Source organism: Bos indicus x Bos taurus, chromosome 24 (assembly GCF_003369695.1).
Source record: "Bos indicus x Bos taurus breed Angus x Brahman F1 hybrid chromosome 24, Bos_hybrid_MaternalHap_v2.0, whole genome shotgun sequence".
Classification (NCBI taxonomy): domain Eukaryota; kingdom Metazoa; phylum Chordata; class Mammalia; order Artiodactyla; family Bovidae; genus Bos; species Bos indicus x Bos taurus.
This window is the reverse complement of record NC_040099.1, coordinates 1,070,730-1,359,087: the sequence shown is the minus strand read 5'-3', so window position 1 is coordinate 1,359,087 and position 288,358 is coordinate 1,070,730. Positions and strand designations below refer to the sequence as shown.

At 47.0% G+C, this 288,358-nt stretch overlaps 2 protein-coding genes and 1 non-coding gene across 4 annotated transcripts; 2 read left to right on the top strand and 1 right to left on the bottom strand.

The window, feature by feature from the left end:
- The first annotated feature begins 79,096 nt into the window (after window positions 1-79,096).
- On the top strand, window positions 79,097-98,613 carry SALL3 (spalt like transcription factor 3). Of its 2 annotated transcripts, XM_027525972.1 has the most exons (4): window positions 79,097-79,250; window positions 91,156-94,059; window positions 94,276-94,616; window positions 95,679-98,613. In XM_027525972.1, the coding sequence occupies exons 1-4, from the start codon at window positions 79,169-79,171 to the stop codon at window positions 96,108-96,110; spliced, it is 3,759 nt and encodes a 1,252-aa protein (XP_027381773.1). In that variant the 5' UTR covers window positions 79,097-79,168; the 3' UTR covers window positions 96,111-98,613. The 2 variants fall into 2 exon arrangements, with proteins under 2 accessions (XP_027381773.1, XP_027381772.1); XM_027525971.1 differs by having other exon boundaries at window positions 91,156-94,616.
- Window positions 98,614-128,647: 30,034 nt separating this feature from the next.
- On the top strand, window positions 128,648-280,051 carry ATP9B (ATPase phospholipid transporting 9B (putative)). The gene is made up of 29 exons (XM_027526313.1): window positions 128,648-128,905; window positions 142,665-142,838; window positions 153,062-153,212; window positions 156,960-157,073; window positions 157,918-158,026; window positions 168,431-168,489; window positions 173,483-173,534; window positions 184,345-184,439; window positions 194,629-194,709; window positions 200,189-200,264; window positions 206,466-206,542; window positions 234,335-234,495; window positions 245,332-245,474; window positions 253,665-253,777; window positions 257,479-257,724; window positions 265,588-265,749; window positions 266,322-266,414; window positions 267,945-268,028; window positions 268,127-268,297; window positions 270,665-270,763; window positions 272,633-272,722; window positions 274,071-274,215; window positions 274,363-274,427; window positions 275,007-275,162; window positions 275,436-275,500; window positions 276,879-276,987; window positions 277,249-277,306; window positions 277,918-278,121; window positions 279,523-280,051. Exons 1-29 carry the CDS (start codon window positions 128,784-128,786, stop codon window positions 279,657-279,659), a joined length of 3,411 nt encoding a protein of 1,136 aa, XP_027382114.1. The 5' UTR covers window positions 128,648-128,783; the 3' UTR covers window positions 279,660-280,051.
- On the bottom strand, window positions 151,864-151,970 carry LOC113883066. The gene has a single exon (XR_003508552.1). It is a non-coding gene; the product is annotated as a U6 spliceosomal RNA (small nuclear RNA).
- Window positions 280,052-288,358: the final 8,307 nt, after the last annotated feature.

Below are 288,358 nucleotides of genomic sequence, written 5' to 3'. Positions count from 1 at the left end.
CTCGGGGTGCAGGGCTGTGCTCTCAGGATCTCGGGGTGCAGAGCTGTGCTCTCAGGATCTCAGGGTGAGGTCTTCCTGTCAGGATCTCGGGGTGCAGGGCTGGTCGGTCTGGGGCCGTCTGGGGCTCCTGTGTTTGTCAGCAGTCAAGCCCCATGTTTTCTAGGTGTATGGGCTGATGGGTCTTCCTAGTCCTCACGGTAGGCAGCCTCTCGGAGACAGCTCCGGTCTGAACCACCTGTTCAGTCAGGAGCCTCTCCCAGCAGGTACCTCCTGGCTGCCCGCAAGGCTGACAACAAACCCATCATAAGTTCAGGACACACAGAGAAGCCAGTGGCATGAACAGCAGAGCTCTGAGTGCCAGCCTGAACCCGCACAGCCCTGGTGACCAGGGTGCCTGTGTCTGAGCCGTGTGCTGGGCTCTGCTGCCTCTTCGTCCACAGAGGGACCACCGTCCTCAAGCGGGAAACGGCACTTCAGTCCAGTCACTCGGCGAAAATCGGGAGCTGGCTGATCCCACAGAGCAGAGAACACAGGTCTCCTTGAGTCAAAATGGGTCCTGTTCTGTTTCCCGAAGGCTGCTTCTCATTAATGAAACCGTTGTAATTAAGAATAAAAAAATGCAAGAAATGTAAAATTCAAAAGTCCAATTGCGGCTGCAAGATAATTATTAGCTTTCTGATTATAACTGTTTCTTACCTATAATCCCCGCTGCCTTGTCATTAGTGAAGCCTATTTCCATCATCACCAGAGTCTGATATTAAGGAATAACGAATTTCCCGCAAGTGAAAGAGCGATTAGCTGAGCTGTGTCCACTCAACCACAAGTGAGCCCTGGAGTGACCCCTGCTCTGCTGAATTCCAGTCACTGATAAAGGGGCTGGCTGGGGGAGGGTCGCAGCCTGTCCCCACTCACCTGGAAGGCAGAGCACCTGGCATAAGTGCAGAGGCGGGGCACTCAGACGCTGCACCTGTGGGGAAAGTCAGTCTTCTTCCCGACTTCACTGCCACCCACTTCCTCTAAAGACAAACGTGGTTCCCACGTCGTGCCAAATGTTGGGTGGACAAGGGTCTGTGACCTGGCAGCCTCCCACCTGCAGGAGCACCGCCAGGCATCAGGGCCCCTCTGTCCTGCTCCACGGGCCGTGGGGAGGTCATCGGGGGGCACTTGGAGCCCCTGCCCCACCCCACCCAGCCGCTGTGCCCACCCCTGCAGCTGCCAGCAATTAAATCTACGGGAGGAGGGAACTCACCTCGTACACTCCGCGGTAATTATAACTTGCTGCCGACGTCCAGCTCTGACAGGCTCCGTCTCGTCTGCCCCTTGGCGCTGTGGCATTTATTTACAACCTCAAGAGCATCTCAAACCCAGCAGCTCACACGGACACTCGGGTCGGTGATGGATAGGCTGTGGGAAGTGACTGGGCAAACAGCGGATCAGCAGTCAGTCGTGTACATCTCTCAGAGACTTCAGAGGCGGCTTCTGTGGCCGGAGCCACCGCGATGAGGTGCCGGTTCACCACCTCGTCCCACATCGACGTGTCTCTGGACTGTCCGCCTGTGACCTGGAAGTGCAGAGCAGACACCCATCAAGGACGCGCTGCCCGGCTCTGCATCACCGGCTCTTCCTCACGGCTCTGTCCTTTTCCTCTGGGCTCCTCTGCTCATGATCTGCAGGACCGACCTGTGATGTTTCATAGCCCCTCCACCCGCCAAGGTGATGCACCACAGACCAGCCACGTGCAAACACGCTGAAAGACACCACAACCTCACGCAGAAAAGAGCCTGGCACGTGGCGGAACTCAGACCCCATCCATGAGCATCAAAGTAGGTGATTCCTGCCACATCCACCATGAAGACGGACACAGAAGACTGTGTCTGGTCCCATTCTCCTTAAACAAAGCCTGAGCCACGTGACGTTCCTGAAAAATTTACGAGGCAGGAGTGAGGCTGGATGTGAGATATCTGAAAGATACCAAATTACAGGAAAATTTGCATTTTACATATTTTGAAATACCCTATTTTCAATAATACATTATCTAAGCTTTGCAAATGACACATTATCATAAAATTTAATGCATAAATTGCTACTGCTCTCAGTGTGGTTACACATACATATTTGGAGGGTGCAAGAGGGAGACCTTTGGGGGAAATGGTCTGTGTCCTGCCAATTTGCATATCAGTGTGGTCGTCTGAGAAATGGGTTCAGGCCCCAGTCCTGGTAGCACAGGCCAAGGCCTGCTGCTCTGAGAAGGGCGTCCGTCCTTTCTGAGCCCCCGCGTGATGGTGCTCACTTGCTCACAGTCTGGGCTCTAAGGGGCACTCAGCCGCTTCTGTGTGCACTGAGTCCCTGCACAAGCCAGGCTGCAGGAGGGCACGTGACGGGGGGAGGTTGGAGTGGAGCCACGGTCCCGACGTTACCCAAGCTTGGAAGGTGCAGACGCAGGCACGTGAGAAGCTGGACGGGGACCAGGAGCGTCCTAGGTCGGCGCCTCTGCCCAGTCTGCCCGCTGGCCCTCTCCTGCAGTCGTGGCCCTCCAGCCACGTGCTGCACGTTCAACCGGAGAGAAACAGTGACTGTTGGGTTTGTTCCTCAAAGGGCGCGTCTCCCTTCAAAGATCAGGCCTCCTCTTCGGCTCGTCCTCTGGCTTGAGTAAACTCCTATGGATTTCTGGCTCACTCAGAAAAACTTATTAGGACTGAATATGAGTCTTCTCTCTACTGTCAGAGACAGCGGAGTCCACTCCTAGCAGAGCCAGAGGTCCGGGCACTTTGTCCGCAGGGGGTGGGTGCCAGTCCACAGGGAGGAGGGGTCAGAGGTGGAGAAACAGGCCAGGGAGGCGGTTTGAGGTGAGACCAGTGGAGAATGTCAGGCCGAAACATTCCCACGCCTCCCGGGGACTGGCCTGCAGCCCCTGCCACACCCGATCGTTGTCACTGTCAAAGCCGGCGCAGGCATAAGAGGAACCAGCGCTGGGGATCACCAGGCATAAGAAAGCTGCCCAGTCTTCTCAGCCTTGGTTCCAGCTCCAGCACGAAGTGGCCCCACACGGACAGCCCAGCACCTGTCCAGCCGGTATCCCTGACGGCCCTCCCCGTGCGCCGGATGGAGAGGAAGTCGGGCAGGTGGACAGATGGCCCTGGGCATGGGGGGGCTCTTGTCCAGTGACCACAGTTTGGGCCCATCCTTGAGAAACCGATTCAGGACGAAACAGACCTCAAGCGGTTCCCTGGAAAGTGGCCGTGCCTGTGACTACCACAGTCTTGGGGGAGATGGGCGCTAATTGCTGTCTAGACGTTTTATTACACAGCGAGGCCTTGGTCACTGAGCGCCTCCCTCTCTGCAGGGGAAACTAGGGTCAGCTGGACTGTTTGTCCTGAGGAGGGCTCAGCACAGGCCAGGGTGTGGGGGCCAAGGATCCTGAGCCCCACTCACCGGATCCCAGGGCGGCTTCTGGGGAAAGCGGGCACTGGGATGCCTTAGGGCCAAGTCCCTTCATGGGCGGGGGCCCCGATTGTGAAACCAGACAAATCCGTTACTTCCTACAGATTCTCCTGTGCGACTTCCGTTTGGCTTACTTGTGTCTTTTTTTCTCATCGTTCTTGCAATGGTGGATTTTCTTTTTTTTTTTTTAATTACTTTTCAACCACCATACAGCCGGGTCTGCAATTTGAGGTGTAACAGCATCCTGAGGTGAAAACGCTGCAAGAGTCCAGTCTTTCTGCGCAGACCGGGCGGGGCGGGCCTGGCGCCAGTGCCTGAGCCCCGCCTGCGGGGACCAAAGTCGCAGGAGGGGCCCCTGTGATCTGCGGCCACGTCCCAGGCCCTGAGCCACCCGGGGCAGCGCCTCGGCCATGCGGCATAGAGCACAGCCTCCGACCCAGCCGGAGCTCCGAGGAGCGTCTGTGCCGCCGAGCCCCCTGCACCCAAGCCCCCTGCACCTGAGCCCCACCCGAAGCAGCCCCAGGCCCGGCATGCGGAGGGTCCCCTGGGGCCCCAGCGGTCTCTGTCACTGCTTGTGCAGACCACATGACCGGTCACGTTGCTTTGCACCCGCAGACTTGGGGACCCTTTGGCTCATAGGAAACCAGCCTCACAGCAATTAGCTAACTCCAGCTGGCAGGCAGTGTTGGCAACGATGTTGTGGAGTTATTCTGGGGGGTTCTCTGAGCACCAAGGCCAAGTCACTGAGGTCTGCGTATGCGTCATCCTGCAAAACCATCTCGAGACTGAGCGTTTGTAAACCCAGGGTGCTCCCAAAAGGAAAGGGACCCGGGGCCTCGGCTGTACTATCTGACACCAAGGATTTCTCCCCGACTTTGTGGCTGGTACCCCCTTGCCCCCACCCCCGGTCCACAGGCTCCTGTGACCTCAGCCAAATCCACCCTAACTCACTCCCCCAAAAAACAGTTCAGATTCTCTGGCCCAAGCATCAGAGTTATGAGTCTAGAGCTGCATCTTGCTAATTAGGGGATGGTGCCTCTCGGACCTGCCTCGATGGGTATCCAGCTGCCCAGGCCTCACTGTGACCTTGCAAAGCCCATTTGAGGGTCCTGCCCATTGCAGAGACTCTCCTGCAGCACCCCTGCCACCAGGTCCTACCCAGAGCCCCACGTTCGGGAAACCCACCTTAGCAGTGTGTTTACTGCCTGAAAAGAACATGAAGGAAGCAGAGAATTTTTTTACTCAAAGAAAAGTTTTCTTGATTTATTTTGATTTCTTTTCTTGTTCTTAACAAATTTATAACTTACTTTAATAGCAAGTTTATAACGATACAGTTTACAGTGGGCCCTCTGTATCCACGGGTTCAACCAACCGTGGATGGAAGCTATTCAGAAAAAATATTCCAGAAAGTTCCAGAAACCAAACTGGAATTTTCCATGTGGCAACAATTATTTACACAGCATCCACATCATGTTAGGTGTTGTGAGTAACCTGTGAGTGTTCAGCCACCTCAGTCATATCCGACTCTTTGCAACCCCATGGACTGTAGCCCGCCAGGCTCCTCCATCCATGGAATTCTCCAGGCAAGAATACTGGAGTGGGTTACCATTCGCTTCTCCAGGGGATCTTCCTGATGCAGGTGTTGAATCTGCATCTCCTGCATTCCAGGCAGAGTCTTCACCGCTGAGCCACAGGGGAAGCCCTCGTAAGTAACCTAGAAATGAGCTAAGGTACACATAAGCATGCGTGCGTATGCCTTGCGCATCCTCCGATTCAGCTGCCCAAGGCGATCCTGGAATCGATGCCCTACAGACACCAGGGGTGACAGCACATCCCATAAAGTTTAGCTTCATGTACACATTCCTCAGATACGCAGATGACACCACCATTATGGCAGAAAGTGAAGAGGAACTAAAGAGCCTCTTGATGAGAGTGAAAGAGGAGAGTGAAAAGTCAGCTTAAAGCTCAACATTCAGAAAACTAAGATCATGGCATCCAGTCCCATCACTTCATGGCAAATAAATGGGGAAACAGTGGAAACAGTGGCAGACTTTATTTTGGGGGGCTCCAAAATCACTGCAGATGGTAACTGCAGCCATGAAATTAAAAGACGCTTGCTCCTTGGAAGAAAAGTTATGACTAACATAGACAGCACATTAAAAAGCAGAGACATTACTTTGGCAACAAAGGTCCATCTAGTCAAAGCTATGGTTTTTCCAGTGGTCACGTATGCGTGTGAGAGTTGGACTATAAAGAAAGCTGAGACCTGAAGAATTGATGCTTTTGAACTGTGGTGTTGGAGAAGGCTCTTGAGAGTCCCTTGGACTGCAAGGGGATCCAACCAGTCCATCCTAAAGGAAATCAGTCCTGCATATTCATTGGAAGGACTGATCCTGAAGCTGAAACTCCAGCAGTTTGGCCACCTGATGCAAAGAACTGACTCACTGGAAAAGACCTTGATGCTGGGAAAGATTGAAGGCGGAAGGAGAAGGAGATGACAGAGGATGAGATGGTTGGATGGCATCACCAATGCGATGGACATGAGTGTGAGTAAGCTCTGGGAGTTGGTGATGGACAGAGAGGCCTGGTGTGCTGCAGTCCATGGGGTCACAAAGAGTCAGACACAACTGAGCGACTGAACTGAACTGACACATTCCATGCTTTCAGTATTTTCTCAGAATGATACAACTGCCGTCACATGCTAATTTTAGAATATTCTCAGCACCCCAGAAAGAAAGCTCATACCCAGTGGGAGTCACGCTGATCCCCCACTCCCGGGAAACCACTAACCTACTTTCTGTCTCCATGTTTGCTCTTCTGGATGTTTTATGCAAATGCTATCATACAATAGATAGTCTTTTCTTGCTGGCCTCTTTCGGGAGCACAACATTTTCGAGGTTCATCTTTTCTGTGGACAAACAACACCTGCCTGTGTGGACGGAGCCCGACACTAACTCTTCCCCAGCTGACTTTCGCCACGTCCGCGGCCTCACTCTGGGTTCTGGGGAGGAACGCCACTGTGAGCTCTCTCTGGCGAGATTCATGTGGACGTGTGCTCACTTCTCTCGACTTTCTCTCCCTGGGAGACTATGCGCTAACATTCTGGGAACTTCTGCTGTTACAGCTGTTGAACTCCAGGACCACTGACGACGCCTTTCCCTTGGTGAGCTCTCTGCACCTCCCGGTCCCTCTCTCTGTCTCTCTATCTCCCTTTCTCTCTTTCTGTCTTTCTCTCTCTCTCTCTTCCTCTCTCTCTGTCTCCCTGTCTCTCACCCTCTGGACACTCAGCCCCTGCAGCTTGAGTCCTTGTCTGCACATCAGAAAGCTGGAGCAAGACCCTCCGCTTCGGCTGCACAGAGTCTGCAGGCGCACAGGATCACAAGTGTCAATTAACCCGAGTTAGCCCAAGTGTGTCCACAATGACCGAGGACAATGCGTGTTGTTTTATTTCCTAATCCTCCAAGGGTCCCAAGAACGGGCCCCAGTTTCAACGACCTGAGAGGCACTTGCCCCAGACCCAACTCGAAGCCTCTCGGTGACGCACGGGCTTTCATCCCCGACCTCTGTACATTCCTTCTGTGCGTAATCTGCTCCTAACAAGGTACCTGCTCTTGCTAATTCTTTTCTTCTGAAAAAAGCAGTGTAAAAGGAGTTGATGTTATACAATTCATGTTTGCAGGAAGAAAAATTACTTTCCAACAAGCAAAAGAAGAGAAATGTGGCAATTTGTAAAAAAAAAAAAAAAAAAGGTAGCTCCGTCTGAGACACAGTGATTTTGTAAAATCCGTCTTTTCACTCACAGCTTTGCAAAAGTAGCTCCTCCCCATGGGAGAAAGTTTTTACTGAGTCTTGCAGGTGAGTAAGATATTTAAAAAACCCGAATGAAGCTTTTGGCCAATACAACATGATAAATATAATAATACTTCTGAATGTTACAGATGAAAGCTGTTATGAGAGTAAATCCTAAGAGTTCGCATCACAAGGGAACTTTTTTCCTATTTCCTTAATGTCGTATCTATACGAGGTGATGGGTGTTCACTACACTTATTGTCATCTTCTCCCGATGTGTGTGAGTTAAATTATGTTGCTGCGTCTCACCCTTGTATAGCGCTCTGTATAGCGCTCTGTATATACATCTCAATAAAACTAGAAGAAAAAAGTGAGTTCTTTGGAAGGTGTTTCCTCTCCCCAAACGTGAATTGAGAAACTCCAGTTGAGTGTCAATAACAGAAACATAAATGCTAAACAGCTTGACTACTCCAAATCTTAGAGTTTATATCTATTTATATATTATCCTTTCCCTTCAAAAGGACTGAGCCCAGTGGGGCCAGAGCTGAAGACAACAGAGGAAAACATACAGGCGGCGGGGGAGACTGGGATGAGCAGGAATCCTCATTCTCAGCAAACCCTTTCGATAGGTTCAGAAATTAGCTGAGCTGCCTGACAGCTGGTTGATGACACGCAGATAAGGACAAATATGCCTGCGAGACCCAGATCCCATGTCTTCCAAACCTGTCTGGCCTGTCTCTAATGATATCTGCCTTGAAAGTTCTTTTTGCTACAGTGGCCAACACCTGGGCTCCAAACAACCGTCACCTGAGACAGCGCCTCTCCTGGGTCTCGGCCCCGTCCCCCGGGAGCCCTCTCAAGGCACCACATGGCTGGCCCAGGGTTTTGCAAAACAGCACCTTCCATCCCCAAGCGCGTCGAGTTTCTGTCCTTGAAGACGGTCCTCTCTGGTCAATTAGCATGAGCTCTGATATTGGCTGGTGTCAGAAATCTCGTAATAATGTCAGAAATCTCACAGAGTGTTAGCATCCTGCTGCTGCTGCTGCTAAGTCACTTCAGTCGTATCTGACTCTGTGCAACCCCATAGACAGCAGCCCACCAGGCTCCCCTGTCCCTGGGATTCTCCAGGCAAGAACGCTGGAGTGGGTTGCCATTTCCTTCTCCAATGCATGAAAGGAAAAGGGAAAGTAAAGTCCCTCAGTCGTGCCCAACTCTTAGCGACCCCATGGACTGCAGCCTACCAGGATCCTCCATCCATGGGATTTTCCAGGCAAGAGTACTGGAGTGGGTTGCCATTGCCTTCTTTCTGTTAGCATCCTACAGGAAATCTTTTCATCACAAAGACCCAAAAGATTCCCCATACAATGTCCCACATTTGCTTTAAAAAAGCTGTAAGTAAAGTCATCTCAGAGATGCAGCACGAGATCATTGATGGAAGCAGGTGCTTTAGAATCAGGAATTCTGGCCCTGACCCTCAACTGCCCATGAAGTCTTGGACAAGGCCCAGAATTTCTGTGAGCCTCAGTTTCTTCAGCTGAGAAATGGACAAATTCCCTAACTGGAACTTTACAGCCTGTTGTCCACAGCATCAGAAATTATATATACAGTATGTATATAGACAAGGCCTCCTCGGTGGCACAGTGGTAAGGAATCCACCTGCCGGTGCAGGAGATGCAAGAGACTCAGGTTCAATCCCTGGGTCAGGAAGAACCCCTGGAGAAGGCAATAAAAACCCACTCCAGTATTCTTGCTTAGAAATTTCCATGGACAGAGGAATCTGGTGGGCTACAGCCCATGTGGTCACAAAGAGTCAGACAAGATGAGTGGCTGAGCACACTAAACTATACAGACAAGGATGTCTGTATTTTGCTTTATGTTATTTTTATAATGCACATCAAAACTGGTAAGAACCAAGCTGCACAAGTCTGAGGTATTCTTTTCGCGAGAATCAGGGACAATTTCATAATCGACCACTTTTACATATTTTTCACTCACATGAAGTGAAAAGGAACACGCCACTGCCTCACTGAACATTAAGGATCAGGGGTTGGAAACTTCAAGTATTCATAAATACTTCCCAAGTCTTATAGTCGATTGCATGCAAAAACAGATGCAACACATATTTGGAAGTTCTCTGTCAAAGGAAATTTCCTTTAACTGTACTGAAAATGTTCCAATATGTGATTAAAATGTTTTTGCCATGTGCGTAGTCAAGCTCATCACTTTACAGCCTGTGGGCATGTTTAGGATGTCACAGAATGGAACCCCTGTCGTTATAACTTATGATGGATTATAGATAAACAATATGAGGTAGGTCTGCTCGGAGAGTTCTCTGCAAACGCCAGACTGTAAATCCTGATTTTTCACCCAGCTTTGCGGGTGGAAAATCCTGGTCACAGCTACTCAACTCGGCTCAGCGCTTGTACCAATCACAGCTGTAAACGATACGTCAGTGAACGTGTGGCTGTGTGCCAATAAAACTTTATTTGTGGACACTGACGTGTCACATAATTTCCACAAGAAATTTGATTCTTTCTTCTTTTGATTTTTTTTAATCCATTAAAAGAATTCTCAATAACTCCTTCTCAGCTTGTAGGGTATACAGACCCCAGCAGCCGACTGGATTGGCCGACCGCTGACCCAGAATAGTCTGATATGAAATCAGAGTCTCTGTAATGGTCTTATTTGCATGAATACAAAAATGTCCATCTGTAAACGGATTTCTTCAAGGGAAAAATGTTAAATTATTATGGTAAATCCAAGTTACCCTTTCACAACCCAACAAGCAAAGCCCCCGTGCTGGTGGAGCGAGGTCTGGCTTGGACCTGCAGGGTCAGGGAGTGGAGACGCTGGAGTGGGTCCTGACTGGGGAGAAAGGGACCTGGGATGACGGAACGGGGGCTGAGAAGGGGTGCAGAGGAGGGGAGGGGGCTGAGGAGAGGCCGGCCCTCCCGCCTGCAGGGCCCCTTCCCCGCCCTGAAGCACTCGCCCAGCAGGCAGCTGTCCTCCCTGCAGAGCAGCACACCTGCTGTGCACGTGGACAACGGGCCTGGCGCCCCCGTGCGCACCTTCCGCAGGACAACGGAGGCCCGGCCTCATCCCGCGCAGGGCGCCTGTGTCCCTGCCGACAGGCCCTCGTCTCCCCTCAGGGGACACGGCTTCACCAGCTTCAGTGAGAGCACAGCGGAGGAGCCAAAGCGGCTTAGCGCCCCGCCCCCGAACCCTGGGGGGGCGGTCTGGAAAAGTCTCTGGAAGATGCCGGCAGGTGTGACCTGCATCCGTGCACCGTGTCTGTTCCCAAGACCAGCAAGAGGAAAGCTGCCTTTTTAATGGTGGGGGCTTGTGTCCGTCTAGTCAAGGCTATGGTTTTTCCTGTGATCATGTATGGATGTGAGAGTTGGACTGTGAAGAAAGCTGAGCGCCGAAGAATTGATGCTTTTGAACTGTGGTGTTGGAGAAGACTCTTGAGAGTCCCTTGGACTGCAAGGAGATCCAACCAGTCCATTCTAAAGGAGATCAGTCCTGGGTGTTCATTGGAAGGAACGATGCTAAAGCTGAAACTCCAGTACTTGGGCCACCTCATGTGAAGAGTTGACTCATTGGAAAAGACTCTGATGCTGGGAGGGATTGGGGGCAGGAGGAGAAGGGGATGACAGAGGATGAGATGGCTGGATGGCATCACCAACTCGATGGACATGAGTTTGAGTGAACTCCAGGAGTTGGTGATGGACAGGGAGGCCTGGCATGCTGCAATTCATGGGGTCGCAAAGAGTCGGACACGACTGAGCGACTGAACTGAACTGAACTGTGTGCAGCCATAATTTTCTGTTTACATTGCAAACAGTCAAGCTCGAGTGTCTTCATTACTGAAAGAGAGGCGAGTTGCTCCGCTGTTGGTAGTTCCGCTTATTCATTGGTGTAGATGGTGTTTGTGAGCCATTGAGTCACCTTCTGCCCCCGCAAGTCACTCAGCCTCACCAACGGTGAGAACAGCTGTCCACATCCAACTTCATAGGAATATTCCTGATTATGGTCAATGAGGTTCACGCACTGGTCTGTGAGGTTCACACACTGGTCTATGAGGTTCCCTCACTGGTTTGTGAAGTTCACACACCACAACTGTGAGGTTCAAAATATAAAGAAGGAATACTATTCTCAACTAGGACCTGCCAATTGATTCCCACAGACAGAAATTAAAGTGTCAGAAGGGGTGCGGGTGGAATTCTGGGCTGATGAGTTCAATCTTAAAAGGATTCAGAACGGCTTACTCAAATTTAGCAGACTTGTAGCAGCCAAACTGCACCATCCCTGACAACCACCCCGGAGTGGGAGAATTTCTTTGAAGAGATCCGAAAAACAAAAGCCGCCCCAACGTGGACACCCATCTCTAAGTTTCAGTCTTATTGCCAATATAAGTTGAGACACTGGCTTTGGCGTGTGGCAGAGTTAAATTTTTTTATCTGTAATCCTGGTGTGGTCCTTGGAAACTAAGTTATTAAGCTACCCTCCTGAGGAAAAACTCAGAACACGCCTGTTCAGCAACAGGAAGGAGACTTCTCTCCACTCCATTTCAAAGGTGCCATGTTCTTCTCCGTGAAACTCTGCTTTGTCACATGGCTTTGTCCAGGGATTGTCGGCCAACTGCAATGAGAGTCGACACTCCCATGGACAGGGGCTGCCACGATGGACGCACTTCACCCAAATACTGGACAATAAGAGAAACTTCATGTTTGTCTTTTGCAAAATGACTTGTCACAGAGCGTCACCTTTCAGAGAGCATCTGCTGAGAGCCTAGCTACACTGTGCGTTCTTGCTGCAGGCAGGGACGCATGCAACAGGTTGTGTTCAGAGAATGTGTGTAGTCGCTCAGTCCTGTCCAACTCCTTGTGACCCCATGACCGTAGCCCACCACACTCTTCTGTCTGTGGGGATTCTCCAGACAAGAATACTGAAGTGGGTTGCCATGCCCTCCTCCAGGGGATCTTCCCAACCCAGGGATGGAACCCAGGTCTCCTGCATTGCAGGCAGATTCTTTACCAGCTGAGCCACCAGGGAAGCCATCAGGGAATGTGGTCCCAGATAAACAAGAGGGGAGATGGCAAAGCAACACAGGAAGATGAGGCGTCAAGGACTTCTTTTCTGAGCTGAGGTGTAACTGACACACAGTACCACAGATGTGCAACATGTTGATTCCATATTTGTATATGTTGCAAGCTCAAGACTTTGTCTAAGTAATATTCATCACCAAACGCGTCACAGACTTTTTTCTAGTAACAAGTTTTAAGACTTACTCTCTCAGCAGCATTCAAATATGCAACACAAATATACAACTGTTAACTATAGTAATAATTAAAGTGTCCTTAAATGTACACTTTTGAGATGTGTCTTCCCCGGGTCCAGAGACTGTACTTCCTGGATGGGCACCATGAACTCCTCTCTTGAGAACTGAAAGCACATGTTCCCCACAGTCCCCGTATGTGCCCCGTCCTGGGCACACGGCACAGCCTCTCCTGGGGGCTGATGCACCTCGTGCTGATGACAGCTTCCCCGAAACCTCACCAAGAGACACTGCCTCTTCCCAGATCTGCTGTGAGCACAGTGCATGCCCACCTGCATCCACAAGACCGTGACGGACCTTCTGTCTACCACATCCGGGGCGCCTACCCCCTGCAGCTCTGATGGGCCACGCGCCTGCCTGGAGCCCGGGCCTAACTCGGCTCACCTGCCCACCATCTCCCCAACGGAGGACACCGGCCAGGCCCAGGTGCCCAGAGGTCGGGCAACCTGGGTGGCGTCCCAAGCCCGCAGAAGGTGGGCTGCACGTCCAGTCTGTGGAGACTTCGAGAAACGGACTGTTTCTAGTCAGACTGTTTCTAGTCACTGTCTCTAGTAGGATTGCAAAGAACAGACGACAGCGCAGAAAAACCTGGATTAGAGTGAGAAGACACAGTCCCCTCTCTATTTGGCCAGTGGATTTTTGCATGGCCCTAAAATCTCTTCTCTCTCTCCATATAAATAGCTCCATTATTTCATCAGAAAAAAAGAGAAAATCTTTATGTCTCTCTCCTTTAGGTGACCCTTAAGGACCAGTAAGCCCATGAGGAAGGAAAGCCGGTTCCAGCCCAGGCCCAGACCTTGGGAAACCCTGAGCATCACACGTCTGCTTCCTCACCTGCCAGCCAGGCTCCCCAGCCAGCCCCGCAGGATCCTCACATCACATGATTGCAGAGGCGATGCAGTGCTGCCCGGAGTGTGTCTGCTGTGATTAAAGGTGATGAGAATCAGCAGTGTCACAAAGGGCTCTGGAACCTACTGGTAAGGTTGTGCACACATGTGGGTGTGCACAGCTGTGTGTACACAAGCACGTTTGTATGCGTGTGTGTCTCTGTGTTTGCACATGTGTGCTGTGGTTCTTTAATGTTTATGTGTGCATGTGTGTACATGTGTGCATGTGTGTACACTCGTGTGCATGTGTGTACACTTGTGTGCTTGTGTGTGCCTGTGTACATGTGTACACGTGTGCCTTTGTGCATGTGTGTGTGCGTGTGCACGTGTGCATGTGTGTGCACAGGTATCTGTGTGTGCACGTGTGCACACATGTATTTGTCCCGCAGAAGCGTGTAGGGGCTCCCATTTTGAAGACCAGTTCAGATGCCCTTCTCCGGCTGGTCAACCTCAGTGTCTGACCCAGCTGTGGAATCACCTCAGTTTCCACACATCCACCGTCTGGGGATGCTTCCACCAGCAGTCCAAACCCCAGACACTCCCTTTGAGAAACCAGTAAGTTATGGTAAATCATACGATGACATTCAAATCCCTGTGAAGTCCAATCTTCAAGGAAGATTGCCTGTTACAACATGAAGTGAAAAGGCACAAAACCAAACTAACAAACGGTCTCTGCTGCACGTGAAATAGAAAAATAACAGAGAAAACAGAGGAAAGTGGTTTGTTGGGAGATGAACGGTTTCTCTTATTTTCTTATGTCTCTCAATTTTTTTGTTTCTATGCAATGATCACACAATAACGTGTTATAAACGGAGAAAGAAGGGCACCTTTGATGTGAGGGTGGAGAACGTGTGCAGGGCTGGGACTCGGGGTGGAAAGAAAGGCCGTGCCTCGGGGCAGTCCTCCGGGACTGTGCCCGGCCAAGCTCACTCTGATACCCGTTCTGACACGCATGTCAAGTGTGAGTCTGGACTCCGGGCCCTCCACTTGCAGTCCCTTGGGGAGCAAGGCCTGGGTGCCCTCAGGGGCCACACTGGCCCCGCCAACAACTAGACGGGCAGCCAGTGCCAGGCCCGAGCGCCAAGGATAGGCAGTAGCTTTGAGGCCTCGGGGACCTCAGCCAGTGGAGCCCATGGTGGATCCTAACTCCTGGCAGCCCTCTTGCCCCCATGGGGTCCCCATGCCCCTGCCCCAAGAGCCCTCCTAGGCCTCCCATCCCCAGGGTTCCCCCAAACCACCCTTTGTCCCCTATAAACCGTGGCACCCACCTCCCCCCAAAATGGCCCCAAGGGTCTTCATACCAACTCTGAAGGGTTCTTTATTCACCTCCACTCATGTTGATGACACTCCAAGTTTGGAACAAATGTGATCAACACACAGAAGTTTCCCCAGAGAGAAGAGTGCTTTTCTGCTGCAGGAAGGGCACACAGAGGGCAATGGGCAGAAAGCTGTGTTTGTGCTTAGTGAGCGCCTACTGTGTACCATCACTGTGCTGGGCTTGAAAAGATGAAAAAGACACAAGAGCCCATGCAGAGGCCAACACACACACACAGACACACACGAATCACATCAGCTCATAAGTGCCTCAAAGGAGGGAGTGTAGAGACCGAGCTCGGGCCTGGTGTGCACACAGGAGCCAGGCTCCTAACGGCATCACCCAGCTCCTTTTAAGTCAAACCTAAGTACAGAAAATGCAGATTGCTTCAAAGAGGATTTAACTTTTCAGGACAGACCATTTCCAAGCCCAGCCTTTCCCACCTCGTGGAATTGCCAGCTGGGTGCCCGGGGTTGGGCCTGCCCCAGTCTCCAAAGAACAGGGCTGTGACTGAAGATTCGGGCATGTGAGCCTTGATCAGACACATAGGAGCACCTCTGTAGCCCCCTCGGAGCCCCAGGATCTCACAGCAAATCTGATTACTGAATGGCAGCATGTTCTGTGAGCGTGTAATATCAGAGCCTGTGCTGGGGGCGGGCAGGCACGTTTAATAACTCGTGCTCTCTTGGTTCCCCACCTGAAGGATTTCAAGAGACGATCAGGGAAAATAAAAACAGAATGGATGGTTGAGAAAGGCAAACTGGAGGGTCTGAACAAATTGAGTTATTCTAATAAGATGTCTCTTCCAGAGTTCTTTTCTTCATCAGGCGCAAACCTGACTGCTAATTAAGTTATTCCACTGGAAAGGAGAAAAGAATCACCTACAACTTTTTTTTTAAGAACCACTTTATAACCTTTGGTCCCTTGTTCCCGCTTTGGGCCACAGGGGTATAAACCTGTAATTAACAACTTCTTTATTGCCTCCTCGATAGTAATTGCCATGTATCGCCTTAGGTAGTGAGAATAAAATCCTTCCTACACTCTCCTCCCCACGCTCCGCCAGCCCCCTGGTTGTTATTCAGGTCTTGCCAAGATTTCACCTTCCACAAACCTGTGCTCACTGGGCAGCTCCTACACTCTGACCTCTCTGTGAGCGTCAGTACGTCTGCTATAAGAAATCCCTCCCTGCAGAGCAGCCTGGAAAGAAACAGGGGAAACGAGGGAAAAACATACAGGCCGGGCTGAGATTAGCTTATCAATTATCGTGAAACCGTCTGCAGCTTCAAAGGGCCGGGAGCCGTGCAAGCAGAGTTGATCGCGCCTGGAAGGGTCTGCAGTTGTCTCCTCATTGCCCAGACGTGGGGCCGCCCACTTGGAGCCGGGGGAGCCCGGACGTGAAGGCGGGGACCGGCGTCTCCCCAGGACTGAGTCGGCGGTCCTGGGTCAGATGGCGACAACACATGTGTGCCCACTCGGACCAGCGCTCCGCGGAGGACACAAGCATTCGTCTCCTCCCTGCGACCTCAGCTTTCCTGCTGGTCGGCCGGCAGCAAAGCGCTCATCACGGGCGGTGTCTCCGCAGTCCACGGGGCTTCAGGACGTCGGCTGGGCCGTCCCACGGGACTCGAGCCTCTGACCACACGTGGGAACACAGGCGACAGAAACGACCCACTTAGAGGCCGAGCGCCAGTGACTGACATCACTTCCTGATTAGAATTCGGGGGACTTTTCTGAGTTTTGCTTATTTTGGGCTTTTTCCAGTGGGATGATTGAGACTTTGATTTGATCCACAGTATCTTAGAACCCACCAGAACAATGGAAAATGAATGTAATGTTTATCGATACAGAGAAAAGTCCTCTGGCTAGAGAGATACCAAATAAAATCCAATTAAGTTCTCCTGTGGTCACAGGTCTGGTTAATGAACAACCCTCGCTGTGCTGAGCAGCGAGTGAGCGGCCCCAGCCTCTGCGCCTCCGGCCCCCTGCTCTGCGGGCCAGCAGTCCACGCTGAGCACAGCCTGGCCCGCACCCAGTCAGGACCGGTCTGAACGCCATGGACACGGGACTCCAGGGCAGCAGGCCCCGCGCCCCCGCATCCTGAAGGGTGGGGGATGGTTTCAGTGGGGGAACCTCCATCCTCCCGGCAGAGAGCAGCCGGCACTGCCCCTCTTCATCTTCAGGCTCACAGACGTGAATTCCCAAATTACTGTTTTTCAGAGCACAGACTCTCAGCGAGACCTACATATTTTTATTCCATCATTTGTTTCCAACCTCTAAACTTACTGTATGTGTTAGTGTAGCCTGCATAAATTAAATATATATTAGTAGAACCTTCCTTTCTCATTTTATTGATATTTTTGAGTTAGAGGGAAGGATCTCTGCCTATGGTAAAGAAATGGAACACAATTATGTCCCAAAACTGAGAAAGGATAAAGCAATATTCTTTTTAAGATCACCCATAATCCCAACAAGATTCCCAGGTTGTTCACTGGTAAGAAATCCACCTGCCAATGCAGAAGCCTCCGGTTTGATCCTTGCTTTGGGAAGATCCCCTGAAGAAGGAAATGGCTACCCACTCCAGTATTCTTGCCTGGAGAATCCTGTGGATAGAGGAGCCTGGTGGGCTACAGTTCACGGGGTTGCAAAAGAGTCAGAGTCAACTTAGCAACTAAACAACAAATAATCCCAACATCCAGGGGCAAGTCAAGTAATACTTTGTGATATTTCAATTGTCCTTCCATTTATTTTTACATTATAAAGTCATAAGGTTCTTATCATTTTAATTCTACTTAAGAAAAAAAAAACTTTCTCGAAGTTACAGTTTCCCATGTCCTTGAAAACTCTACAGACTACTTTAAAGACTATACAGCAGTCTGTCTTCTAGAAAGTGGTGGGTGCAGCCACTAAGCACTGCCTCTCACAAGGCGCAGCAGGGTGGCTGCCTTCCGAGCCTTTCTGTGACCTGAAGGGCGGTCTTCGCAAGGACCCAGTGGTCCCCGTGTTACACACAGAGAATCACAGAGCAAAGATATCTGGTTCAGGGTCTCACAGAGAAACCAAGATGCCTGCCAGAGCTCACGGTTCCCATGCCAGCCTATACCCTCCAGCCTGAATGCAAAGTCGGCTTCACCCTTGCAGTCTATTTAAACATCGGAATAATTGTTTCCAGTTTTTCACTGTACAGACCTCACTTTAATGTATCCAACTTCTTGTGCTCAGCTGCTTTTGCAGAACCCTAATTCAATGGTGACTGTGTGTGTGTGCTCAGTCGTTCAGTCTTATCCGACTCTGTGCAATTCTAGGACTATAGCCCGCCAGCCTCCTCTGTCCATGGGATTCTCCAGGCAAGGATACTGGAGTGGGTAGCCATTCCCTTCTCCAGGGGATCTTCTTGACCCAGGGATCGAACCCATGTCTCCTGCACTGGCAAGCATATTCTTTACCATCTGAGCCACCACCAGGGGATCCAACTTCTTCCCACCACCCAAAATGTATCCAGAGCCACGGAGATGGAGCCAAGCTGCTTTGTTTTATTTCCTCTCTTATTTCCCATTGCAACAGTGAACCGCAGTGCAGGGGATGGGACCAAGGTGGGAGAGAGAGAAACAGGAGGAAAGAACCTAGATGGTCTGTAAAACAAAGACCCACAAGAACAAATAAACAAACAACGGGGTCCTTGAACTGACCGAGGCTGTGACCTGGGCATCGGGGGAAAGCAGACTGGCCTTGTGCGAGCTGTGAATTAACTGCCTTGCTGTCGCTGGACGCCAGGCCCATGAGGGAGCAGAGCCATCTGGACTTCGGGGAGGCTGGGCCATCGCAGGGACCTCCTGCCCACGCCGGCCTGGGGGCCACCCTCAGAGCCACAGCTGGCAGAGACCCACTCGGACGAAGCAGCCTCACCCTCAAATATCTCTCACCCAGGATCTCGGAAGGGCCGACTAACCGGAGCGACATCAAGAGCGGACGCTGCTCCGGGAAACCACATGGAGCCGCGTGTCGCGAGGCCACCGTCACCAGGCGGCCCCTCACGGCCAGTGTCCACCTCCTCAGAGCCACAGCTTGATGGCTACCTGCGTACCTCCGTGTTGGCCTCTCAGGAAACGGTGTCCAAACGAGCGGATCCCCTCATACTTTAAAGACAAAGACAGGGCAGCACGGAGCCGTGCCTGCATTCTCTGAACGGACGTGCTGAGCGTCCTCCTCTGACCTGGTGGCCAGCTGCCGTCTCCCTAACCCAAAGCACGAAAAATGCTTACAAACCAAAGCACAGGCCCCTCTTTAGCAATGACATTTTCTGCCACCCGTTAATGAGCCAAACTGCTAGTCCGGACATGCTAGAGAAGGAGCAAGTGCCAAGTGGAGAGACGCTGGGCTTTTATGTTGCCTCTCTGAGATAAAGCAAAATGATACGTAATCTTGAATTATGTCATGATGCAGAATGCTGTGGTTTCCTGGAAATACGGGGCTAATCATTTATTCACTTAGGAATCAACTAGAGCATCAGTTGTCAGATTAAACTCCTTTAACGTTCCCAGTCTCCCTCGCAGGGTGTTAACACTCTAAGTATACTGAGGCCTTTGTGTATATTTAAGCAGGAAAGAGGAGAAGGCTTTCTCGTGTGCCAAACGGAAAGGGAAAACAAAAGTATCCTTTGCTGCCGTTGGGAGGCCGACACTTGGTGAGTTGCCACAGCGGCTCAGAAGCACGCTCAGCCACATGTGTGTCCAACGGCGGGGCCGTCAGCTGCCCGGACAGCCAAATGGAGGCGGATGTCGGCGGGGCACCGTGGCCTCCTCGGCCCGTTCTCCCCGAGTCCACCCCCAAGGCCCGTAAATTGTCGCATCCACCTCTCCAAACCCCCCTCCTTCTTCTCACTCAGTAAACTGTAAACGCGCGCCCTCGGTGAGCTTTGTTGCTTCAAAAACAACTAATCTTTGCCCAGTTTTGTCTTGAAATATTTCATCTAAAAACTATAAAAGATCACACTACTTATTTTTGGCAGAAATGTCATACAATTTTGTATCACTCCACATCCAGTAGCTATGTGCACACAGCTGTTTTTCGTGGCTTCACAGGAATTTGCATCACGTGAGAACCAAGCATTTTTCCTTTTCTGTCTCCAGTGACTTGGTGTGTCCATGTCCTGAGGATCTTCTAGAAGCCATGCGAGCAGGAGAGATGAGCACACCAATTTGCACGTCGCCAGCTGCCCAAGTGGAGCTGGGGGGATGAGGCGTATATCAATTTTGATTCCGTGATTTAGTATAAGCTCAAGAATTGTGGATAAAAAAAGAATTGTGGATAAAGATTTCAACTTAAATATATATATATATATATATATCTGAAGCAGCTAGAAATATTCAGAAATTCTGTACACTTCTTTCCTTGCATATTTAGCTTGGTATTCTTAAAACTTTCTGGTATCCATCATGTTTTCCCTAGATAACTGTAAAGAAAGAATTTTGTTCGAGGTTTGTGAACCTTTTGAGGGAAGCCTGGCTATGTTTCTCCCATCTGTGTGGGTAGTGCCATAAAAGTTCCTTTTTTATTCAGATTTCCCTAGGATAAACCAAAGTTCTGAAGCCACTGGCAAAGAAACAGGAACAGATGTCACCTGCCATAAGGAGTCAGCATTAGAAACAAGTTGTCTCTAAGACTTTTTAATATAACTAATAATTCACACTTGCTGAGAGCAATTGGGTTAAAACAGTCATTATACATAACACACAGAGGAAAGGCCCGGGTATTAAGGCTTAGTTGGTAGACCATCCTAGAAAGTTAATAGACAATGAATTTTAGCAAATTCTGGGAGATAGTGAAGGACAGGGAAGCCTGGTGTGCTATAGTCCATGGGGTCACAAAGTGTCCAACATGACTTAGCAACTGAACATCAACAAAAAAGTTCTAGCATATAGAACAGGACATGTATCCATCAAAGTAACGGTGAATATTCAGATGTATTTACCAACGTATCACCAATGACCAAATACTGGAATTTCTGTTTTTAATCAGGGGTCACTGACATCACGGGGACAGTCACATGGAAAGGAGGTCTGAGTCTGGAAAAGCGATAAATGTTCTCTTTGTGGATATTACGTTCCTGCCTGGAGCTAAAAGTTAATATCATTTGATGTGCTAAGCATTCCCAATAGTGAAATTTAAATCAAAACCCACTGAGTAGGGAACCAGAGTGTCAGAGAGAGAAACCAATTTTCTCAGTATTAGAAGATCCCTGTTCCTTAATGTTTGTTATCTGAGCATGTCTCACTTCCACAAAAATACCACACTGAATATTATATATAAGATATGACTGTATTCACAATAGCCAAGACATGGAAACAGCCCAAGTGTCCATTGACAGAGGAATGGATAAAGAAGAGGTGGTACATACATACAATGGAATACTACTCAGCCATAGAAAGAGCAAAATAGGGACATCTACGGCCACACTGAGAGACCTAGAGGTTATCATACTAAGTGAAATCAGTCAGAGACAGGTACCATACAACGCCACTCACACGTGGAATCTGAAATATAGCACAGATGAGCTCGTCTGTAAAACAGAAGCAGACTCACAGAGAGAGCAGCCCGTGGTCGCCGGAGTCGGGGGTGGGGAGGGTGGATTGGGCGTCTAGGGTTAGCAGATGCAAGCTGGCACATGGAGAATGGTTAGCAGATGCAAGCTGGCACATGGAGAATGGACAAACGACAAGGGGGGCCCCACTGTATAGTACCGGGAATTGCATTCAATATTCTGTGATAAACCATCCTGGAAAAAACATGAAAAAATATACATTTGTATAATTGAGTCAGGCTTCCTCATGGCTCAGATGGTAAAGAATCCGCCTGCAGTGCAGGAGACCAGGGTTCGATCCCTGGGTCAGGAAGATCTGCTGGAGAAGGGAATGGCAACCCACTCCAGTACTCTTGCTTGGAGAATCCCATGGACAGAGGAGCCTGGTGAGCTACAGTCCAGGGGATCACAAAGAGTTGGACACGACTGAGCAACTAACACTTTCGCTTATAACCACGGAAGCTCCCACTTGTAACTCATGGCAGAAGGGCTTGAAACCGTCATTCAGGAGACTGGGTTCTGGGTCTTCCACCTGAAGCCAGCCCAAGACCTTGGCATGCCCACCGAGCGGGCGGCAGTTCCCTTGTCTGTGAAATGAGAACGACTGCGTGAAGGGTGAAGCCCTCACAGGCCCAGCCCCACGCAGTCACTGTGCCGGGGGGTCCAGGGCTGCCCAGTCCCTGATGGGGTCCTCCGGGGCCTCCAGTCTGAGGACGCTCCCATGGCCTTGCTTTCGGTCAGAGTCAGTTCTCACCCAGCTACTGCTGGGGGCGCCCCTGAAGCGTCTCTTCCCCGAGTTCACACACTATTATCAGAGGCTCTTGTTTTCGCTTTTAAGGTTAAAAAGCCCTTAGGTTTCAAATAAAATAATACCTAAAGAAATAATTTCAGTAATAAGCAGGGCATAAAGTAGCATTTTCAGTTCAATTTCACAAACGTCATGGAGCACTGTCTCTACAGTGATATGAATGCTTCAGGAGCTGATAAGGGAGGCTCACGCTTTCTCCCCACAGGGAGTTTGCGGTTTAGCGAACAGCAGTGGGGGTGGGGAGGCCAAGATAACACAGGCGCAGAAGGCGGAGGAACAGAACAGCCAGAGAACTCAGAGGCTGCTGGTCAGTTGGAAAACGCAGGAAGTGTGGACGGGGCTCCGCACTTGAGAGGGGGCCTGAGAGCTGGACAGGCTTCCTGGGTAGGGGCACACGGCCCGAGTCCAGGAGGGGCCCAGGCCCCCGGCCCCGCACCCCCGGCCACAGGAGTTATGCCCGGAACACTCTGAGCCGCAGCAGCCCCATAGGAAGATGCAACTGATGGGAGGAACAGCAAAAAGCCTCCGAAATCAAAAATGAATGAAAAGTGCAGAAAATAAAATTTTGTTCAGACATTCACCTCATCAAAAGTACCCCCCTCAGGCCCCCGCCCAAAGCACTGACTCAGAAACTGACGTGCTTCCACGTGAGCAGTTTCCTCAAAGAATTGCCAAAGAAGCCCAGGTGTGTTCTGCTTTCTTGGTTATTCCATGCGGAAGGGTGGCGGCTCCAGGGCACCATCCCAGGAGCTCACTCCCTGCAGTGAAACCCTCAGTTCTGTATGTTACGCACAGGAAACCTATCTCTAGCCTCCAGTGGAACACAAGTTATCCACACTGCATCCATCAGTGCTAAATGGTACACAACTTGTAAATTTTGGGGAACTGTGCAAATCTTGGGCCTCTTTGTGAGCATTCTTAAAAGGTCCTCCATTAATCTCCCAGGTCCTAATCAGGAGGATTCCAGGGGCAACACCACTGTTTGTAGCAGGAATCCTGGAGCTTCGTCATAAAAGGTGGCTGGTTTAGAATTCAGCTCAAATTCCGAAAACATGCGTCTACACTGAGTAACAAAGACAAGCAAGGAAAACTAACGGCCCGCATGCAAAGTGATAAAGGAGCTTGTACCTCTCGAGTGGAAAAGGTTCCAAAGTATTTTCCCTGTAATTTGCATTGTAGTTTGTAAGATTTATCGGTTCTCATTCAAGTCACCAAAAATACAACGGAGAATTTTATATTAATTGGAACATTAATAATGCATTTCTAAGCTAAATGATGTCCTTGGGATTTCAAAGGAAATCTCAGAAATGCGTGGCTGAAGTGCTCCGTGCCACCAGACAGGCTGAGCCCCTCATCAGGTATTCATTTGAATGGATTTTTCCTTCAGCGCGTCCACAGGCACTCGGTAAATTGGCGGATAAAGCAAATGTATTCGTGTAAACTCGTTTGATTAGCACCTCCTGCCCTTCCAAATGAGGGAATAACATTCTGGGATTCTCTCACAGAGGCTATTTCAGTTGGCTGTATTCAATATGCACTGCATCCCTTAAAGGCTACAGTTTTATGAAAAGCCTAACAATTACATAACCAAGAACATTCCACAAATGAGAAGGAATCATTAGAGTTTCCTTCTTCTCAGAGGTTGTAAATCCCTGGAACTTTATCCAAAAAGGGATGGAATAACAATGGTGCCAGCTCTTCAAGGGCTAGAAAATAGCCCCTGATCACAGATCCCTCGAAGCACCTCTAACTCTCTGCTGGAACCTGACACTCATGTTACTAAGAGGGGAAACCCGGGAGCGAGGCAGTGTCCTTCAGCAGGGACGGGCGCCAGCTCCCGTGTCCACGTGGGCAACCACAGGAGCCTCGAGGGAATGACCACAGCAAACCACCGGGATGGGGCAACCTCCTCATCACAACGTAGAACGAAGACCCTGGACAGAAGGAAGGCAAACTCCAAGAGTCACCACGTTTAGTCCAAAACCACAAAACCAGACAGACCGTTAGAAGTCGGGACAGCGCTTACCCTTCAGGAGGAAGAAGGTCACAACCAAGCTGTGTGAGACCCTGAGGTCCCCTTCTCTGTCTCGGCAGTAATTAAGTGGATCTCAGTTTCTGGACAATTTGCTAAACTGTGTTTTACATTTTGCTCACTTCTCTGTATGCATGTTATTCTTCACTTGAGAAAAAATACTGCAAATAGAAACAAAAACCCTGCAAGGTGGTGAACCCCAAAAGGACAGCAATTCTGTCTGCCCACTGGTCCCTGCGCACCCAGCCCCTCCAGACCCAGCTAGGGGTGGGGGGGCGGCGGGCCACCCGGGGAGCAGAAATTCCCTCGTGGGATGGGACTGTGTGATCAGGATTATCTGCCCTGCGGTCGACCCTGTCATCTTCTTTCTCTGCTTTCTTCAGTGTCTGATACTCTGCTGCTGCTAAGCTGCTAAGTCACTTCAGTCATGTCCAACTCTGCGGACCCCATAGACGGCAGCCCACAAGGCTCCCCCATCCCTGGGATTCTCCAGGCAAGAACAGTGGAGTGGGTTGCCATTTCCTTCTCCAATGCATGAAAGTGAAAAGTGAAAGTGGAGTTGCTCAGTTGTGTCCGACTCTTCCCAACCCCATGGACTGCAGCCCACCAGGCTCCTCTGTCCATGGGGTTTTCCAGGCAAGAGTATGAGTTGGTAAAAACAAGTATTCATCTTACCCTGTTATTTACAAAATCTAAGCAACAGCCTCGGTTGCATTAAATATACAAAGAGTGAGAGAATAAACACCAGTATTGCTCATATTCAGGAACTTCCTGGCTCACTCAACTTCAGTCTACCTGAATGACCGATTCTCAGAGCGTTAGAAAACTGCAGGACAGACTTTACGCCGTGCACCTGGGGGGCCATGTGTGAACACTGCTGTGTGACAAAGCCCTGCTGGTGGACGGCACCCAGCCAGCCTGCTCTGGGGGACAGACCGATAGTAGCCTGCAGGCTAGGACTCGTCTCTGCAGAGAACTGCTTTCTTCCTATTCTATTGCTTAGTCACACTAATATATCTAACCAGAGACATCATATAAACACCTCCAAAAATGCTAAAAAGCCCTCTGACAAATTCACCCTCATTCTTAATGCACTCAATGAAATATGCATGGGTGGTTATTTTCACGACATAATTAAATGCATCTTAATCCAAATGCCGACATCATGCTTTTTAAATAAAATTTTATGTATTTGAGGTATGACACTTAATGTTTCAATATACATATACATTGTGAAATGATCACTACAGTTGAGCTAATTTACATGCATCACCTCACATAATTAGCACTGTGTGTGTGTATGTGTGTGTGTGTGTGTGGTGAAAGCACTTAAGATCTACACTCTTAGAAAATGTCAAAGACGGTATTATGAACTACACTGATATGCTATACATTACCCTCCAGAATTTACCCATCCCATGTAACACAAACTCTACTTTTGACCAGCATCTCCTCAATCCCCTTCCTCGTACCCCGGGTAGCCAATGTTCTGTTTCTATGAGTTTGACTTTCTTAGATCCCATGCATAAGGAGATCACACAGTATTTTCCTTCTGTATCTGGCTTATTTCACTGAGCATATTCACAAGAGCCACGATATGGAAACAACCTACACATCCATCGGTGGAGGAATGGATAAAGAAACCATGAAAGATGGATGATAGGGAGGTAGGCAGATAGATTGGAAGAAGAGAATACTATTTATCTGAAACACAGAAGGCAATCCTGCTGGTTTTGCCCACAGGGATGAACCAGGAGAACCTTATACTAGGTAAGCATTTAGAGCCTTGTTTTGTCACAAGGGTAGACAGTGGTGACTTTAGGAAGCTCGAGTGAGGACTGAGTAGGAGAGTGACGGCAAAATCACCTTGCACAGTGGTTTCCAAACGCAAGCTGCTGTGGTCAGTCCCCACCATAACGCACTGCTCCCAGAGGGAAGAAGACGGGCTCCGCCCAGCCCATCCAGCCTGTGACCCCGTGTGCTTCTGATCAAACTGCCTGTTTACACCTCACTTCTCAAGTACAGCTTTGACCTGGGCTCTGGCTCTTCTCAAAAGGCACTACTACTTTAAGAAATCACATGAAAGTCACAAGAAAGAAAACGGTGGCGATGGGAGGGAGTCGCAGGGACGGGGACTGTGCTGTGTCTTACTGGAAGCAAGACAGTTATGCCGGCTCCAAGGTTTCATGCTGTCTTCTTGATCCACATCCACGCTTTTAATATTTAAGAAAAACTAGAATAAGAAAACAAGCAACCCAAATGCCCACCTGCTCATGAGTGGATGCTGGTACATCCACAGGACAGAGTATTCTTCAGCAAAAACTAAAAAGGAGTGAAGTGCCAAATAGATGAACTCTGAAAGCACTGTGCTGAGTAAAAGTCAGCCACAAGAATCACACAGGACACGGTTCCATTTCTGTGAACTGCCCACAGCCGGCCGATCTACAGACTGGGAGGTTGGGGGTGATGGGACGTGACCCCGAAAGGGCACAGGGTCTCTCTTGGAGGGACAAGAATATTCTAAACGCAAGTGCTGACAGTTGCACACACCTGAGAATGAGCTAAAACCACGGCAATGAACACCCTCAGGTTGAACGGTGTGCCGTGTGAACTACATCTCAATAAAGCTATTATTGAAATAAATAACAGCTTTTTTTCCTTTCCAGCCTCATTGGGGTGACCGTTATCACCTGATCTATGTGTCTGGACTGTGTGACAAACGTGTTTTTCTCATGCATTATACATGTAACTTAAAACAGTGCCCACGGGCACCTGGGCGGAGGGCACGTCCCTCCATCACCGGGGGCAAGAGCTCTGCAAATTAACAGTTCAGTGAAGCGGGTAATGGGTCTTCTGCAGGCACCGAACCCCTGTGGGGCGTGGGGTTCCCGTGTGAGCGGGTTACTTGCAGCCCAGGCAGTGTGGTCAGGGCCCTAAGATCCTCAGGGGTGGGGGCTCTGCGGGGACACCCAGAGCCTGCGGCCTGCACGCGTCTCCACAGCACGCTCTGCAAACGCGTGTGACAACAGCTTCTGCATGTGCCCCGCGTGCTCAGCACACGTGTCACAGTACATGTGAGCACACATGTACTACACACGTGTCTCTTGCCAGGAGGTGGGACCTCTCAGTTTTTGCCCACAGCCTCTCTTCCCGGAGACCACACGCATTTGAGGTCTACAGGTCTGGGCAGTTTGTGAGATCGTGTCCACGGCCCCATCCTTGGGCAGAAGTTGGCTTTGGTCTCTCAGGACCTTCCATGCTGGAGTGTTTTCTGGGAAGAGCCCTTCGTGAAAGTAGGGGGTGGTCCTGGGAGCAGCCCCTCCCTACAGACAGCAGCTGGGGCCTCTCAGGTCTGGGGGTTCCCGGCACACATAGAGGAAACACACCAGCATCTGGGAGACAGGACACAGGACCTGCCAAGAGCTCCTGGAAATCTGGGACTCAGGATCCTGGCCACTGTCTTCTCAGGCAGGCAGCGGGGTGCCCAGCCCCCCAGGACAGGAGCCCTGAGTCACCCCAAAGCCAGACTTTCTCTTCCTCCTCCCACAGGATTCCCAGGGTCTGACCTGAACCTAGGTAAGCCCAGAGCTCTGAAAATCAAATCCACACTTGAAAAGCAACAGGGACCTGTGGCAAATTCAAGCTAAGCATGTTGGCCAGTACCCCAGGCCCCAGACTTCAGTAAGACGAACAAGCACCCTCTGGAGCTGTGTGTCCATCAGATCTCTGGCCACTTCACAATAGCTGTCTAGGTCAGCGGGCTGTACAGGGTCTAAACTCAGCAGGCAAGCCCCTCCCATGCCCACCCACTCTCCTTTGTCATATGTGGTGCAAACCATCCACAATCAGCCACCATCAGGGCTGGCTGACCGTCCGGGATGCGGACCATCCATAGGGATAGCACCCGCGTGGGGACGCTGCGGGTATGGAGACATCTCAGCTCTCCCCCAAGTCAGGACTCTCTCCCTGGAGCCCAAACGCCCCTCTGCCCACATCTGAGGACCCAGCCCTACAGAGCTGTGTGTCTGTCTACACACATTGGTTAGACCGGTTATCAAGCGGTCACATCGCTGGTTCTGAAAACCTTATCCTAGAGAAGCTGGTTTATTTCAGGATTTCAAACATTTCAGTACAGTCTTTCCTCTACTTTTTTGTACCCTAATATATCAGCCAGCATAGAAATAAAGTTACTACAAACAGCTGGCCTAAATTCCTCTCCCAGCCCCTCTGTGAACACTTTCTGTGGGTTGCAGAATATGCATATTTTCTACGCCCCACATTTGGCTGATAGATGTTGTTGCAGGCGCTGGGTAGTATGGTTAAAAATGTTTCTCTTTCATTTCTGAGTCTTTAATTTTATGTTTGAGCTCTGCATAAAAATAGCTTATAATTGCTTTTTGACAGTAATAAGCCTAAGATTGTGACTCAAAATTTTGAGATATTATGTTCTTTTGTAATTGTATTCAATGAATACATAGTTCAATATGGAACTTAAAAAGAATTCCAGCTTGTGCAGTTCCTATATTCCACTGACACATTAAAGTCACAGTGAAAGTGGGCCAATCAGGGGGCCTGACTGGGGTCCACACCTACTTTCTAAGGACGCTCACCTCCACTGGCAGAAGGGTTTTCTTGCAGAAGCTGTGAGTGGAGAAAGAGAACCTTTAGAACCTTCCACCCGCTTTCCCGACACCTGCCTGCACTGCGTCCGAGCACCACAGATAGAGCCGCAACGTGAAGAACTTTAAGTCTCTGATTTTCCCTAAAAGACAATGTGCGGAAATTTCTCACATTGCATAGAGAATTGTTTAATATGAATAAAATATGGTCAGAGAATATGGTCACTGAACACAGTGACAGATTCTCTTTTCTTGGGCTCCAAAGTCACTGCAGACAGTGACTACAGTCATGAAATTAAAAGACGCTTGCTCCTTGGAAGGAAAGCTATGACAAACCTAGACAGCATATTAAAATGCAGAGACATCACTTTGCCAACAAAGATCCATGTAGTCAAATCTATGGCTTTTTCAGTAGTCGTGTATGGATGCGATTGTAGGACCATAAAGAAGGCTGAGTGCTAAAGAACTGATGCCTTTGAACTGTGGTGCTGGGGAAGACTTTTGAGAGTTCCTTGGACAAGAAGATCAAACCAGTCAATCCAAAAAGAAATCAACCCTGAATATTCACTGAAGGGACTAATGCTGAAGCTGAAGCTCCAATACACTGGCCACCTGATGCGAAGAGCCAAATCACTGGAAAAGACCCTGATGTGGGAAAGATTGAGGGCAGAATGAGAAGGAGGCAACAAAAGACACGATGGTTGGACGGCACCACTGACTCAACAGACATGAGTCTGAGCATACTCTGGGAGATGGTAAAGTACGGGGAAGCCTGGCGTGCTGCAGTCCATGGGGTCACAGAGAGTCAGACACAACTTAGCAACTAAATAACAACAACAGAAATTAAAAGCTAGAAACACACAATGCTTTCATCGCACGAATTGAGACTGATACTCCTTTAAGCAATGAAGACATTACCCAAGGATGGGGTGAGCTGCTGAAAACTGACGAGAGAACTCAAACAATGATCTAGAAACATGAGAATAAAGTCTATAAAGAGTGTCCCACAGCCACCGATTCTGTGTAGAGTGTTCATTTATTTTTTGGTTTTCAAGCTTCTTCAATAAAACACAGGTGCACAAATGTCCCCCGTTTACATTTCAATGAACGGCTTCTGCCAGGCTGGGGGGGCGGTGGGGCGCAGAGGGGTGCGGGTGGGAGGGTATGGGATTCAGAAAGCCCCCAGAATTTAGAACCTGTCACTCTCACATGTATTAAAGTCACATCACTACCATTTTCCTCAGTAGCGAGAAAAACCCAGAATAGTTTTCAGACACAGAGACTATCATCCAAAAGTAAGGAGAGAGAGGCGGCAATAATACGGAAGTAAAACGCAACTAAATGATGTTTCTCAAGGTCAGTGTCTCCATGGTGACGGCGGGTCCTCCGCAGACAGATGTCTCAGAGCCTCAGGCTCTGTGTCCGCATTCCAGACCAGGCCAGAGAAGCAGGGCCCTGCCACCATCATCATGTTCATCACGAACTGAGGCGAGCAGCCAAAATTTTCCTTCCTAAGCTTCAAAAGTGACAGAGTGAATATTTTCATGTTCAAAATAGAAAACAGTTAATGAGAAACACAATTCACTTCCAATAAATTACATATTTTTAAACACTATGAATGCATGAAACGAGATAATATGGGCAGAGAGCAGAGCCCTGGGGTGGCAACTGTGGTGAGGATGGTGGGGTGACAGCCACACCCACCTTGGGGCCTGCGGAGACCCCGGATGTGGCCACGCTGGGGTCCCAGTCTGGGGCCTCCGTTTAGAGGCAGATGCCCCGGTGAGCAGCTCTGCGCCTCTCACATCACTGACATCAGCAGCAACGGGACTGAGGTTCTCTTCCGGGAGAGGAGACGTACTCTCCTGGCTTCTTCTCAAGGAGTATTTTTTCACTCTTACATTAGGTGATGCTAGCTGCCATTCCAAAACTGGCCCATCTTCATAAACGTGGCTTTCTCTAAGCTGCCAAACACCGTCACCTCCTTAGGCATTCAGAGTTTGCCCCCAGTTTTTCATTAACCAGAAAGCACTTGATTTTACTAAAATGAGCAACACTGGGTCGTAATGACGTCACTCTGAGCGCTTCTGTCTGTCTCAGCCGCACGCCCCTCAACCCCCTTGGAGCCCAAGCTCTGTCTGGGATGTGGTCCCTTTGGACTCACACACACGGCAGAGAGCTGAGGCTAATGATGTAATGAGAATGTCACTCAAAATTTTATAAACTTTAATATGGACATTCAACTCCCATTTCTTTGCAAGTTGAGCAAGAAATGACAATTCTGCTAGCACCAGTACCAAACACTCTTTTTATATGGGGTTTTAAAATGTAGGGGATTGCAAATCTAATGCCTTATTCATGCTGCAAATTACTCTCCTTGGCATTGAAATATAACCGCAATTAAACCTGCAGTAAAGTGTTACACGAAAGCCCTGATTGCTTCCAGCGGAATCCTGAGCTTTCTTGGGACGCCAGGCATTGATGGCTGAGCCATCACTTCTGTCATCCACTTTTATTACCTGCCCAACAGTCCCCAAAAAGAGTTGGTTCTTGGCTTTCTGCAGTGTGGGTTTCCATTCCCCAGGACCAGTCCATAAAAGAACCCAGGATAGCCCCCTGCCCCTCATGTCCATGATCCATTAGGTGTGCCCACTTCTTGCAGCATCCTCACTCCTGGCCAGGTACATCTCATCACTTTCCAGCTCTAGGAAGCACGTGATTTCAGGCCTTAGAGCTATGTTTCCAGTTCCTGCACCATGAAAGCAACCAAGTCAGTCACCCAACACCTCCTGAGTGCGTTGTGCTGGGAACGAAGAAATAGGAAAGACAGGCAGTCTCGGGCCTCAGGAAAGGTGCCTTCTGGTGAGGACAAGTGATATCAAAACAAAGAGCCAGTGTGCCGAGTCCCCTGAGGGCGCCTAGTGGAGGGAGCATCGAGGAACAGAAGGATCAGAACACACGCACGTGGGCAGAGTCGGGACAGGCCGTGATGTCCACTCTTGGGAAACTCACCTATTTAAGACCAACAAGGACCTACTGTACAGCATCAGGAACTCTGCTCAGTGTCATGTGTCAGCCTAGATGGGAGGGGAGTTTGGGGGTGAATGGATACATATGTATACATGTATAGCTGAGTCCCTTGGCTGTCCACCTGAAACCATCACAGCATTGTTAATTTGCTACGTGTGTGCTAAGTCACTTCAGTCATGTACAACTCTTTGCAACCTTATAGACCATAACCCGCCATGGTCTATGGTCTGTCAGACCATATCTGTCAGACCAATCTGTCCATGGGATTCTGCAGACAAGAATCCTGGAGTGGTTTTTCCGCTCCCAGGGGATCTTCTGGACCCAGCAATCAAATCTGTGTCTCCTGCATCACCAGGCTACTAGCACCACCTGGGAAGCCCTAAAGGACTATACTTCAATATAAAATAAAAAGGTGTTTTTTTTAAATTATTGAGACTCTACAACTTAAACCCTGGGACATGAGAAGAGTTCCTAAGGGTAAGGAAGATGCAGTCAACTCAAAGCTGACCCCTCGACCCACCCACAGCCCAGCTGGAGGCAGGTCACCCTCATCACCGTGAGCCTAGTTTTCCGAAAAGGGCAGGAGTGGGGATGAACAGCTGTAGTTGTGAAATTCAGGACAGTGTTCAGGAGTGAGACATAGAATAGATGCAGAAGGTTTAGCCAGAAATCAGGAAAGCACAGTGTGAACCAATGTGCCAGGTAGAAACTATTTAAAATACAAAAACTCCATGTGTTAGAGAAAACAGTGGACACAGCACCAGGCACACAGGCGCTGGGAGGCCATCCAGCTCAGACGCGGCTCAGCATCAGCCTCCACGGCGAGAGGGAGGCATCTTGTCTGTTCTGACCTGTCTCACCAACATCTGGTCGTCGTCATTCCGGTTGAGAACAAATCAAAGGCAGAAAAACGAAACTTTAGCACATTTGACATAATGATGTCAATTTGGTTTTTAAAAACTAAAGAAACAGGAATGGCTTAGTAAATAATAACTAGAAAAGCTATATTTCCACAATATCAATGGATCTCTAAAGCAAAAACCCCAACCAAATAAAAAGGCCTGGGTGCTGCCACCAGGAGGCTAATAGCGTGGCGGGGGGGGGCGGCGACCCAGGGGTCGAACCCACGTCTCCTGCATTGGCAGGTGGATTCTTTACCCCTGGGCGTTTATGATATTACACTGAGTTTACTAAAAGGCACAAGAAGCATATTTTGGTAACATGCACAAAGGCTGAGTATCCGGACAGGAGGGGCACCTCCCACGGGCTGCCAGCCGCCCCGCAATCCTCCTGGACACCTGACAGGGGACCAGAGGGGATGAAAGTCCTCAGGTGGCACAAATCTGTGAGGATACCGGGGGACAGAACGTCTCGACAAAGCAGGACAGGGTCACGACCCTGGAGTGGTCCAGAGGTACCTCTGTTGTCCCTTCCCCAACACAGCCCAGACCATCAGTGGCCATCGGTGGCCGTCGGTGGCCGTCAATGGCCATCGGTGACCGTCAGTGGCCATCGGTGACCGCTGGTGGCCACCAGTGACATCAGTGGCCGTCACTGACCTCAGTGACCGTTGGTGGCCATCTGTGGCCGTTGGTGGGTGTCGGTGACCATCGGTGGCCACCAGTGACATCAGTGGCCGCCAGTGACATCAGTGACCGTCGGTGGCCATCAGTGGCCTTCAGTGGCCGTCAGTGGCCTTCGGTGGCTGTCGGTGGCCGTTGGTGGCCACCAGTGACATCAGTGGCCATCAATGACCTCAGTGACCGTCGGTGGCCATCAGTGACATCGGTGGGCCGTCAGTGACTGTCAGTGACTGTCAGTGGCCGTCAGTGGCCGTCATTGACCGTCAGTGGCCGTCAGTGGCCGTCAGCGGCCATCAGTGACCTCATTGACCATCAGTGATTGTCAGTGACCGTCAGTGACTGTCAGTGATCATCAGTGACCATCAGTGGCCATCAGTGATCTGGATGCCAGGCTGCATGAGCATGGTTGGTGGGGGGTGGGGGGCAGGAGAACCCCCCTCAGGACCCCCTCCTGCCACATGCACTGAGCAGTCACATCAGAGAGTGGCCGCCCCTGGGTAAGAGCCTGTGGACAGAGGGTCCAGGGACACCTGGGGTCCCTCCACCCCAAGGTGCCAGGAGGAGGCATGCCTGCTTCCCTTCCCCAGGCCACTCCCAGGAGATCAGAAGGTGAGTTTACAGGACGTCCGAGCCGCTCCAGGACTCAGCACGGCAGACAATAAATAACAACAAAGAGAGACCTTTGAGACGTCGAAGGAATGAAACAGGCAAGAAGAACTCAGAAGAACCACTGCTTACTTCAAAGAACCAAGGGAGATGTTAGGAGGACGAGAAAGAGCAAAGATGAAGACCGTGAGGTCAGAGAGAGGGGACAGCGCCACATACAGTGGAAGCCGAGGGCTCTGGGAGGGGTGGGCCGGCAGTGAGGCCAACAGGGCCCCAGGAGACCAGCCTCCAGGGGCAGGGGCGGAGGCCAGCCCAGGACATCCCCACATGGAGGACACAGGTCCTCACACCAAAGCGTGTGAGAGCACCAACAGGGAAGACTCGGAAAACTGTCCTCGACACCCGTCCTGACCAGCACCGGGCACAGGGAGACCCCCGGACGGCCAGCAGGGAGGCCGAGCCCGGCCCGGCCCGGCCCAGCACGTGGCCAGCCAGCAGGACTGACCCCGGGACCAGGGGACCCTGGGAGTTTATGAGTGATAAGTCTACACAGCACCAAAGATGCGCTGAGTCAGGGCCATTCTGGACCGACGTCCACACTGGTGTATCAGCCTGTGCTCCGTCATCCGCCCGGGGAGCGCGTACCCAGGCAAAGAGAATCTGCTTTAGTACTACCTTTGAAATTAAAGTTTCCAGAGCCTTACAATGAAATTTATGTCAAATTAATTTCTGGGGCTCAATGAAGCTTAAAATGAATTCATAATGAGGTACATTTAAGAGGTGTATATAGGGGTTTGGAGGGGCTGATCAAAGAGGTCCCCTTCCTGCCATTAACTCTAATTTCATGATTATGACACATTTTATCCCACACGACACATAATCTAAGAGATGATATGCTTTTACAATTACTGTACATGCAGAATGTGTGACCAAATGGAAGTTGAATATTGCTACATTATTATTATCATTATTAGTTAATTGAGTATCAACAATGTGCACACTTATATGAGAGACAACGAAGACAGAGTTCCTCTGTTGGAGATTTATATTTTAATTTAGACATACTTATAATTCCAATATAACACATACAACCTGAGAAAATCATTGTCTCAAAACTGCAAGAATTTCCTGAAATATGTGCTTACAAATCCTGATGACTGGGTGTCAACAAAGCGTAATATTTAAGAGATTCTGCTTTCATAGAAAATAAGGTATTTTGCATTTTTCACATGCAAATATTAAAAACTTTAAGAGCATATCTTAATAAATTCAGCTTCCTCAGAAAATGAAATGTGGAGCATTATAAAGACAGGAAAATGTGCAGAACTTCTGAATCTACTTCTCATGTATTGCTACCTTGATGCCATGAATATTACGTTTGAGCTGAGAAGGTAAAAATGGATATATCGTTTAATCTAATTTAGACACAGATTCCTAATGATATACACAAGATTTTTATTTCTGTGTTCTCCTTCCTAAACAACACACATTCAACGAGAAACAGACAAATCATAGCATTTGTGGCCTGAGCATGGTTATGCAGACCGTTTCATTCCATCCCCATTTGGAGAAAATGTCCAGTGCAAACAGTGGTGAACTACTCCAGGGCAGAGACGGCAGGACTCACCCATTCCTGAGCCCCTCCGGGAAATAGGCCATGCCCAGCCGGAACCATCAGGGCAGCCCCGAGGGTGTCAGATGGTGCACTCCCGGCCCCCAGACACAGGCCGCAGGAGACAAGGAGCCCCGCAGCACGGTGCCACAGACCTGTGGGTAAGAGCCGCAGAGTCCACGGGAACACGACGACCCTCCGCCGGGAATGACACACCTCTCCCTCCAACATCCGGACTGTGCTCTCATGGAACGACCAGCATTCTGTCAATGGTATAACTGTGGGAAGTTATTCACATTCATATGTTTATACACAGAAACCCAGTGTTGCTCATATAAATAATAAAGAAAATTCGATAATTGTTTAATCATACAGAAGATTCACAAGATAGGGTGAGTCTTGAAAGTGACCACAGAGCATTTGCACTGACCACCAGGAAGTCACAGCCAAGCCGCCCCCGACCCTGGACATGGGGGAGCTCCCTGGCCTCCCGTGAGGATGCCCCTCATCCCCACATCGTCCAGCTCTGTCTCCACTTCCCCACGGACTGGCATTTTCTCTTTTTTTCAATGTTTTATTCTTTTACCTAAAACCTCAAATCCTTTTCTGGAATAAGTCATGACATAAATACATATAAAATTAGTTAAAACTTTAAATGACCATTTCATCCCTACCAGATTATAAAGCCAGCTGAATTTTTAATTAGATGAGCAATATCTTCAAAATATGCAAAGTCTAATTAATAAATAATGAATTTCTAAGTTGCTTCAGTCATGTCTGACTCTGTGCGACCCATAGACAGCAGCCCACCAGGCTCTCCCGTCCCTGGGATTCTCCAGGCAAGAACACTGGAGTGGGTTGCCATTTCCTTCTCTAATGCATGAAAGTGAAAAGTGAAAGTGAAGTCACCCAGTAGTGTCCAACTCTTAGCGACTCCATGGACTACAGCCCACCAGGCTCCTCTGTCCATGGGATTTTCCAGGCAAGAGTACTGGAGTGGGGTGCCATTGCCTTCTCCAATAAATAATGAATTAGGTGTCTATAAAACATTATATCAGCTCACCTCATTAACTGTTCAACTGGGTATTCATAAAACTTTCACTGCTTCTGAGGACAATTTATACATTGGTAAGATGTTTTCAGCTCCCCGAATGCCTGAGTAAGTAAGAGCACTGCCAAGGAACCGGGTCAACTATCATTTAACCAGGTACCACATTGTGAAAAATGACTGGTCCTTCAGTTCAGTTGCTCAGTTGTGTCCAACTCTTTGCGACCCCATGGACTGCAGCAAACCAGGCCTTCCTGTCCATCACCAACTCCTGGAGTTTACTCAAACTCATGTCCATCATGCCACCCAACCATCTCATCCTCTGTCACCCCCTTCTCCCACCTTCAACCTTTCCCAGAATCAGGGTCTTTTCCAATGAGTCGGTTCTTTGCATCAGGTGGCCAAAGTACCTTACATATTTGCAAATTAAAATACCATTATTTCTGGGCACCAGAATATGACACTGGAAAATAAAGCCATGACTTACTGAGACATAACCCCCACAAAATCAGCAAATCAGAGCATAAAATATTTACACGCCTGCCTGTTGCCAGTTCCTCCTGACGCCCTGCTGCCCTGGGCTGTCCTGGTGCCCACCCAGGCTTCCTGGAGCTGCCCACACCCACCCCGTCCTGCCCCAGGCCCTCCTATCCTGCCCCAGGCCTCCCTGATGCCGAACTGAGGCTTGAAATTGGTGGCAAAGACAAGCCTCATTCTTAACAATTATTTTCTACTGCAACAAGACACATATCTGCTCCAAACTTTCTTAAAACAGATGCCAGTAAAAATATGCTTCCAAAACAACCTAGCAACCATAACAGACACCAACAAAAATTGGCCAGAAAAATGTTTTGTGATACATCCAAATCTTCAGAGTTTGGGTTTTTTTTTTCATTCAGTGATGGAAACTGCTAAAACGCTCTCCGTCTAAAGGGGCATTAGTCCTTTACACCAGCCCCACATGAAAAGCACAGAAGTAAAGCACTGTAAAGGGGACGTTTCCGGGCACAAACCAGGATTTCAGGTAACAGCGTGAGCCAGGCTGGGACCTGGGACCCAGGACCCTTCAGTGCAATGTGTGCGCCTGAACAATGACTCCTCGAGCAACAAAATACAAAGAAACTGTCAGGGACTAACAATGACTGCGTGAAGAATATGATGTAAAAAGGCCAAAACCCAGCTGCCACGTGGAGGTGTCGAGGGCAAAAGCAAAGTCCCACGCATGAACCAAGGGGGGCGGACCCCCAAGTCACCTCCCCGCCCGACCCCTGACCTGGCCCCACCCTTACCCCATGTAAGGGGAAGAGCAGGGCTCCTGTTACTTGTTCTCACCCACCGCACCCATCCCACCCACCCCACCCATTGCAGCAGAAGCCCCAGTAAAGCCTTACCTGAAGTCTTCATCTGGCAAGCATGCTCCTTCCCTCCAGGGGCCTGGCGGCTCCAGGCCTGGGGTCACGGTTGTCAGGTGCCTAAGAGACCGACTTGGCCTTGCTAGGAGCCAGGAGCTCCGAGCTCAGCCCAGCCAGCCCCCCACTCCCCAACCCCACATCATCAGTCTCCCCATGGCTCCCAGCCGGCAGCGGGGCTGGGGTCTGGGACCTCCCGACCGAATGCAGGCGCCTCACGCGGCCCTTCCGTTTACACGCAGAACTCACCTGTCTCCTCTACTGTCACGGGTGCACACCCACGGAGCTCTTGGTGCCTTTTTCCCACAAGACCCAGAGGACACAGATGGGGGGAAGCCATCTTCACAGCCACTAACCTCCATGGAGACTCCAAAGGACCTCGGCGTGGGGAGCAGACGGTGAGCAGAGCCCGGCGGGCTGCTGGGGCAGAGCTGTGTCTGGTCCCTTCCCGCCGCCGGCTCACACCTGCCGGGTCACCTGCAACCGAAATAGGAACACTCGAGGTCAGGGCGGCGCCAGGCGGGCTGCGGGGCTTGTGTGACTATTGAGGAGAAGCACATACAGCGTTTTCACCCCACGTGCTGGATATGTCGTCCTGATTCCAGCGTCCTGATAACTGTATTTTAGTAAAATTTGTTCCTTGGAACTCGTATTTTATTTTGTGCATTTTAATGCATTCTGACCATCGTTCCAGCAAAGGCACAGGGGTGGGGGACAGCAGAGGGGAAGGTGAGGGGGTTAGGACTCTGCCCTAAAGCCACCTCGTTCACGTCCCACCCGCCCAAGAAGGAAGGCGCCTTCTGGCCTAAGGATGCTCCAGACGACTGCCCAGAAGGATATCTGCAGGAAAGCAAGTGAGGTTATTATTTCCTTTCTTCTTTTAGAGTTGGAGCCCAAGAGCAAAGGCAGAAGAGCGTCTCCGCCAAGGCCCGTTCTCTGAGCCGGAGCGAGAGGCGAGCGGAGTGGGCTGGAGGCCCTCCAGCTGCTGTGCCGCCTCCCTGCCATCGCCTGGCCCCGGCCTCCAGCAGGTGCAGCCCAGCCTTCCAGGGCCCCTTACGCGCCAGCCACTCCCTCTCCAGCCTCCCTGCGGCCACCAGCCTGCCTGGTCCCCAGGGCCCTGCCATCAGCCCCGACCCCGACAGCCCCCAACACGTCCCTACCTGGCTCTCCCGTCCTGGGGGTGGGCGCCCCCCGCATCACCTGCTGCCTCTGACCAGCGGCTCTCAATGCGTCCTGGGCTCCTGCCAGCGCCACCGATTCTGGCACATGCCCCCACAGAGGGCCCTTGAAAGCCATTCCCAGCAAAACCCTGCATTTTCCAGGTCCAGGCACACGTGCCAAGCGCCCCAACACGCCTACCGGCCCCTCAGATCCCACCATTGTCTCCTCCGCTGGGGCCGCTCAGCCGCCTCTCACCCAGCATCTGCTTCACCAAAGCGCCCACAGGGCCTTGGGGCTGCCGCTGCGCTTTGGGACCGCGGCTCCAGGCGACCCCTGCTTCCGTGTGGGGCTCGTGCGTCCCCGAGAGCTGATCCGCACATCGTTCCCGAGTGTGGACACCACACAGCAGAGAGGAGGCCCCCACGGGTCCAGTCCTGCAGCTGAAAAACCAGCGTTTGTCCTCATTCATGGAAATCTCCAAATACATTTCCAAACGTGATCATATCCACAAACGGCTGCCAAAACCCAAGGCCTCCAGTCTAGAACAAAGGCGCAGAACCACAGAAGGTAAAACCAGCCACTCCCCAGCCTCCACACCCACAGCTGAGAACGTGCTATGAAGACCCGATGCCTGCCCTGACGGTGTGTATACCAGAAGGGCGGTCAGGATAGTCGCTATCAGACACGACAGCAGCCTCGTCACATCCGCAGCATCACTATTTCCACGCGTGTCAGAGGCGGCAGCAGCTGAGGACGAACCATACAGCCCAGATGTGGATCCACACTGCCCTCCTGGGTCTCTGCTGCAGGCCCAGGGCTGGCCCTGCAGGACTGCAGGGGCCTGGACGTCAGGCTGCAGCTCAGGCAGGGCGCCCCCCTCCACCCCTCATCTTTGCGGCGTCCATACAGCAGCAGGAACCAGCCGTGACCACCCGGAGCTCGTCACAGGGCTCCCGGCCTCCTGCTCGGGGTGCCCTCGGGCCCGCACTTCGTCCTGGGAGCTCAAGCTCCAGCTCCGGTACTATTCGGGTGAATTCTAAGCCAGACGCGGTCCCATCCTTGACCTCCGTGGCCTGGTTTCATCCCCAGCCTTGCAGGTGAGTCCGGAGGACACCCTGCGGGATCCACTGCCCCCGGGCGCCACCAGGACACAGCTCTGTCCAGCGGCAGCCCAGGAATCAGGGGCCCGAGCCCTTTCTCTCCAAACTGACGCGTGTTTTTACTTTCCTCCATCTTCCCTGAATCTGAGAGCTACACACACGGGCTCCTCCTTCTTACACGAATGAAGAGTGAGGAAGTGGGCGCACAGGAAGGAACCCAGGAGTCCAGGCAAACCCACCCAGCGGCTCAGCGTTCATGCTGCCCCGACCCTCCATGTCCAGGCACCTCCATCCTCAGCACGGTACTGGAAGAAGGGCCTGGGGCAGCTCCTGGGGGTGGCCAGCCTGTGGGACCGAGCCCTTGACCTGCAGATCTGACGCTGACTCCAGGGAACAGAGTCAGAACTGAGTTAGCGTATGAAAGGTAAAGAGGGTGTTTCATCAGATCCCTGACAAGCTGCTGACATTTTCTCTAACAAAATAATGTTTGAGGCTTGCATTGCAGGTGATGAGGGAGAGCTGAACTGTAACTGAACTGCTTATATTTCTTTTATCTCAGAACAATTACACCTCAAGTCCACTGAAGCCAACCGCCTAATCAAATCCCACGGCACCTCGACGTCCCTGCAGTCCGACACTGTCCCTCCCCAGAAAGTTGCGGAGACGAAAGGAGAATAAGCCAGGAACTCTATTTCTCCACCCGTCCCCCACCCCCTCCCACAGTTAGATCCCCATCAGGGGACGGAACTATTAATATAAAAGTGTTCCCGGGTCAGAGCTCCGTGATGTACCTTCTAAACTGAGACACAATTATTTCTATCAGAACCAGTCCTCAATCCAGACGCAAGAGATCCGTGCTCCCCAAAACCACCCAGTGAAGCCACATGGTCCAAACTGCCCTTGTTGGGAAAAACCAGGCACCATTTTGAGGCGTGATTGTGATGCCCATTACGAAAATTAGTTTTCAATATAATACATTATTAAGTCGCTGTTCCTGCCTGCCTTACAGGAGTCAGAGGCCCACAGGAGCCAGATCAAATTTAGGCAAAGGAATTCTCAAGTTAATTTAGTTTAATTATGAGAGCTGAAAACTACTACTGAGTCTGCCCTGTTAATGAACGATCCTGGTTAATGAATGGTTCTGGTTAAATTGTAGCTCTTTCACCAGGTCCCCTTCTTTATTGCAAACTTCCCTAAAAGCCAGCTAAGTGGAGTCAGAACCCCTCGCTAAACCTGAATCATAAATGATTTTTTGCACTGTAAAATTTAAATCTCAGGCCCTATCGTCATGAAGTTGGACCGCTCTCCCCACGTCCAACACCGTGGAAGGTGGAGAACACCCAGACTGCCACTCGCCCCCGGCCCTGTTCTTTGCCCTCAGCAGCAGCTCCGGGCCAGCAGCCTCTCAGTTACAATCTTCCTGTTGCTTCTGCATCACCGGCCACGGCCCCAGGTTTCAGGTCCGCCCTCAGGGCTCACCTCCTCCACTCTGCCTTTGCACAGTCGACAATCCAGCTGCATCCAGGCCAGCCCCACCCCATGGGGCCACACTTACTGGAGATTGTGCCCAGCTTGTCTGCGTGACCACGTACACATGCTCCAGGCGTGCTCATCGTCAAATAACAAAACCCACGCGTGTTGGAAGCCTGCCTTGGGGCCCACGGTCCTCACACAGCTTCCCCGCGGCGTGGGCAGCATGCACGCGGGCAGAAAGTCAGTCTCCATCTCACTCCAAGTCCCCCCCCACCAGGCTCTCTGGTTCTTCCCCGAGAAGTCCCACTCGGCTCGCACGCCCCTGGCTCCCCGAGAGCCTGTTCTGGGGCCTTGCCGCCTCCCTATTGTCCTCGGGCCCCGTGGCCCCGCCAGCCCCCTTCCAGTGCTCCTGCCCCTCAAAGACCTGCTACTCCTCTCCTCTCATCCACACCCCGGGACCCCTGCCTTAAGCCTCCTCTGACTTCCTCTTCCTGTGACTCATTCACTCCAGGGCTTCAGCCGCTGCCCACTGGTTGACAGTTTTCTAAGCTGCTTCTGCTGCCTCAGACACCTCCACTTTGATGTCCGGCAGACACGAATTTTAACACGTCCCTAACAGACACGTCCCTCCTTTCCTGTAAATCTCCTTGGAAAGCATCACCCTGGAGTCACTCTTGTGAATTCCCGGTCTCTGACGCCCTCCCCAAATCATCCGATGATGACGTCATATCAACTCCCACCCCCAGTTCGCTTCCATTTCTGCCTGTCTCTCCATCACTGCCCTTCTGTCCATTGCACGAGGCCTCTATCATCTCTCAGGGACTTTATCGGGCAGCCTCCTAGCTAAGTTCTATGCACTAGTCTTGTCCCAATCTAATCTCTGCATCCCCACAAAGGTCAAACACCAAGCCAATCTCATCTCTCAGTCTTAAAGCCCTTGGGGCCGTTCTGGGCAAACTCCAAAGCACAGGTCCTCAGGATGCCCCCCAGCCTTGAATCACACGTCCCATCAAGGGAACCCTGCAGCCTTTGGGCATGGCTCCTGTGCTTCTGAGCTTGGAGTCCCCTTTCTGGTGTCTGCCCTCCCCACTCTGTCCACACGCCCCTCACTGGTCCGTAAACCTCAGCTAGGGTTGCACACGTTCTGGGAAATGGCCTCTGTCTCCCCCTCTCGTCTGAGCTGGGGACCCTGCCTGGGAGTCAGGGGTCCCGAGTGCATACCAGCATTGCACTTGGTACACAGAACCTGCTCCTGGTCTTACCTTCCACCTTAACTAGGCCTTGAATTTTGAGCATGGATTCTTTGTGTTTCTAGCTCACGGCTGCAGGCCTGACACCCAGCAGTTGTTGGGTGAAGCCTCTTGAATGGGTGTTGCTGGTGTGCAGGGTGTGGAGGTCTCTGGGGGCAGAGACAGGACCCCCCCCCTCCCCGTTCTGTGCGTTTCTCCCTCAGAGCTGACCCATTAGCAGAATTACCTTTCCCCAGGAAGTGCCTGGCCACCAGAGATCATGGGCCACATTCGGCACTGAGTTGACAGCATTGTCTTGATTGAAGTAGCAGTCAGCTAGAGACCCTCAAAGGGGGCGTCCTCACAAAGGGCTGCCCTGAGCACAAATCTGAGATTAAGCGGCACTCTGATGCTGGAACAATGAGGGTAAATCTTGGAGGGCTGCACGCCATCTCAAGAGACCTCGGGATCCTCAGCCTCCGCACCTGCTCCTTCCTGAAGTCCCTCCCCCAGAGGCTGAGCCTGGGGCCTGAGTCGCAGCCCCGCCTTCTCCCACAGCGAAGGCTCACCAGTCACTCCTCACAGCGCACCTCAGCAGGCCCAGGGGTGAAAGCGTCCTCGGGCGAGAAGGAACCAGCGCAGTGCCGCTGTCAACTTTGAGAACGTGAGCAAACAACACGATGGCCGCATGGCAAACCCTTCAGCAAGTCGATGGTCCCAAAGCTCTGCCTTCAGCAAAGTTGCAGGAGGCCCTACCTGAGTCTTGATGGTATAGGTCACTGAAAATAGTTTCAATGATTGATCACCGTGTGATTACTGGCATGCACCCCAGAAGGAAGTAACTTGGCAAATATATCCATAAAAACAGAATCGATTTGAGAGGAATGCTATCCCATTCCAGCAATGAGTAATATTCATCTACAAATACGTAACTAGATAGAAACCATACTGTCTCCATCGCATCTATAAACTTCTGACCACTGTGTTGAATAAGTATTCATATTTCTTTTAAGTAATTGTGTGCTGTGTGCTTAGTTGCTCAGTTGTGTCCGACTCTTGCAACCCCATAGACTGTAGTCTGCCAGGCTTTTGTGTCCATGGGATTCTCCAGGCAAGAATACTGGAGTGGGTTGCCATTTCCTTCTCCAGGGGATCTTCCCAACCCAGGAATTGAACCCAGGTCTCCTATATTGCAGGCAGACTCTTTACCAACTGAGCTACATTGCTTATTTAAGTGATTAATATTTATTAAATTTTATAATTTGTTATGATAGACTATGTCCTTACAATAATTATACCAATAAATCCAAAAGAAATCAGAGCTTTACGAATACAAAATTTTCCCAATTATTTTAAGCATAGGGAATTCTTTTTCTTCAAAGAAGCATGATAAGATAATGGACCAAAAAAATAAAACATGTTATATAACATTAGGCTAAACTCCTATTGGGAAGAGAAACAGAAATTTAAGGGGAAAAATAATATTTAACTTCTGGCTGTTAAGGAAAGAATAGTTATCATGTATTTTTAGATGGATAGTGCCATGTACCAAATTGCTATAGTATTAGGCTCATATGATCCATTTTAATTTTTAAAGACCAGTATATATCAGTATGGTGGAAATTACTTCTTTGCAACTATCCGAACTAATGAAAAAAGGCAGAAGTCTTCTTGAAAGGTGCAAAAGGCAGCGTTGTTCTGTGATGCTCTGTAGGCGTACCCAGGAGAAGAAACTTGACAGCTAGGTATTCTGTGACTACCTGGGGTCCCTCTGGGCACTGAGGGCAGTGCCAGCAGACACACCCAGCCTACAGGAGGGAAGGCCAGAGCCTGGAGAAGGGAACGACTAGCTCGGGAACAATGGCATTCGAGGGCCTGCATGGAGGCCTTAGAGTCTGGGGGAAGGCTCCATGCAGAAGAACCCTCGAGCTGTGGGTGGTAGAGTGAGTCCTGGACAGTCTCCAGGCAGGGCAGATGCTGAACAGAACACCAGAGATGGGAAGCCTGGGTTGTACCGAGCCCAGGATTGCAGGAGGCGCAGGCGCAGCTGGCATCCAGGGCCGGGCTGGAGAGGCCAGGTGGTGGGCGCCCCCGGGGGTCTTAACGGAGCAGAGCATCAGGACCTGGTTTGTATTCGGAGGCCACTCTGACCGCTGCAGGGAGACCGGAGGCAGGAGCTCAACTGGGAAATGTCACATGGTCCAGGGGAAGAGACAACACGGATAACAAGGCCTGGAGGAACTGACAGCCCACTGTCAGGGGAGGTGCTGGGGTGCGGACAGAACAGTTAAGCAGCCCCCAGCCAGCAGTGAAACAGCCCTGATTTGCTGAGGACGTCCTAGGGCCCAGCACACCTGGAGTGACTCCTCTACCCCTCACCAAGGTCCCACAGGCAAGGAGGGCTATTTGTTAATTGCCTACAACTGATGAGGGGCTTTGGCATAGTCAATAAAGCCTTTGACTGTGTGGATCACAAGAAACTGTGGAAAATTCTGAAAGAGATGGGAATACCAGAACACCTGACCTGTTTCTTGAGAAACCTGTATGCAGGTCAGGAAGCAACAGTTAGAACTGGACATGGAACAACAGACTGGTTCCAAATAGGAAAAGGAGTACGTTGAGGCTGTATATTGTCACCCTCCTTATTCAACTTCTATGAAGAGTACATCATGAGAAATGCTGGGCTGGAAGAAGCACAAGCTGGAATCAAGATTGCCAGGAAAAATATCAATCACCTCAGATATACAGATGACACCACCCTTATGGCAGAAAGTGAAGAGGAACTAAAAAGCCTCTTGATGAAGGTGAAAGAGGAGAGTGAAAAAGTTGGCTTAAAACTCAACATTCAGAAAATGAAGATCATGGCATCTGGTCCCATCACTTCATGGGAAATAGATGGGGAAACAGTGGAAACAGTGGCAGACTTTATTTTGGGGGGCTCCAAAATCACTGCAGATGGTGACTGCAGCCATGAAATTAAAAGAGGCTTACTCCTTGGAAGAAAAGTGATGACCAACCTAGATAGCATATTAAAAAGCAGAGACATTACTTTGCCAACAAAGGTCCATCTAGTCAAGGCTATGGTTTTTCCAGTGGTCACGTATGGATGTAAGAGTTGGACTGTGAAGAAAGCTGAGTGCCGAAGAATTGATGCTTTTGAACTGTGGTGTTGGAGAAGACTCTTGAGAGTCCCTTGGACTGCAAGGAGGTCCAACCAGTCCATCCTAAAAGAGATCAGTCCTGGGTGTTCATTGAAAGGAATGATGCTAAAGCTGAAACTCCAGTATTTTGGCCACCTCATGCAAAGAATTGACTCATTAGAAAAGACCCTGATGCTGGGAGGGATTGGGGGCAGGAGGAGAAGGGGATGACGGAGGATGAGATGGCTGGATGGCATCACCAACTCGATAGACATGAGTTTGAGTGAACTCCAGGAGTTGGTGATGGGCAGGGAGGCCTGACGTGCTGTGATTCATGGGGTCGCAAAGAGTTGGACACAACTGAGCGACTGAACTGAACTGATGAGGGGCTTCCCTGGCGACGAAAACAGTAAAGAATGTGCCTGTAGTACAGGAGACCCCGGTTCAGTCCCTGGGTGGGGAAGATCCCCTGGAGAAGGGAATGGCAACCCACTCCAGTGTTCTTGCCTGAGAAATCCCATGGACAGAGGAGCCTGGCAGGTTACAGTCCCTGGGGTGGCAAAGAGTCAGACCTAACTCAGCAACTAAACCACAATCGATGAGACTCCAGGCACAGAAACTGGGAGGAACCATCTGGGATGTGGGACAGCTGGGCAGAAAGGGTGAGTGTGGCCACCTGTCCTGAGGCCGCGTGCAGAGGGCCCGGTCTGCGGTGGAAATACAACTCGCCTTGTAAACCGTTGCCGGGACAGAACCCAAGGGCCAAATGGAAGGTATCTGCAGGCTGGCCTTTCATGGACCTCAGTCCTTGACTTAGTTCTCTCCCTCAAAGAGGAAGTTCTTATGAAAAGTGTTGAGATGGGAGAGACACCGGAGGATCTAAGACAAATCCCCTATTTTTCACCTCGGGAACTGCAAACTCAGGGAGGTGGTCCACCCAGGCTTACATTGAAGATAAAGGCTCAGCTTGGGCCACGGAGGCCGAAGCGTGGCTTCCAGAAGCAGACAGTGGATCCCTGAGAACAATCCTGATGGAACCACTTTTTTGGAGTTATTTAGGCAGAGATAGATATGGCTACAGAGAGGCACATGTGTCTGATGGTCCTTTCAAGCCCCATTTTTGCTAAATGTTCATAGGCTACAAAACATCCCCTTCCCTTTTCCATCATGAGTCTGTGAATTCCATGTGAACAGCCCACACTCACCGGAAGTCCCCAGGATGATGCAACGCGATGAAGAGGAGCAAGAGGAGGGCGTCGGAGCCCGCACCTGCGCCCTGGTGACTGACGGGCCCCTGCCTGTCTGTGCCCGCCCGCAATGCAGGCTCCTATTCACCCGTGAGGCACGTGGCAGCTGCTAAATGGCTGTCTATGGCAGTTTGGTGAAAACAATAATAATACGTTATAAATCAATGAAAATGAAGTTTTTGCTGTGTTAATCTGATATAGATTTGCTAACATTTGTATGAAATTCAATTCTGTTTGATTGCATCAGCATATGCTTCATTTCTTCCAGCACTATTGATTTTGAAGGTTCTTATCCATATGTCTAAATTATTTCTATTACATCCTTGCATTACTGTTCAGAAATAACCTGGGTAAACGGAAGCCATTTTTTCCCATTTTCTGTTGTTTTTCCCTTTTCTCATCCTCATTCATTACTTGGGTCTGTATTTTGAATGGAAAGAAGTACCTTTAGAAGAGCCTTCCTTCCTTCAGGAACAGTTAATGCTGAATTATCACTGCAATGTGCAGATTTCCATTGTTAACATTTATGATTGTCATTATTGTTATTATTTTCATTGCTATTGTTTTCTGAGAGCATCTGTCTGTTTTGATGGGTCAAATTTTCAAGGAGGGTTTAAATGATCCTGGAATCTACAGCTACATATTAATCTTCCTTGGGGGGAAAAAAGCGTGTGATTGTGCATCTTACTGAGGCCAATTAATAACCAAAAATGCTGAATTTTCAACACAGAATCAAAAAGGAAAGGAAATCAAAGGGAAAAACGAATGTTGAAGGCCAAGAAAGCAGTGTTGAAAAGCATCCACAGACACAAAAAAAGTGAGATCCCGATGTCACCCACCTTCCGGCAACCCAAATATCCTCGGAAGAGCGCTCCCCACCCTGGAGAAACAGGGTCGACCACTAGGCCACCATCAAGTCCCCATCAAGCGCCCCCTCACCAGTGAGTCACCGTGAAGAAAATAGAAGACAACAACTCACTGGTACTCACTGTGGACGTCAAAGCCCATGAGCACCAAGTGAAACAGGCCCTGAAGCCTCTGACACTGACGTGGCCAAGGCCAGCACCCTGGTCAGACCTGCTGCAGAGGAGAAGGCATGTGTTCAGCTGGTTCCCGACTGGGACGCTTTGCATGTCATCAACAAAACCGGGATAAGGCAATGGTACCCACTCCAGTACTCTTGCCTGGAAAATCCCATGGACAGAGGAGCCTGGTGGGCTGCAGTCCATGGGGTCGCTAAGAGTCAGACACGACTGAGCGACTTCACTTTCACTTTTCACTTTCATGCATTGGAGAAGGAAATGGCAACCCACTCCAGTGTCTTGCCTGGAGAATCCCAGGGATGGGGGAGCCTGGTGGGCTGCCGTCTATGGGGTCGCACAGAGTCAGACACAACTGAAGCGACTTAGCAGCAGCAGCAGCAACAAAACTGGGATAATCAAAACTGAGTCCCAGGTGGCGCTAGAGGTGAAGAACCCACCTGCCAACGCAGGAGACATAAGAGACATCTGTTCGATCCCAGGGTCGGGAAGATCCCCTGGAGGACAGCACAGCAACCCACTCCAGTATTCTTGTCTGGAGACTCCCATGGACAGAGGAGCCCGGTGGGCGCCAGTCCATGGGGTCGCAGGGAGTTGGACACAACTGAGCAACAAACAGCATGTGCTGCGTTCAGCTCCTCTGAACTGAGTGCCCCTTGTCACCCTCCATCTGTGGCCCTGGGGGTAGGGAGGGGGGTGCTTTCTGCCTCCCATTCCTGCAGGATGTCCCATCTCCTCTCAAAGACCCGCTTCTGTTCGTGCAGTCTGTGCTTGGTATCACCTGCTGCGGGGGGAACAGGGGAAGCTAACACTCACTGACGGAAGCTCTTCTACTTGGAAGTGAAACTGATTCTAAGTCAGCGCCCAAGCAGAGGGCCGGGCTCAGAATACCTCCGAGTCTCTGGTGCCGTGAAGGCTGCGCCAGGATTACTTGCCAAGCGCTGGCACTTCTCACTCAAACCTGACCTGCCATCTTTTATACAGCAACCTATATGTTACAAATGAAGCAATTTATTTTAACTGTTAGCAATAGCTTTTAAAATAATGAGGACAAATCACAGTGTTACAAAGAATACAGCAAGCTCACCAGAACTCCAAAGAAACATTCTCGACCTTGGCAGCTTGTTCCAGCAATTCCTGCATATACTTTAAATTTGTATTTACATGTGAAATAAAATCTGTATTGTGCATCACATCACCTTAAAGCAACAATTTTTTTTTATCTCTTCTGAGACAAATTCCACCAGAACATGAGACGAGGTAGCACAAAGCCATTTTTACAAGCAACATAGAAAGTTAGTTTGCCTTTATTTTCTGTTGCATCATCAGGCTTTTTTCCATCCACGGCCCTTAATTTTTAAATCAGTGCTCTTAGGGAAGAAGCAAAAGTAAACACAACTGCTAGAAGTCAACCCATGTTCTCTGCTCTTTGCAGGACAGGAACCAGGCTCTGAGCCCCACTTCCCGATCAAATTGGACAAATGGAAAGAGGGTGGAGCACTGAAGCCGGGGCTAGAGGGCCCTGGAGAGGCTGGTGGGTCTCAGCCCCACGAGCTTCAGCCCAAACCATCAGGGACCAGTGGTCGGCTCCAGGGGCAGAGTCCACGCGCACCCTCAGGGTGTGTTTTGAGGTTAAAGAAGTCATTCCACCTGGGCTGCCTGGAGCCCTGAAACTAAGTGGAAAGCATTTGGAAAACATGTAAATACCTAAGCTGACAAAACACTCATGGAGGTCACCCCACCTCCTCTGCCAGCCGTGACGAGGGCTTTCAAGGGAACTGGGGTGGGGCAACTTGCCTTGATTTCATTTAATGATAAGGCATCAATCTCTGCAAATTAGACAATTTTAGCAAACCACATTCTTAAAAGCATGCACTAACTTAACTTTACTGAAACTTTACTCCAATCAAAATTAGTTTTATACATACGTACTTACATATGTGTAGACATATATATATAAAGAAGAGAGACAGAACCAGGGCTTACCAGGAAAATAAAAGATCCCTTTAAGTGACTTTAACAGAGGAAATAGAGCTTTAAAAGTAAAGATCTTTTTTTTTTTTTAATCTAAGAGCATCAAGCTACATTATTAGATTTAGTTTCAGGCGTTTATTTATGCAATGCCTGTAATTAACAAATATTTTCAGCTGGGCTCCCTGTGCTATAGAGCAGCTTCCCACCAGCCATCTATTCTACACGTGATACTGCTGCTGCTAAGTCGCTTCAGTCGTGTCCGACTCTGTGCGACCCCATAGACGGCAGCCCACCAGGCTCCCCCATCCCTGGGATTCTCCAGGCGAGACCACTGGAGTGGGTTGCCATTTCCTTCTCCAATGCATGAAAGTGAAAAGTGAAAGGGAAGTCGCTCAGTCGTGTCCGACTCTTAGCGACCCCATGGACTGCAGCCTACCAGGCTCCTCCGCCGTGGGATTTTCCAGGCAAGAGTACTGGAGTGGGTGCCACTGCCTTCTCCCTACACGTGATAGTGCATATACAACACTGATAGTGTATATATGTGATAGTGTATATATGATAGTGAGAGTGTATGTGATAATGTATATATGATAGTGAGAGTGTATACATGATAGTGCGAGTGTATACATGATAGTGCGAGTGTATAAATGTCGACGCTACCTTCTCCATTTGTCCCACTCTCTCCTTCCCCCACTGTGTCTGTTCTCTACATTTGCATCTCCATTCCTACCCTGCAAATAGATTCATCAATACTACTCTTCCAGATTTCATATATATGTGTAAAGCAATTTTCCTCCAATTAAAAAATATATTTAAAAATTAAAAAGCACTTAATTATACTTTTGAAAAAAACAAACAACTATCTTTGATAGTCAAAGGTTGACCCTGAAGACTTTAACTTAAGTCCTAAAGTTTAAATTAGCCCAAGGGGTCACAAAGACTCAGACACGATGGAGCAACCGAGCACGCCATCCAAACACTGCTCCCTCCCGACCTCCTGTGCATTTCACATCCTAGAATTAAAGCAAGCACAGGTGGCCTGCAGACACGAGCAGTGTCTTCTGGAACAGCGTCCAGTGAGGGCAGGATCAGGGTTTCCAGAAGGAAGACCTAACGTCACACACACGACTCAGCTTTGTGACTGGGATTTGAGACACTCAGCGGTAAACTGAGGCTGTGTGACGGTGAGAGGCGGGCCGCGCGTGTGACTGGGATTTGAGACACTCAGCGGTAAACTGAGGCTGTGTGACGGTGAGAGGCGGGCCGCGCGTGCAGGTTGTTGTAGCGCACCCCCGCTGGCCGTTTCCACAGCTCCCTTGTTGCCCCTGGCCTCCGCCTTCAGTTCTGAGCCCTCGTCACTCCCTGTGGGTCAGCCAGACCCAGACAGAGTCGAGTCCTTCCCGCATTACTGTTTTCTTTCCAAAAAGGCTTCCAAAGACCCAGTGCCCTGCTGTCCTCTGCCGTTACCCTGAGTGGGGTCTTGGCAGCATCTCATGGGCTGGGTGGTGTGTTCTTGGGGCAAACCCAAGCCTGGCCATGACCCAGCCCCAAACTCTGTGCCCAGCTTTCAGTGACCAGGTCCTCTGGCCCCACAGCTCTGCCTGGAGCCCAGGTTCTGCTTGCTCCTCCATAACTGACGCTTTTTGCTTGGGTTCTTCCTATCGCACCTTGCATTGCACATCTCATGGTCATCAGGAACCCACATCCTTCACTCCTAGGGACACCAGGTAGGCACCTGTGCTGCTCGTGACCCCTGGTCCCAACTGCCAAGCAGCCAGGTGAGGGCACATAGCCCATGGGCAAACGAGAGACCCGGAGCCACAAAACACACAGGAACCCAGACCCATGACTGGAGTCCCAGGGGCCTGTCTCTCATCCCTCTTGCTCCACGTCCACCACCACACGGGAGCCATCAAGCCAGTAAAATACCCTCCTTCGGCCTCTGGATTTTGTCAAATTGCGTTGGCCTTGTCGAGAAGCCCGGCTGTGGGAAGGGGCTTCCACACAACAGGGAGGGGCCCTGCACCTACTGCAGGGGGTTCAGTCCCTTGTGCCCTGGAACTGCCTGCCAGGGTCTGCCCAGGGCGTGGGGGGGCCGAGGGAAAGTGCCTGCCACCCACACACCCGCCAGGGCTCGCCTGCAAGACTAGAGATGGGCTGAATGCCCTTGGTTGTTGTGTGAGGGGCTGTGTGTGTTGTTCTTGTTGTTGCGGTGGGGGGGGTGTCTTTTTTTCATTTCAGAAAGAAAATAATAACACAAAGGCTTCTTCGATGCCCCTGTTTCAAGGGTGCTACAGCCCGGCTGCTGGCTGGCACCTGTCCATTCTATCCCAGCAGCTTTAAAGAAACATGCTGACGGGTCTGCCCACACTGAGGACACTTTTTCCTCCACCTCTGCTTTTTCCTAGGGCTCACAGGCACTTTCCGACTTTCTCCTCTGCCTCCTTCTCCTTTTTCAATCTTTCGGGCTCTTCCATTGTTATTCGCCCTGCTTGTTGCTCCCAGCAGCCCTGACATACCGCACATCATCTGAAACCACAGACGACAGGATGCAATAAGCTGGAGAAAGCAGCAATCGGAGAAAGTTCTTCATTCACTCTCGCTCCTAACTCTCTGTCTTCTTATCCTACATAGAAAATAAAAAAATCAATACCACCGCCCAGGGCTTGATAAAAGTGCCGGCCGAGTACAGCAGGCACACTGGATATAGTAAATTAAAGTGATCAAAATTTTCCAGTCGACTCTGCCCACACCCTCCGTAAACTAACAGCCCTGTCGGCCGGGTGTCCGTCATGGGAAGCTTTATTTTATCAGGGCCTCTGATTATCTGGAGAATGAACACACACTTGCCCGGGTCGGAAGCCTCAGCATTGGGGTGTGAGGACGCACGCCCGGAGGAAGGTGATGCAGGAGCGGGCGCCCAGTTTCCACCAAGACATGCGTGTTGCCCACAGGGCACGGGCTGTGGGCTCCACAGGAAACACGCCAACAGGCGCTTTGTGTTTAGTCACCTGAGTGCGGGAAGGCAGGGTGTCAGCCGGCGCTGTCCAGATGCAGACCCAAGTGCAGGCTGGAGGCCCAGCTGTGCCCTCATGTGCCTGCACGTGAGGAACATGACCTACGGAAGCCCATGTCCTCCTGCAAAATAACAGCAAAGACGGCAGTAACAGGAACATCACAAGCACAGTCTTGCAGACCTCAGAGTCCTGGGAACAAAGAATAATGTATACAAAACACCTCCATATCGCAGGTGCTCACACAAGGTTGCTGTGCACACAAACACACACCCATGCACTTACACATACTTGCACATGCACAAGTGTACACAAGCATGCATGGACACACAGACATATATACATACACACAAACACACACATACACATACACAAAAACATGCTTCTATACACACACCCACACACTTACACACATGCATGCACACGCACAAGCACACACAAGCATGCATGGACACACATCCGTATACACTACACACACACACATACACGCATACATGCATCTATACACACACATGCACACAGGTGCACACGCACATGTATGTACCATAAAAACTGAAATAGAGTATGCTTTTCATCTCACTAAAAGACAACTGTCCCTCCAGATGGATAAACAGTATGCATATTCCTAGTAGATCAAATCTATTAGCACCCTTCACACACAATTTACCGACACAGGAGTAAAGATTTGACTCTGGAGCACAGTTCCCAGTAACGGGACCCAAGCCTTGGGGCGCCTCCAGGAGGGCGGAGGGCTGTCCCCCAGCACGGTTGTATCAGCCGGCTCTGCCGTCAGAGCCGCGACCCTTGTTAAGTCACTGACACTCGTCCGACGTTGGAAACGAACTAATAGCTTCCATCGACCGTCGGAGAAATGAGCAGAATCAGAGAGCAGCCAGCTGGCCGGGCAGCCGCGAAGACATCCCGGGACAGTGCAGGAGGCAGGTGCCCGCTAACAGGGAAGTCGCGCCTGCGGAGGAACTCGCCCGCCCCATGAGGGGTGCGCGCCGAGCCCAGGAGACCAGGGCTGAGCGCCAAGGTCTCCACAGGCGCCTCCACTGCCCAGACGCTCCATCTATTAGGGTTGGCGCCGCGCGGACGGCAGGGAGGCGCGGGCTGACCACTGCCCAGACGCTCCATCTATTAGGGTTGGCGCCGCGCGGACGGCAGGGAGGTGCGGGCTGACCCCATCATGGGCGTGACCCTCCGTCCCAGGGCCTCGCGCACACCAGGCTCTAACCCACTGCCCGGCTGGCACCAACCCTGCTCAGCCCCAGCCTTCTCCTGTGTAAAGTCTGGGTAAGGGCCCCACGCTCCGCATTGCCTGAAGAGCAAAGTGAACACATGCACGGCTGGCGGGAGTCTGGGTGCCGTGAGTGGCAGACACCCTTCTTGAAAGATCTGAACCAATCCATGTCCACCCGCCTCGTGTGCTCGCCCCGAGCGGCCACTAGAGGCGGACAGGCACGCAGTCCGCCTCTTCCCAAGGAGCTCGGGCACGCCCAAGCTCGTGACCACACCACACAGCCCGGCTTGCCCTTGGTCCTGTCTCCGTGCTGACAGCCGCCCTTCACAAAGCAAACGTGATGGGCATGTTTGGACGCGCACAGAGGCAGAGCCCTGACGGCCTGCGTCCAGGTCGCTTCATCACTGGTTCTCCCAGTCCCACCCCGCCCACCTGCTGTTCCACCGGGAGCCCCAGCCCTGTCCGTTCACCTGTCAGCACCCTTTCCAATGGAGCCTTGTCATCATCATCACACTGTAAGTAGTTAGTGACAGTCTCCTCGAGTGATCTAACAACCAGTCAGTTCTCAAGCCTTCCTGATTATTTCGGAAATGCCTTTCTGTTGCTGGTTTGTCTGAATCTTCACAATGCTTTCCACAACCTGGGCTGGGAGAAAGCATTTAGCCTGATTTCCGGGCATTGCTACATGCTGGTTTATTTTACCACAAGCTCCTGTCCTTCACCATCACCTCCTCCCCAGCCTTCAAGGGTCCCGACTTCTCTCCATCCCAGTTTCTGTCCTGAGTTGCAACTCAATGCCTCCATCATTGCAGGGAGGCCCCAGTCACTCCATCACTGTTTCATTCAAGGCTGAGTCCTGAAGCCTCGTCTGCAACTCAAGGAGTTTCCTGTCCTTGGAAGATTCCCACCTCACATCTCAGAGTCCCCTCCAGGCAGCACACAGCCCTCAAGAGGAACAGCCCCTCAGGTGTGGAGACGAGGACAGGTCAGACAAGACACCCGCTCTCACGTTGGCACCCATCTGTAGAGCGTGACTGGCACAGATCTGTCTTATTAAATGTCTCTCCTCGCTGTAATTGCCTTTCTCGCCTCTTTTTAAAAAATGAAAAGCCTCTCCCTGGACATGCGAAGTCTGGGGTCCAGCTCCCCTAATTTCTTCACCACTTTTCATCCCCACCTTCATGCGCACCCCCCTCCACAAGCGCCCCTCCCCTGACCTGCCCGTTTGGCTCACGCGCACACGGTGAGCTTGTCTACGTAAGGGTAAGTCAGCTCCCCACAGACACGTCAGGGCCATCGAGTGCAGCTTCTAGATCTGGACCCTGTGTCAGCTGGAGCCTGCCCTGTGTTCATGCCAAGGCTGAGATGCGTCTCATAACAGAGTCTAGCAGAATGGGCCAACGTGTCCACACTTGAAGGTCATGGCCTCCACACCCGGCCACAGCCCCCAGCTCATGGTCTCCCCAGGCCTCCATGACCCCCACTCCCGGCCTCCCCAGCTTTGGAACCAGATCCAAGGCTTTCCTCAGGAAGTTTCTTACAGCCAATTATAGGACTTAATCAATAGTTAACACCTGTGACAGCGCTAATCTTTGTGTCTAACATCTAATTTCTGGGAGGCTTTCATACTTTCACAGGGATACAAAGTGCACCTAAATAATAAGAGTAATAAAGTGTGCCTGCCTGGAGCAGAGATGAGCGTGCCGACGTCACCGTGAGGTTAGTGGGTCCAGCTGTGTCAGGACACCTACGAAGGCTCCTCTGCTGAGCAGACCTCCAGGACTGCGTCCCACGGCGTCTGCTTGGAAGGAGGCGAGGAAAAGAAGCAAATGTGGGAAAGCACTGCATGTGCTGGTGTGAAGGTTCTGGCTGTGTCCTGATCTACTAGGAATGTGAGAAAGCACACTCCCCAAATCCACACGGAGCACCCTCAGTTTTCCCCCAGACTCTCTAACGGGACTACTAGCCTCCTCTCCCCGAGGGACACAGCCCCAGCTGGGGGTGGGGGGCGGGGAGGACTCAGCATCACAGGCCTAGCGGGGGCTGGGCCACCCGAGCCCCAGACCGCCAGCCTGGGGCAGGAGACCTCCCACCACCCAGCCCACAAGGTTGAAGGGAACAGAAATCACCTGCTTACATGGTGGTCAGAGACTTTCCCGCCCACGGCGACTTTAGGCGCGAGCTCCGCCACACAGAGGGACAGGAATTTAAACAGTTCAGTTCATCAGATGTTTTAGTCAGTGCGTGTAATGGAGACCCCAGGCTGAGTGTCAGCAATCAGGTCCTGGACCTAAGATCCCATGCATGATTCCAGGGCACCGTCTTAAAGGCTGATTCTTCTCTCCCAGGAAAGGAAGGTCTTTGGGACGAAGCCTGACTGCCTCCCCTCTGCTCCCTCGGCAAAGCTGGAGCCCGGGTCTGGGGTGGTACTGATGGGCCTCCATCAGCGTTAACTAGTTAACCTGACGGTGACTTCATAAACCCCTCAAGACACAGACATTGGGAACCTTGAGCTCAGATGGCTGTCTTTATAAATCTTGTAGATGGAATTGCTGTGTTTATCTCACAGATAAATATCTTTCCATCTGCACCTGTATCAATGTACATTTTAAGAACTGAGTATTGTTTTAATCTGATCATTGCAGGAAAACAAGAGGTCACTTCTAATGCAAATAAAAGCTCCTTCCATCCCGTACATGACATTCTGGTATCTAACGGCCTTTACTTCCAACCACTCCCTGGTTTAGCAACGTCCAGGGCACCTGGAGGCAAGGACCAGCCGCTCTGGTGTGAGGACATTGAGTCTGTAACCACATAAAGACGGGGCACAGGACGTTCTTCTTAAATTTAGTATCCAGCTCCAACCTGTCGATGCCACTTGGTTCATGTAACACGTGTGGGGACAGGACTTTACAAAAAAATTGTCTGATGGTGTGTAGGACTGAAGGAGAGCAGACCCTGAAGACATTATGGAGGGGGAGGGGGCATCAGGTGGGGACCATTTGACATGAATGAGAGAACTCCTTTGGGGGCTTCCTGGGAAAGGGGGATGGGCTCAGAGGCAGCAGACAGCTGTTCCCCTTCTGTCTCCCACCAAACGTCAGGGCGCATCCACCAAAAGGTGTTTGGGTGAATTGAGATCACCTTTCGCAATGTCACTAACTATTCCCCTAAACACATGGCCTCCAGGACGCCTTTCACACACCGACTTACAAGCTCCTTCTTGCCTCCAAGTGTCTGTTAGTTGTTGTCCGGGGTGGGGATGGGGGGGTGGTCTGTTGCTGCTTCACTGCAGGAAGACCCTGATACGGAGACATCTAGGCTTATCTGAATACTTTTTAGGGTAAAGTCCTAGAGGTGGAACTGTGCTGTCAAAATGCAGGAATGTTTTAGCCTTTGATACCATCATGGTTCTGATAAGTAAGAATCAGTCAGTCGGCTAATTCCTCAATGACCCAGCGTTTTTCTGTGAGTTCAAAGCCTGACCTCCCAAGCTGCTTCCTCAGGGACCCTGTGCCCCTGTCCATCGCCCCCACAGGCAGACAGATTCCACATGGAAATCAAGCAGGACAAAGTTCCCCAGAGACCCCCCCATGCAACCAGGATCCCGTCAGCTTCTAGTCTCAGGAATGTAATATGCATGGCCTCTGGTGGCTACTGACCACGTTGACACAGGAGAAGAGTCATTTCCTTGAGGGTGTGGTTCAAAGAACAGCTGCAGGAAGTAGGAAGTCAGGTGAGGGCAGAGGTGGTTGGGGTGGGGACCCAGGGGGTGGCTTGTAAACAGTCTAGAGTCTATTAGCCTAGTCTGTAGCCCACACCCCCCACCCGCTCCCCTGCAAGGACTCTGAGTTTTAGCAGTCCGTCGTCCACAGGGGCTGTTAGTTGTTGTTAGTTGGGGTTGTGATTAAAAACCCTTGGAACACGTGTGGGGACAGGACTTTACAAAAAAATTGTCTGATGGTGTGTAGGACTGAAGGAGAGCAGACCCTAAAGACATTATGGAGGGGGAGGGGGCACCAGATGGGGACCATTTGACATGAATGAGAGAAAAACAGAGGAATTTAAAAGTGTGACTGCAACTGATGAGAAAAGTTCAATAAACGTCAAAATCATTCTGAAAACACTTGATCACCAAGAGAAAAATTTCACCCCAAACTAAAGGTTGTAAGTTCAGGGGGAGCACTGGCAGGAGCCCTGCAGGTTAACCTGGGACTCTGGAGTCTGTAGGTTCCCAGGACCCTGGATTCCGTCTCCCCAAGCCTGCCGCTCAGGCGGTTCTGCCCTGGCTCCACGGCCTCCTGAGCTGCGTCTCCCAGCAGAGATGCCGACAACATTCTCTCTGGTTCAATCTGTTTTGCCCTCTTGTCTGATATTTCCAAGGGTTTTTAATCACAACCCCAGCAGATTGATCAATGACAGATATGAGCAACAACTTTTGCATGCTAACGGTGCTGGATTTTTTATCTGAGTTAATATTTCTCCCTTAAAAAGTCTCTGCACGGCTATGTATTAATTAAAATCTAAATACTAAATATTGATTGATGTGTTATCAGGCCATAGCAGTTGGGCTCTGCCACATTGATTTTTTGCTGTGATTTATTATCATATTTAAGAAAAATCATTTTGTGTGATTATACGAGGAAATAGACTTTAGTGAGGGTGTAATTCTTTTGTATCACTTTGGTTGTGTGGAGGTCGGGCCAATTCCTCAATTGCCACCAAGATCGCCGATACCCTTCACGGCTCTTCTCCAGGGCTGCACCAGCCGGGGCTTTAAGCCTCCTTGGTCTTGTCATTAGGAATAATGGGTAATAGGATTTCCTCCTTAATCACAACAAAGATTAACAGATGGATGAACCCATGTTCTCAAAATTATCTAGTTATTAACCAGTATTCCTTTTTATCACATTAATAACACTGTCGCAGAGGATTTTTTTTTTGCCTTTAACAGCAAGAATTAAAGCAAAGCCCCAGAACAATGTCCAGGCCAGCCCGATGTGTTGCCATGAGCCAATTAATCTTTTCTCTTAGTGCAGAAGCTACGGCTGCTGCAGCAGAATGCGGCCATGAGGAGGAACAGAAACGCATGGCTACACGAAGCAGCCTAGTGGAGGCCTGGGCCTGCCTTTGTAAACGCGATTTATACGCAAACAACAAGGGCTTAGATCCCAGTTGTTTACCGTTCCCCAAACACAAAGGTGGGGGAGACAAATTCAGTCACGTGGAAATTTCTGCACATCAGACTCCAGATCAAACTTTCACAGAAACATAATCACTGTCATTTGAATTACTGCATCGAAATATTCCTTGCATTTTATTTTCTTCTCTCTTATTTTGCGTGTTCATCTGAAGAGACTAAAATTTCCTCAGTATTAACTGAATCATTCATTGATTCAATAAACCAAAGTCACTCATTGTTCTTCCCACTTATCACATCTTTCTGACTCCAGGAGAAAAAAAAACAGAAGAAAATAAATGTATTAACTGTAACTTCATATTTGTGGTTTTTCTCTTACAGTCAAAGATCCTTAAATTACGTAGAATTTCAGCCACGAAACCTCCCTTGATTCTCAGCTGAGCACCTAACTTGCTGCCCCAAGTCCACCAGATCCAAACATAGGGCTTGTCCGCGGTTCGCAAAGGGATCGTAACAACAGACAGAGGGTGGGTGAGGAGTCATAGGGAGATTTAGGAAGAAAAAAAAAACAGTTTCTAAGGAAAAGAAATCAGACCATCTCATCGTCATTAAATCGAAATCAATTTTAAATATGAGGCCTTTCCCCCTAATTTCACAAAAATTTAAAACATAGACTCAAAGGCAACATCGGGAAGAGACCATGCTGGGGAGAAACATAAATGCGCTAACACTGTGCACACAGTCTGTGTCCTTCTCTTGTGAACGGTCTGTTCTCAGAGGGGTTTTCTGAGGAGGGGGGAGATGGGAGAGCCTTGCTCACAATAAGGCTTATTTGGGGTACACGAGTGTGCTCAAGACTCGCTCAGCAAGGCCGGGTCTTAGGAACGCCCTGAGCCCGGGTCGGAGACAGAGATGGACCGCCCTGAGCCCCACAGTCGAGCAAGGGCCGCCCTGAAGGTAACCCGAGGAGCACACACCTGCCACAGGACACGCACACGTGGCCCCTCACGGCCGTGCAGCTGGCACGTCCGTCATGAAGGGGCATCCGAACCACAGCGGGAAGGGCAGGAGCGAGGGTCGTCCAGGCCAGCGGAGGCCCAGGAGGCACGCAGACCCAGACACAGAGCTGGGACCTCGCAGCCAGGAGCTCTTGTGGTTGTGAGGTGCGTGCGTTTTATGGACATTCAAAAAAAATGAACTCTGAATCCAGTCTCCTATATCAGGCAGGGTAAAGAGCCTGGAGCTAAATTTGTGGAAATTATTTTATAGGAAAAACACTAAACTCAGTCCTACCTATAAAGACACTATTTCTAAACCTTGGTGCCTGAGATTGAGTTATGAAACAGAAAATAATAATAAATGCTTCCCCCATCATTCTTGCAAGACCCATGCCCACTGGATGACGAGAGAGCTGCACAGCGTGGAAGGCGTGAGGAGGGGACCTTCACCCTTCTCTTAACTGGGTTTTGCATTTGCTAAACAACAACGCAAATAGCCTCTGACCCTCATGCGGCCCCGGCCAAGCACAGCATCTTCCCAGAGAAACACATTAGCCCATCCTCACAGGGAGAACACAGCGTGTTTGCCTTGGTCCTCATATTTGGGAGAAGCCCGTTATCAAAGTCCCCGAAGCTGCGCATTGGAAAATCCGCCCTGATTTGGCCCATGATTTCCCACCTGGTCTCGGAGAAGGACTGCTGAGGGTCCTGGGCACAGGCTCTGCCCTGCTCCCCCCTGCACCAGCCCCAGAGCTCACGGCAGCCAAAGGTGGTCCCACAGAAAGCACGGGACCCGGAATGTGGAGGTGACCCCCAGCCTAGCAGGTGTCCCTCTTGTGATAAATGCCACAGACACACCAATGACCTCAGGTGACCTGATCATACTCAGGCGCCCGTGTTGATGACTTTCTCTAGTACCTGGCTCCCACTTTTTTCTCATGAGAACTGAGCTTCTAAAAGCAGCCCAGCTCCACCCATCACATCTGGCTCCTGTACATCGAATAGATGAGGTCATGAGGATAGGCCCCTAACCCACTCTGGGTTCCTCACAAGAAGAGGAAAAGGCTGCGTGAAGACAGAGGTGAGCACTGGAGCGACACGTCCACAAGCCAGGACTGTCGGCCCCTCAGAGGCAGGAAGGGACCTGAAGCAGGTACCACGAGAGCTTTCAGCAGAGCCTGGACCTGCTGACACCTGGACGGTGAGCTTCTGGCCTCCAGACCATGAACAAGTGGACTTCTGTGAAGCTACCGGGTGTGTGGATGCTGTGGCAGCTGCAGAAGCTGATCAGGGTGAGACTTACATCTGAGGCTGGTGAAGTGCTCACACTCCCAGAAAGAGGCCTTCCTCATCCCCACAAGGACCATCACCCACTGCTGAAGAAGGGGAGGAACAGCAAAGATTTTCAAGGATTATTACCATCACTGACATCACCAGCTTCATCACCTCCACCACAGTCATCATCATCTTCATCTTCCCCATCACCATCACCACCACCCTCAGAACCCATCACCATCACCCTCAGACCCCATCACCATCACCCTCACCCTTAGACCCCATCACCATCACCCTCAGACCCCATCACCATCAGCCCCACCAGTCACCATCATCACCATCACTATCAGCCTTAGACCCCATCGCCATCACCCCCACCACAGTCATCATCACCATCACCCTCAGACCCCATCACCATCAGCCCCACCATAGTCACCATCATCATCTTCCCCATCACCATCACCCTCAGACCCCATCACCATCATCCTCAGACCCCATCACCATCACCCTCAGACCCCATCACCATCACCCTCAGAACCCATCACCATCACCCCCACCAGTCACCATCATCACCATCACTATCAGCCTTAGACCCCATCGCCATCACCCCCACCACAGTCATCATCACCATCTTCCCCATCACCATCACCCTCAGAACCCATCACCATCACCCCCACCAGTCACCATCATCACCATCACTATCAGCCTTAGACCCCATCACCATCACCCCCACCACAGTCATCATCACCATCTTCCCCATCACCATCACCCTCAGAACCTCATCACCATCAGCCCCACCATAGTCACCATCATCATCTTCCCCATCACCATCACCCTTAGACCCCATCACCATCACCCTCAGAACCCATCACCATCACCCCCACCAGCCACCATCATCACCATCACTATCAGCCTTAGACCCCATCGCCATCACCCCCACCATAGTCATCATCACCATCACCCTCAAACCCCATCACCATCACCAACACCACAGTCATCATCACCATCTTCCCCATCACCATCACCCTCAGAACCTCATCACCATCAGCCCCACCATAGTCACCATCATCATCTTCCCCATCACCATCACCCTCAGACCCCATCACCATCATCCTCAGACCCCATCACCATCACCATCACCATCACCCTCAGACACCATCACCATCACCCTCAGACCCCATCACCATCACCATCACCATCACCCTCAGACCCCATCACCATCACCATCACCATCACCCTCAGACACCATCACCATCACCCTCAGACCCCATCACCATCACCATCACCCTCAGACCCCATCACCATCACCATCACCCTCAGATCCCATCACCATCACCCTCAGACTCCATCACCATCACCATCACCCTCAGATCCCATCACCATCACCCCCACCACAGCCATCATCACCATCATCTTCCCCATCACCAGCACCATCACCCTCAGACCCCATCACCGTCACCCCCACCACAGTCATCACCATCTTAGCCAGAGCATCAGTGACCACATGTGCCTCAGCTACTTAATCTCTCCAAAGTGCCATCCTCATCTACAACATAAGGAGGCTTTTTTATATGGTGTCCAGGATAGTCTTTTCATACTGTCCATGGGATTCTTATTTTCTTGGGCTCCCAAATCAGTGCTGACCATGACTGCAGCCACGAAATTAAAAGACGTTTGCTCCTTGGAAGAAAAGCTATGACAAACCCAGACAGTCTATTAAAAAGCAAAGACATGTTTTGCCAACAAAGATCTGTCTAGTCAAAGCTGTGGTTTTTCCAGTAGCCGTGTACAGAGGTGAGAGTTGGACCATAAAGACTGAGCACAAAAGAATTGATACTTTCGAACTGTGGTGCTGGAGAAGACTCTTCAGAGTCCCTTGGATAGCAAGGAGATCAAACCAGTCAGTCCTAAAGTCATTCAGTCAACCCTGAATATTCAGTGGAAGCACGAATGCTGAAGCTGAAGCTCCAATACTTTGGCCACGTAATTCAGAGAGGCAACTCATTGAAAAGACCCTGATGATGGGAAAGATTGAGGGCAGGAGGAGAAGGGGGTGACAGAGGATGAGATGGTTGGATGGCATCACCAACTCAATGGCCGTGAGTTTGAGCAAATTCCAGGAGATGGTGGAGGACAAAGGAGCCTGGTGTGCTGCAGTCCATGGGGTCACAAAGAATCAGACATGACTTAACAAATGAACAACGGGATGGTCTTCATTATCGGTAGACCTTAAAAGCTGCTCCATAAATGGTCAGTTCTGAATTTGGTTTGAGTCCAAATGAAGTGAGTCAGAACCTAGTGAAACGCTGGTGGAGTAGAAGCCAACCATTGGTCCAGGTGGAAAAGCCTCAGAGGAGAAAGACACCTTCCCGCCATGCCCAGTGGACGAGACCCCCTCCTACAGCGTCCCAGCTGCAACAGAACCAGTGATGAGGATCTCACATAGATTAGTGTCATGCTCTGCCAAGTTTCCCAAGTGTGCATTATTTAAAATAAGCTGCCAAATAAGGCAAAATGTCACAACTACTCTTTCTGCAGAAACTGGGCAAGTTTTTAACTCAGACACAAAGATCCTGGAGTGCAGACAGCATCTCATGTCTCAGCATTTCTTTCTTGCCCCTCACCAAGTTATGCCCACGTCCCCAGTTCTGAGGCTTTCTTGGCTTCGGGGGTGCCCAAGGTCAGTTGGACATGGAATTCTAACGAGAATAGGCCCATCATATGGCGTTCACCCCTTCCCTGGGCTTCTCCGAGGTGGAGCATTTGACTGATCTGGCCAGTCCCCTCCGTTTATGTCAGTATCTATAGCACATCACTCCACACCACAGCGTACCGGGTGGCTGCAGGCCCACACCACCAAGCCTTTGTCCTAAGAAATCTCCTAGCTCTCCTGTTAATTATGCTCAGAAAAATGCAGAATTCAGGTACCAGCTGAAATAAAAATAAAGATCATACATTTTTCAGATGGTTATGGATTTTCCCTCCTATCTTTGCTGTGTGGCACTAGTAATAAAGATCCCAACTGCAGTGCAAAAGATGCAGGAGATGTGGGTTTGATCCCGGGGTCAGGAAGATCCCCTAGAGAAGGAAACAGTACCCACTGCAGTATCCTTGCCTGGAAAATTCCATGGAAAGAGGGCTCGGTAGGCTACAGTCCATGGGGTCGCAAAAAGTCGGACATGACTTAAAAGCTAGCACATGGATTTTCCATTCTATCTGAGTCACGTGACACCCACATGTCCTGTAGATGTGACGACTAAGGGTAAACGTCCTCCATACAACACCATAGAGCTGCTGTGGGCGGACACGTGACAGCCCTGACTCAGCGCCTTCCAGCTGGGTTGGTGCACCGTCTCTGTGTTTGTGGCATGTGTCTGATAGAGGACGTGCTCCCAGGCTCTGTGGCACCTGCTTCTGTGCATACGTACAGGAAGTCCCCTAACACAGCAGGCCCTGCCCCTGCAGACTGTCACTGCCTAGGTCTATGTCTCTGAACGCAGTGTTCTCTGGATCTCTAACAATCAGAAGTCACGGCAATGCCCCTTGACCTTCCTCAGAACCTGATGCTGCAGCTGCTCCCGCCAAAGGACTAGCCGAGTCTAGACCCAAAAGAAGGAAACTCTGCTCTGGCGAGATGGCTGCAGTGCTGCCCGATGGGTGCCCACATAAACCTCCACCTGCCAGCTTCAGCCCCTTCCTGGCACTGCCGCCCAGGGCCCCTCGTGAGTGGGCGTGGGAGACGGCGCCAACAGGCCAGCGGGCAGAAGGGAGCCGCCAGGGCATCGCTGGCATCAGCTCCCAGCTCTGGTGCCCCCGAGGGACTCGCACCTGTAGAGAGAAACCTCCTGGGGAAGGAAGACCATCAGCAGGGGCCTGGCCACCAAGATCACTTTCTCCTGGAAGAAGAGGGCTTCCTTGGGACTAACGAACACAATGACCAACAGAGAAACCTTTAAAAACTGCTAATGTGAGGCACGCTGCCCCATAAGCCCCAAACAGGTTCCTGCGGGGAGGACGAGGTGACGGGGCAATCTCAGGGCTTTCGCTACCTGTCCCAGCAGCGGCCTCATCTCTGCCTTTTCCCGTGTCTTCCTGCCCAGCCGTGGGAGCCCTGCCAGACGTTCTTTCTCTCTGTATTACACTGTGGTTTCCAGTAAATCATCACACACTCGGGGTGGGGCTCGCAGCAGAGGAGTGTGGCAGGGGTGAGCCATGCCGGGCTTGCCCACCTATCTAAGTCATCACCAGACACCCTGTTGGGGCTGCGCCCCTGTCGTAAGCTCATCACCCCTAACTTCCACCACAGAACTCTCCACACTTCTTCACCTTGTCCCAGATGGCAGGACACATAGCTATGGAATCCTGGACTCAAAACAGAGCAATTCAGCTACTGAGGAAGGCACATTCGAGTGCTTGTAACCAGGTAGTAATTGCTAACATGCACACTGTGGGTTTTCTACTTTAAAAAACTCTTTACCATTCTAAGGTAAGATAGGACCAAAAACATGATGTCCAAACTGCAGAACCAATTAACAGTCATAACCACTTTCTTTGCAGCCCAAAAGTATTCCCAGGGAGATAACAGGACATATACAGTCTTTTTAAGCTTATAGAGAAAAGGAAAAGTTTGAAATGAAAATATGTTTTGGGGGGATTTCCTCCTAAAATGAGTACCAACTGTGCAGACAGTAGACCGCTAGCTGTTTGCCTCCATAGATTCTCTGGGGTTAGACTGTACAAAGGACGGAGACTCTTCTTGAAGCATAGAAGACACTTCATTATAGACGCCTAGGAAGAGGTGCCCTGTTTGCACCAACATTATGACGTCATCCGTCACCGTAATTACAAGCAGAACCAGGAGGTGTCTCTTCCACACGATGGAGGCGCCCTGAGCCTCGCTTCAGGCCACAGGCAGTTGGGGTGCTGAGGACCAACAGGCCCTGCCGGTCCCAGCACTGCCCACTTGCCCGAGCCAGCGACAACAGACCTTGAGGGAGAACTGTTTAATTAAAAGCCAAGAAGAAGTTTCTGGTATGTTCAGTGGGCTGACTCTGAGATGACCTGAGATCGTCGTCATGCTGATTGATCTGATTGTTGATCATCATACAACATGCTCTGATTGCATGCTGTAATTATTTCATTCATCACAGAATGACAGCAGAAGAAATCCTGCACCGGCTCTCTGGACAGTGGGGACACCTCACCAACAGGGAAAGCGGCCACGAGCGGGCCTGTGGCCAAGACACAGAGGGCATGTGGGGCGCAGCCCACATCTCGGGCAGCAACTCAGTTGTCACACTTAGATCCCTCCCCGTACACCCGAGTCCTGGCCTGGCACCGCAGGTCAGAGGCCACTTGTTCTGTTCAAGAGCATGAAGGGCCAGCCGCTCAGACGGTCAGCATGAAACGGGAGCGGCCCGACCCCTGTGGGCACAGGCGGCAGCCTCCGGGCCACACACTTCTGTGGCTGAGTTTCATCCTCACTGCAGAGACAGTGACGTCGGACGTCTGACCCCTGCAGCGCCTGTGTTTTGGGAGGTGCCCCAGTTCTCACCTGGTGTCCACACCACAGAGTGACAGGGGTAAACGCAGGTGTGTGCTGAGCCCTGTGTCAGCGAGGCCCGGGGGGCACCCGCGGCATGGAGGGGGCAGTCTAGCCCTCGGAAGCCACAGTCACAGGGACAACGTCCCTTCCTTCCACCCGAGAGCAGATGGCAGAGAGCCACAGAAGAAGGTGTGGCATCCAGTAACTCCAGGGAGGGCGTGAAACCCAGGAGGCCAGTGTCCCCCCAACTCCCCCCAACAGGGTCTCCAGCCAGGATACAGGGAGCCAGAGGCATAGAGCCTGCATGCGTCCTGGTCAGAAAGAGCCCCATGCAGCCCTGCAGTCACTTCTCAAGTGTCCGGTGTTCACTCAGCAAATCTGGGGCCAGGAAACCCATTTAAAGGTTGACCGAAATTCTTCTCATCAAGTAACATCTTGTGTCAAATGGCCACGCATCTGTTAATCCCGTTTGGATAATATGGAAAGTAACACATTTACTCTTCCAATAACCTCACAACAGCCAAGAACAAACATGCTTTTGTTCTCTAAAGAAAGGCATGGGATAAAACAGTTTTGTCCAGCTATCACATATCAAGCAATAATTTGTGGTCAAAACCACGTAGCTGCCATTTTTCACACATGGGGGACCTTCTGTTCCTTCATTCAGTGTCTCCCCAGTGGAAGGGGGTCTGTGCTCCCCTCCCAGGGGGAACGGGAGACCACGGCCACTTGTAAGGCAGAAGGATGGTGCCCCGTGGCATTCCCTGAGACACCTCATTGTGTTTAAACATTACTCAGGGCAACCAAACTTCTCGGCGTGTACCCAACAGAAAGCAAAGTCCTCCACGCACACACAGTCCCCTTTTTTCGGGGTTTTGTGAAGGCTTCTCGCCCAGAGAAAGTTAGCTAGTGGGCAGCGGAAGAACTCCAGCCTGAGCTCCTGAGGCTGCGGACGGGGTCCATGGTGTGAGACGGATCACATACACTTCCCAGCCAGGCCCTAGCTCTGCCACCCACAGACAGGAGAGACACAGAGGCCGCCGCCGGGACCATGTCCCAGGCCGTTCAGCGAGAAGACCCCTCAGGATGTCATCCCACCTGCAGCCCAGCTCCACCAGAGGCCATCCAACCAGGCATCTTGAAGACCATTCATCGCTCTTGTTGAAATAATACACGAAGACAGCTGATGAACACCAACCTCCTGAAAGTAATGTGTGGAGACTGGAGATGAGAGAAAAAGCCGAGAAAGGCTGTCAGTGACCCGAGGGCAGAAGCAATGGCAGAGATTTCAAAAACGCACCGGCCGATTCTCAGCACAAACACATGTAAGGTCTGGCAGAATTTTTCAGAAATCACAATATGATATTATTTTAATTCTCTTTGAAATCGGTACATTGTAACAAAATACTGCTGCTGCTGCTGCTAAGTTGCTTCAGTCATGTCTGACTCTGTGCGACCCCAGAGACAGCAGCCCACCAGGCTCCCCCGTCCCTGGGATTCTCCAGGCAAGAACACTGGAATGGGTTGCCATTTCCTTCTCCAATGCATGAAAGTGAAAAGTGAAAGTGAAGTCGCTCAGTCGTGCCCGACTCCTAGCGACCTCATGGACTGCAGCCTACCAGGCTCCTCCATCCATGGGATTTTCCAGGCAAAAGTACTGGAGTGGGGTGCCATTGTGACATAATAGTAGCAGCTAAATTCTCTCTGAATTGATATGACTAAAATGTGTACTTAACATGGAATATGAGTAGTTAATGTTTGTGTTTATAAAGTCATTGTATATATGGAATTTAGAAAGATGGTAACAATAACCTGGTGTATGAGACAGCAAAAGAGACACTGATGTATAGAACAGTCTTATGGACTCTGTGGGAGAGGGAGAGGGTGGGAAGATTTGGGAGAATGGCATTGAAACATGTAAAATATCATGTAAGAAACGAGTTGCCAGTCCAGGTTCGATGCACAATACTGGATGCTTGGGGCTAGTGCACTGGGACGACCCAGAGGGATGGTATGGGGAGGGAGGAGGGAGGAGGGTTCAGGATGGGGAACACATGTATACCTGTGGCGGATTCATTTTGATATTTGCCAAAACTAATACAATTATGTAAAGTTTAAAAATAAAATAAAATTAGAAAAAAAAAAAACAAAAAAAATAAAGTCATTGTAAAATTCAAGGACCACGTGACTACAGGGAAAACAATCCAACCAATCCCCACATGGATTATAAGGACCATTCTCAGCAAGAAACTAGTTTCAAATGTGTCTGTAGGCTACGGGGCTATCTCACACACAAACAGTTCACACAATGAACAGGTAACAACATAGAGTGAGATCTGCCCTCGCGAGCAGTTGGTGTTGTTCAGTCGCTCAGTCGGGTCCCACACTTGGCGATCCCATGGGCTGCAGCACTCCAGCCTTCCCTATCCTTCACTATCTCCCAGAGTTTGCTCAAACTCATGTCCATTGAGTCGGTGATGCCATCCACCATCTCAACCTCTGTTGTCCCCTTCTCCTCCTGCCTTCAATCTTTCCCAGCATCAGGGCCTTTTCCAAAGTCGACTCTTCTCATCATGTGGCCAAAGTATTGGGGTTTCAGCTTCAGCATCAAAAAAAAAAAATGCAAGCAGTGAAAGTGAAGTCGTTCGGTCATGTCCAACTCTTTGCGACCCCATGGACGGCAGCCCACCGGGCTCCGAGATCCATGGGATTTTCCAGGCAAGGATACTGGAGTGTTTAAAAAAAAAAAAAAAAAGCCAGCAGTACATGTTCTAATTATTTTTAGAGCAATTATCCAATAAGCCACTTTTTTCTGTCAGCTCAGTTCTTAAACACAAAAAAGGCAAAAAGCATCCAAACAGCATGTTTATCTATTATGTGATTTACATTAAATGTATTTCATACATTCAATGCTGACATTCGTTTTTGGCCAAAATTTGATTGATTAAAAACAAGAGAAGCAAAAAGGAGTCAGCATAAGCAAAATGAAAGAAAAATTAAGTCATTAAAGGGGAAAATGTCCTTTATAAATAAATTCTGGTTTTTACTTTCAAGTGAGCGTCGGATGTGTGCCACAATCATAAACACAGTTGTCTTATGTTTCAACTTGAATGTTACACACAAGGCCATAGTCTGATTTCTTGAAATAGCATTACTTTCGGAAGGAAGGGCTGGGATTGAGGTGTGCTGGGGTATAAATCAATTAACAGTTCATTTATCTGCCTTGTCCAGAATCTTACCTTGTGTGAAGGACTAATCTCTTGCCTTTCAAAAGTTCAAAATAAAGAAATCAACCAACAAGTGAAATAGCAGGGGGTGTACTCTGCAGGAAACGTAGGTGCCACCATCATGCTCCGGAGCACAGGCCACCGACGGTCCTGCGTTGCCTCCTCCCGCTCGCTCCTCCTCACCCTCGCTGGTCTCGGGCCTCCTCACACCCCACCTTCCTCTGGTGGGGCCTCGGTCTCAGGGGCTTCTCTCCCTCTCCACTTCCGGTGGCAGCGGCCCCCTCCTGTAAGCAAACGTCCCCTCTTCGGCACAACTGCCACCTACGTCTTCACTGCTGTTGGCTTTCCTCACGAGCCTGGACCTCCTCTTCCAGCCTCTGGTGACACCTTCACCTCAACTGCTCCGAGGAGACTCAAGGCCATCTGTCCGAAACAGCCCGCCTGCTGCGCAGATGGGGGTGGGCCTGGTGGGATGGCCGTGGTGCACGGGCCACAGGCTGCAGACCTCTGTGGACCGCTCCAGGGAGACCGTCCGTGCTCCAGAAGACCTGCTTGGTCTCCGGCAAGCAGGCGTGTGGCTGAGCCTGGTCCTGGGGCCCTGGGGCATGGCTGCACAAGCCCACTGCTCTACCCTGAACGGCAGCGCTGGCCACTCCAGAGACACCTGCAGTTACGCTCCCAGGAAAGGGAAGAGTCCTTTGCCGACCGAGTCATGGCACCTTCAACTTCCTATCTTATGAATTCTGATTCACCATGTCTCCGTAAAGCAGAGCACACACACAGAGTGCAAACATCTCCAGACTTTAGGGAAATCCACTGTCTGCTCACTGATTAAAATTTTTATAAAGGATTCTTTTTTTCTTAACTTTCTGATTTCAAGAAAATCAGTGTCTTTGGGGTCCAGTGTCTTCGCCATAGAAGGGCAGGCAATGCCTCTGCATCACTCCCTCATGTCTGATTTCAAACAGAAAAGTCCGGATGAATCAGACATACAAGGCTCAAAATGCAGAATACATTATTAAGTGAAATTTCTCAGCAGTAGCCAGCGATTCAGAAGGGAGAAGCAGAGATGTCCTGGCTACCCCCACCCCCACCCCCGCACGTGCAAGAACAGAAGCTTGGTCCTTGCCCAACACCGACCAGGAAGGCCCAGAGCAACAGCCTGCTCCTTGGCTCCGGGCCACGCAGGCCAAGCACAGCCCTTAGCATGGAAGGGCCTGCGCGTCTGGATAGACCTGCTCATTTATTTAGCTCATCAGCCTGATTGCACGGCTTGAGCAGGAGGCTGTAAGTCCTGCTACCGGGTTGGTTTTCTTTTGTTGATGGTTTTTCAGGAGGATGTACCGACTCTAATCTGTACGATTTTTGTTGCTCCTTGATTCCTGACCTTCCAGGACAGCTTGAAAGCGTCCGTTCCGGGCAAGGCCCAGTGCATCCGGGCACAGTGCAGACGTCCACCCGGGCCAGCGGGCGGGCGGGGCACCGCGGGGGCCATCCGCAAGGCCAGCGGGGCAGAGTGTCAGCTCTGAGCTTTGCAGCGCCTGGAGCTGAAGCAAGTGACGCCTGTGACCACGAGCAGCCAGTACCTACGGGTCCGCCCCATCGAAGTTGCTCCTGCCTTTCTACAACTTCTACAAACACGTCGTGGCAGAGCCGGCGTGCTCCCCAGCCCGCGCCCCTCCCTCCGATCCGCAGGCGCCCCGGGCCCCGCGTGGGGACGGGGTGGGTGGAGCCTGCCCCCCAGCCCCCCACCCCGCCCCGGGGTGCCCGGCGACTGCACTGAGCTCCGTACGTCCCACGGGGTGGGCCCAACGAGAGAAGGGGACAGCGGGCCGCGTTCTCCAAAGTGAGTGGCGTCTGGACAACAGAGGACCCTCCGGCTCCCGCCCTGCCGCCCAGCGGATTAGAAAGCAGAGGAGGACGCGGTCCCGCGCTGAGGCCTCGCTTGCTTTTCACACCCCCGCTCCCACTGGAACCGCGACCTCGGAGGGCTGCAGAGACGCGAGTGGGAAGGGACTGGGGCGGGCTCAAAGGCAGGGCTCCCTCGGCGCCCACTGCACCAGAGGCCCGGAAGACGGCCTCCCCGGGGACTCGGTGCCTGTAGGCGCGGCAAGGGGGCCGAGGAGGTTCCTCCTGCGTCCTCCCTGTGTCCCCCGCCGCACCCGAAGCCTCTCTCCTCCCAGCAGGCGTCCGAAACGCGGCCTCGAGGAGGCCCAGGCGTGCGGGGGCGCCCCTAGGTCCGAGGACCCGGGCGAGCGGACACGCGCGCACTCGCTCCGCCGGGCACGCTTGTCCCTGCGCGGGGCAGCCGGGCTGGCGCGGGGGGCGGGGCGGACAGGCGGAGCGGGGGGCAGGAAATGCCATTAATTGGGGAAATGCACACGGATTGCCCGCGCGGCCTTTGATGTGCGCCTGGGGCGGCGCGGCCCCTCCAGGCTGGCGAGCCCACCCCGCGTGTGCCCCGGGCCGCCCGCGCTCCAGGGAGTGCAGCCCGCCCGAGCGCCGAGGACGCGCGACATTGATCTGGAGGGAGCAGGAGGCCGGGGTCTCCCCCTGTGTCTCCCGTCAGGCAGCTCGGGTGGAGCCCTTTTTGTCTCTCCCTAGACCCCCAGTACCCTGGGCCTCCCGGCTCCCCGAGTCCCCCGGGGCAGGGTTGGGGGGGCGGAGGTCGGCGGGCGGCCGAGCTTTGCGGAGGGAGGTCGCTCTGCCCACGCACCCTCCGGAGGAGAGGCCGGGTCTCTCTCGGCCTCGTGTATGTACACATATAAATATAGTGTTCGTCCAAATGACATTCCGCTCGCTCTCCCTCTGGCCCACCCCTCCCCCCTCTTCTTTTCATCATCAGCAAATAAAGATTAGCTGGGAAGATTATGGAAGCGTTTTCAGGCTGCTGCTGATCTTTATTCCGGAGGCTTTGTGATGATATTGATGATGATGATGGTCAAGTGGACAGTTTGATTTTTGTGTTTGGAGCTAGTTATAAAGAATCAATATTATATCAAGGGGTAACTTTCGTGATAAAGGACTTTAACCAGTCCGGCTATTCATCATAAGTCTGTAGCAAGCAGATAGGTCAAAAGAAATTATATTGCACTAAAGACTGAGTCTTCTTATCTCTCCCATACCAGGGGAATAGGGACAAGCCGATCGATACAGTAGCTGCTGTATACTTCTTGCAATTATCAATAGCTGATTTCGCCTTTTGAGGCCTGCATCTAAAAATGCAAGCTAATAATAATCGTTTGAGCCTCCCTATAGGCAAGGGAGTCAAGGTTTTAGCTGGCCACTGTTTAAGGAATCATCCGTGTTGAAGTGCCCCAGCCGGTCCACCACAGCCCAGATATGTGGCTCAGTGGTCAAAAGAGAAGTGCTTTCACATGGCTTGTGTAGCTAAATGTGAAGACGAATGAGTCTGTGCTGTTGTTTCTCTGCCTATGACATAAAAAGCCATGGAATGTTCGCCTGTGATGCCTACATGTGAAGCTGTAAGCTGACCTGTAATGAACATACAAGATGACTGTGAAGCACAAAGACCTAGATGGATTTCTATAACTACACACGTGGCTCCTATCTATAAAAATATTTAGACATATTTATCTCGATAGTGTTGAAAGCAAAGGGGGGTAACAGCAGTTGTTGTGTGCAGTGTGGGCAGGGCAGTTAGCTATATGTTGGTTTATTTAAGGAGAGCATTTTATTTTTATGGGGAAAGTGATTTCAAATGGGTGAGCGAGAAGCTCAGAAAAAGCGTTTTCAAAAAACCATAAATATAGTTTTTGGCTGCACGTTTCCTAGCACCACCCCCCCCCCCCACCGCCCAAATGTAATAGAAAAGAAACATCTTTATAATTGGCACTTGACATGCTGTTTGCGTTGGGCTGTGGTACACCCAGCACAGATTTCCTGTTGATGGAAACATTTATCATCCTGATTGCCCCAGAGTGGCAGGTGGTGTTATCAATTACCTCTTCTTACCAATAATAATATTAGTATGGTAATATCTTTGCTCAAGTGAGAACCAATTAGCGGTCACTTGTCACACCATTAAAGACACAAAATCATGCCGGTTTTAAGGACCTAAAAACAAAAGTTTGGGTGGGGGAGGAACCAGAGACAGGGGAGAGAGAAGAAAAGAACTTTGATTTGGGAGGGGAAAAAAAATGAAAAGAGACAAAAAAATAAAGCTCTAACCTTTGAATACTTTTTATACAAAGTAGCTGGGAAAATAAGCACATTGTAAATAAAGTGCCCAATGCACCGTATGCAAAGCTGTCTTTCGTTTTTGAAGAGCCAGGTAGACTCAATAAACCGGGACATTAAGACAGAACCAAGCCTTCCACCTTCCCTTGTCAAGCCAGTATCCCAGATACGCTTTCTGTAGTATCTGAATAAATGATACAAATTAATCAAACACCTAATTATATGTTCCACTAATGTAAAATATACAGTATTAATTTGTAAATAATATTATTAAGCAGACAAAATAATAACGTGTCGCCTCCAAAGATGAAAACAACATTGCAAGAGTAAAGACAATTAACAAATTAGATTTAATTATAGGGAAGAAAACCCAACTTTTGTTTTTGCTAGTGTTTAGGTATTACAATATTGTAATAGACAGTGGTCATGTGATGGCAAAGACCTGTGTGTTGCCTGCACAAGTCGGTATCCACACGTCTGATGCACAGCTCCGGGGGTCCTTTCGCTTGGGCGAGACTGGAGGACACATTCTGGTACCTCATCTGTGAAAACACCCTTCTTGACACGTTGTCGACTCGCATTGTAGCTATTGTTGGGACTCGAACTTAAGATAGGTATGCTTTCATTAAAACTTCCTGCACTAAATAAAAACACTTAAAGAAAAGTTTCAGACCTCAGTGGAGGGAGGCGAAGGAGAACAGGAGACTCAGGAGGTAACTCGCCTTTTGTTTTCCGCCTCTACTTTGTATTTTATTGTTTTTCTTTTTTTTAATTTTATTGATCTTGAATACCCCAGTCAATCTTTTAAAAGGTTTACAGATCCACACCCACCTAGACTTGGCGGGGAATTTCTGTAGGTTCCCCTTCCGCTGCGTCCCTGGCTCTTTCCGTCCAAGTCTTTGCTCGATCTTCTCAACGAAATCCGAGCGCAGAGAGCGCGGGTGTCGAGGTGGAGCCGCACCTACGCCCCGCCGGCCCCACCCCGCGCGCGCCCTGGGCAGGGACTGCACCCCGCGCCCGGGCAGGTCGGACCGCGGGCTCGGCGTGCGGTTTCGCGGCCGCTCGCTTTGTGGCAGCCCCGGCGTCCGCCGCAGCCGAGCCCAGCCTGCCGTGTCTCCCCACTCACAAAGCGCCTCGCGGCTGGCGGACACGTCTGCGATCTGACGGCTCGCTTCTTACAGCTAAAGGGCCGCGGCCTGACATTCGCCTTCGCTGGAGGGACTTAAGATCCTCCCCACGACCGCACACCGTAGAAAATGCAAAACGAGTCGACGGAATTAGACTGTGGCGTTTATAAGTCCGGGAAAGACTTAAGGAAATCGTGCCAGTGGGTCGGAGAGAGTGGGGGACGGGGATGGGGGGCTGGGGGAGGCGGGCGAATGGCTTTAGGAACAAAAAGGCGGGGGCCGGTGCGCGCAAAGTGGCCCGAAGCGGAGGAGTCGCTGCCACGGGGCCCGAAGGCTGCGGGGGAGCCGGGCGCGGGCTTCCTCTGAGAGGGTTCGGACGCCTCGAGAACTTCCATTTGCTTCTTTTCCCCCAAAGTGTCGTTTTGTAAAAAGAAGGGAAAAAGAATTAACCAGGTCACAACAGGCAGTGCACCTTTAACCAGGACTCCGACCCACTGACGGCCGCTTTGGGTTCTTTCTCTGCTGGGGAGCAGACGTCTACCTTTCCGCTGCGGCGCTGCAACTTCCCCAAACTCCTGCCGTCCTGTAAATTCTGCAAGAAACTTCCACTCGCTACCACCGCCTGCCCCTGCGTCGCCCCTCCTCTTAGCCACTCTTTTCCCAGCAAAGTTCCTGGCCAGCTAGCCCCAAAGCCCTGGCTGGAAACTTTTCACTTCCGAGCGCCTCTGCGCCGGATGCGAGAGCGTCCCCAAAATGCAGCAGCATTTGCCAAAGTTGACGGCGCACTGGCGAAACAGACCTTCCCTGCATCTCCCAGCTTAGCTATAAAAGCGTTACCATGGGGGGGGGGGGGATGTTAACTCTAGATTTTGAACATGTTTCATTTTCCATTTTTTATTTTAAAAATAAAATTACCTAAGTGAATACTCCTGCCACCAAGTAGCAAAACAGAACCAATTTTCAGGAATCTGGCTGGGAGGGGGTGGCAAAAGCGATGGCGGGGTCTCTTTGGAGACGATTCCAACCTGTGCGCTTCCTTCCTCTGTATGATTTTTCTGCGCTTTACCTGGAGCCCAAAGCTGTTGCTTCGTGAAACTTACACAATTAGAGGCGCGCGAGAGAACACCGGCTGGGAAGAGGGAAGGTTCTAGAACGGAAAAGCAATTCCCAGAGAGCCGGGCGAGTGGCGCAGGGCTGGGGTCCACCCGGGGCGGGGGAGGGGGTCCCCACTAGTCAGAGCCCCGCTCCCAGCCACGCGGGGAGATCGCAGCCCTGCGGACGCCCAGGGCTGTCTGCTAGCCGGCAGTTCCCTTCCAGCACAAGACCCTGGGGGAAGCGCCGGGAGGCCATCTGTGCCAAAGCTTCGTACCAGACAGGGCCACTTGTGAAGACAAAAATAATAAATTTAGGAAATGAAAGAAGACATGCTGGGGCGCAGGGCACAAGCGCGAGCTCGGCAGCGACGGGCCTGGAGCACATCCCGGCGGCCGCTCGCAATGGAGGACACGAGCGGGAGTGAGCGCGCGGGAGTGGGCGAGGGCGCGTGTGCGCCGCTGCGGGTGGGGTGCGCGCGAGGGGGCGGAGGCGCGCGCCTGATAACGCGCGGAGAGTGGGTGCGTGTGCCGGGAGCGCGCGGCGCCCGCCGCCCGGTGATGCGGGGCAGGTTCGGACGTGCGCGACCCCTCACCTGCTCCCCCTACATCACCCCCAAAAGTCCAGAACGCGGTGGGCCACGCGTGGGACTTTTGTGGACTTGGAACTTTCAGTCGCGAGACCTCCGGGCACCCTGCGCTCCCTGCCCACGCCACAGGCGCCCGGCACTGCACCCATCAGGCTACGGAACTGGGGGTGGGACGCGAAGCCCCGCGGTCCCCTCCCTGTCCCTGGATTTAAGGAGCCACAGGCGGCCCGGAGGCCTGGCGGGCGGGCGAAGGGCCGGGGCAGCCCCGGTGGCGGCGGCGGGCGGGGCGGGCGCTCAGGAGTCGAGGGGCCCGGGGTTGGGGGGGGGGGCGGCGGCGGCGGGGAGACAGGGGTGGGAGCGGAGGGGAGGGGGTCCGAGGGGAGGGGAGGGGAGGAGCCGCGCGGCCCGCGCCGCTTCCGAACCGGAAAGTTGGTCTTGCCGAAGTCCCGCCACCCCGGCGTGCGCACTCCGCTCCGCTCCGGCCGCGAGCCTCCGGGCCGGGCCGGCCGCCGGGGGAGCCCGAAGAGCGGACACGAGCCCGGAGAGAAGGTCCGGAGACTGGGACACCACCTGAGCCCGAGCGGGGCCGGCGTGCGGAGAAACGCCGAGGACCAGTGGAGGCAGGCGGCCGGCCGGCCCTCCGCGCCCGGAGAGCAGGAGGCTCGGCGCCCGAGCGCCCCGGAGAGACAAAGGCGCCGGCCGGAGCCCTGCCCGCGGCCGCCCGCTCCGGGAGGGGCGCCGGGCGGCGGCGGGGGGGCGCGGCGCGGGGCGCGGGCGGCGGCGCAGACACTCTATAAAGGGGCGAGCCCGGCGCGCCGGCGGAGAGGCGCCGCGCGGACGCCGCCAAAGTTTGCTGCCTGCGCTTGGGTCCGGGCGGCCGCCGCGGCCAGAGCCGCTCCCGGCCCGCCGGGCCGCAACCGGGCGCCGAAGAGCGCGGAGCCCGCGATGTGAGGCGGCGCCGGTCGCGCGCCCGGGTCCCGCAGGCGACGGCCCCTCCTCGCCGCGCGGCCGCTAATTGCGAGCGCGGCCTCATTTGCATAGGCCGCCCGAGTCCGCTGGAGGCCGGCCAATCGGCGCGGCCCTCTGCTAATAGCCATGCATTATTCACCAGCCTAATTGCTCAGCCCCATGCGCGGCCCGCGCAGCCGCCGCCGCCGCCCGCGCCCCGCGCCCCGCGCCCGCCCGGCCGCCCCGCGCCGTCCCCGCCGGCCGCCCCGCTGATGCCGCTGCCCTGCGAGGGGCCCGCGCGCCGCTAGCAGCATGTCTCGGCGCAAGCAGGCCAAGCCCCAGCATCTCAAGTCGGACGAGGAGCTGCCGCCGCCGGACGGGGCTCCCGAGCACGGTGAGGGGCCGCGGATCGCGGGGCGGCCGGGCGTCTGGAGGGAGCGTGGGCCCCGCGGACCCAGAAAGTGCCCGGGCTCCCGCGAGCCGGTGCCTGCCGTGTGGCGCTCGACCCGGGCAGGCCAGCCTGGGGATCCGTTCCTCCGCCGGAGCGCGCGGCGCGGGAGTTTCGGGCGAAGTAAACTTGGCTCGGCCGCCGGGAGTTGAGCTGCGCGCGGAGGCGCCAGGGCTCGGGGACCGCTGGGAGCCCGCGCTGCCCCGCGGAGGCCAGCGCGCCTAGCCGGGCGCGGGCGGGAGGGGCCGAGCTGCCGCCTCCGCGCCGCCCCCCAGGCTCACCACGCCTGGACACTGGGGCTGGCCTCTGCGATCGCGGCGCCCACTCGGGAAAGCGCGGCGGCGGGGACGCGTCCCGGGGTCTCCCACCGCCGGATGCGGGCCGGGGCAGCTTTGTTCGGCGCCCGGCGCCCCAGGCGGTGAGCTCTCGGAGCGGATCCGCCGCCCTGACCGCGGCCTCCCCCTCCCCGGCAGGCCAGCGGCGCCCGGTGTGCCCCGAGGGCCGCGGAGCCCGCGAGGTCCGGGCGCGCCGACAAACCAGCGATCCCGTTCCGAGGCGAGTAGGAAGTCGGTGTGGCCTGGCCTTTCCTAATGGCCGCCTTGGGAATTAACCCCGGGTGAGCTGCCCCGCGGCGCGGGGGGTGGTCGTGCACGCGGTAAGACCCCGGCACGCTTCTGTCGCTTCTCGGTTTTCTGGGCCTTTTCCTGCTCTTGGAGGCGCCGCGGCAACTTCTGCAGTCGGCTGGAGGGTAGGGACTTCCTGCCCATCCAGGAGGGAAGGTAGGAGCCGCGAAAGTAAGCTCCGGGCCAAGAGCGGGCTGGCCTGGCGCGCCCCAGCCCGGGAAAGTGAAGGCTCGGGCCTCGCGCCGCCCGCGGGTCCCCAGGGTGCGGGAGGGGCGGCCGCGGGGCTATCGCGGGACGCGGGGCGACCCTGCACTTGCCCGGAGCCCGGGCACAGAGTAGTGTGATCCTTACGAAACAGGCCGGCCAACTTTTTGGATTAACCTATTATAAGTGGTTTAGAGCAGATACGCATCTTTGCTTTGGGAACTAGGCTGCAGAAAATAAAAGGAGTTGAAGAGTTTAGCGAGCGGTGCCGTAAAGTTTGCAAAAGCAGGTATTCGTCCACATCGGAATGGAGAAGGGAGCAAAGGCTTCTTACGCGGCTGGGAATTCAGGAATTAAATAAAATTCGTGAACTCGTGAGGGTCTTTTTTGTCGCAGCGGAGGTAAGAGGTTCTTATCTGTGTCGCCTGGTCACCCAAGATTAGAACGGGAGATATGCTAAAAAGAAACGCTTGCATATGGTGGGTAGATTAAGGACAAAGAATCTTTTTGTCATGGAAATGGATTTTTTTTTGTTTTGTTTACTTCATCACATAGAATTTCTCACACTTGGTTTGTTTTCTATTGCCCTCAATGACTACATGATCAAATGAATGGATTTATTTCTGCCGAATGAGAAAGACAGTCTTTCCTTCAAAAGAACTACATTGCATCCCAGTGAGGAATTTTAAAGCTTTATTATTGTGGCTCCTGAATAGCTTAAAATCGGCTTTCACAGCCGCCCCAAAATGCAACAATGTAAATACTTCTCAGCTTTGTAGGGTCGTTATCAAAATGTGCAATGTCTCTTTTTATTAAAGCATATTTTAATTAATAGAGTAAAACCCCTTGTATTTAACAATTAACAAGCTGAGACACTGCTATTCATTTTTAATTTCACTTCAGAAATGCGAGCATGGTGAACCTCCTAGTGTAGCATGTGGAGGGGTCCAGAGCCCTTATTTGAAAACCTAAGATGGAGTAAATTATTCACAAGTTCTCTTTTGAATTCCCCTTGTTGTTACTGAATTTATTTAGGGGTGAAACATATTCAGGATTTTTTTTTCTTTTTAACCCACCATGGGATTAAAGTTTTTGTCTAGGCTATGTTTTTCACAATCATTCAGAGTTGTAATCAAGATATTGCCACAGTTCCTGATCATACTTTGCAACAGGCCAAAAATAGCCTGTCTGGGGCTGAGTCTCAGTCAAGGAGTGTGTTCCCGCGATTGTTCCGGAAAACTGTTTAAAAAATAGTTCTTTCTGATTTAATTATTCTGAAGCTGATTGTTCATGGAGCATAAAAGATACTCTGTTCTCTGTTCACTTAAGGAATGTTCATGTATGTATTACTCTGTTGTGCTGATAGCCATTAGGAGGAGAATTAAGTAAAATATTTTTTTTAAGATAAATGGTTGTGAAAACTAAATCACTCCACCATGAATTCAGATATTCTCAGAATTATATTTTGTTAAAAGCAGTGGAAATAAACTATGCATCAAGTTATAAGTGAACTAAGTTTACATTGTTTTAGAAAGGAAGTAAATAATTCCTTTGTGTTACTTTGGGTGTTACATGTTAATTAAAGCAGTAAATGCCTGCAATAAAATTGAAAGTTCTTGATAATGACATGAAACACAAATATTCTATGCAAAATTTTTAGTATGGTATGGGCGGGGCAGAGTGCACAGTCACATCAATTTACAGTAAAAGGCTTTATTTCTTTTAAAAGAGAAATGTGACTGTTATTTTTCAGGCTTTAGTTTTTAGGCAAGCAGTGAAAAGACAGCTATCCAAAAATGCCTTAGCACTTTCCAGACCTTATTGCAAAAGTGAACTATGATGACGTATGTAGAACGGGAAAAAGTGATAAAGATTTACATAAAGTTCTAAAGTTATTCGGTTGTTAAAGATGTGTTTTAAGGATGGCTGGGACTTGACTTACATTCCCAGTAGGTACTATCTTTTAAAATTGTAAAGTATTTCCTTCCTGTTTCTGAAAATTTAGAAATAAATGGGATGCAGTTTTGGGATTCAGTTAATTAAATGTATGCCACCAATATGGAAATCCTTTGAGCCAGCTGAATGTTTTTGTTCTAAGAAAAATTAATTAAAACTTCTAATGATGGAACAGCACTTACACTCCTACTAAGAGCTTTAAAAGGTGTATTATTGCTATCCTTCATTGGATAAAATACAAATTAGGAGGGATATATTTTATTGTCGTTAGGAGGAAAATATGTATATGAGGAAGAACAAAAGAATGTTATAATTTAAATCAGTTTGCCATCCTGTATCTTGTTTGTTTTTTATTTTCTGCCAACTCACAGTTACATGGCTATCTTAAAAATCCTTTAAAATGTGGTGATCCTGTGATTTAAGACTTTACCAGTGGTATTCAAAGACTGTGTTTAAATTAAGGGGAAGAAGGCCCCCAGCCCTGGGTGCTGAGATCTTTTCTCTTTTATCTGTCTGTGCACGGTTTGCCTTCAGCGCTCAGGGCACTCACTCACACACTTACAATTCAGCATTGCAAAGGAAACAATACAGAAGCCACTTTCTAACATCCGTAGGCAGACTGTTTTCTCTGAAACATGAAAGGTAAGGAGTAAGTTAAGCAGGAGGGGAAAGGAAAAGGAGAATTTGCAAACATTTATTTTTAAAATGGCAGTTAAAATCCTAATCTATTTAAAAATGCATAATTTGGCGACCAATAAAAAGTCTGCCAATTAATTCCCACCGTACAGAGAAAGAGCTGATTATGTAAGAGGGATTTTTTTAAGGCACATTTAAACTTCCACAATCTATACATAATCCAATATTTTTAGATCTGTTTAGATCCAGAAAAGGAAGAAGGTATGGACCAACAGCAGGAATTACTTAGCAAGCTGATTATTTTTTGTATACAAGATGATGGCAAAAGCAGGCAAAAGTGGGTCAGATTTCATTTTCAACTACAGTCTCTAAGAGGCTTTGCCATTCACCCCAAGATAGCTCTGAGAACGTTTTCTTTTGGGGAGAATTCAGCAAAGGTGCAACCAAGGTTTCCGTTCTGTACTGAACACCAGTTAGAATTTAACATCCTTAAATGTAAGTATTTTATTTGCATGAAATAAAAACCTGCTTAACTGCCAATGAGGTCATGCCCCATCCTTTAAGGCTGGAAATAGTTTCAAGAAGGAGAATTGTTAAATACTACTTAGAAGAGGAAGAGGTTTTGTTGTTTTGTTAGTTTTCATTTCCTTCATGGTTTCTTGACCAGTTGCCAGGATAACAACAGCCTCGTGAGAACGAGAGCTGATTCCACTGCCGGTGGGCCAGGTTTGCTATCACAGCATGTGTGATGCTGCCCACACTTCGTATAAGACCAGGCGTAAATAAAATCTATGTAGACATTGAACGTTTACTATTACTCTACATAAACTTTTATATTTTACAAAAGAGCCCTGTCCTTAGATTTTTTTGTTTTTCACTATTACTTGACATAAACTTAAGCCCTATCCTTAGGTTTTTCTCTCTAATTTGAACACTTCTGTGATCTCGAAAGCAGTTAACTGTGTGATTTCCAAGCTGACGAGTAAGGCAAGTCGTATCACAGCAAGTGTGAAATATTAATTGAAATAATAAAATAATGTAATGGGCTCTGTTTATGTGAGAGATCAGGGTTGGCCTGTTTGTTAATTAAAGGCAAGAGCTCGGGTCCAGGGAGACCTGAGGCTCTGGGGTGGCATCCCGGCGCCCCTCCGTGGGCCTGTCTTTTCCAGGCATCCTGGATTAGTCCTGCTGACCATCCCGGACCCCTCCCCCTCTGTGTTCCGGGAAGCCTTGGGGCCGCACAGGGTCCTGCCTGGTGGCCTGGAATCTGTGAGAAGGTGGGCTTGCAGGGGACTGGCAGCTTCCTACTGCTCTACCAAAGGTGGGTGGCTCAGAGCACTGCTGCAACAGACCTGCTGGTTTAACCTTTGCCTGCTTTGCCCTGCCAGGGGTGGCCACTAGATGTCAAGCTCATAATACAATTAGTGCATCTGCGCTGTTGACCTTGGCAACAGGACTCACCAGTGTTCTGTTAAGTGTTAACACTGGCTCTGAGAGTGGACTGGAGACCCACAGGTTTGCCCTGTGCTGCTGGGCTTATCAGATGCCCGGCTAGTTCAGCACAAGTGTTTATAGTTCTCCAAGAGGGAGAGAGACCCGTTTTCTTTTGTGCGGCTGTTACATCTTGAACTGTTTAATTAACCCTGCAGGTGCCGTGGCTCTTGGTCTTAATTCTTCGGCATTCCTGGTCCTCTTTGCTGAGTGCCCTCTCCAGACCGCCGTTTGATTGTTGACTGTAGGCTCAGCGCAGGCAGACGCTGGCTTCAGACCCCGGGCAGAGCTTTTCCTGGAGGATTTTTTTTTTTTTTTTTTTTTTTTGCTCATGTGTAAACTTCCCCTGTAGAAATGGAACAGTGTGCAGAGGTGATGGCAAATCCTGGAAATGATTTAATAACCTGAGACCGAGTGCAGGAGTCGACGGTTACAGTCGACGGATGGGCGCCTTCTTCCTGGACACGGGGCAGTGTGCGCAGCTGTGGGGTTCTTCAGGCCAGGTGTTTGTACATCCGAGAGGCTTGGCTTATTTCTTTATCGTCGTGCCGGTGGATATGGAAAGTGAGGAGTTGGGGGAGGACCTAGGCAGTTGTCTGCATAGATGCATGGTGGAGTAGCTCGTTTAGCTTCATGTGTGAGTTTATCTGGACCAAAAAAGTGACCCAGCACAAACCGTGCTTTCCCCTCCCCTAGTTTTGATCGAAATGGTCTGCATTGACCGCCGAATTTCAGGTTTGTGCGTTGCTCGTGAGGCACAGATAGTGATATCCGTGCATTCATCGGAAGGGTGATTACAGCATAACATCTGAATGAAAGAACGATTGTGCAACCTTGAAGTGCAACAAACATCTTATTATTTGATACAGCGTCGGGCAGATAGTTAAGACAAGTGAACGTTGTGGCTGCTTTCCAGCTGCGTGCGTCCATAAAGGAAACAGTGTTCTCCCTCCCCGGTGCTTCACCCCGCAGAGGAGAACCCGCAAACCTTTTAAACAGAAGGCGTTTGGTGCCTGTGCCACAGGTGGTCTGTCCTTAACACATTTGAGGCGTGGGCCACTGAGTCGGCGGAAGCCGGCCTGCGGGTCAGCGCGGCTTGGGCGAGGCGCGAGCGCCCTCCGCTGTCCGGCTCCGAGCGCACACGCTTGGAGGTCTAGGGAAAGGACAAAATTTTTCTATCGCGTCTGGAATTTCTTCTACATTGTTAAACACAGTAGGGGTCTCTATTTGTCTCCTCCTGTTTCACAGCTTGGGCTCAGTATGTGATAATTCATCTTTCTTTATGGGATTCAAAGCTATCATAAGGAGTTAAAAAGAATTAATTTGCAAGAAAATAGTGTCTCCTAACAATTTGGGAAAACTTGAAAAATGCTTCTTAGATTTTTAAGGGATGGAAAAGGCACAGGAGAAAAGTACAGTTTCCTTTCCTCGAGACCCACGTGCGTTTCCCAGTTACTAATTAAAGTGAAGAGGTTAACATCCGTTTTCCCATAAAGGACAACTTTTGCTTCTCCTCTTGTTAAAAGGAATTAAAAAGTGTAGCAGAATCAAGGTGAAAGTTTGAGCTTGATCAACAAAATTATCAAACACCTGTTTACTGCTCTGTGTAAGTGGTTACTTATTTACAAGGTACTGCCCTCAGGATGCAGAGAATAAAAACGCCTTACTGAGAACTCCACTTAGAATTTTTTTAGGAAAGCGTCATGTGGCAAATATTCTCATCAATATTACAGTGATGCTTTTTACTTGTAGCTTAAAAAGATCATCGGGCATGTAAGCACTCTGCCAGGTCATCTCTACTTGGAAGACCACCTTAGCTTTTGCAGGCAGTGAAGACCTGATCCCTGTATAACATGATCCTTGTATATTGTATAGCAGACCGGGAATTGGAGCTGAGAGAGAGATGGCGCAAGGGGAGGTCCTTTCACACCCAGAGAGTTATAAAGGAGACATTTTTGTTAAACATCCTCTGTGTTTTTATTAGTGAGAAGGGGGAAAATATGTACTTTTAATACTGCCGTTGAGGCCCTCCCTAGGTTGGAGGCCTCTCTCTGAAAGGCGAGGGAAGCCTTTTGCCCCTCCTGTGGCGCACGTGCTCAGGAGTGCTTGAATGGTGAGCGTTAGAAGCCCTGAAAATCTCATGTGTAAATAGTAAGTGTGGGGCTAGCTGTAAACTAATTGCACATTTCCTCTCCAGTTGAAATAGCTTCAGCTCCTGCGTGTCCCTCCTCCTGACTGCGTCCAGGAGAACAGACCCCATCGCCAGGCTGGCAGCCATGGCCAATGCATCCTTCATGTTAGCAAAATAAGGTTATTTTCACAACAGCTCCTTCTTCTCGTTGACAGTCAGTCCAGGAAAGCTGTGTGGCACTTTCAGAAAGTAACCTTGACCAAATACTCCTGTTAACCAAGAAGGGAAGATTCCTGCCTAAGTTCTGTTCCTGGGTGCACTGGTTGGCATTTTTCTCCACTAGTTCTAACCCTTGCACAGTCTAAGCCCCTGACTATGTGCAGTTAAGTCTCTTAAGTCGTTGATCTGCCAATATGCAAAAAATAAATTATTTTGACATTAATGATAATGTTAACAATGCTTGTTTTTCAATTGTCCCTTTTAGGAAGAAAGAATTTCCTATTGCATTGGAAATAAATTTCTCAAACTTGTACTGTTGTTACAGTGGCTCATGGACATGGCTTTACCGTGAAACAAAAATTTTAAAGCCATATCAACAAATGGATATAATAACTTCTACTTTTAGAATGCAAAAGCCAGTTTCCAATGTAAGTTTAATTAAAAGATAGTTGAATCCGACACAATAGTGGCTTAAAACAATGGCAGGATTAAAGGACTTTAGACGTTATATGATAAAATTTGGAGCTGCTGTCAGATCTTTCCTATAAGGGTTTTCTTGTTATAGAAAGCACTTTTTTAAAGATAAGTACTTCCAGATTAGCATGTCTACGCTGTAACACGATGCGTGTAGCCACTGTAACGAGAAGCAAGTTATAACAACTTATTTTGCGTCTCACCCCGAACGCTACATAAGGTCGCTGCTTTCACTCTGGGCTCAAGTGCGGTCTTGCTGCTTCTAAAGAGCTCTGTCCCCAGTGAAACAGGCTCGCTTTGGTTCTTCTCTCCCAACCAATTCAGTTGAAGTGCTTGTTGTTCTTTAAAAATGTTCTTAAAATATGCACCCCAAATTTCTATTCCACACGTGACATATTAGAGTCTTTTCATTTGTATTCATTGCATTCAAGACTGTCTTGTGAAATTTGTGCTTCTCTATAACTTTCATGGAATGCTAATCCCACTCAGATTTGATAGTGAAACAAGTAGAAATTAACAATTGAAGTGATCATGTTACCGTATTTCATGCAGACCCCAGTAAGAAAAACTATAGGTGGTGATGCTAAATTATTTGCCCTCAATACTAAATATGAATTGTATTGAGGAATTTTTTTTCTTCACTGATTGTAGTTTTTTAAATATGTTTTAGTTAAAAGGCAAATTTATTATGAAACTTTGTAAAATCCAACAACTATTTAGTTAGGTTCATTAACATAATGAACTAACAGGCCCTAATGTTCAGAATGCCATTTTCACCCTATCTCCTCTCTTCAATTTTGCTTTCCTTCTTGGATTTTAGAGGCGTACAATGCAAGTTTATTTTACTTTGGCAAGAATATCTTCATTGTGTTTAGGTAATTATCAATTTCCTTTAAACAAAATGGCTTATTATTTGGTAGATAGTGCTTAAATATTATTATTCTGTGCATGGTTTCTACAGTTGAGACACAGTTATAATTTTGCCCACCTGCAGTGGGGGCAGGAGGAAATTACCTTCCCAGCTTTCTTGACTTTGCAGGTGAACCCCACATACTTAGTACATGAAAAAAGCCAATGGAAATGTTAAAATGTATCTTTAAAGTAAATAGAGATTTATTTGGGTTTCTTAAAACCTTAGAGAAAAGTACAGTGTAAAATAAAATCCTGTTTCCTTATTTCACATGCCATAATGTGTTACAAAGAAAATCTGGGAAATGCTCATTTGTAAAGATGAAAGTTAACGTAAATTCTTCTGGCAGTCGTCGCACTTAAAGCGATCCAGCAATCAGCCAATTTCCAAGCATTTTCTCAGTGAATTGTCCCCAATACATACTCCATATTAAAAAATATATTCTTGTATAGCACAGGGAACTATATTCAACTTTTATATATTCAACTGTTATTCTTTAGTAATCTATAATGGAAAAGAATCTGAAAAAGAATACAGAAATAAAACATAAATATGTGTATATACAAAATAATCACCTTGCTGTACACCTGAAACTGGTGCAACATTGTAAATCAACTGTACTTCAATCATAATTTTTTGGAAAAGAAAATGAAAAATATTCTTTGGACAAAACATACACTGTGTTTAATTGTATAAAACTGTAAACGTATATACCATGTGAATGCTTTTGTATACCATGTAAGTTATACATTTTTTTCTTTGGGGAATAAAGATGTAAAAATAATTTTTCAAAAAATTAGCAGTATTTAATTTCTCTGTATTTTTCTCTTTTTTTGTAGTTTTCTTTTTAAAAAGTATTAAAATTAAAACTCTATGAAGACTATGGCTGGCATTTTATATCATAGCTTTAAAGTGTTAAAATTAACTTTTAGAATATTTTGTGTTCTGATAATTACACTATTTATGATACAGTATAACACTGATTCCAACTTGATTGCTTAATGCAGATGAACTTTTTAAAATGTCCACTAGTGCATTTTTTATTATGTGGGTCTGCAGGAGAACAACCCACTGTTATAAACAAATTGTAGAGATTCTTTGCCTTTTTAAAATAGGTGAACTAAAATGTGAGATAGCCCGTGTTTTCTTATCATTAAGAAATTATTTACCTGAAGAGTTGAGGCTTTTTCCCTGCCCTGTTCCATAACCCTTGCAAGTTTCAGATCAGATTTTGCATACATAGAGCAAAGTTAAGTACTCCAAGTATTTATTTTGTTAACGCTGCTATCTGCAGTATAAATCAGCCATGTCTTTGCTTCCAGCTACACTCGACCTCATTACAGACACCGATTCCGCTCCTGCCTCTGTGCAGTAAGGAGACTCCTTGCAGTCTGAGCTTCAGCACTGAATTTAGTTTAAAAGTCTAGCAGGTCTTTATGGGCTGCAGCTCTAACTTTTTCCCCCATCAAATGGTTGAGCCAGTTAAGAAAATGCTAATTGAACACCACTAATAATTTTTTAAAGGCACGTATAAATTACCTGGAAACAGCAGCCTCGCGGGGAGCAGCCGACCAGCTTCGAATTATAGTTTTATTCTCTCCTCTAGCGGAGGGACTAAATGTTTTCACTGGATATTTTTTACAAGTCAGATTTCTCTACTGAGATCAGTGCCGAATCCTTCCTTCCCTAAAACCCTAAACGAGAAAACATGGAGGCTTCTCAGCAAATCCATTTGTTGATGTTTCAACAGTCAATGGTTTTCGGGGATATGGACCTGAGGGTGCGTGGCGCTCACACTCCACTGCGCACGACAACAAAGGGCCGGCTTGAGGCTGTCACTTGTCTCTGTCCAGGTGATTTGTTGCTGTCACTCCATCCGCAAGTTGACAAAAAGCAGTTGCAAGGCAGTTTTACCCAGGCCGGCACAGGGAGCCTGAGCACCCCATTGAGGGCTGCCTGTCACCCCAGCCACCCCCCCCGAAAATAGGAGCTGGGCATGTCCTCGGATGTTGGTTTCTCCTTCCTGTATAGCTATTTATTTGATCAGGTGTGAATGAGAATCATTCATTATACAGGGTTGTTATTCGGCACAAGAGGGTAACGGGAGTCGGCAAGTCGCTGCCTACAACAGTAATTAAACATGTGTAACCAATTAGAGGGTTTCCACCATGGCACAAGCATATAATTTGCTAAGTCTTTCTATGTGAATAGATGAAAATAGGTACAAAAAGTGTGTCTGACTACAACATTCTCATGTTAAACATGTCAACATAAATGAACTTTAAATATATAATTTCTAGTTTGTTAACAATCTGTGGGACACGATTGGCTAGTAACAGTAACATATAATTTTGGTTCATTTTGCCAAGAAATATTGCATCTGACAGAGGCAATTAATTGTATTAAACATGATTAATTTTAGGCACAGACTATATTGATGGTATTCGTTTGGTGAATCCTGAAATGTAGAAACGTACTGTATCTGGAGGCAAGTGCACCCGCTAAAAAGATACAGGATTGATGTGTGGATCGAACTGCAAGTCGGGGAGATTGTTTTTCTGAGCAGAGATGTAAGAAGTGCTTATATATTCTTTGTTATATTTACAAATGAAAGTATTTAGCTGAAATTTCCTCCATGAAATAAATGCCCATTGATTTGAAAGGTTCTGTAGAATTACATTAAATCTGTAATGTCTCCGCGCGGCATAAAGATAATAAATCTCCGTGGTCCGAGCCCAGGAGAGAGGCTGCAGCCGGCTCCCCTGTCAGGTGCTGACGTGAGTTTGAAAGGTTACAGATTAGTTTAGCAATGTTAAGCGAACTGGCAAAGGCATCTCTGATTTTGCTGGAAATGAGGAAGCCGGATGGTAGGGGAGTCCTAATGAGCCCATCGAAGGCTGGCTTTGTACCCAACAGACAGGGTGGCTGCAGATTGTATGAAAATATTGGAAATCAATGGCTTCTATGGAATTTCATTAAGAAGCAGTATCCACAATTGATAGAGCCTCATAATTTGATGGATTGTGCTAAGAAAATGATTAGCTAGCTAGAAAGAGTCATAGAATACACACGCCAGGACGTCAGAAATGTTGAAGTGGGGTAATTTGTACAGAATAAAAAATATTGATTTTACTTATGTGCAAAATTTTGAGATGGAGGGCGGGCTGTCTCTCGAGACCCGGCTGATGTAATGTCTTGCTTTTTCAGCGGCCCCCGGGGAGGGCGCCGAGGACGCGGACAGCGGCAACGAGAGCCGGAGCGGAGGCGAGGACACGCACGTGTGCGAGAAGTGCTGCGCCGAGTTCTTCAAGTGGGCCGACCTGCTGGCGCACAAGGAGGCCTGCACCAAGAACCCCCTGGTGCTGATCGTGGGCGAGGATGAACCCGCCCCGCCCTCCGAGGACTTCCCCGAGGCGTCCCCAGCCAGCTCGGCCAGTGAGCGCGCGGACAGCGAGGCTGCCGAAGAGGCGGCGGCAGCGGCGGCGGCGGCCCCGGAGGGCGGGGAGGCCGTGGAGGCGAGGGCACCGGAGCGGGAGGACGAGCCCATGGAGGTGGGCGCGCCCGCGGACAAGGGCTTCCAGGGCCCGGGCGCGGCGCATGCGGGGCAGCCGCCTCCACCGCCAGGCCCCGAGCCGGCCCCCGGGGCGGCCTACGGCATGCCCAGCACCAACGTGACCCTGGAGACCCTCCTGAGCACCAAGGTGGCCGTGGCGCAGTTCTCGCAGACCTCGCGGGCCGCGGGCGCAGCGGGCCCGGGCGGTGGCGTGGCGGCCGCGGCCCTCCCGCTGATCCTGGAGCAGCTCGTGGCCCTGCAGCAGCAGCAGGTGCAGCAGCTGCAGCTCATCGAGCAGATCCGCAGCCAGGTGGCCCTCATGAGCCGCCCGCTGCCGCCATCCCGGCCGCCGCTGCACCCCGGGCCGGCCGCGCACCCCACCCTGCCACTCTCGGCCGGCACCGGCCCCGCGGCCACGGCGCAGGGACCCGCCGCCCCACCGGCGGCCTACGAGGGCCCCCAGCACCTGGCTGCGCCGGCGTCCACAGCCAGCACCCCGCACGTCGCGGGCGGAGGCCCCTCGGTGCCGGAGCCCGGTGCCCCCGCGTGCTCCGGTGCCCCCGCGACCTCCACGGCCTCAACCCCAGCGGCCGGCGCCTCGGGGGGCGCCTCCCGGCCACAGAACGCCCCCACGCCCCCCGCCCTGGGGCCCGGGCCGCTGCTCACCTCTACACCCAGCCTGCCAAGCCCACTGCTACCTCAGACCTCCGCCAGCACCGTCATCTTCCCCAACCCGCTGGTCAGCATCGCGGCCACGGCCAACGCGCTGGACCCCCTGTCAGCCCTCATGAAGCACCGCAAGGGCAAGCCCCCCAACGTGTCGGTGTTTGAGCCCAAGGCCAGCACTGAGGACCCCTTCTTCAAGCACAAGTGCAGGTTCTGCGCCAAAGTGTTCGGGAGCGACAGTGCCCTGCAGATCCACCTGCGCTCGCACACGGGCGAGCGGCCCTTCAAGTGCAACATCTGTGGGAACCGCTTCTCCACCAAGGGCAACCTGAAGGTGCACTTCCAGAGGCACAAGGAGAAGTACCCCCACATCCAGATGAACCCCTACCCGGTGCCCGAGTACCTGGACAACGTGCCCACCTGCTCTGGGATTCCCTACGGGATGTCGCTGCCGCCAGAGAAACCGGTCACCACCTGGCTGGACAGCAAGCCAGCGCTGCCCACTGTGCCCACCTCAGTGGGGCTGCAGCTCCCACCCACCCTCCCAGGCGTGGGCGTCGGCAGCTACGTGGACTCCCCCAGCCTCACCCCCGCCAGCCGCTCCCCGCAGCGGCCCTCACCCGCGTCCAGCGAGTGCCCTTCTTTGTCCCCAGGCCTGACCAGCTCCGAGGCAGGCGTCCCGGTGGCTGCGGGATCCCCGCAGCCAGCACCCGGTGGATCTTCCCTGCCCAAGACCGAGCCCGTGAGCCTGCCCTGCACAAACGCCAGGGTAGGGGACCTCCCGGCCACGGCGGGGCAGGTCTCCACCACGTCTGCCCTGGCGGACAGCAGCGCATCCCCAGGCCTCTGCAGCCCGGTCCTCCCGGCTGGGGCCGAGCCGTTTAAGGCCAAGTTCCCCTTCGGAGGGCTGCTCGACTCTATGCAAACGTCCGAAACCTCCAAGCTGCAGCAGCTGGTGGAGAACATAGACAAGAAGATGACAGACCCCAACCAGTGCGTCATCTGCCACCGCGTGCTGAGCTGCCAGAGCGCCCTGAAGATGCACTACCGGACGCACACGGGCGAGCGGCCCTTCAAGTGCAAGATCTGCGGGCGTGCCTTCACCACCAAGGGCAACCTGAAGACGCACTTCGGCGTGCACCGCGCCAAGCCGCCCCTGCGTGTGCAGCACTCCTGCCCCATTTGCCAAAAGAAGTTCACCAACGCCGTGGTGCTTCAGCAGCACATCCGCATGCACATGGGGGGCCAGATCCCCAACACGCCGCTGCCCGAGGGCTTCCAGGACGCCATGGACGCTGTGCTGCCCTACGACGACAAGGCCGCCGATGCTCTGAGCGCCTGTGACGACGACATGGACGACAACTCCCTGGAGGATGACGCAGAGCTGAAGGACGCGGCCGGCGACCCAAACAAGCCACTGCTGGCCTTCTCGGGCTCCTGCCCACCCTCCCCGCCCTCTGTCATCTCCAGCATCGCCGCCCTGGAGAACCAGATGAAGATGATGGACTCGGTCATGAGCTGTCCGCAGCTGAGTGCCCTCAAGTCTCTGGAGAACGGGTCTGGGGAGAGCGACCGTCTGAGCAACGACTCGTCCTCGGCGGTGGGCGACCTGGAGAGCCGGAGTGCGGGCAGCCCGGCCCTGTCTGAGTCGTCCTCCTCCTTGCAGGCCCTGTCACCCGGAAACAGTAACAGCGAGAGCCTGCCCTCCAAGTCCCCGGGCCTTGGCGCCCAGGAGGAGCCCCAGGAAACCCCGCTGAAGACGGAGAAGCCGGACAGCCCACCCCCCGGCCCCGAGAACGGAGGGGCGCTGGACCTGACGGCCACCCACCCGTGCCGGCCGTCCGTCAAGGAGGAGGCCCCCTTTAGCCTGCTGTTCCTGAGCCGCGATCGGGGTAAGTGTGCAAGCACTGTGTGTCGTGTGTGTGCCAAGCCCTTTGCTTGCAGGAGCGCCCTGGAGATCCACCTCCGCAGCCACACCAAGGAGCGGCCGTTCGTGTGTGCGGTCTGCGGGCGCGGCTGCTCCACACTGGGTAACTTAAAGCAGCACTTACTGACCCACAGGTTGCGAGAGCTGCCTCCCCAGTTGCTTGACCCCAACTTTACTCTAGGTCCCAGCCAGGGCACCCCGAGCCTGGGCCCTGGCTCCACGCCCACCACCATCAAAACGGAAGTGAACGGGCACAGCAAGGCCGGCCTGCTGGCCGAGGGTCCGCCGCTGCCGGCTGCCGTCCAGGTGCCCCCCGGGCCTCCGACGGTGATGAGCCCTGGCCTCGCACCCATGCTGGCCCCCCCACCGCGCCGGACCCCCAAGCAGCACAACTGCCAGTCGTGTGGGAAGACCTTCTCCTCGGCCAGCGCCCTGCAGATCCATGAGCGCACCCACACTGGGGAGAAGCCATTTGGCTGCACCATCTGCGGGAGAGCCTTCACCACCAAGGGCAACCTCAAGGTGAGGGTCGCCCGGGACCCCCCTCACCTCCTGTGGTCCTGGCTGAGGGGCACCCCCAAGAGAGCGTGCATGTGCCGTGTCTATGAGTGTTATGGACGAGTCTGCCTTGTATGTGTGCCCAGGTATGCGTGTTCCATGTGGCGCTCCCACGCACGTCCAGGGCCCAGTGAGGAGCTTGCCTTCCGTGCCGGTCTGTCCTCCCCTTGAGAGGCTGGTGCCGCCTAAGTGGCTGCAGGGTGTTGGGGAGATGCACACTTGCGGCCCTGAGTCCAGTGGGTCACTGATACCAAAATAGCTAGGCTTTTAAATGCTTCCACGTGACACGAGCACTGCTGATCCTGTCCAGAGGCCAGGGCTTTGATCTGTGGGTTTGTCCACGTGATTGCCAAGAGGGCCCGGTGGGCATTTGGCAGAAGCTTCCCAGCCTGAGGGCCAGGGGCAAACGGTACAATGATATAATGTTGGTATCGAAGATGCAGCGAGGCAGCCCATCTTCCCTGGAGGCAGGCTGTATGGCCAGCACCTCGGAGCCATTCAGGCCAGCGTGCTGCTTTCTAGCCCAGGTTAGCTGCATGTGGGGTTTCAGCAACCCCCTTCAGTAGGCACTGTGGACGTGGTTTCCACTTCCTGAAGGCCACCTGAGGTCCTTGCTGACCACAGGTGCCCAGACGTTCCCTCTCTGTTGGGGAGAAAACCAGAGAAAGGCACAGAAAAGGCAGGAGTTACAAGCAGAAGATGATCTGGGTATGGGGGGAGCTTTGGGACCCTCCAGGTGGCCTGTGGGTCTGACACCTTAGTGGGGAAATCATGCTGTCAAGCTGTGAACTGATAGGAGTGTCCATCAGCTCATCGGTCAGCTTGCCTTGTACTTGACGAAAGGAGTGTTGCAGGTTCATGTCTCAGATGTTCAGAAAACCTCACCTAACAAGTTTGTTGTCCCAGATGAATGCTCAGGCTGGGGAGGAGGGGACGGAAAGGAGCTGGAAGGCGTCCCCTGGCCCTGGATGCCCTGTAACCAGAGGCTGGGCGCGCTCACGCCTGAGTGTGGCTCTGTCCCCGCAGGTGCACATGGGCACCCACATGTGGAACAACGCTCCCGCCAGGCGTGGCCGCCGCCTGTCGGTGGAGAACCCCATGGCCCTGCTGGGTGGCGATGCCCTGAAGTTCTCAGAGATGTTCCAGAAGGATCTGGCCGCACGGGCCATGAACGTGGACCCCAGCTTTTGGAACCAGTACGCCGCTGCCATCACCAACGGGCTGGCCATGAAGAACAACGAGATCTCCGTCATCCAGAACGGAGGCCTCCCCCAGCTCCCCGTAAGTCTCAGCGGGAGCGCCCTCCCCCCACTGGGCTCCCTGGCCGCCGGGCTGGACAAGGCACGTCCAGGCAGCAGCCCGCCCATCGCAGGGCTGGACAAAGCCAACTCGGACACGGGAGGCAGCCGGCCGTTCACACGGTTCATTGAGGATAACAAGGAGATTGGGATTAACTAGCCACGTCCCTGCCCTGTGGGTCTCCTTCTCGGTTCACCCGGAGCGGGAAAGACGTCACCGGGTGGCCGCCCGAGGTGGCCTCCTGCGCTGCCCGGTTGCGCCTTTCGAGGTGAACTTGGGAACTCAGCAACCTTGGAGATAGATCTGAGTCAGAAAGAGACGTCTTCCGAGAGCCGCCTCGGAAGCCGAAGGGGCTCAGACCACATCCGTTCCATCCCTCCAGAGCCCGCCCCGTGCCAGGGAAACTCGTCCAGTGGTCTTGTTGGAATTAGTTAGAAACTTGAACTCTGTCTTTAGAACTCTTATCTCAATGACGTGGTCCAGTGCGCCTGACGCCGGTCCCGCACAGCACCTTCCCCTGTAGAATTTATGATGTTCAGATGATGCGGGTCACAGACAATGCAGCCTGACTATAACGGCAGCTTTTGTACTGCAGAATACATCTGGCTATGTGAATTTTTTTTTTTAAAGCAAGATTTGTTTTACTATAAATAAGTGGGTGATTTCCATGCAGGCAAATCGTGAAGTTCTGTTAGGAAACAGCATGCTTTTCGTGTGCAAGCACCTGTCAATAACAAGCCTTTTTTTTTTTTTTTTTTTTTTTTAATTTAAATGTCTGTAGCTGCTATGTGGACAGTGGTCTCTAGTGTGGTCTGTAGCCCAGCAATTGGGAACAAGTCACAGACAGACGTCACCGTGAATTATTCACAACATTATAGCAGTTGTGAGTAAATATTTCACATTATCAAAGCTGTACAATAAAAAGGTAATGTTTGTATAATGTGGTTGCAAACTCTTAATTTATACTATTGCACTTTTAGTATTTTGTATTAGGGAGGTTTGTCTATAATTTGAAAATTTTAAAAGATGTAAAGCATTTTATAAATAGTACTTTGATTGAAGGAAAATGAAAAAAAAAAAAAAAGCTGTTACGGTCTTAGGTCAAATGATACGAGAAATCTGTGCTCCTTAACCAGGAAAACCACCAGGACTTGTCCGTTCCTCAGTAAACTAGGGCTTGCCATTTCTTACATTGAGTGATTTAACTTTTCTAGAAAGCCCATTTAAAAGCTTGACCACCCCCAACAGAACTCTGGTGAACTCGTCTTAGGGCTGTGGCACCAACATAAGCCGGGAGGGGGGAGCCGAGCAGCTGCCGTGCAGGTGTGATCTTGCTGTCCCCGCTGCTGCTTCCTCGCACGCCCGCGGACCAGATCCCAACTGCCTGCCGGCCTGGCGTTGTGTCCAATAAACCGAGAGGTGCCGGGTGTCGGGCAGTATAATCCATCACAAGCGGGACATGTTCTGGTTTCTGATTTATTTATTACCTTCTCAGAAGCAAACGAAGCGCACTGTGGTCCAGTCGCTCAAAGTGCAGGCTTGTGCTGGTGACGGTCAGCTGCTCCGAGTCAGGGAAGGGCCCCGGGCAGGTGCAAGCGGCTCGGCTGAGCCAGGCCGTGTGGACAGGTGGTGTGTTCTACCTCATTCTGTGTGCTGCACGCGTGCCGGAGTCTGAAAGTGGGGCCTCCTCCGACTGCACGGTCCCCCGGGTCATCGTGCCCGGGGGCAGCGCCGGGAGGCGAGCCTTGAGGAAGGAGGCAGGCAGTCGGCCGCCTCAGCAGAGACCGAGCTCTAGAACGATCTTCCTAACAGAGCCCCAGCAAGCGCAGACCACATCGTGTCACTGAGCAGAGTTTCAGAGCCTCACAGATGAGCAGACCTAGCGGTGGTTTCTGTCGGAAAAGAGCACGGAACCCTCCCACTGTTTCCCACAGAGGTGGGATGGAGTGAGCCCCGGGAACTCTCTCTTCTCCCAGGACGGGTGAGGGTGCGCCTGTGTCGGGAACAGAAAACAGGTGCTCGGTGTCGCTGTGTTTCAGCAGTGAATGTTGTTATTATTTATCTGTGTCCCTTTTGGTGTGATTTTTTTTTTGGGGGGTGGGGGTCGTATTTGGTACCATGTAGTGTTCTGTCCTCCCAGAAAGATGTGTATATACCGTGAGAAAAGAGAAATGTAAAGTGCTGTACATAAGGCAGCTCGCGGCGGGCAGTGAGACTGCCCGGCCTGTGTCCGGGTGAGGCTGTCCGTCTGCACGGTGGAGAGACACTTATTTTTCTATTGCAGCACCGTGCAGGGCCGGGCCCTCCCTGAACCAGTGCAGAGTTGTTACCCAGATCCAATATTTTTTATGACGAAATCTGTGGCTTGACACATCTACTGATTGAAATGGATGTCTTAGTCTAGGCTCCTATTTTTGTCATATGGAATTGAATAAAATGCAGGATGTAATATTATTTCTGAATGGCGCTCCTTGATTATTCTAATGGAAAAAGTGGCATTTGAGGTTATGGTCATTGATGGTGGATGTATATTTGTGGTGTTTCTCCAAGGACAGTCAGTCAGGTCTGACAGCTTAGATTTAAGCCATATCTAAGCGTGTCTTGATCGGTCTTGAAATTTTCATGTTTCACCTTTTTCTAAAATAAAAATACAGCCTTTTGATTGTGGTTTTTTTTTAATTTACATCTTTGATGGAAGAAGATGTGGTAGAAAATGTTTAATGACTAGAGACGGTTGACAGTGTCCATAAATGACTGCACTCTGAATGACCCTCCCGTGGTGGGCCGTGAGGAAAACCTCAGTTCTTTGGGTCCCTGGAAAACTAAATAGCTGTGCCTCTAGCCGTGATTCAAAGAAGCAGGCCAGGGAAGAAGGTGCGGGGCCCTCCCTGAGCCTGTCAGTCCCAGATGAAGGGAGCCCCTCGCTTGAAAAGAAGCTTTACCTTGCCAAAAACATGTGATAAGGCATAAAACCTTACATAATTTAGTAGCTCCTGGAGTTCAACATATATAATCCATTTCTTCTTTTAAAAAAGTAACTACTGATACCTAGAAGCCACAGTGAAGTTCACCTGGGAGACGCTGGGTGTTTCTGAAGTGTTGAGAAAGGTACTAACCACTAAACAGCTGCCCAGTCCCCCGGCAGGTGTCATATGTCATGAGCCTTAGGAATTAAAACCCTGTTGATTTCAGAGCTAGAGCAGAAATTATGAGAGAAACCGACTAAATCAGATAGTCATTTTTTTAACATATGGCAATAGTCATTTAAAGTAATTAATATAAATTAAAATGTAAAAAAAAAAAAGAGATTTACTTCTTAATTCAAAAATGTTTCCAGTGTAAAACCAGAGGTGTTTGGGCTTAACAAGCCTGGATATTTACTTCTTCCTGACATGAACTCTAGCTGCTCAGACAGTATATCAACAAATCATAAATGCCAACAATCCCTAAAAATTATTTATTTAAATATATTTATATTCTAAGTTGGTTGCAGGAACAATTAACATTTCAAACTAATTAAAAAGCATTGCTTAAGGGCCAAAAAGCAATTGCTGTGAAGCCCTCGCTCTTTAACTCTGTGTGTGTGGAAGCTTCCAGGCAGCCCAGGTCCCCTGCCCGCTCCCCCTCTATGCCCGGCAGGCAGCGCCCAGCGCCCGCTGCAGCGCTCAGAAGCCGAGGCAAACGTTAAGGCTGTTTGTTACCAGCGGCTGCACGGCATTTCCAGCCCACCCACCTTCAACGCGCTTTATTTATTCTGGCTGGCTGTCCAAGCCACGGAAGTCCAGACCCCTGTCTCTTCCCCTGGTGCATGCTTTCGGTGGATAATAAGGTCACATGTGTATAATTCTGCAGCCAGCCTGTCACCTTGCGAGCGTGCCAGCCGACCTGAGGACCTCGGGTTCAGCCTTTGTGTTTCGAGTCCTGTGCTCATTTGCTCGTTTCTGGGCTGAGGCACTCCTTTGCTCCTTCAAGAAGTTTTTCTAGGGGTCCAACGCGTCTTTGAAAAGCAGAGGCTGTGAAATGTTTCTGTGAGCGGGTCTGTTGGCTGATTTGAGCTACGGGAAAATCTGATCTACAAAATATTCCATGCAACACTAGGAAGATCATGAAATCCTTTTCTTTTTCACTTAAGTGGAAAACACTGTGTATTGTTTCAGCACTTTTTTATGAACGGAAAACCTTAAAATGAAATCACCATAGAAACATTCTTCTGTCCACATCTTTGTCCCAGGGTGGCGGCCGTGGGTGCATCAGTGTCGCCGAGTGGCCCTGGTCTTCCCCGAAGTGGCTCAGGCTGGGGACAGGCCAGGCTGTGCCCTGTGAGAGCCCCAGCAATTCCTCCCTTTGCTTCCCCATCAGCAACAGCGGGGGAGAATTTGATGACAATAAAATTTCCACTTCCAAAAACCAGTGTTTTGTTTTTTTTTTCTTTAAACAACTACCACTAATGTACATCTTTCTTCCCTGCCCCCTTCAGAATTCAGTAGACAGACTAATTGATGGCCTCTGTACAGAGAGAAGATACAAATGATTAGCTAAGAATATAAATATGAAAAATCTATTACAAATGACTTTGCTAAAGAAAATATGTGGAATCATATTTGGACCATGAAAAATGTGTTGGTATCTTTGATTTTTTAAAAAATCATTAAGTTTATTGAAGCTTTTAAAAATGCAACTATATTTAAGGTAAAATAAAGTCGATCTCTGTGAACATTATGCTGACTGCATTTTCTGTCAGAAAGGAGACCTTTTCAGGTGGATTGGATTTTGTCACGTGTGCACGTCACATACAGAGCCTCATTAAGGCGACATACAGATATCTGTGTCAGTGTAGACACTCAGCAGAGGATACACCGGAGCAGGGGTTGGCTCATAGTTCTTTCTGGGGAGCAGTTAGAGAACCTCGCTATTAGCACTGGGTTTCCTGTCCTAATTTATAACTGCATGTGCAGTTCTGGTGTGATGTTTTCAGAAGGAAGGCTCGCCAATTACTCTTAAGCGACTCTGCCTCAAGCTCTTCCTCATGGCTGAGTTCAGTATTCACTGCGCACTGGACCAACCCAGAGGGAGATAATCAGAATGTTGGTGAGACAGGAGAGGGGAAGAGAGGGAGTCCTGAATGTGAGAGTCCATGCATGTTAAGGGTTCCCTACGTCACTGAATGGAAAACATGATTTATAAGCCCCCACAGTGAAGGGATATGTGTGTATCCCTGTGAGTCACTGTGTCTGACTCAAACCTGGAAATAAATGTCTGGCTGTCATCCCACATGTGGTCACTTGTGAACATGGGGATTTTGCACATTCCACGAAATGCTTTCCATGTTGGTCTGCTGTGCGTGTTTTTACACCACAGAATTACCTGTGAACTAGGACTGTCTCAGGAGTGTGGGCTCCTTCCCTCTCCAGCTGCTGCTTTCTTTCCATTTATCAGTTCTCTTTCTGGTTGAACCTCAAGGACACCTGAACTTTCATAACTTTTTACAAGTCAGGATATAAATATTTAAATGACCAAAGTCACCACATTTCTTGTCTAACTGGCATTATATAAGATGGATTATATGTGTGATATAAAACATTTCTGTTTTATTTACCTTTTCTATTTACAGTATCAAGGGCAGCTTGGGAACAGGTCTTGTTATGACCTAAATTTACCCAGAAAGAGGAATATGTCACACCGGCCCTCAAACACCACCTCCAAGGAAAAACAGGCAGCCTCAGAAAAAAACATTTTCCACTCTGACGATAGTGGAAGTTTTAGGGATACACAGAGGGAGGAGCACATAGAAACTTCCCCACACGTTCAGATAATTGAACAATAAGTTAGATTTTGAATTCATTTTCCTTCACAAGTAAGCCTGGAGTTGTTTGGTTTCTCCCTAGGAAATAGACGGGTCTAGGAACAGTTCTTGGGGTAAAGACTGTGCCTGAGAGCAAGAAGCATGAGCATTTCCTTTCTATCTTGTCTTTTCGGTAATTCCATTCTTTCCTTGGCTTCTCATTCGGGGCTTTTTGTTCTGCTCTGTTTGTGATGTTTGGTAACAGAGGAGCTGCCCCTCGCTGCAGAGGCTGTGCGGGCAGGGGTTTGGGGTCACAGAGAAGAGTTCTGGAACCCAGGTGTCTCCTAGTTGAGGATTAAACAAACTAGATAATTGAAAAGAGGAAGGAGCTGTGAAAGCATTCTCTTCTAAAGTGAGCGATTCACTTCTGTGACATCGTGGATAAGTCTCCCAACCCGCTGATAATTTTAACCCCAAGATGAGTAGCTACATATGGATAAAGCACCAACTTATTAAAGAAGCCAATCCGGAAATTGTACCAGCAGTGAAAATAAACACTAACAGAGACATAAAGAGTAGAAAACTCACCAGCATCTCAGAGAGTTTATAGCTGCATTAACCTCATGGATTTTCAATTAGGAGCTATAGGCAGTTTGGGAAATGAACTTTATCAATAAATATTTGTAAATGATTAGCTTTTCCTGAGGGCAACTACACATTTTTCATAACCTCAGGACACTTTCTAGGACTTGAACAAATCCCTGAATGTTGTTTAAGGTGATGAACCTCCAGCTCATTTGTTCACGATGAACCCCTGGTCCACTTAGAAACCTTTCCATTATGTTTGTTTTTTTGCATTGTCATCTCTTATCCAGAATTTATATTCTGGCTTGTGTTTCTCTTTTTTTCATTTTATGTTTTAACCTTGATTTTGTCACTTTTTTTTTCTGTTTTGCTGGAAAATAGTAGAGATCAAATTTTAAATTAGAAATTGTGATGTGAGGGAGCTCCCTTGCAGTCCAGTGGTGAGGATGCGGTGCCTTCACTGCTGTGACCTGGGCTCAGTCCCTGATCGGGGAACTGAGATCCTCAAAGCTGAAAGATGAGGCAAAACAGTACATAAAACTAGAGATCTTAACTTGGTTATTTTCAAGACTGGTTCCTGAGGCTGAGCTCTGAGCCCAGGCATCTTTCTCTTCCAGTGGGTTGAATTACTCAGTTTTAGAAATACAGACCCAGTGGTCTTTGTGCCTGGACTTGGTATTTAACTGAAGACAAATTCAGAGGTTTCTCACAATCCCTGAAAAGGGAGACTCAGATGATTTCAACACCCGCTTTTGCCTGCAGGCTTCACTTTGGCACAAACAAAGCATCCTCCGTGGTGTGGAGACAATCGTGCACAAGCTGCCTTACCTGGTGCTTGTGTGTCTGCCGGGAGGCGGCGAGGGACAGACGCACACCGTCTCCTGCTGGGCAGGCGTGTCTGAGCCAGCCTGCAGGCCCTGCCTCCTGCTGTCCAGGACTGATTCCATCTTGACGACAGTGAACAACAGTGACCCAGTAGTTCATTTTGCATAATGTCCCGTGTGGTTGATGGTATCTGACTTGGTTTACTTTGGGAGCATTAAGGGAATAAGTGTAGGTATTTAAAATTATAAGTGCATTAAAATAGTACTTGTAATCACAGGAAAAAAGTACCACCAGGTTGAGCTTTGGTGAGTACTACAAAGGGAACACAAGTGTGGGATCTTGCAGGAAAAATGACGTTGCCTGGCTCTTCATAAAACTCACTTTTTAAGACATTCTTAAACCCCAATGTGTATCTTAAAGTCAGTGATAAGAACTAGTTTAAATTGTTTTGATCTTCACTAGTAGGAGTTTCTACTTTACTGGTAAGTTATGTGTACCTGAAAGAGCAACTCTTGAAGAATCACCTCCTTCAACTCTGCAAATACGTGTTTGTCCAGAATAACAAGTTCAGCTTTTTGAGCAGAAAATAAAACGTAATTGTTTTGATGCTGCGTACTCCCTGAGGTGAGAAGATACTAGGGTTAGGATTTAGGGTTAGGCAGAGAAAGCAGTTGGCACAGGTTTGCATGGGCAGCTTAGTTGTGTGTTGGAAAATGCTGTGTTTTCTGTGCTTCTAAAAATTGCACGTTTGATACAATTTGTGTTTTCCCTGCTCTTGTAATTAAAGAGGCTGGGACTTCTCTTGGGATGCGTCCGAATTCCTAGAACAGAGCGCTGGATACGGATGCAGACTTCTGCCGTTTCCAGAACCTTCTCCCTGGCTGCGACACCAGACCCCACCCACCGCTTCTCTGAGAACCACTGCTGGCGTCTCTCCATCCCCACCTCACCTCGGTCTCAGATCTTTACGGGAGAGCCCGTTTCCTTTCCGATCTCAAAGCAGTCCAGCCTTTCTGAAAATATGAAGTACTTTCCAAAAGCAAAAACAGAATGTGGTGCGACGCAGGTTCTCTGGCCCTTGATGGCAGGGACGCCCCCAGGTCCCTGACGCTGCAGGTGAGGAGGGCGGGGGTGTGGGGGGTGCCTCCTGGCTTCCCCCTCCCACGTCACCTCCAGGGGCCTGGTTCCCCCCCTGGATGGAGACCAGCTTCACTCCCCCGCTCCTCGAATTCCTGGGCCCCTGCTGCTCTCTCTCCAAAGCAACCTGCCTGCACGCGCGGCCGGGACAGGTCCAAGGAAGAGCTGGGGGGGCACGTGTCCCCAGTCCCAGCGCCCAGGCTGTGGGGCGGAAAGACTCCACTCGTGGGCATGGAGATGCCCGCCCCCGGGACGTACCAAGAGCTGGAATTCGGACAGGAGAGGCTTCTGGGGAAGGCGGCTCTGAACGCACGGGAAGCCGAGACCCACCAGCTGCCAGGAAGCGACATGGGGACCAAGGGCAGGGGCCTGCAGGCCTCACCCCAGCCCCACCACCCTGCGTGGTCCTCCTGCAGAGTGAGGGGCAGCGCCCTCTAGGGTGCTGCTGAGTGAAGCCCCCCAGGTGGGCCGGAAAGCCCACTGGCTCCCTGGGAGCACCTCCAGGGCCCTGCCGCCTCTGCAGGTGGGGGCTCAGGGCAGGGGCGACCTAAGCCCGCCTCTTCGGCACTTTCCTACCTCCTGGCCTCCAGAGTTCCTGCCGGGAAGACCACCACCTCTGAGTCCTGCGGGGGCGGTGGGGGCTCGGAGAGGACTGGGGTCCTAGGGGACTTGCTGAGTCCAGACCGACATTTTAGAAGGAGACCTGGACAGAGTAGGTCTCAGCGGAGCGGCTGTGCTGCCCCGGCCCCGGGGCCGTGAACTCGGTCAGGGAAGAGGTGAGGCGCACATATCATGCTCACACACACACACAGTCACACAGACCTCACACTGCCACCTGCTCACTCAAATGCCTGCAGTCTGCTCTGCCCACACCACCCCCAGGGCAGGGGCCTTCCCGGATATCCTTCATGAAGTGAGAATCAACATGGCTACCTCCTTCCTCTCTCTGGTCCAGAGGCCACACTAATGAGCCACACCACTTATCTCTGGTCACCAAACAGAATTAATCTACAAAGGTCAGGCAAATTATAATACACATACCCACAGCACACAGGGCGGGATTCCAGCAGAAAGGTCTGCCGGGGACACTGTGAGATGATAAATGCAAGTCAGTCTTGTAACAATCCTTACTGTATTTAGTAGATGAGAAGTAGATAATGGGTGGGTAGGTGGGTAGGTAGATAGATAGATGATGGATGGATGGCACCTGTTTCCTGTACTTTCACTCATGACCACAGGATGGCTGCTGCCACGCCAGGTGCATTCACTCTCACACGCTCATCCGTGTCAGTGCATGTGACGTTCGTGTCAGAGCCCGTCTCAGGGACCCTCCCCAGTGACCCACCTGGCATCTGCTGTGTGTCAGAGCCTCGTTGTGAGCAAAGATGAAGGCACGGGTGCTGCGTGTGGTGGGTGATTGTCTGGGTGATACTGATCCCAGAATTTATCCTCGAAAAGCACGTTCCAGATTCTGACCAAGCGTTTCACCTTCATCACTGAGCCAAAGTTTTGCACATAGTCCATGCCCAATAAATACGTGTTGGTGTACTGCAATTGGAGTTATAAATGCAGAAAAAAATCCCTAGAACTTTGATGAAGTTTAAGTGAACCCGGAGGAAAGTGAATCTGCCAAAGAACGTTAATATTTTCTGCTTCTCCCCTTCCCCGAATCTCAGTAGTGATTATTGACAAATGCTGAATGGCTTTTCTGCAGTCACATCTCTGTGTTCAGCTTAATGATATGGGAACTGCAGATGGAGGTGAGGGTAACTTGAAAAGAAAAGGGTATTATTGGTAAATGCACTGGACGCCTTGCAAATGTGAGAGGATAAATTGAAATTTTACAGGACTAATGAGTTTTTGAAAACTGTTAGCCAGGCTTGTCCAAACTGTTCTCTCCCTATTTAAGATTTTCTAAATTAGAAACTCAGAAATTTCGTAGCTGTTTTGGTCCTGGAATAAATAAACAGCCAAAGTAGATGGTGTTTTCCCATTTATTAAACTTACATTGTCTCTTGCATCCACTGTAACCTGTGTATTATTTTTATTAAGGTTGATGGTCTGTTCAAAGCACTTGCTTTATTGAGCCCAAATGTAGGTACTTTGTAACCATAACGGGGCTCAGCTGTCAAAAAGAGGTGAATTCTAGGCGCCTTCACATTTAATTTTTTTTGCATACTGCAGGGTTCTGGCGGAGAAGGCAATGGCACCCCACTCCAGTACTCTTGCCTGGAAAATCCCATGGATGGAGGAGCCTGGTGGGCTGCAGTCCATGGGGTCTCGAAGAGTCAGACACAAACTAAGTGACTTCACTTTCCCTTTTCACTTTCATGCGTTGGAGAAGGAAATGGCAACCCACTCCAGTGTTCTTGCCTGGAGAATCCCAGGGACGGGGGAGCCTGGTGGGCTGCCGTCCATGGGGTCGCACAGAGTCGGACACGACTGAAGTGACTTAGCAGCAGCAGCAGCAGCAGGGTTCTGGAGCATGTCCATATAAGCCTAAAATTAAATTTCGAGGTAAATGCACCATATTTTTGAAATTGTTGTTTATTGCCTAGTGGTTAAAGTCTTGAATTTGATTCTTGGGCTTAAGTCTTAGTGTCAAATTTGAATTTACATTCATCACTGAAAACTGTTATGGACCTAAACAGTCACGTTTATATATTTGAATCCAAAAATCTTGCTGTAAGGGGATGAACCTTTCACACACTTTGAACTGCAGAAGTAACCTTTATTTTTATTTCAGTTATCAGCCATTTCCTCTGATTGTTGTTGTCGTTCAATCCCTAAGTCGTGTCCGACTCTTTGCGACCCCGTGGACTGCAGCACACCAGGCTTCCCTGTCCTTCAGCATCTCCCAGAGGTTGCTCAAACTCATGTCCAAGTCAGTGATGCTATCCAACCTTTCATCCTCTGTCGCCCTCTTCTCTTCCTGCCTTCAATCTTTCCCAGCATCAGGGTGTTTTCAAATGAGTCAGTTCTTCACATCAGGTGGCCAAAGTATTGGAGCTTCAGCTTCAGCATCAGTCCTTCCAATGAATATTCAGGGTTGATTTCCTTTAAGATCAACTGGTGTGACCTCCTTGCAGTCCAAGGGACTCTGAAGAGTCTTCTCCAATATCACAATTCGAAAGAATCAGTTCTTTGGTGCTCAGCCTTCTTTTCATCTGATATCACTGTCAATTGGTTTAAATACAATTTGCCTCAATGTTCTTAATTTGTCGCCCTGGGAAACTGGCACACCCATTCATCAGTTGAGAGACTGCATTTTACTTTGCATTTTTGTACTTCCATTATATAACATTATGTAGTTGCATGTGAAGAAAATGCTAAATATCCTTCAATATCATTTCCTTCCTAAGCAAATCATCTGAGATTATTTTGTGTTTTGGAAAAAAGGAAGTTATCTGTGAAATATTTTATCTCTGTTGCCTAGACGTGTTCTCAAATGTAATATAGATAAATAAAAAACTAAGTTGCTCACAGCTTTTCTGGTGAACATAATTTGAGAAATAATTACAAATTCTAAGTTGTGGGGGTTTATTTGTTGCCCATGTCAAAATTGTAGCAGAGGTATTTCATCCACACAAGTCTTTCAGAATTCAAGTCTAATCCATCCCATTGTTCCCTATCGACTCAAATGCTAGAACAGTGGATTCTGACGTTTTCACTGATCATCTTCAGAAGAAGCAGTTAGTACAGATAGGTATCTCTCCTTTTCAGACTAAAACTACGTTTAGTGGCTCTAAACCAGCATTTTTTAATGAAAGAAAGCGGAATAGAAAATGTTAGACCTCATGGCACGGCAAGTTGAAATTACGAGTCTCACTTTATATCTGTGTGTGTGTGGACAGGCTCTCCGTGTGAAGTAGTCACGATCAAAACAAAGGTCACTGATCTATGGGTGCATCTTTTCCTTTCTTTCTGTTCCTCTGCCTTTTTTCCTTCCTTCTTTCTTTTTTCTTTCATTCTTTCTTTCTCTGAGTCATTAGTTTACTTAAACGGTTAGAAGGGTATAAAATCTGAAATCTGTCACGATTCACACTCAGGTTTCATCACCTACTGGCTGTGTAGTCATCGGCGAGTTTCGTGACCTTTATGTCCATTTTCTCAACTGTCAAGTGGGCTGCTTGATAGGCTCGTTTGTAAGGAGGTCAGACCAGTGATGGTAAACGGTGAGGACCACATAAGCGTTAGCTAAAACTATTGCCAACTCTTGAGAGCAGTCTCTTTCACTGTTACTATTTTTCCATATGCTACATTCATTAACTGTATATTATTCTTTCAGCATTTCTAGATGATAATATGTATCCCTTTATATTAGAATTTTTATATTAATTTTTTTTGCATTTCCTGAGATAGAAACGTTATTATGTATTGAAATGAGTAATTCCTATTTGAATATAAATATGGGGAAAAGGCACTGGCAACCCACTCCAGTACCCTTGCCTGGAAAATCCCATGGATGGAGGAGCCTGGTGGGCTGCAGTCCATGGGGTCGCTAAGAGTCGGACACGACTGAAGCAACTTAGCAGCAGCAGCAGCAGCATATAAGAATGAACATAATGAGGTTTTCATTGATGGAAATCATTCACTGAATGCATGCATTGCTTATATAATAGTGAAGGATTTTAATAACGATTTTGGATTATGAATATGCATAGGGAAAGGTCAGTAACTACTTGGTAAGAAAATGATGAAATGCAGATTTTTTAAAGGTGAGAAGCACTTAGTAAAAACTACGATCTTGAATTTTTGGGGAGATTATTTATGATTCATACAGGAAATCGAGAAGAACAAGTCTAACTGTACCAAAGAAATAGAAAGGCAGGATATAACCATCCAACTAGAGCTGATAAAAGATTCAGAAATAAACTACAGACCTAGAGAAAGCTAAAACAAAAGAGAACATTTTTACTTATAGTGGTTCTGTCCTGCAAAAATGTTTAAAATTTCAGTAGATGAAAAATGCCGGGATAGAATTTTAATTTTGTAGCTTTACCCAAATCAGATCCCAGGAAGACTGTATTTAGTTTGTGACAGGCAAAGATTCATTCCGTCCTGATAACTGATTCCTCTGACTTCTGGAATTGCATCTTTCTAGACATGGAAAAGGAAGGTAGAATAATTTGGTGACCAAAGAATTATAAACAGAAAACTCAAAAAGAGATATAGATGTGATTAATGGCTTTAACTACACAAAGCACAGCCCCAAACCAAACAGTTGTCTTGACAAATACACGTGTTTTATTTTTCTGACAATCCAAGAGAAATACTAACATTTTGTGAATTATGACCGAATGTGTGTACTCACTGCTGTGCAAATGGAATTTTCCACCCAAAGCTGTCTTTGCTTTGATGGCATGAATCTAGCCCAACCGTGACAAACTAGCCTAAAAGGCAATCCTAAAACCTTTCTCTTCAGCAGAATGGGTGCAATCAGTTGTTGAGAAAAGATATTGCGAGTTTTGTTGAGGAAACCATATTGTGCTTGCATCACTGAAGCATTTAGACATGTTCTAGATTACAGAAATAATAGCAGAGCCAAAACCTTCTGCATACAGGTCTAGTTTGTTTTAAACTCTGAAGAAAAACCAACAGTAAAGATGAAACTTCCAGCCTGGGGACCCACTGTAGGAATATGAAACGGCTCCAGGGAAAAGAGTTTAGACAAAAAGGAGCACACTTCCAGGGTGGCCACACAGAAGGTCTTTATTCTGGAAGTGACGATGCAAAGGTGCTCCAGGACACCTGAAACTAACACTATACTGTAAATCAGCTCCACTTCAGTCAAAAAGCAAAGACGCACCCGGGCAGCCTGTGCCGGGTGCTGTGTTACCCGGGAGGTCCCTTCTGGGGAGGACATGAGTGACAGGCACCATCTCAGGTATTTTGCTAAAAGATGGCTTTAGAAAGGCAATGTCATTAGTGAGACTTGGAACCCCTTTTGGCTCAGACAGTAGAGAATCTGCCTGCACTGCAGGGGACCTGGGTTATATCCCTGGGTGGGGAAGATCCCCTGGAGAAGGGAACGGCTACCCACTCCAGTATTCTTGCCTGGAGAACCCCATGGACAGAGGAGCCTGGTGGGCTACTGGCCATGGGGTCACAAAGAGTGGGACATGACTGAGCAAGTAATACTTTGGCTTGCTTTCCAAACCAAGCATGTTATGTCCCAGGTTATATTGTAATTCCCCAGCTTCTACTTTTTGAATTATTCCAAGTCATCAGATCTTCGGTGTTTGAAGAAACAACTACATCTTATCATCTGTTGGTTTCAAGGTTAAAATTGTGTGCTTTCCCAACCACTTTCGGAACCAAGGATGCTTTGAGAAGAGCCCTGTCTTGGTAGTGAATCCTCTTCCTTTCACCAGATTTCAGCCTGAACTGCAGCTGAATTGCTGCGCTCCTCTTGGCCTTCAGGCCTTTGTATTAGACATTCCTTAAATTCAAGGGCAAAATCAGCAGAATGGCGTTTCCCAAAGCAATCTTTAACTCACTTTGAATTTCAGTGTTGGACCACTTAACTTTTAGTTTGTTTGGACCAATAGTCAATCTCCAGGTAGAAACCCTCCAGTTTTAGTTCTTGCTCTCAAATAATTCATGTCTAGAAAGAATGTGCTGATTGAGTAGGAACGGCGGCCCCAGGCATGGATGAGGGCCTGGGAATCGGATTCTTCAGGGACACACTCGGGGCAGCTGAGGCGGGTTTCTGTGCTGCAGGACTTCTCAGAGCCTTAAATGAGCTCACGAGCCCCGTGCATTTCCTGGCGAGGAGTGTGGTCTGCCTGGTTGGCAGGCGTGGAACATAGAACGAGGGTGGGAGACCCTGAGCCCCACACCACGGCTCTGGTGACAGCCACCTTGTCCTAAGGTGCAGACGCGTCCCCCGAGCTCACCGTCTGCAGCCCCCCGGACTCTTCAGGGTCCACGCCCCACACCATGGCTCTGGAGACAGCCACCTTGTCCTAAGGTGCAGACGCGTCCCCCAAGCTCACCATCTGCAGCCTCCCGGGACTCTTCAGGGTCCACCCGAGCTGCCAGCCCCTCCTCTCCTTTCCTGACCTCATGTGTGCTTCGTTCACAGGCCTGGTCTGTAGGCCAAGCTGCAGTCCCCCCACCCGGGGGGGCTCCCATGGCCTCGGGAACAAAGGAAACTCATTATCTCACCCCACCGTCCAGGCGCTGCGGGCCAGGCAGCTGGGGCAGAGATCGGGGAGGGGGAGGTGGCCCTTTTCTCTCCCAGGTTCTGGCGGCAGGCCCACTGTGTAGACACGTGTGTCTGCGCCCTGCTGCAGGGCACCGTGGCCAGTGCTTGGTGCCTCCCCTTCCTAATTCCTACTGCATGAGTCCAAGTGGTAGGAGCCTCACAGCTAAAGGAGCCCTGTGGCCCAGTGTCCGGTTCTCTGGGCCAGAGTCTGGGACCTTCCCAGGCCTCATGGAGTGCCCTGCAGTCTGAGGCCGCCTCTGAGGGGTCACCTGCATGTTGGGGTCTGGCCCCCCATGAACCAACATCTCACCAGGCAGCAGCCACATTAATGTTCACCTTGGCCTTGGTTCTCTGCTTTGATTTCCATGCTTACTCTGTGGTCACCAGCAGCAAAGAAGTCTGCCCGACCCAAGTGGACTTGGAAGGGCAGGGCTTCTGGGCTGGAAGGCGGGTGGCCCTCAGTGCTGGGGCGTCCCCCGAGCACACCCAGAAACCAGAGGCCCCTCAGGGAAGCCACCTGTCCTGGTCAGAGGGTCAGAGTGAAGAGTGTCCTGCGGGTTCCCAGGTGGAGACTGGCCTGGAACCTGATCAGAGACACGCCTGGCCCGCATATGACCCCGCTTCGCCCCTGCTGGCCGGTGTTCACTGGGCGATGTCCCCTCAGCCTGACCCAGATGCCCTCAGTCCTCGTCCACCCCGAGCTGGGTCCCTCATGCCCTCGTTTATTTTACACACACTTTCCCTCCATGTCTCCTGGGAGCTCGTCACAGTGGGAGGAAGGCCATCCTGCTGTGCCCTTGGCTGCAGCAGCTCTGCCTCTGCCTTTGGATGGCCGCTGGCCTTCCCGAGTCGGGTTTCCCACCTAGATGAAGAGGGGAGACCCCTGTGGTTGCAGGTGTTGGAAATAACATCAGGGTATTTTGCAGATTAAGTGCTTAATGCTCCAGAACCTAGTAGGTCCTGTCAGCAGCTCTGACCATCTGAGCGTCCATCCACCTGCTCACAAGCTCACACACTGCCCAGGACAAGTGCCGGGTCCAGGGCACCGGGAGGAGACACAGGCTTTTGGGTCACTTGCACCAGCAGCCAGGCTTTGGTCCCAGGTCTCTAAGCCCCATCCCCATGTGACAGCTGCTCACATGGGAGAGGGACCCTGAGCCAGGACGCCTGAGTCTCAGAACAGGGAGGCGGCCGGCTGCCCCCTGCCCTGGCCAGGGACGGCCCTCGTGTCCCGACTGCTCACCGTGCAGACAGTGAAGAGCCAGCTGAGAGCGTAGGGCACCCAGCGCCCCCCACCCTCACGGGATCGGAGGTGACAGGACAAATGCTCTGAGAACTGCCCCCAGCACTCAAAGCCTGGCCCAGCGACTCCTGCGTCTCGTGGGGAGACGCTGCCTGACGTGGCTGTTTACAGAAGCATGTGCAGTGCTGTCATACGGTTTACATGTGTGTGGGCTCCGACTCTCATTAGATAGAAAGCTGTTGGCGTTATAGCTGAAAATCTGAATAAATGCCCAGTTTATGACGCTTCTTCCCAGTGCATACGCCAAACATGGTCTTCAGATCCATATTCTATTTGTGATTTTCTGTCGTGAAACATAATGTAGAAAACTGAAAACAATGCAGTCACCTTAATCTTGTGGCTAGATTGGCTGCAACAGGCGTTAAGAGTGTTTCTCACAATTGTCATTGCCTCATTCACCTGCTGGGAGTGACACTGATGGAGCGTCCCTCTCTAACGGGTGGCTGTTTATGCTGGATCAGTTGGGTTTGTAGGAGGACGAAATGGAATCCGACAGCGGGATGAGGCCGGGGTGCTGCCAACGGTGGCGCCGTGTAGAGAGCCTTTGTCCCTCTCGCTCTCATTCCCGTTATTAAGAAAAACTTCTGCCCGAAGATGCATTTCTGTGTGAGTTATGGTGACTGTGTAAATCATAGGAAAAACCAACTCGGCGAGTCGCCGCGCCCACAGGACCCACAGGCCACGCTGCCCCTCAGGGCCGCTCCACTAGGGCCAGGGAGGTGCCCCTCTGGCCACTCAGCCGACCGCCTGCCTCCCCTGAGCCCTCGCCCGGCCTCAGAAGGTGCCACACAGGCGCAGGCGAAGGTGCCATATTTGCTTCTCGTTCCATTCAAGCCCTGGTTATTCCTTGTCCTAATCACCCACCTAGCATGGCCCACCAGATTAAGTAGCTAAGTGATTAGTAATCATTAAATGACTAATAATTATAATAGTAATTGGGCTTCCCAGGTGGCACCGGTGATAAAGAACCCGCCTGCCAGTGCAGGAGACGTAAGAGACGAGGGTTCGATCCCTGGGTTGGGAAGATCCCCTATAGGAGAGAGTGGCCACCCACTCCAGTATTCTTGCCTGGAGAGACCCACGGACAGAGGAGCCTGGTGGGCTACAGTCCGTGAGGTCACAAAGTGTCAGACGTGACTGAAGCAACTTAGCACGCACACGCGGGCTGCTGCCTGGCTGTACGTTGCTGACTTTCTGTGGGATCTCCATGGCGTGGCGTCCCCGAGGTTCTGTGATCTCCATGAAGGTCATTGTTCCGTATGACCCCATGACAAGGTGACTCTTCCAGAGAGGCTGGCAATACACTTGTGTGGCTTCCACAGGGCTGGCCAGAGAATGAACAAAATAAGAGGCAGGGCTCCCAGAGGTTTCTTTGAATGTCCTACTGCTCCTACTCTCCAAGGAGGACATGCTGAAGCTCAAATATTGAAAAGGAAGTTGCATCTATGTCCACAGTGTTTTTTCTAACCTTTATAAACATATTTAATAATAGGTGTTCTGTCCACAGGTATTTGAGTCAATACTCGCAAACATACTTCATAATGTACACGTCTTACATTTTAATTATACGGGAAGTGTTTTTGAAACAGTATGGCCTCTTGCAACACAAGCTATTAATCCGACTTTCCCAGTGCCTGTAGTTTTGTTTTGCTTACTTTGATCCTTTCACACTGTCGTTTCTTTTCTCTCGGGAAGGAAAGGCTGATAACCTACGATATTCATTTGGGTGCCCATCCATATCCCACAGTTATCCAAGTTGACTGAGAGCAGGTGAGCACTCACCAAGGCTAGGGGCCAAAGAGGCAGAGGTTCCCTGGATGGAAGTCAGAGCCTCTCTTCCAGTCCATGCCACCTCTGTTTAATGGCTCTGTTGTTTACACGTCTCAGTGGGCAGAATCAAAGGGTGATCTGAATTTATTCCAGGCAATTTCTTCTTTTGTTTTTCTTAGTTCATGAGTATTAATATTCTTTAATAAGGATTTTTAATTCTGAGCCTTTTTTTTAAGGGAGGGAGCTCTGCTTCCCTCCTTTCTGGAGGGAGAAGCATTAATGAATTCTAAGTGATGGGATGTTCCAGCAACTTTCTATAAAGGGGGGACAGAAGAAGGTTCTCCAATGCAGTGGGTGTCCCTGTGATTCCTGGGTCTTGGGGAAGCCTCAACGGTCCAGCGATGACGGTGCCATTCTGATGCCCTGTCCTGCAGTCCCTCCTGTGGGGCAGACCTGTCGGGGGACACCCCACCCTGCAGTCTCTCCGTCGGGGCAGACCTGTCGGGGGACACACCGCCCTGCAGAACCTTCTGCGGGGCAAGCCTGTCTGGGACACCCCGCCCTGCAGTCCCTCCTGCGGGACAGGCCTGCTGGGTCACTGCTTATCCTACCAGTATCTGAGACAAGGAACTCAAGGCAGACGGAGCCCGAAAGGACTCAACAGGGTCACCACATATGTGCTTCTGGGTCCAGTGCACTCCAAGTGCTCAGTATGCATTCTTGTACTTCGTTCTCGCACAGATCTTTTGAAGTCGGTGCTATTATTATTCCCATCCCTCAGGTAAGAGAGCTGTTACTCAGAGTTTAAAATTTGCTGTAATTCATAGGCTTCCCTAGTGCCTCAAACAGTAAAGAATCTGCCTGCAATGTGGGAGACCTGGAGAGTTTCGATCCCTGGGTCGGGAATATCCCCTGGAGGAGGAAATGGCAACCCACACCAGAATTCTTGCCTGGAGAATTTCATGGACAGAGGAGCCTAGCAGGCTACAGCCCATGGAGTTTCAGAGTTGGACAAGAACTAACACTTCACTTCTTCATAGTCAGGTAAGAAGGAGAGGAGAGATGAAAGCCCAACAGCTTCCTCTTGAGCATCAACTCTTAGATGATGAGCTCTGTTGGCTCCTAGATTTTAATAAAGCCATCATCATACCTTAAAATACATCTGAAAATAAATTTGTCATGGTCTCTGATGCGTGTCAAGTTTCTATAGCAAATTTTTTTGCCAAGCAACTGTACTCCAACAAAAATTAATTTTTAAAATGTTGCCAAAAATTTTCAGTAGGAAGAGTGGAGAGTTATTAATAAAAAATGACATGTGAAAATAATAAACATCTGTAGAGTGTGCTTTCATAAAACAAACTTAAACTTGTTGGAAAAGTTAGAGTTCCCGGGGCTTCTTCTTTAAACAGGAGAGGATGGCAGGGGGATGCAGGGGGAGTGTGGGTAGATCACGGAGGGGTGTCCACCGTCCAGCCATCCTCATTCTAATGGACGCCCACGCAAGACTGTGGCTGGAAGGAAAGTGCTGTGCAGCCTCTGTACGAAAGTAAGTCCCTGGCAATGAGGGTGGCTGAACACTGGAGAGCCTCAATGAAAAAATCTGAAAATTTTTCCCAGAGAGGCTGTGTTCCTGTCAGTTGTCAGGCTAGCTGTCCCTGGGCCAGCCACTCACGGGGCCTGGGCCCTGCATGTTAATTCTGATTTTACAAGTGTATCAAGCACATCTGGAATCTCTCACTTATAACAACTTGGTAAGCTTAGATCGTCTGAAAACTCCAAAGGAAAAAGGGTTTCAGCATTTGGTTTATTTTTATTTGACTATTAAAATTAAAGCAGATATATTCCACATCTAATATAGGAAAAACATATTAAAAACTAAGTGGTAAAGAATCCACCTGCCAATGCAAGAGACTCATGTGATGCAGGTTCAATCCCTGGGTCAGGAAAAGTCCCTGGAGAAGGAAATGACTATCTACTTCAGTATTCTTGCCTGGAAAATCCCGTGAATGGAGGCGCCTAGTGGGCTAAGTCCATGGGGTCACCAAGAGTCAGACATGACTAAGCGACTGAGCACAATAGGAGAAAAGTTAGCATTCAGGTAAACAATAATAGTGTCAGGGGAGTGTGTAATTTCCTTGGTTCTGTCTTGCCGCAGCAAAGATTTGAAATGGTGGACCAGCGTTACAGCTTGATTACAGCCCAGAGTTTTATTCGGCAAGCAGAGGCAAGTACAACTTTTCTTTTGCATGAGGGTGGGCCAACCCCAAAGGAGAGGGCTCAATCGGCTTGGCTTCCTCCTTTTATATGTTTGTCTCCTCCCCGCCTTGAGCCTGCCCTATGCAAATTGGCCTGGCCAGAAGGGGGTGTGTTTGTTTCACATGAAGTTCTCACTTCAGCATGTGGATTTTCTTTTGTTCCATTTTCACGGGCTTTTTCCTTTCTTTGGCTTTTAGCCACCACCATTTTGGACTCCTTTTTCCTATTCGAACTAAGATCAAATTGCCAACATTCGCTGGATCATCGAAAAAGCAAGAGAGTTCCAGAAAAGCATCTATTTCTGCTTTATTGACTATGCCAAAGCCTTTGACTCTGTGGATCAACACAAACTGTGGAAAATTCTGAAAGAGATGGGAATACCAAACCACCCGACCAGCCTCTTGAGAAACCTGTATGCGGGTCAGGAAGCAACAGTTAGAACTGGACATAGAATAACAGACTGGTTCCAAATAGGAAAAGGAGTATGTCAAGGCTGTATGTTGTCACCCTGCTTATTTAACTTCTTTGCAGAGTACATCATGAGAAACACTGGGCTGGATGAAGCACAAGCTGGAATCAAGACTGCCAGGAGAAATATCAGTAACCTCAGATATGCAGATGACACCACCCTTATGGCAGAAGGTGAAGAAGAACTAAAGAGCCTCTTGATGAAAGTTAAAGAGGAGAGTGAAAATGTTGGCTTAAAGTTCAACAGTCAGAAAACTAAGATCATGGCATCCAATCTCATCACTTCATGGCAAATAGAAGGGGAAACAGTGGAAACAGTGGCTAACTTTATTTTTTTAGGCTCCAAAATCACTGCAGATGGTGATTGCAGCCATGAAATTAAAAGATGCTTATTCCTTGAGAGAAAACTTGTGACCAACCTGGTGCTGCTGCTACTGCTAAGTCGCTTCAGTCGTGTCTGACTCTGTGTGACCCCACAGATGGCAGCCCACCAGTCTCCGCCATCCCTGGGATTCTCCAGGCAAGAACAGTGGAGTGGGTTGCCATTTCCTTCTCCAATGCAAGAAAGTGAAAAGTGAAAGTGAAGTCGCTCAGTAAGTGTCTGACTCTTCGAGACCCCATGAACTGCAGCCTACCAGGGTCCTCCGTCCATGGGATTTTCCAGGCGAGAGTACTGGAGTGGGTTGCCATTGCCTTCTCCGATGACCAACCTAGACAGCATATTAAAAGCAGAGACAATACTTTGTCAACAAAGGTCTGTCTAGTCAAGGATATGGTTTTTCAACCATAGTCATGTATGGATGTAGTCATGTATGGATGTGAGAATTGGACTATAAAGAAAGCCGAGTGTTGAAGAATTGATGATTTTGAACTGTGGTGTTGGAGAAGACTCTTGAGAGTCCCTTGGACTGCAAGGAGATCCAACCAGTCCATCCAAAAGGAAATCAGTCCTGGGTGTTCATTGGAAGGACTGATGTTGAAGCTGAAACTCCAGTACTTTGGCCACCTGATGCGAAGAGCTGACTCATCTGAAAAGATTCTGATGTTGGGGAAGATTGAAGGTAGGAGGAGAAGGGGATGACAGAGGATGAGATGGTTGGATGGCATCACCGATGTGATGGATATGAGTTTGAGCAAACTCTGGGAGTTGGTGATGGACAGGGAAGCCTGGCACGCTGCAGTCCATGGGGTCGCAAAGAGTCGGACACAACTGAGTGACTGAACTGAACATTAGTGTATAACAGAACACATGGAATGTGTGTTTCTGCTATATGCTGATGATCAATGCTATCAATAAATACAAAGAAGAGAGAAAAAAACTTCACAATTTATACAACAAATGTCTGTTAGCCTCTTGGTGTGGGTGAAACCATGGTGGTCATCTGAGGAAACAGACAAGATGCAGGTCCTTTCTGGACAGAATGAAGAAGACCACTGGACCCACAGCAAAAGGCAGCTTCCACTGTGTCCTGAACGAGAGTAGCCCCACAGTGCTGCGGGAGGCCAGAGGGCAAGGGCTGTCTCACCCAGGGGGTCAAACCTCCAGGTCATCTGGGTAAAGGCAGCCTCAGCCTTGACCTCCCTCACTCCCCTGCACTCCTGATCACATTCTAAATACTGCTCATCGGGCCATTGCTGCCTCTTCCAAAGATGGTTTTGGGGTGAGGAGGGCATTTTTGCTTTTTAACAACTGCAAAAAGAGAGTAAGAGCCCTTCCTTAAAATCACTTACTTTGTACTAAAACTAGGCCAAATGCTTAAAACACATGATCCCATGGACGTCTCACAAAGCCCTGGGGCGGGGCGGGGCCGGTGCTGTCTCCCTGTCAAACAGACGAGGAGCCCAGGCTCAGGAGGGCCCGTGAGCTCAGGGCACGGGGCCGCGGTGGGGTGAGGACCCTTTATCGAGTCCATGCCCACAACCACTTCATCATTCTGCCTCCACAAGGAACGGGCACTATTCTAGGGAAGGAAGGAGAATTTCCTTCTTTTTAGATGCTTTTTAAAGGAAGACACTGAGTGCTTTTTTTGAGTCGTTCCTCAAATTTTGTGGTTTCTCTTGAGTATCTGGCTTTCAGAGGTGATTTGTGATATGGGTAGCATGTTTCATAAAGTTTCTTATGATTAACTTCTGAACACTGCTGAAAATATTAAGATGGTAAAAAAGTAATTTTGGTTTTGCATTGCTGAACTTTGCTGTTTGATAACAGAATACATTCTTTTTTTTTTTGGAATACATTCTTATACAAATGTGGTTATGTTATACATCATTTTAATGCACACTTACTGCTGTATGTATTTTTCTAATGATTTATGACTGTTTATTTTATATTTATTTTAGACTAGGGAAATGATGTTAGACAAAAAGTGAATTCGGGCGATTTTCTTATTCGAGTTCAAAATGAGTCTTAAAGCAGCAGAAACAACTCACAACATCAACAACACATTTGACCCAGGAACTGCTAACCAACGTACGGTGCAGCTGTGGTCCAAGAAGTTTTGCAAAGGAAACGTGAGCCTTGAAAATGAGGAGCCCAGTGGCTGGCCATTGGAAGTTGACAACAACCGACTGAGAGAATCATCGAAGCTGATCCTCCTACAACTACGCGAGAAATTGCTGAAGAACTCAATGTCAACCATTCTATGGTCATTTGGCATTTGAAGCAAATTGGAAAGGTGAAAATAGGTGGGTGCCTCATGAGAAAGTGAAAGTGAAGTCACTCAGTTGTGTCCAACTCTTCATGACCCCAAGGACCATCCATGGGATTTCCCATGCAAGAATACTGGAGTGGGTTGCCATTTCCTTCTACAGGGGATGAGAGAAAAAATTTTTAAATCATCATTTTGAAGTGTCATCTTCTTTTATTCTATGCAACAACGAACCATTTCCCGATTGTGACGTGTGACAAGAAGTGGATTTTATGTAACAACCAGTGATGAGTATCTCTGTGGTTGGACTGAGAAGAAGCTTCAAAGCACTTCCCAAGGCCAAATTGAGTTCAGTTCACTCGCTCAGTCATGTCCAACTCTTTGTTACCCCATGGACTGCAGCACACCAGGCTTCCCTGACCTTCACCAACTCCCAGAGCTTCCTCAAACTCATGTAAATTGAGTCAGTGATGCCATCCAACCATCTCATCCTCTGTCACCCTCTTCTCCTCCTGCCTTCAATCTTTCCAACCATCGGGATCTTTTCCAGTGAGTCAGTTCTTCACATCAGGTGGCCAAATTATTGGAGATTCAGCTTCAGCATCAGTCCTTCCAATGAATATTCAGGACTGATTTCCTTTGACTGGTTTGATCTCCTTGCAGTCCAAGGGACTCTCAAGAGTCTTCTCCAACACCATAGTTCAAAAGCATCAATTCTTCAGCACTCAGCTTTCTTTATAGTCCAACTCCCACATCCATACATGACTACTGGAAAAACAATAGCTTTGATTAGACTGACCTTTGTTGCCAAAGTAATGTCTCTGCTTTTTAATATGCTGTCTAGGTTGATCACAGCTTTTCTTCCAAGGAGCAAGTGTCTTTTAATTTCATGGCTTCAGTCACCATCTGCAGTGATTTTGGAGCCGAAGAAAATAAAGTCTGTCACTGTTTCCATTGTTTCCCCATCTATCTGCCATAAAGTGATGGGACCGGATGCCATGATCTTCATTTTTTGAATGTTGAGTTTAAAGCCAGCTTTTTCACTCTCCTCTTTCATTTTCAGTAAGTTCTTGCTCTTTAGTTCTTGCTTGCTTTCTGCCATAAGGGTGGTGCCATCTGCATATTTGAGGTTATTGATATTTCTCTTGGCAATCTTGATTCCAGCCTGTGCTTTATCTAGCCCAGAATTTTGCATGATGTATGTTAAATTGAATGTAAGTTAAATAAGCAAGGTGACAATATACAGCCTTGATGTACTCCTTTCCCAATTTGAAACCAGTTCATTGTTCCATGTCCAGTTATAACTATTGCTTCTTGACCTGAATACAGATTTCTCAACAGGCAGGTCAGGTGGTCTGGTGTTCCCATCTCTTTCAGAATTTTCCAGTTTGTTGTGATCCACACAGTCAAAGGTTTTGACGTAGTCAATAAGGCAGAAGTAGATGTTTTTCTGGAATTCTCTTGCTTTTTTGATGATCCAATGGATGTTGGCAATTTGATCTCGGTTCCTCTGCCTTTTCTAAATCCAGCTTGAACATCTGAAAGTTCATGGTTCACATACTGTTGAAATGTGGCTTGGAGAATTTTGAGCATTACTTTGCTAGCGTGTGAGATGAGTGCAATTGTGCAGTAGTTTGAACACTGTTTGGCGTGGCCTTTCTTTGGGATAGGAATGAAAACTGACCTTTTCCAGTCCTGTGGCACTGCTGAGTTTTCCAAATTTGCTGGCATATTGAGTGCAGCAATTTCACAACATCATCTTTTAGGATTTGAAATAGTTCAGCTGGAATTTCATCTCTTCCATTAGCTTTGTTTGTAGTGATGCTTCCTAAGACCCACTTGACTTCGAACTGCAGGATGTCTGGTTCTAGGTGAGTGATCACATCCATGGTTATCTGGGTCATTAAGCCAAACTTGCAACAAAAAAAGGTCATGGTCACTGTTTGGTGGTCTGCTGCTGGAATGATCCACTACACCTTTCTGAATCCCAGTAAAACCATTACATCTGTGAAGTGTGCTCAGCAAATCAATAAGATGCACCGAAAACTGCAATGCCTGCACCTGTCATTGGTCAATAGAAAGTGCCCAATTCTTCTCCAAGACAATGTCCAACCACACATCACACAACAATGCTTCAAAAATTGGATGATTGGACTACGAAGTTTTGGCTCATCTGCCATATTCACCTGATCTCTCCCCAACTGATAGCCACTTCCTCAAGCATCTCAACAACTTTTTGCAGGGAAAACACTTCCACAACCAGCAGGATGCAGAAAATGCTTTCCAAGCATTCATTCATTTTATGCTATGGGAATAAATGAACTTATTTCTCATTGGCAAAAATGTGTTGATTGTAATGATTCCTATTAATAAAATGTGCTTGAACCTAGTTCTAATGATTTAAAACTCACTGTCTAATGCTACCAACTAAACACTAAGTTGGTCCAACTAACACTAAATTGGTGTTTTCAGCAACTTAAAAATACCCAGAAGTGGCCCCTGCCCCATGAGGTCTGTGCTCTGTCCTGCAGGGGTGCAGAGTCAGGGTGACTGTGTTTGGGTCCACAAGGGCCTGTGCGCCCCAAGGGATGACGGTCAAGTGGGCTTGGGGCACCCTGAACAGGGACAAAGGTGGCCAGACACCAAAGCCTTGACTTTTATTCTACAAACAATCATGGACATGCGTCTTCAGGACTCACGTTTCTGTCCATCAACAAGACTTCCAACTCTTTCCATCTCAACTTAAACGAAGATGCTCACGGTATGAAAGTTCCATGGAAACTGTCTTCAGCATAATAAAAACAAGTAATTTATCTGATTAAAGAATGTCAACAGCAAGTGCAGTGTCATTTGTGTGGTGACAAATTGTAACCATCCTTCCCAGGAAGAAGGGTTCAGAATTGGGGGGAGGGTGTCTCAGGAAAGCACCTGTCTTTAATGTGTTTAATGTGCAGCTCCGGGACCATCACTCTTGTCCTTTCAGATGTAGATGCAAATTAGACCTAACACAGTGGTTATCAACAATAACTGCTGCTTCCCCTCTCTTGTATGTTCAGTGAGTATGGTGGGAGAACAGGCCATCATGAAGGAGGGGTGCTGTGAGCCTCAGGATTGCAAACATCCAAGGCAGCACCACTAATCATCACTGGAGTTGGACGTGTGATGGAAGCTATATTACAGGTGAATTGATTCAGAGATCAGCTGAGTGGGGTGAGAAACACAGCCCTCTGGACACCTTCAAGACCCTCACTGTGTGTCTTGCATGCTGGAGTCCCATAGGGGAGGCAAGGAGACACTCACTTTCCCACGAGGCTGGAAAATACAGGTGACCTTGGGTTGTGAAGTGCCTACAGGGTTTGGGTTTGAAAATTTGTGGGATCCTCCAGTGGTCTCTGACAGACCCTGAGCCATGTGTATGTGAAACAGGCTTAAGTTAGCTCAGCTAAGGAAATAAGATATAGACCGAGACTGGTATTCATACCGAAAAGCTGAATTTTCCCGTAAAACTCTCCTGTGAGCATATGAAACACACTCATTGAAGAACAATAACAGAATCCAGAATCTCTGCAACCTAACATTCACAATGTCCAGGATCAGTCCAAAATGACCTATCATCTGAAGTATCAAGAAAATGGAATTTGTTATCCGGAGGAAAGAGAAGCAATGAAGCCATATCTCAGTATGAACCCAAGATGGAACCCACAGGCAAGACTTTGAAGTGAATATTGTAACTATTATCTGTGAAGTGAAAGAAGTATGTTTTAAATAAGTGGAAAACAAGACATCTCATCAGAGATACTGACAAAATTTTTTAAAAAACCAAATGGCAATTTTAGAACCAAAACCCCCCAAAATTTCTGAAATAAAAATTTCATAGGAATAGACTTAGCTGGAATAGACGACTGTTTGCAACCCCAAGGACTACACAGTCCATGGAACTCTCCAGGCCAGAATACTGGAGTGGGTAACCTTTCCCTTATCCAGGGGCTCTTCCCGACCCAGGGATCGAACCCAGGTCTCCTGCATTGCAGGTGGATCTTTACCAGCTAAGTCACCAGGGAAGCCCAGTGAAGTGGGAGGGCCGTTCCTTCCAGTTTGTTCAGACCCCTGCAGTGTGGCTGTGACAAGCAGGAAATGACAGGCTTAGGACATGTGTGCAGTGCCCAGGGGGCTGTGGGGGGAAGGACCACCAACAGCCCAGGGCCAGGCAAGGAGGCCCCCTCCTAGGAAAAGGGACACTGGACACCAGGATCTGCTGGGGATGTGGACAGGGTGTGTCAGATGTGGCATCTCATTATTGAGACGATGGTATTGTGACTAGAAAGATCCTCAGACTTTAAAATTATGGGTAGAAAGACCTTGTCAGCCACACAGCTATTGATATAGAACAGCCTTCAGTTCAGTTCAGTTCAGACGCTCAGTCGTGTCCGACTCTTTGAGACCCCATGAATCGCAGCACACCAGGCCTCCCTGTCCATCACCAATTCCTGGAGTTCACTCAGACTCACGTCCATCAAGTCAGTGATGCCATCCAACCATCTCATCCTCTGTCGTCCCCTTCTCCTCCTGCCCCCAATCCCTCCCAGCATCAGAATCTTTTCCAATGAGTCAACTCTTTGCATGAGGTGGCCAAAGTACTGAAGTTTCAGCTTTAGCATCATTCCTTCCAAAGAAATTCCAGGGCTGATCTCCTTCAGAATGGACTGGTTGGATGTCCTTGCAGTCCAAGGGACTCTCAAGAGTCTTCTCCAACACCACAGTTCAAAAGCATCAATTCTTCTGCGCTCAGCTTTCTTCACAGTCCAACTCTCACATCCATACATGACCACTGGAAAAACCATAGCCTTGACTAGACGAACCTTTGTTGGCAAAGTAATGTCTCTGCTTTTGAATATGCTATCTAGGTTGGTCATAACTTTTCTTCCAAGGAGTAAGCGTCTTTTAATTTCACGGCTGCAGTCACCATCTGCAGTGATTTTGGAGCCCCAAAAAATAAAGTCTGACACTGTTTCCACTGTTTCCCCATCCATTTCCCATGAAGTGATGGGCCAGATGCCATGATCTTCGTTTTCTGAATGTTGAGTTTTAAGCCAACTTTTTCACTCTCCTCTTTCACCTTCATCAAGAGGCTTTTTAGTTCCTCTTCACTTTCTGCCATAAGGGTGGTGTTATCTGCATATCTGAGGTTATTGATATTTCTCCCGGCAATCTTGATTCCAGCTTGTGCTTCTTCCAGCCCAGCATTTCTCATGATGTACTCTGCAAAGAAGTTAAATAAGCAGGGTGACAATATACAGCCTTGATGTACTCTTTTTCCTATTTGGAACCAGTCTGTTGTTCCATGTCCAGTTCTAACTGTTGCTTCCTGACCTGCATACAAATTTCTCAAGAGGCAGGTCAGGTGGTTTGGTATTCCCATCTCTTTCAGAATTTCCCACAGTTTATTGTGATCCACACAGTCAAAGGCTTTGGCATAGTCAATAAAGCAGAAATAGATGTTTTTCTGGAACTCTCTTGCTTTTTCCATGATCCAGCCGATGTTGGCAATTTGGTCTCTGGTTCCTCTGCCTTTTCTAAAACCAGCTTGAACTGGAAATTCACAGTTCACATATTGCTGAAGCCTGGCTTGGAGAATTTTTGAGCATTACTTTACTAGCGTGTGAGATGAGTGCAATTGTGCAGTAGTTTGAGCATTCTTTGGCATTGCCTTTCTTTGAGATTGGAATGAAAACTGACCTTTTCCAGTCCTGTGGCCACTGCTGACTTTTCCAAATTTGCTGGCACTTTCATGGCATCATCTTTCAGGATTTGAAAGAGCTCAACTGGAATTCCATCAGCTCCACTAGCTTTTTGTTCGTAGTGATGCTTTCTAAGGCCCACTTGACTTCACATTCCAGGATGTCCGGCTCTAGGTCACTGATCACACCATCGTGATTATCTGGGTCGTGAAGATCTTTTTTGTACAGTTCTTCTGTGTATTCTTGCCACCTCTTCCTAATATCTTCTGCTTCTGTTAGGTCCATACCATTTCTGTCCTTTATTGAGCCCATCTTTGCATGAAATGTTCCCTTGGTATCTCTAATTTTCTTGAAGAGATCTCTAGTCTTTCCCATTCTGTTGTTTTCCTCTATTTCTTTGCATAAGAACAGCCTTATTGATTCCAAATTCCGACCAGCTATAACAAGACTCCAAAGAGTAGTTTGATTCCATTTTATTCTTTAGCTAACCCTTTGAAACTCTCCACAAGAAATTATTAACTACATTTTTTCCCATTTTGATAGAATAGTTGAAACATCTATGGCTCATTACAAAGCAGTAATTGAATGAGTGGTTTAAAGGAAACTATGAATGCTCTAAAACTATGAACACTCTACATTGATCTAAACAGCCGGATTCCAAACAACCTGAAATTCTTTTTCAAGTTATCAGGATTTCCTGAGTACGGTTGAAGTTGCATGTAGCAAAAAAATAAATGCCATGTATATGTGTACCCACTCATATTCATGCATACACACATTTTTTGTGGTTGACTTAAATTCTTTCAGGATTTAAGAATTCAGAATTCTATGAGAAGCTAGAATAAATTACCCCTCACAAATATATTAGTTTTAAATTATGAACTTGCTATAATGTGAGAGCCTTAAGTGGTGAATTGGAAAAAAAAAAAAACTTATTCTAGTTTTTCCTGCCACCCCCCCTCTATCTTTACCATCTGGGGGTGACTCAGATGGTAAAGAATCTACCTGCAATGCAGGAAACCCAGGTTTGATCCCTGGGCCAGGAAGATGCCCCTGTAGAAGGGAATAGCAACCCACTCCAGTATTCTTGCCTGGAGAATCCCATGGACAGAGGAGCCTGGTGGGCTACAGCCCATGGGGTCACAAAGAGTTGGACAGGACTGAGTGACCAACATTTTCACTTTAAGTGGTGAATTGAAAAAAAAAAAACCTTATTGTTGTAATTACATTTTTCTCTTTTATAATAAAGGTACTTAATCATTCTTCTTTAAAATGTATTTCTACTCAAGGAATGAAATATGATGTGTTTTAGTGAAACTGGGATCTTCTGAATCCAGATGTATGTTAGAGGGTGTGGCAGTACAGAGACTTTTTGTTTAACTTCACTAACCATCGAGTCCTGGAGAAGGAAATGACAACCTACTCCAGTACTCTTGCCTGGAATATTCCATGGACAGAGGAGCCTGGTAGGCTACAGTCCATGGGGCCACAAGGAGTTGGTCACGACTGAGCGACTTCACTTAAGACTTTCACCTGTTGAGATAAAGAATGCATTTCTCTCAAGGGAGAGTTCCATGAAAGCAAAGCAAAGAAAGCATCAGTAAGAAATCATAAATGTTAAAATTGTCCTATAAAAGATATATTTAAAGACGGATTTTTACAAGATTCATTTTTTGGTGGTAGTTTTTTTAACTGATCACTACAATTTGTTGTTCTTTAGTTGCTAAGTTGTATCCAACTCTTTTGCAGCCCCATGGACTGTAGCCTGCCAGGCACAATCTTCAAAGTTCTTTTTTGCTCATTGACTCCCTAAAGTAATTTTGGAAATGTATTCATTCACACAGTTTGTGTTGATAGCAGTTTTTATTGTAAGTGTAGATAATTACAAATGATGCATCTTTGGCATTTAAGTAAGTGTTTACATTTAAAAACAGAACTGTGACATCACTCTTTCATATGCATGGAATGGCATTTAAATTCCACCATTTGATAACCTGTCATCCATTTTTAAAAATACATAAGGAAGCTCTTCAATATTTAAAAATTTGCCTTTTTGCTAAATTATAATTTTTGAGAGGTAAAACAACGTTCGTGAAGATATATAACAAAGATGTGACAAAATTTTTTTCAAGTAATTAAGATGGAAGATATGGTGTGAAAGATATTAAGAGCTGCTCAGAGTATTTCAGGACCTATGTGTTTAGAGGCGATTTAACACAGGAATGTTAGGGTGGGATATCTGGGTTATATATAAAAGTGGTTAAAGCCTGTAGGACAATAAACTACACCCTTTAGGGTTGTTGGGAGTGGTTATGTAGCTGGAGTACAACGTCAGCTGTTGAGAGTGGTTCCAGCTTGTTGGTGTTAACGATGTCAGTTGAAAATCATTATCTAGCCGGTTGGTGTAAACAATGTCTGCTGTTGACAGTGGTTATCTAGTTGGTTGGTGTAACAGTGTCAGCTGTTGAGGGTGGTTATCTAGCTGGACACTCAAGAGTGTCACGCTATTGTGGCAAAAGGCGCTGGCCACCAGCTTCATTCGTCACCCGGTGCGCACGGGCGGGGCGCGCAGGTTGCGCACTGCGCTAAGGTGGGCCAGGTTCTCATGCCGCAAGGCCCTCAGTGCCCTCCATCTGGCTCTCAAGAAGGCCTCCTCAGGGGGGCACAGGGGCCGGGCAGCATCCGCCGCACTCCAGACCAACAGGTCAGCGCCTCGGCCCAGGAGCGCTCAGGAAAGGCCTGCTTCCCGCCTAGCTTGGACCAAACGGCTTCCGCTCGGGCCTTCCCCGCCCAGGGACGTCATTGGTCGCCGACGGAGTTGGGCCACTAAACGCCGCCACCTCCCTCTCACGCCCTCGCCGCAGAATGACGTCACCGGGCCCTGTCGCGCCAGGGGCGGGGCCTTGGAAGCCTCCGCCCCCCGCGCCTCACCTTCGCGGTGGCATCATCATCGGGCCCCGACAAGTGGTGACGCCATCAGGCCTCGACGCACGGTGGAGGGGCAGGGCGCGCGGGCGGTGCCTCAGCCGGGTTGGCGCTGAGGGGAGAGGGCGGGGAAAGGCGGTGAACCGATAGGGATCGGGGAGGGGCGGGAAGGTGGCGGCCAGAGGATGGCGGACCAGATCCCTCTGTACCCGGTGCGCAGCGCGGCGGCCGTGGCCGCGGCCAACCGTAAACGCGCGGCCTACTTCAGCTCAGCGGGGCCCGGGCCGGGGGCCGACAGGCCCAGCAGGTAACGACTGGGCCGCCCCAGCCTCCCGCCCCGGCGCCCTTCCTCGCCGGCCCGACAGGGGCCGCCCAGGCGCGCCCGGACCTGGGCAGGGCGTCTGCGCTGCGAGAGGACCCCCGCCTCGGAGCGCCCCGGCCCTGCTCGGCGGAGAGAGGGGGCTGTCTCGGGTTCAGGGACTGCTGCCTCTATCAGCGCAGGCAGCATGGGTCCCACGGCGCCCGTCTAGCAGTTGTTAGTCTCCGAAACTTGAGCGTCTCCGGAAGATCGTGAAGATGGCAGACACAACTAGTCAGGCTTAGAAATGCAGACCTTGTTGGGAGTCACGTCACAAGTGGAAGACCACGTGAAGACATTTCAGTTTGTTTCCTGAGAACACTTTTTACTTAAACGTATCTACAAAGTACCTTTTGTTGACAAGAATTTTTGCTCTTTAACAATGGGAAAACGGAGATTCAGAAAGGTTGAATTGTTTCATGTGAGCACAGTTATTAAAGTGGTAGAATATAAAAGTGGAGACCTTTGATTTAAAATGGAAATCTCATACCCTAGTTGGATTTAGTTCGTATTTAACTTCTTACCCAAACGGAAGACTACCCCTATGATACATATGGTACATATGATATGATATGGTTAAGGAAAGAAACCTATAAAAAGGGGAAATAGTTGTTAAATTTTTATTTCTGAAGGATTGTAGAAGCAATTTGCCTTTAGCACACAGAAGAGGTATGGATTTTAGTACCCGGTTGCTTCAGGATTCAAGTTTTAGAATAATTTTTGGTTTGTGCTGTTTGAGAGGCCATATAGTCGGTGGCTCAGATGGTAAAGTGTCTGTCTACAATGCGGGAGACCCGGGTTCAGTCCTTGGGTTGGGAAGATCCCCTGGAGAAGGAAATGGCAACCCACTCCAGTACTATTGCCTGAAAAATCCCATGGACAGAGGAGCCTGGCAGGCTACAGTCCATGGGGTCGCAAAGAGTCGGACATGACTGAGCGACTTCACTTTCTCACTTTATAGTCAAAAGAGTACTTATTATAATGTTTCAGAGCTGAATTGAATCTTGGTTCATTTACATACTAGCTGTTTGATCTTCGTTAACTTAAACTGTAAGCCCTAATTTTGTCTGCTGTAAAATGGGGGCAATATTTTTTCTTGTAGAATTGTTGAGGGTACTGGAGGAGTTAGTAAGGAGCCCATTTTTAGTGTTCGGCCCTGAAATGGAGAGGTATGGTTTCTCCTTTCTTCCCTGTCATTACCTATAAGAGTAACTGTGTTAGTAGTCTTCTAAGTAGTTGATTTTAGGAGATATCTTTGAAAATGTGCCACCTCTTTCACAATAGATTTCCCTCAAAGTTCTCATCTGCCGGTTTTTGCCTTATACATTTTAAAGCTTCCCTGGTGGCTCACACGGTAAAAGCGTCTGCCTACAATGCGGGAGACCCAGGTTCAATCCCTGGGTCGGGTAGATGCCCTGGAGAAAGAAATGGTAACCCACTCCTGTACTATTGCCTGGAAAATCCCATGGATGGAGGAGCCTAGTAGGCTACAGTACATGGGGTCACAGAGTCGGACATGATTGAGCGACTTCACTGAATGTGGTATATATACGTTTAGGATCCCTATGTCTTCAGGCAGATATTTCTTTTATTGTTGTCTCTGGTAACTTTTTTTGCTCTGGAGTCTCCTTTAGTAGACTAGTGTAGCCACTTCTGCTTTTTGTGGATAAATGTTTGCATCGTATTAGCATTCAACCTATCTGTGTTGAATTTGAAGTGGGTTGCAGCTGGATCATGTTTTTCCATTATTCAGTCTGCCAATCTCTGTCTTTTGGTTGGTATATTTAGGCCATTCATGGTGATTATTGATACATTAGTGTTTAAGTGTGCCACTTTATTAATCTGTTTTTCTGTTTCTTATCTTTCTCTTCTTGCCTTCCTTTTGCTTGAATGTTTTTGTGATATCGCTATAGTGTTTTTTAGGGTAGGCCTTTGTATAGTTTTTGTAGTGTTTGCTCTGGGTATCACCGTAGTGTATTGATACCAGTATTTACTATATGGAGTGATTTGTGGAAACTTGTTTTCCACAAATTTTGGTTCCTTTACTTCGCTTTCCCCCCATGCAATTTAAGTGTCATGTCCTTATATATGTATGTGTGTTTGTTGGATTGTGTTGTAAAATGTATTTTTTAGATAAAAAAAAGTTTGCAGGTCACTATAGTTAAATTAGACTGGCAAATAAAAGCACAAATTAACTTCACAAAAAATCATGTCCTGAGTATCTGATGGTGTTAAACTTTTTGTTTAAATTATCAAGTATGGTTTATAAGACTTGTGATGAAAGGATAGCTTATTGAACGTACCCATATTTTTACTCGTTTTTTTCTTCCTTCCTGCTGTTCCAGGTTTCTCTTTTTTTTAATTTCCTTTTTGTTTTAGGACCTTCCTATAGGCAGTCTTAAGATTTCATATTATGATGTCTTTATTTCTCCTTTATTTCTGAAAGATAGTTTTTATTGGATAGAGAATTCTTGTTGATATATCTTAGTACCTGAAAACTCTTGTTCCACTTCCTTTCAGCTTTCATAGTTTCTGATTAGAAGTCCGCTGTCATTCAAATTGATGTTCTCCATAGGTAATGCATCATTTTTCTTTGGCTGCTTTCAAGTTTTTTCTTTGTCTTTAGTTTTCAAAGGTTTAATTATGAAGTATCTTGGTATGATTTCTTTGAGTTTAACTTGTTTGGTAGCCGCTAAGCTTCTTGAATCTGTTGGGTTTTGTGTCACCAAATTTAGGGAGTTTTTAGTAATAATTTCTTCAAGCACTCTTTCATGCACACCTCTCTCTTATCCACTTTCAGGACTCCAGTGATACAGATGCTGGATCTTTTATTAGTTTTACCTAATTCTTTTAGGCTTTTTCCCCCCCGTGTCTATTCTCTGTGTTCAGACTGTGTAAATACTATTTATTTGTTCTTAATTTCCCTAATTCTGTCATCTGTCATTTTCACTCTACTAAGTGACTTTCACTTTCACATAGATCCCATCCAGTGAGGTTTTGTTTCTAATGTTGTATTTTTAAGTTTTATAATTTCCATTTGTTTGAAGAGAATTTGAAATTGATTGTTGAAGCATTTTTATGTTTGGTGCTTGAAATAATTGTTACACCATTCTATATCTGAGTTAATCTTAGGATTGATGTCAGTTGGTTGTCTTTTCTAATTCACATTGTCAGTGTTTTGATTCTTTGGATGATGGATAGTTTTTGATTGTTTCCTTGATACTTTTTTTTTAATATTAGGAGAATGCGGGCCATATTGGTATCTTTAATTCTAGCAGATGATAATCCTGTTTAGATTTAGCACATAGGTCCTGGCCTGCCTTTGTTGGCCTCAGTTCCAACGACAGTTTAATTCACAGGGCCTCTGTGCTGATTTTTGGTCTGTTGGTTTATGTCGTGCTACCAGAACTCTTACTTGTCTCTCTCTATGCTGCCGAGGAGAAGGGATTTCCCCAGGCTCAGGGTCTCTTGGTGAGAGGTGATGGTGTCATCCCATGTGGATGATGAGACTCTGTTGGATGGACAGTGGCTGTAGCTGTCTCCTCTCCATCTGTGCCCCCTGACTTCCCTGGTGTGTCTTGGTGGGAGAGGAGACTCAGCACCACTGTGGCCAAGAGGCTCTGTGTGGCTGAATCGTTATTGCTTGTGCCCATGGCTGCTGTGGCGACTTGAGGAAGATGAGAAGAATTTCAGGCCATGGATAGAAGCCATTTCCTGAGTGGCTGTTTCTGTGTTTGTTGATGCTGCCTGCCCTGGCCTCACCCCACCCTCCCACCCCCACTCCAGTGAGAGAGGGGAGTCTCAGGCTCACGGGACATGGAGACATCAAGGAAGGCCTTGATGTCTGAGGCCTCTAACCTCTTTTTGTGGCAGGGACCCTAACCAGTGCCACTTGGATGCCCCCGTGTCCCTGGGTGGGATGTGGGAGTCTCAGGCTGGTGGGGTGGGACAGTACCTCCTAAGGCCACTTGTCAGTCTTGTCTTGCTGGTGGTGGACTCTCAGGGGAGCAAGGGCCTTCCTGGGCTGCCTTTTCTTGCTAGGATGGAGTAGGCTGTGCTGGGCCTGTGTCCTTCTGTTGGGTAGGGTCTCATAAGGTGTCCTCCCATTGTGTTCCTCTGGTTCTGGGTCCCCAGTCCGCCCAGCTCTCTTCCTCTCATTGCTGTATTCTCACCACCCTCCAGAGCTCTCCTGGTTGGCTCTTGCTTTATTTCCAGGTTCGTATTGATTGATAGTTGTTTTTAGGGAAGAGAAACAGAGAGAAATGGATTGTGACTTAAAAGTTGTATTCCTGTATTATTTTGTGAAGTTGGTTTTGGTTGTATTTTATCATGGTGACATTTATGTATAGTTTAAAAAGTTAACTGGTGGTGAAAGGCTTATGATAGTCACTGTTGCTCTCTACCAGTCACCTTCTCCCCAGCCTCTCATTCCACTGGCAGTTACTTTGTACTCCTTTAACTATTTCTTGTATTTACAAATCTCCATTATTACAGTGACTGTATTCCTGACTTGTGTCAACATCTGAAATGACTTGACTTCTAATTCAGTTCAGTTCAGTCACTCAGTTGTGTCTGACTCTTTGTGACCCCATGGACTGCAGCGTGCCAGGCTTCCCTGTCCATCACCAACTCCCAGAGTTTGCTCAAACTCATGTCCATCACATTGGTGATGCCATCCAACCATCTCATCCTCTGTCGCCCCCTTCTCCTCCCACCTTCAATCTTTCCCAGCATCAGGGTCTTTTCCAATGAGTTAGTTCTTCACATCAGGTGTCCTTCTAATACCTTCCTTGATTTCATCCCTAGCCAGAACAGAACAAGATGCTCCTGCCAGGCTCATACAGCACTCTGCTTCCCCTCACAGCATAGAGTGCACTTGACTAATTGCTCATCTTCTCATTAGACCTTAAATTCCATGAGTAGAGTGGCAGTGATGGCCAGACTTTACCCTGATTCCTGGCCCCAGGAGATGAGTGGGGAAGTGTTTTCTTCTCTTTCCCTTTCTGGAAGACATTTTGTAAAGTTGGTGTTACTTCTTTAAATGTTTGGTAGAATTTTCCAGTGAAACCATCTGGACCTGGAGATTTCTTTTTAGGGTGTTTCAATTTAAAATTCAGTTTTTTGAATAGTTATTGAGCTATTCAAAGGATCTGTTTTATATTTGGTGAATGGTGATAGTTTGTGCTCATGACCAGTTGGTTCATTTTAGCTAAGTTGCTGTATTTATGTGTATAGACTTGTTTGTAGTATTCCCCTATTTTCTTTTTGCTGTTATTTCATTCAGATGTTGGTGGTTTGTGCCTTTACTTTTTTTGTTGTTGTTCGTTCTTGCTAGAGATTTGATCTTTTCAAAGATCCATCTTTTACTTTACTTATGTTTTACTAGTTTTCTTTTTCCAACTTCATTAATTTCTTTGTTTACATTATATTCGTTTTTCTCTTCTCATTTCTTAAGGTGAGATCTTGGATTATTAATTAGAGACTTTTCTTCTTTTTTAATGTAAATACTTATTGCTGTAAATTTCCCTCTTGGCACTGACTTACCTGTGTCCAACAAATTTTTGTGTTTTGATTTTCTCTGAGACATCCTCTCTGACCAGTGGATTGTTTAGAAGTGACTTTGGAAAATTTACTGTTACCTGCTAGCATGATTTTTTTTGTGATCAAAGAACACAATTTGTATGATTTCAGTTATTCTAAATTTGGTGCAGTTTGTTTTGTGACTGAGGATATGATCTATATCAGTAGAAATCCTGGGGCTCCTGAAAAGAAAGTGCTTTGTGCTGTTGTTGGGTGAAATGTTCTGAAATGCAGTTAGAGCCTGTTACTTAATGGTGCTGAGTTCTTCTCTCCTTGCTGGTTTACTGTCTGGTTGCTGAGGGTGGATAGTTGAAGTCTCTTAACTGTAATTATGGATTTGTCTGTTTCTCCTTATAGTTTTATCAGTTTTTGCTTCACATATTTTGCAGGTCTATTTTTAGTGCATTCATGTTGGAATTGCTTATATTCTTGATGGACTGACATTTTTATTATTATGAAATTTCCCTGTCTGTCGCTAGTAACTTTTTTGCTCTGATGTTTGCTTTACTGACATTATTATAGCCACTCCTGCTTTTTTTGGATTGATATTTGCCTGGCACATAATTTTCCATCCTTTTACTTTCAACCTGCTTTTAGTAAAGTGAGTTTCTCTTCGTTGATATGTGGTTGGTTATACTTTTTATCCACTCTGCCGTCGTGTGTCCTTAGGCTGATGCATTTAGAACATTTACATTCAGTGTAGTGATTGATCAGTTACGGCTTACACCTGCCATTTTACTTTCTGTTTTCTGTCTTTTGTTTCTCTCTTTTCTTTTTCCTGCCTTTTTTAACAGTCACTTGAGCATTTTTTAGAATTCCGTTTTGATTTACTTGTGGTGTTTTACATGGGTCTCTTTGTATGAACACTGTAGCAGTAGTTCTACATGTTATGTTACACATGCATAACTCATCACTGTGTGCTCCTGTTGATATTTCGTCAATTTGAGTAAAGTGTATAATAAAATAAAAAGTAAAGTGTATACCTTACATCCTTTTATTCCCACCACTGGTAATGTAACTATGGGCATACCTTGTTTTATTGTGCTTTGCAGGATTGTGGTTTTTTTTTTTTTTTTACAAATTGAAGGTTTGTGGCAACCCTGCATTGTCAGTTGATGGTTAGCATTTTTAAGCAATAAAGTTTTTTTCAGTTAAGGCATGTACTTTTTTTAATACATAATGCTATTGCACACTTGGTAGACTTCAATACATTGTGAACATAACTTTTGTATGTACCAGAAAACCAAAAAATTTATTTGACTCACTTTATTACCATATTTGCTTTATTCCAGTGGTCTGGAACTGAACCTACAGTATCTCTGAGGTATGCTTGTGTCGTGTAAAATTATATGTAAGTTTTACATATACGAAAGTAGTTATGTATTTCCCTTACATACAATTAGAACTGCTCATCAATGTTAGAAGTTTTGCTTTATCTCTCAAACATAATTTAGAAAACATAAGAGGAGAGGGACACCTTATTATAATATTTTTGCTACTTCTGTTGTTCTCTTATTTCCTGGTATACCAAAACTATTTTCTTGTTTCTGTTCTAAGAATTCCTTGGCTATACTTTGAGGATGGGTCTGCCGAAAACAAATCTCTTAGTTTTTCTTCATCTGAGGATGTCTTATTTCCCCTTCATTCTGTAAGGATATTTTCATCATATATGCAGTTTCAGGTTGACAGTTCTCTCAGCACTTGAAAAATGTTATGTCACTTCTTTTTGGGTTCCATGATTTCTGATGAGAAATCTGATGTCATTGGAATGATTTCCATTGTTGGTGCAGTATTTCTCACTAATTTCAAGCTTTGTCTTTGGTTTTCAGTAGTTTGATTTTTTATGGGCCTTAGCACAGATTTGAGTTTATACTGTTTCACTTAGTTTCTTGAATCTTTTGTCAGTTAGAAGTTTTCAGCATTTATTTATTTGAATGCTTATATTTGGACAATCTTTCATCTCTTCTGCTGATACTCTAGTGACATCTTGTGAGAGCTTTTCTTTTAGTCCCACTTGGTCAGGAGTTCTGTTCATTTTCTGTTGAGATTGGGTGATTGGGTGATTTCTGTTGTTCCATCTTCAAGCTCATTGATTTTTTTCTCTGTCTCCTTCATTCTGCTGCTGAGCCTGTCCATTCAGTTTTTAAGTCTTATTTTTTTTCTAGTTTCAAATTTTCTAGTTGATTCTAATTCATATTAGCTCTTTCTTTGCTTAGTTTTTCTAATATTTTCTTATGTTTCAAGCATGTTTGTATTGCCCATTGAAACACTTTGATGATGACTGTTTTAAAACTCCTGTTAGATAATTTCAGCATCTGAATCTTTTTCATGTTAGTATCTTTTGAGTCTCTTCTCATTCAGGTTGAGGTTTATTGGGTTTTGGTATGAGTGATTTTGGTTGTATCCTGGACAACACCAACTGGACAATAGTTGGTGTTGTGCTCTAAAGCTGTGGACCTTATTTAATTGAGAAGGAAATGGCAACCCACTCCGGTACTTTTACCTGGAAAATTCCATGGATGGAGGGGCCTGATAAGCTGCAGTCCATGGGGTTGCAAAGAGTCGGACACGACTGAGCGACTTCACTTTCTTTCTTTCTGTAGTTCCTTTTGGAGAAGGAAATGGCAACCCACTTCAGTGTTCTTGCCTGGAGAATCACATAGACGGAGGGTCCTGGTGGGCTACAGTCTATGGGTTGCAAACAGTCAGACACGACTAAGCAACTAACACACACACACACACACACACACACACACACACACACACACCTTATTTAAGTCTTCTGTTTTATCAGTCTCTTTTAAAAAGAGACTCATGCTGAGAACAGATGGCTATTGTCTGATTATCTCTAAAATATTAGTGTGTTTCTTGGTAGAGGAAATACAATTTTTTTTTCAGTGTTTTCTCATTGAGTGTCTACACACATTTTTCTATGAATCTAAAAAGTTTTACAATTATTATGATAATAGATATTTTACTGTTTTCCTTTTCTGTGATGGTCTGTAATTAAAAGCTTTTTTTAAAGTACAGAATGATTCTTAAGATAGCATTTATCAAAGTACCAAGGTCCAGGATTCCTTGGAATCAGAGACATATTCTTATAATACATAGCAGTTCCTTTAAAAGAACTATTTCATGCAAGTTTATAAAATTCTTTATACTTAACCAAAATAGAAATATTTTTCTTAACTTTCTAAACTGACAGTATTAGCACGAAGATAGAGTTGGTGATTGGAATAGCACCTTTTGGGCAGCTGGAGTATGTGTCCTTAGCTTAACTGTCCTGCTTGTCTGTAAATTTCTGGATTGGCATTTACATACATTAAATATTGTACCATTAATTCTGGAGGCTAGTGGTAAAGAATTCGCCTGCCAGTGTAGGAGACAGAAACATGGGTTCAATCCCTGGGTCAGGAATATCCCCTGGAGGAGGAAATGGCAACTCAACCCAGTATTCTTGTCTAGAAATTCCCATAGACCTAGGAGCCTGATGGGCTCTAGGGGGTTGCAAAGAGTTACATGACTGAAGTGACTTAGCATGTATGCACCATTAACTAATTCAGAAGTTTGTCTCAATATATGTATAGTGTTGGTGTAATTTCTTATTCAAGAAATTGGTGTTCAGTTTTTATAGAACATTCTATAAGAGGAATCATAGGTCAGTAAAGCCTGACTGTTGTCCTTGTTGCTTATTTTTGCTCCTGATGTCAAGGCGTGCTGCTCCAGCACTGGTCCTTTAATTTTTTTTTGTTTTTTAAAACTATTCCCCTGTTCATCTCCTCTGCTGTTGTAGGAGGAAAGGAGTTCTAATTTCTCACTAGTTCATACAGTTTTGCTGCTTATTAATGACTCATCGCAACACAGTTGAACTTGGAAGCTGTACCTGATGAAGAAAATATACATTTTTTATAGCATTTCATTGCCTTGTTTTTCTGCTTTATTAACATGTAGGCAGAGAGGGAGTGTTTATTTTTCTTAAAGAAGGTTTAAGCAGTAGGCGTATTTTAAGTGTTTTTCTCCCTTTAATATCAGTTGACTTCTCAGAAATGTTTCTCATCAAAATGGAAACAATAAGGCTGTTGGACTTAAGATAAAAATGTGAGTTTAAGATAGTTATTGTGCTGACCTACTTTTACTTGGATACATGTAAATTATGTGCCTTCCAGTACTTGAATGTTTTGTTGAAAGTTCCTGGTTTTTTAAACCTTTGGCCGCCGTGGAGAGAGCTGTCGTCAGTTCTTAGCATGGTGGACTCTTGGGTTGGGGATCATCCATTCTGTCCTTTGTTCACATTGTTTTTACTCATTTAAAAAAAAATATGTTTCCAGAATTATACTTAATTGCTGGAAACGTTGATTTTTCTTGAGTGACAAACCAATTAAGTGTGTATGACACCAGGCAACAAAGACACTTAAGATTCTCTGCTTATCTTGTCTCTGAAAAAATCCATTATTCATCATCTTATTGTTTTTAAATACTGAGGTAAAATTTTCAATACAATAGGAAAATTGCTTTGGAAATGGAATAAATTGCTTGCCAGTTCAAAGGCTCACTTTCTGAAGTTGAGGTTACTAAACATGATGCTGCTTATATTCATTATCTTTCAGACTCTCATTGTACTGCTTTTCTAGCATTAAACATGATAAGATTGTGACTTTTGCTAAAATGCAGCATAATCACTAAAAGAATTTAATGAAAAAGACTAAAAATCTCATTTTGTATACTATGTTATAATATCTGTAAGTGGTGGTTTGAATTTTAATTGCAATTTGTATAAATATCCATTTTCTGGTTGACTTTTAAAAGAGGTGCTTTTACACAAAAGTAAGAAAAAGGAATTTTTGAGAGGAAAAATATTAATTCTGTTTCAGATTGTGTACTTTTTGCCTAAATCATCTAAAGTGATAGGTGGCTTGCTTTAAGGATATTCCATGGTGGAATTGAGAGTAATTGGAGTTGTTTGTGGATTCGATGAGAGATGAAGACAAGTATCCCTTTGATTAGGGGAGTGAAGTGTTCAAGACGGGTGTCAGTATTGACTGCTGCTTCTCCAGACATTTGCTTTAAGCAGAGGTCTTCTGCCTTCTTGGTTTTAGTGATGATATGGTATTCCATCATGAGTTAAGCAGCTTTAATTGTTGATATGAAGGTTTTTCCATGCGTTTTAGGTGACTAGCATAGCATGGTGATCATCTTTGTAGATATATCTTACATATATTTTTAATTTTCATGAGATAATTAGAACCTGTGGTTAAAGTTAAATTACATTATAAAAAAAGAAAAAGGCTTTTGATGCATCTTCACAAATTATTCTCCCAAAAGTTGTTCACTTTCTTATAGCAATTAAGAGTGCCTGGTTATCCAAGACTGTTGGCTATGCCAGATGTTAAGAATTAATTTTTTTCAGTTATTTTAATTTGCATGTTTTAAGAGTCCTTTTTGAAAACGAAAATCATTCCCAGGCTTGAAAACTTTCATTGCCTTCCTCTGCTCACTGAGCACTTCATTTTCGTTCCCCAGACCATGAGGCTCACTCACTCCAGCCACACTGGCTCTCTCCCCTCCTGCGGTCCTCCAAGCTCCACAGCCCCTTCTCTGCCTTCCTAGACCTTCGTGTGGTTGGCTGCTTTTCATCCAGGTGTCGCTTGTTGAGACTCAGCTTCCTTGATGATCCAGGAAAACCCTTCCTGTCACTTCCAGTCTTATCACTTCCTTAATTGTCTTCCTAGCACTTTTCCCATTCAGTGTCTGTGAGTCCCTGAGCTGTGTATCGCAGGGGCTTTGTTGCCTCTCTGCTTCTGTACCCGCGGGGACACTGCTAGCACGTAGTGGGCACTCGAGTGTGTGTTGAAAGCGTTGGAGTTCCTAATGTGGTGGAACGTGATTTTTTTAGTTGTTTTTTTTTCCTTTGTGAATTGTCTTTGCTCATCTGTCGTTTGAGGCATTTGCTTTTTTATCGATTTGGGAGAACTGCCTATATAGCATTGTTTTTCTGTTATACGCTGCATTTATTCCCCCTAGTTGCTTGTTTCTTTTAAGATGTTCTTCTTTGATAATGCAGATTACAGATCTACATTGTACCTGGCCATAGTAAGGACTCAATAAACATCAGCCATCCGTTTCCCTGAGCTTCTAGTCTAAGAGGCCTTCAGGGGTTCTTTCCCCAATATTCTGGCTGTCCAATTGAGCAGCCCACTCCCCATATTCACTCTCTTGAGTGAATTTGCCCTGTGTGTCAGGGTGCAGACTCTCTCTGTGGCAGCCAGCAGGACGACAAGAGGAAAGGGCCTCATGGTAAGTTCAGGCAAGACCGCATTGTAGGAATTAGCTTGGCAGGCTGGGGGTGTGCATAGTGATGAGGGAATATCCATCTGCCAGTGGTTTCTTGGCTGCCAGGGAGCAGGGTGTTATCAACAATAACTATAGAAAAAAATTTTTTTTAATTATACTATTGTTTTATTGACTGTGCTGAAGCCTTTGACTGTGTGGACACAACAAACTGGAAGAATTCTTAAAGAGGAGGCAATACCAGACCACCTTACTTGACTTCTGAGAAACATGTATGCAGGACAAGAAACAACAGTTAGAACCAAACATGCAACAACAGACTGGTTCAAAATTGGAAAAGGAGTACATCAAGGCTATTCATTGTCATCCTGCTTATTTAACTTATATGCGGAGTACATCATGAGAAACGCTGGGCTGCATGATCACAAGCTGGAATCAAGATTGCTGGGAGAAGTATCAACAACCTCACATAGGCTGATAATACCACTCTAATGGCAGAAAGCAAAGATGAACTAAAGAGCCTCTTGATGAGGGTGAAAGAGGAGAGTGAAAAAGCTGGCTTAAAAGTCAGCATTCAAAAACTAAGATCATGGCATCCAGTCCCATCACTTTATGGCAAATAGTTGGGGAAACAGTAACAGATTTTATTTTCTTGGGCTCCAAAATCACTGTGGATGGTGACTGCAGCCATGAAATTAAAAGACACTCCTTGGAAGAAAAGCTATGACAAACCTAGACAGCATATTAAAAAGCAGAGACATCACTTTGCCAACAAAGGTCCATCTACTGAAAACAATGGTTTTTCCAGTGGTCATGTATGGATCAGAGTGTTGGACTGTAAAGAAGGCTGAGTGCTGAAGAATTGATGCTTTCAAACTGTGGTGTTGGAGATGACTCCTTGAGAGTCCTTGGACAGCAAGGCAATCCAACCAGTCAATCCTGAAGGAAATCAACCCTGAATATTCATTGGAAGGCCTGATGCTGAAATTGAAGCTCCAGTACTTTGGCCACCTGATGCAAATAGCTGACTCTTTGGAAAAGACCCTGATGCTGGAAAAGATTGAGGACAGGAGGAGAAGGGAACAACAGAGGGTGAGATGGTTGGATGGCATCATCAACTCAGTGGACATGAGTTTGAGCAAGCTCCAGGAGATGGTGAAGGGCAGGGAAGCCTGGTGTGCTGCAGTCCATGGGGTCACAAATAATTAGACATAACTTAGTGACTAAACAACAAAAGGCATAGGTAATATGAGTTACAACCTAAGCATTTTTGTTGTTGTTCAGTCACTAAGTCATGTTGATGTTTCTCTCGGAAATCTTGATTCCAGCTTGTGAGTCATCCAGCCTGGCATTTTGCATGATGTCCTCAGCATATAAGTTAAATAAGCAGGGTGACAGTATACAGCCTTGACAGACTCCTTTCCCAGTTTTGAACCAGTCCATTGTTTCATGTCTGGTTCTCACTGTTGCTTCTTATCCTGCATACAGGTTTCTCAGGAGACAGGTAAGGTGGTCTGGTAGTCCCATCTCTCTTCAGAATTTTTCCACAGTTTGTTGTGTTCACACAGTCAAATGCTTCAGTGTAGTCAATGAAGCAAAAGTAGTTCCCTTGCTTTTCTGTGATCCAGCAGATGTTGGCAATTTGACCTCTGGTTCCTCTGCCTTTTCTATCTAAATCCAGCTTGTACATCTGGATGTTCTTGGTTCATGTGGCTTAATATGAGGAGAAAAGAAAAGTGTAATTAGTAGAACTGGGCCAGCTCTTACCCTGAGTGAAACCCTTACTGTAGACAGGAGACAGCTTGCCCCACCTCAGTGCTCTGATCTTTCCTCTCTCCAGGTACCAGCTGGAGGATGAGTCTGCCCACTTGGATGAAATGCCACTGATGATGTCTGAAGAGGGCTTTGAGAACGACGAAAGTGATTACCACACTTTACCACGAGCTAGGATCACCCGAAGAAAGAGAGGCCTGGAGTGGTTTGTCTGCGGGGGATGGAAGTTCCTCTGTACCAGGTTTGTCTCCCTTCGCTGCCTAACCTCCTGCTCAGCGAGGTTACATTGTTATTTATAAGCTTAGCTTCTCAGCACATTTGTTTCCATGTCAAACTAAAGAAGCCACTCTAAATGACATCCTGGACAGTGTAAATAACCTTAGTCAAAACCAAACAGTGCTAATCCAAAAGGGACAGAAAGCCAAATTCACTTTTCTTGTCAGATGATTTAATGTTTAAACCCTGCAGAAGGAAATGGCAACCCACTCCAGTATTCTTGCCTGGAGGATTCCATGGATAGAGGAGCCTGGCGAGCCCCAGTGCATGGGATCGTGAAATGTTGGACACGACTGAGTGACTAACACTTTAAAAGATGGAGACAGTGACTCTGTAATTAATACATGGTAGAATTGATTTTTGTCACTGTATTGATATTTGTAAATTGATACTTATAAATTGTGTTCCTTTCTTTTCCATCTATAATTTTATACGTACCCCATGGCCTCTGTGGAGGATTGGTTCTAGGACCCCTGAAAAGTGAGAGTGATAATCACTCACAGGTGTCCAACTCTTTTCGACCCTGGTCTGTAGCCCACCAGGCTCCTCTGTTCATGGATTCCTCCAGGGAAGAATACTGGAGTGGATAGCCATTCCCTTCTGCAGGGGATCTTCCTGACCCTGGGATCAAACCCAGGTCTCCTGTGTTGTGTTTACCGTCTGAGCCTCCAGGGAAGCCCTCTAGGAGCCCTGCAGTTACCAATCAATGGATGCGCAAGTCTGTTACATAAAATAGCCTAGTATTTGCACACAGCTACACACATCTTCCTATATACTTCCTTGTTAGTATTTTTGTTTTTTCAGTTAAACATATGTATTTTTTCAGATTTTTTCTATTATAGGTTACTATAAGGTATTGAATATAGTCCCTGTGTTGTATTCTTGTTGTTTATCTGTTTTATATATAGTAGTATGTATACGTTTATCCCAAACTCCGAATTTACCCCCTTCCTTGCCAACCCCTGCTATCCTCTTTGGTAACCTTAAGTTTGTCTTCTGTATCTGTGATTCTGTTTTGTAAATAAGTTCATTTGCATCATTGTTCAGCTTTTGCATATATGCACTATCACATGATATTTGTCTTTCTCTGACTGACTTCACTTAATATGATAATCTCTAGGTCCATTCATGTTGCTACAGATGGTATTATTTCATCCTTTTTTATGGCTGAGTAATATTTCATTGTATATATGTCTCACATCTTTATCCATTCCTCTGTCAGTGGACACTTTGGTTGCTTCCATGTCTTTGCTATTGTAAACAGTGCTGCAGTGAACATTGGTGTGCATGTATCTTTCTGAATTAGAGTTTGCTCCGGATACATGCCCAGGAGTGAGACTGCTGGATCATATGGTGATGGTAGTTTTTAAGGAACTTCCATACTGTTCTCTCTGAGTGTCTCTGGTGGCTCAGATGGTAAAGAATCTGCCTGCAGTTCCATACTGTTCTCCCTGAGCATCTCCAGCGGCTCAAACAGTGAAGAATCTGTCCACAGTGCAGGATACCTGGGCATGATCCCTGGGTTGGAAAGATCCCCTGGAGAAGGGAATGGCAGTCCACTCCAGTACTCTTGCCTGGAGAATTCCTTGGACAGAGGAACCTGGTGGGCCACAGTCCATGGGGTCGTAGAGTCAGACACGACTGAGCGACTTTCAGTATACTCTTCTCCCTAGTGGATGTACCGATTTACATTCCTACCAGCAGTGTCGGTTCCTTTTTCTCCACATGCCCTCCAGCATTTATTATTTATAGACTTTTTAATGATGGCCCTTCTCACTAGTGTGAGGTACCTGTGGTACCTTTTATAAATCTGTTTTGAACTGGATTGGTCTAAGACAGTTGTGTCAGACCCAGAAGCAGGGTCTAGAGATAGAGGTTGAGCGTTGTTGTAATTATTATGATAGTGGAAGCCCCTCAACGATGACTCTCCTAAAAGCATCAGTAGGCGTGTGGCATAGGCCTATGACAGGGAAAGGAGGGGTGGGTACCTTGGGGAAAAGGACAGTTTTGGAAAGGAAGGCTTATACTCCTTTTTTTTAGGCGGCAGAAAAAATAAGGGAGGAACAGTGAAATCATGTTGGAGAAGATGACTTTTATCCTTGATTGGGACCATTCGTTCATTTAAGTTAGAAGGTGTCTGGGATACAGATGAGGGCTAAAAACAAGAGAAAGTTGGTCATGCTTTGGTAGAGATCATCAGTAATCAACAAAGGAAGATCAATAATCATGCATTTGTATCAAACCTAGCATAATTCTATTACTGTTTGTCCATCAGGGAGAGGCTTGGCCATTACAACACCAGCTGTGGAAGCGAGGCGGTGGTTACGGTGGGAACGGGGGCCAGTGTTGTCGGTTGAGGAGACAGCTGCAGTGGATGGGTTTGGGTGGAACTGTCTGATGGTGTGACATGTGTTCTTCATTAGTGTGGGGTGGAGAAAGGAGTCGGACTTGACCCCGTGGTGCCGTCTGAGGTGCACGTTCTCACCATGGTTGAAGCCAAGAACTGAGAGTCCCTGTCATGAGAGTTAAGGGGAAAGCTAGGAGTTGAAGAAGAGTCTGACTTGACGAGCCAAAGCCCTTCCTCCCTCTTTGCCCCATGGACTGGGAGAAGTGCTAGGACTGGGCCTTGTGGTCTCCATGCAGTAGGTCCGGATTTGCCATCTGCCAGTAGAGAACACCCCCCAAAGGAATCCTGCAGTGGAAATGAGCGTCTGTTATGCGTGGACGATCCCTGGGTGACAGTGTTTCTGAAGACTGAGGGCATGGGGGCAGGCACGGACAGACAGGCAGCTGTGAGGATACAGTGTGGCCTCGTGTCTGCAGTGTGGGCTCCACGAAGGAGGCCTGTGCTGTAGAAGTGGCGACTTATCCGTCCCGGTCAGACATTTGCCAGGAATTGTGAGCATTAACAACACTGAGTATACTGTTGAGTTATTTTTGGTCTCTTACAGGGTTTTGTTTTTACCAAATGGAACATAGGCACATTCGGGATTTCATTTGCAGTATTCCTTTTCTTACTGAAGATATATTTGAAAATATAGATGTTAGCAGCAAAAACACCCATGTTTTGGGGAAATTAAAACAGCTGAGTAACATACACTCGACATGTATGTAAAGTCTTTATCTTAAGAAATGGTGATCCAGTGGGCACAGCTGACTGAGCCATCGTGGCGGCTTTACTCATGAGTGTCTCTTTCCATGTGGACCAGAGTGACCTGAGACGTGACCACATTTCGTGTTCAGGAGACACCTGCTGCACCAGGAAATCGTTACAGAAATTAAAACTACCTTACAGGACAGAGTTTACGGTTAGCAACTTACATTGGTTTTATTTTCTTTATTTCTTATAGATTTCCAGTTTTGAATATTCGTTAACCTTTTTATTTACTAAATACCAGGGATTATAACTTCCCTGGTAGCTCAGATGGTAAAGAATCTACCTGCAATGCAGGAGACCTGGGTTTGATCCCTGGCTTGGGAAGATCCCCTGGAGAAGGAAATGGCTCCCCACTCCAGTATTCTTGCCTGGGGAATTCCATGGATAGAGGAGCCTGGCAGGCTACAGTCCATGGGTTGCAAAGAGTTGGACACAACTGAGTGACTAACACAATGACACGACATTATAAAATTGTGTTACTATAATTATTAGGTGGTGGATCAAAAAGTAGAAGTTGTGTAAAATTAGTTTAATTGCAGAAGAAAATGTTAGTGAATATTGTAGTAAAGGTAGCAAATATTAGTGAGCTCTAGATATTTCTGTGTATTTTTACTTGTAGATTCTGTGAATAGTAAGGCTTACTTTAAAATTGTTCTTCTTCAGGGATTAAGTTGGCTTTAATTTCTTCATGGCTTAAGATCTGCCTTCTCATTTTTATTATTTGGCAAAAATTCCAACTCTGACAAATTTGATTCTGAAAATTTTTTCTGTGATCTGTCTTCTAAACGTTTGAGTGTCCTCCACATGAGTTACTGTGATGCACTCAGATATGTAGTTCTGGGGGTGGAAGTGGAGCAGTAATGTCTTTCTCAGGAGATTTACATTTCACTCCCTATCAAAAATCACTTTGTCCCGTGAAAGTGGAGCCCTGAGTAGCATTTCCATATGAAGGGGCCTGTATCAAATGCTGGGATTATTCCTGGATCTCAATGGCCTCTACCCTCTCAGTTAACCTGCAGCACGTTTGGAGTGCAAAAGCATGGGAAAATGCAGGTCTTAGAGGAGGACGTGAGTGCCCAATTGCTTCTGGCTTGGTGACTGAAGATACTTGATGGATGGAATATTTATTTGTTTATTTAGGAAGCTCTAAATATTGGAAGTTACCTAATTATGGTCACTTAAAATTTTAGAAGATGGGATCTTGGTATGTAGATACTTTATTTAATATTGGAGCACTACTTTGATTGTAGAGGCATCTGTGAAAAGTTACTAATCCTAAAGTGTTTTTAAGTAAAAAGGATACTTTGTGCATTACTGAATTTAGTTTCAATTTGCATATAAATGGGAAAGTGTCTTCAGAGTGATGAGTCATTGAGGTAGCCTTCTGGGCCCCTGCCCTTGTTCTGGGTGCAGGCTCCTGACTTGTTCCAGGGGCAGCTCTCTGCTGCTCCTTCTCACTCACCAGTATTTACCAGTGTATTTTACTCTTGTTTCTTTGCCTTCAAAAATCGCTCATGTGTACCTTCTGCCTTAGCTCTACAACTCCCTAAGACTTACATGTACTTTTTGATTACAAGTATGTTCTTTACTTGGTAGCACCTGTCTCTCTCGCTGTCTTCTGTCTGCATAATCCAGTGGCAGTTCTGGTAGCACCCCAGGCTTTTGTCCACTTATTTAATCTTGGCGACACCACTGGACTTCATCAGTTCAGTTCAGTCACTCAGTCGTGTCCGACTCTTTGTGACCCTATGGACTGCAGCACGCCAGGCCTCCCTGTCCATCACCAGCTCCCGGAGTTTACTCAAACTCATGTCCATTGAGTCAGTGATGCCATCCAACCGTCTCAACCTCTGTCATCCCCTTCTCCTCCCACTTTCAATCTTTCCCAGTATCGGAGTCTTTTTAAAAGAATCAGGTCTTCGCATCAGGTGGCCAAAATATTGGAGTTTCAGCATCAGTCCTTCCAATGAATATTCAGGACTGATTTCCTCTAGGATGGACTGGTTGGATCTCCTTGCAGTCCAAGGGACTCTCAAGAGTCTTCTCCAAAACCACAGTTCAAAAGCATCAATTCTTTGGCGCTCAGCTTTCTTTATAGCCCAACTATCACATCCATACATGACTATTTGAAAAACCATAGCCTTGACTAGATGGATCTTTGTTGGCAAAGTAATGTCTCTGCTTTTTAATATGCTGTCTAGGTTGGTCATAACTTTTCTTCCAAGGAGTAGGCCTCTTTTCATTTCATGGCTGCAGTCACCATTTGCAGTGATTTTGGACCCCAAATATAAAGTCTCTCACTGTTTCCACTGTTACATATATTTGTCATGAAGTGATGGGACCAGATGCCATGATCTTCGTTTTCTGAATGTTGGGCTTTAAGCCAACTTTTTCCCTCTCCTCTTTCACTTTCAAGAGGCTCTTTAGTTCTTCGCTCTCTGCCATAAGAGTGGTGTCATCTGCATATCTGAGGTTATTAATATTTCTCCTGGCAGTCTTGATTCCAGCTTGTGCTTCTTCCAGCCCAGCGTTTCTCATGATGTACTCTGCATATAAATTAAATAAGCAGGATGACAGTATATAGCCTTGACGTACTCCTTTCCCTATTTGGAACCAGTCTGTTGTTCCATGTCCAGTTCTAACTGTTGCTTCCTGACCTGCATACAGGTTTCTCAACAGGCAGGTCAGGTGGTCTAGTATTCCGATCTCTTTAAGAATTTTCCACAGTTTGTGGTGATCCACACAGTCAAAGGCTTTGGCATAGTCAATAAAGCAGAAATAGATGTTTTTCTGGAACTCTCTTGCTTTTTCCATGATCCAACAGATGTTGGCAATTTGATCTCTGGTTCCTCTGCCTTTTCTAAAACCAGCTTGAACATCTGGAAGTTCATGGTTCTTGTATTGCTGAAGCCTGGCTTGGAGACTTCTGAGCATCACTTTACTAGCGTGTGAGATGAGTGCAATTGTGTAGTAGTTTGAACATTCTTTGGGACTGCCATTCTCTGGGATTGGAATGAAAACTGACCTTTTCCAGTCCTGTGGCTACTACTGAGTTTTCCAAATTTGCTGGCATATTGAGTGCAGCACTTTCACAGCATCATCTTTCAGGATTTGAAATAGCTCAACTGGAATTTATCACCTCCACTAGCTTTGTTCTTAGTGATGCTTTCTAAGGCCAACTTGATTTCATATTCCTAGATGTCTGGCTCTAGGTGAGTGATCATACCATCGTGATTATCTGGGTCATGAGGATCTTTTTTGTATAGTTCTTCTGTGTATTCTTGCCACCTCTTCTTAATATCTTCTGCTTGTGTTAGGTCCATACCATTTCTGTCCTTTATTGAGCCCATATTTGCATGAAATGTTCCCTTGGTATCTCTGATTTTCTTGAAGAGATCTCTAGTCTTTCCCATTCTGTTGTTTTCCTCAATTTCTTTTCATTGATCACTAAAGAAGGCTTTCTTATCTCTCCTCGCTTTTCTTTGGAACTCTGCATTCAAATGGGTATATTGGTCCTTTTCTCCTTTGCTTTTCGCTTCTCTTCTTTTCACGGTATTTGTAAGGCCTCCTCAGACAGCCATTTTGCTTTTTTTGCATTTCTTTTTCTTGGGAATGGTCTTGATCCCTATCTCCGGTACAGTGTCACGAACCTCCGTCCATAGTTCATCATGCACTCGGTCTGTCAGATCTAATCCCTTGAATTTATTTCTCACTTCCACTGTATAATCGTAAGGGATTTGATTTAGGTCATACCTGAATGATCTAGTAGTTTTCCCTACTTTCTTCAATTTGAGTCTGAATTTGGCAATAAGGAGTTCATGATCTGAGCCACAGTCAGCTCCCAGTCTTGTTTTTACTGACTGTATAGAGCTTTTCCATCTTTGGCTGCAAAGAATATAATTAGTCTGATTTCGGTATTGACCATCTGGTGATGTCCATGTGTAGAGTCTTCTCTTGTGTTGTTGGAAGAGAGTGTTTCCTATGAACAGTGTGTTCTCTTGTAAAACTTTATTAGTCTTTACCCTGCTTCATTTTGTACTCCAAGGCCAAATTTGCCTGTTACTCCAGGTGTTTCTTGACTTCCTACTTTTGCATTTCAGTCTCCTATAATGAAAAGGACATCTTTTTGGGGTGTTAGTTCTAGAAGGTCTTGTAGGTCTTCATAGAACTGTTCAGCTTCAGCTTCTTGAGCATTACTGCTCAGGGCATAGACTTGGGATTACTGTGATATTGAATGGTTTGCCTTGGAAATGAACAGAGATCACTCTGTTGCTTTTGAGATTGCACCCAAGTACTGCATTTCAGGCTCTTTTGTTGACTATGATGGCCACTCCATTTCTTCTAAGGGATTCTTGCCCACAGTAGTAGATATAATGTTAAATTCACCCATTCCCGTCCATGTTAGTTTGCTGATTCCTAATATGTTGATGTTCACTCTTGCCGTCTCCTTTTTGACATCTCTTGGACTTTATAACAACTCCCTAACCACCACTTTTTCACTATTAGTAGCAGAGTGTTATGAATAATTTAGTTATATTTTGGAAGTCTAGGATCCTTAGTTTTTTCTATACAGGATTATTGAGAAAAAATAAACTGTTGAATATGTGTTTTTAGCCTTTGGTATTTAATTTAGAGTTTATAGGGCACGACAGTTTGGGAGTTACTGGGATGTTAATTTCATGCGCTGCTGATAGTGGTGTCGATACTGAGGATTTTATTCTAGTAGATGTTTACAGTGTCATGTGACGAAGACAGTGGTTTTACACTTAAGAGCCTTTTACCGGTAGACCATGTTGATACCAACATAAACTCTGGAAAATCCACATTTTTTCAGTTTTATATTTATTTTTTCAAACATTGAGCTTGGCTATCCTTTGTTCATCTTAAGACTTGTCTGACTTTTTGCACATTAAGCCATTAGATTAGATAGTTATGTGTTTCAGAATAAAAAATTCATATCTGAATGCATTCCTGGAGGGTTTCTCCTGTATCTGAAGTGTACACCGCCGAGGACCATTGTCCCAGCTGCCATGCTGCCCGCAGCATGTTCTGTGTCCACCAGCCCTGCTCCACGGCTTCCCTGGGATGCTGGGAATATGCTTGATCTTTGGTGATCAATATGCTAGTCACTGGACAGGTGGCTGTTGAATCCTTGAAATGTGGATAGTGTGACTGAGGAACTGGACCTTTTATTTTACTAAGTAGTAAGTAATTCACACTAAAATAGCCACATGTGGAGAATGGATGCTTTATTAGACAGTAAGTTTTTGTGACAGTGTTGTAAGGTTGGATAAGATGGTTGCATGGCATTACTGACTTGATGGACATGAATTTGAGCTAGCTGCAGGAGTTGGTGATGGACAGGGAAGCCTGACATGCTGTAGTCCACAGGGTCTCGAAGAGTCGGACACGACTGAGCGAATGAACTATAAGGTAGGAGAGCTAAAAACAGAAGGCTAAAAACACATATTCAGTAGTTTATTTTTTTCTCTATAACTCTGTATAAAAAAAAACTAAGGTTCCTAGACTTCCAACATGTAAGTAAGTTATTCATGACACTCTGCTACTAATAGTGAAAAAGTAGGGGTTGGGGAAGCTCTATGAAGTCACCTGTGACATCACAAGGTCCACATGAGCTCCTGGCACAAGGCCCATATCTCTCAGGGAAGCACTGAGCTCTCTGCCTCCTTCCAGACCTAAGGTTTTCTGAGCACAGCCAGGAACCTGGTGGATATTCAGGAGGAATAAACTCATCGCAATTTAAACACCTAGCGTATTCCCTCATACAGCACATCTAAGTGTTCTGTGTTTGATAGTGATTTTTTTTTCTCTTTTAAATGTGGTATGCTTCATGAATCTGCATGTTGTCCTTGCTCAGGGGCCATGCTGACCTTTTCTGTATGTTTCCAGTTTTAGCATGTGTGCTGCTGAAGTGAGCACTGTAAAGTGATTAAAGAATCACCTCAGAAGGATTGGAGTAGAGGGAGGACCTGCAGTGCATTGGACCTGAGTCCAGTTGTGTCACCCTCATTTCACTGTCACGCCTTCTAAGACTGGCATTGTCATGTTAACTTGGTCAGAGTGAAGTTGGGCGTGTCTGCCTCCTCCTGGTTGGTGGGTCTGTTGTTCTATCCTTGGCTTCAACTTCCCTTCCTAAATAAACCATTGAGAGTCTTTCTCTACATTTTGGAAATTTTAAACTGAATTGTTAATACTGCAGTTTAAATTCATGATTATTTTATGCTTAATAAAGATGAATTTGATACCTTTTCATCATTTTCTGAAGTATTTTAAGAAAAGTTCTCCCACTAGAAGGCTTATATGCTCTACTCAAGTATAATGGTTGAGTAGACGAGGGGGTCGTCCCAGGAAGGGGACGAGTTTGTATCCCTGGAGCCCTGGCACTATTGGAGCAACAAGGGTAGATTTACATTAAAATCTGTACCTCATAGGTGAAGGTAACTATATGAAAATATAGTCAAGCTTTTATTACCATTTGAATAGTCCATTAAATGTTGGTATCCTTTCAGGATATTGCATTGAGTCATAAGTCTTAATTTTATATTAATGCTACTAGAAAAGTCATCTTTTAAAGAAGGAAAAAAGTGACTACCTAAGACAAAACGAGGATGGTCACGTTTTAATCAATTGACGTCTAAGAGCCTTTGTCAGAATCACTCAGTGGTGTATTGAGAATTACGAGTAACATATGGTGACTCTTCTCAGTATATGCAGCATTGACTGCTTCAGAATGTTAGTGGTTTTATTTTGCCAGTGAGAGGGTCTAAACAGGGAAGGCAATCTCCCTGAGGTTCCAGGAGTCATCACACACTTGTATAAGCTCTTTCAGTACTTTTATGTCAAATTTAAATTAATATAGCTGACCCGTTTTAAGAAAGTCCTTACTATTTAACAGTAAATAAGCCATTGGTGTCTGGTAAATACAGAAACAATATTGGCTCTAGATATTTAGAATTAATTGTAAAACATTTAGAAAAGCATACACAACACGTATCTTTTGTTTCATGCAGTTGCTGTGACTGGCTGATAAATATTTGTCAAAGAAAGAGAGAATTGAAAGCTCGTACGGTGTGGCTTGGATGTCCGGAAAAGTGTGAAGAAAAACATCCCAGAAATTCTATAAAAAATCAGAAATATAATATATTTACCTTTATACCTGGGGTAAGATTGTTAAATTCTTGAAAATGCACTGGATGTTGGAGATTACTTTGTTCTCATTTTTTTTCTCTCGTTAATTCTGTCATATCCAAATCAGAGACCTTTGAACCATGGATATTTCAAATAATTGTGAAATAATTCATATACTTTTTTCTTCTTTTTTTGTTTTCATACATGTCATTAATAGCCACATAGTCCCAGGGACAGAGGAGCCTGGTGGGCTTCCGTCTATGGGGTCGCACAGAGTCGGACACAACTGATACGACTTAGCAGCAGCATCAGCATCAGAGTTCAACTCAAGAAAATTTATAGTCTGATTATTGCCTTCAGTTCCAGATAAACATCACATTTATATCATTGTAGAAATAATCAAATAAAGCTAAATAAAATTACCAGAAAATAAGTCATAAATTTTGACTGGGTATTTGTTTGGAGGGAAATGTTGACTGTATATATAACGTTTAAAGCCTGCTAAGGCTGTCACTCAAGCGCATTTCTGGCTCAAGTCTCTGGGGTGTCTCTGGGTCCTGTTGCACACTAGGTTTGTTTGAGCCCTCTGAGCATCTCTGGTGGGTAAGGGGTTTAATTCTAAATGTGATTTCACCCCTACTGCCGTCTTGCTGGGGCTTCTCCTTTGCCCTTGGACGTGGGGTATCTTTTTAGTGGGATCCAACATTCTCTAGTCGACAGTTGTTCAGCAGGGAGTTGTGGTTTTGGAGTTCTCGCAGGAGAAGAAGATGAGCCTCTTGATGAAAGTGAAAGAGAAGAGTGAAAAAGTTGACTTAAAACTCAACATTCAGAAAACTAAGATCATGGCATCCAGTCCCATCACTTCATGGCAAATAGATGGAGAAACAGTGGAAACAGTGGCAGACTTTATTTTTTTAGGTTCCAAAATCCATGCAGATGGTGACTGCAGCCGTGAAATTAAAAGATGCTTGCTCCTTGGAAGAAAAGTTATGACCAACCTAGACAGCATATTAAAAAGCAGAGACATTACTTTGCCAACAAAGATCCGTCTAGTCAAGGCTATGGTTTTTCCATTATTCATGTATGGATGTGAGAGTTGGACTATAAAGAAAGCTGAGCACTGAGGAATCGATGCTTTTGAACTGTGGTGTTGGGAAAGACTCTTGAAAGTTCGTTGGACTGCAAGGAGATCCAACCAGTCCCTCCTAAAGGAGATCAGTCTTGAATATTCATTGGAAGGACTGATGCTGAAGCTGAAATCCAATTCTTTGGCCACCTGATGCGAAGAACTGACTCTTTTGAAAAGACCCTGATGCTGGGAAAGATTGAAGGTGGGAGGAGAAGGGGATGACAGAGGCTGAGATGGTTGGATGGCATCACTGACTCAGTGGACATGAGTTTGAGTGAACTCTGAGAGTTGGTGATGGACAGGGAGGCCTGGCATGCTGCAGTCCATGGGGTCGCAAAGAATTAGACACAACTTAGTGACTGAACTGAACTGAAGGCTGTCACAGTCAAAGAAAAATAACTTTACTCAAACATGATTGAGCAACAAAATATCTACAAGCACTTTTAGATTTATTTTCTACTTCACAGTATACATTTCAGGCCTTGTTTTATTATTATATCAGTAGTTATCTTTAATTAGGTATTATGCTAAATTTAAATTCTGAAATTTAAATATTTATTACTTTTTGTTATTGCCAGTGATGTTTTTGTCTTAAATTATAAAGCTGAGATTATATGTATTTAGAATAGTTGATTTATTTTTGCCTCATTCCCTATTTTAATAGATTTATTTATCTTTCTAAAGGCAAAAGAAAGCTGGTGCTGATTATCTTTCCATTATCAAAGTTTTTAACACATTTTCAGTATTAGGTCTTATGCTATTTTGCAAAAAATACTCAATTATGTGAAATGAGGGCTGCTTTAGCTTTCATGTTTTTATTTAAATAACCATGCTGACTTTATATTGGGCATTGATTAGCATCACTCTCCGCCCCCATCCATCCAGTTGTTGTCAGATGCTTGATGTCTAATATGCTTCTTTATTAAAACATGCAAAACTAATGCCTCCATAATTAAAAGACTGCTCTTTTGTCAGGACAATAAAATGTAAACTGTCTTCCAGGCAGATAAATATTCTCATCTTTATTGAATGAAGCTGCTGTTTTCTCCCTAGGTTTAAATTATTAAATACTCCCAGATTGGCTAAATACTGTACATTTTTCCGACGCCGTCTGAGTTCACTCAGCAGACAATAGAAATAGAGTTTTGATTGCAGTGTCCAGGGGGGGCAGTGCAGCTTAGGTTTTGATCTGAATGAGTTCACACAGCCTTTAGGATGGCTGTCCTGAAGAGACCTGTTGATGTGTCTGTACCACTGTTACCGTGGGAATGACTTTTTCCTTAGATTATCTCTTAAATTAGTCTTTTCATCTAAAATGTAGTATTTTAGAAACATTTGGTAATTGCACAGTAGGAATTCTATGCCATTTTTAGCACGAATGGCAATTTCTGAATTGCTAATAGATATAATTTATGCTAACTGAGATTTTAAAGAAATCACTGAGGAAAAAGAGAGCTTTCTTTCCTGCTGAGATTAATTTATGAAATGATTCAAAACATTTTAGACAGCAATTGAATGTGATTATAAATATAAACGTGTTATCAATGTAACTGATTTTTCAGTCACACACATAATTGTGTGATGATGTATACAGCTTCATTATATAAAAACTGTGATTCCAGCCTCTTTAAGTCAACAATAAGAACTTAACCCATTGCTCTGCCCTTGTTAAAATTTCCATGCATTCCAAGTTGTATTTAAAAATGGCATCCAAGGAGATTTTGATTTACAATGTGCAAGTTTGTAAGTTTCATTATAATTATAGTGTGCTATTTAAGGTATTCCCATCTATAAACACGAGTTTTTTTCCATTTTGATTTTCAATTTAAATCTAATGAGTGAGGCATTTGTGAATAGAAGTCTGTTAATATACTAGATCTTGGATTTCCTTAAGGATTATTCTGTTTGAATTAAGAAACAAAAATGAAAATACAGGATTTGCATTCCTAGAAGATGCTATTGAATGATGATTTTAATTTAGTTTATATTTGAAAATATTGTTTAAGATCAACTACCAAGAGACTATAAAGAATATACAGGTAGTTTTCTTCATAAAAATTGGTCTATAATTTACATATTTTTATATATTTTCATTTCTTACACTTTGAGGGAAGTAAATGCAAGAGATTAGTGTTTTTTTTATGTGTGTGAATGCATACCTATAAATGATTTGCTTATTCACTGGATCTTTGTGAAGCTACGTAATGTTCACATTCAGAAAATGTGGCTGTCATGTTTGAGTGTTTACCACTTCGTAAATATAAGGTTGCACCACTTTCACAAAAGATTTTTTGAATTTATGGCTTACTAACATTGGGAAGGTTTTCCCGTGTGTCTTGGGTGATATGCATGTAGAGATTTATGAAAGATGAATGTGGAAGACTGCATACAAGGAAACAGAAAACCAAAAGGTTTAACATAGTTGAAAGTTCTGCCTTTTTTTCAGTTTATTTTAAATATAATTTGAGGTAATCTTAGCTCTTTTTTGTGGTTTAGTTATTAGAAAGCCATTGTCAAAATTAAGTTTATTGTGACTCAGCATATTCTCACTGTTGGTGGAAATTCAGTTAGATATTATGCTGATTTTAATTAAGGTATGAAAGATTTTTCTTGAAGAGATTATATTGATTTTTTTTTCTTTTTCTTTTTAGGTTTTATATGAACAATTCAAATTTTTCCTGAATCTCTATTTCCTGATAGTATCCTGCTCACAGTTTGTACCAGCACTGAAAATAGGGTATCTCTACACCTACTGGGCTCCTCTGGTAAAAAGAAAAGATTTTGAAATTACGTTAAATTATTAAGTATTTAAAATACAGTTTTAAGAGTTCAGGTGGTTAAAAGAGAAATTGATCGGATTTTTGAAATGTGACATTGTTGCTGTGTGTCACTGCACTTTGTTAAACAGTTTCTAGAGTCCTCTGCAGTCCTCCAGCTAGGTCAGCTGGAGACATTACAAAGCACTTTTGCTGGCGGGGCTGGGGGTTCTCTCGGGCCCCAGGGGGTCAGCTCCATGTCCCAGCCCAGCTCCCTCCTATGCTGGGAGAGAGCAGGCGTCGTGTGCAGAGTAGGTGTCAGGCAGAGGGCACAGCAGTTGCACGAAGCCCTGGCATGCTGCAGGAGCGTGTGGATGTGCGGCTGTGGTGGGAGGCGCCCACGGGGTGGTGGGCTGTCGGGTTTCCTCCTGAGTGGGATGGGGCCCGTGTCTGTGTGTGCACACGTCACTCGATAGGGAGCCCTCAGGCTGACCCCACAGTCCTAGCCAGCCACACAGCTGTGCAGAGGAAACACAGGTGACTTCTGCTGCTTTGTTTTCTCTCTCTTTTCTCCTCACTGGAGGTGGTTTTTTGATGTTTAACTTGAAGTACATATTAAGATGTGAGTTTTAAAACTTTTTTTGGGTACAGTGAGAATTGTAAATCTTACACAGTGCATTACTGTGTTCCTTAGGTAGTGTTTATTACTTTTTGTCATTTTTTGTTTTTGTTTATTGTATGCTTCAAAACTAGTATAAATTGAAGGAAAAAAGTAAAACTAAATAGTAAAAGAATTTTCCCTTTTTTGCTAAAGTCCAATTTTCTCAAATACTTTGTTTTATTTTGTTTAAAGGGGTTTGTCTTGGCTGTTACTATCATGAGAGAAGCAGTTGATGAATTTCGGCGTTTCCAGCGAGACAAGGAAGTGAACTCACAACTGTACAGCAAGCTTACAGTAAGAGGTAAGTAAGACACTTTTAATCCAGTTTACCATTGGTTCATGTGATCATCATTCTAGACTGAGCATAAATGCAAGAAAACGTTTTAGTTTTGTTACTGAAAATAGTATTATGCAATTACATGTTATCTAACTAATTTTCCTATAATAGTATGATGCATATGATTTCAGGATAGATTTTTATTCTCTCGATGTTTGAATGTATGTATGTATATATGAATATAAATGTATACACACGCCCATAAACACATGCATGCACATGTACATACACAGGTGTGTATGTGTGTGTATATATATATATATGTTTATATATAGTTACATATATGCTCTGTTACAGTTTGTATAGAATGCTTGTGTACTAGACACACATGAAACCCCACTTACGTGTACACGTTGTAAAGCATAGCATCGTCTCATTTAAAGTCTGTCTTTGCAATCTGTTTTAAACACAGTCAGCAAGACCAGACATCTGGCACCATGGCCTGAAATTATACTTGGGGAATAGGACTTCTAGCACCTGAAACAGACGTCGCGATCCAAAATGGAAGCCGATGTGTGCTCGCTCCCCCACACCCTTCACTTCAGGCTTGCACGCTTGTCTGGTTTATGTGTTAAGAGTTGTTTATTTGGTTTTCAGTCCACTGTAGAAAAGAGGCAGTGTGATAGGGAGAGAATGTGTGAGGCTATTATGATAAGCATGAGGACAGGAGAAGGTGCCAGAGAGAAACTCCGTGAAGATTCATAAAACCTTGGAGCCTGTCTGGAAGCGGAGTTCAGAGTGGAGTGGGTTTTAGTCCCTTGTTGGATATATATGATTTGGAACTATGTTGTCTCCTTCTATGGGTTGTATTTTTTCTTTCTTCACCGTGTTCCTGATGCACAAAAGTTTTTATTTTCATTAAGTCCCAAGTTCATCTGTTTTTTTTTCTTTTGTTGCTTATATTTCGGGTTGTATCTAAGAAATAGTTTGCCAACCCAAAGTTGCAAAGATTTACTTCCATATTTTCTTTTAGGAGTTTTATTGTGTGAGCTTCAGGTATATGACCCATTTTCCTTTTGTATGTGGTATCGCTTCACATTCTTTTGCATGTGAATACCAAGTTGTCCCAGTATCATTTGTTGAAAATATTATGCTTTCTCAATTGAATTGAAAATTAATTATTAAAAAGCTTTGATGCTTGAAATATTGGCATGGTAGAGGAAAGTTGTGTTGTATAAAAAAGAAGGTAAGCTTTAGTTCTGGGGAAAAGACTCCCCAGAATGGCCAGGTAAATTAGGTATAACTTTGGTTCATCTGTTTTAGAATACAGTATAGATCTTGGCTTGTGTTTTCTGTTGTTTTATATTGTGAAATGTGGGCTGAGCAGAGATTTGTTTCTGTGCACTGATTGTATCATTCACAAATGAACAGTGCAGTGATGTCAGCAAAATGAAGAGTAAGCAGCTCCACAGATCAATCAAGACCTGGCAGAGCTAACTTGTCAGGACTCTGAAAAACGTCAGAGCCTTGCAGCATCTAGGGGATTATTGAATCCAGGAAAAGGCCACTTGAAAATAGTAGGAAAGCTCCTTGGTGTTTTCACCTGCCCTTGCTCCACCCTGTCCCCGTCATGGCACCCTTCTTGAAGATGGCAGCAGCCAGATCCTAATTTGGGACTCTGGACACTGACTCTGAAGAGTGCGGAGCAGAACTTATTTGTGGTGAATCTTTTTTGTCTAACCTGTGTGGGGGCTACCTTAAGGACTGACCCAGTTGACTTGTCTGTCTTTCACCTCACCTGCAACTCTGGGTGGGAAAGCTGGAAAGCTGCAGGTGTCTCTTATTGTCTAGGCTGGGGTCCAGCCGCAGCAGCCGGGCAGAGATATCACAGCCGGGCTCACACACTAGCTGTCACAGCCAGGCAGGAAGAATCGGGAGGGAATCTGAAGTACCCCTGTTGGCCCAAGGCGGGGGGGGAAGCGGTTTGAAAGCCATGCTCAAGGCTGGATGCAGGCTCAGGGCAGGCAGAAGTGAAGGCTGAGGCGGAGCTGCGACCAGGGTTCCCGCACGGAACCGTGGTCTGCGAAGGCTGTGAGCAGCTGTGCCTGCTCCTGTCTTCATCCTTGCTCCCTTCGCTTCCTCCCTCCACAGCCTCCTTTTTCCTCACATGCAAGGAGATCTCTTTCAAACACTGGTTGAATATAAGCTAAAATAAGAAAGACTTGAGAGACCGCATGTGACATAGAATACATGCTTTACAAAAATAGTTTAGAAAAGTCACCAGATATACATGGCTACAGCATATACTAAGCAGAGCAGAACAAACCCAAAAGGTGGAAATATTTCATTTCCTGAGTTATCAGATGATAATACTCAAAATGTCTGGGTTTCCACAAAAAATTACAGAGAATGCATTTCACAGAAGACATTAACAAAAACTGTCTCTGAGGAAGCCCAGACATTGAACTTCCTAGACAAACATGAACGTCACCCACCTCAGTTATGTTCTGAAGCTAAGGGAGATGGTGGAAAGATGCTGAAAGATACCAGAACAGTATATTGGCAGATAGAGCATATCTGTAAAGATATGTCAGTATTTAAAAAAAGCAAGAAATTCTGGTACTGAAAAATACAGTAAATGAAAGAGAAACTCACTAGAGGCTTTCAGTAGCAGACTTGAGCTGGCAGAAGAAAGATCAGTGAGCCTGAGCCTCCGGTCACTGAAAATGGTCCAGCCTGAGGAGCAGGGAGGAGAAGGAAGAGCAGTGAGCAGGTCCTGAGAGGCTTGTGGGGCAGCGTCAGGGGTACTGAGGTACCCAGAGGAGTGTGTGCTGGAGGAGAGGGGAGATGTGAAGGGATATGGCCATTGACCCCCAGTTTTGACAAAAGATACAAATCTACACATTGAGGAAGTTCCCTGAAGCCCAGGAGGTCAGAATGGAGACCCACACCGAGACATAGCATCATCACGTGGTCTGAACCCCGGGGCCACGAGCACAGCCTGCGAGCAGCTCGAGAGGTGGCTCCAGGCAGGGTCCTCGATGGTGATGAGCATGCTGCAGGCTTCTCATCAGAGACCGGAGGGCAGAAGGAGTTGGAGAAGGGAGAACTGTCAACAGAAATTCTGTATCTAGTGAAGCTGTCACTCAGAAGTAAAGGCGAAATGAAGACCTGCCCAGATAAGTTTAGAATTAAGGATAGGAGCTCAAGCAGATGCACACACACCCCTGCTTGTCACAGCACTACATAGGGTTGGCAGAAGGCGGTGACGTCAGTTGTCTATCAGTGGATGAAGGGCGAGGGATTGATGGTCTCTTCATAGCCTGGGAAATTATTCAGCAATAAAAGTTAATGAAATACTGATAGATAACAGAATATGAATGAACCCTGAAAATGCTATGCTGTGTGAGAGAAGCCAGGTACCAGAGGTCGTGTATTGTGCGATGCCGCTCTTGAAACTCACAGAACAGGTAAGTTAATAGAATGCAGGTGCGGCTGCCGTGGCCAGGGAAGCAGGGATGGGGCACAGTCCTCAGTGGGCGAGGGCTTCTCTGGCGGTGGCGAACGCGTTGTGGAACTTGGTAGAGTCGGTTGTAGAATACTTTGAATGTACTAAATGCCACTGAATTATTTACCTTAAAGTGGCTGCTTTCATGTCATTTTCACTGAGTATAAACTGTTGAGGAAGACAGACTGGTATGTATCTTTTGTGTGGTTTAGTCACTTAGTCGTGTCCAACTGTTTGCGACCCCATGGACTGTAGCCTGTCAGGCTCCTCTGTCCGTGGGATTTTCCAGGCAAGAACACTGGAGTGGATTGCTGTTCCCTTCTCCAGGCAATCTTCCCGACCCAGGGACTGAATCTAGGTCTTCCTCATTGCAGGCAGATTCTTTATCAACTGAGCCACCAGGGAAGTATATATCTTTTACAATTCTGTATTATTTGAACTCAGAATACTCTAAAACAATTTCACTAGTTTCATTTCAAATACAAATGAAAATTTACCTTTTTAAAAAAATTGGTCATCGTTGCCTGTGACCTGAGCAGTGGACATTTCACACGTGGGTGACAGTCATGACAGCTGGTGCTGCTTGACGCCCGAGTGTGTCAGAGAAAATGCCCTGTACTCACTCACACGGCACACCCAGGCGGCTGGCGTTGTCTCAGGAACAGTGAGCAGCCTGAGGCTTGTGCAGAATGGTCTGCCCTGAGTGGCCATCCTTCTGGGTGGAGTTTGTGTTTGATCCTGGACCTGTTGACCTCAAGTCCAGTGTTCTTCCATCTGTGGCATGTTGCTTTGTGATTGGTTATTCTGCTAAAGATGATTGGTAAGTAAAGTTTAGAATGTAAAAAAATGGAGTTTATGCTTATTGCTGAGTATAGTTTAAAATATTTTCTTATCAAGAATATATGCTGCCTACTTAACTTCTAGTGTTTCACAGTTACCTATTCTTTGAATGGCATTGATGGCTCTTTCCTCTGTGATTCACTCTAGTCTGTTGTAGCATTTTACAGCATTTGAACTTTTCTTATTTGGGGTTCTCAAGCACATTCTTGTAGAAATACACTGAGAAAACTTTGTTTGTTGTATTTTTTCTTTTGAAAAGGAAAACCACTTCCACTTGCTAACATCTTGAAGGTGCTGTGTTTGGAAGCAGAGAGTCTTTTGGCTGTAGCACGTGATCTCAGTGAATACTGAATGGTTTTTAGTTTGCTCTTTATTTCATTGCCTCATAAACTGCTTTTCTTGGGTGGGAATTTTCCATACCTATTGCTTCCACCTTCCTTCCTGTCTCCTTGTTTGTGACTGCTTGTGTTAAGCTTTATCTCCTAGTGAGTAGCAACAGAGGAGAGTCACAGAAGAGAGTAATGTAGACTTTCCTGCTTCTTGGCAGCTTTTGCAAAAATTCCTGATGAAGAAGTTTGAAGTGGCCATTCTCCTTTTGGATTCTTGGAATCAATGCTGTTTTTTCCCCTGTTGCTAAGGAGTGGTTTGTAGATTGTATACCTTGCTTGTCTTCATCCAGTTAGCTAGTTCACAGTTTCCACATTTGTTTGCTAAGTACCCACTGTGTGTCAGTTACCACAATAAGCTCATGAAATTCAAACATGGATCGGTCATGAACTAATAAGCTTTTCCCAGAACTCATGCAGTCTGTTTTCTAGCAGATGAGATCAACCCAGAAGTCTTCATTTATTTGTGTGTGTTCTCAGCAGCCATGAGATCTCAGCAGGGCTAAGTCATGTCAGCCATTTCCCAGATTTAAACCTAAAGCTAGCGTGGAACTTGATGTTTAGAAACAAACTTGAATTAATTCTGTGCTGCTGCTGGGTCCTTCGTACAGCTTGTGGTGATTGTTTTTCCCAGGATATCTTAGTTATTTCTTTCACTCATTCTGGCATTTTGTTGTTTAACATGTTTCAAACCTAGGAGAGAGAGAAATTGTGACTGGAGGCTTGTGTAAATTACTTGTGTTTGTGTGTGTGAATATGAGAGAGACAACTTGCATATTTACTTATTTCTTGTGATCCAGGTCCCTTGCCAAACAGGAACCTAACTCATGCAGAGTTCAGAAAGAGAAGATGTTCTTTATGCCTACATTTTTGGGCATCTTTGACTCAGTACCAATACTGTGTTGTCCCATACTTCTTAACATTCTTAGGTTTTTTATGCTAAAAAGATTTTTATGAAATGTCTCAATGAAATTTTCTCATCTTCTAGTGAAATTGACCCCATTTATCAGTAATAATTTTTCCTTGAAAATCAAGAGATTTTAAAATCCCTCTTTTGTGCCTTTTACATATTGTCTATGCATTGTCACTTTCACTAAGTCATCTTTCTTGTCTGTGTTCTGCATTTGAAAATAATTATTCCAATATTCATTCAGGAATATTCAGCATGCATTGTTTCATCTTGACTCTGCACTGACACTTGTCACTCAGTTACTGTGTGTCAGGCACAGCAAGCACTTCAGGTTTATCACCTCCTTTGTTTGGTTCTCTGTGGCCATGTCACAGTAGACATGTACTGTCAGGACTGGGTGCACGGGCAGGAGTGGATGTGTGTGCTCGTTTCCTGCATAACTGGTATTTTTCCTTAGGTCCCCCTGAGAGGACCTGTATGAATTCATTTCTTCATGATGTTAAACATTTAGCAGTTTTTATTACATTGTTTGGAGATCAGGGCCTGGAAACTATGGGACATAACTTTAAAGAATACCGGCGCCCACAGAGTGCCTTCTCACCCAGATCAGCGTGTGTGTGTGGATGCGGGGAGCATCCTCTGCTCCCTCTGGAGTCTGGCTTGCTCTGCAGCTTTCTTTAGTGACTGGACTCCCAGGTCCCCGGTTTTTTAAATTTCCAGTTTGGTGAGAGATCCTCTCGCTGTTTTTGCTTGCTATTTCTCTTTTAACACTTTACTGTTTCTTCTCTTTTATAAAAGTGTATTCCTCCTTGGTTCCCATGTTCATCTTTACCGTATTAAAATTTCTGTGTGTACACGCTCAGTTATGTCTGACTCTTTGTGACCCTATGGCCCACAGCCTGCCAGGCTCCTCTTTCCATGGGATTCACCAGGGAAGAAAACTGGGGTGGGTTGCCATTTCCTTCTCCAGGGGATCTTCCCGACCCAGGGATTGAACCTGTGTCTCTTGTATCTCCTGCATTGGCAGGAGGATTCTTTACCACTGTATCACATGTGGCAAATATTTTTATTTTGTTTAATTTTTTCATTTTTTAAACATGTAGATACCTTTTTTGTAGGCAGCTCTTCTGATCTTTGTGGTTTTTACTTTAATCTTAGAAAATCTGTTCAATCCCAGTGTGTTGTAAGCAGCTATCTTAATTTCCTTACAATGTTTCTGTGTTTTTGTTTTTTTGTACTTAGAATTTTACTCCACTTGCAGTTTTACGTGTAAGGTATTATGTGGAGAAGGGATCTACCTTTTTTTCCCCCTCAAATGGTCAGTAAGTTACTTTAAAACAAGTTCTTAATTTTCCTCAGATCTTTGAGAAATGCATTCAATTCGTTTTGGCCCTTTTCTCTAGTTTATGTGCTGTTCCACTGACTCATCCAAATCTCTAGGCCACGTCCACACAGTTCTGAAGAGTGTTTCATTACAGTGCATTCTAGCATCAGGAGACCTCTCCCTCCCTCTCTCCTTCCTACCCTCCACCAGGTATTGTCATTTTTCATTTTTTTCTTGTGTTCTCTGAGAAACATGAAACACTATGAGATTCCTGAGAAACTTTCACAAAGAAATGTTAGTTTCTCCAATGTTTCTTCTTTTATAAGTTTTTTGGCTTTAGAATTTGCTGTGTATATCACATATCTATTTCGAGTAAATTTTTGTATTAGTACCAGGTGTGGGTGGTGGTGTTGCTGGCACCATTTTTCAAGAAGGTGACCTCTTTCCCACCGCATTGCCTTAAACTTCAGTCAATAATCAGTTGTCTTCCATGTATGTGTTTATTTCTGGACTCTCTCTTCACTCTGTTGATCTGTTTGTTTCTCTTTATGCTAAAACAATGCTCTTGATTACTGTTGTTTCATAGTATTAATAATTCTGGAGCACAGCAGTGTTTGCCCTCCAGCTTTGTGTTTTCATTTTCAGAGTTGCTTTGGCTAAACTGCATCCTTTGTATTTCCATGTGACTTTTAGAATTGCTTTTTCAATTTCTATTAAAAAGTAGCCTGCTAGGATTTTAATTGCACTGAATCTGTAGGTAAATTTTGGGGAGAATTGGCACTTTAATAGTATTAAAGTGTTCTGATCCATGAAAGAAATATACCTCTTCTTTTACTTAGGAGTTTTAAAATTTCTTCCCAGCAATATTTTGGGTTTTCTTCTGAATTAGAAGTCTCTCTTAATATATTGGGTTGGCCAAAAAGTTCATTTGATTTTTTCCATAAGGTCTTATGAAGAATGGAATGAACTTTTGGGCCAACCTTATAATATAACATAACATAATTAATATACTGTTTCCCAGCTACCCACTTCATAATCTGTGTTAAATTAGGCTCCTACTTAAGATGTGAAGACAATTGGGGGAGAGTACCATTCCCCCAATAATGAGGACCAGCCAGACAGCCTGCTGAGATGCGGGTGGTCATCTGCTCAGCAGCAGTGCTCTTTATCTCAGCTCTGTGGCCTTCCAGGAGCTCCTTATCTGTGAGCAAGTGCTTTTTAAAAAGTTACATCATTATCTCTCACTCTTATCATGTTACGTGTGTTTTGTTGGGAAATAAGCAATGAATACATTTTCATTCTTATTTGTTGATGTCTGTATCTGGTTATAGGTGGCTTTTATGGTTCTGTTCTCTTTAACCCATTCTGACATTTGACCCATTTCAACTGATGAATGGTTATACAGTCCTTCTCTTCTTTTAAAATGGGTTAAGTTTGGATATGCATCTGTGAAGAACAAACTAAATGTCCTTGAAGTGCACAGGATCTGAAATTTGGTAGACTGTCAGGTGTTTGAATATTTATAGCAATGTAGCATTTTAAGCACATGTGTAGCAGTCTATAAAATCTGCCTCTGCTTATACCTGCTCTAGAGGCTTCATGGGGTAGTGTTACTGTGTGAGTAAGGAGATCTGCGGAGGGATGGGTTTCAACCTAAAGGAACAGCGAATGCAGAGAGCCTGTGAGAACCAGCATGGACATTACATCGTCGTAGGATTAAGTGCCAGACTAGAGCAGGAGCAGAGGGAGACGAGGCAGGGGATGAAGCAGAAAGCTACTGTGAGATCAGCTGTGGAGAAGAAGCACACGTGCTGCAGATTTGGTTATCTTCTAAGTGATTGTCAAATAACAGAGGGCTTGGGGTGAGGATGAGCGTAATCCTTAATTTTTCATCTAGTTCTATTAACATGTAAAAAAGCAGAAGGAAGGGAAAGTGGATTGGATAGTAGCACAGCATAAAATTAAATGATAAGATGGGAATTGTGTTGAGTTAAAGGACAGGGAAGCCTGGCATGCTGCAGTCCATGGGGCCACAAAGAGGCGGACAGGACTTGGCAGTTGAACAAAAATATACAGGAGGCGTGCGCTCAGGGTGTGTCTTCACTGCCTGACGCTTAGCTGTAAAAACATGGCAGTGCGAGTACAAGCATGAGGCTTGAAGTAACCAACTGAAAAAAACAAAAAGTTTTCTGGCTATTAATAAACAGATACTTACCTCTTATGAAGATATCTTAAGATTGCTTCACATGTAATTCTAAAGTACACTGTTATTTTATAATATCAATAAAAAGTAGCTTCATCTCCCTCCGGGAAAGTAACTCAGCCCTTATGTATTTATTGTATAATTGAGGAGTGTGAAAAAATGTAACAGCAGAAATATATTTACCAAACTTTTTGATATCCTCAAAACAAATAATTAGGAACTGATGTGGTTCTATTGAAACTCAGCTGCATTCAGAGATATTTAGGAAATAAGGCTTTATAATGAGCTGAATTTGGTCTATAAGTCAAGTAATGACTGGTAACATTAGTTTTTGTAATATGAACAAATGTAATAAGAACTTACCTCTTGTTCTTTTAGCTTTCAGAATAAACTGACTGTAAAAGAAGTGGATCTTTTCTCTTATCAAAACAGTAGTTTTGACAAAAATATAAAAATAGATCTACATGGCTGTTGCTGGTCCTAAAAGGGAGATGGACAGAGGGAGGGAGACCAGGAGAGGGAGCGAGACGGAGGGGAGAAGGAATCACAGGGAGCAGGACCTGGACCAGGGCTCGTTACTGCTGTCCCGCGACGTCTCACCTTGTCCACATCAGCTTTTCGTCTCCTCTCTGCGGTGCTGACATGACATAGACTCTGTGTGTTAGATTTTGTAAATGGTCATGCTGCACTGGATACTGTAGAGATAAGAGTTTACAAGCGTCTACAGCACTTTTTGTGTAAAGCTCTAACCCTTAGTTTTCAGCCCTGACCTGTGTCTTTGGAGCTACTAGTGGAGGGTGATCTTGCGTTTATTTTTCTTTGTTTGTTTTTCTGTCAGTTGTGTGCCAGTCAATGCCATTCACAGTATTAATGTAAGGATTTTACATCTCCATGTTTTTCAGCTTTGTCATCAAATTATTTTGTTTAGTGATACTTTCGATCATCCGTAACTTGACTCAGACCTGAAATAATGGCAGATACGGGAAGAACTTTCCAAATGGAGTCCTTGTCCATGTTCCGACACATCTCTTATTGGGGGATAGTTAACTGTATTTGGGAGTTGACTGAGAGAAATTAATTTTTAGTGACTGTGTCCATCTGAAATAAATTTATTTTGAAAGTATAAGTATAGATAAATATCTAGAATGTAATTTTTTCCTCCCAAAGTTATTTCTGAAGTATTATTTATCAACTGAAAGTTTAACTCTGATGTGCTATTATTTCATTGAGTTGATTATACTTCTTCTTTTTTTTAAGGTAAAGTGCAAGTTAAGAGTTCAGACATACAAGTTGGAGACCTCATCATAGTGGAAAAGGTTGATGCATTTTTAATATATTTTAGACATGTGTATACCAGTTATTAACATTTAGACTGATTGCATCTGAAGGAAATTATTTGAGACAGTTATTTTAAATCTTAACATTATTGTGTAAGATTGATATTCTGAAGGAAAAAATCTAGACTTTTGTATAGTGGTTTTTTTTTTTTTTTTTTTTTGCTAAAGTACATTTTAGTGTGTAGTCATATTTTGTCTAAAATAATATGTGTTAACTGTTTATTGTTTCATTGTCAGAATTATATCTTTGACCAAAGAATTATATTAGTTAGAACCTATTTATCATGAAATATGTTTCAGTTTCTGGGGCTTCCCAGGCGGCACTAGTGGTAAAGAACTTGTCTGCCAATGCAGGAGACATAAGAGGTGCGTCTTTGATCCCTGGGTCAGGAAGATCCCCAGGAGAAGGGCATGGCAACCCACTCCAGTTTCTTGCCTGGAAAATCCCACGGACAGAGGAGCCTGGTGGGCTCTGGTCCACAGGGCCGCAAAGAGTCGGACACAACTGAAGCAACTTAGCACACGCAGTTTCAGTTTCTAGAGCTTCCTTTTACAGACAGATGTATTATACATAATTATTGGATATTCTGTGGCTTAAAAAAACGGGAAATGGAAATAAAGAGGATTAGAAAGAAAAAGTTTAGGTCAGTGTTGTAGGAAGCCACAGTGGTCAGAGGTGGCTATGGACAAGCTGCCACTCCACTGGAGTTACCTGCCTGGGCTGTCTGCCTGTGTGGAGAAGCGTCTCTGCCTGCACAGTCTTGCTGAGTAACCGTTACTGAGGGCTCAGTCTTTATTTTTAAGGCTCTTGAACAACTTTTAAAAAAATATGGCAGGTTTTCCTAAGGCCTATTACAGAGGAGTGTGAGCCCTTGGTACCAGCTGACGTCCACCTGGGAACCCACCAGGGCACCCCTAGCCTGCGTCACCCGCAGGGGTGTTTAGTGAGAGGGCTCTTCCTCAAGACTGAAGTGGTCTTCATCTGGTTGCAGTAATGTGTACACAGATAATGTTGTGGGCTGTGTTTGTCTAATATTACAGAATGGGAGAAAATTAAACACATTGATTTGCAACATATTTATGTAGTATTCAGTTATATGAATACTATAAATTACTAACTTTTGATCCATTGTTAGATTTTGGATGGTTTTCTTTTCTGCTATTGAAGAGTGCTGTAGTGAACATCCTGGTACATATATTCTTGCAGAATTCTGTGGGCTAAACGCTGACAAGAGAGATGGCTGAGCCATATGTTGGTCATATACATTTTGATGTAATTTTTTTTAAAACTCAACATTTATTCCCTCACAGTTTGTATGGTCAGGAATCTGGGTACAGCCTAGCTGCACCTCCTGGCTCCGAGTCTGTCCCAGGGCTGCAGTCAAGGGGTGTCAGGGTGTCAGCCTCCTAGCCGTCACCTCCAAGCTCCACTGGGGCGGACCTGATGCTGGTCTCACTCCGGGGCTGGTTGGCAGGACTTGTTGCCTTTTTGGATTCAAGGCCTCAGTTCTACCAGCTTTTGGCCTGAAGCCACTCTCGTTCCTGGCCATATGGGCCTCTCCACCGGGCAGCTCACCACTGACGTGCCAGTTGGAGGGGAAAGAGAGAGTGTAAGTGTCAGCGAAAGGGACCGTGGTATATTAAGAAGACACAGGTCCCTACTCCTGTGTTGCTCAGAGTCCTGAAGAGGGAAAAATAAAAAGTATCCAGTAATTATTTTGGAGTTTCTAATTTATTTATTGATGCCCATAGAACATAAAACAGGATAGAGGAATATAGGGTAATGGTCTAAAATTGACATTAAGAACAGAAGTTCATTTGCAGTAGCATCAAAGAAATAAAATACTTACAAATAAAATCATTGTTAAGAATAAATGAGTGAGGTCCAAGAATAAATAAAAGAGGTCCAAAACTTTGAAGGCTACAAAACATTGTCAAAACACAGTAAAGAAGACCTAGATAAATGGAAGGACTTCCCATGTTCATAGATTAGAAGTATTCATACTGTTAAAACGAGAATACTCCCAAACTGATCTACAGATTCAGTGCTGCCCTCTCAACGTCCTAGCTGACTTCTTTGTAGAAATTTATGAGCTGATTCTGAAATTCATATGGAAATACCAAAGCTTCAGAGTAGCCAAAGCAGTTTTTAAATGTATGAACAAAATTGTTCGAGTATTCACACTTCTCCATTTCAGAACTTTTTAAAAGTTAACAGTAATCAATCAGGACAGTATGGAACTGGCATAAATTAAACATTGAGAGTCCAGAAATAAAGCCTTAAGTTTGTGGTTAATTGACTTTCAACAAGGGTGCCTGGAAAATTCAGTAGGATGGAGCTGTGTTTGGGTGGGTGCTTATTTTTGATCCAGTGCTGATTGTGACATTCTTCATTTTGTTGTCTGCAGTTATAGTTCATTCATTTTGTTGTTGCATACTATGACTTTTATCCTTTCTACCACTGGTGGATAGTTGGGTTGCTTCCAGGTTTTCTTGTTAGGAATGATAGCTGCGAGACATCCGTGACCATGTGTTGTGGCTCACGCATGCGCAATTTGCTGCTGCATATGTACTCAGGAGTGGGCTTGTTGGCTTTAGGGGTGTGTGGATGTTTCACCTGAGTGCTTACTCCAAATGGTTTTGCAGAGTGATGGATCAAATTAGTACTGAGGTCAGCAGGAACAGTTCCCATCCCTCATGTTTGCCATCACTTAGCACTGCCAACCTTTTAAAATTACCATTTCCAGATTGTATACGTAGCAAGTTGTAGTTTTAATGTGCATTTCTGTAAACTGTCAAAGGTGAACACTTTTTATATGATTTTGGATATTTCTTTTTTGGAAGCTTCCCTGTGGTTCAGTGGTAAAGAGCCAGTGAAAATCTCTTACTATTTTTCTTCTGAGTTATCCTTTCTTATCAGTTTGCAGGCCTTCAGATATTCTAGATAGGAGTCCTTTATTAGTTTTATCTTGCAAATATCTTTTCTTTCCTAGTAGGCTTTGTGGAATAGAAATTCCTAGTTTAATGAAATCTACCTTATTAATCTTTTCATTTATAATAAGTTTTTTTTAATTTGTGGTGGGGGAGGGGAAGGAGTCTTGTTTAAGAAATCGATCTTTCTACCAAAAAGTTATGAAAGTATTCTTCTGTATTATCTTTTAGGTTTTATTGTTTTGATTTTGACATTTATAATTCATTTGGAATAGGTTTTTGTGTTTCTATTGACGTAGAGGCCTGGTATTACCTCTTCTCATCGCCCATAGGTATCTAGTTTTCTCTAGAAAGCTATTTATTTATAAGATGTCCACAGTGCCAACTTCCTCATAAATCTGGTGTCCATATTTGTGTGGACTGACTTCTGCATTCTCTACTTTACATTATAAAATGATCTATCTTTGTGGAATGTCATCTTGTCTTAATTATTCTATTTTAATATTTAGTTTTGCTATGTTATACATTCAGCCCTCCATGTTGTTAGTCATTCTTGGCATTTGCATTGCCCTCTATATATTAGGAATGTCTTGTCAGTTCCCATCAAAAAAGCATGTTAAGATTTCGATTGAGTTTGTATTGAATGTATAGGTCAGTCTGTGGACACTTGTAATACTGCATATTATAATGTGAGAGCACAGTGTGTTCTATTTAATTTCTTTCAGTAATGTTTTATAGTTTATAAATTTTTTTATAGTTTTTTATTGAGAGAACTTGCCCATCTTTCATCTGTTTTATTCTAATGCTAGTTTTTTCTTATTACCAAAATGGGCATTTTTTTTTAATGTACTTTCTTGCTGTTTGTTACTGGAATATATGTTTTCATTTTCTGTGTCATTAATTTTGCTCTTATATTTGCTTACATCTTTGATGTTTGTGTTCTTTGTATTCTTTGGGATTTATTGGCTTTTTGTTTTTCTGCTTTCAAACAGATATTCAGTTCCCTGTGTGTTGTTAGTCTCCCTTTTCTTCTGTTTGCAGTTTAATCATGTATACTTTCCTCTTACCATTTTTCTAACTTTGGCTGTGTTCCACACATTTTGATATGTTGAGGTTTTATTACCAACATTTTCTAATTTCCATTCCCCCTTCACCTAGGGGTTCCTTAGCTCTCAATAATGGCCTAAAGAAATGTTAGAAATTATTTCATGTTAGAAATAAGAAGCACTGTTCTGCAGCATATCTTTTTTCACCATTAACAGCTCAATTTATATTTGTTGTTGTTGCTTGCTGACTGACAATAATTCATTTCTTTATTGTTTGTATATAAATATTTACTTAGGTCTCAAAAAATATAAATAATTCATGAAATTATGTGAAGTATTCTTATTATATTTTTCTTTAGTTTGTACAGCTTTCCCAGCTAATTAATGCTAATGCTAAGTATTATTAGTAGTACTAATTAATACCAATTATCATCAGTAATAGTGATTAAGTAAATGTATAAATAGTGAACTTTGAGTTTTTCTCCTTTTCTGCCTTGTAAAAGAGTATCTTCTCAAATTTGTAGGGTTTAGTCTGCTCAGCTGTACATTTATTCATTCATTCAACATTTACTAAGTGTTCATTTTTGATATGCTTTGTTTTGTGTTAGATGTTAGAAGAACACTATCCTCCCCTTCCTGGTCATTTAGTCAGATAGTGCATAATTTTTTTTATAAGGCAGTAAACATATACTATATGTATGAGTCGAAGTACAGCAAAGGCCACAGAAATGGTAATGTTTAACATTTTTTAGAAATAGAGTAGTTTCAGATCATCACTAAATGGCATTTACATGATTCATTGATGGGGAAAGAAATCTTAGAGATCTAACTAAAATATGAATTAAATTTTCATTTTTGTTATACAAATTATAAATGTTTCAGCATAGAGATAATATTATTTTAGTTGTTTTTAGCAGCTGTTTCGCCTTTGAAATGGAATTGTGTTAATTTATAAACTTACATACAGATAATTAATATTTTATGTTACTCTGCAGAATCAAAGAATTCCATCGGACATGGTATTTCTTAGGACGTCAGAAAAAGCAGGTATTTTTATTTTTATTTGCATTGCTGATGATTAGTTTTTGGCAGTTTAATTTTCATATTGAAAGATAAAGTTATTCTCATAAGAATTTTTCTTCAAATGATAATTGAATCCTTTAATTTCTAAATCACATTTAAGTATGTTTAAAACAATGATTTTACTGTATAATATGTTGGTTTAAAAAATATAATCCTATCAGAATCTGTTTGTCAAGTGAATATTTTCATGCAATCCATTTTGATATCTAAATAATTAATGATGTTGCTCAAATTTTGATTGCTGTTCTGCATTTACAGTTTTATTCCTCATTTAGCAAACATTCATTTAGCACTTACCATGTGCCGGGCACTACTTGTTGCTTAGGACACAAAAGGGAGTGAAACCAAGTTGCTCTTTTCAAAGAGTTGATGATATATTCATTTATGGAAGTATACATGTTGACAGCTAGCAATACTCTGATTGTATATAAATATTAAAAGACATGTGGGGGTGATGGGAGGGAGCAGACAATTTGCCTGGGTAAGTTGAAGTGAGCTTCACAGTAAAAATGATATTTATATGACCTGAACTTTAAACAAGAAGAAGTTGCTAAAGTGGTAATGAAAAGGAAGCTTCTTGTGGTCAGAGAGAAGAACTGTTAATTGGAAATCAGGAAGCTTAAACTCTAGTCTGCTTTGACTAGTTTCTAATTATATGACCTATCCGTGTGGTCATACACTTTCATCATCTCTAAAATGATGGGAGGTTTATCAGGTAATATCCAAAGTTCCTTCTGCCTTATGTTTCTGACTTTGTTGAATAAATGAACATTATTTTTATAGGAAGCTCAACATGTTATTTTTGTTCTGGAAACTCAGCATATTGTTTGTAGCATGAAAATTCTATAAAGGACTCAGTTAAAAATTTAGAGTTGTTGGTTTAGTTTTTTCTCCATTTATAAATAGTGTTTTCCTTTTTTAAGGACATTTTAAGTCATCATAAAGAAGGAAGATGTTTTCTTTTTTCACCAATTGTGTTACGATTATTTACATCCTAAGAGGCATGCTAAGTTGCTTCAGTTGTGTTCGACTCTGTGCAACCCCATGGACTATAACCTGCCAGGCTTGTCTGTCCATGGGATTCTCCAGGCAAGAATACTGGCAAGAATACTGGAGTGGGTTGCCATGTCCTCCTCCAGGGGAATCTTCCCGATCCAGAGATCCAGCCTATATCTAAGTCTGCTGCATTGGCAGGCAGGTTTCTAACCACTAGCGCCACCTAGGGCTAGATATAAATTTACTTTCAGTTCAGTTCTTCCCTTGTAGCTCAGCTGGTAAAGAATCTGCCTGCAATGCAGGAGACCTGGGTTCGATCCTGGGTTGGGAAGATCTCCTGGAGAACGGAAAGGCTACGCAGTCCAGTATTCTGGGCTAGAGAATTCCATGGACTGTATAGTCCATTGGGTCACAAAGAGTCAGACATGACTGAGCGCCTTTCACTTCACAGTTCAGTTCATTGATCAGTCGTGTCTGACTCTCTACGACCCTACAGACTGCAGCACGCCAGGTTTCCCTGTCCATCACCAACTCCTGGAGCTTACTCAAATTCATGTCCATCAAGTCAGTGATGCCATCCAACCATCTCATCCTCTGTCGTCCCCTTCTCCTCCTGCCTTCAGTCTTTCCCAGCATCAGGATCTTTTCCAGTGAGTCAGTTCTTGGCATCAGGTGGCCAAAGTATTGGAGTTTCAACTTCAGCATCAATCCTTCCAATGAATATTTAGGACTGATTTCCTCTAGGATTGACTGGTTGGATCTCCTTGCAGTCCAAGGGACTCTTAAGAGTCTTCTCCAACACCACAGTTCAAAAGCATCAGTTCTTCTGCACTCAGCTTTTTTATAGTCCAACTCTCACATCCATACATGACTACTGGAAAAACCATAGCTTTGATTAGATGGACCTTTGTTGGCAAAGTAACGTCTCTGCTTTTTAATATGCTGTCTAGGTTGTTCATAACTTTCCTTCCAAGGAGCAAGTGTCTTTTAATTTCGTGGCTGCAATCACCATCTTCAGTGATTTTGGAGCCCCAAGTCTCTCACTGTTTCCACTGTTTCTCCATCTATTTGCCATGAAGTGAGGGGACTGAATGCCATGATTTTAGTTTTCTAAATGTTGAGTTTTAAGCCAACTTTTTCACTCTCCTCTTTCACTTTCATCAAGAGGCTCTTTAGTTCTTCTTCACTTTCTGTCATAAGGGTGGTGTCATCTACATACCTGAGGTTATTGATATTTCTCCTGGCAATCTTGATTCCAGCTTGTGCTTCATCCTGCCCTGCATTTCGCATGATGTACTCTGCATATAAGTTAATAAGCAGGATGACAGTATGCAGCCTTGGCATACTCCTTTGCCGATTTGGAACCAGTCTGTTCCATTTCTAGTTGTAACCATTGCTTCTTGACCCACATACAGATTTCTCAGGAGGCAGGTCAGGTGGTCTGGTATTCTCATCTCTTTAAGAATTTTCCATAGTTTGTTTGATCCACATAGTCAAAGGCTTTGGTGCAGTCAATAAAGCAGAAGTAGATGTTTTTCTGGAATTCTCTTGCTTTTTCGATGATCTAGCGGATGTTGGCAATTTGATCTCTGGTTCCTCTGCCTTTTCTAAAACCAGCTTGAACATCTGGAAGTCCACAGTTCACGTACTGCTGAAGCCTGGCTTGGAGAATTTTGAGCATTACTTTGCTGGCATGTGAGATGAGTCCAATTGTGCGGTAGTTTGAACATTCTTTGGCTTTGCCTTTCTTTGGGATTGGAATGAAAACTGGCCTTTTTCAGTCCTGTGGCCACTGCTGAGTTTTCCGAATTTGCTGGTATATTGAGTGCAGCACTTTTATAGCATCAACTTTTAGGATTTGGAATAGTTCAACTGGTTTCCATCACCTCCCCTAGCTTTGTTCGTAGCAATGCTTCCTAAGGCCCACTTGATCTCACACTTTAGGATGTCTGGCTCAAGGTGAGTGATCACACCATCATGGTTATATGGGTCATGATGATCTTTTTTGTATAGTTCTTCTGTGTATTCTTGCCACCTCTTCTTAATATCTTCTGCTTCTGTAAGGTTCATACCATTTCTGTCCTTTATTGAGCCCGTCTTTGCATGAAATGTTCCCTTTACCTAAATTTACTTTACTGTGTGCTATTTAATGGGCAGTTTTCTTTTTCCTGTGGGACAGAGACTGGCGAACTACTTTACCAGTCCCTTTCCCTTTCCTGTCCAGTTAGACGAAGCCATGCCCTGAGGTGTGGCAGAGGAAGGGTGGCTGAAAGCTGCGTGCACCGGTTTTAGCCCCGGCTCTCCCTGCGCTGGCTGCGTCTCCATGACTGCTCTGACCTTGGGAGCTGCCTGTTGAAGATGGCAGAGCTTCCCTCAGCTTAGGTTCCTAAATGACTGTGTGTAACAGTCCTGTCCCCTTCCATCACCTAGTGAGCTCTGTATGATGGAGACTTACTATTAACTAGTAGAGTTGGAAGGTTTATCTTTTATGGATAGAATAGTGTTCCCTTAGCACCTGCAGAGCTGTGACAGGCAGTTAAACTCTGCCTTTGCCTTCATGTCTTGTTTGTACAGACCCTCAAGTTCTGCTAGGCTTGAGAGATTTGGGCCTTTGCAGTTTTCAAGGGGATGTGTGTATCCCTGCACTGGCAGGTGTGGCCTTCTAGACTCTTGGGAATATAGAGCTCTTACCCCTTGTCATCTGATTTTCCAGCTTTTCTTTTAAATTTTGTGATCAGCTTGTTGTTTACCCCAGCTTTGCTACCACCCAAGGAATCTGCGATAATGAACAGTTGCCACTGATTGCTTCTGACAAAGATTCCAGGAGAAACACCATTCTCTGTGACTCAACTGTGGGTTGGGTCAAAGCCAGACAAACCCTACCTAGTCAGGTGATTACAGCTCTCTGGGCGTGGAGTTTGGGGAGTCCCAGCCCTCATTTGTTCTCCTCAGTGTCTGCCAGACCTCTGGTTTCCTCAGCTCTGTGAAGTTTGACTTGGGGACAGGTTACTGGAAAAGGGACAAGTCAGACCACACAAGTCTGTCATAGTTAGATTTAGCCCCATTTCTTAAATAAATGCACCTGGGATTGTTGCAAGTCTGATTATTTTCCAGAGTTTTGAAAAAAATTGCTTTTGACACCTTTTGCTAATGTTCTCATTACAGTTATGGAGGAATGGGTTTACAGAGATTTTTACACTGCCATCTCTCCTTATTTATGGTTTGTTTATCTTTGTTTGTAAATGTATTCAGTATAATGAATAACAATGTGTGTATTTGGGAGGTGCTTTTATATTTAATTGCCTTTGTAGTGATTATGGTAGATATATATGTAAGAATATTATACTAAATGTGAAAATGGCTATAGGTAATTAACTTAAAAGAAATATATTATGCACATCATGTTAGGAGATTAAATGTGAACAATATCCATCACTTTAAAGCTAGAAGATTATTAGAAAAGTCCATTTTTCAGAGCAAGAATCTGAAGGCTAGAATACAAATTCTTTGCTAAAGTTTTGGAAATTGTAATTCAGCCACTGTATAATTGTTATGGCATGACATAGTAAGATAGCAATTCAAATAGAATATTAGAACATTAGTTATAGTGTTATAGTGACAAATGATATAGTCTGTTGTGCTGACTTCAGATAAATAGAATTGTATCCAAATGGATTATGTTCTAAAAATGTCTCCTTTTTCTCAGATTTTGCTTTGCATTGTATGTTGTAGGGACAGTTTCTCTCTGTAGGATAATGATATTTAATTTTTGGAGGACATAGATCTTTTTGAGACTCCTAAGAATTATCACTTTGTTCCTGAAAAGAATGTACACAATATATATGTCTGCTAATTTTTTTATTTTTTACATATTCCTAAAAGATTATTAATGATCCAAGTTTAAGATCATGCTGTCATCTGTTTTAACCTGTGGTTATATTTCTCAGGTTTAGGATTTTTTATGTCAAGTTTTAATTGTTAAAACAGTTACTAATACTTATATGGAGATATTAACATGTCAGATTCCTGTTTTGTGATATTTTTCTTCTCTTTATAAAATGACTGCATAGCTTCTAGCTATGTAAAATTTGTGTCATAATATTACTTTCAATCAAAGATTTATTTTTAGAAATTCTGTTTCTGTGACTTTATATAATTATTTAAGTTTTTAAATTAAAGCGTAATTTTTAAAAGTACACATTCAGAATTTTTTGTGTATCTGCTAACACTATAAATATTACTTTATTATTTTTTAGTTTCAGCTCAGAAAGCCCTGATAATGCATTGTCTATTATAATAAGAATCTTTAACACTAGGCAGTATAAAAGTCTTAAATCTGTGCAGCATGTTCAAGTTTGGACAATAGCCACTGGGCGTTTGTCAATACAGCTCAGCGAGTCTCTTGGTGGCATCATATTGACTGTGTATTAATACAGGGTATTCTATCGGGCCGTCAGTTGATTGTTTAGAATGTAAATGAAGCTGTTGATGGATCTGGTGACTGATGGCTTAAATTCCAATTAATCAATTGCTTCATCAGTTTCTTAATTCAGATCAAATATCTCCTGAATGCACACAATTCTTCTAGTGGTATTAAGAGAAATTAATGCTTTAGAACTAATTTTCATCAATCTCTTATAAATGCCAATATCTTTTTCACTTGTCTCCTAAGTGATGACATTATCGTTTAAGTGTTTGGGACATACCACAAGAGATCAGCTGTCACTTGTTAGTGGGCGAGGGGTAGGTAAATGACACTGTACTCCTCTGCATTTTCTGTGTGGTACTATTCATCTTGCCACAGCTTAAAAATTTCATGCAGAGTCATTAAGTCATATAAATGATTTAGAAATTAAGTTTAATGGCAAATGATCTGGTATTACATATGCAAAGTCAATGTCTATTTTTCTTTTGTTGGGCACATACTGTAGCCTGTCTCTTTCAGAGCCGTTGCATGTGTGAGCTGTTGCAGGCAGGCTGCTAATATTACAGGGTAACTTATTAAAACTTATGACAGACTCGTGTGCCCTGTCTCTGAGGGTCCCATCAATTACTTTATCACCAGCTCTCCTAGGCGACCCATACATGAGTTAATCTTCATTTGATGATCATTAAACCTGTCCTTTGCTGTCAACTCTTGTCAATTATACCAAATAAAATCAAGTATTCATAAGAAGTCAGTAATAGGATATAAGCAGACCAATTTAATAATTCATTTTTACTGAGCCTTAAGTGGCATCGGTTATAGCTAGTGCTTGCTGTTAAAAAATTACTAGACATAGTTCGTGTAAGACAAGGTGGCCATATTTACAGTTTTTCTACAGTTCATTTTCTCTCTTTAAATCGTATCGTGTGAGTCTAGTAATGTTAACTGTTGTTGTTCAGCTGCCCAGTTGTGTCCAACTCTTTGTGACTCCATGGAATGTAGCATGCCTCCCTATCCCTATTAACTGTACTGGAAGATAAATGATATGTCAATTTCCTCTATAATTTTAAGAATAGTGTAATTATTTAACATGAGGTATATCCTTTTACTTTGAAGAAGAGCATGTATATTGTTTCTAGTGTTTGGTAAGTTTACAGATATCTAGGTAAGGTATATAAACACAAAATACGTGAAATTTAAGAGGCTTTAGAGAGTCTTTCTTGTCTCATTTTATATGTTAGAAAGCAAACCTTTAGAGCAGAGCCATGGGCATCGATGTCTCAAAGTATGTGTCAGACAGAATCTAGAATCCACTCCCTTTCAAGTTGTTTTTGTACTTTATGAAGTACACACACAGATGTATAAACATGCATATATTTAAGAGGAAAAAAGCAATCTTGAGAAAAACGTTTAAGCGTAAAATAATATGTACTGCAAATTTCCTTGAACTCCTTTTTAGTTAAAACCAGTTATTCTCCTTATCATAAATCTGTTGACAAATAATGCATAACAAAATTTGTTTCCCTGTGAACTTTATTGGGAACAGACCTTGCTTAAGTCCATGCATGAGGGCAGTGCTGAAAACAATGGGGAGCTTGGTGGGCAGTAGTTCAGAGGACGAATCTGTGATGCACTCCAGCAAGGGAAACAGCAGCCCTGCCAGAAACTTCCCTGCTAGACTCCGGGGGAAAGTCACCCAGTAGGGGGCCCACAGCCCCCGACCCGTCTGTGTGTGCAGACACTGGGCTACTCCATGCAGGAATAGTGGGAGTGGGACAGATTGGAAAGACTTCTGGGAAACAGACAGGCTCACCCATGTTGGCCCGGGGCCTGAGCACAGTCTCTAGATTCCCCGCTCTGTTCCCAGGGCAGTTCCTGTGAAGCTGACCTTCAAAACAGAATCACATGCACCCCCATCACCCCTGCCTAGACGTCAGTGCGTCTGTCCAGGCTGTGGTCCCAGGCTCAGGCAGAGAACCTTCCAGCTGCTGGTCCCTGACCGACTGTGGGGCCAAAGTAGGACTGTCCAGAATTGCGAGAGTTCCCCATGAGCCATACACATTCACTGATAAAGAATGAAAAATCTGACCAACCAAGCACATTCGAATGGCACTATTTTTTTTTAAACCAGTAAGAGGTTTACGCAGAGCCTAGAAAGCAAGGAAATACTCTGAGCAAGGATATCAGAGGGAGGGTACTGTGGAGGAGCAAGATTTCACAAAGTTGTTAGCCAGGTCTTTAAAAATAAACCATTGACTAAACAACCAGCATCCAAACTAAATTCCTGGTTTGTGTAATGTGGTTCAAGCTGTTAGATAAATCAGCTGTGACGAGGTCTGTGTTGGTGTACGGCACTGGGGTCTGGAATCTCATGGACCCGATGGTGGCATGGAGCTGTGCTTCCTGGTGAGACCCTGGGGCAGTTCTCCTCTGAGCCTGCACAGGGCATCACCTGCCTCCTGTCTCTGGGACATCAGATGTTCTGTGTGGGCCAGGACTGTCACTTAGTTGTGTTCGGACTCAAAAATCATGTCTGACTCTTGGCGACCCCGTGGACTGCAGCATGCCAGGCTCCCCTGTCCTTCACTGACTAGTAGGTGCTCAGTAAGTAGTAATAGCCTTCATTTTTGATGAGAAAGAAATGACACCCTATTATGGATACATATATAACTCTACATTTTTTGAGGGGCCAAGTCCAAAATAGTTTCTAACTGAAAATGTAGACTCCATAACTACTGCTTCCTTAATTTGGAGTTTTCTGTTCTCATCATAATCTTTGAAAGACCTACCCAGAGAGAGCCAGGCCAAAGTGTGCTTGTGTTGAATCCCTCCGGTGTCCCTTACTGTTCTTCCTGCTACTTTGTCCCAGGCCTCATCCTTCCTGCCCTGGCCCACCGTTGGTATCTTTTATTCTGGCCCTTTGGCCCTTGAGGTTCAAAATTTTCTAAGAAGACTTTTGTGGGGGGTGGGGGGTGGGGGGGGAGTCGCACTGCATATCTTGTAGGATCTTAATTCCCCGGCCAGGGATTGAACCGGGGGCCTGTGGCAGTGAGAGCCCAGCATCCTAATCACTAGGCGACCAGAGAACCCCCGTGCCCAGAAGACGTGAACACTTGATATGTGTTACTGTGGGTCTTCTTTTCCTTAAGTGTATATCATAGTCATTTTCCAGCTGAATCCTCCTCCCTTAGGGCCTCTCACAGAAGTCCTCCACCCCATTTCTGGTATAGGGCTCTAAAAAGCCTGCTCCAAAAGACTAAGTTTCATTTTAGAACTTTATGGCTGGGCTACTTGTATGGCCAGTGGCATGCATACTCTGATTCTCCCAGCACATTTTTTTTTCTTTAATTTTATTTGGTTGTTTATCTAATTATTAATAAGGTCAGTAGGAACTGTAGTCCCTGGAATAATGCTTTCAGTATGGTGGTGTTCAGTGGATGTTGGGTACACACCTAAGACCAGTGTGGTGTATCAACCTGTAATAATGTGAAGCAAGGCCAAGCCACATGAGTTAATTCAGAAGTTGACAGTGCTGCCTTTCTTTCCTAAGTTCTTAGTGAACATTTCTAGACATTTCCTATAAAATCTTCATTAGGTCTTCATTTATTTTTTAAAAGATGTTAGGAGGTATTTATTTCTAGATAGCATGCAAACCTTTAATTTAATGCTTCTGTTTTGCTGTAGTGATCACTATTGAAAGCTGACCTGGCATACGGCAGTCTCTTCCTCTGGATAAAAGGGAAAAGGCCATGAGATAACTTATTGATGAAATTAGCTACTGAAGTGGAGAGGACATGTAGTCAGCCAATAGTTGTCATAGCTTGAGCTCTGTTAAAGGAGCATGTATGCAGTGAGCCGTTCAACAGAGCTGCACTGTGCTGAACTGTGCTGGTCAATAGTATAATTCTACATAAAATTGATGGATAGGAGCAAACACTGCTAGACAGGGGAAGGGGAGCTCAGAAATATAAATATGAAAAAAGTACAATGAAAAGTAATCTCCATTTTTGCAGGTGTTACAATATAAATTTAGATGTAGGTTACTATAGTGCAGTTTCAGTTATTTGCAGTTTTCCTATCCTGCAGAGAACAAATGTATGTGTAACATTTTTGGTTTACATTTTCTATAATAATCTGAATATGTTTCTTAAAGGTTTTTAAAAATGTTGTACTTTGTTCTTAGGTTCACAGAACAGTGAGAAGGGGGTGCAGAGGTTTGCAGTATATTCCCTGCCCTCACACACGGGTAGCTTCCCTCATTATCAGCGTCCCCACCAGACGGGCCATTTGTTACAATTGACAGACTCACACTGGCACATCACTGTCACCAAGCTTCCATCATTCGCATTGAGATTCTCTCTTGGTGTAGTACGTTCTGTGGGTTTTGGCAAATGTGTAATGACGCCCATCCATCGTTGTATATAGTATCATAAAGAGTATTTTCTCCGACCTAAAATCTTCTGTGATCTGCCTGTTTGCCTCTACCCCCACTCCATCCTGGGCAACCACTGATCTTTTCAGTGTTTCCGTAGTTTTTTCTTTTCCAGAATGTCATGTAATTGGAATCACATAGTATGCAGCCTTTTGAGATTGGTTTCTTTCACTGAGAAATAAACGTTTAAAGTTCCTCCATATCTTTTCATGACTTGATAGCTCATTTCATTGTATTGCTGAATTATTCTCCATTATCCACATTTACCACAGTGATCCATTCACTCACCCAAGGACGTCTTGGTTGTTTCCAAGTTTTGGCAGTTGTGAATAAAGCTGGTATAAAATCTACATGCAGGATATCATGGAACATAAGTTCCTCAGCTCTTTTGGATAAGTGTCAGGGAGTGCAGTTGCTGGATTGTATGGTAAAATTATGTTTAGCTTTGTAAAAAACACCAAACCGTCTTCCAAAGTGGCTGCACCATTTGCATTCCCAGCAGCAATGAAAGAGAGTTCACATTGCTCTGAGTCCCCAGCGTTTGGCGCTGTCGGTGTTCTAGAGTCTGGCCATTCTCATAGGTGTTGAGTGGCGTCTCCTTGTTGTATTCCCTTTCGTTTCCCTTTTGTGATGTGGAGCATCTTTTCATGTGCTTATTTGCCACCTCTATAACTTTCTAAAATAAAGTACTAATTAATAGTAAACCTTAATAGTCAAGAACACCAAACAGGAGGTAATCACTTAAACAGTTAACGCGCTCTGTCTTTTCAGCAAACTCATTTTGTGAGTCAAATAAGTAGACTTCTAAGGATTTTTGTTCATGGGAATCTCTAGATACATCATTTGTATATCACCACTGTACGATGAATTGTGGCTTTAAGGTACCCATAACTCAGGAGTTTTTCTTCTCTTATTCCAAGGTTCGTGTTTTATTCGAACTGATCAACTCGATGGTGAAACTGACTGGAAGCTGAAAGTGGCAGTGAGCTGCACACAGAGGCTGCCCGCTCTGGGGGTGAGCGTTGTTGTCGTTACTCCATCAGTTACTGTATGGTCATTTCTGTGCACTTACGTACCAGCTAACTTGATTAATGCATTGATAATGTAAAGAATAATTTCACTACTAAATTCATCGAAAATTATGCCCACATAATTTCTGTGATATCTTAGCACATACCCTGTTTGAGGTGTGGTTTTGAATGTTCTGAGCTTGGCTCAGGTTTTCCTTCTTTTCTTTCCCTTTCCTTGTTATTTCTATTTTTAATCCTCTCATTTGAGTAATCTTTGAAATCGAGACTCCTGGTGGGGGTTAGATGAGTCCGTTTTTGGTAACTGACTGACTCCCAGAAGGCTATTAAGGTGCTGCTTTGGGATAATTCAGGGGGGGCATCCCCAGCCCTGAACTCAGCCCATCCACTTCAGCTTTTCCCTCTGAGAGTGGAGAGTCTTCCCTGGGGAGGAGGAGGTACAGTGTCCCTGTGTCTGTCAGCTCCTGAGGAGGAGAAAGACACCTGCAGACTTCTGGCTGGGCCTCTGCTGCCTGGAGATGGACAGGATAGAGGACACCATGCTTGTGGATTTCAGCGTGTTCCGTGGTCTCTGAAAGTCCATCTCACATGTGCTCAGAATCTCCGAAACTGCTACACATCTTTTTTTCTTTTTCTTTAAGCAAAATCACAATTGTGGCCTTTTGGTGGTGTTGGGTATTGTATGTGCTGTTTATTTGAATGAGAACAGCTTTATCTTAACATGATTTGTTGATATTCATTGGAGAGTAAAGAAAGACTGAGATTGTCTTAAGAATGACCTTGAAGCCAAGCAGTTGTTGCAGGGAAGGGGGTTGAATCCTCTGGATTTGCTCACTGTCCTGAGATGGTCTGGCTTTGATGGAAGTAGGGACGGCTCATGGTTCACAGTTAATTCTGTGAATCACCGGGGACTTCCTCATTCTTGTATGTATTGCACTTTGGGGAAACTAAATCTGTGTGACATATGTCAGCCTTGGCAGTATTTTGATTCTTCAGGTGCTTTCCGTCAGCTATACTTTCGGTAGTGCCTGCGTTGAAATTCCTTCCTTCTTTAGAGTTTGTTGGGTTTCTTGGGTCTGTGGGCTCATGGTTTTCTTCTCTTTCCGTCCTCCTTTCTGCCCAGACTCCTCTCCCTGGGACACGGGTGACAAGTGTTAGACTTGACATTCCTGCCCATGTCGAGCTTCTCACTTCCCAGGGAAGTCCCATGTTGGTCGGTTTTTAAATTCACCAATGTCTAGTTTTCTGTTAAAGACCTTGAAGAAGGAAACGGCACCCCACTCCAGTGTTCTTGCCTGGAGAATCCCAGGGATGGGAGGAACCTGGTGGGCTGCCGTCTATGAGTTCGAACAGAGTCGGACATGATTGAAGCGACTTAGCAGCAGCAGCAGTAGCAGCAGCAGCAACAAATTATTTTATTCCAAATACTGTATTTTTAATCTCTGGAACCAGGTTCCATGTGGTCACCACTTTTTGTTATTATTTAAGTCCTCTTCTCTCCTAATGTGTTCACAGTTTCATTTAACTCTTTCAGCAGTTTGTGATACATATTTTTTGTTTGTTAATTCCGTTGTCTCTGTTATTTCTGAGTATGTTTCTTTTTAAAGAATTTTTCTCCTTGTTACAGGTCACACTTTCCTGCTTCCTTGCATAGCTGATAACTTTTAATTGGGTGCTGAATAATGTAAATAACTATGTTTTTCTCTTACTTCGCAACCTACTGATCTTCATTGTCTTAGTTCCATAACTTGTGGATAAACTTGACCTTTCCAAGACTTGTTCTTAAGCTTTGTTGGGGAGGCCTGGAGTCCCCTTTATCGTGATGCTAATGTAACCCCACCCCAGGGCCTGCTCCTCCTGGGGTAACTGTGGGCATCTCAGGCTCTTCTGAGGTACCTCTAACTCCAGCTGCTCAGACTGTGTCTCTCCCCAACTCTGTGTCATCCCTGGGTCTGGGCAGGATGCTTCTGGTCACACTGCGCCAGCCATCACTTCCCTTGTCCTCCTCAGTCCAAGGCGGGAGCAGACTCATCAGACCTGCTGTGGCCTGTCCTTCCCTCCCCCTCCCTCTGTGCCGGCGCCTGCCAGCTCCCGCAGGTCCCTGGGCTCTACCCGCCGCTCTGCAGCCTGGCCCCAGGCGCGGCACCTGCCCTGGGCAGGAGGCTGGCCTCCCTGGGGCTCGCAGCTGCGTTCTCGTCTCCCGAGGGTCCCAGTCCTGCGACTCTACCAGGTACCTTGTGTCCTGTGTCTGAAACAGCTGACTCACATGATTTGTTCATCTTGCAGTGGGAGGGCAAATCTCACACCAGTTGCAATGACACAGCTTGTAGAAGTTTGATTAATTCTTAGTGAGAAATATGTGTCTTATGGGCTAACTGAGCTCCATGATATTTAAAATTAAAATTAAAAGGTGGTCCATCAAGCATAAAGTTTTAACAAGTCCAGAGCAATGGGCCTTTGCTATTGGAGGGTTTGCTTACTTCAGGAACATACCTGCCAGGAGGACGGGGCACACCCCGGCCATGTCTCCTCTGTCCTGGAAGGCACTTCATACCCTTGTTCTCAACCACACAGCTTCCTTCACAAACACGTGAGTGAAGCTGTGCACATTTTTCCTGTTAGGATAGGCGTTCAGCAGTATGTTTGGGGGTTATCCTTTTATGTTAGAAAATACATGTCTCTGAAGGAGTTTTTTAGCTACATGGTATTTGGCAAATTATAACCTCTGGGACTAGCCTGGCATTGGTGAATGTGAAAGTTAATGTTTTGATATTTTATAGATAATAATAGAGTGCAGAAGTAGGCATAGCGCAGCGGTTTGATCCTTTGGCCAGAATGCTCTAGAAGACGACAGTGACAGCCCTGCTCATCTCCTGTACGTTAGTCAGTGGACCCGTCAGCCTCTTCAGTCTGATGACTGCGAGAGTGGCATCCCATTTAAATATGCTTTTAATCTTTCTGTGAGGTTGAAGATTTCTTACCTAAGAAAGTAGACTTATTTTATTTTTTTGTAAGTGTCTGTTCATGTTGTCTACCCATTTTCCTGTTGTATGTTTTTAAAGAGGTTTTTATATCTAGTTGGCTAATCATTTATCATTCTTCACTGTTTTAATCTGTTTTAAATATTTTTGTTTATAGTTTCTTTTGTCCATATAAAAGCTTCCTGTCCTTAAATAAGGTGACCTAACAGCAGTTTTAAAGTAGTCTCTAGAATGATTATTTATATAATGTGATAGAAGTGCTAATTATCATTACAGTGACTTTCAAACTGACTTGTACATCTTAAATTTACACAATGTTAGATGTCATATATTTCAATAAAAATATTTTTAAAAATAAATAATCACTGCCTTTATTTCTTGCTTAGACTGTTTCCACTCCATGGTTATAAAGATCAGATCAGATCAGTCACTCAGTCATGTCCGATTCTTTGTGACCCCATGAATCGCAGCACGCCAGGCCTCCCTGTCCATCACCAACTCCCAGAGTTCACTCAGACTCACGTCCATCGAGTCAGTGATGCCATCCAGCCATCTCATCCTCTGTCGTCCCCTTCTCCTCCTGCCCCCAATCCCTCCCAGCATCAGAGTCTTTTCCAATGAGTCAACTCTTTGCGTGAGGTGGCCAAAGTACTGGAGTTTCAGCTTTAGCATCATTCCTTCCAAAGAAATCCCAGGGCTGATCTCCTTCAGAATGGACTGGTTGGATCTCCTTGCAGTCCAAGGGACTCTCAAGAGTCTTCTCCAACACCACAGTTCAAAAGCATCAATTCTTCGGCACTCAGCCTTCTTCACAGTCCAACTCTCACATCCATACATGACCACAGGAAAAACCATAGCCTTGACTAGATGGACCTTTGTTGACAAAGTAATGTCTCTGCTTTTGAATATGCTATCTAGGTTGGTCATAATTTTCCTTCCAAGGAGTAAGCATCTTTTAATTTCATGGCTGCAGTCACCATCTGTAGTGATTTTGGAGCCCAGAAAAATAAAGTCTGACACTGTTTCCACTGTTTCCCCATCTATTTCCCATGAAGTGATGGGACAGGATGCCATGATCTTCATTTTCTGAATGTTGAGCTTTAAGCCAACTTTTTCACTCTCCACTTTCACTTTCATCAAGAGGCTTTTTAGTTCCTCTTCACTTTCTGCCATAAGGGTGGTGTCATCTGCATATCTGAGGTTATTGATATTTCTCCCGGCAATCTTGGTTATAAATGGTTACTTTAAAAAAAAGTCACTGCCTTGTCTTTATGCTTGGACTGTCCCACTCTATGGTTATAAATGGTTACTTTAAAAATAATTATGCTTTACACATGAACCCCCTAGTCCGTCTAGCATTTGAACTCTGAGTAGGAAATCAAAAACAACTGCTGGCCAATTGCAGCCGTACTGTTTGCTGACTTGCTCACTATTTTAGCACAATTTTAAGCTTGCCCTGGGAGGTTCTGTTTTAAAGCCTCAACTTCGGTGTCTGAGTGTGCAGACTTCTCCAGACCTTTGCACATCTGTTCTCCCAGACTGTTTCCTGACTTTACACTTTATATCTTTTGCCATGCTGCTGCTGCTGCTGCTAAGTCGCTTCAGTTGCGTCCGACTCTGTGCAACCCCATAGACGGCAGCCCACCAGGCTCTCTGTCCCTGGGATTCTCCAGGCAAGAACACTGGAGTGGGTTGCCATTTCCTTCTCCAATGCGTGAAAGGGAAAAATGAAAGGGAAGTCGCTCAGTCGCGACCCCATGGACTGCAGCCCACCAGGCTCCTCCATCCATGGGATTTTCCAGGCAAGAGTACTAGAGTGGGTTGCCATTGCCTTCTCCAATCTTTTGCCATATTAATGTGTAAATGTTTTAAATTCTGTGTCGGTGAATATTTATACATTTTCTTTTTTTGAATGTGGATTTTGTGTTGTGCCCAGAAGGCTGTTCTTCCACCCGTGTTTGTTTATCATTTTAACCACTGTCAGTGTTTGTCAGCGGTAGTCTCAAAGTGAGAGGCTGGTCATTAACATTTATTGTCTTGTAATTATTAAATATTCCCTGCACATAGACCATAGGGAAGGAGGTTCAGTCCTGTTGCTGAATCTCTGTGGCTGAAAGATGGTTTTCTGAGTGAGGTCGAGTAGGTTCTTTTCACGGCAGCCTGCAGCTGGGCCGGAGTCTTCTCTGCGCAATCCTCCTCTCCACTCTCTGCAGCCTCACTTAGACCCCCAGCGTTTCTGTTGGCTTTGCTCTTCCTTTTCTTAGGTGTTGCCCGAGAGAAGGCTGTGCTGTTGCGTTGTCACTGAAGACGCCCAGCTTTCAGTTCTCACTTCTTGTTAACAGGGTAGCCCGTTGGCCTCAGCCTGTCCGCTGAGCCCTGGAGGCTTCCCGCTGCTGCTTCTCAGGCACCCTTTCCCTCCTCTGTGTCCTGCCTTCCGTTCCCAGCACACATTCTCAAGTAGTCTCCCCAGAGTTGCAGAGGGGAGATGCCACATGCCCCAGTGACTGGAGGATGTCTGTTTGCTGTTACGCTTGGTGGGGGGGGGCCCACCCCAGAGTGTTTGCCTCTGCATTGCCTTTCCAGGAGCTGGGAGGTGCTTGAGTGCTTGACACCTGGAAGCAGTTGCAGCAGAACATTGGTAGTAGAGTTAATTTGCTAGAGTGTTAAAAAAGAAGTACAGTGTTAAGGCACTGTATCAGAATTTTTCTGAAAGAAAAGCCAAACAAGCAAGGCTCTATGTGTTACATAGATTCCAGGAGCATGGGTCAGCCGTGACAGAGGCTGTGTGCAGAGGGGCCTGCAGAGTGCTGGTAGAAATGTCCATGCGTTGATCCTGTTGGTGTCACAGGTGTGTATTTGTATTAAGATGCAGAATATTGTACACTGTAAGCATGTATAATTTATTGCTTGTAAGTTATGTCCTAAGAAAATGTTTAGAATCCCACCGTGTTGCCTGTATTTTTGAATATTCCCTTGGCTGTGATCACAGGAAGTACTTTCTATCACATTCAGTATTATATTTTCTTCATTTTTATTAGTGACAGATGTATGAATTACAAAATACTTAGAAAGCTAGAGTAGACAGTTCATACAGTGCTACTTTTAAAATTTTATGGTTGATACACTTTGATAGTATGTTAAGCGTTTGGGTGAGGTAACTGGAAAATGAAATGTTTTAAGTTTTGATAAATTTAGCTGAATTCGTGATTCAACCATCAATTTACATTTGTAACTTCATATAATTTGGCATATTAGATATAGACTTTTTTTCATAGGAAGGAAAGCTCTAATTTCATTTTGGACATAGGCAAAGCAGTTTGGCTTTTCATCTGATAGCTTACACTGCCCATAACTGTCACTCATTTGACTTTTCTGTGTCTGATGTAAAAGACCCAGGGAGTGTGCAGTGTCATTTGCTGTTTGTCGCATCGACAGTGGAGCGTTGTGTCCGTGGTGCCACCAGGAATGGGTGAACCTGTGTTAGAGCCCTTCCTGAAAAACTGAGGAACAGGCTTCCTATTGTGTCCAGAGCACCTAATGTGATCAAAGAATTGAAGCTGAGTCAGAGCGGTGTTGTCGGCTGATCCCACCCTGTGATGGCAGGTCTGGCTTCTCACCGCCGTGCAGGCAGGGCTCAGAAACATGTGGGAAGCACGTTCCCGGCTTCTGTGATCAGGCAAATTTATTAACAACAATGAGGTCACAGCAATTTTCAATAAATCATGACTCGCTGATTTATTTCAAAAGATCCATATAGCAGTAAACAATACCATTTACATTTAATTAGTTTTATTGAATGAAAGGCAATTTTATTTGTAATGAACCACATGTTATGATTAAGGATGTATTTTAATGACCTTTAAGTAATGCGAACAAATGTTGCCCTTGACCTAATAGCAGAGGCTTTCCTACATTATTGAAAACTTCAGAATGATTTTTAAATTATCATGAAAAGCTTCGAATGACATTCTCATTATTGTGCCATTATTCAGTCATTTGATGTCTAATATACTAGATGAAATGCACTCCTCTCAGTGTTCTTGTGCATTCAGAAATATGGGGGCTGTTGCTAGGCAGTTCTTTATTTCCATGTATCTAAAGATATTCTCTTATATGAAAATGTCACTTTTTAAAAATTACCGTGACAGCGTAGTGCTTAAATTTTTAAATGATAGACATGCTCAGTTACTCAGTCGTGTCCAACTCTTTGCAACCCCACAGACTGAAACCCTCCAGGCTCTTCTGTCCATGAAATTTTCCAGGCAAGAATAATGGAATGGGTTGCCATTTCCTACTCCAGGAGACCTTTCCATCCCAAGGATCGAACCCACATCTCCTGTGTCTCCTGCATTGACAGCCAGATTCTTTATCACTGAGCCACCTGGGAAGCCCCTTGAATGATGAGTGATCCTCAAACTTCCTCAGACTTGCTGGGAAAGATTGAGGGCAGGAGGAGAAGGGAACAACAGAGGATGAGATGGTTGGATGGCATCACCAACTCAGTGGACTTGAATTTGAGCAGACTCCAGGAGATAGTGAACAACAGGGAAGCCTGGTGTGCTGTAGTTCATGGGGTCACAAGAATCAGACATGACTTAGCGACTGAACAGCAACAACAAAAAGACTGAAGTATGCATTTAACTAAAAATGATTGTGGAAAGTTAAAGTTGTATCATTTCCACATTAAATTAAGAACCTTGTAATTATACAGATCCATTTATCACACTCATTTTTGATGCTAAAGCACACTGCACAGTTTTTGTGTGCACATAACTTCTGTATGTATTTGTAGATGTTCTATATGTAGTGTGTCTACATATACCATAAACTATTCTGATATTTTATCTGTATTTTAAAGAAATAAAGTTAAAAGCCAAGATTTTTATTTTTCTTCTGTATTAATCATTTTTGTTCCTCACCATTCATTCCTAAAGACCTGAGTTTCTACTGAATATTGTTTCCTGTCAACCTAGAGAACTTCTGTTAGCATTTCTTGTAGTTTATGTCTGCTAGCAGTGAATTCATATTTTCTTTTATCTCAAAATATTGTAGTTTCACCTGTTTCGTGAAGGAGATTTTTGCTGAATATTGAATTCAGAGTTGACCAGTTCCCCCGCCCGCCACAGTACTCTAAGTATTTTGTTCCATTATGTTCTGCTTTCATTATTTGTGATGAAAAATCAGTCATTATTTTGATAGGTTTTTTCCCTGTATAGACTGTGTCATTTTTCTCTAGGTATTTTTGAGATTTTTCTTTATATTTGGTTTCTTCTTTAGCTGTGACTTTGTGCCAGGTTTTACTCCCCTGGTTGGGGGTTTGCTGAGCCTCCTCAGTCTGCACACATGTGGCTGTCAGCCAGTCTGGCATGGTTTTGGCCTCTTGATTCTCAGAAAGCTTTTCCTGCTCTTTCTGCTGTGCACTCTTCCAGGCCCTCACCTGCTGTGCTCAGGGACGCTGCATCCGCACTCGCTGTCGCAGTCTCACCCCTGTGCGTTCTTCAGAGTCGCCATCTCTTGACCTGTCTTCAGGTTCACCGACTCTGTTCTCCGTTAAGCCTATCTAATGAGTGAATTTATTTCAACTGTGTTTTTTTTCAATTCTAGAATTTCCAGTTGGTCCTTTTTTGTAACATGTTTTCTTTTTCTCCTGTGGTTTCCTATTTGTTTATTCTTTAAGAGAATGTTTTCCTTTAAAGATTTGAAATGTCCTAATAACTGCTATCGGAGAAGGCAATGGCAACCCACGCCAGTACTCTTGCCTGGAAAATCCCATGGACGGAGGGGCCTGGTAGGCTGCAGTCCATGGGGTCGCTAGGAGTCAGACACGACTGAGCGACTTCACTTTCACTTTTCACTTTCATGCATTGGAGAAGGAAATGGCAACCCACTCCAGTGTTCTTGCCTGGAGAATCCCAGGGACAGAGAGCCTGGTGGGCTGCCATCTATGGGGTCGCACAGAGTCGGATACGACTGAAGCGACTTAGCAGCAGCAGCAGCAGTTAACTGCTATGAAATTCTCATCTGGTCTCATTCTGATGTCTGGTCATGTCAGAATTAGTCTTCATTGATTAGATTCTCCTTGAATATGGATCTTGTATTCTCATTTCTTCCTGTGTCTGGACATTAGGATTGTATCTTCAACATACTGATACCTTGTAGAGACTCTGGATTCTATAATGTTCTGAAGAGTATTGAGTTTCTTGTTTGGTTTGGTTTGAACTGGTGTTGACTGGACTGAAATCGGACCCTCACCTCGTCTTCCCTGCAGTGGAGAGCCATGGGGGTCTTTTGCTCCTTTCTTCTGGCTGAGCTGGAACCTGCCTGCACGAGGGGCTCGGGACTCAGGCCGAGAGCGTGAGGCTCGCGGCGCCCAGCCTCCTGGACCTGCCCTCTGGGGCTTCACCTCCTCTGTGGAGCTTCAGCATCTATGATCTGACCTTTGTTCTTCACGCCTGGAAATCTGTGGTTTTCTGAGTGTTAGCAGCCATGAGGCAAAACAAAATAGAAAATAAAAGCAAAACTTACAAAAATGGCAGACTGTGTTGAGGGATCCTCCGGATCCCGCCAGTTTTGATGCTTTTCTCAGAGGACCCCCAGGGCTCAGCATGTGCGCCTCATTGCCTTGGTCGCTACCATGAAAGGGCCCAGAGTAGTGAGCACAGAGAACAGGCATGGGGTGGCTTCGCAGGAAGACAAGTCGTGTTCAGGAACTGGTCAGGAGGCACTCTGAATCTTCAGACTTTTCAGATAGCGTTCCATAGCTCCAGCCCTTCCATCCTGCCCATTTATCTCAGGCACGGTCCAGGACAGGTCATCCCCTTTGGGGACAGTGGCTTCAGTGATTAGACTGCTGCAGGAGGTGTGTGTACAGGAGGAGTCTTGGGAAGTGGGTCAGGCTCACAGTCAAGCTCATGGTCCGTGGGGTTAGCGCCAGGTACTCCCGACTGCTTCTGACACAGCCTGCTGTGAGGTATAGCAGTCGTCCTTTAAAGGCAAGAGATCCCCACAGCTCTTGAGCTTCAAAGTGGTTTCTTTGGGTTCTCTTGCATCACAATTCATAGTACTGGCACACAACATATAAGAAAATCACCTTTTTTGGTAAATGATATATGAAAAATATTAGTTGGTAATTGAGAACTTTCCAAGTAATTCTGTTTAATTATCATGTAATTAATTCAGATATTCTGTATTCCAGGACCTTTTTTCTATCAATGCTTATGTTTATGCTCAGAAGCCACAACTGGATATTCATAGTTTTGAAGGCACATTTACGAGGGTAAGTTAAATCTTTGTTAAATGCAAGTATATTCATTGTGTACGTTAAAAACATTACAGCAAACCTTTATTTTGAAAGTGTAATTAAATCAAGAATCAATTCAAACAAGCTCTGAACTAAAAAGTGAAGACCTGGAGAATGTTTCAGCTTCTTAAATTTTCCTATGTCAAATATTTCTTTGAGATACATTAAGTACAGTTTTTCTGTTTTTAGCATATTTACTCTTAATAAGATCCTTCTCCCTTAAAATATTATGAGTCAGTAAAATGAAGTAATTCAGCTATTCCAGTTTTTATTTTGGACAGGATGATATCCACATCATTTCTTAATTTTTACTGACTGGTTGGATGGATGTGTGTGTGTGTAAGTCCACATCCATTTTCTTATGTACATACATGTATTTCATTCTGCATTCTTTTCACTGGTGTTTTGGTGTAGCTTAAAGTCCCTTCTTCCCTCAATTATTGTTAGGATTTGGTAACTTTTGGATTTAGCACCTTATACTGATGCTACAAATGATTTATAATACTTAAGGGATTTTAATATTTACAATTGTAGTTTATTTTTACTTCCTGCAATTATTTTTAAAGATTTCTGGTAGTACAACCATCTTTGTCTCACTCTTGGTCACATACAAGGGTTGGTGAACAGTTGTCATCATTTGAGGAAGCATGAAATGGCAACTCACTCCAGTAATCTTGCCTAGAAAACCCCATGGACGGAGGAGACTGGTGTCCATGGGGTCGCAAAGAGTCAGACACAACTGAGCGACTTCACTTTCACTTTCTTTCTTACTAACGGCATATTGTGTGTCGGGTAATGAGCAGAGTGGGAGTGTAGACCTGAGGAGGAGGAGATGGGCACGACTCTATGACTTCATTTCCGCAAGTGCTGCCCTAAAAGTAGCTGCAGTTTATTCATGGCCTCACAGCCTCTCCAGAGTGCCCAGGCCAATGTTAAGAGCAGACAGCATCACCTGTTGCTAATATACGCAGCATAAATGTGGGAGAGTTCTGAAGACTGCATTTTCCTGTGAGTGGGGAAGAGGTCCAGATGCACCGATAGTGTCAGAGTCCAGACCCTGATTGCATCTTTTTGTTAACTTGTGTGAATTACTGCAGGCTCTTATCAATACAGTTCATTGCCTTCATTTGATGTTCCTAGCAAAGTTTTTTTACTCATTATTATTATTTCACTCATTATTCACTCATAATTATTTCAAACATGAGTTTTAGATCATTTCAGATGGAAAAATCTTTGCTTTTGTGTGCATTTTTCAAAAAGGAAAGAAAAAAACCATGTTAAGTGTAACTTGTTTTGTAACTGGAGCTTAGTTTACCAAAATAACAACTGAACATTTTAAAAAGTGGTATCTGCTTATATTCCTTTTTTATAGTGTAATGGGTCAATACAAAGGAGAAAATATGTTTCTTTTGACTCAGCTTGTGTAATTTAATAAGAATCAGAGATTGATTAAGGTGTCCTGTGGCAATAGACATTGTATATGTCACTGCCCATGCAGAGTTTAAGGCACACATGCATGCTGTGATTACTATCCATTCCCTTGAAACAATGTCAGGGTTACATAAATTATGTGCTATATGGCATTTTGTGTTATATAAGTGATTCATGTTATTATTATTGATATCACTAATTTTGCTTATTGTTAAAGACATAGCTATTCTCTCTGTACTTTGGAGTTTAAAACTGTAGCCAGTTTTGAAATATTAACAGCATCTGTGGTCCTTTAACATCACATTCCCACTTAATCTTTTTATGCTGCATTTTCTACTGTAATTTCCTTTGTAAACCATAGCACACTTACCATTGTTCATGTCTTTTTCTATCAAAATACTCTCCTTTTAAAAAGCATATCCCTATTGTTTGTTAAATAGGGTGCACTATTGAGAAAACAGCTTGAAATTGTAACATTTTGCACTCTCCCCCTCAAGGCAAATTTTATCTTTTCAAACTATATAACATTAAGAGGAAGGAAACCCAGAGAGAAAGTTATTTAGAGATAATTTCTTTCCCATCATCCCAGTCTGTCTTCTGTACTATATGAGATTGGTAAAGAACTATCGTTTACAGTAATTTTCTCGATATTAGAAAAATGTTTAATGTTTAAAGTCCATCATTGTTGTTACAGAATTGAAAGCAAACTTCGTAGGCACTGTGTATTCTTCAGCACATAATGGTGTTAGAAACTGACAAAAGCACTCACGTGATTAAAGAGTTCTAGAAAAGTAATGGGAGAACCAACTTAAATTTTAAAGCTAAATTGTATAGAATTGCAGTTCAGAAAGCTTTATAACAGTGTTACATTTTCTTATGCCCCTGTCTGTCTTGGAGTTTCACACGGTGGGAATACTATACTCAAAGATACGCATGCAGTAATGGTTTTTAACTTTCCATATCAGGGGCACCATAGGGAGAGTTTGAAGCTAATGCAGTTGTACCCCTTTTGTACTTTTGTGGTGACTTGATGGCCAGCTGTGGGCAGGTGGTCTTAATAAGTTACTAAAAGAAATGGGTGGCTTAGAGTAACAGCATGCTGCTGCCACATTATTAGTTCCATCACAAGGATTAGAAACCAGAGGAGGAGGTTCATGTTTATCTCATCTTAGATTATTCTCTTACTGGACAGATGTGACTGCCTGTTCTATGCTAGAAGTTCACAACATCAAAATCAGTGCCATAGTTACGTTGCTCACAGTCTGAAGGGAAACTAAATATGGAAATTGCTAGATGCAGTAAAAATAATACAGAATTCACACTGGAGAGTAATTTTATATATTTGTCTTATGCCTTAAATGGTAACTGTGTGAATCAGCAATCGGCAGGGTATGTCCTAGTCCACACGTACTTGGCTGGGCCATGGTAAAGCACCTGCACTAGCCTACAGGTAAAGGGTGCACCATGTAGACTGTGTAGGAGGAGGCAGGACGGTATCGCTCTTTTTCTGGCGCTCCATCAGTGTTTATCAGTGTTAAGATTCTAAGACCATCTCTGTGAATGAATCAGAAGTTGATCATTTCAGTTCAGTCAAAAATTTAAGTACGAAATAGTTACTATGGGAAGGCCACCTCCTCTCTTTCAAGAGTTGATACTAGAAGTTTTTTTGTAAGCTCTAGGATTTTCTGCATATACGATCATAACATCAACAAACAGATACTTTTACATCTTCCTTTCTAAATTGTACCTTCTATTTCTTGTACAGTTGCTCTGGCTGAAACTTTGGGTATTATATCAGTTAGTTGTGGTGAAAGCGGGCATTCTGATCTCAGAGGAAAGGTTTTAGTATTTCACTGTTTAATATGATACACATAGTGGGGTTTTCATAATGGCTTTTAATATAAGGAGGTTAGTTTGTTCAGTCGCTCAGTCGTGTCCGACTCTTTGCGACCCCATGAATCACAGAACACCAGGCCTCCCTGTCCATCACCAACTCCCGGAGTTCACTCAAACTCATGTCCATCGAGTCGGTGATGCCATCCAGCCATCTCATCCTCTGTTGTCCCCTTTTCCTCCTGCTCCCCATCCCTCCCAGCATCAGAATCTTTCCAATGAGTCAACTCTTCTCATGAGGTGGCCAAAGTACTGGAGTTTCAGCTTTAGCATCATTCCTTCTAAAGAAATCCCAGGGTTGATCTCCTTTAGAATGGACTGGTTGGATCTCCTTGCAGTCCAAAGGACTTCTTTTCCTAGTTTGTTGAATGTTTTCTGTCAAGAAAGGGCGTTGAATTTTGGCAAATGCATTTTCTGCATCAGTTGAGGTGATCATGTTGGGTATTTTTTCCTTCATTCTGTTATTGTGATATATTTTCTTGATTGATTTGCATGTTGAACCATCCTTGTATTTCAGGAATAAATCTCACTTGATCATGAAGTATAATCCTTTAATATGCTGCTTAATTTGGTTTTCTGATGTTTTGTGTAGGAGTTTTGTATCATTGTTCATAGAAGATATTGATGTGTAGTTTACTTTTCTAGGTATTCTCTTTGTCTGGTTTTGATATCAGGGTTGTCCTTCCTTCAATTCTATCAATTGCTTCATAACTGTCTTTCATTAGGAACATGCATGCGTGCTAAGTCACTTCATTCATGTCCGACTCTCTGCTACCCCATGGACTGTAACCAGGCAGGTTCCTATGTCCATGGGATTCTCCAGGCAAGAATACTGGAGTGGGTTGCCGTGCCCTCTCCAGGGGATCTTCCCGACCCAGGGAATGGACCTGCATTCAAATTAGTTACATCCGATGTCTCTTATGTCTCCTGCATTGGCGGGCAGGTTCTTTACCACTGCGCCACCTGGAAAGCCCCATTGGGAACATAATTGTTTTTAATTGTCATATCTTTCTGCCTTATTTAACATTTAATTAATACATAATGTCTCTTGTGATCCTTCTGTCTGCTCAAACTGCCTTGAATCCCTTTAGTGAATTTTTCATTTTGATCACCATACTTTTCAGCTCTTGAATTTCTTTTGGTTTCTGTTTGGATTTTCTGTCTTTTCATTCACATTTCTGCTTTGTTCATACTTCGTTTTCTTGACATTCTCCACATCTTTGTCTTTAAACATCTTTAATAGTTTTCTTTTAAAGTCTTTGTCTAGTATATCTGCCATCAGGTCTTTTTCAGGGATAGTTCCTGTTGATTTATATTTTTCCTTTGAATGGAGCATGCTTTTCTGTTTCTATTATGCCTTGTTACTTTTTGCTGTTCAGCAAGCATTTGAATATAATAATGTGGTAACCCTGGAAGTTAAAATCAGGGTTTGCTGGGGTTCTGTGTTTGCTTTTGTTTGTTGTTGTTTGATTGTCAGCTCAGCCTGAGGCGTAAACTTGATATCTTCTTGTGTCTTTTCTGAGCCTTTTCTTGGGCATGTGCCATTGTTTTATGTTTTTTTTCCCGTATATGCAGTTGTTTTTGAATGTCCTGGTCTTTAATATCTGGCTCCCAAAAGGGGAAAAAGAGAAAAATGGTAGGGGTTAAAAGAGCACTGGTCCTTGAAATGCCCTGGAAATCACTTCTCTGGGTGGGGGAGTGGTAGCAGCAGCGGCCACCTGCCTCATTGGCTGCATCTCTGTCACCCAACATGGCATCAGAGTACAGGTTCCTGATCCTGGAGCACAGGGTCCTTTTGTCCACTCTGGCTCCCACAGGCGGCTCCAGAAACGTGTGTGGCCTCTGGAACTTGCCACCCTTCACCAGCTCCAGATTCCAAATTAGTTACATCAGATGGATTCTGTCCCTGAGGTTGTTGTCCAGGTGGGGAGTCATTCCTGGTGCTTCCTGCTCCATTGTCATCTTAGAAGCGTGTGTAAATTCCTGTCTTTTTGCCTATTTTTTCACTGCTTTTTCTCTGCTTGTTAGTTGAATGTAGCTGGTGGACTTGTTTTAACACTGTGGATATCTGAAGTATGAGTAATAAAAAGTTGCTAATTTGCATTTTTCTTTCTTTTCTCTCCCTGAATAGGAAGACAGTGATCCACCTGTTCATGAAAGTCTCAGCATAGAAAATACATTGTGGGCAAGCACTGTGGTTGCATCAGGTGAGAAAGGAGTTGTGGTTTTAGTGTGAGTTCGCACGTGCAGGAGGTGCTTTATGTGTTTAGGTGACTCCAGACAAGCATGTGTCAGAGTGCTTTCATCACAGGGGGACCTCGTGGGTCCGGCCTGACAGTCTGCCTCTCAGATGAGCCCAGGCTGAGGCCCCTGTGCGGTCCTCACACTTTGAGGAGAAACTGAGCCACACGGAGGCTGCTCCTTTGTGGGGAGACAGTTCTGACTTGTCACTGTGCCTTCAAGAAGGTGGTGCAGCAGAACCAGTCTGGGGCTAGGGGGCAGCTGGTGAGTTTAGAGGGATCTTACACTGCTCATCTAACAGAGCACGAGGGGTCGATGTGGTGGGTTGTCTGTGGGGGGACGTGTTAGATGAGACAGGGGCCTGACAAGGTGGATTGGGTCAGCCCTTTAAGGGCCAGGGTCCAGGTTCTTTCACGTGAAATCGGAGTATGTTGGTATATTTTTAGGGCTTCCCCGGTGGCGCTAGCAGTGAAAATCCACCTGCCAGTGCAGGAGATATAAGAGATGTGAGTTCAGTCCCTAGGTCAGGGAAGATCCCCTGGAGGAGCAAATGGCAACGCACTCCGATATTTTTGCTAGTTGTCAGACAGGAAGGCATTTACATATGCATTTCATCAAGTGGATTTCTCTGAGAGGTGTGACACTCTAAGTGCTTCCCCCTTTCAGAAGGTGGTTGACCCTGTGGGTGGTAGCAGGAGGCGGCAGCCGGGAGTGTCAGGGTGCTAGCAGGGAGAATGCAGGACCGTCTGTCCTGGTGTCCGTCACTAGTGCAGCCCCCTGCCCCGGGGCTTTGTGTGGGGTCTCTGCTCCAGACCAGTGTGTCTGCCAGAGTCCTTACGGATCCTGTCTTCAGGAGCTCATGTCAAGAAAGACAGTAAGGAAATGAGACAAAGGCAGTTCCCTGGCAGTCCAGTGGTTAGGTGGAGAAGGAAATGGCACCCCACTCCAGTACTCTTGCCTGGAAAGTCCCATGGATGGAGGAGCCTGGTAGGCTGCAGTCCATGGGGTCCCTAAGGGTTGGACACAACTGAGCGACTTCACTTTCACTTTTCACTTTCATGCATTGGAGAAGGAAATGGCAACCCACTCCAGTGTTCTTGCCTGGAGAATCCCAGGGACGCGGGAGCCTGGTGGGCTGCCATCTATGGGGTCGCACAGAGTCGGACACAACTGAAGCGACTTAGCAGCAGCAGCAGTAGCCACTGGTTAGGACTCAGTGCTTTCACTTCTGGGCCCCAGGTTCAATCCCTGGTTGGGGAACTAAGATCTTGCAGTCTACACGGTGCAGCCAAAACAAAAGGAAAAGAAAGAAAATGAGACAAATCACCTGAGCTTTGCTGAGTGTCTCAGAAGAGTGCAGGGTGCCCTGAAAACAAAGAAGTGAATAGCTCACCTCTCAGGGTCTGGAAGCCTTCTCTGTGAAAGGTACACGTGAACTAGATTTAAAAACAGATGGATGCGCCCAAAGGAGAGGATGCAGTGAGAGGCTGGAGCCTGACTGCTCAACACTGACCACCAGGTGGAGGCCTCATGCCAAGGGCACCGCAGGCTGAAGACAGTGGTCCAGGCCCGTGTGCCCAGCACGCGGAGCAGGGCATTCTGTGTGTGTCTGAACACATGTGTGTGCACACAGGTGACAGGCTGCTCCTGCAGGAGAACACCTGTCCCTTTAGAGAAGAGGGGAGGAAGTGTGATAGCAGACAACTCTTCAGGTATTGATTTTTTTGTCATGATGAATTTTTAGTGAAAAGAGAGAGGAAGTAAGGATTGCACATGGTGAGAGACCTCAGAGATGCCTCCTGAGTCCCAGGTGCAGGGCTGTGCTCAGATGCCACCGCTATCAGCAGGGTCACGTCCCCAGGCTGTGTGCAGCTGGGCCAGGCTTGGAGTCCAGGCCTTCACCTTCAGCACTTAGCATGTCACAGCCTATGGGAAACACCACAGCATCCACAATTAGGTACCTGGTCACAGACTTTACGTTTCCTGCATCTAGCTGTTGTGTGCTATTTTTTTTTTCATTATGTTGATATGTATTCTTATAAAGGATCAAGATTGGGTTTACTCATAAAGATATTTGAAGATTCTCTTTGTCTATAAGTCCATTTCATCTTTGTTCCTGCACGTTAGACTGTTCCGACTGGTCCGCAGTCCTAGTGACTTGTGTCCTTCTCAAAGAACTGGGCTTGTGGGCCCCAGATAATTCCCTGTGCACACAGTTTCTCTCCTGACCTCACTCCCAGCCTGACCTTGGCAGGGGCTATAGCTCCCAGTTGTGAACCGTAGGTATGTGTGTGTGCATACTACTGCAATTACTGCATAGGTAGCCCTTTCTTATTAAGGTACAGAATACAGTTGCTGGAGTGTTTTTTCTTCTGAGAGACTGTTTAGGTTGTTTAAAACCATCCATCCCAAAAGTTTAAATAAAGCACATTTAATTTTAATTTCTATTTAGGCATTTTTTAAATGCAAACTTTTTTCATGAATTTGAAATCTTTTAACACATGCTTAACTATTTAAAAGCCTTATTAATGTGAATAATTTTTATTTTATATTACTTAACTCCTATATACTGAAGTATGCTTAAAATACTTTGGACTTCCAGAAATATTATAGGAACTCTTGTCTTCTTTCACTTGATTACAAATTGAGAAGGAAAGACCAGAATTTTTAAAAATCTTATTCTTCAAAGGTTATGTGTCACTACTATACATAAAATGGATAACTAGTAAGGACCTACTGCATAGCACAGGGAATGCTACTCAATACTCTGTAATGGCTTGTACAGGAAAAGAATCTAAAAAAGAGTAGATAAGTTTTATCTTATTATTTATCATTTTATTTATCAATATATGTATAACAGATTCACTTTACTGTTCATTTGAAACTAACCCTAACATTGTAAATCATCTATACCCCAATAAAAATTAAAAAAGAAAAAAGTATCAATTGAATTCAAGTTGCTTCCTGGTGGAGTAAACTCAGGTCTTCCTTCCTTGTAGGAACTGAACGTCTGGGAGCAAGGACTAAAGTTGACAGACAGACACAAGGACTGAGGGCACCAGAGAGGGACACATGGACTCCCAGGGGGCTGTGTTCCTTCCCCTTGTTGGTTCAGAGAGCCAGGAACCCACCATGTTTCAGTGACAGGTGGATGTCAGCATGCGATCATAAGTGGCTGAGCCTGGAAACAAGAAAGAGTCCTCAAGAGCAGGACCGCTGGACTTGTGTGCCAGACGGGGTCCAGGCTGAGCCCCAGAGCAGGACTGCTGGGCGTGTGTGCCCAGACGGGGTCCAGGCTGAGCCCCAGAGCAGGACTGCTGGGCATGTGTGCCCAGACGGGGTCCAGGCTGATCGTGATAAATACAGTAGTGAGAGTAAATATTTGAAAACTTATGTAAGAATTTAACGAAGTAATTTAATGTTAAGAAAATTGGGACATATATTGTCTCAAAGATTTTTATTTGTTTCTCAATAATTTATTGATATAGTATTTTACAAAACTAGTCCTCATGACCACTTAGAAATTTAAAAATAGAACCTGTACCATGTAGTTTGCAACACTCTTGCTCTGGAGAAAGTTTAGTATCAGATGTCAGACAGCAGGGGAACCCCTTCCCCTCGGGTGTCCCTAGAGACTGGACCGGAGGGCACAGACAGAAAAGCAGGATGGAGTTCGAGAGGTAGTAACTAGGGGCAGAGAACAGGTACCAGCCTGCAGCTCGTGATTCAGACTTGGGTCTTGAGGGGCGTTGTTGCTCCCCCTCACCTCCTGTGGTCTTGCTCCTCCTCTGATGTGCCCGTTGGTGGAGCCCTGACTCCGTGCAGGTCTCACTGGTCACTCTGTGTGTCTGCCATTGGCAGAGTGGGAGCCCACAGTCACACGGGGCTCAAGACCACAGTAAATGCAAGCCTCCTGGCTTCACCAGAGGCTTTCAATTAAAAAGGGAACAAAGGCATGCTTCTAAGAAGAAGCAGACGTGACCTCGGAGGATGTCACGCTGAGCGGGTACCTAGCATCTTCTGCTTTTCCGGGGTTCTGTGCAGGGATGGAATCAAGATTGCCAGGAGAAATATCGATAACCTCAGATATGCAGATGACACCACCCTTATGGCAGAAAGTGAGGAGGAACTAAAAAGCCTCTTGATGAAAGTGAAAGTGGAGAGTGAAAAAATTGGCTTAAAGCTCAACATTCAGAAAACGAAGATCATGGCATCTGGTGCCATCACTTCATGGGAAATAGATGGGGAAACAGTGGAAACAGTGTCAGACTTTATTTTTCTGGGCTCCAAAATCACTACAGATGGTGACTGCAGCCATGAAATTAACTTACTCCTTGGAAGGAAAATTATGACCAACCTAGATAGCATATTCAAAAGCAGAGACATTACTTTGTCAACAAAGGTCCGTCTAATCAAGGCTATGGTTTTTCCTGTGGTCATATATGGATGTTAGAGTTGGACTGTGAAGAAAGCTGAGTGCCGAAGAATTGATGCTTTTGAACTGTGGTGTTGGAGAAGACTCTTGAGAGTCCCTTGGACTGCAAGGAGATCCAACCAGTCCATTCTGAAGGAGATCAGCCCTGGGATTTCTTTGGAAGGAATGATGCTAAAGCTGAAACTCCAGTACTTTGGCCACCTCACGCAAAGAGTTGACTCATTGGAAAAGACTCTGATGCTGGGAGGGATTGGGGGCAGGAGGAGAAGGAGATGACAGAGGATGAGATGGCTGGATGGCATCACTGACTCGATGGACGTGAGTCTGAGTGAACTCTGGGAGTTGGTGATGGACAGGGAGGCCTGGCGTGCTGCGATTCATGGGGTCGCAAAGAGTAGGACACGACTGACGACTGATCTGATCTCATCTGATCTGTGGAGGGATGAGTGACAGCAGCCGTCCTGCTCCCGTGGACCCAAGATCGCCATGGCCACATCTGCCCCACAGGTCCTGCCTCAGCGCCCCATATTCCACACTCCACAGTAAAGAGACAGTGGAGGCTCATATAATTACATGGTTAGTTGTGCACTGGTTGACTTCAGTCAGTAGTACAGGCATTATCTTTCTCACCTCAATTATATTTCTCACCTTCAAATTTTGTGAAAGTTACGAATATAAATTACTCATAGCAGCAGTTCACAAAACAGACTTCCATGTTTTTATTTTTAGGTATTTTCACTTTTTTATTTGGCTGCCTCAGGCCTTAATTTCGGCCCACAGGATTTTGCTTGCATTTTGGGGAAGATCCCCTGGAGAAGGGAAAGGCTGCCCACTCCGGTATTCTGGCCTGGAGAATTCCATGGCCCGTAGGGTCAGAGTCGGACACGACTGAGTGACTTTCACTCATGCTCTGTGATTGCCCTGCAGCGTGTGAGATCTTAGTTCCCCAAGCAGGGACCAAACCTGTGTCCCCTGCACTGCAAGGCAGATTCTCAACCACCAGACCACCAGGGACATCCCCATGGCTTTTAAGTTGATATTTCAGAAATGAGTACCTCTGATCTGAGCGTTTGTAATCTATAGGTCATTCTTGGGGTATTTTATTATTCTTTTATCTTAAGTTTGATAGAGCACAAAGTTAACAATTTCTTTCTGACATGTATGATTAGAAAACCAAACTTTCAGGAGATGTGAGTAAAAGAGACACACAAATTCCAAAGCAAATACTGTCTTTATAGTATTTCTCTTACTGTTTTCATTGTCTGCATGCTGAAATGTCCACAGAAGTTTCTTGTACCTGGTTGTCCTGAATCTTTACAGTGGAAAGATGCTCTCAGATACCTGTTCAGCGGAAATGGCTCACCTGGTACCGTGTTGTTTGTGGTCACAAGTTTGATCAGTTTAATGTAGGCTCTCTCAATGTAACTCCAGTGTTCAAGTTACCATTTTAGTAGGCATTAGTGAACGAACAACTTCTGTTGTCACACTTTCTGTTGTTACCAAGAGAGTATTAGTGCATTTCATTGCGTGAGACATCAGTTGAGTTTTTCAAAGCCTGTTTTTAAAGTTAAGATTAGATTTTATGAGCTACCAAAATTAAATACGCTATTAGATAAATATGTATAGAATCAAATGGTACATTAATATTTTCAATCAAAATGATTAAATTGGAGGTGTTACCTCTGTGCTTACATTTAAGTTTCTCTGTAAGGGCCACTTTTGTGTTTTGCAGGTACTGTAATAGGTGTGGTCATCTATACTGGAAAAGAGACTAGAAGTGTCATGAACACATCAAATCCAAAAAACAAGGTAGGTTAGGTGGAGCACTGACTGCTTTAGTGAGCGGCCTCCGCTTTCCCTGGGAGAGGACAGGCTCCAGGCAGCTCGGTCGTGTTAGCTTCATGCATGTCACAGGAGCAGGGCTTCCTGTGTTGGTGATCTGGGACGTGGATTCTCTGTGTAACAGCAAGCTTGTCTGGAAGAATTTTCAGAACTATTTTTCTTTGCTTAATCAGAGTTTTATATGTCTCTTAAATTTTCATTGTTGTATATATAATTTGCCCATAATTTAACAGTTAATTATGGGTCTTTTAATTTCTCCTCAATCTATTTATTTTATAATTTGCACTCTATTTTTATGTTGATGGTTCACTTTTAAAATGAATCTGTATTAATGTTTTTATGGTATTTAACTTGATAGTGTATTGTTAAGGTAATTTTAAGTTATTTCCATTTCAGAAGAAGCATGTTGAAAACTAGATTTTAGTTTTAAAGACTGCTAGATTATATTTCTAAAATTATATTCCTAAAATTATATTCCTATTATAATCCTAAAATTGTTATTTATGTAGTCATTGTGTATCTAAGTTAAATCATAACAAAAAGTCTAAATTCTCAGTAGTTAGTAAGTAACATGTTTTGTATCAAGTCATAATATATGCTAATATCTGCTGAATGAGAAGCTCTTTCTTACTGCATTTTACTCATTTTTCTTTGAAATATAATTTGTGTGTATCTGAGTAGAACAAAAAGTCCTCTCATGGAGCCGTGCCTGCTATGTGAGTAATTAACAGAAGAGCTTGTCTTCTGTAGGAAATTTTATAACCAAGCAATAGAAATGAAATCATTATTTGAGAAGATACCTTTTAGGACAGGATGTGTCTCATTTTTTCAGCTAAATAGTATTTTAAAAAATAGTTAACCCTTCAGAGGCTAGCAAAGCATCCCTGTTTCTCTGAATGGTAGGGCCATTTGCAGGGCCGCTTTCTGGTGATGACCGAGAGCAGTAGTCACCAGTGAGGTTGATGGCGCTCATGTCTCTGTGTCTGTTAGGGCTCCAGGTGTCTGCCCGGTGCATGTTTAGAGAAGTCAAAGAAAAAGGTTGTGCTACTGTTGTTTTAGTAGAAATTCTGATTTTGATAATGGGGAGAAATAAATCTCATTGATTTATATAAACCAAGTTTTATAAACTTTGCCTTAATTTGAGCAAATCAGATATATGTCAATAATTCTGCAATAGAGTTAAATTATTTAAAAATAAGTTATTATACTAATGACAAGAGTTGTCATCACATACATAGTTAATGTGTGTTTTCTAGCAAGTATGGTGTTTTTCTTTTCTTCAGTAGGCGAAACTAGGGTGTCTAATAATGCATGTATGATTTCTAGGGTTTTTTCCTCAATCATTTTACTTTTACACTTATGATGCTATTTGAGGATAAATTTAGTTGTAAATATTAACTTTAAAGTCCTGAACCTCTTTAATCCAGCTTTTTAGTTCCCCCTTAGCCTCAGTGCAGCTCACCTCTGCCACTCTCACTGTCTGCCCACGGTCACTTCTTTTCTCAGGTCACCTTTGGTGTTGGCTCAGTGAGCTGTTCCTTGCGTGCCAGTGACCTTTCCTGGGTTTAGGATGCAGTTAAGAACTCTGACCCTGGAGGCCTGGGCTAGGCTCTGGATGTTGCCACTGACCAGCTGTTTGCTTCCAGGCACTCGGCAGATGTTGCCTCTCCTTATTAGCTTTCTACGAGGTGAAATGTTAAATCGAAATGAGTGCCCAAGCCCCACTGCCAGTCAGGACACACCCCCAACAGCTCCAGCCCTGTCAGGCCTCGTGTCTGCCTTCCCCCCTCCTCTGCTCCTCCTCTCCTCCTCCTCCTGGTTTTAGACAGCCTTCTCAGTGTCCTTGGGTTAGGAAAAGCGTCTAGATTCTGCAGGATTGCACTCGGACCCTTGCTCAGGCACTTGTCGGCCTCACACAGGGAGCGGACTTGTCCCTTCTGTGGCCGCGCCTTCCTGGGGCTTGGCCAGCGTTTGCTGCAGTCCTTCTGGTGGGAGGCCCTCGTGATGCTCCCAGCTGATCACAGGCTGTGCGTGTGGTGTCGGGAGCCTGCACAGTGGCCCCCAAGCAGACAGAGCCAGTGGGCCGCAGAGCGGGACCTGCCTTGTCCACATGGGGCTGCTTCTCCCGAAAGACACTCTGGGTGGTGGAGCACCAGCTTGACATGGAAACAGTCTTATAAATCAAGGAATCATCTTAGGAGAGAAATAAAATCTCCCAATGTGCATAGGTCATTAAATCTTTCTAAGTGTTAAATGCTAGATTTATAAGAATAAAAATCAGGAAAATGTTATAAGCATGCTACAGTGAGCAAAAGTAGCTGATGCTATTTATTTAGGGTGAGTTGATGTGTGTCGAATGAAAAGAATGTGTAGTGTTTGAGTCTTAAACAGAGAAGGGAAGAAATGTTCAGTATTTGTAAGACATTATTATCTGCAAACTGCATCTCAGTAGCTTCCTAAACCAGCTTATTTCTGGATTTCACAGAAACCTAGAGGAAACAAAAACTAACCTTTAAAATGCTTTGACTTTCATCGGACTTCTTCAGGGAAGCCACACTGTTCTTAACCATCCACTCTGAGAGCTGCCCTGTGAGTGAGTGTCTGTGGGGACATTGAGGGATGGAGTGTCAAGTGGAAGACGTTTCCTCTCTGCTGTGTACACGTCTGACGCGTGGGCAGGTGCTCTGCTCGGCGCGGCCCCTCATGGGCCTGTCCTGGAAACACACCTCGGTGACCTCGGGGATAAAAAGCTGGCATGGCAGGTTGCACACTGCATCCTGTCCGGCTGGTCAGCAGTGCAGCCGTGTTCCCTTGGCCCGAGCACGGGAGTGACCGGGGCCCTGCGGCCTGCCCCAGCCTTGGGAGAGGGAGAATTGGGGATGTTTAATGCCGTGCACTGCTGCCCACCCACAGTGTGGTTACGGCGAGCTTCCAGGCCTTTCACACAGAGCTGGAAAGAGAAGTGAGGAACCTCATAGAGCCTACAGGTGCCGGTCGTGAAGGGCTGAGGTGGAGGAGAGGGGAGAGGAAGGCGTTTCTGGAGCTGGGCAGGCCACGGCAGGTCGGTGCCATGGACGCCCTGGGGATGAGAAGCTGAAGGGCTGGCAGGCGAAGGAGTGGAGAGTGAACATCCTGCACAGACCCCTGTGGGTGCGGGGTGGCTGGGAGCGCTCGGCCGAGGGGGAGCGGGAAAGACAGGGCAGGCTTCTAGGCAGGGCCCAAAGCGCCGGAGGAGCTGTGGGGGTGAAAGCTAACCGGTGCCTCCGTGGGGAAAAGATTGTGTTGATTTTGTTTCTGGTGAGAAAATATCACAAGACTATTGATGCTTCCAATAAAAGAAGAGACAGTCTTAGTTTACACAGAGGAAAAATATGTTTTGGAAGAGTTTTGTAGGCATCTGATTAGTAATTTAAATATACAAACAGAATTTCTTAATGAGAAATTATATACTGTAGTATGGAGAACAGTTACCATCTAAAATATGGCCTGGCTTCTTTGATTTTGTAAAAATTATTTACACTCACAGACACAGAAAACAAAGTTATGGTTACAAAAGGGGAATGAGGGGGGTGAGGGATAAAAGAGGAGGTTGGGATTAACATACACACACCACTATATGTCACCAACAGGGACCTACCAGATAGCACAGGGAACTCCATTCAATATTGTATAAGAACCTTACTTTGTAAGAACCCGAAAAAGACTACATATATAGATCTATAACTGAATCACTGTGCTGAAGACCTAGCCTAACACAGCACGGTAAGTCAGCTGTACCTCAGTAAAAAATAATAAAAATCAAAACAAAGATTCACAGTCATCAACTAATCACCCAGTATTTCCCCGATCTCCCCCCCGCCCATTACTCCATATTTTGTTTGTTTCCTACCTCCATTATTGTGAATACAGAAGGCTCATGTAAATGTTAACTGCTCTGAGTTCCTAGGATGAAAACCACTGCAGTTAAAGCACTGTTAGTGGGAAGTTAGTGATGATAATTGATGTAGTGAAATTGATGCACAACGGGATAAGCGTACGAGACTAAAAGCATTGAGATTATTGCTCAACCATTCAGGTCCCTAAATTACTGAACCCCAGCTGCATCTTAGAGCTCTGGTGGAGCCAGTAGCGAGTATGTGGTCTTCTCAAGCTGATGGTCAAGAGCCCCAGAGCAGAAGTGGAGAATGGTCTGGTCCACAGTTTTAGGTTGTCAGGTGGGAGCACCTGAGGAATAGAGGGGTGACAGCTTCCCATATCAGAGACAGTAGCTGCCCACCGACCCCAGCAGGCAGCGAGGTCAGTGCCCTGCGGCCCTGTGGGTTATGGCCCTGTACATCATCACTCTCAGTACCCACGCCCACTCACAGGGCCCTCCTTCCAGGCTTCTGCACACGGCACAGGTGTCCATCTTTGGGGAGCCCTGAGTCCTCTGGCAGTACCCCCAGGCACTCTCTGCAGCCCTCGAAGTGTGAGGATCACTGCCCCTTTGAGGATACGCTTCTTCTGGACCACCCTGTGTGCTGTGTAAAATACCCTCCAAGACGCATGTTAGATCGTTTGGCTGTTTAGTACTGGTTATTTCATAAACTATACTTTAAAAGTTACATACTCAGCTAGCGTCCAAAGCCTTGTGGGAGCCACTCTCCTTTTTGTCTTCATCTTGTCCGTTTTGTTCTCCAGCTGCTTTTTTAAAGACAACTTCAGACAGCAAAGGAGGAGAGGAGTGCAGTCACCAATGGACCTGAACTAGGTTTCACACAGGTGCCCACTGGGTTCTTCGCTCTGTGGCGGCAGATATCATGGGGTTTTATCCCAAGGGTGTCCTTTTATACAGCAGGGAGCCTTGCACCTTCCGGGGCTCAGCCTCCTGCCTTACTGGCCCTGGGTTGGTGACATCAGCTTCCCATCCAGGGACTGATCCGGCTGAAGTCCCCCCGACCCCCAGACTTCCCCAGCCCAAACCTCTGGGGTCTCTGACACACACCAGAGACGGAGAGCCACTGCCCCGAGTGGATACCACAGTCAGATAAGTGAGGATCCTGCGTAGATTTATCGGCTGTAACTGAATTCCATGACTCGCAGACATCCGGCTTAAATTCATCCTTCTAGAATGGCCTTGAAATTGGTTCTATAAATCCAACTTGATAATTTTATAATCAGAAATACTGTTTTACCCTTATTGCAGGAGCTTATTAAAATACTGTTTAAAATGCAGCATGTTTTATTCAGACGTGGGGATTAAGAATAAATCCTAAAATGTAATTAAGAGTGGAGGAAAGTTCTAAAAGAGAAATTGTTAGAGCTCTTTCTCAGAGTCAGAATGTTCCCCTTGTAGTGCTCATTGAGGCAAATGAGAAGCAGGGATTGGTGTCCACACAAAATTCAAAAATTCTGTTTTAAAACTTGGAACAAATCAAAAGATTATGTTATAAAGCAGTTACTTTTACAGTAATATTTGATGAAATTTTAAATTATAAGGAATACAATTAGAGTAATGGACTGTTTTATAAAGCCCAGCTTGAGATATATTTAATAAGATACTCTACATTTACGAGGAAAAAATTCTTGCAGGAGGTTAAGAAAAATCAGTTGTGACAGGTTGCCATTTTCACGCCATTCATAATAATAAGTTGCTCAGAGCAAGAACAGAAGGATGAAATGATAATACAGATTGCTTCCAGCAGTTATTATAATCCCTTGGGCATATTGATTTGTGTTTCTAATAAAAAGATGCTTTCAAATGTCTCATTGACAGACAGACAGGTGATATGTGCCATTATGTGAATTAGAGCCTCTTCTTTTATCTGAATGGTTGTAAAGGCATTTGAGATAATAGAGCCCAAATAGGATCAGCCATGGTATACTTTGCAAGTTGAAATATCAAAGACTGTTTTGAGACTAGCTCTTTTATTTTTAAAAGGGCAGTTTATTAATATTTTAAAAGTTGTGTTTTATATTAAAATTTTACAGTAGAAAGACATTACTCTTCTTGTGGTTGTATACAATCACTGCGCCCCTTAATTGTTTTAATAGTTGCCTTCTTGAGTAATAAAATATTTTTGGATTTAAATACTTGTTTAAAAATGGGATCATGTGGTTCACAAAAGAGCTACATGTTGTGGAATATGGTATTACAGTCAATCCACAGAGATAGAAAGGCTTTGGGAGTGCTTTTTTTGGATAACTGTTATTAATATTAACAAATCATAGTGTTTTGAAGCCTCATCAGGAGAAGATTAACTCGAGAAACAAACCTCCAATAAAGTAATTCAGTGGCACGTAGACAAGACCCCTGGTGGCCCTCAGAGCTGTGACAGCACACACCGCCTCGCTGCACTTGCTCAGCCGCGCACTCGGATATTACAGCTGCTCACAATTAAAAGTTGTGTTTCTTCATCAGCAGTGTGAATATAAATAAACTTATAATTTCAGGAAAGCAATACAGAGGCAAGATGCTGAATGAAGAAGCAGTCCTAATGATAACCTCTGAGACATGATGCTCTATCAGAGTGTACAGCAAACATCTCAACCGGAAAACTTGGATTCAGGCCCTAGTTCCTTTTAAATATGAATTTGATTGTAAGGCAGGTGTTCTGAATAGGAAACAGCATATTTGTTATTTAAAGTAAATACTTTGTACCGCTAAAAAGACAAGTTTTTACGTAAATTTCTGAATGAGGTCTTACTCGTCATTTGTTGTGTATAAAGTAAGTAGTAATTGATAGTATGTCAAGACCTTGATGCTGGGAAAGATTGAGGGCGGGAGGAAAAGAGAGCAACAGAGGATGAGATGATTGGATGGCATTGTCGACTCAATGGACATGAGTTTGAGCAAACTCCGGGAAATATGGCAAAACAGAGAAGCCTGGCGTGTACAGTCCATGGGGTCACAGAGTCGGACACGACTGAGTGACTAAACAACAACAACAACATCATTTCTGAACTAAATTCCCTGTAGTCAGTTTCTTAACAGAGAAGTACAATTTATTCAGGAAACAGATAAGTGTTTTCATAAGTGCCTTTGTATTTTGAAATCCTTGATTCCTTGTCCTGGGGCCATGAAAACTGTTAGAAATAAGTGGGACTTGTGATGACTGCTTTATCATGACATTTCCATCTTAATTTATATAAGCTCGCAAAACTTACTCCCAGGAGCATTTCTGATGAAGGCCTTTCAGTGTGGGTGAGAAATACGGTCTGAAAGATGTAGTGAGATGAAAAATGAGCAACTTGGAAAACTTCTGGATGAAACCAGAGTGGATGGATGACTGTGTCGTGAATGAAGACAGCAGAGGAAGACAAGGTTTTCCTGTTTTCAGATTCTCACGGTACATTTCACCTTCCCAGGAGGGCTGGCAGCCCCAGGACTGTGGTGGGTACCTGGGGTGTAGTGCCCTAGGTTGTTATGCAGAGGGGGTCCCTTCGTGGTCACCATGAAGAGAAACGGGTCATGAGCCGCGTGGGTTCAGAAGCAGACTTGGTTGGGGAAGATTCGAAGCCAGGGGTCAGTTGGAAGAGAAGGGAAGTCACTTGGTTTGCTTGCTGTGTGGGAAGGCAGGGGGGATGGGCAGGACCCTTCGGCCCCCACCATGCTTCCTGCTTCTTGAGAGAGAAGCTAGCCAGGGGAAGGCTTGGCTGCCCCCCGGCAGGGTGTGCGGGGTGCCTGTCCTTGGGGCTGTCGTAGGTGAGGACCCCAGTGGGGGCGTGGAGGCCGAGTTCCAGCCCAGCCTCTCCCCGTGCCTACTGGCTGCGTGTGTGGGAGCGCCCGGCCCTCTGCCACCCCTGGTCCCTGGCGACGGTGGTCTGGTGCCCACTCCAGAGGCAGCCCCGGGCTCTGTGCCGCCTCATCCTGGTACCGCTGCTGTCTCAGCCTCTTGCACGGTGCCCACCCGTGTACTGAATGGTCACGGTACTTAGCAGTGGTTCACGGTTTTCCCCTCCATAGTTACATTTTTCTGACCAATAATTTAAAAATAAGTGTATTCCTCAGAAACACATCTGGTTTCAACTTAATTGTCTTTTCACACGCCTAAAAATGTATTCTGGATATCATTTTTAAAAGAAACTCCAGTATGTTGACATTAGAGTAGCTACTGTACCCAACTTTCTTTTTTACAACCGCATTAACTGAGCATGTATATGATACATTTAAGATGAAGTTAAATAGCTTTCTTTTCCCCTACGTAATAAGCATTTTCATCTAGTAATTTCCTTTTGCAAAACTTTAAAATATATCATGTGAGTTTGACTTTTCCCACTGTAATAAGCTGCTAACTGCTTAAGGTTTCTTTTTGAGGGACAGTTATTCACATCAAACATTTCTGAAAGGCTTGGGTTTTTTTATGTTTGTTTATTTTTTTTAATTTTATTGAAATTGAGTTGATTTACAATGTTGTGTTAGTTCCCCCTGTACAGCAAAGTGACTCAGTTATATATATACATACATCACTCTTTCAGATTCTTTTCCCATGTAGGGCATCATGGAGTATTGAGAAGAGTTCCCTGTGTACAGTAGGTCCTTTTTAGTTATCTATTGGCACCCCACTCCAGTACTCTTGCCTGGAAAATCCCATGGACGGAGGAGCCTGGTAGGCTGCGGTCCATGGGGTTGCGAAGAGTCGGACACGACTGAGCGACTTCCCTTTCACTTTTCACTTTCATGCATTGGAGAAGGAAATGGCAACTCACTCCAGTGTTCTTGCCTGGAGAATCCCAGGGACGGGGGAGCCTGGTGGGCTGCCGTCTGTGGGGTCGCACAGAGTCGGACACGACTGAAGTGACTTAGCAGTAGCAGCGTGTATGTGTCAGTCCCAATTTCCCAGTTTATCCGTCCCCTGACTGCCCCCTTGGTAACCATAAGTTTGTTTTCTACACCTGTGACTCTGTTTCTGTTTTGTAAATAAGTTCATTTGTACCATTTTTAGATTCTACGTATAAGCAGTATAATATATTTGTCTTTCTCTGACTTACTTTGCTCAATGTGGCTTCTTCTTAAACTGCTTAATACCATCAAAATCAAAAATTTTTTTGAGGCATTGAAGTCAGAAGGAAATTTTTTGAGCCCTATTATTTGAACCCAATTAGAATATAAAACTTCTATGAGATAAATGACCACACGTAATAATTGTTAGTTTATCAGTAGGATAAATTAATTATAATGTAAATTGTAATTGGTGTGCCAGTGTATTTCTTAGTAATATTTTCAAGAGACAATAGGATAACGAGCCCAAAATGTACTAGTGAAGGTTAATTAGTCCTCTCTACCAGTGAACAGTGCCTTCTGTAGAAAGCTTCAGTAAAATATACTAGTTGAAATACTTGCTTATTAATACTTTAAATTTTGGTCTGGTGGTGACATCTTGGGAAGACCTCTGGATGGGCCTCGGCAGTGCCCTTCCAGGTCTGTCCCTCCCGGCGTGCCCCTACCTACCAGGTTCGCTTCTGCATCGCGATGCTGCTGGGTTGAGAGCATTAAACGGAGAGGAGATACAAAAGGAATTTGGTCCGATGGGGGTGCTCACAATCTGTTGGGTGCTTCTTCTGACCAGCTTCATCCTGTTAGTTAACAGTGCTAGGTACTATTTGAGCTGCCTTAGTTCAGCTTAGTTAATGAGGATGGGTTAGTTAGTTCTGTAGACTGGAGAGTGGGCTCATTAGAATTTATGCTACGAGACTCGAAAGACCAGAGTCCATGTGCTGAAGACTCAGTGCATGTTTGTGAAGTCACTTCATTTCTGGAGGAGGAAAGAGCGCTGGAAATAATCTGCTCTGACCAGGAGAGGCCAGAGAGGCAGCTGTAATGAGATGCTGATGGGGCCGCAGAGGAGCAGGTTCCACTGGGGGGCACCTGAAGCTCTTTTGTTTCCCTTGAAATGTTGACATTTCTGAGCAAGCCAGCGAAATCCCGTTACAGACAGAACTGCACCTAAGCAATCTTTTTTGATTATTCTTAGTTTTTGAAGCTGATTTAATTTACAAAATTTTATACTTTCAAAACAGATAAAGCAGAGGAATCATTTACATTAAAAGTTATGAATTTATGAAAAGGTGGCACCTAACACTCTAAAAGGATTTAAAATTCTTTTTTTTTTTTTTTGTGCGGGAAAAAGGGAGGATTTATCACTTGCAGCAAGTAGGGAGAACACTGGGGATCTTTCACAAAGCAGGGTCTCAGATTGAAAATTCTCAATGTCCTTTAACACACAGTCTTTGTGTGTTTTATGCAGTGGCACAACAAAAATGTTTGTTCCTAGAACTTTGAAAATGCACTTACTGCCCAAGTAGGTAAACACTTAATAAATGACTACTTTAGATGGCACTTGCTGTGCTGGCAGTAAGGACAGTTTTTTCAAATGTTGCAGGTGAGGTGATATCAGAGTTATCGGACACATTTAGGAAGCTAGGACTAGAACTCAGATGTGTGTCTCCTCGCTCAAAGTCGCCCCTCGGTTTCTGCTCACTTGCCTGTTAGTGCTGGTGTAAAGGAGGAGGCTCCTTCGCTCCTGCAGTAGTGCCGACAGCCGACACCATGTTATGTGCGGCGTGGAAACCCTCCCAGGCCCGCAAATAAAGGCGTAAAAATGAGACCCAGGAAAAATGACAGATGTAACATCGCTACCTACAGTTCATTAACCTGTGGAAATGAGCAACTGGTGCACCATACACTTCAGAGAAGGATTTGTTTTGTTCTAAATGAATATTTAGTCATTTGAGCAACAATTTTCTTAAGTTAAAGTCAATAATTTGTTTTTTTATTACAATTACAAAAATTGTTCCATAGCCTTAAGATACAGACATGGTCTGAAACACACAATATAGAGAACAGAATTTTCATAATGGATCAATTTAATATGTTTTTAATTCCAAACAATATAAAAAATGACTGCTTCCAAGGTTTAATTTCAGTCTGAGCTGCTGCCTTCGCTCCGTACTTGAAATGAACGTGGTGACACTGCAGTGCCTCATTTCGGGAGGGCGGGTGTGTGTCCTTGGCCTCGTGAGCAGTGAGCTCGGTCCCCGAGGAGTGTGCTGTAGATCGCAGGAGGGAATTGGACTGAAAGTCTCCTTGCGTCCTTTTGTAGAACTCAGTCCTCTCTCGAGAGAACGCTCTCAGCTTTGGCTTTCTGGATGAAGGCCGTGACAATTTTAAAGATAATTTATGGTTGCTAATTAAGTAAAACAAAAGTAAATTCTTTTAAAGTATCACATGATTTGCACAGTTTCATTCAATTCATGTGTTTGGTCCTTGTAAGGATGTGTAGAATGCTAGGTTGTGACTGCACGTTCTCTTAATGCTGAGTTAATGCATTAAGGACAGAAAGCAGGACGCTCATGGTCCACATCCTCTACAAAGTAAGGGTAATGTCAGGAGAGATTTCAAGTGTAAGATTTAAAAGCGGCTAAAGGGTAGTTTAAATATTTTCCCCTGGAATGACTATAATTACTTCAAGAAGTACAAAAGTCTTGTTTGTTATTTTGTTGTGTATGCATGCTCAGTCGTGTCCAACTCCTTGCAACCCCATGGTCTGTAGCCCGCCAGGCGGCTCTGTCCATGGGATTCTCCAGGCAAGAATACTGGAGTGGGCTGCCAGGCAAGATCCTCCAGGGCATCTTCCTGACCCAGTGATGGAACCCACATCTCCCACATCTCCTGTGTCGGCAGTGGGGTTCTCTACCGCGGAGCCACCAGGGAAGCCCATTATTTTCCTAGTGCTACACTGTTAGTTTTCAGACTAAAATGTGAGTTGCTTGGTCATCCTTTTAACATCCAGGAAGGCCAGTTTCTCCCCTTGCTGGTCCAGCCTGCTTCTGCCTGTTGTCTGACCTGAACTTCTTTGTTAGTTCTGGTTGTCATGTGCAGGTCCAGCTAGCTGCTGCCGTTACTGTTGATGTAAAGTTGTTGCTTTCTGTTTACATGCAGGTTATGTCTCTTGCTAATAAATGGAGTGTAAGCGCTCCACGGCCACTCAGTGGGTCACTTCTCGCCAGAATGCCGGCCACTGCAGCGCTGCCCTTGCTCCCCCTAACTAACCTGGGAGCAGTTAGGATGCAGGTGCGGGCGCATCTCCCTCAAGGAGCCGTCGCCCTCTGTCCACATGGCAGATGCATTAACAGACTGTATGAAACTCACTTGACCTTGATAGCCTTCATGTTCATAGGGGGTTGAGGAGCACTGAAAACTGACCCTCTGGCTTGTGAGGGATGCCTGACTGAGGGGAGCCAGCCTTGTGCGGAGGGAGACCCCGGTGTCCCAGGTCAGCGGCCTGGACCGGAGCGGCTCAGCGTGGCTAGCTATGCGTTTTGGGGGAAGTGGCAGGAGCTGGGGGCTGAAGAAGCAGTCGAGGGTTGATCCCCCGAGGGTCTCCCATGCCGCTGATGCTGGAGCCACGTCTGGAGCCAGGGCCGCGGGCCCAGCAGAGACACAGAGGCCAGTTGCTCTGATAGCTCCAAGCACGGCTGGCATAAAAGATGAGGTGGAAAGCCCGTTAGGTCTGTGGGACCCACTTCAGACTGTTGAACATCGAGGCCTCTGTAGCCTGTGGAAGGAGACAAGACACCAGACACTTCAGAGATGCTAAAAAATCTAGTTAGGGGCACAACAGAACTGAGTATTTTAAAATACTAACGTAAAGAAAAACTATAGTAGTCTGGTGCTCAGAGTTTGAGTTTCTATACCTGACATATTGTGGGCTCGGCTCCTGACCACTGCAGCAAAGTCACACGAATTTGGGGTTTCCCAGTGCGTATAAAAGTTAGGTTTACACTACACTGCAGTCTAGTAAGTGTTCAGTAGCATTATATCTAAAAAACAAAGTACATGCCTTCATTAGAAATACTTTATTGCTAAGAAATGCCGACCATCTGCACCTTCAGCGAGTCTTAGTAGTAACATCAGAGGTCACTGATCCCAGATCACCCTAGCAAGTCTGATAACAATAAAAAAGTTTGAAATATTGCGAGAATTTCCAAAACACGACAAAGACATGAAGTGAGCAGATGCTAGAGAAACGGCACAGACTTGCCGGACACAAGGTCGCCACAAACCTTCGACTTTCCGTGTGACTGTCCAGCAGGGCTGCCCTGTTCCGGTGGAGAAGCAGGGGCCTAAGTCCCCGGCTGCGCTTTGCTGTCCGGGCCCTTGGAGGCCATGCAGAGGAGGCAAGGGGCAGCAGCAGGCAGGCCCCATGTGCCCAAGGCTCCTGTCTGCAGAGCGCTGCCCCTGTGCCGGGCCCGCCCCGCCAGCCCCAGGCCTCTGCGCGGCCTCCGCGTCCAGCCAAGCCGCAGGGCCCGGCCGCTGGAAACCGTCACCTCTTCCAGTGTCACCCTCAGAGGCCGTCCCTCCGGGCCCTGCAGCAGGAAAGACCAAGTGGACAGAGAATTGCTGCCCATCCCCCAGACCCAGTGACACACCCAGTGCAGTCCCGGCCTCCCGGCGTGGGTGCTGCAGGAGCCCCGAACCGCCAGCTGTGGGAAAGCCACACGGCCTGTAGACGAAGTGCTGGAGGGGCGAGTGTGGCTCGACCACCCTGGGGCTGCAGTGTGAGTCTCGCCCAAGGTCCCGGAAGGGGCTCCTCCCTCCTCTGGGAGGCACGGCAGACTGAGGAGCAGGTCCTGAGCGACAGGCACAGTCGTGGACGGGACTGCCTGTCCCCCGTTCTTCTGGGAGGGCGTCCTGCCCCATCCCCTCATCCGCCCGGTCCCCTGTGGGGTGGGATCGAGAAGCACCCGTGAAGGTGACCTGGGCGAGTCACTCTTTCCCCACCCTGCACCTCCACACCCGCGGGGCTCCAGCTGAGAGAGCCCTAAGACATGGACTCTGAGGAGCTGCCCCTCAGGAGCCCAGAGTCGGCAGGGGCACGCTCGGGGCACTGGAGGAGCTGGCCGCCTCAGTCACCACGGCTGCAGCAGCATCCGACACACCGGTCCCGCCCAGGCTGACGTAGAGCCTCTCACTGAGGCTCATCACCTCAGCGCTTACTGCCTGCATGCTAAGTCTCTCGGTCCTGGCCGACTCTTTGCGACCCCGTGGACTGTAGCCCACCAGGCTCTTCCATCCATGGGGTTCTCCAGGCAGGAACACTGGCGGTTTTTATCGGATACTACTGTGTGTCGCACTGTGAGTACACATTACGAGCCATAGACTAAAGGGGAGGTTAGGCAGTCTGAGAAGGCACACGTCAGGCCCAGGCTACCAGACGGGGAACGTGGAAGAAGTCAGGTCAGCACGCTAAGGGCCCCAAGAAGGGGAGCAGACAGCGCGCCCAGACAGGCACGGAAGCATCAGCGGGGAGGCAGAAACTGCGAGGAAGTCGAGGTCAGCGTAGCAGAAACCAAGAGTACCCGCGAGAGATTACAGGAGCCAAGACGGGAGATGCGGCCGCAGACGGGACCCAGCCACAGACGGGACCTGTGAGCGGGAAGATACGTCAGGAACTTCCAGGCCGAGAAGCCAAATGAAAGAAGAATGAAGAAGGGGGACACACAACAGGACAGAGCATCCGCGGGTGTGTGTGCCTCAGCAGGCGTGGGGCACTGTACGGGAGCAGCAGCGAGGCAGCCGGAGGGCAGCAGAGACTTAGAGGGAAATGGCTGAGGGCTTTCTCCCCTTGATGACAGACCGGGTGCCTGGGAACAACCAGGCTGGGTGAGTGCCCCAGAGCCTCGGACCCAGGCTCAGGCCTTCTAGCTGTGGCCGACCAGCCTGAGGAGTAAAGGCACAGGACGCTTCCCGCCACGCGGGATTGAGGGTCTGGGGTGGTGTTCTCATCACTCAGGACGTTGGGGCGAGGCGGTGATGTGGCCTGGGCTGCAAGCAGGGACGGTCCTGCTGACCATGGCCCGCGGGTGGCGGGGCCTGGCTGGACGCTTCCGAGTCCGAAGCGAACACATCCAAGCAGGCCAAGTTCAGAGCGTGGGGTCTGCTCTCCTCTGCCCTCCCACAGCCCCGCTCACTGGAGACAATGCCGCAAACCACGGCAGGGCCCGCAGGTGCGAGCAGTATCCCCCACCCTGTCCGCAGTCAGTGGTGGGCTTTCCTGACATGCTGTGGAGGACGGGGGTTTCCTGCCCGTCCCGCCGAGCTTGCTCTGGCTGCGGTCTGGGCGGCCTGCTGACCGTGTGGAGTCTGCGGTCACACTCGGGCTGAGCCCGTGGGCGGGGTTTCCTGAGCTGGCCTCCGTCAGCGTTCCTTTGTTAAGATCTTAGGTGAACGTATGTATTGTTTCCTCAGCTGCTCATTCGTTTTCTGAAATTCCAGGTGTGCTTTCTGTTTAGCAGCTTTGAGGTCATTAGATCCAGTCTTGCACCTCACCTCGCCCTGCCCCTGGTGTCTGACCGACAAGCCCCCTGCCCCACCCGGCCGTCTCAAGAACAGCGGAGTCCCAAGGCCTCTGCCCGCCGGGCCAGCCACTGCTGGGCAGAGTCATCCACAGCAGAGCCTGCGTGCCGCGCGGCAGAAAGCCCCCCAGGCAGTGGGCTCTGCAGGGAGCACGCAGGCCAGGGGCTTTGCCTTTGAGCTGCTTCACCAGAGAAAGACTCAGGCCTCACCAAGCTTGTGCTTTCTCTGCTCCCGTGGCCGCGGTGTGTAATCACTTTGTTTAGGCTCTCCTCCTTTTCCCAAAGTACAGTAGCTGATGCCAGTTGAGGAAGTTTCACCACTGCTAAATAAAAACAGTGAAAGAAAGCATTTTGATAAGATCTGACCAGTCTTCATTTCATGAACCTCATGGAAGTTTGTGTAGTTAATGAACATTCCAGCCACAGATCTAATGATGAGAGCAGAAATATTATCATTTCTGGTTCACATCAGCCAGCCAGGGAAGCCCAGCTGTAGTCAGGGGCCAGGAGCTGCGAGCTTGGCCACACACCTCAGCTCCATGGGCTGAACGAGAAACCGTAACCAGGCGGGACTGGGACCACGTAACAGAAGTCATGCAGAAGCACCTGGCAAACCAGGAAGGCCGTTGGCTTGGAAATTGCCAAGGTCACAAGGAATCAGAACGTGATCAGTTATAAACAATTTCAACCAAAATGAAGCTGCTTTGTGTGTTAGTTACTCATGTGGAGTTAATCTTGTTAAAGTAAATTGGTTATGTGTTTTGTTTGCTTGTCTGAAGCATGTTTCTTCACGTAGGACACAGACAAGTGAGTCCGGTGCTGACGTGGCAGTGATGGTGCCTCCCCTGTCAAAATGCCAAAGTCTTTCTGAAATCTCGCTGCTCCTGGCTCCTGGCTCCAGCCCTGTCACAAAATCCCCAGCCTTTATTTTTGAGGGAGAAGCCTTGACACATCACCTGGAGATTTCCAAGGCGTTTCCTAGCTCACTGGTGCCCTTTCATGGTGCCGCCTGTCCCGTGCTCCTGGGGTTCTCCTCGCCTCAGTGATCAGCCAGGTGCCTGGGGGAGTCTGGGGGCCGGGTCCCACTGAATGGCTCTGGTTGTGAATGGCCTGCCCACCCCAGGGAGAACCTGGGGTGTATTTTGCCATAAGACTATTCTCGACCAATTACTAGAACCCTAGCTCTTTTAGTTTAGGGCAACGTCTTTTGTCATTAGGTGCACTTTTTTAACAGCTAATACGTTTACTCACATTTAAAATCAGTGCGTCCAAGTGATTGACACATTTGGTATCAGAGTTGTGACCTAGCAGTTGTCTTCCAGTGGCTGAATAAACTTGTGTCTGAGAGCTTTCGAGTGTGGAAGTCGCCTGACACAGGGCTTCCTTGTGGAAGGTTTGTTGGTGCAGAGCGCTGCTGTCGCCTGCTATGGCAGGCCCTCGCGGAGGTGGCGTGAGCACAGCCCGCCATGGGTGGTGCAGGGCCTCCTGGCTCGGGCTCGCGTGCCCCAGGGAGAAAGCCCAGTGTGGGCTGAGCGTTCTCAGGAGGAGCAGTGCTCAGCTGGTTTGCATTTAATACACGCGGTGGGAAGGATGGTGAACGCCTTGTGAAAGTTACGGCTTCTCTGAGTCCAAGTGTGTTGTCGCTTTATGATTTGTTTTCATGGCCCTGGCGCTCAGCAGCCGATTAGGCTGGTGGGATTGTTTCTACGACATTCTGCAGAAGACTTCTTTAATCCTCTTCCTCAAGCAGATAAGCTACGCTCAGAGCACTCGCCTATAGCACCATATTATATTAATGTGTTTTACTTGTAATTTAGAGAACAAGAAGAATGCCCCGATCTGAAGGCTAAGCTGTCCCCCATGGCACTGGCACAGCTGATAATCGCGAACTAGAAAGATGTGTATATCAAATAGTTTACAAAATGAAGCCAGCTGTGTTTCCCTACATACTGAGGCTTCCTGACATGCATCATTAAACCTTATTAGCTACTTCCTTTTACAAAGATTCTTGTAGTCTTGAACATTGCATATTAACATTTTCTGCCCCTCCAACTGGAAATTATTTGCTTTATTGTAGAGTGTCAACTTGCTCTGGTTTCTGATGCGTTCTAATTGGTACTTTAGAGTATAATCATCGTGCGATACCACGCCATGCATTTCTTTATTTGGAAATTAATACAGACCTTTTCACTTTATCTGTCAATCTGGGCAACTTTTCACACAATTCCCAACTCTTGGGATTGCTTACAAGCCATTAAGTATGAAATTGTTCATAAAATGTCTTTGAAGACGTATCACAAAAATTTTAGATAGTTTAAAGTATGTTACATTTTGCCGAGATACTAGTAATAAACCTCTTAAATAGACAGTTAATAATAAAAGGGTAATTAGGAAGATGAAAAGTTTATTTAAGCATATGATGTTAGTCATTTAAAATTTTCAGTAAATCTGCTAAATTCCATTTTCCTTTCAAAAGAATGCACATCATGAGAACCATGGATTTTGACATTGATTCAAAGTCAGGTGTCAGGTGTTAGGCCAGGGCAGTACCTTTCCTCATCCTTTCCCCTTCCCGCCATCCTCTGCCTGCATCCTGCGCTGCCTTAAGAAGCGAGTACGTTTACCCATCATTAACCGCGTGGTGGGTCAGAGTAGGGACAGGTTGAGAGCGGCCCTTAGGGCCAGGGTTTCTGTATCTTTACCCGTGTTTAACATAATCACAAAGAGGTGATATGCATTTCACTGGGAATTTCACGAGTTCAGTTAAACAGTGATCATAGCTTTGTTTCCAATAAATATCTTAGACACAGATCTTGTCACGTCAGCTAATGACTCTTGATTTAAAAACACTACTGAGTGGTTTTATGTCATGATGGGTGCCAGATATCTGGAGATTGGGGTGGAGACCTTAAGTGGCCCATAAATCCCCACGTTATTTACACAATAACCCCAGCAGCGATGCGGGGGCAGGTGACACCGTCTGATCGCAGGCTTTGTGATGCAGTGTAGGTTCTCGCTGTGCCAAGCCGCCCGCAGAGAACCAGACGTGAAACACGCTGAACTCAGCTCTACCACACACAGCACGCAGGCGTTAAGGGTTTTTCCTGCTAATCATCCTTTTTGCTTTCTAACACACTATAACTTAGAATTAACAACTTTATACTACCATGTATGGGACGGAAGTAGTCCGTAATGGAACCAGACTTCATGGAATCTATTATATATAAAAATTGTTAACTAATGTCTAATACATTGCCTGGCACAAACCTGTAAAAATATGTTGGTTTGCCAAAGGAAGAGTTTAGATGGTGACATTTGGAATCACTGAACAAATCTCTGATTTTGTTGTAGGAACTCATCTTTATCATGACCTCTTATGAAAAAAATTTAGGTCTGGAAGTTAAAGTTTCACTGGAAATTAATGACCTTGTTTACTGATAAAATTTAACCATTCCTTTTCCCAAAATTTTATTAGGAAAATATGCAGGTGGAGGGTGTTCCCCACCTCCTACCCCCAATTCATTCACTTAAAAAAAAAAAAAAAACTGTTCAGGCCATGTCCCAGGCAAGCTCCAGGGAGTGGGATGGTCTGGTACCTGACTGCCCAGCTGTTCCCCATGCCTCCTGCTCAAGGGGGACCACCGGGGGTTGGCCGGGCACTCGCTTGTCTTGGGAAGAGGCATGTTCTGATCTGATGTGTCTTCTAAGTCCCAGCCTTCCCCATCGCCTGTGGTCCCAGTTCCAAGCCAGTAGCAGGAGTAATTCCTGCAGTGTCCCTTCTGGGTGCCAGGAAGTACTTGTTTCAGCTCTTTGCAGAGTTCAGAAGGCACTCTCACAGGAGGCGGGCCTGTGCCGGAGACCCTGGTGCGGCAGCGTGAGAAGCTCTGGCGATGTGTGCAGTCGTCTCTCAGCGAGCAATCCCAGAGCCCAGATGTTAACAGCAGTATTATTAATGTGCTTAAAGGAGAAGATTACTTTCTAATTCAGTAATATATTTTATAAATTATATTTTAGAGTGTATCTTAAGGGTGTTTCTACAACACACACATACGCACAATGATACTTAAAATAAGGGACTTGGCACATGCAGGAGAAAATAAAGAACTACGCATGCACGTACCTCCCAGAAGAAAACTGTAAATACTAGAGTCTCTTCAGTATGAAAAATCCACGAGAAAATGAAAGGTAATGACTGCCCATATTTCAGCAGATTTACAGCCCTTTCTTACTGAGTCTGTTAAAATTTTAAGATTCCTAATAAAAACCTTTCTTTAAAAATATCAGGACCATTTAGAGTTTTTATTAGAAAGAAAATCTATTTTTCATGTTTCAAGGGAAAAAAGAATTATCAACAGTGTGGGGACTTTAAAAATCTTTGAAGAAATATAAAACAAAGTTCCTTAGCGTACCAGTGACCACACACAAAACCTGCTCTTACTGGCATTTTTTTTTGTTTAAACACAGTTACTAATCCCTAAACTCATGGGTATTGTGCTTTTAGATAGTAAGAATTCAAGAGTAGGTTAATGCTATTTGTAAAATATCTGTTAAAGTAAATATTAAATTGCCAAAATAAACTGCTTATTTAATTAGACTAAATTGAAATCAAATGCCTGACCTCAAATTTCACTTATATGAATGTTGAATGTTGAAGTTTCTGGTGTCAGTGGATAACTTAGGCTGTTGGCGCAATTATTTTGAATTGGTGGGTGGTCTTGGCAAAACCAGTTAAAACTGATAGCTTACTACATTGTTAAGACAAAAATAAGGTAAATACATGCAGGATCTCAGTACCACTAATATAAGCTGTTACAACTTTATTGACTTAATTTGTAGATCTGAATCTTTTTTTCTAAAAGCCTTAGCACTATACTGTTGTACTGGTTACCTACAGTATTTTGGGTGCCATATCTTAAAATATGATTCTTTATTTGCTAGAAGTTTTTATTTAGGAAATTTCCCCCCGTATGTAGTTTATCATGTTATAGTCTATAAATTCTGTCTTTGATTCTTCATGGCAACATAGATATTTAGGGTAATTTTTTCATTAATAAAACTAAGATAACATGTATTAAATTTACTAAATTGGCTGATTGAAGATCAAAGTTCTGCTTCTTGGAAAGGCGGCTTTCAGCAGTCAGCGGGGGAAAAAAGCATCAAGCTTGAGCGCCCTCTGCTGGTGAAGCCACAACATGCTGCTCCTTGGCTTTCGCTTTCTCTTCCCAGCAAAGAAATGTTACTGTACCAGCGGCGAGAAGCCGAATGGCAGCAGGAACATGGCATGGGCAGCGCACGCAGATCGCACTCCGCACAGTGTTCGGACGACAGTGACTCGTAAGGGCAGTCACCTTGCGTCCCTGGCTTTTCAGTAAGCTGTGTGGGCTGTTGTAAGATAAGACCAGACTACTGTCCACTAGAAAATTGTTTTTAAATGTTAAGTGCTATAGATTTTAATGTAGGTTGTGTACATAGAGTACAAATTAAATTTACAAATACTTGCCAGACTGTTCTGCATATTTATGTTTACTCATTTTTGGTTTTAAATATGGCTTTGATGTGTCACAAGTTGAACCTATTTGAAATAATTTAATAATTATTAAAAACAAAAAATTTTACCACTTAGAGTCACTATATTGCTTTAAATTTGATGACTTTTTAATATACTGGTTATGCTTTAATAAAGGCTCTACTATGACAGATGCTGTCAGATAGTAACAGGCTTGACCAAATTATCCTACACGAATGTAGAAGTCAGTCTAAATTTGGCAAAAAAAAAAGATCTGACGTGTGTATATGTGTATGTAACATGTTCATAGATAATGTGCCATTTTCTGACAGTTTTGACAATTATAAAATGTTGAGTGGATATGTTTTATAGCAAATGCCCAAGCCAGTATTGAAATTTCTCAAATGATCTGGAAGGTTGAATGTTTGAAAAGACAGCCTCATTCTTCATTCATGAAGCCCCCTTCAAACTCAGCAAGTAATCTGTTTGTAGGTTTTAGGAATAATTTTGCCCCTAACAACAAACATGTTTATTGTGTCTGGCTGGCAGACTGGTTTGATGGCATGTATCGCCCTGAACACGGAGCTGATCAGCACCAACGTAGTGTCAGCTCCGGGAGGTCTCGTGTTGGGTCTCCCATTCTTTTGAGTTTCTCACAGTAATATGCAAAGCGCTATACTTCCTGGTTCAGTAGCTAAGCTTTGCATTAAGCCTTTTTTTTGTTTGTTTACATGAAAAATATAGCAACCCCATTTTATTTTTGAATGTTAAATATTAAGAAATATGTGATAATGTATGGTAAGCAAGGGAAAAAAATCTTAAAGTGCTAAACATAGAATAGTCGGGCAAAATTTATTTGTAGGCAAAAATGTATAATATGAACTATTCTTTCAGTACAGACTTTTAAATGTGTATCATGTAAATATAGATTTTTGACTTTTAAAAATTAAGGTGATATAACATTAAAAATTATTGTGCTGATACTTATTTAGGGAGCTTTTAAAGCACAGATTATCGAGCCAATAGACTAGAACAGCTAAAAGAAGCACTTCTTATTTCGCAGATCACTGGGGCAGTAAATGGTAATAGCCGAGTTGTCTATGGGCGGGCGGTGCCTGCATCCAGGGCCGACACTTAGGACTAAGGCGCTCTTGTCCAAACATGAATGAATAAATAAACTGGAGAAGGGGAAAAGGGGCTATATGGCATCACTTTATAATTTAAAAAATACTTTAAAAATCCAAACTGGAAAAAGTTATTGCCATAACATTTAGAAGTTTACATTTAGTGTAAGAATTTCAGAAGTACATTACTGAAAATTACTTTTTTTTTTTTTTTAAATTTTTAAGATTCTGCCGTAAGTAGAAAATATGGGACTGATTTGTTTTTAAGATATTTAAAAATATGTGCTTTTTATAGTAATTTCAGGAGGTTAAAGCAGTGATCCTGTGTCAGCTTTGTAGTCACAACCCAATTTCTGAATGATGTGGGACCGACGGGCTGATCCCAGAATAGTTTAGCTGCTAAAAGGGAAACCAAGCAACAGCAATGTCCCTGTTTCCCCTCAGTCATCTCTGTCATGTAAGGCTGTGCTTCGGCCTGTGTAGAGTTGTCTTGAGTGTATTTGCTAGTAGGTTGGAGGCTTTTCTGTTTTTCAAATTGAGATGTGTTTACAGCGAAAATACAGGACAAATTAAAATGATACTTAGGTTTTTTCAAGAGTTTAAATTGGCTTTTTGACATTTTGCACATTACTGATTTGTTATTGTAGAATACCTTCATGTAGTAGGTAAGGAAATGTGAGTTTAGAAGGAAGGTTACAGAGCTTGGATGTTCACATAACATTAATCCAGGATAATAGCACATGAAGAGCAGTTGGTGATGCTTATTAATGCCTTTCGTTTTCTCTGCTACTAAGTTTTTATAACACAAGACTTCGCATTGATTTCTTGGGGACTTGGGGGGACTTTGAGACAGGCTGGAGAGGCGCTGCGTTGCTGAGATAAGGTGGGGTCTCATTCGTCCCCAGTGCCTTAACAAACCTGACTGATCTTTCGTTGATTAAGCAGGCTACCGTATTTACCCTTCATTGTTAGTATAAACCATTATTTTACTGAGAACCATTAGCTGTTTAAAACTTGGTACATAAATTAAAGAGGAGCTAAGTGGATTTGTGATCGCTGCCATTAGTGGCGTCTTAGATTATACAGGCAATTATTGTGCTCATTACCCCAGAGCAGCCCCTTCCCAGAGCCATTGTGGTGTCTTAGACATTATGCACAGATTTTCCCTTGGAGATTAAAATTTCCAGTAGCGTATTTAATTTTGTTATCACAGTTGTTTCAAGTAAAACAAATATTATGACAAGTGGAAGAAAATTTGCTTTACTAATATAGGAAATTACAAAAATGTTGAAAGTTACTTCCTAGTGTACTTAATTTACCTTTTTTTGTACAGTCATAATTACTTCAACTGATCAGTAATATATGTTAGGGGTGAAAAGATTTTGAAATCGGAGTAAAAGGTACCTGGCCTGTTTAGGTGTTTTAAAAGTTTTTAAAGAAGGAAGAGATTCACATCAAAACTCAAGTTACCACCTTTATAGAATCTGTAGCTTTAGTGTTAATTAGCTTTCATGGTGAATAGTTTTTGAGTCCAGACTGCATTTTAGGCAAGTTGAAGAAACTTTCAAGGGTGTTCTAGAAAAATGAGTATAAAATTAATTGCAAATGACCTTTTAAAAAACAGTTGAAATATCTCTGTTCTCCTCGCTGTGTTTTGTTAGAATTGAGCCCCCCTCTCCAATAAGACCATACTATTGATATATACTGTAGCGTGGTGCAGTTGTGTTCCAGGAAGAAGAGTCGTAGTTGAGAAAAGGCTCCTGAAAGACGGCAGGGAACAGCCCACTGCTGAGAGGCTGTGTGTACTCTGCTGAACTTGTTACTCCGTCCTTTCAGCTGGAAGTGTTTGGAGAAGACAGCATGTCCGCCTTACAGGCACATCAGGCGGCTGACCACATGTCCTCCTCCACTGGAGGCACATTGACACTTGGAGTGAACTGTGCATCAGAGTGCAGTGGCCGCTGGTAACGTTTCAGTCCCACATGGGGCATTGTTTCAAAGGAAATTTGGTGCCCACTGCTGACCGCTTCCTCCTGCCTCTTGACAGACCTTCCTTCACTGCCGCAACGCAGGGGAAAGTGTGAGGTAGTGGTTATGCATTTTGCAAGACAGTGATTCTTTATTTTATTACAAAAAAAGACCAACTCTGGAAGGCCAGATTAAATCATTCCTTTCACTTTTTAATGGGATTTGGATGAATAGGGTAAAATATGCACTTTGCATTCATTGATAGCATCTTTACGTTGAGGTAATTGAGTCTTTTCTCCCTGACTGAATGAGTAATGACTTCATCTGACCCTCCCGAGGCCTGGAACTCAGGCCGCCTTTGTCACCGCGGAGGCCCAGGCTTTGAAACATGCTCTACTTCCCTGGCTTAATTTTTCTTCATTTTAATCCAAAACCCTATTTTTCTCAATAATTCAAGCATAAACTATGTAGTAGTTGAAGTAGTGGAGATTGCAAGGTATTTGTCCTGGTCGTGCTGGTTTTTAAATGGAGTTGATAAATCAGGCGTCCAGGTCCCCACTGCCTGCTCTCATGGAGGCCCCGCCCCATGCTGCCGGAGAAGCTTCCAGAACACTGTTCGCGTGACTCGTCCTGGACCAGCTGGCCCCACTGCCCACTTGCCGGGGCACTGTGCTGGAAGTGACCGCCAGGAAGGCAGGGCGCCCCACCTCCAGGGAGTGCTGCACACCTGGCCAGCCCATGAGGCCTGGGAAGGGCCTCATCAGCCGCAGGCACGTGGACGTGAGGCATCGCCAGGACCCGGGGAAAGTCTCCAGAGTTCCAAGTCTGAATAGCGTGACCAGAGGCAGCCACGTGTCCCAGGCCTGGGCCTGTTGGGGTGTTGGGGGACATAGTGAGGAGCAGGGCATGGTGGAAGGGGCCAGTTGAGGGGCTGAGTCTGCAGGGTGGGGGCTTAGTGAGGGCCGGGGCCTGCTGGGGGCTGGCTCGGAGGGATGGGGTCTGCAGATCACCCTCAGCCCTCACCCCTACCCCAGGGCCCAGTGGCTCCCAGCCCACCCAGGGGACCCTGCAGTGTCTGGGTCGGGTGTGAAAGTAGGGTGCATGCACTAAACACACTTTCAGTCGTGTTGCTTCTGGGTACCTGGTGTCATTCCCGTTGCTTGTGCAACCTCTTTAAAGGCTATAAGGTGTCCACCAACAGCGATGCTGATCGTCAGTTCTAAGAGGTAACTTTGTCCGTAAGCTTGGTTAGAGAAGATTCCTCTCTTACAGGACATATCACTCGTGTTCATCTTACCTTTCCTACTGTTGTTGTTCAGTTGCTCGGTCGTCTGACTTGCGACCCCATGGACTGCAGCAGCCAGGCTTCCCTGTCCTCCGTCTCCTGGAGCTCGCTCAGACTCGTGTCCATTGGGTCACTGATGCCATCCAGCCATCTCATCCTCTGTCATTCCCTTCTCCTCCTGCCCTCACTCTTTCCCAGCATCAGGGTCTTTTCAAATGAGTCAGCTCTTCACATCAGGTGGCCAAAGTATTGGAGCTTCAGCATCAGTCCTTGCAACGAACATTCAGGATTGATTTCCTTTAGGAATGATTAGTCTTCTCCAACACCACAGTTCAAAAGCATCAATTCTTTGGCATTCAGTCTTCTTTATGGTCCAACTCTCACATCCGTACATGACCACTGGAAAAACCATAGCTTTGAGTATACAGACCTTTGGCAAAGTAATGTCTCTGCTTTTTAATACATGTAACATTTCCTGCTAGACTGACTGTTTCTCCCCAGGTGAAATCTTGTAGTTTACTCAGTTTTCATAACCTTAGCATGCATGTGTGCTCAGTCACGTCTGACTCTTTGTGACCCCATGGACTGTAGCCCACCAGGCTCCTCTGTCCATAGAATTTTCCAGGCAAGAATACTGAAGTGGGTTGCCATTCCCTTCTCCAGGGAATCTTCCAAACCCAGAGACTGAACTCACATCTCTTGCATCTCCTGGATTGGCAAGTGATTCTTTTACCACTGTACACCTTCATTTTTCATAACCTTAGAGTTTAGCAAAAAATGTAGTAGACATTTAAACTTACTTGTATAATGAATGAATTTTCTTCACTGCTGCACTTAATGGGTTTTCTGACAGAGTTTTCTTTTTAACTACAAGTGCTTTCTTTTTAACTAGAAGTTCTAACATCATGAGGGTTTGTGGCAAATATTAATCAAAACAAGATATACACTAAATATGTGAGGTATGGAAAAGACTAGCCTTTTATTGGCCAAAGAAGTGATATTTGACAAGGTACTACAAAGTAAACTGTTATTAAGCAGCTTAGTAATTCTTCAAGTTTTAAATTTAAGGTGTTTATAAAGGTATTTGTCCTGGTCATGCTGGTTTTTAAATGGAGTTGATAATCAGACTCCCAAGTCCTGCTGTTGGTAGTTTTGGTAATTCATGTTTCCTTTTTTAATTTCTCTTTTTCAAAATTTGTACCAGATACAGGAGAAACTCAAATGACAGATAACCCGATAGGATTCACTTTTCTGCTAGTGTCATAAAACTTAGGAGTAAGCGGCTCTGTTAACACCTGCTGGGCCCTGGCCTGAGGGTGGGGCATGCTGTCTGGGCTCCCGGCACCTCCATTAGGAGATGGGCAGCGCCAGTTTACCATGGAGGAAAGTGAGGCTTAGAGAGTGTGAAACGTTCTCCACGGCCACACGGCTAGGAAGCAGAGACTCAAATGCACGTTCTCAGCAATAAAGAAAGTGGTCCTGGTAGTGAGAACAGTAGCACCATGCCTGTAGTCTTGCTCCATGCTGGAGGCCGTGCTCCCTGTGCTGTGCGCCTCCTCCCCCCAGTTGCCCAGTCACAGACGGGAAACACGCCCATCTCGCCCAAAGCTGCGCAGCCAGCACCCAAACTGGCCTGGACACAGCGTCCTGAGGCATCTCAGCTGCAGTGTGGCGTCCCTTCTCCTCTCTGCGGCTCTAAAGCCTTTCTGCAAAGCCCCACACTGCCCTCCCCACGCCCCTCCCTGTCCGCCACACCACGTTGCACGGTGGTCTTTCAGCCATGAAACTCGGCCGGGAGGAAGACTGGGAGGAGGTTACTGGGCTGGAAAGTGAAGTTGCATGCTTCAGAAGAGCTGTGTTCTCTTAGCTTGTAGGACGGGCGGTGTTTGGATGTCTCACCTTTTCTACCTCCAAGATCCCGCACAGATCACACACAAAAAAAGGAATGAATTCTTACTGACATAATTTTCCCATATCTTGCTTAGCTGGTAAATAATCCACAAACTGAATCTGAGTGTCGCATACCTTCCTGGGAGAACCTCCAGTGGAGGACTTCTGCAAATTAACCAGTTGTCATTGCAAGCTAACTATTCCATCTGTTGCTTTTTTTCTTAATCAAGAGAAGTTCTTTTCAGAGAGGCTCTTGGCTGAGGGGGATGACAGACAGCCGGCCTGTTCTGGCCTGGCCCGTGCAGAGGAAAAGGCACCTGTGCTCTCGCAGGAGTGGGCTGTGCGCCTGTGCGTCCCCTTCTGTCCAGCAGTAGTCAAAATCTCTTCGTTCAGAGAGAGGCTCTCAGGACTTGTGTTTTCTCAGTAGCCTCTTTCTGGAAACCTTCTGGGGACCGGGACTTATTTCCAGAAATTCTCCCTGAATCTCTAGAACACTTTTTGGGGAAAACTGTAAATGTCATAAGTTTTCCCAAGAAAATGTGTTTTATTGTAATAAAGGCTAATACAAAAGAAAGTCATCCCTACCATGTATTTAGACTTGTAAAATTAGAGACACTGTGGCTCTTTGCTAATTCTGTATTTTCTTTCAGGTTGGTCTGTTGGATCTTGAACTCAACCAGCTGACCAAAGCACTATTTCTGGCCTTGGTTGCCCTCTCGGTTGTCATGGTGACCTTGCAGGGATTTGCAGGCCCCTGGTACCGCAGTCTCTTCCGCTTTCTCCTCCTCTTCTCCTACATCATTCCCATAAGGTGAGTTTAAGGATGAGGAAAACCAGTGTCTGGTTTCATTGAATATGATGTTATTGAATGTGTTGTTCTCAGTGTGAAAGAAATGATCCACTTAGAACTAAAGAGGGAAGATAAGGGACTGACTCTAACCATGGCTGCTTCCCTTTCACAGCGGGCACTGACTCTGAGAAGTGAGCACGTGCCTGAAACTCCCCGTTGAGAAGAAGGTGGAGGGGTCCATTCTGTTACCCTTGGCCCCAGCGCTCTCAGCACTGGAAGGCCTGAGCCCAGAATCTGCCGGTGTGAGCCCCACCCCCTGATGTGAGGCGACCCCCCACCCCCCCACCCCCCGCCCTGAACCCCAGTGGGGGCCCTGCCCCAGGACAGCCGGCCTCCAGGGGCAGAGTCTCTAGGTCTGCACTGGGGGCCCTGCCCCAGGACAGCCGGCCTCCAGGGGCGGAGTCTCTAGGTCCGCATGGCCTATCTCAGGTGTTAACAAACTCCCTGTCCTGCAGCTGCCAACGGCCATCTCCTCCCGTCTCTCTTGAGCAAACACATCTTTTCTTGGGATTTCTTAGGGTTTTTTCCTTTGTTTTCATGAATCTTGTTTTTCTTCATTCTTTTGCTTTTATCAGTTCTGAAATTTTATGTGGTGTCCTTCATGACTATTTCTGTTGTACAACGAGAAAGGCTGGGTAAGAGTGCTCTTCCTTCTTTGGGGCACTTCCGTCTTTGATAGAAACTATTGAACAATATTCAGATTTTATTGCAGTTTTTTAATATGACTATGTTTAATTTCTTTCTTCTTTTCTGTAGTAAACTAATGATGTAAAGAGACTTGACATGTTTCCCCCTTATCCTCTTAATAGGAAATACTAATTATAGTCATGAAAGTTAATACATAAGTTATTTTTAAACAAAAACTAATGATCATTTTCTCACATTTCAATTTTATATATTTATAGTAAAAAAATTAGATAATACCCAATAACAAGAGAAAGAAAGAAATATTATGTATAATCTCTGTAGCTAATGATAAATTCTGTAAGACCTTTCAGATGTGGATATACTTACAGACTTAGAAGTAAGAATGTTCATACTTACCTATACATAAGTATATTAGCATTCACACATATCCTTTTTTTAAGTCTATATATCCTTTTAAAAAGTCTGCTTATGTGGCACTGCCCTGGCAGTCCAGTGGTTAAGACTCCACACTCCACTGTGTGAGGCTTGGGTTCAGTCCCTGGTGGGAAACTGAGACCCTGCATGCCACTGGTGGGGCCAAAAAAAAAAAATCTGATTACAAAATGAGAAAGGTACAAGGCTCTGTGCAAATCTGGCTTGTTCTAGTTTTTCCATCAACAGTTTTATATTTAGATTAACATGCTTCGTCAAGCTTGGAGAGACTCGCTGGATGAAGTGTGACTGCACCTCTGTCTGTCTCTGAGATGCTCACATGCACCTCAGCGTGACACTTTTCCTCATTTTTCATAGTGTGAGGATGCAGTTATACAGGTTTAGCAGAAGGGATGACACAGTAAAATGTAAAACGTATAGAGGACACTGATTTAGGGGCTTAACATTTGATTCAACCAAGTTTGTTTTCTCATTGCAAAGTTTCCATTAAAATATAAATAGCAATACATTTTAGTATTTACTAAATATGTTTCTGCGCTTAACGAAGAATCAATTTTAAATTAGTCTTAAAATAGTCTTTTCTCTTTTTCAAAGTACCAGTTCTGGAAAATAAAGTGCTTTTTCTTCTACTGACCTAACACTCTAAAAGGCTTTTCTGTTTGAAGAAAAGAGAGCGGTTTTATTGAAATTCTCTACAGAATTAAATTTGTTTGAGTCACCTGATACAAGTTACTTCATCTTTCAAGGAAAATAGTATAAGACTTACCTCGACTTTTGTCATCAGAAATAAATATGTGTTCCTTAAGTCGTTTGTTTCTCTCACAGCACAAAGCCAACCATCAGAATTCTTCATGGTGCGTGTACAGTTGCCTCAGGTCAGGAACTTGCATTACATGTCTCTAGTCACTGTGTTTTCTGCATATGCTGTGAAATGCTGCGTGACAGTCTCGTTGATGATCAGAAACAAGTGTCTTAGCAATGCTGAGCCAGGGAGGCTTAGGTGGGCAACAGAAGCAAGGTGATATTTGACGAGGCGACAGCGGCGTTCCTTCCAGTAAACACTGGAGTGCCTCTTGTGGGTACAGCGTCTTTGTGGAAACACTGACGTTGATGAGTGTTTGTGTGGCCTGGGAGACCATTTTCCTCTCTTTCACTCTGAGTCAAGCAGCCAAATCAGCGGGTGTGGGAAGGCTTGCCAGGGAAATGCCCACGTATTCATTCTACCAGCTGACCGCTTGGTGGGACGCCCGGTGCTCTGCCCAGAGCTCTGCTTGGTCAGCACACCAAGAAGGGAGTGTTGAAAATGTTAGCTAACACAGGCACAACATTTGCTTCAGAATTTAGAGATTAACTTTCCTGGAGTTTTATTGAAGGAAAATACTTAGATTTTTGTCAAATTATTTATAGGGCAGATACCCTTCCTGCAGCATCACAAGTTTATGCTAACCTGCCAGCTTCATTTTCCAGGTAGAATGCTTAGGGGAAAGAGTACTTTCAACCTTACTTAGACCTCGGTATGATATTCAGTTACTTTCGGCTTGGGACATTTGCAGTCTCTCCAGACTGCAGAAGATGCTAACCTTAGAAGATTCGGTGTGTGGAAAGCATGCACTGGAGGGAAGTCCTAGGGTGTGGCTGGACAGCCTTTTGCTGAAGAAGGGAGGTTTGTGACTCTTAGATCCACTTAGCCATCTCAGCAGGAGTGAAGAATAGATGGGTTTGTCCAGCAAAGACCTGTGGAGGGGCTCTTGTCTGACGGTGTGGTCCCCCCATGACACAGACGAAAGACCCTCAGAGTTTTTGAAAATGTTGTATCAGCAGTAACACTGCCGTCTTGGACTGGAAGGGACAGAGAGAACAAAATAAGAAGCCTGCCAGACTCCCAAAATTCTGTGTGGGAGAAATGGGCTGGAATTCTCCACGGCTGGAAATGGGCTGATAGAACAGCCTGGCTGCAGGCATGTGCTACATTTGCGGGGAAAGGAAGAATAGTTTTGAGGCCAGAGCTGGCACATGTGCTGCAGAGGCTGTGGAGCTTCCAGGCACAGAGAATTATTCTCAGCTCTTGAAACCTGATGGAATCTGCTTTGCTGGGAAGTTACTACAACTGCTTTGTAGTTACTTATGATGTCTGGATGTTAGTTCTTTTTCAGTTCTCTGTTCTGCTGATAATCTTTCTCAGTCTTTAACTTGAATTTTTACTCACCCAGTGGTTAAATTATAAATAAAATTGTTAATTTTACATTGTCAAATTTATAATTCTGTTTCGTTGTTGCCTTTTACTCTGTACGTTTAAGAATTCCTCCTCTACTCCAGAATGGTGAAGCTGTCTTCCTGTGTTAACTTCTAGAAGTTCATCAGTTTTCTCTTTGACCACTGAAAGTGCTTTTGTTGTTGTTTCCTATTTTGTGGGGGGCGGGGGTTAATAGTGTGAAGTAGTATTTTCACATATTTTCCCACACCGGTTCTCTTAGCACCCTTTATAGAAAGCACCTCTTCCCAATGATCTGGGGTCCTCTCTGTCACATGCTAAGTATTCATATATGCACAGGTCTATTTTGGCTTCCCTGTTCTGGTCTTTTTGTCTTTTCCTGACCAAATGACAAAGTGCCTTAATTCGTAAGCCCTTATAGTAAGTTGGTATTTGATAAAAACAAGTCCTCCATGTGTTCATTGAATGCCTTTGCTCTCCTCGGTTGGGCTTCCCAGGTGGCTCTAGTGGTAAAGAATTCACCTGCTAATGCAGGAGACAGGATTTGATCCCTGGGTTGGGAAGATCCCCTGGAGAAAGAAATGGCTTCCCACTCCAGTATTCTTACCTGGAGAATTCCATGGACAGAAAAGCCTGGCGGGCTGCAGTCCACGGAGTCGCAAAGAGCTAGACACGACTGAGCGCACATGCAGGCTCTCCTTGGTCATTTACATTTAATACTAAATCTTCAAACCATGACTGTGGAATATCTCTTACCTGTGTTAGGTCTTTTCTAACATCTCAAACCTTTTAAAAACTTTCATTGAAATCTTGCATAACTTTTGTTAGAACTATTTTTAGATACTTGACATTTTTCAAATGCTGTTATAAATGCCATTTTTTGAAATAAAATGGATTTCTATAAAAATGGTTGAATCCATCTATTTTGGTAAAATTTTATTGATTCTAATTATTAATGTGAAATCTATTCCATTTTTTTCTGTAGATAATCACCTAGTCAGTGGATAATGATAGCTTGTTTTCTTTCAGTTTTTTTGCACCCTTTCTTTCTTTTCCTTGTCATTGCAGCAACGATTTCTAGCTTAATGTTAGTGATACCGGACATTCTTCTTTTGTTCCCGGTGTGAAAGGCAGAGCTTTCAACATTTCATCGTAAGGATGCTAGAAGTTTTTACAGAACCCCTTCTTTACAATATATAATAGAAGTTGTTTCTATTCCTATTTTGTTAAAAATTGTCTTTAAATCACTGATATAATTTTTTAAACATTGCTACTAAATCTTTTGAGATGATTTTTCATCTTAAGTTTTTCTTCTTCAGATATTCATTTGCCAAATTATACCAACTGACTCTCTGATGTCACACCTGCTTTGTATTATTTGGGGGGAAAAGCACAACTTGGTCATGGTATAATACTCCTTCATGCATTACTGGATTCCATTTGCTTGTCATTTTTGTGAAGTTTTTGCATTGGTTTATCTGAGTGAGATTAACTTATGCCTCCCTCTCACATCGTCTTTTGGTGTTTAGTGTCAAGATTATGCTGTTCTCTTAAAATACATCAATGAGTCTTCTCCAAAATTTTTTGTTTAAAATTGTAATTATTTATTCCTTGGACATTTACACATCAAGGAGCCCGTGTCAGCCTGAACTTTTTGTTGTGGAAGGTTGTTTGATTTCTCTACTGGTTTATTTATATTTCTTAAATACTTAAAGTTTAAGTAGTTAACTTTAGTCAGAAAACTTTATTTCAAGTTTTTAACTTCTTGAGTCAGTTTTGGAAAGTATGGTTTTTAAGAAATACATCACCTGTACCTAAATATTCAAAAATTTTTATTAAAGTTTGTTGATAATGTTTTCCTATAATCTCTTCTTATAAGTGTGATCTGTGGTATTGATCGTCTTTATTCTTGATACTTATTTCTGCCCCTTCTCTTTTTTTTTCTTGATTAGTCTTCCAGTGGTTTTGTCATCTTTAGTAGTCTTTAGGAAAACCTACTCTTGACTTTATTGATTCCCTAAGGCTATGTAATATTTTCCTATTTTAATAATGTTAACTTACTTTATTTCTTTCCTCCTACCTTCTTTGGTTTGTATTCTTCTTCTTCAGATAGATGATTAACTCACTGGTTTTCATATTTTAACCTTTTTGAATATATGCAGTTGAGGCTATACATTTCTATATAAGTACTACTTTGGCAGCATCCTAGAAGATTTCATGTGTAGTATTTTTGTGATTGTCAACTACAGATTGTTTAGTCTTCACTGTGATTTCTTCTTTGACCCATGGTTATTACAAAGTTATTTCTTAGTTTATGAGCATATTTGACTTTTCTAACATGTCTCTGTTCATAGTTGGCTTAATTGCATTGTTGTCAGAAAACATGCCATTTGTTATTGCACATCTGTGAAATATTTTGAGACTAGTTATAGGGTCCAATATTTAGTTGGTTTTTGTGGACATTCACTGTGTACTTGAAAAGAACATGAAGTCTGAATTGTTGGTCTCAGTGCTTCACAGTCTGTTAGGTCAGGATTGTTCATCTTGTTCATAAGTTTCTCTGTACCTTTTGCTTGTTTTCTCAACCTTTTCTAACGGTTACTAAGGATGGTGTCCAAATCACCCATCAGTATTGTGAATTCATCTATTTTTCCTTTGAATTCTATTTTTGGTATTATATATTTTGTGACTTTACTATTGATGGTATCCAAGTTTAAATCATTACATATTTCTGCTGAATTATGTATTTTCTCAATAGAAAGTGACTTTCTTTATCTCTGCTAAGGCTTTTTGCATTAAATTCTACTTTGCTTTATGTTAATATAGTGATGCCAGCTGGCTTTAATTTGCTTGGCATGTCTTTTTCCATCTTTGTACTTTCAACTTTTCTGTGTAATTATATTTATATGTGTCTCTTGTAAATAGCATAAAGTTTAATTTTAATCTACTCATAGTTTTTGACTATTTAGTGCATACACAATTATTGTAATACTGTTGTATTTTTAGTTTAAATCTATTATTTTATATTGTGCTTTTAATGTATAGTTCTATTCTGTATTTTTTCTCCTTTCTTACCATTTTTTTTTCAATTCCACCTTTTCTCTAGTAGTTGGTAGGTTTTATAAGAGTTTCTGTTCTTTTTAGTATGTATCCTTGAAATTTAAAACATTCCTAATTTCTCAGAGTCTAAAGGTATTAGTTTGCTTTGCACGTCATCTTACAAATGTTTAACTCTATTTGCCCCTTCTGACCTAATCCATTTTTGTAATTTATCCTAATTGTAGTTATTCTTAAACTGTATGAGATTACTGTTTTACACATTCCCTCTTAATTTTGGTTTATCAATGTTTTATTCTTCTTACCTTTCAGACCTTCCATGTAGAATAATTTTCCTTCTGTCAGAAATTAATTCTTCAGTTTTTGTTTAGAGAGGTTCTTTGTTGGGAACTCCAGATTTCTCCTCTTGAAAAACAGTCTCACCTGTGGATAGGTTTCTGCGTTGTCACGTCTGTCTTGCTCTCTTCTGGCTTCTGCGGCTGCTGTTTGCTGCTTTTCATTTCGGTCTTACCCCCGGCACCCTCCCAGCGTCTTTCAGGTGTGCTCTTTGTTGGTGGTGTCCTGCTCTCTGACACAGTGTGTCTAGATAGATGTCTGTTCCTGAATCTGTAGATAGGTTTCTTCCACTCATCCAAGAACATTCTCAGTTTGTCCCTAAATATACTGCCGTTGTCCTGTTCTGGGTGGGCAGAGATTCACCCGTACCCTTTGTTTCTCCTGTTTTACTTTTGTACTTTCCACCTTTTTTGTTTCTTGCTTTATTCTGTTAATAAATAATATTCCTAATGACCTGTCTTCCAAGTCACTGATTTCATCTTTGGCTATATCTAATCAGGCATTAAACTAATTTCTAAATTTCAGTTATTGGTATTATTTTAGTTCTAAAATTTGATTTATTTATGGACTTGACTATTCCATTTTTATTTTTGCCTATTTCATGCAAATATTTTTCTCATTTTCCCTGTGTGTCCAGGCTACAGTCCACGCCTGTCCCACGTGTATATCTCACACCTTCCGCAGTTTTTTTCTCTTGTATTTTTCCTCTGGCTCTTGTTCGTGGTATAATATGTTTGTGTGCTATGTGGTGTTTGTTGTTTTTGGTTTATTTGGATTTTGTTTGTTTCTTTGCAGAAAAGCTGACTATATTTGAAAAGCTAACTATATATATATTTGAAAAGCTAACTATAGGAATCATTTGAGATAAGAGATGGAAATACGTTTTTCCAAGACAAATACCCTTACTTCTAAACTGTGTACTTGTACTTACTACCTGTCTTGAAACAGCTTCATCCAAGTTCAAGATTCATGGTTACAGACTTACTCAAGAAACGTGAGCCTGACCCCATCACACATGCGGGTGCGTTGGTCCAGGTTGGTCCTGAGAGCCATGGGCAAATCACCTGGTGAAAACATTGTTGAACCATCGCTTGCCATCTGTGGTGTGTCATGAAAATTTTAAAGAATCATAGAATAAAACATTTGGGGGAGGGAGAAATCAGATAAAATTGTATCTGAGCTTTTTTCCTTTAAATGACTATTTACAGGAAAAAGTTTTGATTACTTTAGATAAAGCTTGTCATTTAAATGACTTTTATTTTCTTTTGCTCAGATTAGGATCTAAAAATAAGCCTCTCTTTGGAGAAGTATGTGTGAATTATCTCAGGTAGCTTCACTCCCTGAGGAGCCTGGTGTGCCCTGCAGCTGGCTCACCTGGTCCTGATAAATGTGCAGGTTTAATTGTAACAAATTAAGTTTAAATGCAGCAGGCCGTGTCAGCGGGGGGCGGGGGGAGTGGGGGGGTTGGGGGTGGTATGCCACAGTCCACGCTGCACACCTCACTTGTGCAGGGTCCAGGCTACCCCCTCAGACACTTCTGTGGCCATGGGGAAGAAACATGGGGAAAGAAAGTGCCACTGTTAAGATGACCTCTGTGTTCTAAAATTAACCTCGTATTTTCTCACCATAGCATAAAGCAGGTTCATACATGTTCCTCTCGGTGACACTCTTGAACACGCTAGCTCGTGAAGATAGTTTATTTCATTTTTCTTATGTGTGTAACTGGAGGAGGGTGTGGCAACCCACTCCAATGTTCTTGCCTGGGAAATCTCATGGACAGAGGAGCCTGGTTACAGTCCATGTGTTGCAAAGAGTCAGACAGGACTTAGTGACTGAACAGAAACAACATTATTTAGCAGTAAAGGTCATAACTGCCTCTGATTCAACTGACCATCTAGAACTGCAGCCATTTTCCCACTTATTTGGAGTAGGTCTCTAGAAAATTTCACAGTTGCTAAATTAGTAATATAATGAGCTTAAATATGTATATGGTAGCTATTATTATAATACTCAAAATAGAAGGCTTAATAAAAATTTTTTGTTCAGAAAAAGTGTAACTAAAGTATTGGGTTGGCAAAAAGTTCCTTCAGTTTTTAAGTAAAAGACATGTTTTTCATTTTCACCAATAATTTATTGAACAACATATTCTCCATTTTGTTCCACTACCTTCTGCCATTTTTCAGTCACTTCATAATTCCATCATTCCAAAACATTTTGTCTTTTTGAGCAAAGAACTGTTCCAGGTGCATTTTTTAGTCCTCCATGAAATGGAAATTTTTTCCATTAGGAGAATTTTGTAAAGACTGAAATCAATGGAAATCTGCAGGTGCGATGTCTGGTGAATACAGCGAATGGATCGGAACTTCCCAGCCAAGCTGTAACAGTTTTTGCCTGGTCAGCAAAAAAGCTTGAGGTCCTGCGTTATCCTGATGGAAGCCGATGTATTTTCTGCTAATTCCCCAGGCTTGTCGTCAAGCACTGCTTTCAGTTGGTCTGATTGGGAGCAGTACTTGTTGGAATTAATGGTTTGGTTTTCCAGAATGAGTTCGTAATAGAGGACTCCCTTCCAATCCCACCATTTACACAACATCACCTTTGGATGAAGACCAGCCTTTGGTGTGGTTGGTGGTGGTTCATTTCCCTTGCCCCATGATCTCTTCCATTCCACATTCTTGTATAGTATCCACTTTTCGTTTCCTGTCACAATTTGTTTTAAAAACAGAACATTTCATTACGTTTCAGTAAAGAATTACATGTGGAAATACCATCAAGAAGGTTTTTTTCACTTCACATGTGTGAAACCCAAATATCAAAATGATTAACATACCAAGCTGGTACACATGGTTTTCAACACTTGATTTGAAAACTTGATTTTGAGTATGTTGGCTGTGTCCCATGTGGTATAACGTTGATTATTCTCAGTTCATGTCTCGATTTGATTGCTATCAACGTCAGCCGGTCTACCCAACTGCGGAGCATCGTCCGGCAAGAAATCTGCAGCACGAAGCTTCACAAACCACTTGTGATATATTTGATCAGTCACAGCAATTTCTCCATAAACTGCACAAAACTTGTTTGTGTTTCAGTTGTGTTTTTTCTTCTCTTGAACTAATAAAGCATAATATGCCAAAAATGTTGCTTTTTTTCCATCTTCAGTATTAAAATGGCTACACAAAAATTCAGCAATTTTATTCATTTTTTTTAATGCATGCTATGACAACTGTCACAATACAATCTTAACAAAATTGTGTCAATGAAGTTAAAGATAACTAAGTGCTACTAGAGTCATCTTACGGAAAAAACAGAAGAAACTTTTTGGCCAATCCAATACCAGTTGAACAGAGGCCTGTGTTTTGAAGTTCCATAAAATTAGAACATAACTAAAAAGTAAGTTAAATATCTAACTAAAAAGTAAGTTAAAGTAAGTGATGATAATTACTCTGTCGACTTGGTGTTTGAAGTTTGAGCTTCTAGAAACTTTTGGCATTAAAAATGAAAATTTTTAATGGACTGACATTTGATCAAGATGTCCAGTGTGAATCAGAGTGAACATAAGCTCTGCTTCCTCCCTATATGGTGTTATCGTCTTAGTTGAAGGTGTTTTTCCTTCATACACAGTGGCTCTGCTCTGTTTTTATGAACGTGATGCTCAGGGGCTGGTGCTCGGAGGGCCTTCGCCCAGCCTCCTCCTGAACCTGCTCCCCTTCACGGCCTCCTCTGCGGGGGGGAGCTTCTCCTTTGTTCTTGTGAATCACGGGGATGGATGTCAAGACCCCTCTCAGATACTGATGCTCAGTGATTCGGGGTGATTTCCTCCCACGTATCTCTGGCCCCTTTGAGCCCGGACCCACGCTGCCGTTGACCTCTCCCAGGTCCTTCCAGCTGCATCGCAAACCAGGCTGATAGGCGAAGGATGAGCAACTGGCTGAGAAGGGGCCTGCTGACTTAGGTGTCAACAAATTCATTTCTCTTAAAGTCTGAAATCCACTGTGATCTATCTCTTCCACCTCACATTACAGAGAATGCATGTCTCTGTAAATGAATTTTTATCGAAAGTATGCTGGACATGAGGTGTTGAGTCACTAACGACTGCAGTGGGTTTTCTCTGGCAGTTTGCGTGTGAACCTGGACATGGGCAAGGCTGCCTACGGGTGGATGATCATGAGAGACGAGCACATTCCCGGCACCGTGGTCCGGACCAGCACCATCCCGGAGGAGCTGGGGCGCCTGGTGTACCTGCTGACCGACAAGACAGGTGCTGCTCTGCCCACGCGCACCTGGAGGCATCTGGGCGGGGGTGGGGGGACCCTGGCCTGCCTGTGCCCACGCGTGTGTATGGGTGTGTATGCACATGTGTGAGAGTGCTGAGTTCACAGCGATCCCCACACTGACTGCGAAACTGGCCTCCAGCCAGTCTCCCGATTCTGACATAACAGGATCATCAGAATTAGCGAGATGTGAGATTCTTAGAGACTTTTAAAAACTTATTTCTGTGTTTTGAACTTCCACACCTTACACTTGTGATTTTGTTCTATTTAACTGCCTGTGTTACACCTTTCTGGTAGCTTCTTAATAGCTAACAGGGCTTGTTTATTATAGAATGGTAGTTACAAACTGGTAGAAGAAAATGAGGATTAATAAGATCTGTGAATTTGATGTTTGTTTTAACAGTAACGTTCTCGAAAGAGCCTCTCTACAATGGTTCTTCCCCATAGGGTCCCCTGCTCCAAATTTGCTTTGTCTTTATTTCATTTTTTAATTTTTTCATCAAAGAATTCTTGTCAGTCCATAACATACTAAATAAATGACAAATTGAATCCAGAACTATAACAAGAGCCATATCTAAGGGTTAAAATCCCTTCTTGACTGACTGATTCATGGTGTAAATTCCTTTGTAATTCTTAGCCAACTAGAAGTAAAATCTATAAATGGTAAAGAAAATATGGGTTTCCCATATTATACCATACCATTGGCAGTGGTAAAGAATCCCCCTGCCATTGCAGGAGACACGGGTTCAATCCCTGGATCTGGAAGATCCCCTGGAGGAGGAAATGGCAACCCACTCCTGTATTCTTGCCTGGAAAATCCCTTGGACAGAGGAGCCTGGTGGGCTACAGTCCATGGGATCACAAAAGAGTCAGACACAATTTAGCAATGAAACAGCAACAAATAAAATATATCTCAATTACAATTCAACCTTATTTTTAATAAAATATTAGAAAAATCCTCACTGTGGTCAGGAAAAAGAAAGACTAACATGTACCAGGCTTTGACATTTACTCCAGCTACTGCTGTGAGCCAGGGACTAGAAATAAGATCCACAAGCAAAAGAAGAAACAAATATTTACAAATGTAACAATCAGTCAAGGAAGTCAATGGCTGAAAATAAGAAATCAGTAAAGTGGCAGGTTACAGATTGAAATAGCAACAGGAATAAAAGTCGCTCCCTTACATGTGGAATAAACTGAAGAATGATTCTGTTTAGAATCGCTGAGGTCCATGTAAAACATGAGGGCGCAAACTTGAGGAACCTGCGGGCACGTGTGAAGGCAGTGAGCAGAGCTGGCAGAGAGCTGTGGGAGACTGACGGCAGTAGAGAGATACCCCATGTCCCGAAGGCGATGGTTCAGTGTCCTGTGGCAGCCAGCCTTCATACAGGGATTACAGGTTTCCTGCAGCTCAGTCAGAAATAGTTGTTGGATTGTGTTTGGTTTTCATTAGGGCTTGTCTCTGTGGGACGCCGAGGAATCTGCTGGGAAGGTGATACTCGGTGAATCAAAAAAACTCAGAAATAGCGACCTGAGGAGCTTGGGGTCAAGAAGATAGGTGGAGGAAGTGCCTTCCCATCCTCACTGCGCTGATGGGAGAAAACTTCAGAGAGTTAGCCTCGAACAACACTGGAAAATGCACAAATGGCCCATTGCTGATCCAAAGATTGAGCTGTTTCTGGAAAACAGCTGGAACTTGTTGGATGGAGAAGCAGGCACATGGCAAACCCAGACCCCTACGAGATGTTACAGATGTGTCAGAGATGTCTCCAGAACCAGCCGAGTCCTGGAGAGGTGGTCAGTCCACAGCCGGCAGGCGTGGGCAGGGAGGCACCCAGCTGCTGTCAGCAGAGAGCACCGCCCCGGTCGACGGCTGTCGGTGAACATAGTCGGGAACCACAGCCACCCCCAGGAGACGAGCATCCTGGTGCCCACAGGCAGGCTGTTCCCAGAGAAGGCAAGTTCATGACTGTGTACCTCAAAACCCGAAGAGCCCCCCCAGAGCTTCTAGAGTGGTGAGAGAGCTTAGTTAGTTAACACTGTAAACTTGGTATCAGCATTTGGTATCAGCGTTGAACTGCATTTCTCTATACCAGCAAAAAGGAAGACTGCTAAGTCACTTCAGTCGTGTCCGACTCGGTGTAACCCCATAGACGGCAGCCCACCAGGCTCCGCCGTCCCTGGGATTCTCCAGGCAAGAACACTGGAGTGGGTTGCCATTTCCTTCTCCAATGCATGAAAGTGAAAAGGGAAAGTGAAGTCGCTCAGTCGTGTCCAACTTTTAGTGACCCCATGGACTGCAGCCTACCAGGCTCCTCTGTCCATGGGATTTTCCAGGCAAGAGTACTGGAGTGGGGTGCCATTGTTCTAAAAATGCCAATTAGAATAGCAACAAAAAGTATAAAGAATTAAAAAATAAATTCTAGCAAAAAATGGGTAAGAACTATGTGGATATGTGTGTTTAAACATTGAAAGACCTTACTGAGACCTAATTAAATGTACGGCCGCCCTGTTCTCCTGAGTAGGATATCCTAATGCAGGAGGGTGTCATTCCACCTTCATGAAACGTCTGACATGTCTGCACAGACAAGACTCACCAAGTCGGGTCACAGTTGGTGGGAGCACCCTGTGGCAGGCTACCTTGTCAGGCGGGTCTTGGCCTGGTCAGCCCAGCGTTTGTGCCTCGGAAGTGGCTGTTCCCTGGGGAAGCGTCTGCACTGGGTGACGTGGCAGCCCTGCACCATTTTACATTCCTGCCAGCAGCGTCCAAGAGTTCTAACGCGTCCTTATCCTTACCAGCACGTTCCAGGTGTTCCTAGCAAAATTCTGGCCACAAGAGCCAGCGGTGCGTGTAAAGAGAGCATCAGCTCCGGGACAGCGGTACCGTGGCGGTCCTTGCAGGGGCCCATGCAGCAGCGACCCCCGCAGGGCGTGCCCCTCCTGGCGTATGGGGCGGGGAAGGGCTGGGGGCTCGGCACATCCTCAGGCCTGGCCCCCCACCCCCAGCCGCAGCTCCTGCCCCTCTCAGGGCCTCTGCGGTCGCCTCCAGCCCCGGTGCCAAGTTTACCTCATTCTTCCTGGGGGAGCAGGTGCTGTCTGGACCAGAAGTCCTCGTGTGGCCATCGCACGTGATTGCCCTGGGGGGCACTGACCTACTGTTTCACAGAAGTGTACAGACAAAGCTCACGCCTGACAGCACATGGTCAGCTCCAGTCTCTGTGTCTGCCGGTGTGATGTCGTTAAGTCAAGGTTTTGTGATGTTATTTGTCCTCCAAAGACTAACTGTTGTTTTGCATTTTAAACAAAAATGGGGTTATCATTCTGTAACTCCTTCATTTTTCTTTGTTGAGTTGGAGTTACAGTCAGGGTAAGGATAAGTGGTTTTTGCCCAGAGTCATAAAAACAAAGCCTCATTTCTCCCACAGTTCACTCTGCTACTTTTAAAAGGCTAGACCAGCGCTGCTTTAGGTTTTGGATAAATGGTCTTGGTTCCTGAGATTTAAGGGAAAAAAAAAAAAAAACAACACAGAATAATTGTATAAAATAGAGAAAATATTTTTCATCTCGTCTTCTAAACGGAAGCCTTCAGCTCCTGATGTAGCTCTCCGGCGGTGTTCTTGAGTTCCTGGGTCTGTTCTGCCTTTCAGGCCCCGGGACGGCTCCCAGGATGAGCCGGGTGTGGGCGCCCCTCCTGTCGGAGGCCGGGTTGGGGGCGAGCTGCTGTCAGGAGCCTCACAGGGCTGGTGGAGCTGTGAGGTAGGCCTTCGTGCGGTTGTAAATTGGGTTTGTGCTTCATCAATAAGCTTTCTGACAAGAAGCGTCCATCAGGGTATCTCTCATTTGCCGCAGCAGAACAGAAAATGAAGTATTCCAATAATTGCATTACAGTTTCCTCCTCCTGGACAAGAAAGCCGTGTGCTATAATTAGGTTTGATTGGAGTGCACGTTTCCGGTAAGATCTGAAATTAATGATGTTGCCATAGTGACACATCTGCGGCCACCAGTGCGTGAAACATAAAGTAATTCACTCGACAAGGGTCGACATCTGTTAGCTGCCAGGACGCAGAGCGTATTGACACTGACCAGAAATACTAGGCGTGGTGTGATCAACACGCAAATGATGCTGAAACCAGAGGACAGGCCGTTTGCCCCGAACCTGCTGAGAGGACATCCCCTCTCCCCGCCGCCCCCAAGATGCCATTGTTTGAGAACAATGCTGCCGAGGATTCATAAATTTTAAAACTGGACTTGGGTGCAGCCTGTTAAAGCAATACATTAATTCCTTTGTTAGTTTTTGTCTTCATGTAGAACAAAGCCATTCCTGAAACACCCTCTGAAACAACAGGTTCTCGGATGCACTGTAATCACAGCATCCGTTGCCCAGCATGCTGCCTTGCTGAGACTCGACTCGCAGGGAGCTTTGTAGGACGGCGGCAGCGGCGCGTGGAAGCACCATCTCCCTGGTTTCCAAGGGCACCAGAGCACAGATGTGCCCAGCAGTGTGCACACGTGCACGGAGTGTGTGCTGGTGGCCTGACCCCAGAGGACCACAGCGGTGTCTCCTGCCTGGTGAGCCCCAGTGGGGCCTCAGTGAAGCAGCCTGAGCAGCCTCGCTGGTGCGGTTGTTCGCTGACGCGGGTGACCGGGTGTGAGGGAGAGGGACAGTGGGGTGCTAGTCAGGCGAGGTTCCACACACATGCTGGTGCCAGTGGTGCCGGGCTCACGGGAAGGCCTGGTGTGTTGCACGTAGAATGTGTGACCCCCATTAAATAACGTCGAATGTCTGCTTGCATGGTTTGTAAATTAGTCTTACCACTTTAGAAGCTTTGTTTCCATTCCTGCACCATAAGATGTAACACTGTTTTCTGGTTGGTTGGTTGGCTTTGGTTCTGTTTATTTTTTGTTTTGTTTTTGGCTGCCGCGAGTCCTTGTTGCTGTTTGGGGGCTTCTCGTTGCAGTGGATTCTTGTTGCAGAGCGGGGCTCTGGAGCACAGGCGCTTCAGAAGTTGCAGCTCCCAGACTAGAACACGAACTCAGTAGTTGGGGCTCTTGGGTTTAGCTGCCCCATGGCCTGCGGAGCCTTCCTGCCCCAGGGATCCAAGCTGTGTCTTCCGCCTTGGCAGGCAGGTTCCTAAGCAGTGGGCAGCCAGGGGAGTCCGTGAGTAACTATTTTAATCAAGCCACTTATACCATGTCCCTGTCACCTTGTGGCCCTGTCCCTCAGCCGCTCTCTGAAGCCGGTAGATGACCCAGCCCGCACCCGGCCTGCATCGGAGGCCGAGGACTCCCTGTTGCTCTCATAGTCACCTGTCAGGCTGCGTTTACTTTAGGAGCTCTTTCTTTTATGCCTAGCATGGCACGCTCGTGGAGGAGGTGGCGTGTTTCTGAGTGGCTCCACAGATACTGGCACCGGAACCTGGCTGTCAGTCAAGTCTTGGGTTGCAGCAGCGCCACGCGGTGGCAGACGTGCGATGTGCCATCAGAGGGTCCGTGTTCTTGTCTTGCTCACTGTTTCACTAACAGCCTGACTGCAAGCGTTGCTTTGACTTCTCCATGCCATTGTTACTTCCATTTAAAGCAGGGATGGGGGACTTCTCTGGCCCACTGGTTAAGAATTCGCCTGCCGGTGCAGGGGACGCTGGTTTGATCCCTGGTCCAGGAGGATCCTCGTGCCTCCAGGCAGCCAAGCCTGTGAGCTGTGACTGCGGGAGCCTGTGAGCCCTAGAGCTGTGCTCTGCAGCAGCAGAGGCCACTGCCACGAGAAGGCCACGCCCGTCATCAGAGAGCGGCCCCCTCACCACCACTCGAGCAGGCCTGGTCGCAGCATACATGTACGTGTGTAGGATGTACATGACGTACGTTCTTTTGAGAGTGTTTGTCAAAACAGTCTCTAAGTAAACCTCCCGTCGGGGGCAGAGGCAGGGGGCGAGAACCCACAAGGAGGGTCCGACGTGCGCTGTGATCACATGGCTCTCCGTCATGTTCACACTTACAACTGCATCAGTGCCCGAGGGCGCCCCTCCTCTGAGCTTCGACACAAGTGCAGGGATCCCCAGATGCCAAGCCGGCCTGCAGTCCGGGGACGGGCTCGCCAGGCGTTTACCCGCCCCCCGCCCCTCACCCCGTGTGGCTTTCCTTCTGTGGAGCAGGAAAAGCAAAGGTCCCGTGCTTGTGGGCGTCTTTTCACGTTAAGGTCCTGTGCTTGTGTGTGTGTTTTCACGTTAAGGTCCTGTGCTTGTGTGTGTGTTTTCATGTTAAGGTCCTGTGCTTGTGTGTGTTTGGTTTCACATTGAGGTCCCATGCTTGTGTGTGTGTGTTCACATTGAGGTCACATGCTGTGTGTGTGTGTCTTCATGTTGATGTCACGTGCTGTGTGTGCATTTTCACGTTGAGGTCCCGTGCTTGTGTGTGTGTGTTCACATTGAGGTCACATGCTGTGTGTGTGTGTCTTCACATTGATGTCACGTGCTGTGTGTGTGTTTTCTTAAAGTCCTGTGCTTGTGTGCGTGTTTTCACATTGATGTCACGTACTGTGTGTGTATTTTCATATTAAGGTCCCGTGCTTGTGCGCATGTTTTCACGTTAAGGTCCTGTGCTTGTGTGCGTGTTTTCACGTTGATGTCACGTGCTATGTGTGTGTTTTCTTATTAAAGTCCCGTGCTTGTGCGCATGTTTTCACGTTAAGGTCCTGTGCTTGTGTGCGTGTTTTCACATTGATGTCACGTACTGTGTGTGTATTTTCATATTAAGGTCCCGTGCTTGTGCGCATGTTTTCACGTTAAGGTCCTGTGCTTGTGTGCGTGTTTTCACGTTGATGTCACGTGCTATGTGTGTATTTTCATATTAAAGTCCCGTGCTTGTGCGCATGTTTTCACGTTAAGGTCCTGTGCTTGTGTGCGTGTTTTCACGTTAAGGTCCTGTGCTTGTGTGCGTGTTTTCACGTTAAGGTCCTGTGCTTGTGTGCGTGTTTTCGCATTGATGTCACGTGCTGTTGCGCATTTTCATGTTGAAGTCCTGTGCTTCCGTGTTTTCACATTGAGGTCATGTGCTTGTGTGCGCATTTTCATATTGAAGTCCTGTGCTTGTGTGTGTGTTTTCATATCAAGGTCCCTTGCTTGTGTGAGTGAGATCATGTGCTGTGTGTGCGTTTTCATATTAATGTCACGTGCTGTGTGTGCGTTTTCATATTGAGGTCCCGTGCTTGTGTGTGTGTCTTCATATTGAGGTCCCATGCTTATGTGTGTGTTTTCATGTTAAGGTCACTTGGCTTGTGTGTGTGTTTTCATTCTGATGTCACGTGCTGTGTGTGCATTTTCATATTGAGGTCCCGTGCTTGTGTGTGTTTCTTCATATTGATGTCATGTGCTGTGTGTGTGTTTTCACAGTAAGTGATCCACGTGCAGTAGTTGAAGTCTCCTGTCAGGGTCATAAGATGAGTACCGTTGGGACCTCCTGGGCCCCTTTTAATGAGAGCTCACCGAGGTTCTGAAATACGCGGCCTGCCCCCGGCCTCCCCTCTGTCATGCTGGTACTTCACTGCGCCTGTTGTGTATCTTTTTGATTGGAGGCTCAAACCATGGACCCTCCTGAAAATGGCTTTCCCGGGTTGGTGGTTGGTCCCAGGGTGGGTGAGGAGGGCACACAGGGTGGCCCACGAGCTGGAGAGCAGCCAGGAAAGCGCCTCTGCCTCCTCTCCTCCTCTCTGTGCGACTCACGTGGTGTCCAGGCTCGAGTGCGTTGTTTCTGTTCAGTGGAAAATACTCCGTGGTTCACGACAGATTCATGTGAAGGGGATAGACGTGCTAATCTCGACTGAGGGTCACCTTTCCAGTTTCCCACCCGTCTCTCTCTGAAGGGGCAAATCTGCCTTGGACCAACAGCAGATCTGAACCGGGAGACAGAGCCCAGACTTTTCTGCAGAACCAGACCCCCCGCCCCCAACCCATTATTGGAAATTGCTGAAAGGGAGCCTGACGCCGCAGGAAGAGTGCTCCAGTCCTCATAGTGAAATGGAAGTAAATGAGGATGGTGTGGACGACACTCAGGGATGCTTTGTGTGGCAGAGCGCGTGCTTGGGGTGCAGGGCGCAGCCAGCCCTGGGTGTGACATGTTGGGGCGCAGCCGTGACCCGCCAGCAAGCTCCCTGTGTTGATGGTGTTCTGCTGCTTCTGTCCTAGGAACCCTCACCCAAAACGAGATGGTGTTTAAGCGGCTGCACCTGGGCACCGTGTCTTACGGGACGGACACGATGGATGAGATCCAGAACCACCTCGTGAACGCCTACACACAGGTGAGCGGGCCCAGCCCGGCAGGCATCTCCCTGCCAGTGTGCCCAGTGCTGCTGTGGCCACGGGGCCTGGCACAGGCTGAGCTGCAACGCGGCTCCTTCCCCGGCGACGCCTCGGCGTGGCTGTGCGCATCACTCACTTATAAACCAGGAAACAGTCTTGGAACTAATGTTAACAGTTTCTCTGTTGTATAAGCATAACCTTAACCACCTTAAATCACTTATTTGTATTAAATTTCCTTAGTGAACTATTTGTAAAATTACTCGGTAAACACAGTATTTTTAAGAATATTAAGTGGAATGTGGCAATAAATATGTTTCTTAATAATCCTTCTGTTTTTCTTCGTAATCAGTAAGCCCTCTTCGTATTTTTAAAGGTATATCTTAACCCTCTCAGTAAACAGAAGTAGGCAACCTGATGTTTCTGCCTTTTACTGTCAACGATCATCAGTGCACAGCTAACCTGTTTCATCTTAACCACTGTCCTTTAGCACATTGCTTTGGAGAGAGTACGTTAGTTCTTCTGTAAATATGCAGTCTGGATCTCTAATGGACAAGGATAGGTTTCTTAATCGTTTTCAGAGCAGACTTACAGACCCTCTGAGGTCATAGGAGGAGGAACGGTTTTTTCTGTGGGAGGGCACAGCCCAGTGGGTACAGCATTTGCTCTCCACAGGGCATCAGGGCCACAGTCCTCCCGTTTTTCAGGCTCCTGGCCTTAGGGGTGTCAGGGCCATGGGTCCCCATCACAGGTGGGGGCCACAGAGCAGGGCCGACACAGCCGCCTCCCGGCTCACGTCCCACACATGGTGGCCTTGCTCGCTCCCAGGCTCTCTACCTCCTGGCTCACGAGCTGCGCGTGGTGGCCGTGCTCGCGGGTCTCCCTGCCCTCAGGCTCTCCACCTCCCAGCTCACATCCTGCGCATGGTGGCTGTGCTCGCGGGTCTTACTGCTGCCAGGCTCTGCAGCCACGCTGCTGCTCACACCTGCGGAGGCCACTGTGTCCCCACTTGCTTTTTCACAGACTGGACTGAACTCTCCTTGCCCTCTGCAGTTCTTCCTTCAGTCAGTTCAGTTCAGTCACTCAGTCGTGTCTGACTCTGCAACCCCATGAATTACAGCACACCAGGCCTCCCTGTCCATCACCAACTCCGGAGTTCATTCAAACTCATGTCCATCGAGTCGGTGATGCCATCCAGCCATCTCATCCTCTGTCATCTCCTTCTCCTTCTGCCCCCAATTCCTCCCAGCATCAGGGTCTTTTCCAACGAGTCAACTCTTTGCATGAGGTAGCCAAAGTATTGGAATCTCAGCTTCAGCATCAGTCCTTCCAACGAACACCCAGGACTGATCTCCTTTAGGATGGACTGATTGGATCTCCTTGCAGTCCAAGGGACTCTCAAGAGTCTTCTCCAACACCACTGTTCAAAAGCATCAGTTCTTCGGCACTCAGCTTTCTTCACAGTCCAACTCTCACATCCATACATGACCACTGGAAAAACCATAGCCTTGACTAGATGGACCTTTGTTGGCAAAGTAATGTCTCTGCTTTTGAATATGCTATCTAGGTAGGTCATAACTTTCCTTCCAAGGAGTAAGCGTCTTTTATTTTCATGGCTGCAGTCACCATCTGCAGTGATTTTGGAGCTCCCAAAAATAAAGTCTGACACTGTTTCCACTGTTTCCCCATCTATTTCCCAGGAAGTGATGGGACCAGATGCCATGATCTTCGTTTTCTGAATGTTGAGTTTTAAGCCAACTTTTTCACTCTTCTTCTTTCACTTTCATCAAGAGGCTTTTTAGTTCCTCTTCACTTTCTGCCATAAGGGTGGTGTCATCTGCATATCTGAGGTTATTGATATTTCTCCCGGCAATCTTGATTCCAGCTTGTGCTTCTTCCAGCCCAGCGTTTCTCATGACGTACTCTGCATAGAAGTTAAATAAGCAGGGTGACAATATACAGCCTTGACGTACTCCTTTTCCTATTTGGAACCGGTCTGTTGTTCCATGTCAGTTCTAACTGTTGCTTCCTGACCTGCATATAGGTTTCTCAAGAGGCAGGTCAGGTGGTCTGGTATTCCCATCTCTTTCAGAATTTTCCACAGTTTATTGTGATCCACACAGTCAAAGGCTTTGGCATAGTCAATAAAGCAGAAATAGATATTTTTCTGGAACTCTCTTGCTTTTTCTGAACACGAAGTATGTTGTCAGCCTTATATTCAGTTTTGTGAAAACCATCTCTTTTTTCTGTGAAGTGCACCCGTCTGGCATGTACTTTACTTTTGAGATGGTATCAAATGAAAACGGCCTTACCTAAGTGTGTGTGTGTGATATGTATGATCAGACACCCCCAGAAGCACTCATCTGTGCATGAACACGTAAAGTCAAGCACTTTATTAATTTGGGTGTCGTTCATTTTAATACAGAGTATTTTGGAACCTAGAATATTTATAATAGATGAAAAAATTTTAATGGAGGACTACTATCTCCCTTGTGATCTGTGTCTAGATTAAATAGTGCCAGGTGACATCTTTAAAAAAAAAAAAAAAACAACCTGTATTATCCATTAATATGATTTCAGTAGCTCCAAATAAGTTATTTTACTAGAAAAAATTAAAAGCAGAAAAGATGTCATATAGACACAGCAAATAGTATCCCATCTAAGAAGAATCTTACAAACCTTTTTTAATGAAAGCTATGTTCGTTGGCTGGTTATCCAGCTTTTTATGTGAACGGATTTCTTCGTTCCCTTCTGCTTGTTAGTGTTAATGAGATGACAATAATCTAAGTCCACTGGAACGGAACACGAGTCTGGTGCAGCCTGATCGCGCTTCCACCCTGGGATCCTGAGTGGACTTGAGTGGAGTGAGGTGCTCAGCCTGGGTCAGCAGGAGCAGGGCCGCTTGGCGGCTGTGTGGGTGTGCAGTCAGGATGCAGGTGTGGGTAGGGGGGCGCAGGCAGGAAGGGGCACCAGCTGAGTAGGAGGCCACCTCATTAGCTGGCTCTGTGATTGACGGGCGGATGGGCATGGCTCGGCTGCTCTGCACAGCCACCCAGAAGCAGAGAGGCTTTCCAGAGGCGTCGGAACCCTTGGGTTCCGTGGAGAAGCATGTGACGGGCCTTGGGGTCGGGGTCCTCCCACAGCCCCACCCAGGAGGAGGTGAATGGGTTGGGGTGGGTGTGTCCAGGGCCATCAGGAGGCAATTACTATATGCAGCGCTCCTTGTCTGCAAACCAGACACTTCCGAGACTGATGCAAAGCCAGTGAGTCCATAGTACTAAGGGAACCATCCCAAACGCTTTTTCCTGCTCTTACCTTCAGACCATTTTATGCACACAGTTTTTAAGGAGAAAGGAAAGCACTTGGGAGTCTTCTGTTCTTAACTTTGCTCTTAGAAGTGGTGGATAAACAGGAATTGTTCAGGACTGGGCACATGCATGCCAGGCTGCAGTGAATCTACTAAAAGGAGATGGTCAGATTTTGAGTACTGTAGCAAATATTTCAGTTACTGGACAACCAGGAAATGTCCAAGGACCTTGTGGCCCCTGGATCCCCAGGTGAGTCTTTGCCCCGTGGGTCACGTGTAGGCGACCGTCACTGCCGCCACTCTGCAGCCCAGCCTGGCCGTCCGTGACAGGCGTGCGTGTGGGTAACTCCAGCGTGTGCCTGCTTGCCTCTAACCCTGCGGCGTCTGTGTTTACAGACGCAGTGTCAGGCTGGCGGAAGCAGCGCTGCTTCAACTCCTCCAAGGAAAGCCCCGTCGTCAGCGCCCAAGGTGAGGAGGAGCGTGAGCAGCCGGGTCCATGAGGCCGTGAAGGCTGTCGCCCTGTGTCACAATGTGACGCCCGTGTACGAGGCCTGCGGCGCAGCTGGCGAGACCGAGGTCGCCGAGGCGGACCAGGATTTCAGTGATGACAACCGCACCTACCAGGCCTCCAGCCCTGACGAGGTCAGTCGCCGAGGGCCGCGTCCCGGGCAGGGCATGTCCGCAGGCGCAGACAGCGCCTCCCTTGACTCCTCCCGGCCCCACCAGGAGTGCTTGCTCTGTCTTCTCATGGGGTGAGGAGGGCTTGTCCGTGGTTTTCAGAATGGGCTTTTGCCACAGGCCAGCACCCTCCTGGCCCAACCCTGCCCTCACCCCATCCTCGTGGGCAGGTGCCTTCTCATCCCAGAGTGCCCTGGGGTTGGGTCCAGGGAGGCGGGGAGCGGGACCAGTTGCCTGCTGATTATGAGGTCTGCAGGCTGCATCCTCCCGTGTTCTCTCTCCAAGGGAATCACCAGGCTTGCAAGTCAAATCTCTAGGCATTTTTCTAGAATTTAGATACAGTGTGTGTGTGTGTGTGTGTGTGTGTGTGTGTGTGTGCTCACTCAGTTGTGTCCAACTCTTTGCGGCCCGTGGAGTGTACCCCACCAGGCTCCTCTGTCCGTGGGAATCCCCAGGCAAGAATACTGGAGTGTGTTGCCATTTCCTCCTCTGGAACATCTTCCCCACCCAGGGATCGAACATGTGTCTCTTCCATCTCCTGCATTGGCAGCCGGGTTCTTTACCACTAGCGCCACCTGGGAAGCTCAGTTCCAGAAATGCTGTTGATTCCGCAGGTGGGGCCAGCTCTTCTCCATCCTGGAGATCCAGTAGGTCAAACCAGAGCTGAGGCCCACCGCCCCAGTAGGTCCCTCTGCTGGTACTGCCAGGCTCTGAGAGAGGGTGCAGGCCAGGGTGTGCAGCGCAGGGCCTGCAGCCTGTCCTGACCTCCTGACGGTGAACCCCCAGTGGAGCAGCTCAGGGCATTGACAGCTGTGTTTCGTTTTTAATTTATTTTGAAGCTCTCATTACAGAGGTATTTCCTTTTTTCTTAAACTGAAGTATAGTTGATAGACTATATCAGTTACAGGTGTACAAGGTGGACTTGCCCGGTGGCTCAGTGATTCACAATTTGTAAAGGTTATACTCCATTTCTAGTTACTATAAAATGTTGACTGTGTTTCCCGTGTTGTAGCCTATTTTGTACATAATGGCCTCTCGCTCCCCACTGGCCTGCCGCTCCACCTCCCCTCTCCCCACTGGTCGCCACTCGTCCGTTCTCTGAATCTGTGAGTCTGCTTCTCTCCTGTCACGTCCACTGGTGCGTGTGGTTCCCCAGCAGGGCCAGCGGGAGCCTGCCCTGTGGTTCAGCCTTTGCCTTCTGTGAGTCTCAGTGCCTGTCTTCCCAGTAAGTGCTGGGGAACCTGTGAGCTGTGAGCCGGTCTGTGGTCAGCCGTGGGGACGCCCCGCAGCACAGCTGAGCCGTCGTGCAGAACAGGGATCCAGGCCGTGGGGCACTGAGCCACCCTTGGGGCACAGCCTCCAGGCCCCACGTCCCTGGTGAGTGATGCAGTGGGCGAGAGCATGGGGTCCCATCCATCCCCCCAACTCTGCTTTATAGACCACGTTGACCAGCAGGTGTGTAGAAACCTCCTTTCCACCCGAGCTCGGTATGGCCTTTGGAATCGCGTGTGTGTCACCTGGAATACATGTCACTCACGGTCACAGTGGGCATGGGGCCTGGGCCGCGGAGGCAGGTGGTCAGGTGTCCGGGCGGCTGGCCTGGCCTCGGGTCGGCCTGGAGCAGACACGCATTGGAGGGAAACGCCGCCCCTCTTTTTCTTGCAAAGGAGTTACACTCTTCACATTCTAGTGTTCTAGAAATCCTCTCGAGTTCCATGTGATTACTTATTGAAAACGTATTCTTTTCCTAGTCCCGAGCACGGGAAACTTAGACCACAGATGTTTTCCAAGGAAAATTTTATTGGAAGTTTTAAAAATCTTATATGTTTACCTTATTACCTTCCAAAAATAAATACAAATTTTTATTTAAAATACTAGAATTTTTATCTTTAGGTTTTTATGTTACAACATTTTTTAAATTTTAAATAGGAATTCACAATAGAGATTTTCACTGATTCAAAGATTTCCAGAACTAAATTAAAACTACTAGCCTTATATTTAAATTTTTTATGTCAAAATTTCTTCCTACTTTAGAAATTAGACAATGATTAAAAATGGCAGGCCATTAAATAACCTCTGAGAAATCCCTAACCCATATTTCAAATCTGAAAATGAAAAGACTTGACTTCATCGTAGTTTTTAAAGCACTTTGTGGATGCAGTGTTTGCAGGTCCCTGAAGCCCAAGGAAAGTCATCTAAATGGATCATTATTTTGCTTATTGAACTTTGCTGCAGTTAGGTTGACAGATGATAGCATTGTTTCCCAATCACCAAAGTACTGTTTTAAAGGCATTTTTTATTGAATAAAGTGCTTAGAATACTGCACCCTGGAGCTTTTTTCAGGGAAATGGCTCAGTTGATGTTCTCTGCTTGCCCTCAGCCTTGACCTGTCAGCATGTGTGCAGTTAATAAGCAACCTTATCATTTAGGAGACTTATCCGGCTTCATATACTCATGTCAACACCATACTCTTACAATCCCTATTTGCTCAGGCTCCTGTGTCATCTTAGCTTCAGTAAGTGTGACTTACTGAGTGGAATGCACTGGTTTCTAGTCTCTCATATTGTGGAAGTGCTTTGTGTTCGTTTTCCTGAAAAGAGAGCATCTGCTGACTTACCTCTGTGTGTGCACAGACGTGTTTCTCCTGCTCCAGGGATGGTGTCTGGGGACTGACTTCAAGCCGTGAGAGGCTGTCCGAGGTACGGTCCCTGCACACTTATAGTGACGAGCGTGCTTGAAGCTGTCACGTGCAGCGGGGGCTGGGCTGTCAGAGCAGGAGTGATTTCGTATTCAGAACCTGCAGCCTACTTAGGCTCCAGTCGCTGTTTCTTATGATAAGTGATCAATATTTCATTTTCTCCAAGAGAGTAGAAAGTTTCGCTTGCCTGTCACTTTGCCAGTACAGCCTCAGCATAGCAAACTCCAGCTTATCAGACAAATGTTCCCGGAAATTCCTGGACAAAGTTAAAACCCAACCCTGGTAAACTCTGTGTCCAGTGCAGCTGTGGAAGCTGAGACCAAGCCAGTGTCACCAACGGGCGCCACCAAGTCAGCTCAGGGGCAGCGCCTCGGGCACCAGGTCGTCACCTCCAGTGAGCAAGGCCAGTGCGATGCAAACCCAAGACCCCAGTCAGCTCGGCTCAAAATAATTGATAGGCTGAGATTTTCAATGACTTAAACCTGCGAACCTGCTGTTGTTGGTAACATTTCCTCCTTCACCTCTGTAAGTTCTGTATTAACTGTTATTTCAGGGTGTAGCTAGTTCTGTTCATTTGGACGTTTCTGTGCAGGAATCAGCTGAAATTTATGACAAACCACGAGTGGATTATTTACAAACAAAAGAATGACCGTCCTTAATAGCATTGCTTTTGATTTACTCCAATGTATGCTGCGTGCTGTAACTTTACACTCATTTAATTGTGTGTGCTTATTGAAGCAGGACTAACTATGGTGTTGGGTCAACATGTTTATGGGGAGCAGCTCCCCATCTGTGACGTGAGTCCCCCTCCATGACCCTCAGGAGCAGGACAGAACATGAACCACACAGCCTGCCCTGAGTATTGACTGGCAGCTTTTCCAGGTGGTCAGCTTGCACATTTTGTTCATAATTCTATCAAATTATAGCAGTGATGGTAGTACCGCAATTGAAAATGAAGATGTGTCAGTGATCAAATTGTGATTTATAAGGTGCACAGTAGGAAAGGTGTCCCTGGAGTGTAGCTGGTGGCTATGCAGATGCTAATATGGTAAAGGAAATTTCTTCTGATCTTTTCAAGAACGACAGCACAGACATTGCTGAATAATGGAATTACAGCAAAAATTAATAACAAAATCTGCCCCACACTGGCTACCTAGCGTGGGGGAGTGTGAGAGCATAAACAAATTGCCTGTGACAATGATTGCCCAAGCATGTTACTAACTGGCCTGTGGATGAGATTTAGCTCAAGCTCCCATTTAAATATGTATTTTTCACACTTGCATTTTAATTATTTTGATCTTTGTATTATTTTCAATAATCACGTTGTTAAAAATGTCTAAAAGCCAAGTTAGAGAAGTAATCATCCTTACATGGTCTCTTCCATCACTGACAGCGTCCAGAGGGAGCAGGAAAGGGCAGCAGCTGCTCCAACCACCCCCGCACCGCTTCTCTGTGAGGCCACACACCCCGCCCTTCCCTGCCCCGGTGGCTCTCTTTCTGCGAGTGTCCCCTTAGAAATGCCACACAGCAGCGGTGTGACCTGACGCGACGGTGACAGCCCAGGAGGAGCCAGGGCCGTGGTCGTGCACCCCAAGCAGCTCCACCCAGGCACCCCCTCCTGGGAGCAGTCAGCAGCTGGAAACCCCACCTCAGCCAGCAGACATGCTAGGTAGTGCCTTGCACATCAAACCAGGACTGCACTGACAGAAAGAAAAGAAGCAAATGAAGCTGGTACCCAACTAAAATGTCTAAGAAAACGGGAAAACCAAAGGAAAGTAGGAGAAAGAAAAGATAAAGGAAAACATAAAAGTAATGATTGAATAAGCAGTAAATTCAAAAGCTGATCCTTTGAAAATTAAATAAAATGGAAAAACTTGGCAAAAATAGTAAATAATACAAAACAGTGAATGCAAACTCAGCATACACACCTAAAAGTATGCATATGAAGAGTGTATAATAGACAGATGAGCTTAAATTTTTAAAAGAGAATATTAAAACACAGCCCAAATGCTAATATTTTTTAAAACCTGTAATATCCATGTTCAGGAAAAATACAGATTAGCAAAATGGAGTGTAAGAACTACATAAAACCTTGTTAGACCTGAAAAAAGGAAGAAACAAAACTCTCTCCCTTTTTTCAATAGATAATGTGATTGTCTTCATAGAAAATCCCCAAAGCTCTGCTGAAAGTTTAACTTTCTCCTAAGACTTAATAAGTGAGTTTACCAAAGTTGTATGTTATGATATCCATATACAAGAATTACTTCTATTTGTATATGCCAGCAATGAGCAATTAGAAATTGAAATTTTTTAATGTACTATTTATAGAGCACACACACAGAAAACTAGGACATGTTTTAAGGATGCTGCTGCTGCTGCTGCTTCAGTCGTGTCCAACTCTGTGCCACCCCATAGACGGTAGCCCACCAGGATTCCCCGTCCTTGGGATTCTCCAGGCAAGAATACTGGAGTGGGTTGCCATTTCCTTCTCCAATGCGTGAAAGTGAAAAGTGAAAGTGAAGTCACTCGGTCGTACCCGACTCTTAGCGACCCCATGGACTGCAGCCCACCAGGCTCCTCCATCCATGGGATTTTCCAGGCAAGAGTACTGGAGTGGGGTGCCATTGCCTTCTCCGGTTTTAAGGATAGATCTAACAAAATACGTATAGTATTTGTATGCTGGAAAGTGTAAGACAATGAAGAAAACTTGAGGACACTATATGTGAGAAGTGTACACATGGATTGGAAGACTTTCTGTTACCAAGATGTCAGCTGATTTTTTATAAAGGTGCCATGGAAATCCATTACAGAAAAGATGATCAAAATAAATGGGGCGCAGAACATTTGAACAGCCATTTGCAAACAGAGCTTGAACCAGTATGTCTCACTATTATAAAAATTAACTCAGATTGGTCATAGACCTAAATGAAAAACCAAAAGTACACAATTTCTAAAAGAAAATCTTTGTCGGTTTGTTTGATTTAGGCAATGATTTTGTGGGTCACAAACAGTGCAAATTGTAAAAGAAAAAACTGTTAAATTAGACTTTGACGTAAAAATCCTACATTCTTCGAGAAACATTGTTATGAAAATGAAGACAAGCCACAGACTTGTAGGATGTGTTTGCAAAATACATACCTGACAAATGACCGGTAACCAGTACAGATAAAAGAACTTGAAAAACTCGATCATGAGAAAACAATCACCCGGTTTAAACAGAAGCAAAAAATTTGAACACCTGCGCCACCAAAAACAGGTGCGAACACAGGCTGTATGGGACCATAGAGCAGCCTGGGTGCGTCTTTCGAGCGATGACATTTTGCTTGTGAAGAAGTGGCTAACCATGAACTAGTGACTTCTAGGGTGAAAATTGGGTTTTTACTCTCAAAGCCCAGATGACGCTGGACAAGCTCTTCACCCCCGTCTCTTCCAGGACCCAGAAGACTGCCACACACGAGCCAGTGCTCAGACAGGGCTCCGTGTGTTCTCTCCTGTCTTCAGTGTCACGTTGAGCTTCCCACTGTTCAACCATCTTGAAGAAGAGATTCTTTCTCCTTGGTTCAAGAGGTGTCTGTGGTGCTGGTCACTGGGGGTGGAGCCCTGAACACAGCAGGCTTCGAGGGTCTGCCCTGAGGCCATCGTAGACCCCCTCGCTGTTGTCCAGCTCTGTAACTGGATGGTCGCTTCTGCCACAGGGGTCTGAGTGGACCACTGCCGCCCAGTCTGTGCAGGGCCTCTGGGGGTGGGTGTGGCCAGCAGAGCCCGAGTCACGTGAAGAGCCTCCCCGACCCTTGGCTGATGCCCTTCATTCTGCGTTAGGAGACATTATGCTTTCAAACAGCATGTGTATTTTAATTGCTTAATCATCTTTAGGAAGAAAATACAGTCAAACTGTCAGTACCTTAGAAATTGTCCTTCCTTTCACTGCTACGTGTCACACCTCTGGATGTGAAGTTACTCCTCAAATCTGTCTAAAAAGAACAGCACTAGTTTACTTCAGATGTTCAGAGAGTGCGGCCTGGACTCCGTGAGGCCGACTGCAGCCCCGAGGCACGCCGAGGCAGGGTGGCGAAGCTCAGAGCCGGGGAGACCCTCTGCCCTCTCAGGCCCCACGGCCCCACGTGTGTGGCCGCAGGTGGCAGTGGCTGGGGTGCTGAGCACATGACAAGGAGTCCTGTGCGCTCCTGTCCATCCTCTGTGGCTGTTTGTTTACAGACCTGCTCAGAAATGTTAAGTTTTATTTTATCAGAGAGAGTTTTGCCCAGAAACTAACATCAGAACAGTAACTAAAATGTCTATTCTAAAGTGTCTATACCGTTGCCATTCTGAACACTTTTCCTTTTGTTGGCAACAGACAGTTAAACCACAGAATGCTCACTAAGAACAGCTACACGGATGCTAGGCTAGGTAGCAGAAGCCCAACTGATTTTTTGTGATAAATGCTACCTCCAAGGGGTTGTGAAACCAAGCATAAGCTAAATAATAAACAGATGTGAGTCACCAAATATAGAAACTTGCATCCTGACTGCAGTGGGCCCAACGAGATGATAGGGTGTTCACAGGAAGATACAATTTATAGGTCAGGATATAATGGTAACCTTTCACTGCGTAGACTGAAGGAGAACCTTGGGGTCCGGATCACGTGCAGATACAAAGAGGTTGTGTAGGAACGTGTACGGAGTTTCACTTTCAGTTCTCGTTTGCATGAGGCTGTGGGGTAGTTGACTTGCCCCCCTTGACATGCCTCTGCTGATGTCCATGTGTCCCTTTTGAATGCTATAATTTGGGGAACATCACTGATGCTCTAAATTATAGTCCTGTATCCTTGTAGCATCTTGTTAGGGCCCGGCCTTCTCTAGTATCCTAGTAACGTGCTGGAAATCCGGGGAAGGCGGGTTCTAATTCCAGCTCCACGGTGACTCACTGTGTCATGTTCACATGCTCTTGGACCCTGGAGCGGCCAGGGTCCCCTAGAAAGGCCTCAGAACAAGCAGGGCTAGCTTTGTCTCCTGGTGGCGTCTCAGTGAGCTCGCTGATGCTGGCCTGACACGCTCCCCCAGCAGGGAGCGGTGGCCTCACACCTCGCCAGTCCCCCTCGGGTAGCCTCACACCTCACGGGTCCCCTGCAGGTGGCCCTGGTGCAGTGGACAGAGAGCGTCGGCCTCACGCTGGTCAGCAGAGACCTCACGTCCATGCAGCTGCGGACCCCCGGCGGCCAGATCCTCACCTACTGCATCCTTCAGACCTTCCCCTTCACATCGGAGAGCAAGCACATGGGGGTCATCGTCAGGGTATGCCCGCCCCTGCCCCAGCCAGAGTCGGCTCTGCTCACTGCAGGGCCGCTAAGGCTCCTTGCAGGGCTTTATGCTTGTCCCAAAATTCAGACTGATAACTTATGCTCCAGTGGTCGTGACGACTAAGGCAGAGTGAGTATAAGGTGTTACTGGTGAGTTTTGAAATCAGCTCGAGCGTCTTTGTTTTCCACTGCAGTAGCCGCTGAAGAGTTTACCTGAAGACTGGCTTATGACCATGAAGTTGCTGTCAAATTTTTCTAGCAAATACCACAAATACATCTTGGATGTTGGCTAAACTAGAAGCTCATTCAAACTATGAAAATTTGAGAGAATTTACCTTGCAGTCCCAGGCACATGTGTGTGTACAGGTTTTACTTCAGAAGCCTCAGCATAGCACCTCTCGAGCTGCCGTCGTGGCCTCGGCTGCGATTGGCCTGGGCGCCCAGGGAGGACGTGGCCCTGCAGAGGGGGTGTTTGAGCAGCCCGCCCGGAGAAAGGCTCTCCCGGGGCTGCTGTCTCCAGCCGTTCCGTCCAGGCAGCCTGGCCTCAGCGGGCATGTCTCGTTGCAGGACGAGTCCACAGCAGAGATCACGTTCTACATGAAGGGCGCCGACGTGGCCATGGCCTCCATCGTGCAATACAACGATTGGCTGGAGGAGGAGGTATGCGCTCGCTGCGTCTGCAGGCTCTTGACGCAGCGCAGGCCGCGAGCTGTGGGTACTCACGGGGGTCGCCGCGCGAACCGAGGTTCCGGGTTCTGGCTGGAGGAGGAGGTATGCGCTCGCTGCGTCTGCAGGCTCTTGACGCAGCGCAGGCCGCAAGCTGTGGGTACTCACTGGGGTCGCCGCACGAACCGAGGTTCCGGGTTCTACCAGACACCAGCCAGCCCGTAGAGCAGGAGAGGTGGGAGAGCTGGTGATAAAACACGCATTTGCTGTGTGAACAGCTAGCGTTTGGGGTTTTGTGTGAATATACATGGATATATGCAGGCGGGTCCTTATGAAGAATATTTTATGTTGGTGAAGAAATAGCATCACTAATCAGTCACTAAAAAATATGAATTAATATTGTCTTTGTATGCAGAGTTGTATTTTAACCTGATACTTATTTTGTAACCTAATTTAGTTAGAATTTTACTCTAACTCTAATTTGTACATAATATTCACTTCAAACATGGAAAGTAAGACCCAGATATAACCAATCCTATATTTTCATCGAATTCTCCCTAAACAAGTATGACTTGTACTTGTTGTTCACATTTATGTGTTAACAAAGAGTTAGACTCAGAGGAGAACTAACGCCCTGAAGTCAGGGCGCGACCCCCGCGCGGTGCCCGTTGTGGCCGGGGTCCGGTGTGCCCCATTATGTGTTAACAAAGAGTTAGACTCAGGAGAACTAACGCCCTGAAGTCAGGGCGCGACCCCCGCGCGGTGCCCGTTGTGGCCGGGGTCTGGTGTGCCCCGCCCCCGCTGCACGCCCGAGTCGGTCTGTCAGTCCAGGGAGCACAGCCCACGTCCATGGCGGTATTGGCAATATGAATCAATAGCTCCTTCAGGCACTGGATTTAATCAGGGACATGAATAAATTAAACTCCCTGAAGACCTAGTAAAATGCCATAAAAATTACTTTTGGTCATAATGATGTGCAATTAATTATAAAATCCTTGTTTAATTTATTTAGCTTTATGAGGTCAAATCAATAAATGTCTTGCAACAGACAGATAATGTCAGATTGTTTTTCACAAAGATAACTTTATTAAAAATCCTTTATGCGTTTATTTCCAACATTGTAGTTTGTTCCGTGGACACGTCTTTCGACCCCCGCCTGCGTCTGTTGTAGTACTGTTGTTGTTGTCTGAGGGCCTTCTGTTTATTCAAAAGCCCGCAGGTTCTTGGAGCCTGAGTTTACAGGAGCTGTTCTGTGTCAGGGAAGCACCCGAGTGGAATTTTGCTTATAAACTTTTTCCCCAAACTGGAAAAACAAAACCACCAACACTTGCCCTCGTGTGGTGGAAAGGGCGATGGCATGAGGCCTGCCCTCCAGCACCTCCTCTGTAGACCAGCTGGAGGCACTGGGGTGCGGCTCCTTCTGCGATGCCCGTCTGCTGCCCACTCCCGGGGGAAGCCGTGGTAGTGGCCGTGCGGGGGGTGCCGAGCCCATGGCAAGCCTGTGACCTGCCTGTGCTCTCCCAGTGTGGGAACATGGCCCGCGAAGGCCTGCGCACGCTCGTGGTGGCCAAGAGGGCACTCACGGAGGAGCAGTACCAGGACTTCGAGGTGAGCGGGCAGCTCCCCTGGGGCCACTGTCGCTGGGTGGGCAGGGCATCCAGCCTCGGTCGATCCAGCATGACTCACAGCTCCACCATCATCCCCAGAGCCGCTACAACCAGGCCAAGCTGAGCCTCCACGACCGGACGCTCAAGGTGGCCGCTGTGGTGGAGAGCCTGGAGCGGGAGATGGAGCTGCTGTGCCTGACGGGCGTGGAGGACCAGCTGCAGGCAGACGTGAGGCCCACCCTGGAGATGCTGCGCAACGCTGGCATCAAGGTACGTCCTGGGAGTGGTCCCCTGAACCAGGTACCCTGTCCCCCAGGGGTAGTCCCCTGGAACTCAGTACCCTGTCCCCCAAAGGTGGTCCCTTGGAACTCAAATAAGACGTAGTGTGGAAGTGTCTGTAAGCAGAGGTCTTTGCATGACCTTTGGAGAAGAAACCAGCACATCTGGAAACCTCCGTGTCCCCAGCTGGACGTCCATCCTTAGAGGTTCGGGCAGTTCCACACCGCCCCCAGCTTGTAGGCACTCCCAGGGCAAGCTGGTTGCCCCCTGGCCTGGCCCGAGCTGCCTGCACCGCAGCCTGTACCCACTTTGGGGGTTTCCCATAAACTTCATGATGCTGCCTACTGACCCACAGACCAGCTGGCTTCCCAGCAGTTTGTCCTCTTCGGGTCTGGGGAGACGAGGGATTTGGGTGTGAGTTTCAGTTTGTTTTCTTGCCTTCCGTGCTCTCACTGAAGCTGAAGTGCGGTTTTTGGGGGGCAAGAAACGTGCTGCCTCAGAACAGGCCTTCCACTTTTGAGAATTTTACTGAAAAGAAACACTTGTGTCTTGCTGGACCAGAGAGCCAACTAGGGGGAAGTGTCAGGACACAAAGGCATGCCAGCTTCAGATAACAATGCCCTTGGCACACCTAGATGAGGGCGCCATGACAGCACAGAGGAACACAGGAGATTCCCCGCCCACTGAGGGGCGCAGTGGGGCCGCCACAGGGGTCCGAGCTGCTATCCAGGTGGGAGTCAGAATTAGAGAGCAGCTTGGACTCCGAGCGCTGAGCCAACCTTAGCCCGCCTGGCCAGGAAGTTGGGTAGAGATGCGAGACAGGTTAGAGCGGACAGCCTGCCCGTCCACCATGTTTCTTCCTGAGCTCCGCCAGTCCAGCTTGCGGTGTCCTGGGTGGTCGGCGAGCCGGGCAGTGCGCGCGCCCCATGTAGAGGTGTGGGTGTCTGCAGTAGCTGCTCCCTGAGCCCCGGGTGAGGCTCTGCCCTAGTTCCTCCCCGTTTTCCATCTAAAGATGCAGACTCCTTTGTCCCGTCCCATGGAAGGATGCGGTTTCGGCCCGTCCTCTGAGCGTGAGCCATGGCACCCGCAGGTCACGGTCACCGGATTGTCGGGAGTGGGGATTCTTGTTCTGTGCCTTGTTTCCAACCTTGTCACAATGAGGTGTCATAATCTCAGATCTAGGCTCAGTAAAGTGAATCTAAATGTGTAATGGAAATAAAAAACACAAATCCTCAGACACTGAAAGGAGCCACTGAGCAGAGAGCCAGTACACCATGTAAGTTTGCGTCCTGTGCCCCCAAATTCACACTTGTGTCTGATACATAGAACACCTGGAAAATTCAGAGGATAGAAACTACTGATGTTACAGAAGTGTGTATAAACCATTCCATTATGTATAAAGTGTGCTGATTTTGCTTTTCAGGCTAGGGAGAATTACACAGTAATACTGCATGTGTGTGATATTTATAAGTAAGAGTGGTCTCTGGAGTTCCTTGGTCGCCTAGTGGTTAGGATTCTGGGCTTCCACGGCCCAAGTTTAGTCCCTAGTTGGGAAACTGAGATACCGTAAGCCACAGGGCGCAGCAAAAGTTAAATAAAATAACTACAATAATAAATGGGCTAGATCTTTTTATTCTTCATGGTCTTGTTCAACATGCCTTATCTGACATAATTTCTGGCTTAACCACTGCCCGTCAACCCATCTTGAACCCCAGCTTTCAACTGAGAAGCTCACAGGTCACACAAGAATCTCGGGTCGGGTCCTCAGCCCTGTGGCCCTTCGGCCATGAGGCTCCTGCCCCAGTCCTTCGCCTGCCCCGGCTCCAGCTGGCTCGTCTGAACATTACTCTGCCCTTGCTGTTGCCGTCAGCACGTCGTCTGAGACGTTCTCATTCCATCTTTACAGTCCCCGGTGCACGGAGCGGTGACACTAGGCGCACTTGAGTCCGTGCAGCCGCCGCCTGCCTTCACGCTCCAGTTTCAAGACGAAACTGCCCCTGGGCTGCCAGCTGTCCCTCCCGCAGCCCCAGCACCTGCCGGTCCACTTGGTCTCTCTGAGTCCGACTCCTCTAGGGACCGCACTTAGGCGCGATCAGGCAGTGTTTCCCTTGCCAGCTGGTTTGTTCCACTCAGCACAGTGTCCTCGAGGCCCGCCCCCATTGTAGCAGGTGTCGGAACCGCCTGCCCTGTATGGAGGGCCCACACTGGTGTCTCCACTGTCCGTCCGTGGACTCTTGCCTCACTGCACGTTTTGGCTGTTGTGAATAGTGACGCTGTAGGTGCAGGTGTCCAAGGATAGAGACTAAAGAAGTGAACGCGTGCCAGAGCTGGGGCTCACCCACTAGGACTGTCTCCTAGATCTGGATGCTGACAGGCGACAAGCTGGAGACCGCCACGTGCATCGCCAAGAGTTCCCACCTGGTGTCGCGAACGCAGGACACGCATGTTTTCAGGCCGGTAAGTGTAGTCCACATCCCTTTGGACTTTAAACGTTTTAAATTAAAATTTACTGGTTTTATGAGAATGTAAATTAATTACTAGATACCTATTTAAAAAGAGAAATAATTTCCTTGCTCAATTTATAAATGTTAAAAACAGATTTCTATTAGTTACATATATTAATGTGATCAAAAAGCTGCTTTTGATAGAGTGAAACAAGATACACATTCAAGAGTATTTTCCTGTAGTACTATTAGAATTATTAACTAAATATCTATTTTAAAACAGACATACTGCCATCACTTTCCATTTGATTTATAAAAGTGTGTAGTGATTTAAAAAATTAGAGTTCCCTAGTGGTCCAGTCGGAGAAGGCAATGGCACCCCACTCCAGTACTCTTGCCTGGAGAATCCCATGGACAGAGGAGCCTGGTGGGCTGCAGTCCATGGGGTCGCTAAGGGTCGGACACGACTGAGCGACTTCACTTTCACTTTTCACTTTCATGCATTGGAGAAGGAAATGGCAACCCACTCCAGTGTTCTTGCCTGGAGAATCCCAGGGACAGGGGAGCCTGGTGGGCTGCCGTCTGTGGGGTCACACAGAGTCGGACATGACTGAAGCGACTTGGCGGCAGCAGCAGCAGTGGTCCAGTGGTTAGGACTTGGTGCTTTCTCTGCCAAGGCCTTGGGTTCAACCCCTGGCCTGGAAACTAAGATCCCACAAGGTGTGTGGCACAGCCAAGAAATAATAATGTCTGTCTCTTAGTCATCATACACGTTATATGCGGTCTAGAGGCCGCTTTTGTGAGACAAGCTGTAAATGCAAAGTAGACGTGTTTTTAATTTACCGCCATCTTCAGATTAAATGTTCTCCCTTAATTAGATCAAAGGAAATTAATAGAAATGATCTAAATTAATGTGTTTACTGTATCTGTTAGTTATGATGAAATTTGATTCAAACAAGAAATAAAAGTTTCTTGGGTCTTGATTGATGGTGGCTGAGCACACATGGTGTGTGTCTGTCTTCCAGATGAAGCACTTGCACCTACAGAAGTAGTGATTTGAATATAATTTACATGTAAATGTCATTTGTCTCGGAGCATCAGAATCACAAATTAGGCCCTGCAGACTACTATTTGCAATTAAATTATTAATGATTCTGATAAAATTTCAGATCAATTTTTGTTGACTTTTCAGTGTTATAGCCCCACAAATAAAATCTCCATAATAAAAACTACCTACTTAAAGATGAGTCTGGGATTAATTTGAAACACATGAAACTTTATTTTAGTCCTATATAATATATCATTTCTTTTATGCCCCATAAAATCTCCACAGGAAGAATGTCAAAAACTGGTGTGTTGGCTTCTGAAATGTTTGCATCCTAAAATTAATGGTATTTTGAGATTATGGCTCGATTTTACATCGTTTAATCCTCCAGATACTTAGTTGGCCTGAACTACAAAGAGTTGAAACTCATGACCAAAACACAAAGCAAGCATTTTGCTCACTCACCTTGTTATGAACGAGGCGTCTGTAAATGGTCCTTCCGTTCCCCACCCCCTGCTCGGTCTCCTCAGACCCACCGGACCGCCCAACCCCGAGACTGTAGACTGTCCATTCGTGGCCGCCGTGTGCTCACTCGCGTGTGCTCCTGAGCGCTCACGGGGGCGGGACTGCCGTCTCCGCTCACCTCATCTTACTGCACTTGGAGAACTTGCCCTGCTCTTCCCAATGTGTCTCCTGCTCTGAGTTGCCACAAATTGGGAAACAATGATATTGTTTACTGCCAGCACTGCAGGAGAAATTCAGAAGACAGTTTGTTACAGCGTTTCCTGTGTCTGGAGCTCCATCATGCTAACTGGGCCTTTCTCTCCTTTCGTGGAGGTGACCAGCCGCGGAGAAGCCCACCTGGAGCTGAATGCCTTTCGAAGGAAACATGACTGCGCACTGGTCATTTCCGGGGACTCCCTGGAGGTGAGGCTCGTCCTGCCCCAGACCTGTGTGTCTGTCTGTCCTTCTCCCTGGAGGTGAGTCCGCATCCTGCCCCTAGACCTGTCTGTCTGTCTGTCTGTCCTCCCTGGAGGTAAGGCTTGTCCTTCCCCTAGACCTGTCTGTCTGTCTGTCCTTCTCCCTGGAGGTGAGGCCGCACCTACCCCCTAGACCTGTCTGTCTGTCTGTCCTTCTTCCTGGAGGTGAGGCCACACCTACCCCTAGACCTGTCTGTCTGTCCTCCCTGGAGGTGAGGCTCATCCGGCCCCTAGACCTGTCTGTCTGTCTGGCGGCCTGTGGGCTTCCACAGGTGTACCTGCCAGGCTGCCTTGCTCATCGGCACTGTTTCTGGGTCTCTGCTCTCAGCAGGCCGCATGCAGCCCTGTGAGGGGTGGGCCCTGAGGAGTGGCCGCTGTGCTGCGGTGAGAGCCTGGCCCGCACAGCTCTCGCCTCTGCTCTGCTGCTGGCTCCCTCAGTCCCTCAGCCCCTCTCTGGGCGCCTGGAGCCTGCTCCGTGCTAGCAGCGTGGCCACTGTGGAGTCCTGGCTCTGGTACGCACCTCGTGATCTAAATTCATCCACACACAGACGTCCAGCAGTGGCCCGGGACCCGGGAGACCCTGTGCTCCTGGAGACCCCCGCATGGGGCGGGTGGCTCATGGATGTCTGGGCCATCCCCTCTGTCCGGTCCCCTCCACTCACTCTGCTTATGGGCCTGGCGGCCACAGTTACCCAGACAAGGGGGTGCCGGGCACCCACGCCTTCTGCAGTTTGCCGACGGTTCTCGCAGACGTTTCTAGGAGTCTGGGCGGAGTGGTGGGTCCTTTTGTGTCCCACCTTGTCAGTGGGACACAGGCCAGCCCATCAGGGTGCAGGCAGCACCCACACTTCCCGGGGGAGCAGCAGAGATGGCCGTGCCGTCTGTGCCTGCGGATGGCGCCACGTTTTCGCTCTCCCTGTGGACCCGGGAGGGGCTGGTGGCCGTGGTCACAGAGCCTGCCACCCACGCTGCTGGGCTCCGCACCTCCCAAGTCTGCTCAGTGGCCCCCGCAGAACCGCACAGGACCACAGGGCCTGGGCAGCAGAGCCACAGCCGTAACTCGGGGTATCCAGCTCAGCCATGGGGCCCCGCAGCCTTTAGGCAGCTCTGGGGGATCTTTAGTTTCCCAGCCAAGATGGGGAGCTAGGGATCAAAGTGTTCCATGTGACCAGAGACTAAGATCTTCTCAGGGGGGCCGAGGCGGGCTGGTCAGAGGCCGCCCTGGAGCCCTGGCCTTCGAGCTGTACATCCACTCTCTGTCTGTGGCGGTGAACCCGGGCCCGCTCCTCCCCCAGGTCTGCTTGAAGTACTACGAGCACGAGTTTGTGGAGCTGGCCTGCCAGTGCCCAGCCGTGGTCTGCTGCCGCTGCTCGCCCACCCAGAAGGCCCACATCGTCAAGCTGCTGCAGCAACACACAGGCCGCCGCACCTGCGCCATCGGTGAGCATCCCCATGCACCGGGACGGGTGCCGCACTCCCCGCTGGCTGGACTCCAGCGGCATGGTACCCGGGGTCCAGACCCCTGTCTGCTGTCAGCGAGGGAGGCGGGCCCTGCAGGCCCTCCTCACACCCCGTTCCCTGCCTCAGGTGACGGAGGGAACGACGTGAGCATGATCCAGGCGGCGGACTGCGGGATCGGCATCGAGGGGAAGGTGCGGCCTGCCCTCCCTGCACCCAGCACCTGCTCTGGGTGGCTCCACCACATGGGTGGGAGGGGGCAAGGTGGGGCCCACTGCCCTGTAGGAGCAGCTCCCTGAAGGCCAGGTGGGGACAGTCACGACCTGCTACGACCCGGTTCCCTGGCCAGTCTGTCCTCTGAGCTCACGTGAAAACACCCAGAGAGACGGGGCATGCACGGGGTCCCAGCTCCTTTGCTTCCTGGGCCCAGTCGGGTGTCTGGTCACAGCTGAACCTGCAGCTGCTTGTGGTGGGGCGTGAGTTGGCAGCTCCAGCTGAGGCGACAGGTTGCAAGGACTGGCTTGCAGACGCCCGAGGTCCCTGCTTAGATCCTGGGACGCCCACAGTGCTGGAGCTGGACCCTCCCGAGGTCCCGGGGGCAGCGGCCGCTCCTCAGCCGAGAGTGGACTCCCTTGGGCAGGGGGCCCGCACAGTTCCGCCCACTCTGTGCTCCCGGGAGCTGTGGGTCGGACACGCCCCGCAGGCCCGTCCCCAGCAGCATGTCGCTCCCTGGTGGGTTCGGCCTGTCCTGAGCACCCCACCCGCCCTTGCAGGAGGGGCGGCAGGCCTCACTGGCAGCTGACTTCTCCATCACGCGGTTCAAGCACGTTGGCCGTCTGCTCATGGTGCACGGGCGCAGCAGCTACAAGCGCTCGGCGGCACTCGGCCAGTTCGTCATGCACCGGGGCCTCATCATCTCCACGATGCAGGTGCGTCCCGCCGTGCCCCCAGCCCCACCCCAATTCACCATCCCCGCTCCCAGTCCCCGCCCTGGCCCCATCCCAATCCCCGCCCCCAGCACCACCCCAATCCCCGCTTCCAACCCCACCCAGTCCCAGCCCAGCCCCCCCAATCCCGCCCCAGCCCACCCCATTCCGCCGCCCCCGCATTCCAGGAGGGCGGTGGGCCGTGGGCGGTGGCTCCTTGGGTGCCTCGCGTTTTGACCACCCGTCGGGACCTGCGTCACTGCTCTCTCCCTCCAGGCTGTGTTCTCCTCCGTCTTCTACTTTGCATCGGTCCCTCTGTACCAGGGTTTCCTCATGGTGGGGTAAGTGGACCATCCAGCACACGCAGTGGCCGCACGTCGGGAGGACGGGTCCTTGGGAACCTGGGAGGCCATAGCCGGAGCGCTTCCCACATGGGCAGAGTCAGGACGATCACACACGTGCGCGTGGGAGGTGGCCCCTCTCCGTCTGTCCCCCGGCGATCCCGCTGTCACCTGTTCTCCTTAGAAGCTGTTTTTCTGGGGAAGCCACACTGCATCCAAGCAGGGCCGCCCCTTCCTGGGCCCGCACCCTCCCGCCGGACATGGTTCTTCCTAGCAGGACGTGAAGTTAGCGGCAAAGACACGAAGGGCAGACAGCGCTGGGACGGGCCTGACATCCTGGGACAGCCACCGGGAGGCCTCCTGGGGGAGCACAGCTGAGTTAAGACCACAGACCTCGCTAGGTGTTGGCAAGAAGGGGGCTCCCAGGCCTCTACAGCCCCGGCAGGAGCGCACAGTGGGAAAGCAGCCCAGAGATAAGAGTAAACCTACGGCCCAACAGCCCTCACCTCCGTGTGCCCATTGCCACAGGAAGACCCCTCCTCTATTCAGCGCGGTCCTGCGAAGCCCCGACGCCCAACAGCTGACTCAGGAGATCCACTGAGTCGTGTCCCTGCAGCCCAGGGATGAAGGCTTGGGCTGCTAGGCAGCGGACCTGAGGCGGCGGGTTGGGCACTGTGGCGAGCTCAGCGACTTCTGCTGAAACGAAGCACACAGCTGCCTGCACCCCTGGTCCTCCGGCCCCGGTTGGCACCCCTGTCAGAAATAATCGAGCTTACCTTTACAGAACAAAAACCCTGTGCAGTCTGTAGCCGCTTTATTTGTATTAGTAATAACCAAAAATGGGCTGACACAGATGCACTGCAGAGAAGGGGGTGTGGAACTGCCCTGCCCAGAGCCAGGGACCAGGGACCAGCTGAGCAAGAGTCCAGACGCTGGCGCCCGCAGTGTGATGCTGGCCTGTCGCCGTTAGGCAACAACAATTATGACATGGAGAACAGGTGCCAGGGGGTCGGAGGGGCAGAGGGAGACTCCAGGCGGGCTCCAGGGCCCCCTGTGGCCTCCCGGCCTCAGGCTGGCTGCAGTTCTGGAGATGCGGCCACTGGGGGGAGCTGGCTAACGGCTCCTCGGGGTCTGTCTGGGTTCTCTGTGATAACTGTTCTGACGTCTGCAGCAATCTCAAAGTTTTAATTAAAAAGCTTTAATTAAAACCGAAAATTTGGATTCCGCTGCCTGTGAGCATTGTGGCTTGTAGGCATTGTTCCAGTGCTTTAGGACAGGTTCTGCTCTGTTGCCAACTTGTTTTGTTCTGTTTAGAGTTTGCCTTTGGCCTCTGGTGGAAGAGGTGTGCTCCCGGGGTAACCGCCCTGCTCTCCTTCAGGTACGCAACCGTCTACACCATGTTCCCCGTGTTCTCGCTGGTGCTGGACCAGGATGTGAAGCCGGAGATGGCCATGCTGTACCCAGAGCTGTACAAGGACCTCACCAAGGTGCGGCCCGCTAGACCCAAGCGGGGGGGAGCTGCAGTGCTCCGCATGAGACTGTGCTTGTGAGGAGGGCGCATCCTCTTTCTGTGGGAACCGTGGCCCTGGGTCAGCGTCGTCCTCAGGTGGGGTCGGCTCCCGCCCCCTGGAGCTGCCGGGGTTCATACCTTGGTGGGCCGCGGGCCTGGGGTCTTCACAGGCTACCCACACGCGGCCACGAGACACACGTGCTGCGCCACTGACAGAGCTGCTCCCCTGTCTCCCCAGGGGCGATCCTTATCCTTCAAGACCTTCCTCGTCTGGGTTCTGATCAGCATTTACCAAGGTAAGACAGACTCTCTCCTCCTGGGCTGAAGCTGCCTTATCTCTTGTTAGCAGTGGTGCTCTGCCTGCCGGTTAAATTTCTCAGGCCCCATGTTTCGTCAACAGTTGAAGATCGCCGTCTGTTTATCTCGCGAGTCGATCCCCAGCAGCTGGCCCCTTCCCAGCGCAGTGTGGGCTGGCGTTTCTTACTGGTCCAGGTCACCTAAAAACCGACCTGGTTTTAAATAAATGACAATTCTGAAAAACGTAATCAGCCCTTATGACAGCATCTAGCCCACACAGTGGCTTGCTTTCTTGGCGTGGTGGCAGGGCTTGACGAGATCTGGACCCTGTAGTTAGAAGGAGCCGGCTGCCCTTGTGGCGTCCCAGAGAAACAGGTGCCATGGAGCGTGTGGGCAGTGGCCAGACCCGCAGCGGGCACCAGGGCGTGATCACCAACTGGGGGGAAGGCCTGCCCCGATGCCGCTCCGCTGCCCGTCCAGAGTGTCTGTGCGGCGCCGCTCAGCTCCCCAGCCGTGCAGGCCCGTGTCTGTTGGCACGGTCGATGTCGTTAGCGGCAGCCTCTCGGTGACGGAGCCGGCAGCCGCAGCGGAAGGCGGTGCTCTCTCCCAGGTGGCATCCTCATGTTCGGGGCGCTGGTGCTGTTTGAGTCTGAGTTCGTGCACGTGGTGGCCATCTCCTTCACGGCGCTGGTGCTCACGGAGCTGCTGATGGTGGCGCTGACCGTCAGGACCTGGCACTGGCTCATGGTCGTGGCCCAGCTGCTCAGCCTCGGCTGCTACGTGGCCTCGCTGGCTTTCCTCAATGAATATTTTGGTAAGTTGCCATGCAGTTGTTCTCTGAATAACTGTCTCTTCCTGGTTTCCACGTGATTTTCTTGTTGCTTCTGCTACATGATCTTCAGTGTGGATTGCAGACAGCTTCACAGCACACAGCTCACTTTGCGGGGAGACAGAGTTCCATGTAGTGATGCCCAGAGCTGGGCTGGGCTCCCCAAGGGCATGCTCCCCTTGGTCTTCTTCCTGCTTCCTGCTGAGGCTGCAGGGAAGAGGCTCAAAGTACAGGGCCCGCGCGCCCACCCCCTACCCCCCATGTGTGCGTGAAGAACAGGACGTGGAGCAGAGGACAGGACGCAGGCACAGAGCACAGAGGACAGGACGCGGGCACAGAGGGCTGAGCATAGAGGACAGGACGCGGGTGCAGAGCACAGAACACAGGATGCGGGCGCAGAGGACAGAGGATAGGATGCGGGGCTCAGAGCACAGAGGACAGGATGTGGGGCTCAGAGTGCAGAGGACAGGACGCGGGTGCAGAGCACAGGTACAGGACACGCAGGGCAGAACCTGAAACTGTGGACGGAGCCCCAGGGGGAGCTGTGGTTCCCAGGGAACGGGTGCGGGCTGAGTCTTTCGGCACTTTGTCAAGTGGGCGAAGTGAAAGGGTAGACGGGCAGCTGAATGCCGTCGCTGGAGACGCTGGAGACGCCCGACTGAGGAGAGCCCCGTCCCCCGTCTGGGAGGCATTTCCCGCCGGCCCTTCCCCCGGGACGCTCTGGCCTGATCCACCTGCAGAGGCGCCTCATGACCCCCCGGGGCCCCGGTCCTGCACTCGTCAGAAGGACAGGGCTGCTGCCATGTGTGCCCAACGGGCATCCACACTGTCCCGCACATGGCACCAGGCCTCCAGTTTGTTGTGCTTGAGCCGGGTCCTCACGGCGTGCCCACACTGCCCAGGCCCCGTGAGCCCTGGGCAGACCAGGCCTCTGCTTCCCGGGCCCCATGCCGTCCGTGGTTCTTCGGGCAGCTTTGCCCACAGCCTGCAGGGTTGGCACGTCCTGAAGGCGATCGCCCAGCCAGGTTCCCACGCGGCTCTCCCCGTCAGCATCAGGACAGCCTAACCTCCGCCAGGCTGGAGGTCGGCCCAGCACGTCCCCTGGGTCAGCAGGACCCGTGGGGGGCAGACTTGCGGAGATGGCTCTGCTGACTCCAGACAGGCCCAGAAGGTCCAACCCATCATGGGCTCCATTGTGCGCATCTGCCCCTGAACACGGGGGGTTCCTGCCTCCTGTTGCGAACCCTTCACCTGATGCAGGCAGAACAGTGCCTTCACAGGGACCCCGAGGCTCTGCCAGGCCCACCTCTGTGGTAACCTGGGTGCAGGCGGAGGGGGGCCACGACCCCAGCACCCTGAGACCTGTTTGGGCTTTCTCTCCCACAGACGTTGCCTTTATCACGACTGTGACCTTCGTGTGGAAAGTGTCAGCCATCACAGTGGTCAGCTGCCTCCCTCTCTATGTCCTGAAGTACTTGAAGCGGAAGCTGTCCCCGCCCAGCTACTCCAAGCTCTCCTCCTAGCCCCTCCCTGCACCTTCGGCTGGTGGCCGTGATGTCCAGAGCACTGCAGCTGCTGAGAGGCCATGAGGCCAGAAGGGCCCAGGCAGCCCAGCCAGGCGCCATGAACATCCTGCCTAGGCACCATGGACTTCCCCCCCTTGTCCTCATGGGGCTGGATTTCTTTTCCTCCCCTTTCTGTTGTTTTTCAAAGTTTAATTTTCATGTAGCACCAGCTTGAGTTTCCAGGAATATGAGCCCTGTTACTGTAAAACATCAGCATTCTCTGCAGTTCTGGGAACTGAAATGAAAATTTATTTACTATCCTGCAACTTCCCAACTAACATTCAGGTTGTTTCTTTGATGTCATAACAGAGTCGCCCTTCTTCACCAGAATAAAGCCTCCATTCTGTCCAGGCTGTGTCTGCCACACCCTCCCCGCGCCTCCTGCAGGCGCACCCCGGTCCCAGGCGCCCGCACAGCCTCTCCATGCCCACGGCAGCCACACGCGTGTGTCCTGAGGCGCTGCTATTAGCTCAGCTGTCCGTGTCCTTCTGGTGTTTGTCTGAGTCTGCTGCTGCTTCTGGCTCCTGGCACTCAGGCGGTCCATGGCCGCTCGCGGGTGCTTCCGTGGGAGAGCGCTTCCTCCTCCAGGCCGTGCTCCAAGTCCCCCTCTGGGTGGCCACTGCCCAGGATGCATCCCAGGGGGGCTTCTCACTCTGGTCCCCGGCCAGGTCCCCACAGGAAAGGCCGTCAGTCGGAAGCCCCTCACATACCCAGCTCCTCTCAGCAAACAGTCCTGTGGCCCCCAAACAGGCAGACCCTGGGGTCCCGGGGAGGCTGCTCCCACTGCTGCTGGGTGGGTCCACCCTGCAGGTTCTCCTGAAAGCCCTTTTTGCTGGAGTAATTTAGACTCAGGGAAGCTGGCCATCCACACAAGCACTGTGCTGGCTCCCTGACTTCCTGCTAAACCCTGGTCTGACCCCCAGTCTGGACAGCTCCTGGTGTTCCTTTGTCCCGGGCGGGGGTCTCATCCCAAGCTGCCAGTAAGGGCCCCGCACGACAGGCAGGTGGCACTGGTTTGCGTCCCTAGCAGGGGGCGCGGTGGCTGCGCCCCTGTGATCCCAGAGGCCCTCAATGGGCGGTGCCTGCTCAGGCTCCTGCTCAGGCGGCCTGGCTGGGCTCCCGATGAACAGAGCGCGCAGAGCAAGTGTAATTCCAGGGGACTCCAGCAGGTGGCGCTAGAAACTAAGGAATGCAGCCAAGGCCGGCGGCCCAACTTCCGGGCTCTCGGGTCAGTCAGCGGTCTGGGCTAGATTCTCCGCGCATTCCCGCCTTCACTCACGGGCCTGTGTCCACGCGAACTACACTCTGGATGGGGACCGGGGTCCCCTTCATGGTAAAGTGCGGGCAACACCTGGTTCTCCCAGGATGACCCCGCCCGCGGCCCCCGCTCTTCTGCCCGCCGCCCTCCTGGTGGCCGGGAGACTCTGGGTGAGCAGAACCCTAGGGCCCAGGAGGACCGAGGTCATGCACCGTTTTCCTTAAAGCAGAACTTTATGAGTCTCACAACCACGTGATTGTAAAGCCAGAGACCCTCTCTGCTCTTCTCCAAGCCAGTTCTCAGGCCTGGGCTATGTGGCTGCCGCAGAGAAAGGCCGACCCCAGCGCCTTCCACAGCCCAGCTCTGCTGCCTACAGGGTCGGGGGCCCGCCCGGCTCAGGGAAGCCAGCGTGTGGAGGGGCCCCCGAGTCCCTGCCCGACCCCCCAGTCCCTTCTGCCAACTGGGCGAGCGGCCACCGTGGGCCTGGCGGGCTCTGAGCCGGGGTGACCGGGGTCAGGCGGAACTCTCCGTTCCCAGTCACAGGATGCTCTGCCGGGGGCTGCGGTGGCTTCTTCCAAGGAGGCCAGAGCTCCCAAGGGGAGGCTGGGCCCACTCTGCTCGTCCATCGGCCCTGCTCAGGCCCCTCGGAGCTCTGCGTCCATCCATCGGCTGGGTGGCCCGTCAGGGCTCAAGGGAGAGCTGAGGGTGGACACGACCTCTGAGAAGCGAGTGAAGCAAAGGCAGGACGGGGTTGAAGCACGGAGGGGGCAGGGCCTCGGGTCCCTGGGCAGCGGAGCCCCTGACCCGGTCACACAGCCCACGCCCAGGACAGACAGAGCCGGAGGGGTCCTCCCGGGCAGGCTCACGACGGTCAGGTGACTGCGCTGAACCCTGGATGCTGTTTGTTCAGAGTGACCTAACGTCGCTTCAGGGCTCCCAGGCTCTTCCTGACCTGAAGGTGCAGAGACTGGCTGGCTGAGCCAAAGCGGCTCTGATTCTATGATGGGGCCGGGTGTCTGGTCCAGGCTGCGTCTTCACGTCCCCTGCCCGGCACCTGGCTGGGTCACCTGCCCTCAGAGAGCCGGCTCTAAGAGAAGCCAGACTCCTGAGCATCGGGGGGAGCCTCACAGTTTAGACGGTTGCTCCCAGGGCTTCTGGGCACAACTACAGGGGGTGCCCTCCACACAGGCAAGCTGGCGGGGCGTCCACTCAGCCCCAATGTCCTAGTCCTGAGTAGCCCTGACTGTCGCTGCCAAGGAGAGTGGTCTGTCTGAGTGTCTGGAGGCTGCAGTTACGATGATGACTTTGGGGTCTCGCCCAAAGAGAAGGGGTACTGTGCTTCTTATTGTTTTCACCAAACAGGAGCGGAAGGCAGCTGCACCCCCAGGCCCACTCCCCTCACTGGGGTGACATCTCACTGGCTGGGACGCAGCCTCCTGGCCCCAGAGCCCCGTGATGCCCCCGCTCCAGCTGAGCAGCTCCCTGTGTCCGGAATAGCAGAGCAGAGGGGGACGCCCCAAACATGGCCCCAGAGCGCCAGGCCGGGCCGGTCCTGGAGGAGGCTCTGGCCCCACTTGGGGGTGCCAGAGGGCAAGGCACCCACACCCAGTGAACTGGATGGGCCCAGCTCAGTTCAGGGGTCACAGTTCCAATGCCAAGGACCCTGGGGGCGTCAGGGGCTCTGGGGAGGGAGCCTCCCACTACTCCCCTCACATGTTCTCAATGAGCCCTGAGGTCCCCACACCCCTGGAGCCTGAGCTGGGTGCAGGGTTGTGGGGTCCCTGTCTGGCCTGTACCCCCTCGCCACCACTAACCACCTCTGGGAGAGTAGCCTGTCACTGGGACCTCCCAGGATGTGAGGGGCTGCCCCCACGACCCTGCAGGTGGCCACCTCCTCCAGCAGGGCTTCCTGTGTGCCGGGACCCTCCTGCCCGCCACAGGCACCCCACCACGGGCACACGTGCCAGGCTGCGGGCTCTGCCCCCACAATTGCTGGGACATTCTGACTTCCACCACCCCGTCCCATCTGAATGCCTGCATGAGGGGCAGGTGACAGACAGGCGGGGGAGGGCATGGGGGGGGGCTCCAGGACCTTGGGACCGTGGGGCTGGGCTCAGGCTGGTCAGATCTGGATGAGGCACTTGGAGGCTGAGCAGCCTCTATGGGGGAAGGACGCCCAGTGTGGTCAGCGATGCAGACCCCAACATCCCACCACGTGACCCTAATGCTCAGCAGGACACTCTGCCCTCAGCCGGGGGCCCACCCGGGTCCTCAGGAGGAAACGAAGGTGAATGTTGGGTGGATGCCCAGCTGGGGAGTTTGGTGGAGGGGGGCTGAAGGCATTTTGGTAACCACAGCTGCCAGCCTGGCAGTTGAGCCACTCAGCTACAGACTGCCTGCTGTGGCCCTAGGACCCGCCTGCTGTGGCCCTAGGAGCCGGGATGTCCAGGGCCCCCCATCACACTGCCCAGGAGGGACCACCTGGCAGCTTGGGGCCCCACGTGGCCAGATCTGGAGGACACTGCATGAGAACCACGTGAGGACGCAGGCCATGCATCATTAAACAGCAGTGATGAGGGGCGGACAGACTTGGGTGGGCCCAGCTACAGAGCCGTTCCCAGCGGGGATGAGAGGCCTGGGGCGTTTCTGAGTCCCTTCCCAGTCCCCCTCAACAGCCTCAGCCCACCAGGCTGCAGCCGTGCCCTTTGTCCTTGGGTCCCAGAAGCCTTGGTCCTCTGCCTGCACCAGGGCAGGCATTCGTCCTCTAAAGTGCCTCCAGCCTGGGGTCCCCTGCCTTGCCACCGCCTCCCCTCTGCCTTCCAGTTCTGGCCGCCGGCCGGAAGGTCTCACGGCCGCCAGGACGTTGTAGCACCTGCCCAGAGCAGCCGCTGCAGTGCCATCGACAGAGCAACATGGGCTGCGGGTCCCTGGAGGAGCCCGACTTGGAGCATGTGGGCCAGAGACCCCCGAGGGGGCCAGTCACCCAGAGGCCAGAGGGAGGGTCTCGAGGAGTATCTGCACCCGTGCTCAGGCCGGCAACTTCCTGACGGTGGGGAGGTGCACTCAATGCAAACACCCTTCCACGGACGAGCAGGGAGGGAAGCAGGTCCCTGCCCACGACGGGCTGAGTCAGCCTCAACAGGGAGGAGCGCTGACCGGGAACAACCCGGATGGACCTCGAGGACATGTTGCCGAGTGAAACAGCCGTTCTAAAAGGACAAATACTGAGTGATTCCATCCACACAAGGGGCCTGGGCTTAGCTTAGTGTGCAGGTTCACAAATGGGAGGTAGGGGATGGGGTGGGGCTGGTGATCCGGGTGCCAGCTTGAGAAGATGAGAGCACTCCACAGACAATGGCGACTGTGTGCCCGTACTTGATGCCAGTGAAGCGCACACTTATTGTTTCCATAGTGAACTGTGTTATGTGTGTCAACAGTGAACTGTGTTATGTGTGTTGCATGTGTTGACAGTGAACTGTGTTGCGTGTGTTGCGTGGGTTGATAGTGCACTGTGTTGCGTGTGTTGCGTAGGTTGATAGTGCACTGTGTTGCGTGTGTTGCATGCGTTGACAGTGAACTGTGTTGCGTGTGTTGTGTCAACAGTGAACTGTGTTATGTGTGTTGCGTGTGTTGACAGTGAACTGTGTTGCGTGTGTTACATGGGTTGATAGTGCAGTGTGTTGCGTGTGTTGATAGTGCACTGTGTTGTGTGTGTTGTGTGTGTTGCATGTGTTGCGTGTGTTGACAGTGAACTCTGTTGCGTGTGTTGACAGTGCACTGTTGCATGTGTTGCGTGTGTTGACAGTGAACTGTGTTGCGTGTGTTGCGTGTGTTGACAGTGAACTGTGTTGCGTGTGTTGCATGTGTTGACAGTGAACTGTGTTGCGTGTGTTGCGTGTGTTGACAGTGAACTGTGTTGCGTGTGTTGCGTGTGTTGACAGTGAACTGTGTTGCGTGTGTTGCGTGTGTTGACAGTGAACTGTGTTGCGTGTGTTGCGTGTGTTGACAGTGAACTGTGTTGCGTGTGTTGCGTGTGTTGACAGTGAACTGTGTTGCGTGTGTTGCGTGTGTTGACAGTGAACTGTGTTGCGTGTGTTGCGTGTGTTGACAGTGAACTGTATTGCGTGTGTTGTGTGTGTTGATAGTGAACTGTGTTGCGTGTGTTGATAGTGAACTGTGTTGCGTGTGTTGCGTGTGTTGACAGTGAACTGTGTTGCGTGTGTTGCATGTGTTGACAGTGAACTGTGTTGCGTGTGTTGCGTGTGTTGACAGTGAACTGTGTTGCGTGTGTTGTGTGTGTTGACAGTGAACTGTGTTGCGTGTGTTGCGTGTGTTGATAGTCAACTGTGTTGCGTGTGTTGCGTGTGTTGACAGTGAACTGTGTTGCGTGTGTTGCGTGTGTCCACACGCGTTGTAAGCAGACAAGTACAGCACAGGGTCTCTTGCTGTCTGGGCACCGGAGGCCCAAATGCGGGGGAGCCTGGGGGTGTGCGGAGGTGTCGGGCCCATGGCCCCTGCCTGGAACCCCCCGCTGTCAGCTCCTGGGACCCCACAGCCCAGCCCTGCCACAGCCCCAGGCTCTAGGGTGTGGGCTTGAAACAGCATCTTCCCTGAGGGTTCCCATCCATTTACACTTTGGCAAGACGCCACTTCCTGTTTCCAAGAAGGAAAAAAGGCCAAGCGGGCTTGTAAAAAGCCGACTTCTGCTTCAACATCAAACAGTTCAACGCAGCATCTCCATGAGTTAAGTGTAAATGAATCAGAAGCACATGGATTAAATTTCCCTTGAAATTCACTCCAGTTTAAAAATTAATGGAAAAAGTGCCTGGCAAAACTTGTTTAGAGCTTTATTGAACCAAAAACACTTTAAAAATAGTTTGGGAAGCTCGGCAGACCCAAGCCATGGGCGGATTCCATCTCCTCCCACGCTGGGCCAGAGCCCCGGGCTGGGGAGGGGGTGCTGGCCTGTGCCTGGGGTCCTGTGCCCGCCCCTCCCGAAAACTCACTGTGTGCAAAAGCGAAGCCAATTAGAGCGAGAAAGGGACCCAGACCACCCCCCAACCCCGCCAACCTCGGCCCAAGACTGGGATGGAAAACTGCTCGCCTTGGGCCACTGCTGAATTTAAGAGTTGCCATCAGAAGACTGTTCCTGTTACCATTCTGCAAAACGAAGGCATAGTGAGCTCACAGGTGCAAACCGTGAAGCTTGCCAGAAACCAGAGGAGGACCCTAGTTCCCTCCAGCCAGGTCGGTGGCCAGAGCAGATGCCCAGCCAGCCAGATATGGGGGGTGTGGAGTGCCCGCCGCCTCCGCACGCCCTCAGCTCTCAGAAACATAGGTTTGGCCTGAGGCTGCTGGGAGGGACCCAGGGCAGCAGGAGCCCGTGCAGGATCCCTCAAGAGGATGGAGGGGAACTGCGGGGACTCTGCTCCACGGGGCATCCTCACCCCTCCTGGGTCCGCCTCAGAGGCCGCCAGGCCCTTGTGGGCCTCGCAGAGCAGGACAGACCCCAGGGCCAGCTGGGGTTCCGGTGCGGCCTGGGGTCCCAGCTGAGGCTGAGTCCACAGCAAAGCAGACGAGCGGCAGAGGGGAGGCAGCTCCTCCCAGGTAAGGAGCCCACAGGCGGGGTCTCAGGTGGGCCCAGAAATCCGCCTCTGGCCTCCCTTTCAACAGAGAGGACCTTGGCCTGCATCACTGTGAAAGCGCTGAGGATTGCAGACACGACAAAAATCCCAAGGTCACTTCCGCTGCCCCAGGGGACTGAGCCCAAAGGAGACTTCCGCAGGCTGGAAGGCAGTGGGCAACACACCAGTGTGCTCAGAGGAGAACACTGCAAACCAAGAATCTGATACTCAGCAAAACTACCTTTCAAAAGCGAGGGTGAAATGAAGATTTTCCCAGATAAACAAACACTGAGAACTTGCTGCTGGCAGACCCACCTTACAAGAAATAAAGGAAGTTCTTCAGGTGGAAAGCGGGTGACCCCAGACAGACACTGAAGCCACATGAATAAACAGTGCTGTTAAAGGTAAGTACGTCATTTTATGAAGCAGTACAAATGTATATTTTCCTCCTTTATTCCAATAACTGGTTTAAAAAGCAATCGTATAAAATAATACAGATATAATGTAATGTGAGGCCTATAATTAGTGGAAATGTAAGACAAGTGTAATATTTTCACCAGAACCAAGGAAGTGGGTGAAACAAAGCTGGGAGGAAGGAGATGCCTGCAGGTGGTGAAGGAGCACCAGAGCCCCGCTGGGTCTGCAGCATCACCATTCGTTAACATGTTACCATAAAAAGAGGAGAAAGGAATGAACCCACATAGGATTCATGGTTATGTCTGTCACTGAAATTAAGCTACTAGGCATCTGAAGCTGACTGTGATGTTAATATTTCTGTGGTAAATCCACTAAAGAAATAACTTTAAAAGGGGTAAAAAGCACTAAAGAATTCATTTTGCTACATCAGAAAACATTCACTTAACATAAAGCAATAAAGGAGGAACAGAGGAACAAACCAACGGGAGGAAAACAGAAAACAAGAAAAATGAAATGGCAGATATAAATCCAATGATATCAATACTAACATTAAATGTGGATGGATTTAACAAGCTGATCAAAAGAAAATGTGATCCAACCCGAACCCGGCTACAGTAGGTGCACTTTAGACTCACGAATGGACTAAAGTGGAAAAACATACATTATGCAAAGAACAAGGTCGGGAAGCTGGAACGGCTGTATGAATGTCAGATAAAATAGATTTTAACACACAGAAAATGTCATTAAACAAAGAGGCATGTTTCATAACGATTACAGGGCCCATCCATCAGGAAGAGGTAAAAATTATAAATATATGTGCATCTAGCCACAGAGGCCCAGAATATATGCCACAGAAGCTGACGGGAGGAAGGGAGAGGCAACGCTGCAGCAATAGTGGGAGATGTCAGGAAGGGCCCTGCCTTCAATCATGGGTGTGGCAACCAGGCAGAAGACCAACCACGAAACAGAAGACCTGAGCCCAGGGAGGCATACCAGCGAGGCCCACCCGACATCCTTAGGACACGCCACCCAGGCGCGGCAGAACACACGTTCCCCTCAGAGTCACATGGGACACTGTCCAGAGAGAACGTTCTCCACTGGACCAGGGGAGCCGCTGCTGAGACTCAGGGCGGGCCACGTGGAGGGCGAAGGGCGGGAGGTGCCATGCTGAGTCTTCGGCAGGGATGCTGACCAGCCCTGGCCGTGCTGACACTGGCTGAGGACTGCAGTTTTAGCCCAGTGGTGGGACGCCTGGAGTGGGTGGTCTGGAGATGAAGAAGCCCCTGTGCTGTCTCAGGGACGAGGAGAAGATTCAAGAGCTACTTCACAGGGAAAATCTCAGAGCAGAACCTCCAAAC

Coding starts and splice junctions, on each gene's coding strand:
- ATP9B (XM_027526313.1), top strand. CDS start 128,784: ATGGCGGACCAGATCCCTCTGTACCCGGTGCGCAGCGCGGCGGCCGTG. Junction 194,710..200,188: donor TTGAAGGCACATTTACGAGG/GTAAGTTAAATC, acceptor CTCCCTGAATAG/GAAGACAGTGATCCACCTGT. Junction 234,496..245,331: donor TCCTACATCATTCCCATAAG/GTGAGTTTAAGG, acceptor TTTCTCTGGCAG/TTTGCGTGTGAACCTGGACA.
- SALL3 (XM_027525971.1), top strand. CDS start 79,169: ATGTCTCGGCGCAAGCAGGCCAAGCCCCAGCATCTCAAGTCGGACGAG. Junction 79,251..91,155: donor GGACGGGGCTCCCGAGCACG/GTGAGGGGCCGC, acceptor TTGCTTTTTCAG/CGGCCCCCGGGGAGGGCGCC. Junction 94,617..95,678: donor CCACCAAGGGCAACCTCAAG/GTGAGGGTCGCC, acceptor CTGTCCCCGCAG/GTGCACATGGGCACCCACAT.